This window comes from Amphiura filiformis, chromosome 5, assembly GCF_039555335.1.
Source record: "Amphiura filiformis chromosome 5, Afil_fr2py, whole genome shotgun sequence".
In the NCBI taxonomy this organism is placed as follows: domain Eukaryota; kingdom Metazoa; phylum Echinodermata; class Ophiuroidea; order Amphilepidida; family Amphiuridae; genus Amphiura; species Amphiura filiformis.
Window position 1 is genome coordinate 34,856,447 of NC_092632.1, and position 288,358 is coordinate 35,144,804.

The 288,358-nt window shown below is 36.2% G+C and overlaps 5 protein-coding genes across 7 annotated transcripts; 2 read left to right on the top strand and 3 right to left on the bottom strand.

The window, feature by feature from the left end:
* Positions 1 to 13,560: 13,560 nt before the first annotated feature.
* LOC140153036 (uncharacterized) lies at positions 13,561 to 37,833 on the bottom strand. Its single transcript, XM_072175631.1, is given in 3 exon segments — positions 13,561 to 18,138; positions 18,140 to 18,579; positions 36,509 to 37,833. Coding segments are annotated over 3 exon segments (1,959 nt in total). The 5' UTR covers positions 37,385 to 37,833; the 3' UTR covers positions 13,561 to 17,495.
* Positions 37,834 to 51,527: 13,694 nt separating this feature from the next.
* LOC140153037 (papilin-like) lies at positions 51,528 to 180,338 on the bottom strand. 3 transcript variants are annotated; one of them, XM_072175632.1, is made up of 32 exons: positions 180,044 to 180,338; positions 171,283 to 171,349; positions 140,512 to 140,645; positions 122,540 to 122,700; positions 121,649 to 121,663; positions 109,889 to 110,019; positions 95,963 to 96,086; positions 95,691 to 95,771; positions 87,570 to 87,751; positions 84,775 to 84,910; positions 83,637 to 83,763; positions 80,379 to 80,390; positions 78,153 to 78,363; positions 76,946 to 77,113; positions 76,068 to 76,241; positions 75,490 to 75,672; positions 74,317 to 74,455; positions 74,051 to 74,159; positions 73,407 to 73,621; positions 72,537 to 72,728; positions 71,938 to 72,111; positions 71,174 to 71,374; positions 70,283 to 70,501; positions 69,322 to 69,549; positions 68,585 to 68,797; positions 68,030 to 68,260; positions 67,030 to 67,248; positions 66,394 to 66,660; positions 65,609 to 65,893; positions 59,656 to 59,937; positions 58,782 to 59,066; positions 51,528 to 57,222 (listed from the first exon to the last, which is right to left on the bottom strand). In XM_072175632.1, the coding sequence occupies exons 1-32, from the start codon at positions 180,058 to 180,060 to the stop codon at positions 57,077 to 57,079; spliced, it is 5,328 nt and encodes a 1,775-aa protein (XP_072031733.1). In that variant the 5' UTR covers positions 180,061 to 180,338; the 3' UTR covers positions 51,528 to 57,076. The 3 variants fall into 3 exon arrangements, with proteins under 3 accessions (XP_072031733.1, XP_072031735.1, XP_072031734.1); XM_072175634.1 differs by lacking the exon at positions 121,649 to 121,663; XM_072175633.1 differs by lacking the exon at positions 80,379 to 80,390.
* Positions 180,339 to 205,421: 25,083 nt separating this feature from the next.
* Positions 205,422 to 213,129, bottom strand: LOC140152147 (S-crystallin SL11-like). The gene is made up of 5 exons (XM_072174446.1): positions 212,994 to 213,129; positions 211,521 to 211,613; positions 206,717 to 206,829; positions 205,886 to 205,993; positions 205,422 to 205,592 (listed from the first exon to the last, which is right to left on the bottom strand). The coding sequence occupies exons 1-5, from the start codon at positions 213,127 to 213,129 to the stop codon at positions 205,422 to 205,424; spliced, it is 621 nt and encodes a 206-aa protein (XP_072030547.1).
* Positions 213,130 to 220,252: 7,123 nt separating this feature from the next.
* Positions 220,253 to 257,885, top strand: LOC140152148 (carbonic anhydrase 3-like). Its single transcript, XM_072174447.1, has 7 exons — positions 220,253 to 220,328; positions 245,955 to 246,146; positions 247,429 to 247,574; positions 250,729 to 250,824; positions 255,483 to 255,546; positions 256,288 to 256,448; positions 257,721 to 257,885. Exons 1-7 carry the CDS (start codon positions 220,253 to 220,255, stop codon positions 257,883 to 257,885), a joined length of 900 nt encoding a protein of 299 aa, XP_072030548.1.
* Positions 257,886 to 274,894: 17,009 nt separating this feature from the next.
* Positions 274,895 to 283,279, top strand: LOC140151859 (monocarboxylate transporter 12-like). The gene is made up of 4 exons (XM_072174179.1): positions 274,895 to 275,119; positions 275,838 to 275,981; positions 280,407 to 281,261; positions 282,757 to 283,279. Exons 1-4 carry the CDS (start codon positions 274,918 to 274,920, stop codon positions 282,885 to 282,887), a joined length of 1,332 nt encoding a protein of 443 aa, XP_072030280.1. The 5' UTR covers positions 274,895 to 274,917; the 3' UTR covers positions 282,888 to 283,279.
* The last annotated feature ends 5,079 nt before the right edge of the window (positions 283,280 to 288,358 follow it).

The following is a 288,358-nucleotide window of genomic DNA, read 5'->3' on the forward strand; positions in this document are numbered from 1 at the left end:
CAGAATCATTTAAATTACACCTGTCATAACTCAATTTGAAATCCCATTGTAAGCAAGCAAGCATCATATATAAAATACTTCATTTTTTCATCATAAATTCATTCATGAAAAAAAAAATATGAAAATATGTTACTTTTACAAATCAGCTATTGAATTTATTCTTCAAATGAACCTGATTTGGTTTGTAGAATTATACATTTCATTTTGTCAAAAGAAGAAGTGCGCCCTCCGTGGGTGAACTCCTGTGATGGTTATGGCACCACAAGATGGCTGAAACTGTTAGGTCAGTAAATAACTTATGCTTTTGACAAGATGAAATGTGTAATTTCACAATTTCTGATCAGTTTCAAGATGAGAGTATGGGAGATATCAAGGGGGTATTTGTGTTTATGCCAAAGAATGTTTTTGGATTATAAAAACTTACAGCCATCTGTAATATCTGCCCCTATTTGGTCCAAAGCCAATGTTTCAAGCAGCTGATTTTAAGTTTCAAATTTTGATTAATGATAAACTCCCAGCATTATGGGTAAAACTATATGGGTAGAATTCCGTCTACACGCTTATATGCCTTTATATGCCAGAATTATCTGGTTTTCCTTGCAGGAACACTCCGGGCAATCATGGCTATTTCAGCCTATTTGTGCTCAATTGTCGTCAGCCTTCATTGTGTTGCTGGGACATCATTGCCATATGCAATTTCGGTGACCAGGAAATTTGAATATGGCGTGTTGAGAGCCGGCTGATTTTATTTGTTTTTATGGTCAATATGAGTTTGTTTTAAATAAAATTATGTGATTCGTGCTTGATAATTATTTTTCTAACATATAAGGCATAATGTTGTGATTGCCAGAGTGTTCCTTTAAGAAGAACCTGTAATTACATTAATAACTTTTTGAAACAGTCTTTGGAAGTCAATCTAGTGGAAAGGCTAATGTAGAAAGGTTCTGTGTCTATGTATTCCAGTGGCGTACCGTGGCCGCCCCAACCCCGGGGGGCTGAAGAAGAAACAATTTTGCCGGCCCTTCTTTAACAGCCCGAAAAGGTTGACCCAATTTTTTCACGGTCGTTTGAAAAGTGAAGAGCAAAAAAAAAAAAAAAAAAAAAAAAAGGATTTTAGGCGCTGGCGTCGTAAAAGCAACCTTTTTCAAAAAATTTTATGCTTTTTCAATTTTTTGCGCCTTTTTATTTGCTAATTGCTTTGCCGCCCCTTCGCTTTTTGCCGCCCCTGTTTTTGCCGCCCTTCTTCTTCCGCCGCCCCTTCGTTTTTGCCGCCCCCCACTTTGACCCCGGGGGGCTGGCGCCCCCAAAGCCCCCTCCAAAATACGCGCATGTATTCCAATTAGGTCTGGACTTGCCCATCCACTGCCTTGGCAAGTGGAAATATAGTCAACAATGGCCTATTTTTTACCTGTGTTTCCACTTGCCAAGGCAGTGGTTTTTGTGTTCTCATTTACTCTGTGTGTATGTGTTTTTGTTGGTTTGTTTCAAGGTTTTTTAACATTTTCATTTTTAATATTCCATTATGTGTGTGAAACATAAAGATCATATGCAGTAATCTAGAGAACTAGGGTAGCAGTTGTGTTCACCCCTGTATATCCCAAATAAAGACAAATGTGTCAAAATTAAAATGGTGATTCAAAACCTAATGAAGATACAAAATAAAAAGTTTCACTTTTGTGTTCTAATCAATGAAAGCAGGACGCTAGTTTTTCGTGCTAATCAATGAAAGCACTGCGCCAGTTTTCTTGTTCGTTAACGCTTTGTGTACAAATCAATAGGGCATGCAATGAGGTAAACTGCAAATTTTAAATTTGCATCTTCCTTGGGTTTTTGGATCATTGTGTCTTTATTTCTTGAACAATGTCAACGAATGAGGTCTTAAATTCGAGCTACAAGATGCAGCTATTGGCGGTTGCCCTTGCTTAGGATATCCAGGGGGTGAACGTAACTGGTACCTTAATTATTTGGCTTACTGTATTGTAAAGCTTCAATTACAAAACTAAAATATTAAGTGGATAATATGAGGAGTTCAGAAGCCAAACGTTCCCCAATGTTAGGTAAAAAACAATGAGATCAACAAGTCCTATGAACGAAACTAGTTTCATATGGGAGCAGGGGTTTCAATAAAATATTGATGTGTATCCTATGCTCTTAAAATCATTGATGTTATTCGCCCTCCCAGTTTTGTTACAGACTGGGAGGTGGAATCGGAGATGAAATGAAGCTATAAGTACGTTTAAAGGGCTTCATCAATCAATTTGTTGGTTTGTTCCTTTAGAAATAACATGTATTATGCTTTCTGGATTCTGCATTATTTAACCCAGTACCCAGTGCAATACCTGTAAACAATGCATTTTGTGTGATTCCTCTGTGGATGACAGCACTTGCATGACCTGAAGTCTTGTTCCCAGCTGTTTTATATGCACATATTACCAGTTTAGAACAAGATTATTTGTCGTACTGAGGTATCATATATTTTGTAAATATGAAAAAAAAAATGTTTACAAAAATAACCGAATATGTTATGTGGCAGTCTCCATAATGTAATGGCACTATCACTAAGCAATTATTTTAACCCTAACACGGACCATGGTTTTTGCTATCGGAAGGCAGAGAAGCAATTGAACTCAAAACATGGAATAATAATGTTTTGGTGATGGGCCTCGATGTGAGGTTCTACCATAGTATCATGTGTAGCAAGTGTACCCTAAACTCACCTCTAAATGAAAACTTCTTGCCATATTCAGGACAGGTATATTCAAGAGTGGCCCCACACTAGTGTCAACAATTATAGTTTATAGACAATTACTCTATGATCTTTGCCTTGAGTAACTTGTTAACATACTTACTCAGCACATGGGTCTTGATTAGAAATAACATGTTGATGTGTTGATTGCTCTTCATCTGTGGAGACCTTTTCAGCCATTCTCTCAACAATGTTTTAAAAGTACAACTATAAGTGTGGCTTTACTCATACCAGAAGTCACTTATGAGACAAGTTGATTGTAAGTCACTTTGTACAGGGTGTCCCAAATTAAATAGTAGGTATATCCATGCAACATTGAACTTCAGTGTTATACTGATGAGACTATGGTATCCATTCTAGGGCAAATCATTTTGAGATGCCCTGTATGAGATGCCTCTTCAATGTACTTTCTGTAATGAATGGTTTTAGAATGTCAAATTACATCAGGAATTGATATGTCAGTGTGAAGATAGGATGATAACTTAATAGGGTATGATTTGCAGAGCAAGCAATGACCAACACATGGTGTGTTGAATCAAATAAAATCATGGTGATTTTAACCGAGACTTTTTGTTTCATTATCACGTATGCTCATTTGTCGGTGTGGTTTGTTTTATTTAGTGATTTTTTTAAAGTTTAATTTTCTAAATGATTAAACCCATGTTCAGGTGCTGAAAGTGAAAGATCAATCTTTGCTTTCAGGCCAAGCACAAGCAATAATCAAGTAACATCGGGCAGGTATATACACCAAGGTCAGCTCAATTTCACCTGCTGGTCTTGAAAAAAAATAATTTGACGTGAATTAACCCTATTCTTGCTGTCGCATACATCAAGTGGACGAATACAAATTTGCTTTTGTATCTAGTTAGGGCCAAGTATTATTGATACTGCAGATTTAGAAAAAGTCAGGTCCCCTAAAATGTAGTACTCTAGCCTGTCTTGAAGTGAGGGCAAACTATTACTTAAATACCAATCTGGTTTTTGCTGTACAAGTGGAACAGTGGAAAAGTATAAAAGTATGTTACAGAAGATGTAAGCAATGTATACTTCATCAATACACAGACCTACAGAAGATGTAAGGAACTTATAATTCATCAATACACAGATCTACATAAAATGTAAGCAATAATACTTCATCAATACACAGATCTACAGAAGATGTAAGCAATTTATACTTCATCAATACACAGACCTACAGAAGATGTAAGGAACTTATAATTCATCAATACACAGATCTACAGAAAATGTAAGCAATAATACTTCATCAATACACAGATCTACAGAAGATGTAAGCAATTTATACTTCATCAATACACAGATCTACAGAAGATGTAAGCAATGTATACTTTATCAATACACAGATCTACAGAAGATGTATAGGCAATGTGTACTTCATCAATACACAGATCTACAGTAGATGTAAGCAATGCATACTTCATCTATACACAGATCTACAGAAGATGTAAGGAACTTATAATTCATCAATACACAGATCTACAGAAGATGTATAGGCAATGTGTACTTCATCAATACACAGATCTACAGTAGATGTAAGCAATGCATACTTCATCTATACACAGATCTACAGAAGATGTAAGCAATGCATACTTCATCAATACCCAGATCTACAGAAGATGTAAGCAATTTATACTTCATCAATCTACAGAAGATGTAAGCCATGAACTTGTTCATAAATACTCAGCTACAGTAGACATAAGCAATGAATTACTTCATAAATTCACAGAGCTATAGTAAATGTGAGCAATGAACTGCTTCATCAATAGGCCTACATACCAATATATGATGAGTAGCAATGCAATATTTCATCAATACACATGTCTACAATAATGTACGGAATGCACTACTTCATCAATGTACAGATCTACAGGAGATGTAAGCAAAGCATACTTCATCAATACACAGATCTACAGCAGACGTGAGCAACTACTAATTCCATCAATACACAGCAGGTCTGCGCATAACAGGTCTTGGATTATCATGGGGGGAAATGTCTTGTGTTTCAATCGTATCATTTCAAATAGAATTTCTTCTTTCGTCCAAGCGAAGATGATAATATTCTTTCGGAAGTGCAGTAAGGCTGTAGGAAAGATCACAGGTGTGATGGTCATTCTGACTTTTGATTTGATACAATGGAGAAAGGGTCTCCTGTCAGTTGCTCAGGATGTTGGCGTTAGGGGACGGATTTGGAATACTCTGTATAAAATTGTTCTATTATGTAAAATTTGGGGATAGTCACAGATTATTTTGATGTAGAAGGTTTTAATCAAGGCTGTGTTTTATCGCTGATTCTCTTATGTATTTACATTAACGGGTCATCAAAGATGCTTGACAAACGTGATATTGGAATTTATATGGGTGTTTAACATAGAATGTCTTTTTTAGGCAGATGTACGACGATGTTGTAATTTTGCTAAGCTTTTGTCGCTTTATGGCCAAGTTTGGACATTCCCCCAAGTGACATGGAACCTACTATAACACTCATAGAAATGACCCGCTTGTCTTGTTATTACAACTTACAACTTATTACAACTTAAAAAACACCCTCTTGTTGATATTACTTGCCTTGTCAAGTTATACAGAATTCAAAATATTGAAATAGTTCAAAATATGGAAATAGTTCATGGCTCGACTTGACAAACTCAATATTTTCTTTTGTTGACATTACTCTTTTTTTTTTCAAGTTGCAAACACTTGATCCTAAGGCACTTTTTGCAATTCAAACAAAATAAATGAACCCAACTTAATTTAGGGGGAGGTTTTTTGAATTTGTCAAAATTTGACCACTTGTATATCCCACAAAATTCAGCTTTTTTCGCCAGTCGCAGTTCCTAACAGTTTCCTTTTCCAAGAGAATTTCAGGTTAGCTCAATTTTACCACGAGGACCGAATTGTGACACTGCAGGGTTCGAACTCTTCCGCCAAACACCAGAGTCTGGTTGACCGATTGAGCTAACTGGACTCAAAAGAACCCAATGTCATGTGATGAACCGTTAATGAAATTCAATTTCTTAGAATCCCTGCAACAAGAAAAAAGATTCATGGTGAATTTTTGTTTTTGTCGGATTTTCAAGATTTAGTATCTTAGATATGTTTTAAGAAACGGTAAGAATTGATTTATTATCTCCTTACAAGCTACATATTGGTCGAATTCTAGTATCGCAAGTTCGCCTTCAACCCCTGGGGAACGGGTTTTTAAAGTCTAGTTAAAATATAAAGCGTTTACATGCAATTTGCAAGTATTGAAGAAAATCAAGTGTCGCTCACAATAATATTGCATAGTATTGGCATCAAAATCAGCTTTCAGTCGGTTATTTCATCCAGCCCCAACAAAATAGTAATAATAAGATCACAGAAAAAGAAGGAATATACATCTGTATATAAAGAAGTATGATCATAAAGGAACACGTTACTGTTATGAGAAAATCTGGCATTGTATTATCAGAATTTATCGCCGACACTAAGAGCCACTAAGAAGTGCTCATTTCTTTGTTTTTACTTTTCCATTACGCAAATCAGAAGTTGAAAAAAGTTTTGCTCCTGTTTTAGAACAGAAAAGTATTGTCAACATGGTCAAAGGAGGAAACATTAGCCGACATAAATTGCATGTATATGATGCAGGGAGATGGGTGTCTAGAGGGTGGGGTAAAGTGTGCTGAGACCTGTAAAATGTACTGAGGCTTGTGGATCAACGTCTAGGCGTTGTGTCTGTGTGTAGCGCACTAAATCACTGCGCTTTTTTTGGGGGGGGGGGGCAGGGGGAGTGGGTGTGTCGGGGTATGCAGAGAGAGAGAGAGAGAAAGGGGAGGGAGAGAGAGAGAGAGAGATGGGGGCAAAGAAGAGAAAAAGATGGGAAAGGAGCAGGAGATCATCATATAAGGAGTACTGAGATGGGAGAGATAAGCTAAGAGGGGAAAAAAGAATGAATGTACATGCAGACGGTATATGAACATATAATTATTCATGAAGGAACACGTAATTATGCAGTATTCGTCTCCTTCAAAATTACCACATTGATGAAGTATCTGAAAAGGCTTGAGACCATACTTAAGTTATAGCTAGTTATAAGGAAATTCGCGGAAAAGCTATGACGCAAATATTGTGCCTATGGGAAGGTACTTGTGCATATGATGTCTAACGAGACACTTATTACACACAGACCGATATGTGGAGATGTCGTCAACACAACATCCATGTAAAATAGTCTTGAAAAGTGGGTTAAAAATTACACATTAAGCAGTTGTTTTGACACCTGTTTTATATATTTGTTTGCTTCATCAACATAATCAATTGAATACCTGAGTGGAAGAAGGGCCCAACTCCATCAAAACTGTTTTTGAGCTAGGCCTATTAAGAAAAAACTGAATATTTGGAAAAGTTTTATAGAGAGAATGTTTTCATCTTCAGGGGACCTTTAATACATGAACATACATTATTACATACATTCGAAATCATATATGATGTTTCCATGGCAACGATACATGTCTTAATACGAGCTGGAGTTGTGCCCTTCTTCCACTAATATACTGCAAGTACCAGTTCCGTAAGCAGATGTGTTATAAAAAGCTACAGAAATTTGGAAATTATCCATTAATTGCATATAATATGTTAGCAAGAAAATTTATTGTAGTGAAAAGCAAATTTCATGGATGAACAAAATTCCTCTTTAACCCAATATTTGTGGAAGAAGGGCCCAACTCCATGGAGTTGGGCCTTTAATTCTTCCATGAAAACAAGGATTAAGTGCACGTGGAAGACTATGGAAAATGGATTTTGGCTCATCTTTAGCTATCTTTCACACACAAGGAAGAACAGTCTGCTGGCAATAAAATTCCATGTCTAACTCATTTTTGTAAAAAATTGGAGTTGGATCCTTCTTCCACTCAGGTATTCAATTGCGTTTGGCTTTCATTTTTACCTTTTGTCTTATTGAATTGCGTGTTCCATTTTGGTTCAGGGCTTTTCTTTTTTAATGATTTTCTCGCACTTTATCCTATATTGGTGCAAGTTAACTTGACGTGATAACTTTAAAAACCATATTACACAATATGAAGGTCATTTCAAGATCATCAGAGTTCAGTTAAAATAGTAAAGGTGGTTGGATTTTCACACAATTAGGCCCCCCCCCCCAATTTATCTTGTAGTGAAATCTAATGAGAATAACATTACTATGGTTGACAAAATTTGAAAGTTATTTGAAGTAGTCGGCTGTCATTCATGTCAAAAGTAAATCGTTGGATGAAACAGCAGTGAAAGACAAAATTTAACACGGTCATTTCAAGGTCATCAGAGGTCATCAGAGGTAATAGTAACGATTATGCACGTCAGTGCCAATTCTGAACGTCACTTAAGAGCTCTTAAGGTTGGCAACTATTTCAAACTCTTGCGATTTGGTAGTTCAAAAATTGCATTGATCATGTCATAGCGAGTGTGTAGATGAATTCAAATATCACAGACATATTAGGTCCTGTGGTTCTTGAGTTATGTTGTAAAGAGGGCTGAAACAACAACACTTTTGTAAAACGTACTCAGTCAGTACCAACAATAAATCAAGCAAGTTTTCAAAGTATATATGATTTGTAGAATGAACTTTTGCAAAACATCAAAGGGTTATTTTTCAATAGTATATTGATTTAAATCATGAAAATCGAAAATTTTGGCTGCTTCGACCAACAATACATCGTGTACCCTTAATCTTACCTTTAGCTCAGTTATCATATTTCATTAAACATAACTAATGCTATCAATATCGCAATTTTTCAGAAAGTTGTAGTGAAAGGAAAAGTTCAATCAAAAGTTCATTCAGCACTCACTATAAAGTTGTGAATGTTGATCAGAATTATTTGGCCACTGTAAAATTATTTTCTCTCGTACTGATGCATTTGAATAACCTATGTAGGAGCTTGTACTTGTAGGTATCTATTCCCAGCTATTATCTTAAACACAATTCTTCTTTTACAAGCAAATATCCTTGTAGTTTTTAACACTTAAGCTAATTGCACCACCAAATAGACTAGTATTTGGCGAGTAGTTTGACGTCAATATCGAGGCAGCAGTGTCAGTCGTATCATCAGCAAGCGTCAATGGCCGGCTGTCCATAAACAGAAAATAAGGTTAAAATATCACTTCAAAAGCTGAATTTCTCGTGCCAGTGATCTGTGTTCAGCCAATGAGCATGACCGTACATTCATGTGTGATAAAGTATAATGAAGCTTACTGGTCAGGTATCAAGTGCTTAGCGCCAGTTTCTGAGGTATAAATTTAGTAATGTTTAAATGCAACCGCAGAAGGATGATCTTATTGAAAGGATTTAAAGTTACACCATTTTCGTGGTGACTCAGATTTTGAGAACGACGTCTGAACTCTGCGTAAGGAGGTTTGCTTGACTTGAATCAGTAATTGCTTCATTGTTTTTCATTAATATGACACTTACGTGATTAATAATAATGTAGTTTTTCCACTTCTTACAACACCATTGTGAAATACTTTGCAATCATTCACATATTTGAATCAAAATACTGAATGATAATTCAAGAAGAAATTAATATACAAAGAATTATTGATTAACTTCTTTTACCCCGAGGGATAACAGGTGCAGTACTCACATTCTTGGCTCCATGCCAATATCATTCAGCAGGTGTGTTAACATTCCCCACGGTAAGTATCATGCATTCTCAAGGCTCGCTGACTATAGGCATGCGACGCACGTAGGAAACGTGGACTTGCACTCCAGAGAATTACAGGTAACCTATCACTGTTACACATTTTGTTTTCTAAATGTCACATTTTGTACTGTTCAATTTACTAAATAGTTTGAAATATTTTACTTTAAAGGTAATTTACAACCAGCAAATTTAGATCAATTTGTACTTTCCATTCGACAATTTCCGTATACCAAGGATCATTTTTGATAACATTTTACGAGAGTCCGTCAATCATATTTTGAAGCCTCATCTTTTACCCCACGTGGATTAATTTGTTGAAATTTCACTATGATCACAGATCAAAGGTTCTGCCAAATTGGAGGTATGCTATCAACGTAAGGTTTAGATCATTGCCTTATGTCTCTGCATTTCTCCTGCAGTATCTGTAGCCTATCTATTAAATGCCGTTACGTACCGGATGTAGGATCATGTTGTTAGAATGATACAGGTACTGTTTATAATATCAAAATAATTCATTCAATGTGGATTTTGGCTGTGGCATTTGTGTAATCTTATCAAGAAATTCTTCATTGATTCCAACTTTACGTAGTGGTATAAATGAGTATTTATATTCCACCATATCAAAGGCTTTCTCACAGACTATTATATCCAATGCATAACATCAAGTTACACTAATTTACCTTCTCAATGACTTGATTGGAAGCGAGTAGATGGTGTGCTGCTGAATAACAACTTACTTCTGAAGAGCTCTGAAGCATGTTCCCTGTTTTCAGCAAGCATCCCGTTTATTCTGTTTTGTATAATATCCTAGCCTAACCTTTTATTTGCTGAAGTGTAAGGCAGCTTGATAATTTGGCAAAGCGTATTGTGCACTATGTTGACGTGACATAAAAAGCTATAAAAGGTGTGGCCAAAATTTTGTACCGAAATTACGTGCACTCCTGATAACCTGTCAAATATTGTTAGATTCCCGTCCTCCGGCTTGCCTCAAACATTTGTTTGACCCATAACAATTTGATCATATCATACATTATTGTTTTAACAATGATATAGGGGAAATCAGTTATGACTTTATCCATCAGTTATAGCGTATAGTCCACAAGTTATACAGTATTGATCATAAATTAATTGGCCACTGTAAAATCATAGATCATCTAATTAGATGATCTATGGTAAAATTAACTTTTCTCGTACCGATGCACTCGAATAACCTATGTAGGAGCTTGTACTTGTAGGTCTCTATTCCCAGGAATTGCTATTATCTTAAACACAATTCTTCTTTTACAAGCAAATATCCTTGTAGTTTTTAACACTTAAGCTAATTGCACCACCAAATAGACTAGTATTTGGCGAGTAGTTTGACGTCATCGAGACAGCAGTGTCAGTCGTATCATCAGCAAGCGTCAATGGCCGGCTGCCCCTAAGCAGAAAATGAGGTTATCACTTCAAAAGTTGAATTTCTCGTGCCAGTGATCTGTGTTCAGCCAATAAGCATGACCGTACATTCATGTGTGATAAAGTATAACGAAGCTTACTGGTTAGGTATCAAGTGCTTAGCGCCAGTTTCGGAGGTATAAATTTACGAAGCAGTCAATGTTTAGCTGAATTAGCGTAATGTTTAAATGCAACCGCAGAAGGATGATCTTATTGAAAGGATATCAATAAGTGACTCAGATTTTGAGAACGACGTCTGAACTCTGCGTAAGGAGGTGTGCTTGATTTGAATCAGTAATTGCTCCAACTTTATGTTGTTTTTCATTAATATGACACTTACGTGATTAATAATAATGTAGTTTTTCCACTTCTTACAACACCATTGTGAAACACTTTGCAATCATACACATACTTGAATCCAAATACTCAATGATAATTCAACAAGAAATTAATATACAAATACAGTACCTATTTCTAATAAGAATTATTGATTAACTTCTTTTACCCCTTGGGATAACAGGTGCAGTACTCACATTCTTGGCTCCATGCCAATATCATTCAGCAGGTGTGTTAACATTCCCCACGGTAAGTATCATGCATTCTCAAGGCTCGCTGACTATAGGCATGCGACGCACGTAGGAAACGTGGACTTGCACTCCAGAGAATTACAAGTAACCTATCACTGTTACACATTTTGTTTTCTAAATGTCACATTTTGTCCTGTTCAATTTACTAAATAGTTGAACCTTTTAACTTTAAAGGCAATTTACAACAGGTTGAGTTGTACTTAACTTTCCATTCGACGTAATTTTATAACAAGGATAATTTTCTTTATAACATTTACGAGGGTCATTCAATATGTTTTGAAAACCGACAAATCTTTTACCCCACGTGTGGATTATTTTATTGAAATTTCATTATGATCACAGAAAGGCTCTACCACATCGGAGGCGTGCTATCAAGATAGGTTTAGATTCTTGCCATTTTTACTGCATTTTCCTGCAGTGTCTGACCGTACCCTATTTATCAAATACCGTTACATAACAATGTGTAGTACATGTATCATGTTATTTGAAAGACAAAGAAAAAAGGTACAGTCTTTATGTGATCATTATCAAATCTTATCAAAATAATTCATTCAATGTGGATTTTAGCTGAGGCATTTATGTAGAATTCTCGGACATACTCTTCATTGATTCCAACTTGACGTAGTGCTATTACGTGGTATTTAAACTCAACAAAAGTTTGGAAAGTTTTTTCAAGCATCTTTATCTCAGATTATATGTGATATGTTCATAATCGTGTTGCATATCAATGGACAGCTAATTTAGTCTGCTTTACAATGACACCCCGTTTGGAACAATGACTTTTTTCATGGCTGAGTAGGCTACACGTCTAGCAACGTCTTACGTCTAGCAACGTCTTGTGAATGTAGTAGGGTCTCAAACAGAATGCCAAATTGACCATTGTTCTGTGCAGCAAGCTGCAATCCTATATCTTCGTAATCTGGGACCTAATGCAATCCTCCAAGATGACAACACTCGCCCCACAGATCCAGGGTAATCAGCGACTACCTACAGAATATGGGAGTAGAGAGAATGGTATGGCCTGCCATCAGCTTTGTCGTGCTGTGCGTGCCAGCAAAGATTGAGTATCTTTGGTGCCAGAGTAGCCAATGCAACCACATTGAATGACCTGCGACGAATCCCGGTTAAAGAATGGAGTGCCATCCCACAGCAACGTGTGATGAGGCTGGTGAGCAGCATGACGAGGAGGTGCCAGGCGGTTGTGGCTGCGTATGGTTTTTCCACCAGCTATCGAGGTCAGTGAATAGAGCACTTTTGGGGCACATTCTGTTTGAGATCTCACTACATTCGCAAGACGTGTACTCAACCGTGAATAAGGTCATTGTTTTAAATGTGGTGCCATTGTTAAGGGGAACAAATAAGCTGCCAATTGATATGCAAGACGATATGAACATTTCACAAATGAAAACATTCCACGCTTTTGTTGAGGAGTTTATATTCTATTCCACCGTGTCAAATGCTTTCTCATGGTATATGAGGATACAATCGTATAGGACTATTTTAGCGTTTTAGCCCAGTATATAGTAACTCGCAGATTTTTAAAGTAAGTTATTGGTGACAACATCAAGCATGAGAAGATTTAGTTCATTTGATTGCAGTTGAAGGAGTATTTCGCGATTGATTCTAGCATAATGGTATGTTCCAGTAGATATCCATCCCAACATTTCCCAGCAAACATTGCAATACTGGGCAAATGAAGTACAGTACTGGTCCCCGGCAGCGAACTAGTACTGGTGCTAAGTTGAGCACAATGTTGGACAATATCATATTTTCTGCCTGAACATGACAGTGTGTGGGTAGAGAGTGAGAGTTTCATGATAGAGTAAGAGAGAAAGGGGGCAAAGAAAGCAAGCTTGAAAGGGTAATTTTTACTTGTCCAGTTTAGCACCAGTACTACTGACCCAGTTCGCCACCGGTGTGCGATCATTTATTGGCCCAATCACGGTCCCAATATTGGCCCAGTTAAGTAATGTTTGCTGGGTATTTTGCGTTCGTGAGTTATGCCGCATGATTATGTCTATTACATAGGCTCCATATGCCACTGGGTTATGAACAACCATTCAACTCAGCACACTAGATTTCAATAAAATCACAACAAACTACCAAAACATTTCATATAATATGATTTTATTATCTTTGTAGTAGCAATAATAAGAGTGCATCATTGGCTTTTTTTCATTTAGTAATCATCTATAAAATACACAGACCGCCGTCTAGCTAGCCCGCAGCTTGGCGGTGACAATTACACAAACATGTATATAACTTATATAATTCACAATCTTCACACGGAACTATGTACATTTTCTATCTGTAAATAGGTCCCATTGTTTCGAATGATCACAATTTTATTTCTACAATCTATTTATATGCTTTAATGGTGGAAGTAGGTAAAAATAAACACAATAGAGAGCTTGCGATTTCCAAACGTACGTATCATACCTGAGAACACGTTCGGGAGTCAAGGTGTTTAACAGCTGAAGGTCAGTGGTACTGGCCACAACGTTGGTTGCTCCAAGGTATGTTGGAAATCTGGTTGACTAGATTTAATCTTATCTCTTGTATCATATAAATAATAGATACGCAAGTATATCTATTCAAAATCCCTTCACAAGAGAGTGATTTTGAATAGATGCACGGGCGTATGATATATACACGTTTGGAAACCGCAATCTCTATAGTTCGCGATTTCCAAACGTATGAATCATACTCTCGTGCATCTATTCAAAATCCCGTCACATGAGAGTGATTTTGAATTAATTGAATAGATGCACGGGGCATATGATACGTACGTTTGGAAATCGTAAGCTCTCTATTCAAACCATTCAAATTCGCACGGAACCCAACTCGCTAGATCTAGAGCTGTGTGATTATGGTTATGACACTATTGATATAAATTTGCTACCCTGTAACACAGTTTTGATGATAAAGGTTATAAATTCTACCCCGAATGACAGTTTTAAACTGTGTCCATAAATATGTCGACAGGACATTTTCTACTGGTGTGTGTATTCATTTTGTTTTAAATCAATATCCATTTGCAGGAGCAAACAAAATATAAGCAATGCATGTCCGACACTTCAAATCAGAAATATCAAAAATATAATAACAATGATACCACGCTTCTGAACACTCGACAGATCATCACTGAGTCACCAGATCTCGGTGTTCAAAGTCATTTCACGAACCTTTCAACCAAAAGGGAATTGCACCTAAGAATCAACTTGTACAGGAATGTACATCGCACTATCTGGGTCAGCTGCCAACGTTTCGTTTATGTCAATTGGTTCAATAACAGTAAGATTATTGTCAAGGAAATCTGATATAACTGTGGAGGTTCGAACATGCATCGTCACCAGATAACACCAGATCAGAGCCCAATGCCTTGCTGGACTCTAGAAGTCAACATTCTCAAGTTAGCTAAGATTTGTCGGTAGGACTGCTAGTGATGGGTTGGTGAATCTTTTGTTCCCCAGACATTTTCTTGCTCGTAAATGCATAATTGAAGTTGAGAAATGTTGTTTTTTTACATTCAGGTGCTAAACTTCATCAGTCCTCTGATTTATTTGCACACGTGAATCTTTCTCGCCATCCTTACCATTTTTGTTGGCAAATAATGACCTGGTCATGGGGCATAAGTGCTTCATCATACGATTTGTCAGTTACCGGAAAATTGATTTTTGCTACATATGGAACGCCCATTATTTTCATCCTTCACTATTTGACTATCGGTATAGATTCAGGTTATTACCTTTTGCTAGTCATTTTTATTCAGTTATACATGAATGTCGAATACTCTGGAGAGTCAAAAACTAGCGTGTAAATATGTTTTGTTTCTATAATAGATTTAGAAATGGTTTTAAATTAAATTCTACCAATTTTTTACCTAAATTAAAGAATTTCCAAATAATGTCATCTTGACAAATGTTTTAGATTTGTTGAGCAAATAAGACATCAAATCAATCTATAAGTTAGTCATTCATTTCGCGATGAGCTATACTGGCCATCAAGGTTGATCGTTAATTCTGACAGTTACCTTTTATGAATTTGTTCATTGGCTAATGGTTATAAGCCAACCGCTTATCGCTAGCGATTGATATTTGGGCAATTCCAAGCGCATCATTCCGCAACGCGAAGTTTGCATATGAATTTCTTTCTAATGCAGCAGTCAAACATGTAGATGAATAGCATAATGGAAACTATTTTTGGTAATTGAATGATTAAAATAGGAGAAACTTTTTCACACCACCTAATTTCCTAATTTACATATGCGTTGCGGAATGATGCGCTTGGAATTGCCCATTTACACTTAATTCCAAGATATTTCCTTTTATTACGATTACATTAAACACATGCTATGACAACAGGAAGCTTTTTGCAATTTCATTTTACTATTATTATTGTAAAAGGTGACTTTCTGTCGTACCATATAGTACGCGAAAATTGTGTTGCAGGCCTTTCGCGTAAAGAGGTTGGTCAGAATCGCTCTCCTTATCAGCTTATTGTCAATCCCATGCAAAACAACACCAAATATGGTATGCAAGACATTTGACCTTGGCTGGGGCTCACAACAGCAGCACCAATTGATGAGAAACTATACCTATCAAGATATCATATTTCTATCAGAAAGAATTTGGATCTACATAAATGAATAAAGTTGGTTTTCCTTTTGGATATGAATAAAACTTTAGAATATTGACCGGACACAGGCCATAAAGTTGTCTGCCACAATAAAGGATAGGGCACGTGTTCGGCTGGAATACACGTGCATGTCTTGGTTGACCTTGTGGATTTCCAGGTCCAACGACGGAGAGATCACGAAGACATAACGAGATTAACTCAATTCGCTGTAGAAGTAGTAATGTAACAGGATTAATTACCATAGCGATAGGTGAAAACAATTTGGGCTGCACTAATCACCTGTTACGTCTGTATGCAATCATAGATTGAATACACATACCGCTCTTTTCGAAGACACTAATTGTACAGGTGCAAATGAAACGTACATGGACTTTGCATAATGTGAAATTTACAAATTGCTTTCTCCTATCGCTATGGTAATTAATCCTGTTACATCACTACTTCTACAGCGAATACAGCCATTGTATACTAGGCGGGAATTATAGTGCGATACTCATGCATATTTACCAATCTCCTTAGCTGATTGATAATTTCAGTTTTAACTCAAAATTTTCCAGTGAAGTGTTCATGGAAATTTTTGCAATTAATAGAAATATTTCTAGTATTGGGTCTTTAGTGATAAATACACGGATGGAATTTGTATTGGCATATGTAAAAAGTTACATCACAGTTTTGGTAACTTTTGGTCAGCCACAAGAGATCATTTCTCCCCTTTTCTGTCGGCATATGAAATGCTCTCTCTGTGGTCAAGGTGTTTCCGACCAGAATATACAGGGCTTCAAGCGGGAGGTAATCCGCTATCTTGGCGCCAACCCGTCAGCACTACCTAATATAGATAGCTGTTGTTAATGCCTTGATTAGCATTGACATATAAATTAAAATTAAGTTAAATAAAGTTTTCAAACTTAACTTTTACTTCTTTTAAAGTAAGTCAACAACATTTCAAGTAAGAAAACAACTTTTGTCATTTTCTGTCACATCTTTTACTTCTATTTGTAAACTAAAAGAAACATTACATATATTAATGTTGATTCCTTTTGTCTGAGTGCATTTTGAACACCATTTGGATAAATTGAAGACCCGTCCAGTTATCATGTTGATAGTTGGAATTAGATAACCGTTGATTGGAATGTTTGAGACAACTTGTTCGTTTCTTGAATCTGATCCGCCTTAGGTTCTGATTGCATATTTTAGTGAATGCTATATTAATTCTTACGCATTAGGTACTCTATATCAGACTAATTTGTGTGTTGCACAATGTTCACAATGTTGCGCTCTGCGATTCGTGAGCTTTAGGCGTGTTGCTTCCTTACGCGGCTAGTCTGATCTCTGGCTGGCATGCATGTATACTTTTTGATCGTGTTGATCGCTCATAATGTTCTCTTGGCAAGATCGTCAGCGTGATGGTCATGGGATATTATAAAGTTGTGGTTTGTGATCGTGGCTCCATCTCAAAGATTGATGTGGCAAGACCACTTTAGGATACTTGCACACAGGATGTAGTGAGAGATCATACTCAAGGCCTCTAACGAAAAATCGCACCTTGGGACATTGGCCTAAATTGACAGCTAGAAGGCCCATGCTATCCACAGCAACTCTTAGCAACCCATGACAGCCGTATAGATTGAGATACTTCAGTAATGACGCATTGGCAGGCACGCAGACTTGACTGATCGTGTCGCACTTCTCCACACTAAGATGGATGATATTTGGACATCCATTAAGTGTCATCTGGAGAGTATAGTCTTCAATTTGGCACCGATATAGCACGACTGTGTGTACGCGAGGAGCGCTTAGGATGAGGGCACCAACGGCACAGTCTAAGAACCGAAGAAGGCCGATGCTACGTGTGGCTTGAATGACGAAGGAGCGAAGGCACACCAATTCCTCGCCACACATTTTGATCTCTACATGCTGTACGCTATCGCATTGGACTAACAGATTGCGTAGAGCAGGGAGGCCATGCATAGTGACCCTGGCAAGATGATCTGCGACAACAATGACTTGTTGTAATGATAAGATTTCAATTTCATCGGCAGCTGTTTGAATCACGCAGATTAGGACATCGTACTAGTAGTCCTGCGCATGTGAAATCATCCAGAATGCTGATGGTTTCTAAATTAGGGCAAGTGATATGATCTAGGATCAACTCTTCATTGGCGACTGCTCCAAGCCGAAGCTCTCCTAATAGGGGGCTATCTAAGAGGACGGCTTGTAAGCAACGGGGATCCAGATCCTGACAATTGCGAACCTCTAGGTGGTTGACTCTACCGCTCCTGACCGTGAGCGTCCTTAACACGGCACTGCCATCGATCTGAAGAGTACGTAGTTTACCGGCGTAAACTTCCAGATGTTCGCATGCTTCGAGGCCACTGTCTACCTGAAGGAGTCGTAGAATCGGCGCACTGATGCTTACGAATAGCACAGACCATAGGTTAAATAAGTAGACCTTCTGCAACGAGACGGAACTGAAACGGATTCCTTGAAGTCTCTGAAAGATACAAGAAAGCAAAGACATTGTGATGAGTGGAGAAAATAAAAATGTCGCATGACATGTTGATGCCAATAAAGAAAAGATACTTTGGCAGACATACGTACAAATGATTGTTCATGATGAATAGGGTAGTGATAAATCTGCAATAAGCGTAAGAATTTAGTGTAAGAAACAATTATGAAATTCATTCTAGAAAATGTATGCTCCTTCATGCGTCTACTGCACACGGTGGTTTGATGGTATGTAAACTGTTGTCATTTTTAGTTATTTTTAAGAAAATGTGAACAATGATGGCGTTATTTATCTTAAATCTTATCTTTAGAAGGGATATACACTTGTATAATGGCATTAGAACATCAGAAAAAAGCCTAACAAATGGCAAGGAAATTTTCACAAAACCTTTTATCATGAAATGTAAGGAAAAACTCATATTATCTGGCTAATTTAAATTTTAATTGTATGTAAATAGCGCCCTCAATTTTCACACAAATGTGCAGTTTATAAAACATATTGATATAGAAACGAGAATCTATGCTAAAAATTGTGATACAATAAGATGTGTATAATTGTTGGTATTGTCCAAGTCTAGAATTGAGCAATATATAATGAGTTGTTAGAAAAATTAATAAATGGTCACATCACACAACCGTGCATGTAGGGATAACTGGAAATTTGGTTCATTGACATCATTAGAATGGCATTCCATGTTGTTGGAACAAGTTGAAACAAAAGGCACATCGGTACTTGTCTACCTACGTGGATCTAAAGCAAGGTGATATTTTTCTTTCAGAACGCTAGAGAAGAGCGATTGAGATTTGACCAATGAGATCAATCGTCTCCAAAAGAATAACCCTGCTAGTTCGTTGGTTTGTACTAAACAAATCGCTAGAACATGTAGAGGTAGAGTGTATTTAACACATATTTAACCTTCAAATTATGTTGCAATTTGTGTCAAAATGTTATCTTTCCGTTTCGTGTTGCACCATGCATTTTGGACGCGTTACAAGTTTCATCATTTAAGTGTGTGCTGTGGACTTGAAGTGCGCGTGTAATGGATACATTTCCTGGAATATCCGTAGTAAGGAAAGTTTACATTAGTAGCTACTTTTCCTATGGGGGTGTGGATGTGAGTAGGAGGGGTATTCGTGTGGTGTTGAGAGGAAAGGTCTAATAATTCTAAATTAAAAAAAGTATTTTCATGAGATAGCCGTTGTAAGTCTACATTAAGAGCTACATTAAGAGTCAAAAAGAATTGTGTGCATCTACTTTATGTGGGTGAGGATTTATGCGACGTTGAGAGGATAGATACGTCTTAATAATAAATTATAAGTTTAAAAAAATCGTTGGATCTCCACAGTAAGGTAAATTTACATTAACAGCTATACTTTCCCTGTTATAATGATAAGTCAAACAGGGTGTTTGTGTGTGGGATGAAACTAAGAGGAAACAGTCTAAAATATAATTTTTGTAGGATATCCGTAGTAAGGAAAGTCTACATTAGTAGCTACTATCCTATTTTATTGTTGCTCGTGGGTGTGGGTGTCGGTGCAAGATCCATCTACTTTGTCTTTGCCGTGTATTTTTGATAATAATAATAAAGCACACATTACGTATGTTGGTGGGGGAATTTGAGCAGCAAGATGGAATAAGGATTGGGTAAGATTGATCATCAGATAAATTAGTTCATTCTTAAAGCAACTCTGAGTTTAATATAAGGACCCGTTTTTATTCTACCCGAACTGAATATGAACAAAAATAAAAGTGCAGTTTGATTAGAAAAAGTGAACAATCTCCGAGCATCAGCTGGTAATATAATCGAAATTCAAATTATCCACTACATGTCTTTTCAAACGGCTTTAAAAGACTAAGTCAATCCGTATTCCAAATACATGTAGGTGTAAACTGGCTACACTTATATTCATGTACATTGTTGTCAACCTTTGTTATATAATTTATAATAATCACGCGCGCAATTATATAATCATATAAACATTTTATAGATCTGAAAGCAAAATATCCTCAGGAAGTCCCAATTCAATAACGCGAACAATATTCGCTACTTGCACAGTTCCGCCATTATGCACTATGTGCGGGAGAGCCTCGAACTGGCAGCATACATGAATGGGAATTGAACTAGTCATAACGTTCTGTGTAAGGTTACATAATTCTTCCTTTCATGTATGCTGCCAGTTCGAGGCTCTCCCGCACATAGTGCATAATGGCGGAACCGTGCAAGTAGCGAATATTATCACAACAGAATATATCCCCATCAGCAATCTCAGGAATATAATACCCAGTGTGGAGCTTCTAGCTTTATATGCCACACGAGAGGTTACGCAATATAAAGGTATAATACTTACGAGTTTATTCACCCAAATATGCAAATTAGCTTATTTTGTATGTATATTGTGAAACTCTTTTTAAACGATAACTAAATTTTAGCGCTGAGCAAGAATACTTTCAATATCGCAGATTTTTTAAAGCGCATTTTCCTGAACAAATTATGTTAATTACTTAGTAATTGTTAATCTTTTTTGCGCCGTCCTATATTATTTGACAGGATTATAAATATATGATCAGTTGTGAGACGCAAGTGACATTTAATGCCATATATAGCAACTCTGTGAGTCTTGTACATGACGTTTGCCTGGCATGACATCGATATTTTTCAATGTGCTTATCCCGGGTGCCTAATATATTTTATATCAAATAATTTTCAAAAAGATTGATAATTATTTGACAAAATACGAATATTGAAAGTGAACTACATGCAATGAAGTTTAGCATATGTAATGTGTATTGGAATGTATGTGTATGCCAAGGTAATCATGTCATCTCCGCACGGAGAAATCGTAGAGTAAACTGAAATTGCCCGATCACACATGCATGGTGCAACATAAATACCACACGTATGTTAGCCTGCAAACAGTTCAAATGGAGCTCCGCAAGCCGTGTCTGTCTGCTTCGTTGACTAGATAGCTCTTCAGCATTTAATCCTCATCATGCGACCACAGCAGACGATATTGTCATTAAACAAATGTCTTAAAATTGCAAAGAAATAATAGTTTTAAAAAAATCAGTTTTGAAAACCCGATACATCTCGTTGCAGGTTGCTTCAAGTGAGAAGAATAATGCTTAGAATTGATGTGAGAGTTCTTTGAGCTGATGTGTTAATTTGAGGATGTAATTCCATTGAAATCTATTGAAAATCTAATAAAGCAATGAAGCTTGCTTGCTAGCGCTAGTTAGCTGAGGTATATCTTGACAGGTTGAGGCCATTGGCCCACGTCAATTTTATATACAGACCATGCTTTAAATATATCCACAGTTGCCAAAGGCTTAGAAACACAACACTCGTGTTATGTAAGTCAAGCAGAGTTATTTGGCAAGATTGACACAATTCGGGTTGCTAATTCATTTGTTTGGAATTTGATTAATTAATTTTCATTACTTCCAACAGTCTTACTTATTATATTTTAAATCGAGGTGGTTCAAATAACTTCAAATGCGGTTTTTTAATACAGTATCAGCAGTTTACAGCGTCGGAAACGAGGCTAAACAAACAAATCACATATGCAATCTAATAAAGCGTTGAAAAGGCTAATGTACATCAAATAGCACACCTATGGCTCCGTATGACGTCACAATGACGTCATTCCATAGAATTATTGTATGTTTTGGTGTACATCAAACCGCTCATCATTGCGAAACATTCCTTATATAGCAGTTGTATTTTATTGATAGCGAAATGCAGACTCACGATGATATTATGCTTTATAGCTATTTTGATTTGCTGTATTGAGGTATCTGTCCTCGGGGTTTCTTCCGAGTTCCTCTCCATATGCTAAACATGGAATCTATAGCACCTTGTATAGCACGTACAATCCTACAAGCCAAGGCATGTTTGCCTTTTTCATTCTAAAAATAACTTCACCAACGGAAGACTCATTTAAGAGACAGAGGACTAGATGTATTTTTAGTTACACATATAAATGCGAATTTTGTGCTCTTGCGTGCTGCTTAATTGGGCGTAATTATTTAATTACCTGGTCTATACATCATCTGCAGAATTCAAATTCAAGTGTGGTAAATTGAATAACACTTCAGTCGCTATAATAGGTGATATAAATAATCGCTTGAAATTGACCAATGAAATCAATCCTTTCTTGTTGTTTCATTGGGTATTAAAAAGTTGATCGTTCATTAACAGCGACTTTAGCACCGCAATAATAACACTGAATAGTAAATAATATGTCTGGGTTTTTCTTTCTTTCTTTATATATTTACTTTGAGTAGCAAGCCATGTAATAGTCTAATAGTCAAAGTAATACATTAGAAACGCATTGATTTTAAGTATGTCGATTCATGCAGTATATGATATATAAAATCAATAACCTATGATGGGAATTACATATGTGCGCTCAACAATGTGTCATGCAATGTGGTAACATTTAAAGGGCATTTCATAATAATGTGTTCAAAAGGGCAAGGACATTGCCAGGTTTTGAATAGGAACAGGTTGCACATGAATTCTATCTCCTATAACGTAGCTGCAGAAAAATACCACATGTCTCTCTGCCACAAAGTATCTGATAAAGGGATCCACCCGATGCATTAAATTTATACAATGAGAGATTCATTATCAAATTGATGTTTACCTAATTTCTAAATGAATAGGTTACTGAACTGCATACTGTAGTACGCAAATCAAAGTGCATTGTGTTGTCAACAGCTAAAAACGTATCAAAATACAAATCGTGCAGACAGACAGACACACCGACAGACATACAGACTCCACACACCACCCCACACACAAACCCCCGCTACCCCCACAACTCACTCACACACCCCACTCAAACAAACACTGTCACACAGACATGATATCAGATTTATATTAAGTGGTTATGGTTAACCTGCAACAGGAAAAAGCACCTTTTAATCAGCGTTAAAAATGGATAACTATTACGGTTCTAATCAAATCTCAGATTCCTCATGTGAGATGTTGCTGGAAATGAATATACTACCTTTTAATTAAATTTGAAATGTGTGTGTCACTTTTGTCCTATATGTACATACACCCTCTTTCTGACTCACCACGCAATCTGAGAAAAGTAGCTACTAATGTAGACTTTCCTTACTACGGAGATCCACGAAAAAGGAAATTATGCAAATGCCGATTACTGTTCCAATTCAGGATCGATTAACCATGTAATATATAACACAACACAATACAATACAATACAATACAATACAATACAATGCAATACAAAATATTGTCTTATCATTACAATAACTCTCTAAGAACCAATCAAATAATGCTGTTAATTAGGAGGAGACCAGTTATTTAAATAACATATACTCCCCTTGACGTACATGTCCTTTAATGTAGGATTTCTTAATATATTGGATGAGAACCATTGAGTTGAGTGAAGAATACGCGACTTCTCTTGATTTTTCCCGGGAGATTTGTTTTGGAAATTTCACTGCAAACCGTGTTTTGATTGTATAGAGGCATTTAATATATAATTGAGCAAAAATACACTATTATTAGAGTACACTATGGTGGAATGCTAATAGAGTGCAGCGCATAAAAGCACATCATTACTTAGGCTCTATGCATAACGACAGTACTACAGGTGATGTCTACTGTGTAGACTTGTACTTGGAATGAATTGCTAATGACACGCATCACCCATGCATGCATACTGATTATGCTCATCATGCTCATCGTCTAGATGAATGTACAACCGATGCTTTAACATATCCCTATTCCTACAAAGGTGACCTTTCCCTTTAAAGGGACTTTCTGAGATCCGTCGAGGACAAAAAAATCCAATTTGTAATCATGGTAATATAGTTTTTAAAATAAAAGATATGTAGGGGAAAGAAGAATCACGCATCCCACACTAGCACAAATAAACATGTTTTAATCCCGGTTTTAATGGAAACATCACATGCATTGGCAAATAAACCAGAGAAAAACTCTGGTCATACCTGCCTGTGCAGGGAATTGAACCCCAGACCTCTCGCTTCTGCGAAAAATTTTCTGCGAAAATAGTTGATAAATCGAGGAAATTACGCATACCGTTAAACCATGTACCATTTCCCCCAGACACAACGTAAAACTGAAAGGTGGCGTCCGTCTTAAAGTCTTTAACTTTGAGATCGCACCCCGGTCCCAGCACTCCGTGCATCCGCGGGGATTCATGCTTGTCGGTGAACTTTAAAAACACCCCCTTTTGCATCTCATTTCGCGAAGTTTTTAGGGGAAAAACGCCCCTTTTTTTAGCGATTTCGCGAATTATTTGCCCTTCGACAATACGCCTATTTTCGCTAAAACGCGAACGATATTGCTAATATACCCTTTTCTGGCAGAAACGCGTAGGCTGCTCGATGAAAATACCCTTTTTTTAATTTCGCGAACATGTGGTTTGAAAAAACACCCTTTTTTGTGTGTTTCGCGAATCGCGTTTTATTCATCTGAAAACACCCCTTATTTCGCGAAATTTTCGACGAGCATGAATACCCGCGGATGCACGGAGTGCGGGGACCGGGGATCGCACACATGCATGGAATTCATTATACCTGGAAATAGAGAATTAAGATTTGTCTTTCTGGCTAGGGGTTAGTTACGTCAGTAGCCCTAACTATTATAGGCCCAATTAAGTGAAAAGAAGAAGAAAAAAAAGAAGTGAAAATGTGTTGGGATAAGCAATGATAAGTGTAGCTTGGGATTTACGGATTTCTGAATGTCCCTTAGCGTAACTGTAAATATTTGAATTTCCATGGTAAGATTAATTGATATTAGATCCCAGAATAGTTATTTTAATTGCAAGAATCTTAAATGGTTTTACCTCAGTTACGTGCAAATGTTCAAGGTTAGGCCCCTATAATATTAAAAATGTATGATGCAGAAGATACTGATGATAGGCCTGTGTAAAAATGTATATAACTCCAACACAGGGCCAGCCATAGGCCTAAATAAAGAACTATTACATTAATTTTACATTAATAATATAGACCTGTTAGGCCTAATTCAACTAAAAATCATAAATAGGCCTACTGGCCAGATATAACTGATTGACATTTATAGAGTGATATAGGCCTAAGTTAGCATCATAATTTGCTGTACATTCATTTCATTCGACTGCGGATTACTTCTCCTCCTTTAAATATAATAAGCACAAGGATACCTACGCGTTCGGTAATGGCTGGTCGTTGCCTTTTTTAGGACCTGTTTTATCATCATCATTACGAAAAATAATGCCGCCATTGCCCTTACCCAGTTATCCTTACCCTTAATAGCATTTCCTGCCATATTCAAGGAACACATTGCGTGTCAGTGCATAATGCGTGGCGTGGGTTGTACTAGGAGTAAGGTGTAATAATAGCAGTTTGCTTTAAAGAACAAGGGACTTGTCGATGAGGTTTAAAGATATGCTATCTCACTGTTCGGAAAACCTCCAAAATTAAATGCATACATAGGTACACAAGAGGTACTATAATGTAGACCTATACAGACACAGTCGATACATAGGCAGATATAATTATCTATACATAGTAGGCCCCTACGCAAGATATCCACAAGATGATATACACACCCCAGTGTATGCCCATCGGCACATACACAGACATAAGTAGACAGAGCATACGTATATTATTATTAATTTTGTGAGAGCATCCAAAATCAGGAAAGTCTACCTTGATGATTTCTTTGCTGCATTAACTTCTCACGCAGACTATGCACAACTATATACACGCAGACATATACAGACAGAATTGCAATATACACCGAGATGCATATTTATTATTATTATTAATTTTGTGAGAGCATCCAAAATCAGAAAAGTCTACCTTGATGCTTTCTTTGCTGCATCAACTTCTCACGCAGACTATGCACAACTATACACACGCAGACATTATACAGACAGAATCGCAATAGGTACATACGCCGAGATGCATATTTATTATTATTATTAATTTTGTGAGAGCATCCATAATCAGGAAAGTCTACCATGATGCTTTCTTTGCGGCACCACGCATGCAGATTATGCACAACTTCACACACGCAGACATAGGCACATCGCACAATAGGTAATATAGTTTTTAAAATAAAAGATATGTAGGGGAAAGAAGAATCACGCATCCCACACTAGCACAAATAAACATGTTTTAATCCCGGTTTTAATGGAAACATCACATGCATTGGCAAATAAACCAGAGAAAAACTCTGGTCATACCTGCCTGTGCAGGGAATTGAACCCCAGACCTCTCGCTTCTGCGAAAAATTTTCTGCGAAAATAGTTGATAAATCGAGGAAATTACGCATACCGTTAAACCATGTACCATTTCCCCCAGACACAACGTAAAACTGAAAGGTGGCGTCCGTCTTAAAGTCTTTAACTTTGAGATCGCACCCCGGTCCCAGCACTCCGTGCATCCGCGGGGATTCATGCTTGTCGGTGAACTTTAAAACACCCCCTTTGCATCTCATTTCGCGAAGTTTTAGGGAAAAACGCCCCTTTTTAGCGATTTCGCGAATTATTTGCCCTTCGACAATACCCCTATTTTCGCTAAAACGCGAACGATATTGCTAATATACCCTTTTCTGGCAGAAACGCGTAGGCTGCTCGATGAAAATACCCTTTTTTTTAATTTCGCGAACATGTGGTTTGAAAAAACACCTTTTTTTGTGTTTCACGAATAACACCCCTTATTTCGCGAAATTTTCGACGAGCATGAATACCCGCGGATGCACGGAGTGTGGGGACCGGGGATCGCACACATGCATGGAATTCATTATACCTGGAAATAGAGAATTAAGATTTGTCTTTCTGGCTAGGGGTTAGTTACGTCAGTAGCCCTAACTATTATAGGCCCAATTAAGTGAAAAGAAGAAGAAGAAAAAAAGAAGTGAAAATGTGTTGGGATAAGCAATGATAAGTGTAGCTTGGGATTTACGGATTTCTGAATGTCCCTTAGCGTAACTGTAAATATTTGAATTTCCATGGTAAGATTAATTGATATTAGATCCCAGAATAGTTATTTTAATTGCAAGAATCTTAAATGGTTTTACCTCAGTTACGTGCAAATGTTCAAGGTTAGGCCCCTATAATATTAAAAATGTATGATGCAGAAGATACTGATGATAGGCCTGTGTAAAAATGTATATAACTCCAACACAGGGCCAGCCATAGGCCTAAATAAAGAACTATTACATTAATTTTACATTAATAATATAGACCTGTTAGGCCTAATTCAACTAAAATCATAAATAGGCCTACTGGCCAGATATAACTGATTGACATTTATAGAGTGATATAGGCCTAAGTTAGCATCATAATTTGCTGTACATTCATTTCATTCGACTGCGGATTACTTCTCCTCCTTTAAATATAATAAGCACAAGGATACCTACGCGTTCGGTAATGGCTGGTCGTTGCCTTTTTTAGGACCTGTTTTATCATCATCATTACGAAAAATAATGCCGCCATTGCCCTTACCCAGTTATCCTTACCCTTAATAGCATTTCCTGCCATATTCAAGGAACACATTGCGTGTCAGTGCATAATGCGTGGCGTGGGTTGTACTAGGAGTAAGGTGTAATAATAGCAGTTTGCTTTAAAGAACAAGGGACTTGTCGATGAGGTTTAAAGATATGCTATCTCACTGTTCGGAAAACCTCCAAAATTAAATGCATACATAGGTACACAAGAGGTACTATAATGTAGACCTATACAGACACAGTCGATACATAGGCAGATATAATTATCTATACATAGTAGGCCCCTACGCAAGATATCCACAAGATGATATATACACACCCCAGTGTATGCCCATCGGCACATACACAGACATAAGTAGACAGAGCATACGTATATTATTATTAATTTTGTGAGAGCATCCAAAATCAGGAAAGTCTACCTTGATGATTTCTTTGCTGCATTAACTTCTCACGCAGACTATGCACAACTATATACACGCAGACATATACAGACAGAATTGCAATATACACCGAGATGCATATTTATTATTATTATTAATTTTGTGAGAGCATCCAAAATCAGAAAAGTCTACCTTGATGCTTTCTTTGCTGCATCAACTTCTCACGCAGACTATGCACAACTATACACACGCAGACATTATACAGACAGAATCGCAATAGGTACATACGCCGAGATGCATATTTATTATTATTATTAATTTTGTGAGAGCATCCATAATCAGGAAAGTCTACCATGATGCTTTCTTTGCGGCACCACGCATGCAGATTATGCACAACTTCACACACGCAGACATAGGCACATCGCACAATAGGTACATACACCTGCAGAGGCACAGTAGGTACACCCACGGACATATGGACCCCGGCATGTACATACACCCCGATAGAGCAGACATGTATATTTTTATTATTTATTTTGTGAGAGCATCCAAAATCAGGAAAGTCTACCTTGATGCTTTCTTTGCTGCACAAATTACTGACGCAGAGATGCACACATATATCACGCAGACATTAGGCAGGCACATTATGTAGACCCTACAACAGAGACACAATAGGACAATAGGTACATACACAGACATATACACCGTACATGTACTAGTACGCAAACAGAGCAGAAGCATATTATTATTATTTATTTTGTGAGAGCATCCAAAATCCGGAAAGTCTACCTTGATGCTTTCTTTGTTGCACCACTGCATCTAGCCCAAATAAAATAATAATAAAATGTTTTTGTTTGTTTTTTCATTTTCGATTTTCATATCAAAATTTCAATACTTAATTAAAATGTTAATGTTGAAAGCCTGTATGTGCATGTTTCTAGTTGCAAGTATACATAAAATACTGTAAAATCCAGAGCCGCCCTATGTTCATAATCTAAAATAAAAGGGGCCTGCCTTATCGTTTTCCTAACAGATGCTGAAAACTGCTAGCAATGTCAATTTTATGTGAAAATTGCTATATTTTGTCAGTTTACAAAAACAGGAGTTAGAAAAAGGGAGACTGCTTTTAAATGCAGTCCGCTTTTGATGCCCTCTTGACCTTTACAAGTGATCACTGGTGATGGTTAATAAAACAACCAGTGCACGAACGAGGAGAAATTGGTATTAAACAGAGTGCGTTGGCGAGTCGTCTAACCTATGCAACACTGACCATTACATTATATATAGGACTCTAGACTGAAATATAAATCCATTTCATCAGTCTGAAATGTATTATTTTGTTGCCAATATTTTCAATACACAATCAGTGAGTATAGAATGATAACTTAAGTGACATCGGATAGTGGTACGAATTGAAAATCAGATTAAGTATAATTATACATGGCATTGTGTCAATCATTTGCATATGGGCAAATTTATCAAATTAAACATGTTGAAATAATATCAAATCACTATTAATTATCAATTTCCACTTCCGATTTCATAATTATAATATACACAATTCTAAGCATTACAACACATGCGTCCCATACAGTAACACCTGTTTAGTAAAATAAATTGCGTGACATCATTAACGCGGATCATTTTTTTATTTCCTGAAATATGAACATAAAATGAACATCTGTGACTTGGTAAACGTCAATGTAACTCGACACGTGGTGATAATTTCACATCGCTACACATGCATAATTATAGCCTAGCAGTCATTCTTAAAACATATTGTACTTTATGCCAAATGTCCTTTGCTCCCAAAACAAAGTTTAATTAAAAGGACGTGAAATTTACATGTTTGCCAAGGAAGACATATACACTACCCAGCAAACACAAAAACGTTTTAAAAACGTTTTTAATAAGTTATATTTTGGTTTTGGTTTACATAAAACGTTTTAATAACATTAAAATGTCGGGTTATATAAAGGTCATGAAAACGTTTTAAAACGTTTTGTATGAAAACACACTACCACAATATTTTTAAAATGTTTTCAAAAATGTTATTGTAAACTATTTTTGCAAACATTTTTGCCAAATATTTTGTCAACACTTAAATAACATTATGTTAAAATATTTGCATCCAGCAAACACAAAAATGTTCTTAAAATGTTTTTTTCAAAACGTTTTAATAGCATTTAAATGTCGGGTTATATAAAGGTCATGAAAACGTTTTCAAAACGTTATTGCAAATATTTTGGGCAAACATTTTTCGCAAAATATTTTTTCAACCCCAAAATTACATTTTGTTTAGAATGTTTTGTATCAAGTTTTCAAAAATGTTTTTGGAATGTTATTAAAACGTTTTTATACCCTTTATATAACGCGACATTTAAACGTTTTCTGTAAAACATTTTTGTTTGCTGAGCAGTAGATGATCAAAAAATGATTTTCAATGTTATGAAAACGTTTTATACCCTTAATATGCCCTTTATATAACCCGACATTTAAACGTTTTCTGACAACCTTTTATAACCTTTTGCGAATGATGTCGAAAACGTTTTGTGTTTGCTGGGTATATCGTTCACACAACCCTGAACCTATCTCCAACTCTCATCCCAACAAAGCCTCTAAAACTGTAGAGGAAAGTCGTGTGCGCTCAAAATTGTATTAATTATGTAGATATATTTCCAACGTAATTCCACAAATCTACAGTCTACTTTTCACGTAAAGATAGACATTCTAATTTTAGACGTAATATCAGATTTCATTTAGTGTATTCCAGTGACCCACAATCCAAGCACACATACAATTAAAATAGCAGCCAGACTCGCATAGGAAGAGATATATCTATTGAATCCATAACTATTCCAATTTCAAATGGATAGATGTCCCTTCTTGGAAAAAAGCTGTATCAACACAATCAGTTTCAACATATATGTTTTGCTATCCTAATATTCGTGGTGGTAACCCACACGATAAGCTTGCAGCATTTATGTAATCGAATAATCGTCTTTTCATAAGACTTACTTTCTGCGTCTATTTCTCTCCCTCTCCCTCCCTCCCTCTGAGGTTGCCATTTTATCCCCTTTCTCCGATTTGGTTCTGTTAATCTGGCTCTTCATTGTGTGTGGGTGTGGGGTGTGGATGGGTGGTGTGGGGTGGATGTGCGGTTGTGTTTCGTGTGGGTGGGTTTGTTTGTGTAGGTTGTGTAATGGCATGAATATCGAATGGTGAGAGTAATGAGATAAATTTATTTTGTGAGAGCATCCAAAATCAGGAAAGTCTACCTTGATCATATAGAATGCTTTCTGTGCTGGCAATTGAGAATAATCTGACTTTTCTCTAAATATGTTTCTCGAGTGGGGGTGGGTGTGTGTGATGATGATGTGGGGTGGGGTGGAGGGTGGATGTGCGGTTGTATTTTGTGTGCGGATGTGGGGAGGGTCTGTGGCTGTGTTTGTGTGGGTGTTGTAATGGTAAGTGGTGAGGTAAATTTATTTTATGAGAACAGCCAAAAAGAGGAAAGTCTACCTCGATGCTTACTTTGCTGACAAACTGAGAACAATGTGATTTTTTTCTCTATGTCCCTATTGTGTGTGGGTATGTGGGAGGTGCAATGGGTGTGTGGAGGTATAGGTGTGGGGTGGGTGTATTTGTGTGAATGGGTGTTGAAATGATGATAGTCAGTCTATACCTTAATATGCTTTCTTTGGTGACAATTGAAAAAATAAATAAAATGTAAGCCAACTGCTGAGTGAATATCAAATGTCTTCTTGTTTTGTCGTGTAAGTATTATATAAATCTGACCATGCTGGTAGACGGAATACAAGTGGTCAGCTCAACATGTCACACGGCAGGGTTGACTATACCAGCAAAGATACTATATCCTGCATCCGCAGACCGCAGTAGGATATATTGTCATCAAATTAATACAGTCATTAATATATGTAACCTTATATATAGCTGGCAATCACTCGTACTTAAAACAAATAACAAGGCTCTATATATAGCGCCTTGCTTACGCTCTATGCATTATCTAAGTACGATTTGAGTCGGGTACACTCTTCTCAAAGGATTCATTTAAATGTTTTCCAGAATGCACCGCAAAAAATGTCGTGTAGAACCTCGAAGGATACACAAACTCTCAATCATGCTGTCTGTATAGATAAGATAGATACATAATACATACACCCATATGCATGTTCACCCCATACATTATTTTAAACATAAATCCTCACACACATACAATTTATATGGCGCTTACAATATGTGACGTGTCATGTCAAAAGGAGACACTTTTGGGCAGAATCGTAAATGGAGAAATAGCCAAAAATCTGTCCGGGGGTGATTTTTTCACAATTTGGGTTTGTTGCGTATTTGTGATGTTATTAATGTTTAAAATATTGTCTGATAGTTTCAGACCGGAATATAACTGGCATCTTGTATTTTTTGAGACATTTTTAAAGGTAATTCCTACTCTCAACATTGTCAATAATATTTTTAATTTCCAATTTTATAATACTATAACTTACGAACTCAATATCTTTGCTTAGGAATGTCCGATTTCATTGAGGAAAACGGCGGTGTGGAGCAAAATATCTCTATATTTAAGATGTGTAAAAAACCCAAAATTAATAACCTGCCCAAAGGTGTCTCCTTTTGACATGATACGTCACATATAAGGGCACTAAAAACAGACCCGCGTTTGATAGCTGTTTATTTCAAATGCTTGGATACCATTGGCTTCATATCTAGCTAAATATTTCTTCTTTCATTCCAAATGGACCGATATTTGAATGTGCGTTTTAAGAACTGGAACTAGCAATATAGTCTGGTCCTATATCAGAACCCAACAAGATTTCAACACTGAGTATTGAAATGCATTGTGGGACACTGCAGGAGAGCATTGTGGGAGAGCGTTACTTCCTCCTTTAGACTTTTCCGCGTTGCATTGTGGGGAAGCATTACCTCCTCCTATGGGTTCTTCGTCGGCCACATCGGTGTTATATCAGTAGCACTCCAGTATGCTCTGATTGAACGAACGTAGATTCTATTTTAAACCCTCTTATCATCGAAATTGAATTCTTTTCGCACTTGGAGCGGAAAGGTCGTTCTAAAGTATTGATTTGTGCAAAAAAATATTGCGATATGAAAAAACAGTATTAGAATTATTATATTAACATATGTAACGATTAACAAATTTATTGAAATAAAAAGATGTGAAATAATATCGAAGTCATCGTCACTGTTGAAATGTTTGATTTTTATTAAAGGTGTGTGTGGATAATAAAATCAGTCGGAGAGTAATTTTTATATTGAATGCGATGGAGGTTGAAGTGTTGTGGGTTTATTAAATATTACTATATCTATTGGGTATACAGTAAAATGTATCAAGCGGTCCGTTTGTGACGTGCATCAAGGTATGGCTATAGCATTTGTTTGATTTGCTGTGCTGTGCTATTTTAATATTGGCTATGTGGTCTCATATTAACCAAGATGACTGTCTTTCTGGTTTTGTGGCTCTATTTCTAAATTTTGTTCGTGCGCATTAAATCAAGAAGTACTGTTCCCATTTTTAGCAGCTCCGGGTATATACTATATTATATCATAAGTTATGGCGCATTATGGGGCTGTGTGTGTGGGTATATATGAGGGGTTGACCCCCGGGGTTGACCGGGCTGAGGTAACTAATATAAACAGGTATACAATATAAGTAAATATATTTTCGTGGGATCTCCATAGTAAGGAAAGCCTACATTATAGTAACTATTTTCCTATTAGACTGGTGAGTCAAAAAAGTGAAGTGAGTTGGTCGTAACGTGTGTATGTGTAGGGGTGGTGAGGTGTAGGGGAAAGTGGGGTAATGCCGGACTGTGGGGAATCCCGGACACATCGATTGCAGCTAAACGGAGAATGGTGGCACTATTATACTACCTTAGGGTAATAGCTACCTCAAGGTGTACCTCACGTGTACTACTACCAGCGCTTTGGGTCTCGTCTTTCTTTGTGAAAATTATGAAAAAACATAAATTGTCATTTTTGACTTTTTATCTGAAAAGCGATTTATTAGTTGGTGACAGTTAATGCGACAAGGGACACAGATGAAGTATGGATGAAAATTTTGTTTGATACGTGATTGTTAACTGTATGTATGAATTTTGGTATCTTAAAAATGGATTAGTAGAACAAGCACTGAAAAATTAAGTCGGGACCGTGAGGGGTAATCCCGGACACACATGCGTCTCTATACAGATGGGGTGATGCCGGACACGTGCTATTTCGAAAATATAGACAACAACGACAGCCCCCATAGTTGTATGCTTGAGGTAACAGAAGTACCTAATACATTCTAGGGGATTATCATCCTACTCCACTTTCCCTCTTAGCAGCAATCATTAGTCCGGGATTACCCCGTGTCCGGCATTACCCCATCATTTTTTACCATTTTGTTTTTTAATTATAACTTATTAACTATAGATGTTGAGTTATTAAAACTGGTTACTAGTTAGAGCATTACTCCTACTTTGCATTGATATGATTTTCAACGATGAACTTTATTTGATCTTGTACCTGTGTAGCCTTAACGAAAGGTGCCCGGGATTACCCCACTTTCCCCTATATGGTGTGTGGGGCTGTCAGAAAAGGGTCTAAATATATATATATTTTTAAATATAGGTATTCATTAGATCTCCGTATTAAGGTAAGTCTACATTAGTAGCTATACCTGTCCCAATTACAAGTAATTTTAAGGGATATGTCCTGGGGGATATGTGTATGTGTATGGAGTGTGAATGGTGGTGTTTAATTTGTAAAGGCCTGCAAACGTGGACCTAGATTTGACTTTTTACCGCCTAAATGGAGACACACCTACAACCGAGGACGTCCACGGTTGTCGGAATCAGCCAAAATGTAAAGCAGTATGTGATTTGTCGTTTAAACCAATGTCCACGTTTGTTGGTGAGTGACCCCTTGGAATGTATAAGGTCTGGTGTGTTCGGTGGGTGTCCTCGGTTTGACGGTTAGTTTTGGTCCAAGTTTTGGGATCCACAGTTGTTTGAGTATTTTCTGGTCAAAAAAGGGTCCACGGTTGCAAATCTTACAAGTAAGGGGTGTGGGAGGGTGGACGTGTGGTGTGTAATCCTATCATATGGGTTTCCGCAAACAGTTCAGTGCAGTTGTGTTATGTAACCATGCAGATATATCCCGGGATATATAAAGAGGGGGTGCGTTCGCGTGGGGTGTGTGCACTAACCGAGTTTGGATATTTGGGAGCGGACATGCGTTTTCATTATTTTAAAATGCCTACAATCAGACAAAAACAAGTTAACAGAACAAGTTACATTGATTTACTGAGAGGTCAATAAACACATGACGAATGACGCAAATGGTACCCGCCGAGAATGACATTATCAAGTTAAACTTATCACAATATTGGCCTAAGGAGTATTTGGAAAAGATTGATATCACTATTACGTACGTTTAAAACACTAATATGCAAATTATTAATTCAATGTGTTAAAGGAAGACATAAGGTTCATCAAATCCCGCGATGTTATTTTTTTCTGTTTTTAGTATTGTCATATATGAATAGGCTAATAGTGGCAATTGATTTATGACTAATAACTTGATGCCACAAGAACTGTTAATATTCTTTTATGTTGTTCTTTCTATTCCTTTGCTTATACATACTGAATTGAGGTAAAGAATTATTCTAACGTCACAAACTATCATCCAAGATAAATATGACTGATAATTACAAGATAAATATAAGATAAAATTATTAATAATCAGTTTGGGAAGATAGTGACATACATTGATATAAGGATGTCCCCGTTTTATAACTGCTTAGTAATCTGATTAAAATGTTCAAATAACGTCATAACGATATAAGGCTACTATCTTTGGAAGACAGCATTACCATTAACTAATTCCAGCTGGTGTTTCACAAACTGTAATTTTGAGTTAATATGGAAATTGATTTGAAGCATGCAAATTATCAATAAGAACAAACATGCCTTAGATGGAATAGTATTCAACCCCATTCGCTTACCTCGCAGTTGCTAATACAAAGTTTGCGTAGTCGGGTCAACGAGTTAACCACGCCCCATAATTCCTCCATTTCGATTGGTACAAAGTTTAGGCTCAACATGGTGATACTCTCAGCACGAGTGCTTTCTGCTACTGTCCGTGCTATCATACTCCCTTGTAGCATAGCATGATCGCTGCGCACATCTGCTAGTGGAAGCCCAACATTGATCTTAAGTTTGCAGTCTACCAGTCGTGGAAGAGAAGAAAGAAAACTTTCTACTCCTCGATCTGTGACTGACCAACATGAGTTCAAAGTTACACGCCGTAGGGATTGAAAGTTAGCGGCGGCTGTGATGAGATCACGATCGGTTAACTCAAACCCACCGTTGATTTGGACTTCTTCTAGTTTGGATAAGGGAGCAAGGGTCTCGACCACCCAATGGTTCCATAGAATAGGTAGTCTAAGGATGGTAAGTGATGTCAAACGTGGTATCAAATTAAAAACAGATTCATAAACGCGAGACCCTGATTGCCATGTGAGTTGCTGAATCTGGGATCCATAAGCACGGAAGATAGTTGCTAGAACTTGGTAATCATGCGTCTTATATCCGTCAGAATGTATATGAATTTTTCTCCATAGTCTGGAGGTTCCCTTGAGAATTTTACGCCATTTACTGCATACACATCCAAGAAGTGGTAGTCTATCGTGAACAGGATGCAGACAGCTGAAGATGCGCGATGTCAGTTCATCTGGTAACCGACTGAAATAGCAAGGTTCACTGGAATCGGAATCGGAACTGCTATCGCGATAATCATATAAATATTCGTCACTCAAGTCGCTTTCTTCTTCCTCTTCTTCCTCATCTTCAAAGAGATGATTTGCTGCTGCAGTTTCCATAGTTGGTTAATTCAATCAGCTTATATGCATTTTCCCTGTGTGTAGAAAGCGTCAAAGACAGCACTCACAACTCGAGGCTCATCTCAGTTGTTTTTGCACCATGGGAATAAGAAAATCCTCAAGCAAATAAGTCGAAGTACAAACTGTTTGTAGATGTCATAGGGAACCTATGCTTTTAAAAGAAACCAGCTAGTACACCATTTGAGTTGATTGCACACACAGGTAGTGAAATGTACGGATTCTGTAATATATACTCCGTCGTTCGTTTTCCATCAGCTGTGCTGCAAGTGAAGCCAGCACTAAAAACCTTATCAATGAAAGGCTTGGTTGATGAATTATGGCTACGGACGTTCTATACTGCATTTACATCGATAGCAATACAAAGCTCGTGATAAAGGGCGGCTCTGGATTTTACAGTATTTTCTGTATACTTGCAACTAGAAACATGCACATACAGGCTTTCAAACCGTGCATTGCGCAGATGAATAATGCAATGTTGTACGCTGACGTCACTGTTAGAGTGCTGACGTAAGTAGTGTGCTCTCTCCTCTCTCGGCTTGCCAACCCACGGCTCTAACCATCGTCTGCGTGATGATGATGATGCTGTTTCTGACAAAAACACTTGCAAGCGTGGGCGCTAATAATACACATATTTAGCGGAAACAGTAAAACAATCGTAACAAAAATTGTATTTTTTACATCAATTAAGATTTATTTCGGTACAAATGCAATATTTATATATTGACATAACTGTCAATTGAAAGAGAAAATAACATAATTATTGGAATTCAGTGAGAGTTAGAATCTAGTGATTTTGGCGCACTTTAGCATTTCAGTATGAATTTGTTAAAATTGGCCAGGTGAAGGTGTATAATTCTAGTTGAAACGATGACCTAATTTTATCGCGTGACCGTTTGTTTGCTTTCTTTCATATCACGATATTAATATCTTTCTGACGTAAAACTTGTTATCTGAATGAAACAAAGCTTAATATAACAAAACGCAATAAGGATCTACGGATTCAACGTTGTGTATCAAGTAACCGCGAGTATCCTGTGGGCTATAAATAGACCATAGCCGTATGAGAAACCTATCATCTTTCATACACGGTTGAACTTGTCGACCTTACCATTTATTTTAACACCCCTTCATGAAGTTAACCGTTCAAGCTTATCATTGCCGTAAATTAGATACCAGCAATAGTTAATGAATAGAGCGAAATGTGTGATGACAGTTTTAAGTATCCAATGTCATAATAGTAAATTAACTGCTTATAGGACGGATGGCTATGTTGTGTTGTGTATAAGGTGTTCCGTATGGTCAATACTGATAACCACTGTTAGGCTTTTAGTTTGATTAAATGCACTAACAGAGTATTTGGTATCTTCAATAAACACTTAACAAGAGTTCGTAACTTATGTCGCTATATTTAAATAGTTTTCGCGATAATGGGCTTTGGAAGACCAACAAACTGTTTTGTTTTGCTATCTTCTGAAGATATAGCAGCCATATGCTATCTTCTGAAGATAGCAGCCATATGCTATCTTCTGAAGATATCAGCCATATGCTATCTTCTGAAGATATAGCAGCCATATGCTATCTTCTGAAGATAGCAGACATCACATTAAGTATATTTTTGCTATCTCAATAATGTATAATAGGCCTATATTTATTTCAATCTCTGTTGCAATTTTATTTTAACGTAAGTGGGGTGCGTAGGGGGGGTGTAGGGGTGGGGTGGGGGGGGGCGTATGTGTGTACTGCGTTTGTGTGAAGTTTTTTTAATGTTTCAATGTCGCGATCTTGTTGGTGTAGTTATCAAAAGCTGATTTTTTCCATTTCTACGCCGTGTGGTAACTATAATAAATCTCGCATCATGTCGAGCGGTTTTCTTACAGTATCTGTGTCTACCGGGGTGTGTTTATGTGTGTGTTTGCGTGTCTCTATTACATTATTAATATGTGTTTAATGGATTTTCACACACCATTGCACTGATTACATATGATCGATGAGTGGGTGGTATGTTATATCCAAAACAAACAGCTTATGTTCCTCATTGAACATCGCCGTCGGCTCAACCATCGTCTGTTTCTAAGACTGAACACCAAGTGGAATAACACATGTGTGGGTCCAATTACCTATAGGAAAATGTGTTACTAAACCTGTGCAATCAGGCAAAAAGGTTAATTATCTATGGGGATGATGTAACTACCTGCAGCATGCGCTCACTTACTGATGTCCTTAAATAACCTAACAGTACAATCAGTCGTTATTGAGATATGGTGTATGGTGGAAGTCTGATGACCCCATTTAAGTTTCAAAGTTCACAATGATATGGCTATTTTTGTTACATTTAAAGCTGCTTAACTAATATTAAACCAAAGAACATAAACAAATGAGCAAACAAATAAGCAACAACAACAAAACACACGCTCAATTAAGACTTCCTCATTGCTCAATGTTGTAAAAATATTGCATGATATTTGCCACCAGAGCTTGAGACAGCGGCTATACATTTTTCTTTCCATTTTTTTTAATTTGTTATATTTTAATAGATAGTAATTTTGTTACATTCATCATATAGCATACTATGTAATGGTAATTATAAAGACGTCTTCAGTAGAGATAGAAACTTGTTATTTTCAGTATAATAGTAAAGTAATTTAAGGTTGTCTTCAGTAGATACTAATTTGTTATCTTCAGTAGATAACAAAATATCTTATGTAAATTTAATTTCTTCTACATTAGATATAGCGACTTGTTACCTTCAGTATACATATTACAGCACATATATTCTAGTAATTCAATGTCGTCATTAGATAGCAATTTGTTATATTCAGACGATAAAAATGACAATATACTTTCGTCTTCAGTAGATAGCACAATAATTTAATTTGGTCTTCAGTAGATACTTTGTAATTTAATGTCGTCTTCAGTAGATAGCAATTTGTTATTGTCAGTAGATAGCATATATCATGGTAATTTAATGTCGTCTTCAGTAGATCGCAATTTGTTATCTTCAGTAGATAGCATATATTACGGTTAATTAATTTCGTCTTCATTAGATAGCGACTTGTAATTATCTTCGGAACACAGCACATAGTAATTGAATGTCGTGATTAGATAGTAATTTATCTTCCGAAGATAGCATACTAGTATATTATGGCAATATAATTTCGTCTTCAGTAGATAGCACAATAATTTAATGCTGTCTTCAGTACATATATCAATTGGATATCTTCAATATATATCACTTAGTAATCTAATGTCGTCTTCAGTAGATAGCAATTTGTTATTTTCAGTAGATATCATATATCATGGTAATTTAATGTAATCTTCAGTAGATAGCAACTTGTTATCTTCGGTAGATAGCATATATTATGGTAATTTAATTTCGTCTTCAGTAGATAGCAATGTGTTTATCTTCGGTAGATAGCATATATTATGGTGTTGCGCAGCAATTTGTTATCTTCAGTAGATAGCATTATGGTAATTCAATTTCGTTATCATTAGATAGTGACTTGTTGTCTTCGGAATACAGCACATATCAATTGAATGTCGTGATTAGAAAATAATTTATCTTCAGAAGATTGCATATATTATGGCAATATAATTTCGTCGTCTTCCGTACATAGCAATTGGTTATCTTTAATAATTAGTAATTTAATGTCGTCTTCATCAGATAGCAATTTCTTATTTTCAATAGATAGCATATATTATGGTAATTTAAAGTCGTCTTCAGTAAAGAGCAATTTGTTATTTTCAGTAGACAGATAGCATATATTTATGGTAATATTTAATGTCGTCTTCAGTACATAGCAATTTTTTAAAATCTTCAGTAGATAGCATATATTATGGTAATTTAATATCGTCTTTATTAGATAGCGACTTGTTATCTTTCGAATACAGCACATAGCAAGCGAATGTCGTGATTAGATAGTAATTTATCTTCAGAAAATAGCATAATATATTATGGTAATATAATTTCGTCTTCAGTATATAGCACAATAATTTAATGCTGTCTTCAGTAGATAGCAACTGGTTATAGTAATCTAATGTCGTCTTCAGTAGATAGCAATTTCTTATTTTCAGTAGATATCATATATTATGGTAATTTAATACCGTTTTCAGTACATAGAAATTTCTTATTTTCAGTAGATATCATTTATTATGGTAATTTAATGTCGTCATCAGTAGGTAGCAATATGTTATCTTGAGTAGATAGCATATATTATGGAAATTTAATTTCGTCTTCATTAGATTGCGACTTGTTATCTTCGGAATACAGCACAAGAATTGAATGTTGTGATTAGATAGTAATTTATCTTCAGAAGATAGCATATATATTATGAAAATATAATTTCGTCTTCAGTAGATAGCACAATACGACAAAATACATCAAAATACAAATGAATTACATTGCAAAAGAATTACATACCATGGATTTAACAATTGACATCATAATATGAACACACCAAAGAAACACATCAGTGCTTAGTAATCTAATGTCGTCTTCATTAGATAGCAATTTCTTATTTTCAGTAGATAGCATATATTATGGTAATTTAATGTCATCTTAAGTAGATAGAAATTTGTTATCTTCAGTAGATAGCATATATTATGGTAATTTAATGTCGTCTTTTAGATAGAAAATTGTTATCTTCAGTAGATAGCATATATTATATTATGGTAATTTAATTTCTTCTTCAGTAGATAGCGACTTGTTACCTTTGGAATACAGCACATAGCAATTGAATGTCGTGATTAGATAGTAATTTATCTTCTGAAGATAGCATATATGGCAATATAATTTCGTCTTCAGTTTCGAAAAAAAAAAAAAAAATCGTCTTTAGTAGATAGCACATAATTTAATGTTGTCTTCAGTGGATAGGAAATGGTTATCTTCAATATATATAACTTAGAAATTTAATGTCGTCTTCAGTAGAGAGCAATATTTTCAGTACATATCATATATTATGGCAATTTAATGTCGTCTTCAGTAGATAGCAATTTGTTATCTTCAGTAGATAGCATATATTATGGAAATTTAATTTCGTCTTCAGTAGATAGCGACTTGTTATCTTTGGAATACAGCACATTTGAATGTCGTGATTAGTAATTTATCTTCAGTAGATAACATATATTATGGCAATATAATTTCATCTTCAGCAGATAGCACAATAATTTAATGTTGTCTTCACTAGATAGCAATTGCGGGAGTATATAGCACTGACAAGTAATCTGTCGTATTCAGCAATTTCTTCTTTTCAGTAGATAGCATATATTATGGTAATTTAATGTCACCTTCAGTAGATAGCAATTTGTTATCTTCAGTAGATAGCATATATTAATTATGGTAATTCTATTTGTCTTCAGTAGATAGCAATCTGTTTTTTCAGTAGATAGCATATATTATGGTAATTTAATGTCGTCTTCAGTAGATAGTAATTTGTTATTTTCAGCAGATAGCAATTTGTTATCTTCAGTAGAGAGCATATGGTAATTTAATGGTAATTTAATGTCGTCTTCAGTAGATAGTAATATGTTATTTTCAGCAGATAGCAATTTGTTATCTAGAGAGCATATATGGTAATTTAATATCTTCAGTAGAAAGTAATTTATTATCTCCGTTTAGATAGAATATTATATTATGATAATTTAATGTCGTCTTCAGTAGATAGGAATTTATCTTCAGTAAATAACACATTGTAATTTATTGCCATCTTCAGTAGACAGCAATTTGTTATCTTTAGTAGATAGCACAATAAGTTATGGTAAATTAAATTATGTCTTCTGTAGAAAGTATAAATTTGTTATCTCCAATAGATAGCATAACATATGTTAATTTGATGTCGTTTTCGGTATAAGTAAATAGGATACAGTAATTTAATGTTGTCTTCTGTAGATATATAGTATAAATTTGTTATCTTCAGTAAATTGCACCATCTTCAGTAGATGGCCATATGTTTATCTTTAGAAGACAGCACAATTTAATTATGACTATTTAATGCTGTATTCTGTAGACAGTATAAACTTGTCATCTTAAATAAATAGCATAATTTATTATTGAAGTTTTGAGCATATTTGGACTAAAAAACACACACACATGCATTCCGCATAAGGGATTTAAAATTTGTGCAAGCTTTGAGAGACATTATTTTTATGTCTTTTGGCCTATGTGCAATATCAGTGTTTTGAGTAGGTTTTGTATATTATTGTTTTGAGGTATTTGATTTGTAGTAAAATGTCATGAAATTCAGCAATTATAAAATGGCTGCAATGTTTTTAACAAAAACAAGAATAATATAGCATGTTTTATGTTTTACGAAACAGGGGAGGCAACTTTGTTTCCGTTTTTTAGCAGCTGGTGACAAAGGAGGAGATCAATAATACCGATGTTTACCGTTCACTATTTCGGGCAATAGAGGCCTTGCATGTGACGTATCATCCCCTAAATATGGCGGACTACTCAAATGCATTCAACAAAAGCATGATTGCAATCTACCGTGACAGTTTGTCTCACACACATATCCCTGCACTACGATCAAATAGGTTGATGACAATTTTTGATTGAATGGACTGCACTCCGCCATAACTACGGTGAAGGACACCGGCTCAAATCCTTTGTTTGGAGCCAATCGATAATTTCATGCAGGGCCTCTATAGTCGAGGTCAACTGCTCTTTAACCTTTTCCCAAACCGACAAGATAATATTAAAGCCATATTGTACGATTTCCTTCAAATTTTAAATTTGTTATTCTGTACTTAAAAATGCTTAAATAATACTAGTAATAACTGTCGGGACTGGTTATTTTGGCCGTTTAACATGCAATACTACAGTATGGGAGATTTAAAGTCATGATAGGACTTTATATGTCATACTTTGCTTTGTTGACCTACAAACGCAACAAATTTGGCTGGTTCCATTTAGGTCAAGTTGGGACATGTGTAAACATTACAAATATGCCAAAAAATCAGGTTTGAAAAATTATTTAACCAATTCCATATTATAAGATCGTACATTATGGCTTTAATCTTTGGACATGTAGTATTCAATTCCAGCTCAGTATTGTAAAATAAACCACACACACATTTCTAGACAGTATTTCATGTTTTGTACAAACTGGTTTAATATTAAACCAACAATATCATATCATGAGAAAAAGATGATTTCACAATAATTTACCAGATTTGAATCAAACTCTTCATTTCCATAGTCCAGCTAGGGCACGCATGCAGATGAAATTCCATATCAAAAGGGGAAATAAACAAATTACCATTAACCTGATGAAAAGGTACATTCCAATTATAAATTTGACAAAACTGAAGAGGAGAAAATTAAAACGTGTGGGATGTCTAAGATAATTGAGAATGCTACTTCCAAAAGGTTATCAAAATCAGGTTATACTACAAAGGGGTTATCTACACCCACTGTGCACGTTTCATAGTGAAATTCTAAGTACCTTTATTCAAATTGTAGTATTTAGATTTTGCACAATTTTTTCCCGTATTTATGGTAGGCCATCAACATTTTAACATTCACTTTTTAACTTTTTGTTGCCATTTAACTTCATTTCCACACCCTTGTCATACTGAAGCAACATTAATTAGCCACTCAATTTTGGCCAAATCACATCTAGTAAGGCTAAAACAAATGTCTCAAATTCACGACCTAAACCTCAATTTGCAAAATTCGTAAAAATAAAACCCTCTTGAAAACCACCACTAGGGGGAGCCTACTGCAGTTTAGAGAAAGTATCAATCAAATGGTTCAGTCCAAATCCACTACAGACATTCTGTTCAGCTTGTAAGAATTGACGAGAATCATATCGTCTTGGACTGATATAGAACGGTGTAGGCCTACACACTGTTGGGCACATCACCTAAGTAAAGGGTGCTTTGTTTGTGTATTGTATGAGCAATTTTGGTAATTCACATGAATGTAAGTAACAGTAACACAAAAACAAATCATTTTGGCCCATTACTTTGAACAAAGTTATCTGAATTATTTAATTTCTCACCACTCTCTCTCATCCCCTTCTCTCTCTCTCATCCCCCTCTTATTCTCTTTCATACTACTCTCAGTGGGCATACTTTACTGTATAATTGCTATCTATCTCCAAACATGATAATTCTGAAACTCCATACATTACAAATATGAAGATACACTTTGCAACAAATGCTTTCTCTTGGGTACAAAATATAATTTTGTTAATGTAACACTTTATTAAGGCAATGTTTTAAAGTGTATTTGCTTGAGAAATATATCGTATAACAAGTCAACATGGTCTGTTCCCATGACATCAGACTGTGCACACTTCCTGTATAGATTTTTTTTAAAAGTTGAAATATATTATATTCAGTATTATGTGCAAGCGATTTGTTCTGGTGATCATTTTTTCCCTATCTGTACAGGATCTTGTATCAAGAAGAAATTGTTTTTCCAAAAACTTGCAGACTGGTGCTTCACATAAAGCTCTCCCACGTTAATTATCCAGAAAATCGTCTATAAATAGGTTTTGATTCCACGAAACCTGTAAATAGTTACCACATATGTTAATAATAGTTGCTTGTTTGTGGTACCATTTCCATGTGTTAAATTGATGCTTCTCATTTTACTGTACAGGTGTAATGATTGACATATACTCCTGAAATATCACTTTACGCAGCAGTACTACTTCAAAAATAAGAATGTTTGTACTTTCACCCTTCATTTCTGATCCCAAATTGGGAAATAATCTGAATTTCTGTAAACAATTATACATGAGAAGGCAATGCTTGGTTACATAGCATTATCTAGCCATTTAATATTGTAACACTCATTTATCATTAATGACAAATGGTAAGGGGTTTCCTTAGGAAGGTATGTGATGTCAATTGTTGCTTTATGTGAAATTTGTTTGGACATTTTTAAATAAAAAAAAATACCAAAAAACAAACAAACAAACAAAAAAACCCCAAAAAAACCCAACAACCTAGCAATATGAGCACCAATTATAATTTTAGAATAAAGAATCAATATTGTAATTATGCAGAAAAATCAAATCTTAATAATAATAATTTTGATGTTTAAACCTATAAAAGAAAATGTTCTCATCTCAAATCTATCCAAAGAGAAACTGACTGAAGGCAGGCATTTCAGCAAACAGCCTTTGGAACAGAGATACTAGTAGTTAACTAATGACAATTAAATTTTGTAAGAAACAATAAGCTTTATGATGATGATTAAATTGTTGCCAATAATTCAGCTGAACATGTTACTAAATTTGTAGTACATTAATATTTGCAACTATCAATTAAGAGTGTTAGTTACTTTTGATATTTTTCAATTGCTATACAAGGGGGACCAGGACACTATATTTTCTTATATTAAATCACATGTTCATTTTCCAAAATAATTTAAAATCAAATTATATCTTATAATGAATGAACTCAAGTGACCTTTTTAGTGCCAAGGTCAAGTAAGCTTTACAATCCAAGGAAAATAGTTGAGTTCAGGTCTCAAGATTGGAGCAAAATCTGATAAGGAAAAGTATGATATTAAGACAGGCGCATCTTTTTGGGGGCTTTGGGGCACCAGCCCCCGGGTCAAAGCAGGGGCGGCCAAATCGAAGGGCGGCGGAAAGAAGAAAGGGCGGCAAAAAGAGGGACGGCGGAAGAAGAAGGGGCGGCAAAAAGAATTAGTAAAGAAAAAAGGGCGGAAAATGTGAAAAAATTGTACTCTACATCAAAATGTGTTGCTTTTTGGGCGGTAGCGCCTATCAATCCTTTTTTTTTTTTTTGCTCTTCCTTTTTCAAACGACCGTAAAAAAAATTGGGGCAACATTTTCGGGCTGTTGAGGAAGGGGCGGCAAAATTGGATTTTCTTCAGCCCCCCGGGGAAGGGGCGGCCACGGCACGCCACTGTAAGATGTACCAAATGGTATGGACCTATATATAATATTATATGCACCATTTCAAGCCATACTTTGGATTCATATAAAATATAACATGAAAGCTTTACTATCAATAAAAATAGCATACACATGGCAAACAATGAATGTCCGTCTGCTATCATAACATTATAATTGCTTCACTTCATGTATGTTAAATATTAATAATTGTATACATAGATAGCAGGATATTAATAACCATCTTTACAAGTCCCATCATGGGAGATATTGACTGACTGGGTACAAATAGAAAATCAATTTCCTACACAAAATGAGGAAACATTTTGGAATTGCACGTTTTCATTGCTTGCATAATAGGGGAGAGCGGGGAGTGTTCGCCCTAGGGGCAGGTTCGCCCACCCCTTGTTTCTCAGCACTATGGCTATCGGGGAATTTGGTGATGGCAAAATTAGGTGACATAGGTCATTATAAACTTCTCATATTAGCTACGCGACATATAGGGACGTGTTCATCGAACTGCAGCCAAAACAAAAATATTACACCAAAACGTAATTTTTTCTTGCATTCATAATGTTGTATTATCATTGATACATAAATACAGATGGTTTTAATGGAAATCTGTATTGGGAACACATGGGATTTGTCAAAGATTTAATGCAGTTATAAACTCCTTATTCGATTTGTATTTTGCATACCATGAAGAAAATACAAAAATGTGCACAAGGGGCACGTTCGCCCTTTTGAGGATGGGGCATGTTCGCCCTATATCTTCCCCGGGCGGACTTATACCCCAAACTGGAGGGCGGACCTGCCCCATCAGCGTATTGTGCAAAATATTGATAATTATAACATTAAACAAGGTAAAACTACTGAAAAACATGTTTTTTAAAGTTATGTGGTATCAGTGTTACTCATACCACCATTTATGTACTAATCCATAATCTCCCCGAAGTTGTAAACATGATACGTTTAAGCTCACTCTGGACCCCTACATTTTACCCTGACCCGACCCCTGCAACAAATTTAGGGACTCCCCAGAAGAGAATGAATGCCATGTATACTCTTGCTAAATGTTTACATTGAATATGTTATTGTTATGCAATGTTTAAACCTTTTTTGTGATTAGGGTGAACTTACCTCACCATATGGGCTGTAACCTGCCCCAATATGGGGCAAGTTCGCCACTTTGCAAAACTTTTTTGTTTGCTCTATCCTGTTGCTATTGTAAGGCCTATAGTTCTGGGATTGTGGCCGTATATAGCTAAGACATAGGGCTTTCACACAGGCCAATCAGGTCATCCCTAACCTTGAAATTGACATCGCTAGGCTGGTCAGAAAAAAATAGGGCGAACACTCCCCGCTCTCCCCTATAATTGGTGGTATTTGCACTGTGAAGCTAGCATTTTATTGGATGGGGTAGCCTCAAACTTGACTGGTACGAGGTAAAATACTAATTTTGTATTATTGAAAAAGTGATAATAAAAATAAACAAAACAAAAAGAGGGCACAGATTAGAGTTCCAGTCTGATTTTTACCTCTGAGCTAAGAGTACACCTTGGTAGATATGTCTTTTATGTGGCAAGAACATTCAGTACAAGCATCTACAGAGCTAGATTCAATATTTAAATATAAAACTTGATGCTTGTATGTGTGTGTGATGGGTTGGCGTGGTTATGTTGAGTGTGTTGTATGTGTGTGACAGGGGGTTATTTCCTTGTATGTGAAGGTGTGAAAGCTGGAGACATTGGAAAGTATTGACTGGATTGAGCAATGTAAATGGTACAGATTCCATGTTGACTTTATCCATTCTTAAATCTTTTTTGTGTAGAATTAAAAGATCTACAATCTTTTTTTCAATCCAAGTGGCAAACATATAGGTCTATTTTCAATGTAGAAAACAATTAACACCATGGACACATGACAATAATGCACATGCACACCCCCTGCTCACACACACACACCCCTACCTACATCCCCACACACCCACCCACATAATTTCAAGCAACAAGGTTCACCTAACCTGTTCTGTTTTGAATGGACTCTCTTATATAGGAAACTAAGCACATCTTATATCAACTCGACCCACACACATCAAATGATCTCATTTCACCATATTGAATTTGATCCTATCCCACAAATGGGTAAATGGGTCTAGTCATGTTTCAAACAGGTTTCCAATCCACTACTGATATGTAATGCAACCCAAGTGTGGAACCAAGCAAATTGAGACACATGTCCGGCCGCTCGGCAAAATTGATTTGAAACATCTCTTCCACTTCATACAAGCTGTATCAAACTGATTGGTACCCATCAGTTTTCATTGATAATGGATGAGTCTGACACATCAACCAAGTTGTAGATTAATTATATAAACAATGCATTCTGTATATTTCAAGATTATCAAATGTTGCATTTGGGAGAGGCAGACATTTCAATAAACATCAAAATTGATGGGTACCTATCATTTTGATACAGCCTGTATCTGTGCCCATTACATGTGCTACACTATACTGAAGAACATCATTTAAATTACACTTGACATTCCAGAGATATAATTAATTTTGCGGTTGAAACCAAAAAACAACACACATTGGGCTATTCCATTTATAATCCACATCCCCCTGTGGAAGATTTTGGGAAATATCTTCCACAGAGGGAATGTGGATTTCAAATGGAATGAACATAACTCCCTCAGTGGATTAAGATTCAGGTTGAATCTTTCACAGAGGGTGTATGAAATTAAAATGGAGTTGTTTAATGTGCTCATTCCATTTGAAATTATACTCCCCTGTGGAAGATATTTCCAAAATCTTCCACAGGGGTAGTGTGGATTTTAAATGGAATAACCCATTTTTTCAGTTGTATATGTCTCAAAATCAGTTAGTGACATCATGTTACATATTCACTTCAGCTAGCAATACCAGATACAAATCAATTTGGAAGAAGATATTGTTATACTTGGATTTTCACAACTAACTTGTCCCACCCTCTTTCAAATTTCTTGTTGAAGAAAAATTAAATTTTGTTTTTTTAGAGCTACAACTTGGGTACCGTTTTATTTTATTTTATTTTTTTATTTTTTATTATAATTTCATGAAAATTGTCATTAATACTTTCCAACTATCGATTCCTTGTAATGTCCAAATGCATGGAGTATCATAACACAGCGCTAATGAATTTGGCCATGTAATGTGCACATTATCAAGATCTCATATATCCATCTGCCTTCTCAAATCTCCTACTAGAGATATTATGCATCACATGAAAGCAAGAAAATCATATCTACTACAGCTGCCTTAAGTATTTTCAATGTTGTATCACTGTAAAGTCTGGGTTAGTGGTTCTCGTGTGACTTCCTGGAGCACTTAACATCTTTTATAAGAGGGGTTTTTCACTTTTATGAGTCCTGATAAGCTAATTGAATCATGTCCTGATTTATTGACACCTCATTTATTGAAAAAGCTGCAAAACATGACTCCGACTTGATCCAATTCATTCCATGCGATAACAGTGCATTTCTGAGATTAACATTGCACTATACTTTTTTCTCATTTTCAATATTTAAATTCAACATAAAGCAGCCATAGCACCTGAAACTTTGTTGTGCTCACATCATGACATTGTGTCCAGGCTACAGTGTGAATTCAATCACATTATGTTTTGCAGTACTATAAAAAATGTGCATCTACACTGCAAACACAACTGCAATTGGGCATTGCATGTCAAACTTTAACGACAAGAGTACATCGTCATGGGGCAGGAAAAAACATCCTGTGTCATTGGCCCCTGAACATGTTTAAAGCAAAACTGCTGATGTAACCTGTTGGCAGTTTTGTTTTAAACATGTTCAGGGGCCACAACCACATAGGTTTTTCCTGCCCAACGACTAGTCATGAATATAGTTATACTTCAACCTGTACACTGGACAGCATATAGGAATATAGAAATATCCATGAAAACACATCCTGCAATACTCTGCTGTAGGGATTTATGTATCACATAATCCTATATACCTTTGCCATCATATATGAACAAATCTATTTCATGATATGAAATTTGACATTGAACAACCAATAACACATTGACAATAACGTTTCAGCTTAAATTGGATACATAAAAATAAAATAAAAGTCAAACAACAGCTTTTTTTATGATTAAATGATCATAAAAATTGATAATATAAACAATTTGTTTAAATACTAACATGGATATTATCTTCTTTTGGGTTTTTCTAAATAACACAAGAAGCATTTATGTTTGAAAAATCAGTGAATCAGGAAGTTTGCCTGATGTTGTTTATTGCTAATTTTCCTCTTGAGACAAATTCACACAATACAAAATGAACTTTGTGTCATAAAATTGTATTGAAACAGTAGAGTATAGGGAATTATTGAATAGTTACTGGAGTTCCACAACACTAGAAGAGCAGGGTTCCCACATCTTGAAGCCTTTAAAATTCAAGGACTTTCAAGGTCCAAAAGCATGATTTTCAAGCACTTGCCACAACACAAAAAGCTGCATATTAACTAAAGTGACAACTCCTCTCCACTCCCCAAATTTTGTCAAAATTATACGTAAAATTCCAAATTTCCAGGACTTTCAAGGACAATGTGCAAATTTCCAGGACTTTCAAGGCCTTGAAAAGGTGTTTTCAAATTCAAGGACTTTCAAGGACTGTGGGAACCCTGGAAGAGGTTTTTAAAGTTTAATAAAACTCTTCCCATATTGTGGAACTCCAATAAAATTCTGCCACAAAAACACTTTTTATATTATGGAGATCACAAAAACTTTCCCCATATTGTGGAGCTCCCATAAAATTCTTCCCATATTGTGGAGCTCCTGTAAAATTCTTCCCATATTGTGGAGCTCCCATAAAACTCTTCCCACATTGTGGAGCTCCTGTAAAATTCTTCCCATATTGTGGAGTTCCCATAAAACTCTTCCCACATTGTGGACCTCCTGTAAAATTCTTCCCATATTGTGGAGCTCCCATAAAACTCTTTCTATAATGTGGAGCTCCCATAAAACTCTTCCCACATTGTGGAGCTCCTGTAAAATTCTTCCCATATTGTGGAGCTCCCATAAAACTCTTCCCATATTGTGGAGCTCCCATAAAACTCTTCCCATACTGTGGAGCTCCCATAAAATTCTTCCCATATTGTAGTGCTCCCATAAAACTCTTCCCACATTGTGGAGCTCCTATAAAATTCTTCCCATATTGTGGAGCTCCCATAAAACTCTTCCCACATTGTGGAGCTCCTGTAAAATTCTTCCCATATTGTGGAGCTCCCATAAAACTCTTCCCATATTGTGGAGCTCCCATAAAATTCTTCCCATATTGTGGAGCTTCCATAAAATTCTTCCCATATTGTGGAGCTCCCATAAAACTCTTCCCATATTGTGGAGCTCCCATAAAACTCTTCCCACATTGTGGAGCTCCTGTAAAATTCTTCCCATATTGTGGAGCTCCCATAAAACTCTTCCCATATTGTGGAGCTCCCATAAAATTCTTCCCATATTGTGGAGCTTCCATAAAATTCTTCCCATATTGTGGAGCTCCCATAAAATTCTTCCCATATTGTGGAGCTCCCATAAAACTCTTCCCATATTGTGGAGCTCCAATAAAACTCTTCCCATATTGTGGAGCTCCCATAAAATTCTTCCCATATTGTGGAGCTTCCATAAAATTCTTCCCATATTGTAGTGCTCCCATGAAACTCTTCCCACATTGTGGAGCTCCTGTAAAACTTGTCTCGTTTTATGGGGCATCATTGATTTCTTCTTCACATATAGTTACTCACATCAGAAAATATCCCAAGTAAGTACAGAACAATATTTTGAACATAAAATGCTGTTGCTTGTATAAAATAAATGTACACATATAAAGAATGCTTACTAGTATTACATTTCTCTGGACTTAACCACAAGGACAACACATCACTAACAATAACACAATATTACAATTATCATATAAATAGTTTTTGAGATATTGATATTTTCATATTACTCATGGACACCTTTTGAGCCAACTAACATACTTTCATAATAAATAATAAATCATTAATACATGTTGCATCAAGTCTAAAAAGGGCAATATAGACGGAAAGGCCTGATGACTATCAACATTATTTATCTTACAGGCAGCAAGTTGCACATTGTTACATCTGAATATGCTTGTATAATTTGGTTCATCTCATGTTTGGTAGTGATGTATGTGCATATTTCGCACGCCGCAGAGCCGAATCGCACACGTAAAGTTAAACGCCATGAGTGTACATGCACATGTACAGGGCGGTTTGTTGGCAAGCTTGCGGCGCATCCGCTAAAGAGCATTGATGTCACTGCCAAACTTGAGGTGAACCAAACTATAGAAGCTCACATAATGTTTTATTTTCAGGGGGAGGGGGTAATTTACATTGATCTGGTTTTTGTTTTAAAAAAGTATTTCTACATATATCTGTATTATTTTCTAATAATGTAATTATTATCAACAGCAACTTGCCTCTTACTTATGCTAGTTTTATTTCAGAATATTCATAACAACTAGTTGACTTAAAAGGAGTCCATTGTTCCTACGATAACTAAAACTTACTAGTATACACTTATACAAGGGAAATCTATCTGGAAACTACTCATGAAAATATCAATACCAATATTACATACAAATTACATTTATACATGTATCATCCAACAACTAAACCTAACAATATAAAAAAATTTACAGAAAATGTTTTTTTTTTTTTTTAAAAAAGTTTAATTTCTACTTGTGTGAAAAATATTCAGTGAGTATAAAATGTGTATCAATAAATTTAATGACAATAAAAAAATCCAAAATTAAATGCAACAAATCTGTAAAAATTAACCAATAAAATGTGATTATGCTAAAACTTGATACAAAACCAACGGATGATGGTCCACAAATATCACTTACATTTGAAAAGAAAATATTTCAAATATTCAAATGAATGATAAATGCAGTGTAAGTTCTAAGCAAGGGCCATCAATTAATGTTTGGTATAACAACAGTACCAATGAGGTGGGTAAGGAAGCAACTAATCAATTTCTTGCTCTCGGGTTTCCTTACATTGCCAAAATAAAAAAATAATTTTTGGCCACACCTCAATCCCTTTCTGTCAAGCTACACCAAACAAAATATCTACTTCTGATGGCCTAGATATGCTACTACATACACATTCTTCCAATATCTACTTGCTGGGCATCATGCTACAAACAGAAAGCCCAAATCAAAGATATAAATATTCATGAGCACCATGTGAGTTATTCATATGCAAAACAGTTGGCTTTGGTCATTTCTTTTATCGACTAAAAATATTTTGTTTATTTTCTACTGAAAGCACTTGCTGTATTTTGTTCTAAGTGACTAGGGATAACAGACAAAGGGCTGAGTGAGGAGGAGAAGAATCTTTCCTTATTTTATCAACTATCTCCCTAATTCGCTGTCATAGTGCCCATTAGTAACCATCGGTTACTGGTTCAAGCCTGGGCTCATACACCTGTTCCAAATTTTGATATGCCATAGGCTTTGTGTTGTGATCACTTCGATCAGTGGTTCGTAACAAAGAAAGTGTGAGCCAGTTGACCTAGTAACGGTCATATTCTAATGTGCACTACGTCAGCGAATAGCAACTACTAGTACTTGGAATCTGGCAGTAATGCAACAAATAACTTTTGAATACCAGTCCTCGATTTTGGCTAATGAATACACAAATGCAAGATTTTGTTAAAAATATATATCAAAACTTTTCAAAATGTCTTGTTATTCATCACACTTTTCCTATGCATCATTTGTTGCTAATTTACTCTTTGCTTTTCAGGTTTGAAAGGGTAAAACTATGGAAAGATAACAAATCTAACCTTTAAAATACATTGACAAAGTTGAAACTAAGACTGCACCTTAACTGAAATTATCTAACAATCACTGAAATCCAGTGGGAACACAAGGGTGTTTAACATTTATAGGATTTGATATTTAACAGCTGATCAGAGAATTAATGAAAACAATACAGTCTGTAATCTAGCTATACACTGAAGAATGAATGCCTTAGTGAAAATAATACTCTGAAGGTGATTATGACTTCAATAGCAACGGTGTTGATGTCCTTTTGTTAGTCAAACTACACAGTTTAATTCAAGCTCTGCAATCATGTCAAAATACATCAAAAGAACTATATAGCCTTCAGAGATTTCATTTAGAACAAATTGTGCAAATCTGTTGTGTAATTCCACTTAACTTGTTTAAGAATTTGAGCAAGGTTTTGTTTCTGTTGCAATTCCAGAATCAAACCCAATACCAGCTAGAATTTTTAACAATATGTAATGTATGACCTTTAACCTTCCAGACAGTTTCATACTCATCAGAGGGTTTGCCATCACATAAGTATGTAAATGTCAAGTTCACCTTCTCAAAATCTTAGTCTCTTCAAAATGAAACGTTTCATTTATAGAAATACCCAAATGTACATAAAACTTCAAGAACATCATTTGCTACGCCATTCAGATCCTCTTTTCACCTTCAGCAGTAAGTTTTCATAAATACTGACAATTTCATGGTACATACACATATGTTACTTCATTTCATGTTTTTCAAAGACCACTTGTGTTGTATCCAAAGTGAGCTATTCCACTTGAAATCTATACACCCCCTATGGAGGACATCACCTTACTCTTCTACACAGGGAGTGTAAATTTCAAATGGAGTCCCCCATTCAGGTAACCGCATTTGAAATTCACACTCCTTGTGTGGAAGATTAAGATCATATACTCCATAGGGGTGTATGGATTTCAATTGGAATAGCCCATTAGCACCAACCCTGTAGTATCCAAATAAGCACCGAACATGAAAATTGGCGCAGAGAATCTTACGTCCTCTATCATCTACTTTTAGGGTAGGCTCAAATCTAATCATTTTTTTATCAAAACATTTAACAAATATACTTATCATTTATTACAAAACCAGAATAATTATCGTATAAAGTGCATAAAATTGTATTGCATGATCTTCAGGCAGACTTGCAAGTGTAAAATTAAGGCACTAGATGTGCCAAGTCTTGTGATAGGCATATTTTACAAGTACAAAATGTAGGGGAGGTTACAGATTACTGGTTTCAACTGGTTCCCGCCGGATAAGTATGTAACCGTCAAGTTGTCGTCTGATTTAGCTCTTGACTCCTTCAGGATAAAACTATTAGGAGGTTCTGCATGTAGACTGCCCAAAGCATAGGAATGGGCTGGCATGGTATTACACACACATATTCAAATGTTACAATTATTCACCAAATATTATTAGCTTTCCTCTTAAATTGAGCAAAATATTTGCCTACAACAAATATGCACATGATCAAAATGTGTCCAAACCTTTGTCCTACCAAGAAATAATTTTAAGTTCCCAACCAGCCAGCAGTACATTCCAATGCCATACAAGACTTAATGCACAGGGCAGCCTATTAACCAGTGGTATATAGCCAACAGTAGGATGGACAAAACACCAAGGTGCCTCAAAATAGCCAAGAAATTCAGCAGTTTATGATTCCAAGTTAATATTTCATACATGTTTAAATTTCTGGCAAGGATCGGTTCACACTGGGGACTTCAAAATCCTTATCTAAATGCTCGGACCTAAATGGTACAAACGTCAAGAGGCATTTACGCAGATGGAACCTTGTTATGATGAACATTTTGGCATCATAAATGTCACCATAAGATCTTAACATTAAAACAAACTATACATTGAATTCAGTGTCCAGCTGAAAGAAGGATGACGGAGGGTCGGGGGCTGTGGTTAACGGAGGGCGCTGTCTCTACATGATCTGCAGCATATTTCATTATATTCTACTACCTGGCAGTAACCCGCAGCGACAATTAGGTTACAATTAGCTAATTCATTGTTGTCAGTGCAGCTTGAATCAACATCACCACCACCTTCACCTGTGTGTAAAAAGATACAGAAAGAAACATACCAGTAAGTTTGAAATCCTTGGTGTAATTTATCCTAAACATATTATTCACAGTGATTTCTGTTTATATCAGCAATAAACAATAGAATAAAATGGCAATGTTTAGCTGCTACTTCGCAACTGAATTCAACTGATAGTGTCTAGAATTTTTGATAATAAAATGTTAATAATATGCAGATACCTATATATTTGACCAATTCTTAAAATAATACCAAACACAACTGACCCTAACATGATCATAACAAAAATCAAAATAATAACCAAATCATAAACATGACACAAACACCTGGCACTCAAATATTTTGAAAGGCCCTGAAAATTTAAAGAACACACCATGAAGTGCAGATTTAATTTTTAACAATATATTGATATTTACGGATATATATATTTGACAAATTCTAAAAACTGCCCTAGCATGATCATAAAAAAATCAGAATAATAAACAAGTCATAAACATGATACAAACACCTGGCACTCAAATATTTTGAAAGGCCCTGAAAATTTAAAGAACACACCATGAAGTGCAGATTTAATTTTTAACAATATTTATGGATATATATATTTGAAAAATTCTAAAAACTGCCCTAGCATGATCATAAAAAAATCAGAATAATAAACAAGTCATAAACATGATGGCAGGCACCTGGTGGAAACTACAAACATTATTATAAACTTAGGGTAGATAAATTTTGTATAGTAGGGTGACTGATATAGGGCACCTCCAACCACACCACACATGGAACATTTAGGGTTGGGCAGATAAGTAGCACATACAGCCTATGTGAGGGCAGCATGAATGGAAAGCTTGTGAGTTATTGGTGTTGGTAACTCTTAGTTCTAGAAAGGAGCCCTCTACTGTTCAGCATTCAACTTCCACAAAATCAAAGCATGCACAAGAATTTAATATTATTACCTTGCTGGAGCGAGTATGACCTTATTTGATCATCTTGCCTCAGACATGTTATTGCTTTCATATTTCATACCACTTGGTGCAATAATGTTTATTTGCAATGAATTCTTTCATTTTATCTCAAATTTTAAATTGTCTGTTATCAACTTTTATTTTTGTATATTACTGTTATTTTTTATAAATAGACAATGTTACTTGCATATGTGACACAATCTGGTCCATGGAGGCCAAAGGAGGCCATTCTGAAAACTGAGTTACTATGAATAGGCCTATTACCTTATACAAATATTGAGGCTATCATATACTGAATACACCAAGGGTCTAGCATACTTGGTTCTAAAGTTATGAAGTTTTGTGATGTCTATTTGCTTATTTATTTTATTGTTTTTTACTCCATATTTTTACCTTTATCTCAATTTCAAATTTGCCACCTTTGGCCTCCATGGACAAGATTGTGTCACATATATGCATTTATGTTCTTTAAGTTGATGTGTGAAAGAAGAGGCCTAGTTTGTGTTGTGGGCTTTGTGCCCGTTCAGTGTTCCCCTTTTGCATCACACATCATATTTTTGATGTTCTTGTGCAATAATGGTAATAAACTAAAATATTTAATACTGTACCTTTTGTTACTGTGACTGTTGCACTTTGACTCTGTGAGCTCTGTCCATTAGCTGCTGTGCATATATATTCACCAGCGTCACTCCTCTTAAGATTACTTATAGTCAGATCTCCATTAGCATTAATTGAGAACCTATCATGGTGATGAGACATTTGCATAATTGGGATCCCATTGAGGGACCACCTAACAGTAGGTTTCGGTGAGCCGGTACTGCCGCATGTGAGGACTATATTATCTCCTTTACTTGCTGTTGTATCGCGTGGAGGTGTGACTATCGTCACATCAGCTGAAAATGAGTACAGAATATAAGATATGTTATGTTAAAATGACGTTTATCATTACGAGGCTCTATTGTGCTTGGTTGTTTGGTTGTTGCAAATACATCCTCCAAATTTTAACTATATACAGTACAAATTTCAACTGAATGATGCGATCATATTCCTAAGCACAAAATGTGGGTGGGCGAAAATACTGATTAAACTAAACAAAACTACACTGGGTTTCAGAGAAGAATGGCAGTCCCTTGCTCAGATTGACGCGAGCGCCCTGTTAATGAGCAACATACGCGGAGCTTTGTGTTCCCTTCAAGGGTGCCGATCTGCGCCGACCAACGATTTGAAGCACAATCGGCCAATCAGATTATCGGTTTGTTGCTATGATTGTCAGACGATTGATTCAGCCAATCAGAAGCCCACTTCCGTTTACGCTCTGCATGCTTTCAAAATGTAAACAAGTGCCGTTCTCCTTTGACAAAAACTGTATAATTATCGTAAATACCAACCAATCAGGAGTTGGAATCACTTTCGCTTCACGCAGTGTACGTAGGCGTTTGTCACGTTGTGTTTATTCAAATAACACTGTAGTGTAAAACCTACCTTCAACTATTAGAGTAATTTCCTTCCTTTGGATGGTACCAAATAAGTTTTTGCCTGTACAAATATATGTTCCAGCATCACCTAGCTGTGCTGCATTTACAATGAGTGAGTCATTCTCTGCCTGGATCATACGTTCATTCCCATTTGGTAACACTACATCTTCTGTGTTTGTCCAGGTGACGATAGGTTTAGGGGTACCAGCTGCATGGCATTCAAGGACAGCTTGATTCCCTTCTTGAACGGTGACTGAAGTCTGACCACGTAATGGGATGTCAGCTGGTGCTGCAAGGTTGGAAAGGAATCAAATAATGATAATGTTCAGTGTAATTGTAAACTATTATAGAGCAATTGGTTATTAAGTTTTGCTATGATAAATGTACATGTAGATGCACTGTGTGAGACATCAACTGCAGACAATATTGCTCTGTATTGAACAAAGTCACAGCAAATTTACAGATTATTAAAAATGCAGACAATATTGCTCTATATTGAACAAAGTCACAGCAAATTTACAAATTATTAAAAGTTTAAAATTATTAGAAGTTCCAAATCTCAATTATCTACTTTAAGTGGTCACATCATTCCAATCTTTTAAAGCAACATCAATTAAGTGTTTAAGATGTGTGAAAGCAATACCCAATAAATAAATATGTGTGTACTGACATTTTAATCAAATGAAGTAACGTCACTTTGTAAGCGTGTGAAGTAAACTAATCAATTGCTTGTGTCTTTTAAATAAAAGTTACAGGCCAATGTTTCATTTTCATAATGTCGACATTACATCAATCCTTGATGAGTTCCATGAATCCAGATTGATATGAAACTTATAAGAAGATATCTGATACTGCCCACAATGCACTTCTTCCATGTACTTATTTGCTATTCAGTGCAACATGGGTCGAAAGTAATAAGAAATACATTATATTTGCAAGATCTGGATGAGCTCTATTAACCGAGGTATTTTTGTCACCATCGACCCATGCCAATCAGTACAGGGAAGAAATGCATTGTGGGAAGTTTAATATATCTTCTCTGATGAAATTTTACCCCGATAACAATTATGTGTGAACATGAATATATATCAGAAGTACCCAACTCAATCTACTCCACTTCAAATCTGTTCAAAAGATTTGAAGTTCCTTCCCAGCAAACACAAAACGTTTTCAAAACGTTTTTAATAGGTTCTGCTTAGGTCTTTTACGTCTTCGTCTTCCCAAAACGTTTTTAAAACGCTTTTAAAACATCGTGATTTGGTTATAATGTTGAAGCTTTAATTTCAGATTATTAGGACGTTCACAGTACGTATTGTGAACGTTATATATTGTTAAGTTCTTTCATGACGTTTATAAAACATTCGTCTGCAATGTTCTCCAAACATTTTGCGCCGACGCGTCTGTTAAACGTTTCTTAAGTTTTATCAATAGAATATTGGAAATTTACGATTGAATGTAGGCCTTAAAGAAGAATTTTAACTTCTACAAGTAGAAACTTGATTTTAATTTATTCATAAACGTGTACATGAAGATGCGCGTTTATTTGCATTTTGCATAGGCCTATGGAGTCAATATAAATAATAATTATTGCGATTTTGTTTTAGTCATATATTTATATACTCTTGCATAAAAATTCTATGCCTATACATGCCAAACATTTCAAATAGTGAAAGGGAAGTTAGCCTCGATCAAAGATTTAAAATGGTCCTGGGAAAACGATGATGTGCCTATATACGCACACTCTCACTTTGTGTCTTGACCTCAAGACTATAATAGCGCCACGCATTGGAATGGAATGTCACAGGTTGAACTTGACCTTAACCGTTACTCACCAAACACAGTACTGTGTACAGTACAACGTGTAGGCCTACATGTATGTATCGTATAAACTGTGCTATTATGTATGCCGGACTCTCGCGGTGACACAAGGCTCGGGAATAATTCCTCTATGTATGCTATATTATCATAACATCAACATTTTCCAAGGAGTGACATTTTCAGGTAGGCCTATAGTGAAGTTTTTCCTTGATTTGTGTTATCGACTAACCACTTCCCTGTGAAAACGGAAAGCGTGATGTAGTCTTTGTGATGCGAGTGTCTTGTTGGTACATGTATAGATACATGTAATTTCAAGGTACTAACATAATAATTAGGTGTGGTGCAATAATTATGTGTATACCGGGGTGGTGAATTATAGGGGGGCAAAGATTTTTGGCAGGCCAATAGGGGGGCAAGCATTTTTGGCAGGTCAAAAGGGGAGACAAGCGATTTTTGGCAGGTCAAAGGGGGGCAAGCAAATTTTGGCACAGATATTTTTGGGTACCATTTTATATTTACGCCCTAAAAAGGCATAGGAAAACGTTAGGAACACGTTCAAATATGCAAAATTTCCTGCTCGCTGCGCTTGCATTATATGATAAGACAATTTAAGGTTTTAAATTCGGGTTCCCCAAAATCTTGCATGTGTAAGGGGGGCAACGATTTTTGGCACGCCAAAGGGGGGGCAAAGGTTTTTGGCACGTCGAAAGGGGAGCAAAGATTTTTGGCACGGCCAAGGGGGGAACAAGCGATTTTTGGCAGACCATTTTGAGAATTCACCACCCGGGGTACACATAATTATTGCACCACCCTTATCCCAAACAGGTATAGGCATACAATGGTGTGTTTCTGCTTATCGTGTATATTTTACCCGGGATCATGCGGATATTCCTGCCGGCAAAATACAGAAGCTGCTGCTGCTGCTGTCGAACATGGAACTGTTGAGGTCATACGTATTACCTTGGTGTGAAACATTATTACTTTCATCATGGTAGACGTATTACACATGGTTCTCGTGTTTATACTACAGAGTTTTCGTCCGAGTTTTCGTCAATTGGTCACTGTAAAACTGCCATGGACCGCGTGTTTTTTCCAGAAGCCGGACCTATCTTTTGTATTATGTATAATATATTTGGTACTTTTGTAAAGTGTACTAGTAAAAGTTGTCTATACATCATTAAAATGTTCTAAAAATGTTGTAGAAACGTAACATACGTTTTCTGATGGTGACAAGTGCGTCCTGCAATAAAAAACAAAATATGCAATATGTTTTTACGTTCCTATAACGCTTTTCAGGACGTTTTGGACGCTTTCTACAACGTTTGTAGTACGTCCGCTATGCGCATTACAACGTCCGACACGCTTTTCTGTAGGTCCTGGATACGCCCTGAGTGACAGAAAGAAAGGTTTTAAAACGTTGTTTACGTTAGAAAACGTTTAAGAACGTCTCTTAATAACGTTTTTAGAACGCCAAAACCTTCAACAAAATTACGTTTTAAAAACGTTTTATCGAACGTCTAGAAAACGCCAACGACACGTTCTCAGAACGCTCAGAGAACGTTATTTGGTTAGCTGGGTTGATCAAGATTTCGGGTGTTATGTAATATGAATGTATTAAGGGTGTATCCTGTATATGGGTAGGAGTGTGGGTGGGATGGGTGTGGGGGTGTACATGTATATATGTGGGGTGTTGTAGGTAGCCTATATGTTGTATGTGGAGGTGGAGTGTGAAATCAGAATTTATCAACTGTTTGTTGTGTTCTCTAAGTTTGTTTTGCAAATTTGTATAATATTTTTATCATGAAACATCTACATTTATGTGATAATCAGCAGAGTCCAAAAGGCTGGAGTTAATGCATGACTGCATGGAGTAGGCACAAGAGCTAAAACCAAAGATGTAGGTAGGAGTAAAAATTGATGTATCAATGTGTTTAGTTACAGGGGGAAACCACTAACCAGATTGGTTTAGGAAACAGACTTTGTTCAAACTTACTTACAATGTCAAATATCGACCCTTTTATGCAATGCATCTATGTTAATTTTTGAGTGTGAAATGTGATTAATAACATGGTTTTGGATAGTATGCATGTGTTGCATTGTGGGACCGATGCCTGAACAAACCAATTTGTCAGTTCTGTGATATGAAAGCTAGCTGTATGCACTCTTGTAAACAAGTAAATTTACTGTATTGAACAACATTTTACCATTTCATTTGAGCAGGAATGGTGAATCTATGTCAATATATAGTTCACTTACATGTAATACATGTAGAAGCATGCACATAGCAGGAATAATGCCAAAATGTAATCATAAAGCAGTAAGCTCAATCATATGATACCAAAATCTCATCAACGATGAGGTAAGTCTGGGAGGGGTGAGGCAGATGACCTGTTACACCCTTTTAATGGTATTATTTTTGTTAATTATAATTATACTGTAATTTGGCCTTTGGGCAATCAATGCAAATGTTTGAAATAAACCAATAATGAACAAACAAACAAATGAATGAATGGTTTCACATGACAGTACTAGTTTCTGTACACACATGTCTGAGTGAGCGCCCACTACCCTCCTTTACTATTAATAAATGAAAATAACACACACTGTATCAAATTGATTGGTCCATCAGTTTCCAGCAATTACAGTATTCAGGTCTTCAACTTTTCTCATGGATTGACACACAAGGCAAAATTGACACTTGTCAAGTTTTTTTCTTGTCACGCCAATAACCAAAACATGCAGGCCCTGTGTGTTGTGTTTGCAAGACAAATGCCTCGCCATCCTACACATTCATTTGCTATGGATTCTACAGTTATAAAACACATGATTGGATGCAAATGCATCTGACACAAAGTTAATTTTGTGTGTACTGGCGTGTACAATTGACATGTATACGGGACAATTGCACGTATGGTCTATGCAAAACTGGGATCAAGACGTTTGATCAGTACTGTATCGACAAGACATCAAAATGCAACATACATGTGTAATTATCCACCTTATTTATAGTTTAATGTTCTCAGGGAAGATAAAACAATTCTTGTCATGTCAAAGGATCTAAGGTTGCATTCAGAAGAAGTATGCTTTTCAAAAACACATAAAAAACTGATAGATACCAATAATTTGGATACAGCTTGTATTGAGTATGTAAATTATTAGTGTGTTAACAGTAAAACACTTACTTCCATCCAGAAATAAAGGAATAAGTTCAAAGACAAAATATTCAAGTTGTTAGATATTGCATGTTAATATTATGTGCTAATCCACATGAATGAAATCCACACGCCCACTGAGGAAGACTTTGGACTTCCAACCAAATTTAAAATCTAAAATAATTTCAGATCTAGCCATTTTCGTCCATAAAAAGTGTGTGGAAGATTTTGTATTGGCAACAAAATGTTTGTTTTTATAAATTTCAACCATTTTCAACTGGATTTTCACATAGAATGTTTACAGATTTCCAGCTGGATTGAACACAAGGTATGACTGGAATTGAGATGTCTGTGAAATCTTCTACAGAGGGGGTGTGGATTTTATATAGAATATATCATTATCTCACAAAATACTTTTAAAAGTTCCTATCATTAATGTACAAAAGTTTGGCTAACGCTCGAAATGGTAAGCATAGATCGGTCAATTTGGCCAATATTAACAGTCCACGCATAATATTTCAAAAAACACACCAAGACCAGTTAGGATTTTCTTGTAAAACCTCAACTGGGTTGAGATTAGAAAGAGTGCATACTCTTTTCCCTGGTCTCAGCACATTCTGGCTTTAATTTTCCAAAATGGGGGCAGCATCCATATTTCTTGCCCATGCACATTTCTGTTCTGGGCCTCCAGAGGGCTATTTCCTTTATCACATGTGGCTATTATTGTGCTGGGCTTTACAATTGATTGAAAACAGATTTTATCCAGTCAACCTGTAAAATTTGGGTGTTTACCTTCTTTGCAGCACACAATGCAAGAATATGAGTTCAAGAAATGAGTAAACTTCGTAAAAAAAGGGTGAAAATATCAGCTTTTCATCCAGCAAAAATGACTCCCATTTTCCAAAATAAAGTCAGTAAATACAAGCCATATCATGCATCTCTCCTTAATTTAGATGGCATAAAACTATTCACACAAAATTCATATCTTACTGTAAACTACGAGCTCTACTGTATCTTTAGGTGCTTGGCCAATTCCATTATATGCGCTGCACTCATAAAATCCTTCATCAGTAGCTTGTACAAATGTAATGGTGAGTGATCCATCGTCTCCTACATACATGCGGTTGTCATCGGAGCCATCGATACGTTTACCATCTCTAGCCCATGCAACATTTGGTTCTGGAATGCCAGTTGTAAGGCACTGCAATGTGACTGTGCCATCTTGAAGTGCTGTGGCTCGTCCAGAGCCTACATCTATTGTTGGTTCTGATACACCTGAATAAAGAACACATCATATACCATTAGCTTTAGAATAGGACTACACTATTGTATAACAAGTTGCTGAATGTTTGAACAGCTCTTGCACAAAAACATGGTTGGTGTATACTTCTCCCCACCAAAGAAATTGTAATTACAAAAACAAACAAAAGATTATTGTTTTTCTTCAAACTTCTTCTATGTTAAATTTTATGAAAAATATTATTTTGAAACTTATAATTTCATAAACTTTTCTGGTACATACACAACAGTTGAAGTTGGACAACCTGCCAATAAAAATACCAGGTTTCAGTCATATCCTGTAAAGACCTTAATTTCAAACAATCCTGAAAAAAGTTACCAATTACAATCCTCACGGTCCTCTCTCAAAAATATGAGTCTGATAAACAAACTTTGGTTATTTAATTCACTGTTAAGTGTTACTAGTTTGAAATATTCCCAGAAAACTGAGACAACTGTTTCCTCAAAATTGTACTCTTTAGGTACCATTTCCTCACCTGGGCATTGTAAAAAGTCATCAGTAGCTGAGGGTGTCTTGCCATCGGGACAGCATCCATACAGCGAGAAGTCACATCTTTCATGTCTCATTGTAACCAATCCCAAATTATCTAAATTCTCTGTCATCACACCAAAATCTATAGGTGGGGCTGTAGTAAAGGTCTCTGATATGGGGTTGATGCGGGGCGATGTGGGGTTTGTGGCTACTGATGGTGATGGGGCATAGGTGATTTCTGGCAGGATCTCTGTGATTAAACTGTAGTATTCTGTAAAACAGATTAAAATAGTTCTTTATTAAGTTATTTTACATCTTTTGACATTGTCTTATATCTACTAATAAATTGCGGAATAAGTAAGTTTTAGGTCTTCATTGACGATATCAATACAAAAATTAAATTCTTTCAAATACATCTTTTTATAACTTACAGACAAAGAAAGCAATTCCATTCAGTAGGTCACCATGTGACGTGCCTATTTGACATGTTGTTATCGGGCAGTGTATCATTAGTACAGCTTACCTGCTGTTTACTTACAACTATTTGCAGTTGGTAGGTCTGGCACATAGGCCTATACTTTAACCACAAACTCAACAACAAAGCATGTACTACACTGAATATTCAACACAGTTCCCTTACCACTGCAGTCTGGTCTAACCCCTCTGCTTTCACCGTAGCTTCCAGCAAACCTCTCTCCCGTTGTCTCATTAGCACAGTAACAGAATCCTGTGCTAGCATGACATTGTATACGCTCATACAGACCAGCATCTGTGCATTGAGGATAATGTGCTCCAAGCAGACCACTGTTGGATACATCTTCTAGTTCTGCATGGCATGGAGTTGCTCGTCGTCTGGCAGCTGAAATAAGCATCATTTTAGGTGTGCAATTAAAACAGGATAATCAAGACATATCATAAGCTTTAATGTGTGATTCCTGGATTGCCAACATATAGAACAGATTCATTGGCTCTAAAAATACAACATATGGTAACATGGGGTAAATTAAAATTTCTTATGGTAACATTGGGAATGGCAATAAATGTTTGATTTATCAAGTGGAAACAATTGCTTTGTGCCTATTTTGCTTCCTTCTTCAAAACCAATTGATCAATGACATTATCCCAAAAAGCACACAATATACTAGTATAAAACATTTTTCTTGTGTAAACAATACATGATATACCAGTATTTCAATATGTTTTTCACATCTTTAAATAATTGTTACTATTTTTTATTTAGTTCCTACACACTTGTAAAAGTTAACAGGTTTTAGGAGCTGAAGAAAAAACAACTTATTTTCTCATTTTGATAACTTAAGCAAGTAACAAGTTCAGATGCTAAAACCAATATGTCCATTTTTCTCAATTTGCAATATTGGAAAATATAACTGGCCTAATGAAAATAATGATAAAATATTTGCAACTTTTGATCATATTTTCAAAAATTTCTCTTGGAATTTTAAAAATAGTGAATCAATTTCCCGGATCAATTTAAAGCCAGTATTATTGGACACATTTTGGTTTTCTATTTCAAAAAGTTTGGCATATATCATGTTATGCATCTGCACTCTTCAAGTATATCCTGTACATTAGCCGATTGCATGATTTTTTGCTACAAAATACAACAGCAAGTAACTTACTCAAGCAGTTTGGTTGATCAAATCCAGGGGGTGTCCTAGTGCCATCAATCTCTTCTCCATTCTTATTAACACACCAACAGAATCCAGTGCTAGTATAACATTGCATTTCCTCATATTCACCATCCAGATTACATTGTGGTACATATTGCCCTGGTTGAGTACTGGTTTGGGTGTCAACAAGGAGGCGATTACGATGACGTTGACATTCTGTTGTGTCTGGTTCATATGCCTCTGTAACATGAACAGTTTATGCATTAAGAGATTTACTTTCATCATTCTGTCTTCTACAGGAACACACATAACAGAATGTGCATGCACTGCTTTAAGTGCTATGAATGCCATCAGCTAAGACAAAACTCTACTAACTGAAATAAAGTCAAAAGTTCTGAGTCTTTTTGTGACCGGTAAATGTCTAATGATGGGGTGAACAAAAACTTATAAAAAAATAATTGCATTTGCAGTCAATATTGACAGGATCTTGATTGAGAATATTGTAAGTGGTACCATGGTTAGGATGTTCACAGAAAATCTTTTACTTTGCATTTCTACACTTACCATCACACTGAAGAGAGAATCCCTGTGCAGCAGCCTGCCCAACAGGGAACAGCACATCTCCATTAGTCTCATTAACGCACAGACATTCATCAGCGCCCTCACACTGTAGTCTTGCAAACACACCTTCGGGGGTGCACTCTGGGATGTACACACCAGTTTGTTCCCCAGAGGTGATACTGTCACGCAGCTTGAAACATGGAGTCTTCTCTGGAGCTGTATGCAAGTAACAATATATACAAAAAATAAATTAAAGAATTAAAAATTTGACCAAGTAATTATGAAATGAAAATAACATGTGTGACGCGATCAAGGTGAAGGAGTCTGATGTCACTAATATTAGCGTTGAGTTATTATTTTGTTTCTTATTGTTTTCAGTAAATTGCCTAGAACTTGGAAACCAGAAGTTTAATTTCCATGGACGTTGCATCAGAATGTAGTTTTTAACTAGGGCTTATAACAGATGTAAAATTTCTTTTGGGTAAAACAGCAATGAGTTTAAACTTTGCTTGTGAAAATGAGTCTAAGCAACACTGGAAACCAGTCTCAAGTGGATCAGATGACCAGATCAGTCGATCATACCTGATGAAGTCCCCCGATGCGAAGGACGAAATATTGTAGTGAGTAATAATTCAATTGGTTTTGTCAAGCAAAATGTCAGTTCGGTATTTTTTTGCTTGTATAGTTTGTTTTTGCATATCAGATTTAAAATAATATAATTCAATATTAACTATACTTACAAATACAGTCTGGTGGTCCTGCTCCTGGGCCTATCCTAGTGCCTTCTACTTCTTCACCATTCTCATTAACGCACCAACAATATCCTGTGCTACCGTAACACTGTATATCTTCATATTCGCCCGTCTCTGTGCACTGTGGAATGTATCGGCCTACCATTGGTTCTGCTGCTGCGTCTGCCAATGCAGTTCTCTCATGTATCTGACAAACTGTTAGCCTTTCAATAAAAGCTGCAAAAGAAATGGAACATTTTGTAAATTTCTAACAGCATGATTCTCTACGACTTCAAAAAACCCAAAATATTCATAAGACAGCCTATGATCTTTGAACACCTTCTTCTATTTATTATGTGATCTGCCTTCCTCACAAGAGAATATGTGAGAGCAAAAAAAAATGTTACTAAGGCTTTCTGTCCAGTTCAGGAAATTTGTAAAATGAACATAGGGACATCAAAATATGTCGTCTGTTTATTCTGTGATCTGCCTTCCTCACAAGAGAATATGTGAGAGCAAAAAAAAATGTTACTAAGGCTTTCTGTCCAGTTCAGGAAATTTGTAAAATGAACATAGGGATATCAAAATATGTCGTCTGTTTGTAAGAAATTGTGCTGCCTTTACACACAAGTGTACTATGTTGTGATTCTCAGAATGACGTCTACGTTTTAAGGCTAAGCACCGTAAATCACGCCAAACTTGAAGCAACGTGACTAAGATTGATATCTCTTAATAATGATCATTCACTGAAGTCATAAAATTTGCCACTTCAAAAATTTGTATTTGGTGTAATTCATTAAATTCACCTTTACAATGTTTATCTTTTGTAAATCTGTTTTAGCCACATAATTCTGTGACACTGCTGGCTTTATTGAATGGCCTAATCAATGTCAAACATTTCAATTTACTTGCACATTTTCTTTCAATATAGAAATAGTTAACAAAGTCAACCATTAGCATGTGTTCTTACCTTCACAATCTGGCCTCTGTACTCGTGGTCCTGGTGCTTTTCTGCTATCATTAATTTCAATGCCATTTTCATCCACACACCAACATTCCCCAGTGTTCCTATGACATTGCATGATCTCATACCCTCCTTCCAATGTACACTGTGGGACGTAGATGCCAGGATGAGTCCTAGACTGCTTTTGGGCTTGGTCTCTGAATTCTTCGCAAGACGATCCCGGTACTGAATAAAATAAGTAATTACATAAACTGCAACTTTAACTTTGAAGATCATGTATATACGCAAAAACAGATTTTTCCACTTTGCTGGAGGTGAAATTTCAACAACAAGGGAAGGGCTGTAGTATTTCCACATGTTCTTTCCTTGATATAGTTAAACTTAAGGCTTTCATTTTAATTTGTTGCAAAGAATACTCTTTATTGTAATCTGGAATTGATTTCTATGAGAAAAATAAGAATCATGATGTTCCCTAATATCATTATGACAAACAGTTATCTTACAATCAACATACATATCTTACAATTTTCTAACTTGTCACTGTTTGGATAAATGAGTACATGTTTCTTCTCTTATAAATCTTTGATTGCTTTTTCAAATTTTAGACCACTGGTTTCTAAACATTTCTAACCTACGAAACTCGACTTTAAGAGTCTGAACTCCAGCATGTGTGTGTCATTCATGGAGGGTAAATTAGTGTACCTATTTTCTATTTAAAGACAAAAATTATCGTTCAATTTCTGGCTTTTACTGATCAATACCAGAGATACACTATTTTTGGTCTCCATGCATGACAAACTTTAATACGATCAAATACCATAGTATCATGCACTGGGTTATTAAGTCTATGTTTAAAAAAAACCAAACCTAAACCACTATAATAGCCCTCAAGATTACCTTGTGGTTCTACAACAGATGACTCCTCTCCGATAACATTACAAGTTTCTTGACATGACCGTATGTCTCTGAATCGATTGGGATTACCATGGCATCCACTGTAGTAGAATTGCTCACAGAGGCCACTGCTTTGGTCAAAGTAATACATGCGAGTGGGAGTCTTATTACATCGGCCAGGATCTCGTGGTAGTGTGCATGGATCTGAGGTAATATAGAAATGGTTGATAAAAGTGAGTACATGAAAACGTAGGGTGCTAATCTTTGCCCGGTACCCATGCTTGTAAAAACAAAACAGATCAGCACAATATAAAGAGAAACATATCAGAAAGGGCGTAATTTACTGCACAACAGACAGAAATCCAAACAAGGTTCATTATCAAAATCCCAGAAAAGATATCCAGTTAAGTTAACTCAATCAGTAAGCTGTTGCATGATGCAAGTTCCAGTCAGCAAAGTGCTACTTGTGCGAGTTAATAAAATCAGTGTATAAGGGTTGGATTTTTTTGCTAATTCTCCATTTTTGACATTATTGACACTTACGGTCTGTTTTATAATCCTCTGCTTATTGATATTTCACTATTTGGTTAACACAAGGGTATTAAATGTTTATAGTTACATCTTTTAGGGTAGCAAATTTGACTGAGGTACACTACTTACAAGCTGTGCTTTATTCAGCGAGTATGTACCGTTCTCAAAATAATCAAATGGTACATGACCGGATTGGTGTAACGGATCTAACGTAGCGCCTACTATGTTATATTTACCTTTGTTGACAGTACTGCACATGATGTCACATTCCTGAGGACTACGGAATCTGTTATTATTGCCCCTACATCCACCATACAAGAAATGTTCACAACTTCCGGATTCAATATTGTAGTAATATGATGGGATGGCAGCCTTGCATGGACCTATCACCTTGGGTTGCATACACAGATCTGATAAAAAATGCATCATATTAAAAGAAGTCTATAAAAAATATATATCATAATATTGTATTTCTTACTGATCAGTGTCAATGTTGTTCAAAAACATGTCTTTAAGATTTTTGTTGGTCTATCTGAGATCAGAAAGTCACTATATTTCAAGTTAGTTCAAAAATGTACTTTGCAATCTGCATCGGCAAAAGGGAGTATGGGCGGATGAAAGGATGGACAAGACATGACAGATGTGTGGACAGACAGGCAGGTAGGATTGATAGGTTGGTAGGGAAGTTGAGAGGCAAGGAGGTATTGCTTTTGGTCAACATCTACAGAATATTCAGTGAAATTGTTCTTTCAACCATGCTTATCAGTCACATTTGAAATATCTTATCATGAAATGCCATAACTCCAATAAAATATAAATTTATATAATCTTGTACCTTCTTGAGGTAGTTCATTCATGTCATCACCGCATCCAGCTTTACATTCCTCCTCTGAATCAAATCTATTAGTGTTTCCTTCACACCCTCCATACCAGAATTGTGTGCAACGACTATAATCTGTGTCAAAGTACCACTTGATAAGATAATCACTGCAGACTCTACCAGAGTCCCTTGGTAGAGTACATGTATCTGTAAAACACAAAGAACAGGTTGAGTTAGTTAAAAATAAATCAAAGTATTGCAGAATTTGGGAAGCCAATGTATAAGTCCAGTTCTTCACAGCAATGAATGTGATATTCGAACTGAGTAATCACAATACAGTACAGTTTGTCCACTTTGAAGTACAAAGTAAAGTATGCAGTAAATTACACAGTTTCGGCGCGCAATAATGTCAAAAGGAATTAACATGCTGCTAGGCGCATACAATTGCATGAGCGACTTAATATGTGATGCACGATACGCTTCCGCAAAATGTGTGTACCTTACTTCGTACTTCAAAATGGACAAACTGTACACAAGAAAGTGTAAAAAACTCTCTAAGAATGTACAGACAGTCATACCCACCATATGACAACAGATTTGGTATCAGGTGGAATTTTAGGCCTGAATTGGGTTTCAATTGGGTAGTATGAAAAAAATATGGTTGTTTGGTGGTACACCACCTTGGAAGTCATGTACAGTTTTTTGAAGCACACTTTTGCTTCTAGATCTAAGCCTGCAGTTAACATAAAACTTGGAATAACAATGTTTGGGTGATGGGTCTCAATGCGAGGAAGAAAACAGTATGTGTTACAATCAGACCACCCACCATAAGAAACTGGTCAATATATGTAAAAAAGAAGGAAAAGCATCAAATGTAAAACTTACGTTGTTCATTTCTTTCCTTATCACACCCTCGTCCGTTAGGTCCTGTTGCTGCATCAATACGATTTGGACAGCATCCAAATTGTGATATTTCACAGCCGATCATGGTTGTAGGTATCGGTGGTGTGACGGTTGTGAATGTACTAGTCACTGTCTGGATGGATGGTGTCAGAGCACTCCTTGCCGTTGCTAATGGTGATACTGGGGCCACAGTTGTCCTGTTGTATGAAAGATATGTTTGATGGTATGACATATTTCAACAGAATAAAAAGGCTGAGATAATAATGATAGTCCAATGTCTTTGCGGATGATTTTCCATTGTGACAAATGTGTCTTTGTTCTCTTTCTTGACATTTTTGGCAGCGGACAACACTACGATAAATTTTAGCTGGCTGCAGAAGATGGTAACGGCAAGTTCCTGCATCTCTTGCAATGGAAAAATACCCACAAGACATCCAACTAGAGCCTGACCTTAAGAATTATTATCTGTTTCAGCAAAGATGTCCACTCCCATTATATTTTAAGAAATTAAATAAAGTAGTTGAAACAGGTCAATCCTTGGACGAAAAATCTAAACTGTCTTGACTTCAGATTTATCTGCTTCATTTTAATGAATTGTTACACACTAATGATTATAGTTTTCTTACCTGAAGTTTGAGGTACATCCCTCATTGTTTGGTCCTGTACGTGCAGTTCTACCATTAGGACAACATCCATATGGGCTGGTTGCACAGTCTGTTAACTCTCCACTACCTTCTGAGGATGGGAAGTAAACAGTTCAAATGTTCAGATGTTGAAAATAATACTCTCTTGTATACAATAATCGGCAAAGTTATATGAGGATAAAAACAATTGGTAATTGTGGAAGTTTCCAATATACCCCCTAAAATAAACTATAAAGTTGGCTTCTTACCTTCACATTGTTGGTTGTTACAGGGTTCTTGGGACTCAGGCTGCATGTCTTCATCACATCCGGTATCAGGGAGTAGTGCACCATTACCAAGACACATCACATGACGCTCTCGTTGTCCACCACCACAGGTTGCAGAACACTGGCATAAATCAAATCAAAATAAATAGAAATAATAGATGGCAAGTTGTGAGAGAGAAGGTTATGAAGTGAATTTTCAATCTTTTGATAAGTGAACAATCTTCTTATATTTCATTAAGGGCTGGGGTATGAACGTTTGGACAGTATTTATTTTGGGACATTAGAGCACATCAGACATATCGAATTGCATTCTGAATACGAAGAATGTCATTCTGATATCAAATAATTTTGATTTTTTGAAATTCGCAATTTAATACACATTTTATGGCAAATCATTAAAAATTGATATTTTGATATTTAACAGTACTTGAAGTAAACTTTATAAATCTGATGATTTATACTTAAGGTGTATGTAGGTGGGATGAAAAGCCCGACGATCAATTGAAAATTTCGACCTTTCGTATTGAAGATATGGATTTTTTTTCCCAAAACACCAAAAAAAATTAGGTCTTTTTGGGAAAAAAATCCATATCTTCAATATGAAAGGTCAAAATTTTCAATTGACAGTCGGCTTTTCCTCCCTGCTACATACACTTTAAGAATATATCATTAGATTTATATAATTTACTTGAGGAATGTTATATATCAAAATTTGAAAAATATCAAATTTTTATAATTTGTCATAAAATTTGTATATTGTGATTTTTAAAAATGAAAATTATTTGATATCAGAAAGACATGCTTCAGTATTCAGAATGCAATTCGATAGGTCTGAGGTGCTCTCATGTCCCACAAAAAATACTGTCGAAACGCATAATAAACGCTCATTTTGGATCCCTTAAATGCTTTCAACAATTATTTTCATCATATGATGTGAGCAACCGAAAGGAGTCGGAAGTCTGACATTTTAGGTTGCCGATATAAGGAGCCCAGATGAGTGGGAAATGTGTCAGAATTTCCTGTGAAATCCTTTTGTTTTTGACAGTGATTATGAAACGTTGTATACCTTTCTAACAGAGTTTTGAGAGAAACCAAATGTGGAATCTGATATTAGACTCATTTTACTTGATCATACCATACATTATGTTGACATACCTCTGTCCAGGGTCCAGTAAGCCACATTGAGTATTCACACGGTCCATTATTGCAATGTTCCATGTCTCGGAATTTTTCAGTATTGCGGCATTCACTCTCAGGGACTCTTCTCCAACTGTTAGCCACCATCCTGGCACACATCACATTCCTGGAGCGCATACCTTCCCCACATTTTGCTGAACACTGTTTATAAAAAAGTTAAGAAATTTGCATTTATTCTCCACACTGAATACAAATCTTGCAATATATAATTATCTTGGCATGATATGATCTTGATTGGATAAATTGTATTGAATAATATCATAACCTGGTCTGGTTTGTTCCGTGTATAAATAAGTAAGCAATAAGCATGAGTTTTAGTTCACTTTACAATTATACCACAGATGAACTATGTCCAATAACTGTAGAGATCCCCACTCCCTTAATCATTCAGTAAAGTTGGGAGCATGCTACTGTTCTTAAACAACATTCTGGAGCCAGGCAATGTTATTTTCTGAAGCTCCAACTATACTGTGTCTTGTCTCAAGTTGCCAGTGCATTTAGCCACCACTATATATCAGGAACATCTGGACTCTTACCTCACTCCATTTAGAGGCATGCCATTGTGCATTACATGTTGCTCTTGAGTCACAAGATTTCATCATCTTAGGTTTAGGTTGTCCTTCACAGAGATCATCTCTGTACAGTAAACCATCAAAACTACCGCAATAGATCTGACGAGTCTGCATACCATGACCACACTGCTCTGAACACTAAAGGTAAAGATTTACAAGAAAAAAAGCATTAAAGAATATGAAGGGTTCATTACTATAGCAGATTCAACCCATCGTGGGACGTTTTTCCAACAAATCCAGCCTGCCGGTCAATCACCTGTGCCTCGATCTTCTTTAGCGTGATATGCATGATCGCCCAGTAGCCTGAATTTGTTTGAAAAATGTCCCACGATGGGTTGAATCAACTGTAACAAGTATAAGAGACAAAACTACACATATATAAATACACTATTGGAGTATCATATTAGGACCATGAGATAGAAAAAATGAACTTTATAAATCCACTTAGGGCTGACTTCAAAATCCAACCACTGGACGACTGCTGTTGCCCTGTCAGAATTAGCGGTTTAACCATGTTCTATTGTTCAGAATAATAGCAACCAGATTCAATCACTGGTTCTGCTAGGGCACTGGTCATCAACTGGCATTTATGTTAAGTCATATACCTTAAAGAATATTTGCTTATAAAAATTGTGAGTCCTAAAACCTGTAAACAGAAGCCAACCAGTTTCAACACCCTAATATTTCTTCATGATCATGTTTTCCCTTCATAAATTAAAATCACATCTCACAGTCTGCCTATACACCATACTCAATAAGATCTATTATGTGCCGATACTCTTTTTGCAAAACAATCCTTCTTTATAGAGAAACATAATAAAGAAATAAAGCATGATACTTACATCTCCCCAATCTGACACCAGCCATTCCACTCCTTGACAAGGTTTTAGGTTACACTCTTGTTCTGCTTCTGGCTTCTCACTATCATCACATGTGATGCCAAGAATGATGTTATTGCTGCTACAGGTCACTTGTCTGGTCTGAATGCCTGGACCACATGGCTCAGAACACTGAAGAGGAAGAGGAAGAAAATGTAAAATTATGTAATTATAAAAACTTATTGTCTTTTTGGAAACTTATCTATACCTCTTAAAATAGGCCTTAAAAGTCTAGTCATAAGGCTGACATTACTGTAATTTAATAGCTTTACTCCATACACGTCAGACTTGTCTGAAGAGAATTTCAAGGGACAAAATATCCTATGATCAACTCATAATACGCTGGCGAAGTTACACAATTAATCGGATTAATTACCATAGCAATAGGTGAAAACAATTTTGAACATATCGCGCTGCACTACAAGCAAGTTACACTCATCACCTATGTATGTCTGCAATCATAGATTGAATACAATACTGGTCTTTTCAAAGATACTAATCTTACAGGTGCAAGTAATCAGCATGATATGGTTCAATGAAGAGGTACCGCATGAACGTATCAGTGCAGCGCGGTATATTCAAAAATTGTTTTCACTTATTGCTATAGTAGTTAATCCGATTATTACGTAACTTCGCCAGCGTATAGGCGAATATTATTTCGATTTTGTTACTGTGCACCTCAATAAAGTTCCAAACTTATGCTCGCGTAAATTTACAAAAGCATGCATCAGTCACATGATACCTAAAGCACACTTCGCATAGGTGCTGCACCCAGCTGTGTGTATGCCAGTTTTATATGAATCCACAGTGAGATTTGCTGCAAGATTGCACATTACGCCAAGATGAGTTTCACTCTTTATGATCAGTAATGTCTCCCTCTCCTTCTGTAAGAGGTAAACCTGATATTTAATGTACACTAGCTCTGTCAACCTGGTTCACTTTTAGTGACATTATTATGGTATGGTATTCTGGGCATTTTTACAGACTTTTCTAATGTGTAAAATACCCAACACTACAGAATAAAACATTTCAGTATCATATCAATAAAATATATCTGCATTACATTACATCTCTGCCCACATCAAAAATCTGCATATACCAAGAATTAGCTTATATTAAAATTTAGCACCCAACTAATACACTATAGTGTAATAATCTACATAGCACTAACCTTGGACCATTCTGAGGCCTCCCAATCAGGACAAGGATCCTCATTACAGCTCTGTCTATACACAGGTTTGGCTCCAATGTATCTACCACAGTAATCATCCGATACCATCCTGGACCTGGAATCATCTTGTACCTGTTCACAGTACACTAAACGGACCTGATCACCACCATTGCAATCTTTAGAACAGGTACTCCAGTCACCCATGTACCACCTACATAGAGAGAAAGAGGATGAAATCAAGTAATACCAGTTATTTGGAATATTTCTGTGTTATTAAAATCTTTTTTTAAATTGCTTACTGCATGCAGAATCATAAATCACGATACACAAGACCAATATTCCACAGTGCTATTAATATGTGCAAGGCCAACGGTAATGATTTCATAGTTTCCTGTTGGAGCGCTCATCATTTTTCAAAACTGGCCAAAACCTGGCCGAAAGTGTTGACTTGTCACTTATGTCCGTATCATTCTTGTAAGCATTTTAGCAGTGTTTTGCAGCAGTAGGGGTAAAGCATGTGCTAAATAATGGAAAATTTAGAATTCCTCATCCCTTTCCGGAGCATTTTTAGATGCGCTTGCAATAAAAGTCATTTATTTAAAAAGATTCTGATTTCATAATATGAGCAAAGTGAACCTATGATATGCTGCAGTAATTCATTTGAAACATGTTTTATTGTTTTAATCTGTATATTACCCTCTGCAAATAGCAAATAATGAATGATGCAAAATAATGAATAATGAAATGTGACCTTGTCCCCTTCTCAAGATCTCCAAGAGGAAACTATGAATTCATTGCCGATGGCCTAATGCAATTAGGTTACAAATACTCACTTGATGTAATAATAATTACTGATTCCAATGACATGAAATGGGAATAAATAAATGAATAACCTGGTTGTCTTTAATTGTGCTAGTGTTAGAGGTATGATGTACCAATGGTTGTAGGTATCAGTAGGTGATAATTGTTTTGGATCGCTCTTTTAACTACACTTAAATTAAGTTATAGCCTAAAGTTTGATTCAGACTCCACATCAAAGTATGATGCGATGCTTTTAAAACATTGCAGCATTGCGCGATGAAATTAAAATTTCATCACACGATGCTGTGATGTTTTAAAAGCATGTGGGGTCTGCATCTCCTTTTATGGTCATTCTGTCGACCTTTATTTTCCAGCAGCCAATCACAACTGTGCACGGCTGCGATATTGCAGCATGATGCGATTAAGTTGAACAAAATCCAACTCCATCACAGACCAAAATTTCCACAGCGCAATGAGAATTTTCACCGCCAAGCTTGTAAAAACCTGGCTCAGCTTTCAGTTTTTATAGCATCGCATCGCGCTACGATGTGGAGTCAGACTTAAATTGTTTTGAGTTACTAAGCATTCAAAACTGTCCACAAATTAAGATTCAAATGGGATGGGTTTATTCCTTTTTGATGAATGTTCTGCTCTGTGTTCATTAATTGGTGTCATAAAGGTGCATGTTAACATATTACAACATTTGCCTAGATTTGTAATAGGGTGCTGTAAGTATCCTTTGTGCAACTTTTTCTTCATAACCATAGGCCTATATTGTGCAAGTAAACTCTTCTGGATCTTCTGCTCTGTATTTCATAATTCATATTCACTTAACATTTACACAATGGACCACAATGCTCCAAGAGATCAATTCTAGAAATTGACTAAACTAATTTTGTGGTGTGTTCTCTTCAAATTAATCAAAACTGGACACTGATTTAAAGGAGTCACATACCCAGTCAGGCGCTGTAAAAGGTATTCCAAACTGATGTCTGTCTTAGTACTTTTGGTGTCAGGTAACTTGGAACATAACATGGTCTTTTATTTCCATGAAAATTACCATACAAAAAGATAAAAACATATGAACAGCAACATTTTACAATTCTTATTGCTCTTTTTGCACAATTGTCCTTGGACTTCCTAAAGTTCAATGCCCACTTTTGACTGATTTAATTGAATTACACCAAACAAATACAATGAAGTAACAAAAGTCACAAAAAATCACTGAATTGATAGAGACTTTTAAACCGTGCTTTACAAACCCCATACACCAAAATCATTGAATAAAAAAAATGAACCAAACTGAAATAAAAGTTATGATGACAATGTCCAAATATACCATGAAGCAACACAAGCCATAGCATACACATAACACATATCCCAAGAGCACATTCCACACTATCACCTGTGCTGTTTGTCCCTTACCTTGATTGACTTCTACCAATCCAAATAGCATGATAAAGAACGGAATAGGAAAAGAGAGACTTGAGTCGGGCATTTCATGTATGATGTTAATAGCAAGCATACTACAGTGGTTAGCACTACACTACAGACATGCTCTCAAAAATGACATATTTAAATCACTGCAATTAAACTGCTACCAAAATGGTGCAGAAATAAGAACTTCACACACACTTTGCAAAAGCTTTCTGGTGCGTTGCCCATTTGTATGAAGAACTTTGTTTTGGTAGCAATATGGCGGATCCATGCAAAGGGTAAATTATAGCTTAGCAATAAGTAGATTAACGTTTTGAACCACCAGGTTAAAAACCAGTTTGACCCCTGCAGAAATAATGGTTTGGTCCTGTTAGTTTATTGCTAAAAGATCAATATGAAGTGATATAAGATCAATATGAGGTGATACATGTGTATTGTCTATTTGTTTATCATGGGCACCATCAGTGTTCATTGGGCCAATCAGCGATCACCTTTAACAAGGCTTGATTCTTGTGTGTGTGTGTATGTACCACCATTATTCTGTCAACATTCATGCAGACAAGTCATGTGGTGAATTTTTTCTCCCACCCACCACTCCCTATTGCAAGGTGTGCATTTAAAGCCATTAAAGGTTTGAAAATAGTATAATAAAAGTTTTAAAGTTTATGGCTAATTAAAAAATGTTGATGTATAAGAAAGAATAATCTTGGATAATCAAAGAAAATTTAATAAAATATGTGACATTATCTGAAGAAGATTATATTGTAAATTAAATTTAATACTGTAACAAAAAAATGTGCAACTCACTTTGCTTTGTTTGTTCATTTAAACTACTGGGTGAATAACCTACACCAGGATATTATCGACATAAGTGTGGTACCAGTAGCAATTATAGCAAAGATGTATTAATATCGAATTGCTGGACTCGTGGAGCAGTTTACCATTGGTATGTTATCTAACAGTCCTGATGATCTTTTTCAAGGGGCTTATTTAATCATTTTAAATATCTAATTGTTTTTGATGTAGTGCTTATAGATGGGCAATATATGTATTTTATAACGTTTTTCTGGCGAATAAAATGAAATGAAATATGTAATTACTTACAAGAGTTAGGGGTGTGCAATTTGACATATATTCATATGCTCTGGGCTCTTTTATATTTATGATGGCGGTATCAGCAAAGTTCGTTATGATAAAAATGTCATAAGACCACCCTGTGCTTGGCTATATTAAAGAATAAATTTTGCAGGTACTTCATCTTGTAGAAAAAGTAGTTTAGCGGTAACTCTTCTCTGAGCTAGTTTAACATGTTGAATGAACTGTTCTATGGGTGTGATTTAACTTTCACTATAATATTATCAAGGATTACTCAATGTTAAAACAGTCAAGTAAGGCAATGTTTTCTAACATGTATTTAATTATGTACATGTATACTTTATATATTTTCATATTGGATTAATATACTATTTTATATCCAAATTAACCTTTCAGGAATTTCTCTCCTAGGATTCCAGGAAGCAATCTCTTGGAAGAACAGTATTCATGCACAGTTATCGTAAAGATTCAGCCCACTATTCACTAATATAATTATTCATTTGTTTAGTTATGACATGATCAGCTCCTGATTCATGATCAATTCAGCTCCCAGGTAGATTGTTCACTGGGAGGTACTAGATTCCAGGTAGATTGTTCACTGGGACGGTATATCCAATAATATATTCATTATGACATGATCAGTTCCCAGGTAGGTTGTTCACTGGGTTGAGGTAACTTAGGTAGGTTCATCTGGGTCCTGATTCATGATCAATTCAGCTCCCAGGTAGATTGTTCACTGGGGAGGTACTAGATTCCAGGTAGATTGTTCACTGGGGCGGTATATCCAATAATATAGTTTTGTTATGAATTAATCAGCTCCCAGGTAGATAGTTCACTGGGGAGGTATCTTAGGTAGGTTCATCTAGGTCCTGGTAATAATACTAACTATATTTTCAAAGTATTGTGGAAGCTGTTTTCTTATGCAGCCGTCAAAGGGAGTCTTGAACCTACCCTCCTCAAGGGGTTCACCTTGATTCACCCTTCAAAAATTATTTTTAGGCAAAGATTCACCTTCTGTCCAAAAATATTAGTTCAAGATTCACCACAAGAACAAAATTATTAGGTCAAGATTCACCTGATCTGTGAATGCTGGTTCTATGTAAAAGCATATAAACAATCCACATGAGGGTAAAGATTAGGCAAAGATTCACTTTTGCAATCATATGTTTGGTTGAAGATTCACAGCATCTGAAAACTCATTGGGTCAAGTTTCGCCCTATGGTTTTGTCCAGTAAGTTAAAGATTAGACGCATTTTCACCAATGACATGGTGAAGTCTTGAGGAGGGTAGGGTCAAGATTGCCTTTGACGGCTGCATTAATGTGCATGCTAATTTATTGTAACATATGATATTTGATGCAAATAAATATATGAATGTCTGTCTGAATGCCTGACAGATACGCAATTGGTGTTTGTGGTCGAATTATTTCTGTCTGGGGGTAATTTTCTAATGCTGCACATAGGCTCCTTTGCCTTACAGTAAATTTCACATACAAATAGAGATCTTCCTCCTCTAAAATCCCAACAAGAATTAAGGGTCTTTGCCCTATTTGCTGGGAGGGCACTTTTAGTTTGTGCCTTAAAATCCGGTTATGTGAAGGGAGCCCATATGCCCATCATTTGGATATCTTTTGTTGGCTTTGTCAGTGAACTTGAATGCTGACATAAGATTTTAAATACTTATACATATTATTTTGATTGCAATCACTACAGTCCACACAACATAAATTCATGCATTCTTCATCAGAGAAGGAATTTTAATTTAAAAGTTTTTAAGTTCTCTACAGCTATAGAAAGAGTCATACTGGAAGTTCCATGGATTAAGCAAAAAACCTTTACACTCTCATCCTAAACATGACATATGACAGCAACAGCAGATTATTAAAGCATTACTCCCACATGTCATGAATAAGACTCAACATATGTTAGTAAATAGCAATAAGACTGCACACCACAGCACAACTTCATTCATTGACCATGTCTTCACTTATGAAAGTTAAAAGCCATAAGATATTTCAGAATTCAATTAGTACAATGGTAAAGATGTATCACACAGGATAGTGAGGAACTATGTAGAAGACTGATATCCACACCACCAGACTTTTGACTTCACAAATCCACAAGTCAGAGGTGTGGCTCTCATTATGCTTACCTTGGTGGACATGGATCTACATTACATGTCTTGTTGGAAGTTGGCTTTTCTTGGTCAATACATAAATAATCTGGTACAACTTTGAAATCAGAATTTCTTGCACATGATACATCTCTATGCTGTGTACCTGAAATGTTAAAAAAATATGAAAAGTTACTTGCTACGTGAGTCCGGATGATCCTTAATACTATACTGACCAAAAGGATTAATCCCTCCATGATGCCCATACCATTGACACACACTCACACTTTCGTATTTTTCAATCACAACTGATGGAATGATCCCATGAAATCAGGAGTAGACAACATAATAATGGCCAAGTTGGTAAAATTGTGAAACCTGCACCTTCCCGAAACATAATACATTGGTATAAACTACAAACTCATTTGGAGCAGGTGCATCAGGTTGTAAGGGCCCGACTGGGGACTCATTCTCCCTTCCTGTCCTGTTCTGGGTATGACACATGCATGTCTTGATCAATTATTCTTGTGGAACTTGGTGGCAATATCCTCTGACAACACATCACATAAAAATGGTTCATTGGATATCCTAGCACTGAAGGCAGACACCTGGAAGACCCGCCCTGACCTACATAGACATTCTGAAAGATGACACAGAACTGGAGGCAGCAGACTTCGGGACAGCAAAGGACATCAGAAAATGTGAAAAGATATCACAGTTCACTCAAATTAAAGCAAGTAAGCACATACAAGTTGTAGAGAATAATAATGGATTTTGAAATACTAGGCTTATAGAGGTTTTGGGATTCTTTTATGGTTGCATCACTTTCAATGTCACAGTACCTTCACTTGCAGGTGCAGTTGAAAATCATTCATCGATATAATGTTGTCACCCTTTACTACACATGTGGTACCCATCTGTCTTGATATTTATTGAAAAACCTGGCTAGGTCTTCCAGTCTTCTAAATATAATGTTGGGTCCTCTTGGAAAATTGTATGACCTCTTATAGCCATTGATAACATTAATATACAATTAGGTCGACCTTATGCTCATGTCAGTCTTTTCCATATCACTGTCATTTTGATTCAGCCTGTATTACTATTACATGGCTTGTTTAACATGTTAGCCATCACATAGTCCCAACAGGCTATATCCCTAATGGCTTCCAGTACTCACCTCCCCCACATGATAGTGAACATTCATCAAATGATCCAAAGATCCATGAATAGGTATCTGGTTTGGTGGCTGCTTCACTGTCTGCTTGCACAGAATACTCATACAAGATACCTTTATTCTTCTCTTGAGTAACAAGCTGCATTGAAAAGAAAAAACATCAAAACATAATGGTAAAAGGTTCTTTAGTAAAAGTGTATAGACATGTGTATGTGTATTCAAAATGTGTAAAATATGTTCTAGTCAGAGCACTAGCCGGAATTATTTTGGGGAGGGCCGATTTTTGAAAAAGTGGATCTCATGGGGGCACCACACAAAATTGCAATTTGCAAGAAATTGTGGGTGTTATTGGACCAATTTTCAGTGATTTGGGAGTTTTTCTGGGCAGACGTTAGGAGACTTTTTTTTTTTTTTTTGACTACAGGCCTGGTTACAGTTCATTTCTCTGGCCTACAACTAATTCACGCAATTATGTTCTGTATGTTGTTGTTTGACTAAGAATAAAGTTGTAACATTGCTAATTTTATTTAAATATAAAAGATGTGCAATAAACACATGGAGAAATAGAGCACCTTTGTGTCAGTTTAGTTTGTTGTCATGGTTACAGCCACCTCCATCTGGACTTCCAATTGGATGAAGCATATCCTACTCATCCCATTGTCACATGTCATTAGCATCATGTCATCCAAACATGAATGGTGGTGTACACCTACATACCATTTGTGCCCATGCATTCTATTTCTAGTCCCATAGAGGTAATCAGATCTTGTACCCTCTGGTTCAACTGTGGTGTATTAAAAGATGCCTGCTAATGCACTGAACAATTCTACTTCCAGATGTGAGTAGCCCAGAGGAAGTGTTGAAGTAATACAAAACATTATTTGGATACAAATATTTGCAATATCATTTGGATGAGTTTAATGTAATAATAGTCAATTTGGAGAAGTGGGTGGAAAAATAAGTTGAAAAGTGTGTCAACATATGTGTATAGAAATTGACAGTGTTTCCAGATGTGTGTCTGTCAACAAATTCTGTTTGATATGAAATGGGGACTAAATGTCAAAAAATAGTGGCTTTTTTCGGCCAAGGCGGAAAAAACAAGACTTATAAACACTGTATTGATATAGAATGGCGTGCATGTAGTTGGGCGCAGTAATGCTTGATTGGCGTATGCGTATATGTATTTATGTGGGGGTGAGTTGACGTGCGCAGTAACAAAAGACAAATAAACATTGAGGGGCTTTCAGGTTTATGCGGGGCTTAATGGCTAAAATCGCCAAAAAATGGCTGATTTTACATGATTTTTAACAAAGTGCGGCACCAAGAGCCCCCCCCTGGACATGCCACTTTTGGATCAATTTTAGTTCAGGGGAGTGAAATTGTCACTTGCAATAGGCAAACATTTTTTTGAGGGCTTCAGTCATTTGAAGAAGAAAGAGACAATTTTGCACTAATTTGACCCCCATGAAAACGAGCAAAAACATTAAATTTATATATGCTACATAATCAACAATGTCAGCTTATCAAAAATAATTATTTTAATAATCATCATACGGAAACCGATATTATCAGAGACTACAGCTTCACAATATCAGGTTAATGAACAGGCTTTTGTATTATAAAACAATAGAGTCTGATACTGTAGCATAACACAGTTACCCAGAACCGTTACTTGTCATTAATTACTTTGTTAGTGAGGCTAATCATCATGGGGATACCCAATCTACTTCTTGTTTAATTAGCGAGTTCATACCAGTGGTTGAATCAAGTTTTGATTTCATGGTCTAGGTCAAACCGTAGCAGGAGGGACAAGGTGTTCAGATTCAAAAGTGATACTTTTAGTCTACTCTTACACAAAATTCTATGGCCAATGTTATACTATGATACTACACCAGTATACATGGTATAGGCCAACACTTTGTGCATAAATTTCAATATGAAATTTTTCAATAATTATTATTTGGAATCAAACAATAAAGTTATTAAACATCACATAATTAATTTGTCATTATATTGCCCTCTCCTAGCTCAGGCATAAGAATGATCATTCATGAAAAAACCTGAAAAGTTTGAAAAAGCCTGAAAAAGTGTGTGAAATGAGACTAAAAAGGCCAAAAACAGGCTGAAATTAAAAGAAAGTGTGGAAATTTGGACCACAAAAAACCAAGAAATCCTGCAAAAGCAGGACAATTATGCCTGCTAGCTTGATACACTTGGACAAACTGGAACAAGATCTGTATACTGCTACCAAAAATACTGTATACATAATTCACATAGCATATATTAAATGAAACAATAAATTTCGGCTAAAATATTATGAACAGTTTGAGGAAAGGGGAAAAAAGACAGTTGAAATATGCCCCTTTCAGGCTGAATAACAAGACAAAAATGATCATTTTCAACTCAGTTGAAATGAAACACAGGGAATCTACAGTCAAAATTAACCAAATTGCTCATCACAAAACAGGAGGAAGATCTAGTATTTCTGCATCAAACTGAACAATTTCATTATTGTCCCTGTCCTTTAGAATTCTAACCATATGCAGATTTTCACTGGGCCTCAAGGAAGAACAGATGATTAATTGTGTTTTCAACTGATTGAGTGTCCCAGGTTAAAGAAGAAATAAAACAAAAAAACAAACAAAAGATAGTGTTATTGCATTTTGATGATTTTGAACTTAACTATTCCACTTGTTCTTGATCTCCCGATTTGTGTACGTTTTTACTTTCACTGTAGCTAATTTTGAGTGTAAAAAGTGTGAAAATTTCCCCTTTTACAGTCAAGTTTGTATACCTACCACCACAAAGAGAGGTTCAGAAGTTGGTCCAAGTGCTCTGAACACCTCAGGAGCATTGTTACGTTTGCGTTCCGCTGTGAATCTCTCATAATGCACTGTAGTTCCGGCTACTGAAAATGGCTGAGGAAAATCTATGCTGAAATTGCCGTTTATGTAGTACTGACCATTGGCATTGCGTAAAGCTGTGCAGGAAAAATAAAATGGTAACAGAATCTATAGATTAACAGATATGAACATCACCATCACAAAGTTGAACAAAATAAATTTTAACTATATCATCATAAAGTAAAGGTAAAGGAGATCGGAGCAGCCATCTCTTTTTCATTGGTGATTGGGTCAGACTCCTCCATGTAATGTTGCTATAGGGGGATTGCTACACCTCCTCCACAGCAAATCTGTTACCTTCCCAGCATTAAAGAATGCCGGTACCCATTTATAAACACCTGGGTGGAGAGGAGCAATCAAGATAAAAGTGCCTTACTCAAGGGCACAACACGATGGCGTCGCCGGGGCTCAAACCCGCAACCTTCCGATTATGAGTCACAGCCCATTCCGCTCGGCCACCGTGCTCCCTACAGTATCATCATACAACATATTATTAGTTAACATTCCAGTCACTGTCCAAGATTTGAACCTGGGACACTTGTCCATTTATATTGGTCTGATAATCTGATCATTTTTTTCTCATTTAAAAAAATGACAATTATGTGTAAGGGAAGCTCAGTAAAAGTGGCATAAATCAGACAATTTTGTTCCAACTGAGAGATTTTCTAAACAATACAGTAAAAATATTTCAACAGTTGCTACAATGCATTCAATGATTTGTGAAATCATTTTCAAAAAATAAGTTCAATAAAAGTTTAGTATATAGGTTAATAGTTACTTAGACAATCACATTATGACAATTATGCACTCATTGTATCTTCTGGATTGATGTATTTCTACCTTCTGTTCAAAGACTGCTTTGTTCAAAACTTTGACAAATGACTCTTCATTTCAGCTCATATTTGATTTCAAAAACAGTCAATGTGCTATTTGTCACAACTATTTTACAAGATGGATAATAAAATTTCACATATGGGGATTGGTTTGGTAATTGCAATGTAAAAATGTATTAAATAAAAAGCTGACGAGGTCTTTCACAAATTTCATATGACAACTTCATAGAACTTTAGCAACTAGTTCAATTGTAAAGGGCAACCAAAGTCAAGCTAAATAATTTTTTGGTTGAAATAAATTTGTTAAACATAGTGTATAGCCGAAATGATTAATTTTTCCAAAAAACCTGAAACTTCCAGTTAAAAAGACAAATTAAAGAGAATGAAAGAATACAATGCAGAAAGAATGAAAAATAATAGTAATGTAGAATGTAACATAGAGGAGGCGGATGAGGAGAAATAGGGAGAGGAATGAGAGGAGGAAGAGGAAGCAGAAGATCAGTAATATTACTTGTTCACACTTCTGCAACTTTGACAAATCTTTGACAAAAATACTGAGAGGGAGCAATAAGTGAAATCTAAATGCATATTGAAACTGCCTCAGCAAATACAATTCCCATGCCTGATAAAGGAGGATTTAAGGAGCCTGGAAATATAGCATTATTGTCATCTCCAAGTCAAATAATAATATGCCTCATGCAAAACAAATTCCTCTGCATATTAACACTGTTGAGAATGGAAATATGATATTATACTTGAAATGTTATTCTAGTTTCAATATCAAAACACAAATATAGCCCAAATAAACAGCGTGCTAAATACAAGTAGTTTCATGTTCACTAATTAGCTGCTGGCTTGTATTGTCTTGAGTGTTAAAAGCATGACCTTTGCAACCTATGAACTTTTGCTTGCTTCTCTATGGTAATCATATTTGTAAAATAAATAAATGATAATACAGGGGACTTGAAAATGAGTAACTGGATGCCCAAGGAATACTGAGATTGATGGAAGAGAAAGATGGGAGACCAGGGTCTATTGGTGATACAGAACCTGGAGACAAATCTGTGCAAAGGTATGCATTGGATTGGTAGGGCATCACACCATAATGGGGAATTGCACTATTCCAGGTGAAATGCATACACAAGGGCCATAGCAAAGTTGATGAAAAATGTGAGGCAGCCAACACAAATGTGGGGCGGCCAAAATACAAATAAGCCCAAATTGAAAACAAAAGATATAAAGAAAAACACGCAAATTTCTCAAAAAGTATTTAGTCCCAGACCGCCCGCTGCTACAGCCCTGCCATACACCCCCTAAGACATTAAGACATGACCTTAATCTCCATTTGAAATATACACCCCTACATGTATATGGAAGATTTAAGGTCATGTCTTCCATAGAGGTTGTATGGATTTTACCTGGAATATCCCATTGAAACTGGGTTGTAAGTACCGTAACCACTCGGGTATAAGCCCCCCAGATGGCAGATTTCGCTTAAATAATGGGGGTGGGCTTATAACCGGGGAGGGGCTAGTACTTGAATTTAGAAATAAGAAAAATCATCCCCATTTGTGTATATGCCCAATGTACCAGTAACTTCTATCATCTAGGCCTATGTCAATTTCTTAAAATTCTAAGTGTGGAATGTTAATTATCAACTGATATTTTTTTTTATTTGTTCTTAAATGTAAGAGAAAGCATTGATTTGATTTAAGAACTTGGCCAAAATTTAGTACTGGGCACCCTTATTCCCAAAATGTTTTGAAAAATAGGGGGTGGGGCTTATACCCGGGTGGTTACGGTATATAAATCTTGGGTAAGGGTAAGGGGCTAAATTGACTACAATCTATTCACAGAATTATTGGTCATAGGTGGTGGGGATGGGAGGAGGGGAGGGGGTTATTTTATATCAAGCCATATAATTTACATGTACATAAACAACAATGTGAACATATTTTTCCTTGCAAATAGTCATATAACAAAAAAGCTCAAAATTACTTGCAGAAAAGCCCTGACACTCAGCTTGAACTTTTTTCCATACAAAACTTCAAATTCAATATGTCATGACAAATTTCTTCCACACTTAATACAGATATTAAATTAAAAAAAAATAAAAAATCACACCTACACGATTGTACTATTGTTATCAAAATTCATAAGTGTCACTTTCTTTTAGGACTCTATCATTTCATCATGGCTTTTTTTCTAAGCTTGTTCTGGGGACCACCAGGGTTGCCAAACCTGCAAATTGGTAGCCCAATTGGGTGACTTTTGAAGATTTTCCCTGCAACTAAAATGACCATTTCCCATCCCATAGAACCAATGGTTAAGAACAAAATGGGGCAACTTAGCATTGGCTCCCGCAACTTCAGTAGTTTCCGGTCTCATTGAAACCAATGGTTAAGAGAAATATTGGGCGACTTAATTTACTTGACCCACGATGCAGGCTGGAAATTTTGGCATCACTGGGGGCCACAAACGCTCAGTTTCTTTTTGACCGTAGATAGTTCACAATCTGTGCTAGGTACTGTCACTTTGGTATGTCTTCAATAGATAGAGTGGATTAAATTTGCATCTCTCTAAAAAGAAAGTACAGTTACCTTCCAAAAGATCACAAAATGATAGCAACTTGAAATGGATTTACTTTATTTGAAAATTGGCAGGTAAATTTGAGAAATTTCACAGTTAAAATGAATTGACTTAAGGGCATATGGGGTCATTCAATCATGTTAAGAAATCACTACAGGCAAATTTATTAAAATTATATTTTCAGGTTTTCACCTTTTTGTAGTTTTCGACTAAAAAGAGAGAAGTATTCAGGGCATAATTTGAAATTATGTTGTAGAGTTCACAGGCAGGTTTAGTGGGATCTTGTTGCTTTTCATTTCAACCCAACTAGCTTTGTAGGATTTATTCCACAAGTTAACCCTAGGGAAGTTAATTGAATTTTAAGGGGATTGTTTAATCTACTTTTAATTCGGCATTTAGACATAAAGGCTTGTCAAAAGTATCACTTTCATACGTGACTGTTGTGACAATGGTCGCCCTGTAGCCGGTTACTCTGGTTTAATCTCAATCAAAGATTTGTGTGTGTTTTTAAGTGTCAAAGTAAAACCACCAAGTCTGCTGTGGTCAAACTTTCTTTAGTTGAGAAAAATGAAGGTAATTTGTACCAGACCTCAAACGTGGTTATTTAACCAAATAAGCGCAAGATTTTTTGGTTCAAAGAGGGAAGTTCAAACCCCTCAGGGGGAGCATGTTAAAATTTTTCTAGACATGGTGTATTGTAAAATGATAAGGTTACTCTAACATATGCAGCAGAGTTAATTAGCACGGTGTTTATGTAAACTTGTCAATAGCCCGTCACACTGTCACACATTTAAGTTTCATGTCACTGCCAAAGTAAATGAACTAGAGTAACATATTCAGCTACATTGGCCTTCCATTGTGTGGTATGTTAAGTGGCTTTCCAGGTAAAATTTCAAGGGGGAATTGCAAGATTATCCGACTGCTCCAACCATAGACAGTAATTCTCTATTGCCTATGCTCCCACAAAGTGACTTCATCAGGTTGAATGCACACAAAAAGTCCCCATATTTAAAATCTTTTGGAACTTGATGATATGGAGGAAATATTACATCCTGAATGATTTTCTTGGGTAAAAAATGCCTATTTCCAAAAACCTCTCTTCCTTTATTTGGCTCCTTCATGAGATACATGTACAAGTGTGGTTGTTGGAACCCCAGGGGCACATCCCACCCCATCTTAAATAAGAATATTTACATTTTCCACTTGATTCCCCCTCAATCTCCTTTCCCTTGAATTAAATACCACTGAACACACTTGCGCTGTAACTTACACCACAGAAAGTACCCCATCAATAAATAAACAAACCCAATCAATTGTGCTTTTTTTATCAATAAAATGATCATGTCAGCCGTTTTGATCTTACTAGTATCCGATTTTGCAAACAGCACCATAATAAATACAATCCTATCCTACATTTAAATCAAAGATTGGAACCGCCTAGTTTCTCCCGACCAGGGAGTTTCACAACCAGACGCATTAGTAAAGGATGAAGTATTCATAATTGGAATTTGCCTCGGTGGAAAAATTGAACTGCTATAAGTACCGATCTGATTCGCAAATAAAATTAGGTGTAGGTCTCGGCAGGTGGGAAAATACACATTCTAAAATAATGTGTATCAATGGTAGTATTCACATCGTGCCCAATAGCTTAAGATTTATTATCAATGTGAGTCTGTAAAGATGCACTTGCAATTTTTATAACACCAAGATTTATATAAAATGCTATCAAAAACTGGCAAATATTAGTATTGACTTTAGTATCTTTTATATGCACATAATGCAAGATGCACTGATTGAATGCGAGTAATGTGGATGTGTGAACCAAAGTGACCCATTTTAAGCCCTCCCCCTTGTTCTCAGTTTGAGGGTTTACTGTCATGAAATGAACCAGTACAAATTAGGGTCTCATTTTCGGGCCTCTGATATAACAATGGTCCCCTTATTTAGATACATTTTGGTATAAAATAGATCATATTTTCTTTCATGAAATGTCAAAACAATCTATCTTTGTGGTCGCAGGACCACACCACTTCTAGTTTTCTTTTTATTCACCCCCATATTTTGACAAGCCTATCACTGTGTGAGTGTTAATAGTAACACCAAGTTGGTAAAATCCCAAGATATAATTGTGGTGTGTGTGAAGATGACAACAAATAGTATCATGCCCACAATTCAATATATAGGACCCCACTGTCTGCATCTCCACCCTCTCTATTCATTTGATAAGCTTTCATTACAGAAGATGTAATGAAGCTTCAGACATCAATAATTTGCTTTTCAATTCACTAATAATATCACCTCCTACATTTTTATACATTGATTCATATCCTATTGAAAAAAATAGTCAATAGTTCCACTGAGAATTATTGTAGGCCTATACCGCAACCCTGGGCTGAAACCCTTTCAAGTGGTTTTGGTCCATATTTTTTTGGCTACAAATACTTCTTGGGCATTGAAGTGGGAAAAATATGTTCCAGACATATATTATATTGTTTGATTTTTATGTATCTATTAAATCAATTTGTAAGCATGAATGAAAATGTATAATTTGAAGTGATCAAATTTCAACCTGTTAACACAAATATTTAATGGCACTTAGTTATTTAGTTATTTAAATATAAATTATAATGGCATTTCGATACACCACCTATATATCGAATTATAATGGCACTTACTTATTTCGATACACCACTTACTTACTTTAATAGTACATCACTTGAAAGTTACACATTTCAATATGAATAGCTTTTAGGGCTGCTACAGACTTTTTAGTGAATGTAGATTATTCAATGTAACATATCTTCGTTATTTAATCCATTCCCATTCTATTTCCAATATAAATGTTTGATGACATAAAATCAATAATATATTTCCACCAGACATTTGACATAACATTATAATTGATTTTCCATCAAAACACTTTCGTTAGAAGATAAAAATTAATTGAAATATAATAAATACTTGTTGAACGAATATTCTATGTTGAATATTCGGAGTCTGTATGACCCTTAATGCAGATATAGACAAAAACTTATCAAGGGGAATTCCTGAACGTATGGAGTTCAATTACTTGGCAAGTTTCTTATTTGGAAAGATTAGTTCTGCACTTTTTGACAAATTGTCTTAAATATCTAATTTGGATACGAGTCCAAGTGCATGAAAATATTGGATCCAAAACTTAATTCACTACTTGCACGGTTCCGCCATTTATATATACTATGTGCAAGGAGAGCCTTGAACTGACATCACATGAAAGGAATAATTACAAACTTTACACAGAATGTAATAGATATGACTGGTTCGCTTCTCATTCATATGTGCTGCCAGTTCGAGGCTCTCCTCGCACATTGTGCATAATGGCGGAACCGTGTAAGTAGTAAATAATGATAAAATTAGATGCTTTACGCTCAATTGGTCTCACTGTGAGTTTTAAAATATGGGCTCAATAGATCCAATTTTATATCAATAGTGCATCATAGAATTACGTTTATGATATTGCTCACTCTACTCAGTATAATTTACAGATAAAAGTGTGTCATTCTTTGGATCCTTTATGTAAAAGCTAAGCCTATTATTTTCACTATCTGTATCCGACTAAGACATGAAATGAAAGGAAGTTTTGTAAGGAGGAAATGTTGGATATAATAATTGAAGTTGTAATAATGGTATTAAGTTATACATTACAAGATATCAATACCATAATTGTATTTTAATCGGGAATATCCTGAATAAGTTTTCAATATAATTGTATTTAATATTGGGTTCTATAAGCTTAAAGTATTCTGATAAGCTGTTGTGTATGGCTTAGATATCAAGCTCTATTAATTTTAAAATAGGAAGCTTAAAAAATATGGATTACAGTTAAAAAATATTTGAATTTATTGACTAAAAAGTGAAATACAATAATTTGTGCTTACTGAATGAATCTAATACCATTATCATGAATATGTCCTAAAATTAAGATCCATGAGAATGCAGACCACATTTTTCCAATAATTTTCCATCAAATTTAAGAGATACCCTATCATGACCACATTGCAAATGATCTAAAGATGAATCAAATCTAACTGGTAACCATGGTATCAGGATGTTCTTCCCTTCTTGACTCATTTAATGGTTCAGTAAGTAAGATCCAGGGGGGTTCTTCCTGGTTGAAGGTATACTGGGATGTGCCACGGTTTTGGGGTACCTTTTCAGCGATTTTGGTATATCGATGGGTGGGTTTTCAGTGGATACCAATGCGCCTAATTGGGCGATTTGGGCAAAAATGCCATTAAAGCGCCCACTTATGGCAAATTTGGGTGCTTTTTGGTTGCTTTTTCTTGAAAATTGGTATACTGATGGGTAGCAAAAACAGCAAAAAGTAGGTATAGAGAAAGTCAGCATCCGAAAGTCTGTGTGGCACACCCCGCATAAAATTTTTCGAAGAACCCCCCCCCCCGGGGTAAGATCACTGGACTATAGTTCAAATCCTGACTGCTTCATGGATTTTTCTTCTCATATTAACACGATTAACGTGGCTTGTTATAAAGATTGCAAGTTTGCAAATTCTAAGTTGATCACAAAGGGTATTTATATGAATACAGTTGCTTACCTAAATAGTTATTGGTTGGTTTTCTTTCTTCTACTCTAATATTTGTAGCACCAGCTGGGATGATTAGAATGTCATTGTAACCTGAAAATAATTATCAACATTGTAAAGTTAATATTTGGATGATGATCCCATGATCACTACAAAATATGTGCAAAATACTGAATAACTAAATACCCTGATGCTTTTCTGACTGGATGCAGCACTCAAATTCCAGTCACTGTGCTCTCTATGGAGTCCCCCCTTCCCTGATTACAGACTTATCACAGCCTTACCCACAGGTAGTCGTCTTGTATAGAAGCTGCCTTCTATTGTTTTACATGTGCTTCCATCACCTCCACACTCCCTGCATTTGTCCTCTCTAGCATCAGATCCCAACATAAAATCACAACCAACAGACTGCAAAGAAAGAAGAAATAGTGTTTCTTAAGAATATGGAATTATTCCAATGACTCAGGAGTTTCTGTCAAGACTTTTCTTAGAGGAATAGTACAACTATAAGTTATGATTCCATCCATATTAATTTCTGTTTTACTCTAGTTCACACCCTTTACCATAGATATTATAGGATACTATCACTTTTTACTTAGGGAAATAGAAAAAGTTTGTTTGTGGGTACGATTATAACCAATGGTAAAAAGGGGCAATGTAAACATCTCTAAAGGGTTAAATATGAATCTTTAGAAATCTGTATACCATGATTTCATCACTGGGTATATGAAAATAGTAGAATTATGGAACTAGTATTTCTATGGAGGCTCATTTTTACTTATTTTATGTGAATGCATCATGTAGACAAGTAACTGCTGATGACAATGTAAGGCATTTGTTCAAATAAACAAATAATAATAACTCAACTCTGGGGTCTTACATTTTGGTATTAAGTGTTCCATTGTGTTCCCATTGATGTGTTCAAGTAGGCCACTCCTTTAAAACTTATATACTTCAGATATTTGTAAAAATGTTCAATAAATTCCAAGATGATTCACTGCCCACACACCTTATCCTCAACCATTCATTTGTAGTTGATGGGATAATTTGTTGACAAACCTCTTTTAAATCAATCAGCACAGTATTTTGTCATACTTCTTGAGTTCATCACAATATACAGATCATGTACAACTACTTCCACAATTGATTTCCAATGAAGGCAAGTTATTTCAAAGATTTTGAACATATGAATTATCATACCACACTTCCTGGAAGAAATTGCTTCCTCCAAGCACACAGAAGCACAAACCAATATCAGTTTTATTTTATATTTTGAAGAGTATCTTCATCAAAGATGCTTTGAAAGAACAAACGTGAGCTACAATGCTGGAAGTTCATGCACATCTGGGTATTGATCATGTTCAGGCCTGTAGCTAGGATTTTTTGTATGGGGTGTGGATTTTTAAAAGGCAGCATTTTCTAGCACAAATCACAAACATAAACTGGTGGGGTGCAGGGGACCACCTTAGGCCTCCGCTGGGGTGCAGGGGCAAAGCTGTGGTGGGGTGCAGGGCAAAGCTCTGCTGTTTTAGGCAAATTTGACAGTAATTTTAAGCTATTGGAAAAGGCAATTTTCTACATCAATTTATCCCGAGACATTTTGGGGGGGGGAATCATTTCATGGGAGGCATTTCCAACTTGCACCCTCTGGTTACGGGCCTGATCATGTTCAAATATTACAAGACCATCTACAATCTTTCTATTTTAATCAGCCTAATGGCAATCTTGTGTTTTCAACCTTTTTAAGTACAAAATGATCATATTGAGCAAAATCAATAAGATAGCTTCAAAAGCGTCTTTTCAAGAGGATTTTGTTTTAAAAAAAAGGTGTCTTTGAGGGGAAAATATGGGTCTGTAGCCTGTCTGTAGACTGCTTATGATGCAAACCTCAATATTTTGGGTGCTTAATGTAGGCCTACATTGTTTCAATCAAAAGACAATTGACCTCAATTATTCACAGAAATATTATTTTTCTTCATCAATATTTTCACCTTTTTAAAAGCTACTGCATAAAACGCCTCATATAAACTGATATTTAATTGCTATAAGAAACAGCCTATATAATGTGGGCGAGGAACCATCCAGACTACACCCATTGGGGTCAGTCCATGTCAAAACAGACTGAGTGTACACCCACCCTCTTGGATTATGCTCTCCTTTGGCTCAGGGGTACCTTTCATGGACCCCTAGGTGAGGTCACAAGAAAAAAATTCAAATTCAATTTCGTTTACGAATGGCGGGCCATCTAAGTTTGGCGACCTTGACCAAAATTGGGAATTTAAGGTGTCCAAATGACAAAGCGCTCTCTTTGAGAGGCATTTTCTTCTTAATTAAATCAGTTGTGACCCTCTTTTTGAATGTGGTCACTCACTGGCTGTGTCTGAAATGCCTAATGCCAAAAAGATTGATTTGAATTTCGTTGGGATTTCAGAGGGGTCAAAATCAGCACTTCATACTGTTCAATCAAATTATCTTTGATTTTGAAGGACCCATGATAATGCCACAGTGCACTTATAGGTCCTGATTATGTTCAGAATGGATTAACCATGTGCCAATGTCTATGAGCAATTCAAAAAAAGAGAAATTTCTAGACCCCCTACAGAATTTTAGGCCCCCTAAAGTGGTTCAGCCACAAATGGCGCTTAAAATCGGCAAATTTTGACACCTAATAACTTTAGGTGTACACCAGATATGAATTTCTAGTCTTTTGCATCTGAAAGAATGTAGTCTAATGTTACTAGGAACATAAGATTTGTTTTGTATTTTTTGTGTTTTGATACTTTCAAACAGGTCGTTGACCTATGAACATTTTTTCTCATATCGCATTCCTGAAAGGTCTGACACATAACAAACTATACATTTTGGAATCCTCATGACCATACGAGTAATTTGATATATTACTTGACATAATTGGGAGTATTCTGAAAATTTGACCCCATAACCTGTACTTTGCATGTGCATCGTTGCCAGGAAGTGCATTTTTGACCCTTTTAAAAATCCATACAGAGGATTAGAAAGTAGTTTTTTCTTATTACTTGACTCAAGAGCAACTTGAAATATCAGGATAAATAATACAAATGGCTATAAAGTGATCAAAAATATAAAAAAAATATCATACTAAAATTGGCATTTTGTACCGTATCCTGTATGCATGGTATGTTAGGCAAAAATGACTATTTTTGAAAGCGTCAACTTAATACTAAAACACAAAAATACAAAACAAATCTTATGTTCCTAGTAACATTAAACTACATTCTTTCAGATGCAAAAGACTAGAAATTCATATCTGGTGTACACCTAAAGTTATTAGGGGTCAAAATTTGCCGACTTTAAGTGCCATTTGTGGCTGAACCACTTTAGGGGTGGCCTAAAATTCTGTAGGGGTCTAGAAATTTCTCTTTTTTTAATTGCTCATAGACATTGGCATATGGTTAATCCATTCTGAACATAATTAGGACCTATAAGTGCACTGTGACATTATCATGGGTCCTTCAAAATCAAGATAATTTGATTGAACAGTACGAAGTGCTGATTTTGACCCCTCTGAAATCCCAACGAAATTCGAAATCTATCTTTTTTGGCATTAGGTATTTCAGACACAGCCAGTGAGTGACCACATTCAAAAGAGGATCACAACTGATTCAATTAAGAAGAAAGTGCCCTCAAAGAGAGCACTTTGTCATTTGGACCCTTAAATTCACAATTTTGGTCGAGGTCGCCAAACTTTGATTACCGGCCATTTCAAACGAAATGGAATTTGAATTTTTTTTGTGACCTCACCTAGGGATCCATGAAAGGTACCCCTGAGCCAAAGGAGAGCAAAATCCAAGAGGGTGGGTGTACACTCAATCTGTTTCGACATGGACTGACCCATTGATTAATTTTTTTAATTTTCCGGCTTTACTACTTCCCAACTTCATACCATCAGGCATCAATATCACCACTATTGCAGTCAGTGTGGGTAAATATATTGAGCGACATCAAAAAAGAACTTGTAAAACCATTGATTTCTTATTTTATGTTACGAAAACAATTGAGGGAGGTCCACTTGCAAGGTTCACTCAACTTTCAGGTGACTCATATTCATAGGGGCTTCAGAAATGGATAACTGAGTAGAAACAAAAATGGGATACAAATTTAGGGTTTCCCTCCAATCTAAAGTACCAGATTCCTATTGCTGCCCAGCTACTTCATTGGTACTTTCTAGAGTACCCATGTAGGTACTCTACACACATAATAATCAGGGGCGGCGCCACAGGGGGGGCAAGGGGGGCAATTGCCCCCCTATGATTTTCAAAAAAGAGGTAAAAGAAGGGAAAAGAGAAAGAGAAGAAGGAGAGAGAAAGGGCAGAGGAGAAAAAGAGAAGGAGAAGAAGAAAAGGCCCTCCCTGACCATGGTTAGAAGGAGGAAACTCCCCTTCGGACATATTGCCCCTTGTGGAATGCTGATCTCACGCGGTTTTAAAGTTGTTGGTTTTTATATTTTGGGCCCATTTTCGGCAAATTTTCCCCCAATTTAGCCTAAAAAGTGCCAATTTTTTTCGCGCTTCCCGCAACTATATTTAACATTTCCACCATATTTCACTTCCTGCACATTTGTACCATGAACTTATTTTGTTGCCAAAAGGTGCTGGATTTACTATAGGTCCATAATGCCTAAAACCAGCGGGCTGAAAGTCGGGCCCGTGAATGAAATCCATAAAAATATGCGGTTGGAAAATAAATAAATAACCCTAAAAAGGGTGAAAATGGTGCATCAAATGGCTTCATGTGTGCTTTCATTTTAAAAATTTCTAAATTCTGAGGGGGGGCACATCCCCCTCAGATATTTCTATGTCGGCATAAGCGCGGAGGCAGCGCCGTCGGCTGCATAACAAATTGCCCCCTATCAAAATACCCTGGCGCCGCCCCTGATAATAATCACACATACAATACACACACTGGTACTGAATTGGTACTGCACTGCTGGTACTACTACTAGTAACCGATAATAACTGGGCAGCGGTGTATCTCTGGTCAATGGGAATCTGGTAATGTAGTGATTACTTTTCATTAAATGCGATTCCTTTGTTTATAACAAACAGATTTACAGCTTCTCCAAGCCTATGAAGTATTCTTTTAGAATTAATGACAGCTAAGGTGACCATACCTAACCCTGTTCTAGGCTCGACTGACCCAGAATTAGCATTTTGGGGATTTTAATTTTTTATTCTAAAACCATGTAAAATCAGCAGTTTTGGGCCAAAATTTTGGCTGATCATTTTTAGAAAATGTTTGCAAAAAATATTTAGATTTTTTTTCAGATTTTGGTGAAATTTGAGCCTCAAACCGACCGACCGACCCTACTTGAACTCCCGTTTGATTTTTTGTGCCTGATAGACAAAATATTTGAGAAAGCAACATTCTCATGTTTTTTTGTAATTATTAATTTTTGGATCATAAATTTACAGAACAAGTAAAAAAGTTTGTTTGTATTGTTTTGCTTGTCCTCTTAAATGCTGTGTCATATATCAGTTGTTCTATTCATCACATTCAATGAATATGATTAACAAGATTCCTAATTTAGTTATGACTTGATTTTGATTGTCATATCTCATTAAAGGTATTAATTACACTTTTGATAGCCATACTCTTAATATTCTCAACCAGATACTCAGAATTAATCAGGTTGATCAACTGATAAGAGAGATGGGTTCAGATGCGACCATACAAATTTGCACTTTCCAAGTTCAGTTACTTGCATAAGCTTTCATTCCAAAACCTATGATTTGCCTAAGCTAAATATATAGTGCCGGGGGGAGGGGGGGGGGGTCAAGTTTGGTTTTGGTAGGGGTGTGCATGAGAATTTGAAAGTGTACCCATCAATATAGCAATTTTTCAAGAAATTTTGACCCATCGATATACCAAAATTCAAAATTTTAGAGCAAATTTTACCCAAAAATTTTGCCCTCAATTTTGGCAAAATTTCAAACATTTTGGCTAGATTGGGGTAAAATTAGACTTTTTTCTTAAAAAATTGAGAACATTTTGAAAAAGGACCCATCCATATATCAACAGGATCGTTGATATATAATATACGATACCAAAAGGCAGAAAATGTTACCCACAGTTTGCGACATGTCCTCGTATGGAAATTTGTAATGATATACCATCCATCCCCTTTAATTGAAACCCTGGATCTGTCTCTGTGGATGCTCCCCCCCCCCCCGAAAGACTTTGCCTTAAAAATCACCTCTACTCCTCAGAGCCACCACTGTGCAAGGCGGCTCTAACTTGGATCTAAGTATGCTCAAAGTCAGAAGTGGACTGTGATAATACTAAAGCTCTGAAGTCACTAAGAGACAGAGGGGATATGATACAATGAGTTAAGTTCTTTCCTATTTCCCAACCCTCATATTGCAGACATTCAAGTTCAATGTTTGACCGCAATTTGATGAGAGTAGTTTAGTCATTCATCAGTGATATTGTTTAACTGATGGCGCCTGGCAAATGTTGAAGATTGGCATGTGTCAGGAGGGAGGAAACTCAATTGTTGAAAGACCAGATATGTTTCCCTGCATTTTAAGTTTTAAAATGCAAAGCTTCTATAGACTATGACACCTGCAGTCCTGCCCAACAGTTCTATGTTACAGGTGCAACTTCCTATCCAGGCCCAAACGCAGGCCCAATGTAGTGAGCAAAAAAAATTGTGTTTTTATGCTTTTTTGGTCAAAAAAAGGTCCAAATTTTTGAGGAAAAGTCCACTTTTCACAAAATCGCCCCCTGGAAAAAAGTCCACTTTTTCAAAATCAGCACCCCCCCAAAAAAAATCCCGCGTATGGGCCTGTTCCTATCATTTCAGTTTTTCATTCGTTTTCACAGACCCAAGTATTAAATTGATATAATAATAATATACCTGTTTCAACTACTGACAACTGACACTGCTAGAACCAAATGTCTATTAACAAATTTTAAATTCTTTAAAATGTACCCACCTGAAAATGAGTATTTCACAAAGACTAGATTTGAAAGCTGATGATGATACCATGAAAAAATGTATACCCCTGCATCTGTATATTATTATATTTATTTTCAATAAAGATTGTTTATTTTGGTATTTGCTGAGTTAGTTTTGATGTGTCTCATCATAAAGAGGGACATCCAAGTTCAGATTTGACATTGATGTCAAAATTGGGACCTGGTCATAGCCTGGATAGGTGGTTCTATAGGTGGGCTATACAAGAACACTGACCACTGCAATGTCCTGTCATATATAATCCAAATAAACAATATTTAATTCCATTTGACACTTGACTTTGACATTCTATGACAGACAATACAAGATATTGTAAACTTGGAGTATTATGATGGTATTAATGGGTTATAGGCAATTTGTAATACTGGATAAGCAATTATTTGATTGACAGCAAACTTGAATACACCTGTAGGATAAGAATGACGGAGCAGTTCTCAAACCTGCCTTGAAGTTGTATTTGGTTCCTTGTACTTTTGTAAAAAGTAGCCTAACTGTCTGACATTATTTATTAGTCCAATTTATTATTTGACTCATTGCTTTCTATGATCTTTCATCTTACCAATCATATTAATGATGAAACAAATATTCTGTCCAGAACTGTAGGCTAGCAGCACTTCCTGACAGATACCACATACCCACCAAAATAAATGAATAATTAAAAACTATGAGGAAACATGGATGGAATCAGGCTCTGTAAAAAGACTTTAATGATGTTCTCTTATTCACAGACAGGACACCCTTACCTAAATCATTAGCCTTCAACTACCCTTCACAAAGCGGTCGTCAATAGCGGTCAGCTAGCGGTCGAATGCCATGTGACCGCTAGTTATTATAGCGGTCATATATAGTATTCTGTAGTGAAAAATTAGCCTTCCTATTCGACTACCCTTCGACTACCCTTCGTATGAGGCGAATTATGCAAATGAGCCACGCTAACTAATGGTCGAGCCACTAGTGGACCAGTAAGCGAATGCTATACTAAATGGTCGACCAGTAAGCCGAATACTAGTAGTGACCAGTAGTATTAGCGGTCGACCACTAGTGGACCAGTAAGCCGAATGCTATACTAATGGTCGACCAGTAAGCCGAATACTAGTAGTGACCAGTAGTATTAGCGGTCGACCACAAGTGGACCAGTAAGCCAAATGCTATACTAGTGGTCGACCAGTAAACCATAGTATTGACCAGTAGTGGTCGACCATTAACAGGACCATCCAGTATAGCAGAATGCTATACTACATGTACATGTAGCATAGGATACATGTAAGCTGAATGGGTGGGGGTTGGGGTGTGTGTGATGTGGGGGGATGTGTGTGCATGAGGGGGCGCTTGAGGTATACTGATGGTCAAGGGGGCACCATGGGGGCAGTAATTGATGACCCCGGTGTCCGAAGAATCTCCCCAGAATGTCCTTAGTCACAGTTTATATTTTCATGCAAAACAAACAGCTTGTAAACAGTAAACACAGATGAATGGGGACATTTTCCAGGTCTAAGATGCATCAAACGGGGACATTTGAGCACCGGGATGTTCCCAGTTGTAGAGTTGTAGTGATAAAAATGACCAGTGTTAATTAAGATGTCCCCAGTTGTCTGGGGGGTGTACATGTAGGATATACCCGATTGTAGGTTTCAGACACGTGTCCCCAATTTACACACACAAATGTCCCTAATTGATGCACAAATGTTCATAATTGGTGATTAGGCTAGAATTACATCTATGTGTGTCCCCTTTTGACAGTTTCAGGCACATGTTCCCAATTTACACATGTTACAAGACAGGTGGGGGGGCGTATGTGCAATTTACCGACAAACATAAGGACATGCACATGATATTTCACATTTAAACAATTGCAATGGGAGACCGTCTTCAGTTCGGAGCACAAGCACAATTGCGTGCATGTATCCGTAAGTCATGCATTTGCAAGATACCTCTATCGTGCATTAAATATACTGTCCATGAGTCGCATTTCATACATGTAAAAGTGTCCTCAGTTTGTCAATTGAATGCAGTTTCAGACGTCAGCGTTTGCATAGTCCTAAACTGCATGTGTCCACGTTTGGAATAACACTCGGTGTGTGTGTCCGGGTTTCCTTATTGCCAATGAGGACACACACCAGATGTTTCAAAAACAAGGATCTATACATATGCCACGAGGATTGTATGACTGAAGGGGCACATCCCCAAATGCCACCCTTCTGCATCGTGCAAGCATGACTGGCAGCGCTGATGCACCCTGTACTTTCTAATTTCTAATCTTTTGACAATATATATCATTCCAAACAATTCAAAAAATGTTCCCAGCCGGAGGCCTGTATGATATATACATATAATAGTACATTCCTCCATGAAAATCTTCAGCAAGTAGCCCGTTTTTTTACTGGGAAAAAATTAACTGCATATACGGGATACAGTATGTAATAATTATTAATAAATGCCTCAATATAATCTCCTCCTTGCACTAGACCATTCCCTATTTCAAGAAACTGCCAGCATAAAAACTTATACATACCAAATTTACTTCAAATATATTTTAAGCTTACCTACATACTACATTATCCATGCATGTAGCATTTTTGTTTGCACACAATTACTATATGGATCACATAATTCCATTGCCAAGCAACATCCCAATAATTTGTACAACTAGCGGTCACCCGTCTTTCGCGGTCAGAGTCTTTCGCGGTTGGTAAATTTTGTATATTTTTTGTACATGTAAATGTTTTATTTAATGTGATTAATTGTATGAGAGGAGATTATCATTTAGAAATATAATATTTAGTATCTTTTCCATATAAATCAATGGCTTGAAATTGCAATTAGATCATGATCGAAGTCTTCTTGCCACCATATCATATCCACCGTGAGAAGTCTTGCCCCTGTGGGATGCTGGGCTTCCTGATATTTAACATTTTTATGCATTTGTTTATACATTAACTTTTCGCCCATTTTGGACAAATTTGTTGTACCTTTTAACCCATTTGTTACCATTTTCGTCCAAGTTTGTCCATCCCCAACCTTGAAATGTACCTTGCTGCCCCTGCAAAAGTCCTGGCTACATCACTGAGCAGATGAACACAATTTTATTTACTTCCCTCTTGGGCCCCTATGGTATGCTGGCTACTGATATTTAAGATTTGTATGCATTTTGTTGTACTTTTTATTTGTTAGCCCATTTTGGATACATTTTGTTGTACCTTTTACTTTTTAGCCCATTTGTGACAATTTGCCCCCCCATGAAATTTGCCTTCTCCCCCTCTCTCTCTCTGAAAAAGTCCTGGCTACACCCCCGGGGGAGGGGGCACTCAACTGAAATTTTGGTAGGGGTGTGCGGCGCGAAGCGCCGAACTTTGGGAACTAAGAACTGATTGTGGGAAAAATAGGGGCTTGATGAACTGAAATTTCAACATTTTTGGTGGGTCTTGTGAACTAAAATTGGGCCAAATTATAGGCTTTGGAGCTAAAAAATTCCAAAATTTTCCAAATTTTGGCTAAAGAGCTACAATTGCCAGAGTTTGAGGCTCAAAGAACTGGAGCATGATCCAAATGTGGGTCTTAAGGAACTGCCGGGGAGCCTGAAAAAGGGACCCTTGACTGCCGCACATACCCATACCCCATTTACATGTGAGTACCCCCTCCGGGGCTACACCACTGTGCAGATGAAACAATTTTATTCACATATCCTTACACTCCGTTTCATATAACATAGCATGGTAAAATTCAGTAACCATCTGTCTCTATGGGACAGGAAATTGTCAAAAGTTGGGGCGATCTTCAAAAGTCACCCATTTGGGCTACTAACTACTAAATCACAGTTTGGCAACCCTGTTTAATTTGGGCGATTTGGAGACTTTGACCTAATTCACTGATTATGCCGCTAACCTGTGAGTTACGGTGAGCCTAACCAAGCTTGTACCTGCATTGCTAAAAAGTCACCCATTTTTCTTAACCATATGTCTCTATGGGACAGGAAATTGTCAAAAGTTGGGGGATCTTAAAAAGTCACCCATTTGGGCTACTAAATTAAAGTTTGGCAACCCTGTTTAATTTGGGTGATTTGGAGACTCCTAATTCAATAAACAAACATTTAACTGTTGACAATAGGTTCTAGTTTGAACACTGACATGATAATGTTGACAAATTAGTTGAATAAACAATGCATGTTAATTACTCAAGTCAGATTCTCCTGTGTAATGGTATGAGTGACCCAATCTCAGCATTGATCAGATCAGACATAGGATTTGCGGGTGTTCATGTTAAACAGCATTTACTCAGTGCTTAGCTCGCAGGTTCCTTGGTAGTGCCTTTGAAACTAATTATCATTATTTGACACCCTTAACGTAAACAAAAACAAAATTGGACGTTTTATTGGGGTGCGGACAACTTTACTCTATGCAACGCAAAAATCCGTTTTCCGAAATAATGTAAAACGTAGAAGTTTTTAGCCTTACCAAGTCGCCAAACTCAGTAATTTATTATAGATTAATGCCTGTAATACAGCTAAAAACATCCAAAAACAAGAGTCCCATATCATCTCTGCATTCACACCAATTCAAAATGGCAGTTATAAATATATTCCCATCATGCTCCAGTCCTTGACCCTGGGTCGACCATTAAGGAATTTAGTTGAAGGGTAATATACTTAGAAAATTTTCCTTCTTGTTGAGAATACTAAGCCACTTGGTCTGAATGGTAGTTAAAAGCTATGAATAGTAAGAGGAAGGGTAGTTAGCGGTCCTTACTATTCAGGAAAATCTTACACTAATGGTCGTACTACTATTCGAGGGTCTTGAATAGTAGCGACCACTATCAATACAGTATTATTAGAGTTCGAATGGTAGATGAATAGTTATCGAAGGGTATCTTAGCCTTCCTGTTTGGTAAGGGCAGACACCATCATAAAAAATACCTCAGTTTGAACCTGAGACTATAATAGTTTGAACATCAATGCACCCAGCCTGCTTTTCCGGGCTGCTTTTAGTCTAGGAATTTACATATCCAATATTCTGATATACAATCAAAGAGCATAATAGAATACATGTATGCTCACAAATCTTCTTCTACCCCTGCTGGTTCTGAAGTGTCCCCAGAAAGAGAAGTGTCATACTACTCCCACCTTCAGGTCCCCAGAAAGAGAGTATTACATGCAAGTCAGACTGATATTCAGAACAATAAATAGTCACATTCTTGTTTGAAACAAAAACACAAAGTTTCTTGCAACTTGTCACTTCACAGATAGTATTTTACCCATTTATTTCCTTTAAATGCCCCTCTCTATACTGTGGCAGCATAGATTCCTTGTGCTCAATTGGTTTGCAGTGTTAATCAGGTGTACTGACCCAAAGTATTGGTATACTTTGGGTCAATGCATGGTGTTCAATTCAGTTTGAAGATCTCTGGAACAGTCATTCATTTTCCTGTCAAATGCAAACCTGTTGGAGCTGTAGGTAGAATTTACAAGCTCAAACGCATACCTCTCCAATTTTAATTCCACCAAACCACATTCTTCATGCTGAAGGTGAAGTGGCGTAACATGTGGGTCATTCTTCGGTAAGGTGCACGTTTGAAGGTTTGGAAAATAGACATTTCAAAATGATTTTTCTGTTAATTTTTTTACAGATTAAGAAAGAGATATGTCTCCAGTGTAGTAAAAAAGTGTTTGGCTCAATCTTTATTAGCAGCTTGATGTAATTTTTTGGCTTTTTCTGCAGCTAATGTCATCTCCATCACCGTCGTCATCTCCGTCACAATTGCAACGAAGTTCAACTGATACGAAAAATGTGTCGCACATTGAACATTTGTTTTTTACCTACAGAGGAAGGGAGTATAACTAAGATTATGCAACATATCATTACATTTCCATTTGACCAGTTTTAAGGTCAAAGCAGGGCATTATATGTAGAGTGACGGAGATGATGTCAAGGAATGGAAATTCTGCTGTATCATCTCCGTCACGTGACGGAAATGATTCTCTCATAGTGAAAATCACCTCCAAACATCATATCCATCACAAAATTGTGACGGATATGATATGATGGCATATTACGAAATTAACAAACTTATGACCCTAGTGGTACAACTATAACATACACATGGTCAATAAAGGAGGTGAATAGAAATAAACGTACAACTGTTGTAATTTTGAAAAAGTAAAATAAATAATGCGAACATTTTAGGTATCAGAAGCGTTAGGAGATGATGATTAATAAAGGTACCCACCCGTATGAGTGAAGAAATGGTTATAGTTTTGATGAATTTATTGCGCCAACATGAGGAAAAAATGTCTAAATGAATTTACTGCATATTGACTTGTGCTTCTAGGTCAAATAAATGACCTTACAAAATTAGTATTTTTCTCCAGGCGCTTCTAAATTTTCGTGACGGTAGATGACGCAGACATAGGGACAGGAAATTTTAGACATATAGGGTGAAATTATTTTTACTCCTGGCTATGAAAAATTCGAAATCATGTTTCATATTTTAGTTATGACTCCTGAAAGTGGCGGAACTGCAATTGGGCACCTTACCGAAGAATGACCCATGTATTGTGTGTATTATCTGAAGTTGAGAGTAACACCATGTTGGATTTCGCTGTGGCAAATTCGAATGAGTGCAGTTGCGCGAATTCCTCTTCTACGCATGTGTATACTCCTTGCGAGACTCACTATAGAATAATACCTGCAGTTGCAGGTATAGGTATTTTGTGTAGCAGCAAGTTTTACCAGTAGTAAAACCAGAGGAGTTCAGTCAGGACCATGCTCCTGTAACTTAACTCCCCCCCCCCCCCCTTACATGAGCTGGCAGTTTGTATAGGTACAGGTGTCTATCAGTGGCGGGATGAGGTTGTTGCCTCCACTGCATAGATTTGTATCAGTAATGTCATTCTCAGAGTGTCAATGGGACAATTTTTCAATAATTGTACCTCCCCTTGGAAGTTTCCCCCAGATTTTTCCTACCCCCTCCCCCTGTACCCCATAGATTGTGAAAGGCTGTTAAATATTCCACTTACCTTTGCTTTTTGTTTTAGGATCAATAGTTTGGGTCAAAGGTTAAAAGGTGATTTTCTGCAGTATCTTTCTGTCTGCAATACTCACTGACATGAATATGCATTTAACTTTTGCTAATTCAACAGAAATTAAATTTGCAAAACCTATTACAACACCAGTATTTATAAATGGTTTCCATGGTTACATACCTGGCACGCTCCCTGCACGCATACATCCAAGGTGTCCGGATTACACATAGTCCCATCCACTACGCTTTCTTTGAGCCGATAATAGAAATGTTGTCCCTTTGGCATACAGTTGAGCTCGCATTTGTTAGAAGCTGACAGGGGACAGGAAGATAAAAAGAAACATGGTTTAGTTTGTTTGCTTTCTTTACTTGGCTAATATGTAAGCCGACTGAGTGAGATGACTGAGTTGGCCCTAGATTTGCGCTGATGATGAAGGAGGTACTCTGGTAAGGAAGGAAGTCTCTGCTCTTGTGGACTGCTGTAATAAAGAAATCAAGTTATTGATTTGCATGTGTTACTTTATTGCACAAACACCAAAAAAGAAATTTACAAGATACTATTAATTATAAAAGTACCGTCTGTTTGTTATTTTCAGCAGATAAAAGATGTCTGGGTACATTTTCTTTGCCAATAAAGCAAACGCCTGAGTGCATGCACAATTTGTATATTGAAATGAAGCTGAACAGAATTAGTTAGTGGTTACAGCAAGCCTGTTGGTTCCAACCCATAGGATCCAGTCTTTCCCTTTTCTCCACTTAAATAAAATGAAACTGAGCACAGGTTAGGAGAGACTTCTCGGGCAAACATGGGAAATTATCATGTATTATGAATATGTCCTGGTATAAAGTTGGAGAAAGATGGTCTATATATGGACCATATCTAGCAAACACGAAAACTAACTCATAATCTTATTGTATGCTTATTTTAAACTAAGATGCTTGCTGCCAACCAGAAACAAACCATCTTCATGTCATTATGAGCCCTTTTATATCTATTTTCCCCATCACCGATACACTCACCTCTACTGGATTCTAGTTTAGTGCATTACATTATAATATGGACATATCAAAATATGGGACAAAACATGAGACTTATTTGAGCTGCTATTTCAACCTTTGTTCCAGGGTGCTGTCTTTTTTAAAGACACTTCTTGTTTACAATATTACCAAATTATCCATACCGAGACAAGAAGAGTATGGTCTTAGATACATCATGTACGAATCCTAAATGAACACCATGTTTTCCAGTATGTTCCTTCTTAAGTCTCTGTTTCCTCTTTCTAGCAAGTTGTAGCCAGTATGCATTATGCAATGAAACTACACCAACTATTCAAACAATGGAGTACTTCAAGTTCAAGTTCACCATACAAGGCTTTAAAGTCTTGCTTGTCAACTTAAAATATGTGAAATTGATTTAAATCTGAATGAAATTGACTTCTATTAATGTGTTATTCCCATTTCCCAAAGTGATTCTAAATACCATAATGTTAATTCTAGATCAAATTTGAGATGAAAATTAACAATCTTGATTGAATTTCAAGATAGACTTTGTAAAATCAGAAATTTGTTATGTAGTGTGAAAAGGTTACCATAACATTTTTCATGTTGATCTCATGCCCAGGTCTTTATATTTGCTCCCATTGTTTGAAATGAAATTGAAACACATCTGATTTGGTAGGCTCAAAAATCACTTTTGCATATACTAAAGTATTCTGTAGTTCAAATCTGAGAATTTTCAGTAGTAAATGTTGACTGTTTGTTTGTTTTGTTCATATTTTGCAATGCCACAGAAACCCCTCCCCTCCCGAAACTGGTACATCACAACCAATGTATGTATGCATAGCCATAGCCCTTAGCAGTAGGTCCCAACGGTCCCAATTTTCTATGTGTCCATTGCTTGTCTTGGTGAAATGTCCTAGTCAGAAAGTTGTCAACATAGTGTAGAATAGTCTGAAAGAACCCCATCAGGGGTGTTTATTTATGGTGGCAAATCCATGTAGAAATCCATGGAATGTCACACAAAGTACGGTTTAACCTCTCCTAGCTTTGAGATTTGCACCCTATAGTCTGAATTGAGCACCTTGATATATTGGCATAAAAAGAGCTGCTTTTAGTAAAGTACATGGTGCAACCCTGTTTGGGTTTCTTGCAGGTTCAACATGACTTTGAGAACATTTCAGATGTATGGATGGATGGATGGATAATCTATACAGCCACATCATCTACATCTATAACATACATGACTAGATTCCTTATTGCTGTTTCCCCCAGAGGTATACTGCTGCAGCTACTTTATAATTGGCACTCTAGAGTACCTGTATGTATGGGTACTCTAGTAGAGTACACACATTGGAATTCAGTCCACACACCCTATTGTATTGGTAGTGGTAGCCACAAAGTAGCTGGGCAGCAGTTACCTCTGGGTTGGCAGTGATAGGAATCAGGTAACTGTTGCTATATATCCATGGAATTGTGAACACCAACTTTCATGTATACAAAGTATTACTATTAGGGTTACGTAACAGATGTTTTCCATTCTACATGTAGTTTATGGGCATTATGGCAAATATTCCATATGATAAAAATTCTGAAATTCTACAATGGTTTTCACATGGTGTAAAAAAACTGAAATAGTATACAAATGGCAGCTATTGTATTTTGTGGTAAATATCTCTGTTCACAAAAATGATCTTTGCCTAGCTGATCCTTGCCTGTTCTCACTCAAGTTGAAACTACATTGGTTGCCTTCAGTTCATTTAAATCTAAATGTAGCAAATATTAACTTGTGAGATATAGTTTGCCAGGAACAGAAGCCAGACTGAAAATGTTGACAGTCTTTGCCCATAGACTCTGAAGACACATAGTCTATGCTTTGCCCTACCATTTTTCGGTATGTGTTACATTCTGAAACATCTGAAGGGAGCTTTTGTTGCTAGGATCATTTTTTCATTATTAATCAGAATGATCATCATAGCACTGAATGCAATGGCTTATATGAGTAATGTAACCCACAGACCCTAGAAAGAAGGGTCTGGTTCAACAAATCTATCCGTTAAAACATACTTGACTTTGACCATATACCACAAATCATAATATCATATTTCTATACATAAATCATATACTTTTAAAATCATAAATAATGATTTAGGCAAATTACATATTAAATTCAACTTGACACTTTATGCGTGACATATTTCCATGATATGCAATGGTTTTGGTTATTATTTATCAACTTTTTGATCATTTTTGACACTTTGAATAATTGCTATTTGCTAAGTATTTGGTTCACATGTTTGATTTTATCAAAACTTCCAGTACCATAAGGAATTGAATGTCTCATTAAATTTAGACAAAGGGCATGTTATCAAGGCCTACACCAGGCTATACATATAAATTGAAATAATGACTCAAGTTGCATAACATTCCCCCAAGTATTATATAAAATGTAGAGTCTCCATTTTCAGGTAAAACAGCAATCCAAAAGTCAGCAATGAAAAATATGATGTTCTGAGGAACTTATGTAATTGTGAGGTAATGTGTCAAAGTTTATACAGGGGTCAAACATTTTGTTAAAACCAATTCCAAAGCATTACTCTAGTCAAGCATTTAGAAAATATATAGTTTGACCTATCTATGACTTATCAGTCTGGAGTTATTAGTGCAAAGATTGAAAGTCAATATTTGCCATTATTTGGGCTCTACATGGGTCAAAACAGAATTTCATTCAATTTAGATGAAAATGGTCTCAAATTGCTTGTCTTGAAATAACAATCCAACAAAAGAATAGTTTGCATTATCTATCGGCGAGCACAATCACAAGCGGGTAGGCACTGAGCCAGTGCTACCACAGATGCTACTGGTCAAAATGAATAGGTTGCATTGGTATTCACCAAATTGATTCAGTTACTTGACCACCAGTGACCTCTTCATTGGCCTGGTCAGCATGGTCAGTCTGTCTCCTCCAGCATATGACCAACAAAACCTATCAATTTCAGTTATTACACTTGATGAAATCAATGCTGCCAGATCTTTATGCTTCATTAACCAACTGTAACCAAATTTGTCTCAGACTGACCAACAGTTGGATGGCCAATCCTGCCTGGGACTAACAGTTGTCCACTGGAATCTCAGTGACAAGTTCAACTAGATGACACAGGAATTTGACAAAGTGAAAAGGAACGATTACAAGATTTATATAGGCTTCTTTATGTTTATCTATCCCTGTTGTCTTCTATATACAGCAGTTGATGCTGTAAGCTTTTCACTCCATTAAGAATGTTATTATACAAGCCATGTGTCTGGGGGGGTGGGGGAGGGGTGCTCCATGCTCTCAAAATAATACAACAAGTGCGTTTTCTGCATGAAACATATTTATTATGTCAAAGCAAAAAGTTTCACATGTGCAACTTTTTCCACCACAAAATTTCAGTTATGGATATTTATCTAGCAGCAGAAGACTTCTTGTTAAAAGGGCATTTCGTGATCCACAGCGAGTCCCCTTAGCAAAAATATCGCCAAATTTGAATTTCGTCCTGGTATACCAGAACGTAATTAACAGTGGCCTATGGAGCAGTGTAATACACATAATCATGCATAACTCGCAAACGCAAAATCTGAATCAACTGAAATTTTGGGAGTAATCTTTTTCTGCGGATATCTACTGAAAAATATCATAAAAAGAGGATGCTAGGATCACAAAATCTTCCCTTAAGTTTGCAGAGGACATCAGATGGGTCCATATACCTTAGTACTTGATCCACATGCCAAATCAAGTACCGTAGATGGTAAGGAGCACCCATCATGATTCATTTCTTCACCCTTTAAAGTACCGTGGCACTTTGAAAGAAATTTTCACATCATGAAAACATATTAATATAAATATAACATTAAAGTTGATGGATTTTCCAAAAAAGAAACATACAAAAACATTTGTCTCTAATTTAAAATCAAAGTTAAATTCCCATACTGGTAATATCTGTCACATCACATTATTGCAACTTTCCCAGATCACTTTTACGAAGTTACCGAAGTTACGTGGGTGTTACGGTTCTCAAAGTCAAATACATAAGGGATATTAACAGTTTATTCCACTTGATCATGTTCACAGAGCCAAAAACAATAACATTAACAACATTAAACATGAAGAAAATCGTAAGTGAATAGTATTAGGCAAAACAAGTATTTGATTGACCGCAGATCCGCTCCAAGGGGTCGGGTCACGTGGGTCAGTCAGATTATTTTTTTCATAAATTTTAAAAGGTCATACTAGGCAAAACATATGCCTAATTAGCTTAATAAATAGATCAAATAGGTATAAATTGGGATTAGGAGTAGAGGCAATACCACCATGAATAAGGACGAGGGGGCGTACAGACTTGATCGGATCTACGATCAGATCATCAATCGGCAAGCAACCCATGTGACGTCATCAAAATCCATCACAAAGTTTGCCGATAACATCTAGAAACACTACCATTCACCACACCAGAGTGAAGAAGATTCCTGATAGGAATCGAAATATTTCTAGTGAGTACCTAATTTACTATTTGGATCTGTGTAAAGAACATTTGCTTACCAGTCATTTATGAACGATCCTGATGAATCTGTTCAGAGATAAATTGGGATACTTCTTTACTGCACACCACTTCATTCATGTTTTAAAACAGTTTAGAAGTGTAACGAAATGTGAGCAAAAACATTTCAGGATGTCAAAAATTTTAAAGGAAAATAATCTGAAATTTCCAAAATTAAAGTCAGTATTCTTTTGTACAGTAAAACAAAACAAAAAAAAAATTCCACATTTGGGTCAGCGGGATAAGGACAATCAAGCTATTTTTTTGTTGCTTTATTGATTCCACAGCCACAGACCCACATAAGAGTCCAAGATGAATTTGCCCCACACATACATTCTGTAGCAATGTAATATTGATGGTTTTGTTTATCACAATAGAATTGAGACCTAAAGCAATGGGAGTCCAATCAAAATTGGAAACATTTTTTTACACACAAAATCTAAAATATCCACTACATCATCACTCCAAATAGTGCAGTGCAGTGCAATCACAGCATGATCTAAGAGTGCCATCCATGAGCATGATGAAGTGAATGGTTTGTAAAGTACTAGAATACATACAACTTGAAACAAGCTAAGAGCGGCATGTGCCTCGTTGTGTTGGAGACTGTGCAAAATCAACCAAATTATGTAAGGCCATACATAAATCGCTTGATTAAGTGCAACTCCAAACAGCAAGAAGTTTTGCATGCATTTCAACCAAATTAGCCCTAATAATTGAGAAAATTTTTGCAGAAAGGGTGCCACAATACCTAGCTATGCACCTGAATGTACTGAGTTTAAGATAGCCCTAATAATTGTGCAAATTTTTGTTGAAGGATGCCATTCTATATTCTTGCTCCAGGTGCCACAGACCCTAGCTACACCACTGATTGTAATAATTCCAGATCTAGATTTTGCTTGCAAGGGTACAGATGCTTGGGTAGGTACAATATTCTAGTTCATCGTTTTTCAAATTTAAGCTCAATGTCCTTGTCAAACATTTAATAATCGACTGTTAGTAACTGGAATTCATTTTGACTAAGTAGGTGGAGATCTGGTCCAATGGCTACACCTTCCTTCCCACCTCAATCAATGCCCAACTAGCAGTCAATAAGAAATCATCCATGACCTACAACTTCTCACTGACCCATCTATGAACCACAATACACATCGACCTTGATAATGAGACCAACCAGAACCTTTACAATCAAATTTATGAATGAAATTGTTTGTAATAATGTACACATTGGCAAGAACAATAGTTTGTGTAATGGTGAAGAAAATTGAGCATGTCTGCAGTAACAAGCCTTTTTGATGATGGGCAGGGAGGTGGAAAATTTCTTTTCCTGTCAGTTTTTGAGTGGCGCTACAATGTATATCCTGTGCCATGTATATCGAAACACAGCAGTTGACAGGGAAACCCACATTTAAAGATGGTAAAAAATGTGCATATAAAAAGGAAAATAAGGCCAAGGAAAGTCGATTTTGTGTTTCCCGTCACCCGCCCTCACTTCATTTTCTGACCCTCACTTGAATTCATTATTGTGATTTTTCAAAAAAATACTGATAAAACTGGTTATATTTGCAAAAAAAATTATGAATATCCCTTATATGTCATATAATGAAAGGCAGAAAAATAATGAATAATGAAAAAGTTACCTCACTTGTTTTCAGAAATTATGTGACGGGAAACTCAAAATTGACTGTTAGGGGCCTAATAGTAATAAGGAATTTGTGCTAATTTTGCAACATAGAAATCTATACCGCAGAGTAAAATGATTTGCCGTCAAACTTTTGATTTTGTTAGTTTAGACCTAAATAATACAAAAGACACAAAACTGACTTATAATATAGAGCTGATAGTGACAATGGATCTTGAGGTACAGTAGCATTCAACTTTTCTTGATTTTATTGTTGAGGTGAAAAACCTCTACTAGCTAATCAATTAAGAGACCACCTCAAACACAAATTATCTCAAGCTCCCATTTTCAAACTCAAAACAATCACAATTTAACAAAGCATTTTTGTAATCAGCGAGACAGTAAATTGCCTTTTCTAAATAGTTTTAATGAGTCTCATATAATAAGATTTCCACAATACATATAGTAATTGTTACAAGCAGCAGGTCTAACCAATGATGTGGTTACATTACCAGGATTTCTATTTCATGGTCAGTAACCACTGGATTAAGATTCAATTATAGTTTGGACTGAAATGAAAAAAAAGATAGATGAAAACAATGACCCTTTGTTGCACTTTGTCTGGTCAAAGGAATTTGTGCTGCAAGCTTTCATAAGAAAACAAGTTCGGAAATAACAGATTAAGACAATTTAGATTTGTATTTTATGCACTGTGCACACTGCACAAGGAAAATGATGAGGCCCTTTTCCGCTTTTTTTTTTTTTCAAATGTAAGATTTTGAGCGATAAACTAAACCTTCTCGAGTACACGAAAGACTTGAAAGTGATCCTCATTTATTTGTAAAAGTTTTCCTAAAACATTCCATTTCAAATTCCTTAATTTTTTTGCAAAAATCTAAGTCTAAAAGAAAAGATTAAAAAAGGCCTTACATTGTTTTTTCAATATTGGTAAAAAAAAAGAAGGCAAGTAGCTGTCATTTCATTTCATGCACTCTCCTCCACATAAATTACGATTATGATTGTCTACAAGTCATCATTATCACTACTGCATACCCCCCCCTAACTGCTGAATTATTTTCTATTTGTAAACTGGAGTACAGGAAAGATGACTGCTCTTTGGAAATCATGGAAATAGTCAATGTCCTTAATACACATTGGAAGAAAAAGACTACTTGTAATCTAGTTCAACTACTACATCCTAATTTATTGATTTCCTTTGCTTGCTCGTAATTTGCTTTGATCTGCCGCCAGACACGTTATGTAGGCCTATATGATGATTGTAATCATACCTTGTTTAGCAATCACTGACCTACTTTTAAGTAAAAGGGGTTATTGGCTTCCAACATAATTCTGTGGGAAGGGGCCAAAAGGGAAGGGGGATCTAATCACAGACAAACTGAGTCTAGTGACAATGATCAAACAACTATTACATGTCCACTAGTTTTTAGAAGTTCAAAGGTTCTTTTTATCAATGTATTTGTTTATTTGTTTCAGTATGTATCCGAATTCCTTGGGAGATAAATCCACTCTCAAGGCCAAGGGTAACATCAGGTTTCAAAAAAAATCTTTTTTTTTTTAAAGAAAATAATGTCAGGCTAAAATTGATCAGTTCCCCTTGAATCACAATGTCCAAAACAACAAGCATGTTAGCGTGAAGAGAGGCATGTAACGCAAATACCAAGGCACACAGCTCCGAGTCGAGAAGAGGCACATATAAACGTTAACACTGAGGCCGGTCTATACCAGCTCTGCCCACAACCTCAGCATAGATCTATATAGTCGATTGCTTGTGGAAAGTGCAGAAGCTCTTTTATATTAGAGCTGGTCAAAGATGTGTCAAAAGGGCTGAAGTGATGAACAGGTCCTTAATCAGTTACAAGTGTTATAATCATGAACTTGACATGTTATGTAATTAACTTGTACAATTTTGATCAAGCAAGTGTTAAGTGATAGAGGTCATTGGCATCATAAGTAATTGCAACTTAAGTACAGTGTGTTTCTCATGGGGAGGGGGTGCAGTGTATTTGTCATGGGGATTGGGGAGGGGGAGTATAATCATAGGAAGTGACAGCAAAATGGATGACTAGACAGAAATAATTCATTTAAAAGGTTTAATTTACTAATAGCAAAGATATGGCCATCATACTAGAGCTGGATAGCTCAGATAGTAGGGTAATGGACTCACAATCCAGAGGTCACTGGTTCAAATTTGGTTGCACCCCTTCTTAAAAATTTTTAAAAAGATTTTAAAGAATTTTTTCATTTCGATTATGTGTCATGTCATTTTGTGAAATCCTACTCAAATGTGTCAACTTACACTTTTATGATACATGAATAAATAGAAATGTTCCTTCTCTAAATAATTATGCCCAAAATCAAATTAGGCTACAGAAAAGAAATCGTTTTTGGAAAATTGTATGATTGTACTAGTAGGATATGTATGTCTGTACTTTTAAGTCACTGTGCTGTGAAATTCTAATTAGGATGAAGCGTGACATATGGGGGGGGGGGACTTATATGGTATATAATGAAAGACAGAGATAAAAAGTCTAAATCGCGTCTGATGTCATCTGTCAATCAAATACCCTACGATCCTGGATTGGTTAATAGCGCGAAAAAGGTCAATTTACCTGGTGCGATCGGTGAAAAGGAATAGTAGAAAATGGTGAAAAATTACATACTTTTACAAGACAAAAAGCAACTTTTCTAGGCATTGTTGACATGGTGCCTTCGGGAGAGAAAGTTTCCTACTATAAAGACCCAACTTTTCAGATGGTTTGTATGTTTGAAGGTGCAAAATTAACAATTTTTTTTTTTATAAGGCGCCCGGTTTTACTGCCGTGTTCAGCAACTCATATCATCACGACAACAAACCATGCTCGAGTTTGATTGACAGATGACATCAGGCGCGACTTAGTCTTTTTATCTCTGTCTTTCATTATAGTTGCAATTCTTATGAAAACCTTGAATTTCCAAAAACAAGCCTTGCATATGTTTTAATTTTCAGTAAGATGTAATCATCTCCAGTGGGACAGGTTAACGGATGAGGTTGCAGATTGACAAATGCTCCAGTCAATTTTTTTTGTCGGTCAAATCCTCAGTGATGTCCTCCAATTACACATCTAGTCCATGGCACACAACTTGCTGCTTAACCATGTTAACACAAATTCATAGTATTCTTCTCCAACACCTATCAGCCTCAAGTGTCTTCCTTCCAGGATCTCTCCATATAGGCCCGTAGGACCTAAGCTTCCTCAGATCATACAGTATGCTCTGTATATTACATTTCCAAAGCCCCAAATTTATTACATATCATTAGTACAAGCAGGTCAGGTCTACAGCCAGGATATTTTGTGATATAAAGTGCCAATTTAGATAGAATTAATCTTTATCCAACAGTTCCACATGGGTCCATTGAAATAAGATCAAAGCCCAGTGGAGATCCATGTCCTTATGTTTGTAAAATCTGACCAATATGAAAATAGAGATTAATGAAAAATCATGCTTGAAAATTATATTTTTTGTCACTTTCTTCCAAATATTTTAAAATGATATTGTTTTCTTCCCAAGTTCCTCATTTCAGTGTTGATTTAGAAATACCAGTCCATTCGCCAGCGAAGTGTTACGTGTATCGCTATGCCAACTGGATCACGCTTTTGAGATCGCAACACAAAGTCTATGGCATGTACTACCAATTCCAAAAGATGTGTGATCCAGTAACCAAGGAGTTATGTAACCACTTCGCTGGCGAATTGGTAAATTGTAGATTGTCTGTCTCACATTTGGGAGATAATACCCTGGCTGCAGGTCTAAGCAAATATAGATACATTTTTATAATAATAATACTTGATCAGCGATAGTGGCTTTAATACGGTTTACTTAAATTTGGCAATAGAGCAGTCTTGAAGTATAAACACATCGCAGTTAGTGGTAGAATCAGGCTGGAGTATTGTGGGATATGTGGGTTGGCTGTTCTTTGCAATTAATAAACGCAAAATATAGAAACTTATGTATAATGCAATTGGCAAAGAAACTTATGTAATGCAATTGGCCATTTGTTTAGTGAATTTCAATTTCATTTTAGTAATGCATGATAATCAACCCTGCCCCGGCCATGAAGTAGTGTTACAAAGTGAAACTTCAGGGCTGCCACAGACGTATATAGACACCAACATTTTAGCCACCATTCTGTTCTTTACCTAAATTCAAGCAAATTCCTCTCAATTTAACTAAAGCCTAAAACAAAAATTGTTTGATTGGCGTAACATGAAAAAAAAGCTGAAAATCGTGAATTCTTCTTTTTTTTTTTAATTTTTAATCTTTTTTTTTAATCCAGTTTTTGCAAAAAAATAAGAAAAAAAGTCTAGGTCGGGCCTATTTTTAGGGGCGGTCGGGTTACACCAATCAAACAATTTTTTAGGCCTAATTTGAGCTTGAAGCAATTTTTTGCATCCTTTTTTATTTTAGTTCAGCATTATTTTTGTAAAAGCATGTTTGACATGTTTGAAAATTAATCTTGAATTCATAAAATCTAATTGAAAATGTTTCTAAAGCTTTTTTATAAATCATCCATGGCAACCCCGATTTATGGATCATCTTGGAGGCTTTTGAATATAATAATATAATAAATATAATAGCTATTTGGCTACAAAGATGTAGGAATGATAGAGGCTGAAATAGTATGAAAGTATGTAGATTGAAAACAAGTGTCTTGTGATGGGTTTATACACAGAGTGATATGACTTACCTTGGCCATCAATTGCTTTAGGTTTGAATAAAAGTAAAAGACAAAGTTTAAATTATACTCTGTTTAGAGTTTTTGCTAATAGAGTAGAAGAGACTTTGCTGAAAATAGACTCGGTTATACAAGCATTGTGCAACAAGTATTAATGGATTTAACAAATTAATATGAACACACAGGCACCGAAAGACATATTCTTCTTCTATCCATATGTCTCACACACTGACACACACACCCCCTGCATACATTTACTGCATTTTATAATACACCCCTCCCCCATCCCTTGCCCACCTGCATAATACACCCAACACCCATGCATTCACCCCAACACACACACCCCTACGTAAAATCACCTTTGAACGCTGACACTGTTTAGGACTATGGAAATGGAGACATTAATACTTTCTGACTTTCACCAGTTAAACCAGGACATGTACAGAAATCATACATACCATATTCATTCCATTAACCATCCATCCCTATAAGCACCCAACAGTGACTTTACAACAAGCAAACTGTGATTTTAGTTTATTAACTGCCCATGCAAATCTGAATCATGGTCTGAAACATACACACTGATGATGATGGATGAATATTTTGGGCCTTTTTTATGTATTGTAGGCCTAAACAATGTAAAACATAAGCACCCACCCAAAATGACTTTGCTAAGCACCCTGGGTGGTTATTGGAACGAATACGGTAATTTGTTTATAACTTTAACCTATCAACCTGGGACTTATTTTTTTTTATTATCATAGATAGGGAACGCACTCTTGTGAATGCATTTTTAGGTTTAGAATGTGGGGATGGTCCCCTGATCATACAAATGTCCCCGTTCAAAAGTGATTGCAAACGAAATGCACGCATACACTTAAACAAATATTTGATGGTTTTTACCTCCAAGATATGGCACCCATTGGTAGTATTTTCCTTCATAAGGCACTGAATTGAAATGGGCACACTGTTCAGATCTGAAATCCAATGACCCTTCTGGACACTCCTGGATGTTACATGACTCATACCGTTTGGACTTGCCAACACATTCGGTACCATCGACACTGCAAGGCAAAAGAGAATAATCAAATAGCATGGTTAGTGTATGTATTACCAGAATGAGTAGGGTCTTCTTACGGAGACATGCAACTCTCTAGTATGTCGAAGGTTCCCTACTCCGAAGGATCCTTAGTCCGAACACGTAATTTACCATTCGCTAGTCCGAATTCTGGAAATGGTTCGCTAGTCTGAATATCGGGTTCTCTAGTCCGAGTGTTCACTAGTCCGAAAAATAAAGGTTCTCTAGTCCAAATATAGAATAAAGCTTGCTAACCCTGACCTTACACCCTAACCCTAACCCTTATTCTATATTCGGACTAGAGAACCTTCGGATTAGCAAACTTAATTTGGTTTTCGGGCTACATTGTAGCAACCCTTCGGACTAGAGAACCATCAGACTAGGGACCCTTCGGACTAGAGAGAAGTCACCTTCTTACTACCATTAGCTTCTTCAGTGACATCACCACCACAGGATCTTGTGGTACAAAATGGTCAGGTACGTGCCCACGGGTGCATGGCTTGAGCTGGGTTTATACCAAAAAATGTGAAAAATCAGCATGTTTGGGGCACATTTCAGCCCACTTGGGTTGAAAGGTTTCTAGGCATGACATCTGGTGACCCCTTGCAGTTGTGGAGTCATGCCCATTAGATTTGCAATACATGAAGAGTCCAGATGCAAAATCCAATATACACCATTTTATAAGGCCACCATCATCCGCCCTATAGCTTTAAATATACACTAGTAGGAGAGTTAGGAAACTGTGACTTGGAACAGGCAGGTACCTTGAAGCACATCTTCACAAAACTGCCATTGTGCAAGAAAGCATCAATCATGACCACAGGAGAAGAAATACAAATGTCACCAGACATGTATCTAAGATGTGAAAGATGCGCTAATGAAAAGTGCACTTGTGCAAAATTTGTGTAAATTGTGGACCAAAGGGACCGTTCACAAACACTTGTAAGGGAGGGGGGCCTGATGCAAAAAAAAAATTTCATTGTGAAAATTTTTCAGGGCCCCCCTTTACAGACCTCAAAATTTTCAGCCCCCCCTTTTGACATGAAAATTATGGGTCAACCCCATAGAAAAGCATATAAACTCAATTTTCCCAGGAAAATTTTTTCAGGCCCCCCCCCCTTAGAAGGGTCAAAAATTTTCAGGGCCCCCTTTTTGCATCAGGCCCCCCTAACAAGTGTTTGTGAACGGTCCTTAAAACACCCCCATAAAAACAGACCTTTGTTGGACTTTTTGAATGCTGTATCACCGAAAAGTAGAACTTTTGTCAATTTTCTCCCACTTTTGGACCTTGTTATTTGAAAATAGCAAAAAGGTCTGAATGTCACATAAAAACATGCAAACCTGTTTTTGACATTTTTTGTGTATGTCTTCATAATTATACAAGGACCATTTTCTCTATGTTTTCACAGACAAGCATTAAGCATAGAACTGGTTCTTGAATCCTCCAGGACAAACTTGAACTTGTCTTCAACTTGTTACAGCATTTTGACATATTTTGTTGGTCCTGTGATCATATTTTCCACACCACTATCCATCAGCAATGTTTTTAGGCACCCTCCCAAGAGATTACGAACATAACTTGTTTTCCTCACTTTCATACATGTTGTGAAGTATCACTTTGTACAAATATAATCGTTACTAGAGGCAAATGGTGGTCATAGACCACAAACCTAGCTGGGGCATGTTGGTGTTGTGGAGGTATCTGACCCCTGCAAAATGTTCCAAAAATGTTCCCCTGTGATGAGGTTTGTTGTCACCGAGATTTGAGTCCTGTACTCCTCACAGATGTCCAGAAAATGCAATTCTAAGATTTGACCCAGATGACCTTTGACCAGACACCTGCAAGATGTTCCATAATTCACCCCTGGTCATGAGTTGTCACCGAGTTTGAGCCCTGTACCTCTTACAGATGTCCAGATAACGCAATTCTAAGATTTGGCCCCAGAATGATGTCTTTTGAGCTGACCCGTGCAAAATGTTCCAATATGTTCCCCAGGTCATGAGGTTGTCACCGAGATTGAGCCCGTGCCCCTCACAGATGTCCAGATATTGAAATTGAAGGTTTGACCCCAGCTGACCTTTGACCTGTCCCCTGCAAAATGTTCCAACATGTTCCCTGGTCATGAGGTTGTCGCCGAGATTGAGCCCGTGCCCTTACAGATGTCCAGATATTGAAATTGAAGATTTGACCCCAGCTGACCTTTGACCTGATCCATGCAAAATATCCCACAATGTTACCCTGCTCATCAAGTTCATCCTCACTGAGTTTGAGCTCCGCACCCCCTACATATTGCCAGAAAATGCAGCAATTCTAAGATTTGACATGACCCTGCAAAATGTCCCCCTGGTTGTGAGGTTTGTTGTCACTGAGTTTGAGCCCCATAAATACCCCTTAGGGGGCTATTATTTTCTTTGGAAGGAGGATCCCAAATATACAGGGGGTCATACATTTTCGGAAAGAAAAATACGGGGGGCATAATACTTTTGATGACCAAAATGTGGGAGTCACAAGATGACCACAGATAGTGTGTTTATTTTATTCAAAACTAGCGGGAGCTAGTAGAGTAAACAGGAGCAGTTAGTAAGCGGTTCAAGATGTTGAAGCGGTGATGATAAACATCCCAGCAAACACAAAAACGTTTTAAAAACGTTTTAAATAAGTTATATTTTGGCTTTTGGTTTAGGTAAAAACGTTTTAATAACATTAAAATGTCGGGTTATATAAAGGTCATGATAACGTTTTAAAAGCGCTTTTTGTATGAAAAACACACTACAACAATATTTTAAAATGTTTTCAAAAAATGTTATTGTAAACTATTTTTGCAAACATTTTTGCCAAATATTGTGTCAATACTAAAATAACATTATGTTAAAATATTTGAACCCAGGAAACACAAAAATGTTCTTCAAATGTTTTTTTCAAAACCTTTCAATAACATTTAAATGTCGGGTTATATAAAGGTCATGAAAATGTTTTTAAAACGTTTTTGAAAATATTTTGGGCAAACATTTTTCGCAAAATATTTTTTCAACTCCAAAATAACATTCTGTTTAGAATGTTTGTATCAAGTTTTCAAGAATGTTTTTGGAATGTTATTAAAATGTTTTTATACCCTTTATATAACCCGACATTTAAATGTTTTTGTAAAACATTTTTGTTTGCTGAACAGTAGAATATCATAAAATGTTTTTAAGGTTATGAAAGCGTTTTATAACCTTAATATACCCTTTATATAACCCGACATTTAAGCGTTTTCTGACAACCTTTTTGCGAATGATGTCGAAAACATTTTGTGTTTGCTGGGATTGTGTCTTGGACTAAAACATGAATAGGAATTATTATTATTACCCAGGTATAATTCTGGTTTACCCTGTGCACCCTGTGTTTTAGGGTTTGGTTAGGGGGATGTCATTTTCTTCGTCGGGTGGGGGGGGGTCGGTGACCGGAGTAAAAATTTTTTATGACCCTCCTATTGCGGGCACAATCTTTTTTAGACCCCCCCCCTATGTTGGGTCGAAAATTTTTATGTAAAGGTCATGATAACGTTTTAAAACGTTTTGTATGAAAACACACTACAACAATATTTTTAAATGTTTTCAAAAAATGTTATTGTAAACTATTTTTGCAAACATTTTTGCCAAATATTGTGTCAATACTAAAATAACATTATGTTTTTTATTTGAACCCAAAAAACAAAAAATGTTCTTCAAATGTTTTTTTTCAAAACCTTTCAATAACATTTAAATGTCGGGTTATATAAAGGTCATGAAAATGTTTTTAAAAGCGTTTTTGAAAATATTTTGGGCAAACATTTTTCGCAAAATATTTTTTCAACCCCAAAATAACATTCTGTTTAGAATGTTTGTATCAAGTTTTCAAGAATGTTTTTGGAATGTTATTAAAATGTTTTTATACCCTTTATATAACCCGACATTTAAATGTTTTTTGTAAAACATTTTGTTTGCTGAACAGTAGAATATCATAAAATGTTTTTTAAGGTTATGAAAACGTTTTATAACCTTAATATACCCTTTATATAACCCGACATTTAAACGTTTTCTGACAACCTTTTATAACCTTTTTTGCGAATGATGTCGAAAACATTTTGTGTTTGGTGGGATTGTGTCTTGGACTAAAACATGAATAGGAATTATTATTATTACCCAGGTATGATTCTGGTTTACCCTGTGCACCCTGTGTTTTAGGGTTTGGTTAGGGGATGTCATTTTCTTCGTCGGGGGGGGGGGTCGGTGACGGAGTAAAAATTTTTATGACCCTCCTATTGTGGCACAATCTTTTTTAGACCCCCCTATGTTGGGTCGAAAATTTTATGACCCCCCACCCACTTCCACCTACACAGACTCAAGACAAATTATTCATTGCGGAACAAAGGCGAGGAGCGCATCAAAACTTTAGAGCAAAGAAAGTGTGTGGAGTGCGTTAAAATTTAATTGTGTGTGTAAGGAAAGGCGCTATATGCATAAAATATCTGCATTATATAATGAAAGATTGTGTGCAAGAATACATGCACAGCGCTTGTGAAAAGTTTGAGTCACCAGCCCTTAATAATTCTATACCCCTATTTTGGGTGTTGAAAAATTATAACCCCTATAATTGGTCTAAAATTCTATGACCCCCACTCCCCAGTATATTCATGACCCCCCTTCCAAAGAAAATGACAGCCCCTTATAATTTAAATTTAAATTAGGGTTAGGATTAGGGTTAGGTTTATAAACGGTGAGGATTAGGGTTAGGGTTATAATTGGGGTTGCTTAGGGTTAGGGTTATACTTGTGCTTGAGGGTCTACCAGAATTATTCCAATACCCATGAATAGTCCTGTAACTATCACTATAGAATTAAATTAATTAAACTATGATCAGTCTTACCTTGTTAGTACTAGCTAGTATTTCTCATTCAAGATCACCATGATTACAGAAAACAGCAAATGGGTGATAACCATGATAACAATAAAATGTACTGGTACCATTAACTCACAGATTATAAACATTTATCCACAGATTATAGAAGGCATTTTATCATACCACGATGCACTAACCAATTCATCTAACACTGAAACCTTTTAGAAATGCAGTTTTAACTTGTTGTAGGGCATAAGGTTGTGCAATAAAATTATTTACAATATTACTTGTATACCATGACCAATTGACCCTAAAAACAGCTCAAATGTTACAGTCCATGACATATATACTACATCAAATGTAATGTGGCACCACAATAGTGCTGCGCAAGACGCACAGATATAATACCCAGTGGTATCATGAAGGGTACCTGCACTTCTTTTACAGTTACCAATTACTAGACTTTTAAAGGCTTTTATACTATTTTCCCCAACTTCATAAACAAACAAAAAGGTAGGGAAAACAAATGAATTCATATCCGCATTCATGTAGGTCTATTCCATTTGCAAGCTATTTTTGTGTTGCGCATAATCTTAAACCATGTTTAATTTCCCTGTAAAATACAAGAACACCAATGCAAGATGTTTTTAATCAAACAAAATAAGATACATAGGCTACTCTAAGATATAAGTATAAAACAAAAAACCCTAACATCAGAAGACAAGAAAATCCCCAACAATCATTTACTTAAGCAAAACATAGAGCCTGTAAACAAATGCTAGCTAGAGTTTGATATTAACTGCCATGATAATGGCACTGAAAGAATTAAAGTTCCTACTGCAAAGGAAACACATCTGATAGTTTCATATACCGGTACTAACATTGGAATTACTAATCAAGCCAAAAACACATTCATTACAAAGAAAGAGGCCAGAGAACACTTTCATTAATACAAAGAAAGAGGTCGGACATATAACCATACAGAAATAAATGCTAAACATTTTAAAGCCTGGCTCATTAATCCCCTGTTTCCAAACATACCACCAAAGTCTGTAAAATACGGGTGCAAAATCAAAATCAAAAGATAAACCAGAGCCTAATACTAGTACTTTTAATAGTAAACATAATATTAAACCCATAAATTTATACTACAATTACTGTTAAGGAGTGCCTTTAACACACCTGCATGGTTCATATCAAAAATCAAATTTCTATTAAAAAACCTATATAAATATGCCATTACTGCTTATTTCCACTGCATTGACATTCAACCTTAAAGAAAACCTTTGGCTTTGCAATCACCTAAAGTTATTCACTTTGTTCATGTGCCCATATGCCATTATTTCAACTATTGCTTCCTACACAAACTACTGTCACTATTATCCAAGTTTTCTGCAACAACCTTTCAATTCCAACTAACTACATCCAAAATCATATTAGCCATCAATCCTCCCACACATACATTCCCTGGGCTTGCAGAAACAACAGGTCATTAATTACCTTTTCAACTAATTAAGTGCCTTAGGTTAAATAACAAATTACAGTAACAAACTAACAAACACATTCATTCCTTTAGAAAAACAATGATTCAAAAAGACCAAACCATATCTTCACTAGTCAAATAATTCTTACATAGCATCAAGTCAGGGTTTCATACTCAAAGGGTAACAAAGAACAAAACATGTGCATTTTCACTTTGTTGCCAGCGGAAGAAAACGGGAAGATTACAGTGGTTTGTTGCCAGCGGAAGAACCCGAACGATTACAATACCTAGCTGGGGGGTGTAAACCCCCCAGCTAGGTAATAATAGAAATACCTGCACTGACTGGTTACATGCTATTCAATAATTTGATTTATCTTCAATGAGCCATGGATACATGTAGCTTGTTGACTTTTAATATGTTATTTTAACGTAATAAGAAGCTTTAAGATTCAATATTCGAGGAACATACAACACCCAGAAAATACTTCGCTCTGCCAGTTTTTGACAATATAACTTATTATTTTGAGATAATAAATAAATATCTCTTTGTTATGATGACTGTACAGTGTACACCTGTAGAATGAAAACTATAGCAATTCAATCAGTTGATAATGATAGATCGTTAGTATCAAATTGACAGTGTGATCAGTCAATTTGCTCCCATCCACAATGCTTACTTGTTAGCTATCTATCACCACCTGGGTTATATCTTTTGAATTGAATTCAAAGGAATTAAGAGTTTGACCAAGTTTATAGCTCAAACTTGAATTGCAATTTCCTTGATCATTAATGCAATCCTGAATAGACCCACCTACATACACACAATATAGGTGCCAAGAGAGATGACTGTTTTCCTTCTTATTATAAGAATCAGATTAATACATAATTTGAATCACAGAGTGTTGAAACATAACTTGGAATTGACATCCAGACAGAATCTTAACCATATCTTTGATCCAATGGTTTGGCTTGGATACAATTAGAGACGTAATTCTGCCCTAAACACACTTATCAGTAGACTTAATTTAACTATTTTAAGTCAATATTTGTGATACAATAATAATTATTGAAGTGTCCTTTTGTGTACACATTCCTTGGCTAAATTCATATCAAGATATACCTACCCTAATTATTGCATCGGGTCTTTGACCAAGCCACCACACTGACCAGTTATGCATTCTAAAATGTCCCTCTCCCAAAGAACTTTCATACTACGGTAATTAGTAAGTGTTCACTCAAAGCACTGCCGCTCAATTGCATACATTTAATATAGACTTTATCTTTACTTGTGCATACCAGTTCGAATGATATGCTGTAGCTGGTCAAGAGCTCCGGAGTCCGGGGATCACGCACCAAATCATTTATTGAACTCCATTCATCAAAATACTACTGTTTGTTTGTTTGTTTGTTTGTTTATTTCTTCTTTATACTAGGTCCATATTCAGGGAAAATTTAAGTATTCCCCTGTTCTTCCATATGGCCCTGTTTCAAATCCCATTTCAAATACTCATTCATACCCAGAACTCTCATCCCGGGGGGGTCACTCCCATTGTGGCCTGTACACCATCCGCGATAATCAACTTTTGAAAAGCACCCTAAACAAGGATTTAACCTTTGGCTAAAACAATACCCTAAACAGGGATTTTATTCCTTGCATCAAATTTCATACCCTAAATTTCATTTCCGCGTATTAGCAATATCGCAATTTTGCTACCCTTTTCCCCAATATTTCATGTTTTTGACACCCTAAACGCGTTCTGCGCGATCGTGCTTACCCACGAAAAACTACCCTTTTACGCGTTTTCATTATCGCGGATGGTGTACAGGCCACAATGGGAGTGACCCCCGGGACTCTCATAGATTGGAATAACTTGTTTCAACATATCATCAACATAGAAAAGCATTTAAACAGCAACAAAAGAACCAATTCCAGTAACAAGCATCAAAGCATTGTGCACACGACTCGCATTTCTCCACCTGAAGTTTTGAGCCCGCAAGTCAAAGAAGAAGACTCCTTATACATGCACAGAGGCTCCGTAAGACTTAAAAATATGGATGGTCGGAGTTTACTAGTAGTCTGACTATGGTCGCCTGCTGTCACATGCTACTCGTACCATGGTCTGACTATATTCCGACCATCTTTACATGGTAAAAACATGAACGTCTGACCGGGGTCCGAGTCTTGGGTTTTATAGATATTTTCTAGACTCTTGTCTCTGTCAGCTTTTGTCTCTCTGTCGGCCCTGTGCACCTTCATCCAGCCATACACACAATCCATGCTTGTGATTTGATCATCACAATCTAAGCAAGGGTGCTCATCAAATTCTACAGTTTCTCTTGAATCATTTTGGGTAGTAATATACTTCATTTCAAATTAAAATCATTGGCTTCACACCAACAGCCATGTTTATCACTCTAAGATCAAAATTGTTACTGATAGATATGAAATATGGAAACATGTGAACAAAAATATGAATCACATCAGAGACCTTAAAATATTCGGACAGATCCCGGGGGACAGTTCGGAATTGATCAGGGCATAGACCATCAGGGTGACTGTTCTCTCTTTTGAGGAAGATGTGTGGTATCACATTACCATAAACAACCTTTTAATAATATCCAACAAAACAAATCAACTCTCAGTGGACAAGGAGCAATTAACTAGAACATCTCTTTTCAGAGCCACAGTAGGAACACTTGAATTAGTTTAAAGCACTTAGTCTTTAACATGGTATTTTAGTACAGCAGTGGGTATTCCAATCATGCAAAAAGTAGAAATTTGAGAAAAATTGAAGGTGTCGTTGGTGTTGCAAATCACACATTTATGGCTCTAATATTCAGCATCTGGTACAATGGAAGAGAACTGAGCTGATTCACACATTTGCATTAAACAGTAGATCTGAAGCTGCTGCCTGAAAATCATAGCAGGTTATGCATATTATTACCTATAACAACAGTACTTTGTTACACCTGAATCAGGCTTCTGTACCAAAAACTATTAATTCTTCTTTCCCAGACACCGCAATTTGTCAAGCACCCACCCTAATTGTTTTGGCATTTGACATTGGAGTCTATTAGTGATCCATTATTTCATCATACACCCACCATCTTCATATCATAAACCAAGTCAGATTACTCCTACAGTTTCCCTGTACAAAGGCATTGGCTATTAATAGGCCTATGTATTTTATCATTATTGAGTGGGTATATATCTACTTCTACGGGTGGATCCACTAATAAGAGAAAATGTGGCATATGCCCCCCCCCCAACCCCAAAAAAACACACCAAATAAACCAAAACAACAATATTTAAAATGTCCTTAAACATGTGAAATAAAGCTAAAATGAAGAAAAATCATGTCAAATCAGCACAAATTCAACCAATTCAAGCGTCAGTGTCCTAAATGACAATTCAGGATCCACCCTTGTCTCCATCTCAAAAATTTTATCAGACAGTTTCTTCTTAGCTTTGATATGAAATAGCCTAAATAATTTAATATTAACCTTGGTTTTGCAATTTTAAACTACTTAATGGGCAAGAAATTAAAAGAATATATATACAAGTTGGCCTTTTAGAAGTAATTAACATTATCATGATTATGTGGGGTCTTAAAATGTTCTCTCGAATGGTATAATTAAGGACACCATACCATTACCAGTGTCTTTTGGTGGTACAAGTATTATACAGTACACATTAAAAAAGAACATGATTTATGACAATTGATCCACCATAAAAACCCAAAATATTTTAATGATTTTTACTAAATATTTTAATGGATTACGTTAATGGTCTTTTGGAGCCTAGAGTCTTCTGAGGTGAATCCAAAAATGAATCCAAAATGAACACTTTTCTTTTCAAGATCTTTATAGAAGTAATAGGCCTAGGTCTACATTACTCTTGAATGACCTATGCGTATGCGACCTTCGGACAGCAAATATAACTGGGCTTTAACTATATATTTATTTGATTGTGTTTGTATAAATTCAAGTGAGCAAAGATTATATTTATTTAAAGTTTATCATGTTTATGGAAGCATAATATTACCTGTGTAGGCCTATTTGCTCACTAAACATTTGACAATAGTTTTTTTGTACATGGATATTGTACACATGTATATGCTATAAACCACATATGGTATATAATAGGGCCCTACATTTATACGGTATAATCAGCTTGGGTGGGCGAAGAAACCATGATAACCAAATGATAACTAAGATTTATATATGAAAATTATTCCATAAAACATTTGATCAGCAACTTACAAGGTTCATTCATGATTAGGTTTATGACATATCCTTCTGATCTACATATAATGTGCAATAAAAGTATATACATGAATGGTGCAGATTTATCAAATAGGGGTTATTTAAAGTTTATTTACAATATATGATCCCTATTTATCTTACTATAATGAATTAACTACTGGTATTAATAGTTTAAGGAAGTTAACATGAACTCCCTGAAGTAGTGATATCTGCCTTTGTGACCACATAATGTGAAGATCAATTCAGTTTTTAAAGCTGTAAGTTTTATAGTGCTAGGGTTAGCAACTTTTAAGGTCACATTTTAATATGTTATCATGGTTTATCCTAGTTTTTGCTGAACCATAGTGTATGTTACATGTACTTGCTTACTTACTAACTTACTTACTGACTAACCTTTTGGTCTGATTTTCATTAATGTATATACAATCTTTTAATAGTACTTGTGGTACTTTAACTTAGTTGGTAAAACTTCGTCCCGACTTACCACCTCAACCTCAACATTATTGATAAATCTTGTGAGAATTGAAGTGCCTAGAATGGGGATTCTTTGCGACTCTGGACTATCAAAGTAGGGGAGTATCGGGGGAATCCAATTGCTACAGCGTATAAATTCACATTATTAGGTTCAAATCCTTAATGCAAAATACTGCTACTTCTTTCATCCACATCCTCCCTTTTCTTCCACTGGGAGGTTCTACTGCACTGGTTTTGGTAAATTTTATAAAAAGTAACACACAATTTTACCAAAGCATTGTTTTCATGGTATAGGCCTATGATTCATGCTCTCCTAAGACTTAAAATGATATCTTACTTTGACTTTGGAAAGGCTCAAAGCAAAACATTTGATTGAAAGCAAAAATTGTGGTAACATATTCTTCACTTTTTCATTCATGCATATACATGTACCACTGAGTATTTTTGTCTACCACCCAAAAGGTACCAAACTTGAACTTTGTATTTCATCAGATCTAATAGTATTATTAGGTTATGTCAATATGATCATTTAAAGAGTGATGTCAGGCAAACTCTGCATGATCTACCTATCATGTCTGGGGAGGTTCCAAAGGTCCTTAGGGGAATAGGTCTCATAGTTTTCAAAACCATGTGTTAGGTTCTACTATTAAAGAACCTACAATCATGGCAATGTTTTATACGTGACATCCTGATGCAAACTTCGCTGCACCATAGTGTGTTTGAGAACCACAGACATACCACTTTGGCTGACTAGTATATTGTATCTTACACTTACTGGAGCTACCTATTCCCTAGAATTTTATCAGAATTTATTGTAAAGAATTTTAATCTTAATCTATAAATTGTTGTACACAATTTCACACAATGACAAACTCTGGGACAAACTATCAATTCAGATGGGTCATATAATGCATGGATCCTAGAGACGTACAGATATGGAGTCTGTAACTTGTAGTACTAGACTAACTATTTTATGTAGAAATGTAATATTAAGTGAACCTGAAGAGTTTGACAAATAATTTTACATTTCAGTCTTGGAAACTGTGGAAATCAGAAGGTTAAAGGGTCAAACTCCAATTACATTAAAAATGTACAAAAATTAAATTACCTTCAAAATGTCAGTCCTGTATTTGACAAAAAAACATTGTTTCATGAGAAAAATGTTCAAATTATCAATTAAAACTGAGAAAATTGTGAATAGGCTGAAATAAAAACATGACCCACTGTATGTGCACACCAACTGAAGTCAGTTAACCTCTCATATGGCTACCATCTGTTGCTGTGCATTCATTTGAGACCACAGAAAGCACAATTAACACCCTTTTACCTAAATTAGTTGCAATCAATTTCAGCCAAGTTATATTATAATTAATTTGGTTAAAACAAGCCACACACCTCTACATTTTGAAGTTTTTAGGACAAGTAAGATGGCAAGGCCATATTTTTTTCAGTTTTTGCCGATTAACTAAAAAACCGCAGTGTACTTCTTAATATTAATACATTGATATGATAGGAAATGAATCAAGGAAGCCAATAATCACATATATATTTCCATAGTTCTTGTGGTTCTTGAGTTAAGGCCAATAATATATGAAAACAAAAGTTTTGGTTATCCATCCCCCTCCTGAGAAAAATCATGTACATATAATGTGGTGGTAATTAAACCCCTTGTGTAAAGCCTTGGGATTTCTTTACACAAAACACATACAATTCCTCTTGCGTGTCAGCTTTATTATCTTAATATTTGAGTGCAAACAGCACTAGTTCATGCTCCCTTCTGACTCGCATTAAAATAAGTTTGTACATAATTATAAATAGATCAGCAATGCATTTCATACTTGTTTTTTTTTATTTCTTCCACTTTTTGGGCAAATTTTATTTGTTCCTCCCTCCATGTTTTTTCTTTCCTGCTTCAATTCAAAACAAAATACATGTATGATAAAAAAACCCCTAAAGCCTCAGGTTTGTGTAGGCCAAGTCTTGGTACAAAATAGGATATTGGGATGGGATAAGTAGGTTTTATATAAATTATATTTTGGTAAAATTTGGGCAAACTATCCATTCCATTTCACTCTACAATCTATTATTAAAGTGCCTTTTAAAACCACCACTTTGAACTTGCAAGACAAACACTTTGAACTAATACAAGACCAAGACTAGGACATATCACCATGGTATCACTGTTGACAGGAGCAAGGGGTCTACCAACTTCACTGATGATTGATTTCCTTACCACTTGATAAGCTTGTGTTTGACAGCAATTTACACCATCAAAACTTCTCCTTCCATTCAAATATTTGCATGTCCAAATATTTGACAAGGAGGACTACGTTGAAGTTCACAGTCCCAGTCTATCCTCTGATGCACTTGGCATATCCTATACTTGACTAGAAAAATAAGACTGAAAGCTTTATCAGGTAATGTTACTCTCAGTTTCCATAAGTACATTATGAACATCATTTTTGACCTGAATCAATGTCATTATATTATCATTTTCGTCTACATTCTGAAAGTTGTCTGAATGTTTTAAACAGGTTCAGTTATGGGGTAGGATAGCCAAAATAGCGACATTTGATTAATTCGAAATGATTAAATCAGTCATTTGTCTCAGACAACTGATGATATCATCACCTTACTGCTGTAAGAATTTGGCCTCTGGATTCAAATGACAACTTTTACATGCAAACACAATCTTACAAAATATTGCAAATTGTTCCCTTATCCAACTCGATAAATTCCTTCTCCAACAGATGATACCAATGGTAATCTTATAGCATATTTTATCTCCTCTATTTCATACCAATCACAATTTTGTGATTTACTCACGTAGTACCTGTTGCAACACCCTCGCTGAATTTTATGTCGTAAGAGTCCTTTTCTGTAGCAGAAAATGTATGGTTAAATGGTTTATGGTCACTCCTTCACTACCTATAGTCTCATCAAAGTACATGTATATTAATACTGTAAAGAAGTACCAACATCTAAATATGATCTATTTATTGGCCACTAATTTGTACACACCCTTGTAAAATGAGGAACTCGCCATTAATTTAGTGGCTTATTTGAGCTATATATTTCTCCTTCCCCCAGTCCCTCCCCTTCCTAGAACTGACTGTTTAGATGTTAATTAAAAGCCTTTATAGTCTGTGTGTAGTGTTATTAGTGTATGGTGTATCGAGAATGAAGGAAGAACTGTCCATGCAAAGAATTGCAAGCTCGAGGGATCTTACTGACCCCCTACCATACAGTGTCTTCCCTTCAGGTGAACAGCTGCTGTTGTCACAAGGATCTTATCACCACGGCAACCCAAACATCGCCTAAAGTCTGGCTGCCTTTCCCTTTCCCTGTCCATGTCATCTAAATAGGCATGATTGGTGTTGATGGGGTCAGTCATTGCTAAGGTCTAGGATGATCCTGCAGATTCATTAGTTGCCTAATATGTGGAGCACAATTAGAAGCAATTGACCTGGATGATGAAATTTAATTTAGTCTCCCAATTTATTTAGATAACTAAGAACACTTATAATTATTAAGGACTTATAAAATATTCAGATTTACCGGTAGTATATTTTTTTCAAGTTGCAATGCCTCTTTGGAACCAATATGATTTCCCATAACACATAATGGATAATATAAAATAACTAGGCCCTACACATTTTAACCCACATAGAAAATTGTAAGGTAAATTGTAAACAAACATCCACATATTGAAGAGGCTGAAAATGGAAGTCAAAATGACAATTCCACAATGGTGATGATCAATCATAAACTCCCACCTTGTCCTACAATTATCATAATTTCACAGTAAAATCATTGCAGACCCACTTAAAAAAAGGCTATTCAATACAAAATTGGGTAGGAGTATTTTGAGCTCCCAACAAACACAACTTGTGAAACCATTCAAGCTCATTCAGTCAGTGGCAGGTTGGTGGTGTGGTTGGACCTCTTATGGTTGACTTGTTGCCCTTGTTGATGTCCATGCTCAATCAAGCTGACATTAAATGGGATTTACCCTGGCGATGACTCACTGACTGACAATGCCATCAAAGAGGTATATTTGTGTATATTCTCAAAGAGGTAGTTTAGGTGAGCCGTTTCAATAAACAAAAACAAACCACATACAAACACAAATAACCCCACAGTACCCAAACTGATGAAAGTTTAATGAAAGTTCAAATTTACAGCAGTCAGGACCTGGTCCTCTTTTTGGAAGAGAGTTAAACTGTTGTGCACACACAGCAGCAGGCCCATAACCAGGATCTTTTTGGGGTGGGGTGGGGGATGATTTTGAAAAGGTGGACTGGGGTGGATTTTGAACATGTGTACTTTTTTTGTGAAAATGTTGACCTTTTTTTGACCAAAAAGGCCCAAAAACCTCTAGTTTTTCACTTGCTTTTTAAGCTTGCAAATGTGGTTTTGGGGGTCAATGAAGGGGACTTTTTTGCCATTTGGTGATTTGGGGGCCTGTGGTTACGGGCCTCAACAGCAGTGTCAATCCCACGGGATGGATTTTTGGCAGAGGGATATCCCCTGGATTGAGCTCATGTACACAGATGACAAATGTTTTGGCATTGCTTTCAGAAAGCTAAGTTAAATCACATTTGGCATCTTCAATTTTGTTACCACTTTGGCCCCTAGCTAAACATCCTACATCTATCCCAGGCTACATATAGGCCTACATAGCAGACACGAAGTACACCCACTCCCATTAAATTAGTCATGTTCAAACCATCAATATGATGAAGCAACACAATCTCAAAACAACACCGTTACAATTCATCTTCTTTTGTGCCTACAAACACCTACAATTTCAATATTTATAGATTAGATTGTGATGTAAGCAATTGTTGCTTTGTTTCACATTTCCTGTTTTTGTAAAAATATGTCTTAATTTAACCATAAGTTGATTTGTGATTCAGCCTACGCCACAAATGGGTATTATGCTCAACACCTGCGAATGTTAATCTTATCTGTAAATTTGAAAGATAGGCCACAGAGTATGAGGAATAACAAACTGACGACCACAAAGTTTGTGGGTGTTTTTCGGGCCATTTAATATTGATCCTGCTTAAATATGTAAAAGATTTGAACACTCCTTGTCTTTACATTAATTACATCTTAGACAGTGGAAAAGAATTTCCATTGATTATGAATACGTCATGAACCACTAAATAGACCCTTGATACGGCCCAATTGAAACGGAATTATTTGTGATGTGATCAAGAGGAAAAAGTCTGATGTGGTTTGAGCTGGTTTCGCTGCTCTATCCTACTAAGGTCTTTAACCAGGGAAGTGTAATAGACCTTCCTGCTGTAACTAAGGACGACTATATGAAAGGCTGCATATTAAACCTGTATTGTTATCTTGTGGATGTATTGTTCCGAGCCATATAAATGTTCAAAAACTTCCCCAACACCATCAATACCAAAATAAACATCTATTGTTTTGGCCAATATTGGTCAAAAACATCTTCAAGTTGAAATAAAATTATTGTTTAAGTTGGCATTTGTGGGTACCATTCAAAAAAAGCTACCACATCCTGAAAATACTTGTTGGCAATTATACACAGTAGCTTCGGATGATTTTCAACTTATGGGAGGACTGACAAAACCAAATTTGTTGATGACCTATTCTGGTGGCTGTACTTGAGGGAAGTCCCTCCAAGCAGTCAGAAAATTTGGCAAAAAATAGGTCAAAAACAGCCAGTTTCTGGTATATAATCACAGTTTTTTATTTCACCTGGAATGATTGTGTGACTGAAGGGTATTCGAGCCCCAGCACCCAAAATTATTGGGATGGGGTGGGACTGAGCCTCTGCTAAACCACCTGGTGTAGAAGTCTATGATGATACATGTAGGAATGAGCTTGTGAGTTGTGAAGGAAACAATACCTGGCATTTCAACCCATTCATTCAAATTTATTGGGCCATGTTATTATTAACTAAACACATGTATATCTCTTTATTTAGTTTCTCAAGTAAATATGATTCTAGAGCATACACGTTCAACAGCGATTAATCACAACTTGCCACCTACCTGTTTTCGTTAAATACAGTTTTCACATCAATGGTGCCCGCACTATCAATGGGATGTGAAGTTTATCCATGGTTTGTCATTTACCATTGACACCTCATTAATTTGTCTTACAACCTAATAATTTTATACATTTACAGAATACTAGTTGGCCTTATGTATCAAACAAATTTTGTGCTCAGATGCCTCCACAAATTGTGTTAGAAATATAACCGTGATATCCAAATTATTTGCAACACAATTAGGGAACAAAACACAGACTGTTTTATACTGTCATAATATAATTTGCTTACCAATTATCCACTTATCTTGTTTCAAGCATATTAATTTCACCTGAATTAAATAAGGGAATAGTAACAGTGCTAATATTTGGTCTGTTGTTTAATATGTGGAAAATTACACTTCTGTGACCACCCCTTATTCCAACTTACTATGTATAAGACTGCCAGTTAGTTCAGAAGTTAATATTTTGACAACAATTATATTTTATATAATGGTGTTGCGAGCTATGTCGCTGCTAACCAAAACTCTGAAAAAGGTAATTATACTTTCATTATCCGCCTTTCAAGGCAGTTAAGGTTTCATTAGATATTTCCTTTTCTTAGGCTGGCCACTGAAAGCAAACCTCACTGAATTGTTGGGGAGTTACAAACAAAAAAGCAAACAAACTAACAAACTTACTCATCTATTAGACATTCTCTTTCCTGAAATGACACTCCTCCGCCGCATGTCCGTGAGCATGCACTCCAGTCCCCCCATAGTCCCCATAGGCCACCATCCTCAGTTCCATCTTGTAGAGGTGCTCGAGCTACGCGCTGAAATGAGATGAAAAAAGATTCCAATAATCTATTAGTTTGGTGACAAATTCTAAGGATAATGAAGTTTAAACGTGACAATTATATACAATAGATCTATTTGGATTTGATTTAATTGATAGAAGGTATTGCTCAGGTGGCGCCTACGCAATTTGTTCTGCTAATTTAATGATTAAGACGTAATAGCATTAGAGTTTATCATTTATCAACCGGTCTACAAGTACAAATCACAAATTTAGTAAATTGTTCATGGGGCAATTTCTGATTTAAGGTGGTACTACACCCTTGATAAATTAGTGACCATTTTTGCATTTTTCTCAAAAACTAATAATACACTGGTAACAAAAGTTATGTATATTATAGGGGCAAGGTATCCAGTTACTACACTGGAATTTCAGTGACTTAAGACAAGTAGTTATTGATATATTGATCAAATATTGGTTTTCCCTCATTTTTGACTGTAACCCCACAACTGTTGTCTGTGCTGAAATAATACATGTACATATCTTACTTGTCACCAATGCGCTATAATTTTTGAGAAAAATGCGAAAATAGGCACAAAATTGGCCAGGGGTGTAGTACTTATACAGAAAACAAAGTCTTTCCACTATGTCCTGAAATCATACGTGAAATGCCATTTTGAAGAGGTACTTGAACTACACACCTGAAATGAGATGAAAAAAGATTCCGCTATCACAATATTGTTACAAATGATAAGATAATGAAGTATAAAAGAGTATATACAGTAATGATTATACAATAGGTCTGTTTGGATTGATGATTTCATGGTATTGCTCAGGGGGCATCTATGTCATCTTTTCTGTGATTTAAATGATTAAGAACTACACATCAATAAAGTTTATCAATGAGTCTACAAATTGTTCTTAGTAGATTATACCAATAATACATGTACAAGGGGCAATCTTTGATGCAATATTCAAACCAGGTCTTGCAAATAGGCATGTTGCATAGGCCTACATACTTGAATTTAATTTGTTTTGTTACAGCATAAATACAGGGACTGCCTTTTGAGGAGAGCAAGAGCAATCGCTCCCTTCTACTCTCCTCAAATCTACTACTACTCTCCTTAAATCTGATATAGGAGAGTGATTTTAGCTCTCCTTAGTTGACTATTTTCTCCTTGCATTTTATTGTAAATGCTCTAAACAGCTCTCCTTGAAGGCTCCAGAAGAGCTATTTAATGCTCTCCTGCAAATTCCAAAAGACAGTCCCTGATACTAGTTATATTTATAAAATGTTCAAGACACAACTGCCAACAAATTTCAACTCAAGGGGGCAGGATAAATTTTAAAGCTACCATTTGACTCATAATGAATTAATAATTTCCACATGCTTCTTCCAGGAATAAATACAACAAAACATCAATTTGAATCTTCTGCTGCCAATTTTAGGGGCAGGATATAATTGTCATCCATGTATCATATCCCATGATATTAACATTCTAAATTTGCAGTAATCGGTGGCTTATGCAACTCATTTTGAAACATAGCAGACCATAGCAGACTGCAAGTGCATAACAATAATAAAGCATTAACAACCTTCTCGCATTCTTGCATTTCTGACAACTGACATCTTAATGTTACCAGTAATACCTTTTTATCACCTTTACTTTTTCTTGTCAAAATCCCAAAGAGGTTCTAGAGCAGTTGCTACATTCAGACAAGTGACACAATTCCTTGTGATCAGGAAAGATACAAAAAAGGAAAAGCAAGCGAGGACGAGAGAGACCGGTGAATTTCTCAATCCCGTATATCATGATATGGTCCTCCAAAGAAGGTACTTAGTTGCTTGTAAAATCAAATTTATAAACAGGACTTCAACGTTTATCACTGCCAGTTTTGTATTATCTGTTTAGGCATATTTAAACTTGCTTGGTTGGAGGAAAGTTCTCACTATTATCGTCTTTTATGACTTATGCAGATGTATTTTTAATAGAGGGTTTATTATTGTTGGCTGAAAATTTGAAACTTAAGACGCCTTCAAAGGATGAACCCATTCAGTTCAAAGTATCCTGCTCAGAGAAGGGCAGGTTGGGTTTAAACCTTTTATCCCACTGGAGACATGCAAATTATACTGCAAAGCTTCCTGTAATTGTTAATGGTTAACACTAAATAACAGTATCATATAAAATACACATCAAAACACACAACTATCCAGGATGGTATTGGATTTTCTACGGTGAGTGACAGCAACAAATTTTTACAGATTGTGAAAATACGCAGCCAACATGGCAGTCTGAATCAGGGCTTCCTTGCATTCAAATTGTGCATCACTCATCCATTAGCCTTTCATTGAGTCATGATGTCATTGTATGTTTCAATACATGAATGTTTACAACGTTTCAGGTCAAACCTGCCCTAGGTTTAGATTTAGGGTTTCAGTTTCAGTTATAAATTTATATTGATAATGGTAATGTTTCCTGGGATCACCTGTTTGCACTCTCAATGATATATCTAAGTCATATTCAATTACCAACCCTAGCCTAAACAGTTTGGATTTATTTTCCTCTGTCTAAAACACCAAAGTGTGTACAAATGAATAGCCTCTTTGCCAGGTAAAAATAAATGGCAAATGATGTTGTTTTCATTTCCACTCATTTCTTTTATAACATTATATACTTGATTTGTTCTCTAATTTGTGAGCTTAACTGAACTATGAATAATTCATTTTAAAATGTATATTGCCATCCTGATGAAGCTGAAATAAAAACATTTTTACCTCAGAGGAACCATCACCTCCTCTCTTAAGGGGGTACTATACCCCTGCCCAATTTTGTGCCCATTTTTGCATTTTTCTGAAAAATTATAGCGCATTGGGGACAAGTAAGATATGTATATTATAGGGCAAGGACTACAACTACTGCACTGGAAATTTTATTTCAGCACAGACAACAGTTGTGGAGTTACAGTCAAAAATGAGGAAAACCAATATTTGATCAATAAATCAATAACTACTTGCTTTGAGTTGCTGAATTTTCAGTACAGTAGTTGTAGTCCTTGCCCCTATAATATACATATCTTACTTGTCACCAATGTGCTATAATTTTTGAGAAAAATGCAAAAATAGGCACAAAATTGGACAGGGGTGTAGTACCCCCTTAAAGGATATAGATAACTGAGGTATCAGCTCCAAGATCAGTGATGAATCAATGAAGTTCTTGCTCTATGTGTCATCAGAGCTGCGGTGCCAAAGTAAAGATGCAAAGTTGGGGGGGGGTGGGTAGTCCCCAGAAGATTTGTTTTTAATATCACCAATAATATATTATGTCACTATAAGGAAACATATTGATCAATATCTCATGACCAGATAAAACAATTTGTGCAAAGACCTAATCCCAACACAACATACCATGTAGCCTGTACTGTGCCTGCACAAAACAATAATACACTTAAAGTTGTCCTTAAATTGAGGACAAATCCAGTGTAGCTGGTTAATAGTAGCCTGAGGCTGGGTAAACCCAGGCCTTCTCTCTGAGGAAAGGGGTAAAGGTGGTAATGAGATCCATGTTTGGGTGAGCATCTGATCAGCTGAACGATGTTCACACGGCAACTTACATCTTAAGTTTTGCAAAACTTCGAGATGTCGGACTTTCATTTCAACCATAATAGTCGCAGCATTTAATTGTACTAGGCAAAGGTTACCGTCAGCAATGTGATTATGTTTGGATGACAGATCCTGGAATGAACTGCAGGAGCTGTGGTTTGGAGTATAGTGGTGCTCAGAGATATATCAGTGTCTGTCACCATGGTCATTGCCACATGAATGACAAAATGACAAGTGGTGCCAGTAAACTTGAGGTTGCCTCTCATGGAACATCTTGTGGGTAGCCATAATCAGCGGCCAATCACTGCTTCCATATGATATGGCCCTCTTTTGGATGTAGTCAGGTGTTTCACCCAACTCTTTTCGAAACAGACTGCATGCAACCCATTTGTACGGGTGTGATTCTTTGTTACCCCCAAAGGATGGAACTCAAGAGTTTATTTATCCAATTCTAAACATACCACGGGGAGAGTAAAATCCGAATCTATGTAAATTTAGACTTCAAGCTAAGCCCAACCCCAGCAATTCACCAAGGACAAGGACCCCAAGCACCATTTTGCTCTGGTGTCCCAGATTAGCGAAATGAAATCTTCAGATTAACAAAATGAAATCTTAAGACGACCTAACCATTGTGAACATGGAAAATGATGGGGTTTGTTTCCACATGTTTCTACACAGGTGAATGCCCTAAATACACTCAAGAGGTTCACTCATGGTGTTAGCTGCTAGTGGAAGAAGGTCTATATATGAAGTGTGGCTGATGATATAAATTGATGCTGATTGCCTCCTGGTGGGACCCTACTGAGTCCAATGGCTAGAGAGGTGAACAATTATTATTACCAAGCAAACTTTACTATGAAAATTACCATACTCAACATCATTGCAAGCTTTCCTTAAAACCAATATTTTCACAAATTTTGTGCAACTTTGTAAATGTTTACGTTATGCGAAATCCACAAAAGTTTAAACTTACACATTATTTTTGAACACTCTGTAACACATGAATCAATACATGATATTTTGACTGATGTTTAGGCCTACATCTTCGCATGAAAAAAATATCACTGTGAAAACATAATAATAAAACACAGTGTGTCTCATCTCTTGTGTATTATTATGTTCACATCTTCCTATGATACCACTCACAAATGTTTCTTGGCTTCGCAAACACAGTGGGTGAAACAAAACATGTTTGTCAGTACTAGAAACGCAGTGGTTATTTAAAAGTTTTCAGAAACTAAAATTAGCTGTCAAATTTAATAACCAATTGATACTTAACCTTACTGTAAAGGTGCGGTTTGGGACTTGAGCCTTCTAAAACCAGTTTGGTTACATATATGTGCAATTGTAGCATCCATGGTGGTTCTTGGGTTCCCCAGGAAATATTTAGGAACGGTTTTGGACTTAGAGCAGTGGCATAGCATCATAGGGCCACGTGCCCCCCCAATCAATTGCAAAATTTAGAAAATCCCATAGAAAAATGGTCAAAAAATGGCTTGTGCCCCCCAATAAGACCCAGTGCCCTCCTCCCCCCCCCCATCATGGTCTAAAATCAATATGGTTACATGTACATGTACAATAGCATCCATGGTGGTTCTGGATTCCCCTGAAAAATGTCAGGTACTAAAAACTCAAAATGAAACACCTCCTTGAAATTTAGCATGAAGGATGGCAAGTCCCTCTTTTTTTAGCACAATTTGAATTATATCCTGCTTTAATAAACTTTTATTGTGCATTTGCATAAGTTACAATTTTACCTTAAATAGGAAGGAAATCAGGCAAAAGCCAATTTATCCTCATCCAACTCAGTGCCACTTTTGCGACACCCCTTTCCTGTCACAAAAAAACAACAGACCCTATTCTAATATGACTCTGGGAGAAGTATGATTTAATTGTATAGTTGACTTTAATATACAGGATTCAAAATAATCATTGAAATAAACCATCCATGATTATTGTCTAAATATGGGCATGATTTGATTTGGCATTTTGGTGTCATATTATCCCAAATAAGCCTAATTTGATTTTCTGCATTTGGGCACAAATATAAAGTGGTTTACCTGCTGGTTGTATACCAAAACTTTCAGCTGCAGAAAACAGCTTCACGTGGGTCAACTTGATTTGGGGGGATTTTTGAGCCAAAACAGACCAACAGAGTAGACCATTATTTTGTTTACCTGACCAAGTTCATACCTGACCAAGTTCAACCAAAATAGTCATGATTTCTGAGTTATAAAAATACATGTGTAAACGTGGTTGCTGTGAAATATGTAAAAATAATAATCATAATGATCTGCAGGTGGTAAACTATTGTTATTCAGTGGTCATTCTTATCCATCAGCAGGGTTATTAACCCCTGGTTTCTATTGTCAATTAATAATAAATCTGATTAATTATGATTACATTCAGCATAACTTTGGAATAATTTGATAATCATGAAACAGACCCTTTTGTTTTGTTGTAAAAACTTCATGGTCACTTTTTTGTTCTGGGAGAATAGTTTTGGTGATGACCAAAGGGTCATTTTAGTTCAAGTTTAATACTTAGGCCCTAAACAACATTCAGTATAGTAGTATAGTATGTACCCTGAGTATGTACCAGGGCGATTTTGAGTTTTCATTTACGTTGTGGAAATTTATTATACACAAATAATTGTTATTTTTCTGCTGTAAACATAGGCCAACCACAGAATTTGAAAAATTGTCTTTTTATCAGGGAAATAAGAGGCTAAAATAGAATGATTATGTAGATATGGGGGGAGGGATATGGCCCTATTGGAATCAATAGTAAATACTGAATTCAATATTGCTCTGATCAGAAGAAATCCAATCGTATCAAACACAGCATCGTATATTGAGCAGTGATTTTTATTTCCATGCAGTATAAAGCCTACTTTGACTTTCAATTTCAAAACAGGCCCTATTACTCTAAGGCCTATTTATTCAGCTACTTAGTGCTTAGCATGTGAGAGGTGATGGGTTCAAATCCCTGTGAAAACAAACAACTTCTCTGTTTCATCTTCTCTCTCTATTTCTTCTTTCCCTTCCTTTCATCAAAAAGCAAAAAGGATGTTAGGGACTACTAATTATGGACTTGGGTAGGCCCCTATAGATGATTACGATTAGAATCAAAGAGCATGCTGAGATAAAGTATAGGACTAATTATACTATATCTATTATTTATTTAAAAATCTGATTACCCTGCATGAACTGTTAGCCTTGACTCTCTCCCTAATTGGGAAAACTGATCATGCTGATAATGTAACTGATTATTGTGCAAAAAAGTAAATAAATGTTCAAATAACATTTAATTGGTTTTAGAATGTTGAACCAAACTGTATATTTGTTGCAGTGCAATTAATACTGGTATAGTTCTTTATATTATTATGCAGTACACGTGTGAGATAATTTGAATACCTTGTTTGTTAGATGATATAGGAATGTTAACTTTACCCTATGTGTGAACTTGACAATGCTAGCTATCAACAGCTACTTCACCTTGGCTTTGCTTTATGAGTGTGTGTGCCTGCAATTATCTAGACCTGCCTGCCTGACATGATGAAGTAATTGAATTCAAACCATGCCAGCTATATTAGGCACTTCCATTATTTAGGGACAGGAAAAATGCACTTTACTTTGGCTGAAAAGCATGATTTTACAGCGGAACAATAAAAATGCACCGGGGACAAACCAAAAACTATTCCATTCATTTGACCAAGCTAATTGTTTGAAAATCTACAATGGCATATTTTTTGTATAATACAACAAAACAAAGATTTGGGGCATTAAAAAAAACACTTTTTTTTAAATGTCAGATTCATTTTATGATTTGCTTCTGTAATTATTAATAAGCCTATGCTTTTGACAATTCTTAACCAATTTAAACCTGTATTTGAGTGAATACAACACCTATAGGGCCATACATAGACTTAATGGTTATGAAATGAATGCAACAGATTATAAAATCACGGAAACAAACAATACACAAACAAGTTATTATTATATGACTGACCCGATGTCCTTTTCATTCAAGCATACATTTTGGACAATAGATTTAAGCATATTTTGTTCAAAAGTACAACTTGGAAGAAAAAATAATTGAAAGTTAAAAATAAAACCGTGCTTGCATATTTTTCACGTCCCTGTATCCCGAGTAAGGATGAGCTGTAGGATAGCTCCTAGCATTAAGACGCACTGAATAGCAACACATGCATAGACTAACTGCTTGGCTCCTTGGTATCTACAGGCCATTAATTACGGAATATCTATAGCAGATGATGCTCCTGGCAGTCTACCATCACCTCCTAAAGATAATTCTGCAACAATTACTAGTATTTGCTCACTTCTGTCCAGTGTGCCTCTCCATGCTTAGTTTAGCATATGGTTGCTATGGTAATTTTACAGAGGATTAAAACTATTTCAAAAGAGACCATTGCTCAAGTTTGCCTTTCCACTTTTCAGTTCATGCTTTTTAATCAGATTAGCACAAAGAGTAGTTCAATTGTAATCTCTCTGTTAATTCAAATTATAAAGACCCTAGAATAGAAAGAATGGCCCCTAAAAGTTTTAAACAATACCCAACTTTCACACCCCATTCTTGACATATTTTCCCCATTAAAATCTCAGTATAATGCAGTCAGCTTAAATTTGGAAGCAATTTTTCAAGCTCAAAGAAGAAGCTGCTATCAACGTGATCAAACTGAGAATTGAGCATGCCTTAACAGGTTTGAGAATGGACTCAGTTTGAGTGCCACCATAATCACCGTAACCAGAAATGCACCCATAATTGATAGATTAAATAGCTGCATGATTACAGTATATGCAGGAGGTATGTAGGTCTAGTTTGTGAAATTTTGGAACATGAAACATCAGCCAATCTGTAAATGTGACAAAATCAAGAACATAAAAAAAAAATTCAATTCATTATTAGGTAAAATCCCGGGGGTAAAATCTTTTAAAAGAAATGTTCATGTTACTCAAAATAATGAAAAAATTGGTAAACATGAACATTTGATGCAGATCGGGCAAATGGAAACTATAATGATTGATTTCCATCAGCCAAATTTCCAAAATTGCTCTGTCGTCTCCTTTAGTTTGAACTGGTTTTTGATTAGGCAGTCCTAAATTACTATGTCTGTCCATTATTCGCTGTTGTAGTGCACGTTATGCATTCGTCAATTGCAGTCCGGCTCCTGGGTACCCGGGGCACTACGGGGACCTAGCCGGGACATGGCGGGGAACTCGTCAGCAATTTCCGCCGCTAGCCGGGAAGATTTCGGAGTACTCGTCGTGGAGTCGGAGGAGCCGGGGTGGGGCCCGGGAACTTGTCGGGTACTTCGGCAGAGACTCGTAATCGGCAAAAAATTTCGTTGCTGTGGTATAAATGATTTTTTTTTAACGTCGCGACCGACGCCCACACACCATTCTATGTAGGCAATGTGCTGCTAAAAGTAGTGCCGTGATTCGTGAAGATGGAAACTTGCGAAAAAGTTCGCTTTATTCTTTTATTTACTCAATGAACTTGTCCTTTTAATATATAAATATGCGTGATATATCAGTTTGAAATATACTCACTTGAATAATCCAAGTGGAATTTATATTCAAAATTGGCGATTTTGTTCAATCTGTCATTTGGATTTCAGAGTACTGAACATCAAACCTTGATGACGTAGTAAAAGTGTAAGCCCTTTCTTATCAAAGTAGGCAACCCCTGATACTGTCAATCCATCTCGGCGTCAGGGAAATGCTACCGACGAGCGGCCGATCACTCAATCGGCGAAAAAAAGTAGGTCCGATTCACTGCTTCGGACAGTACCGAAACGAGTTCGTTGAAAATGGGAGGAGCAAGTTCTGTTCATTCATAAAATGTGTAGAAACTCTCAGGGGCGGTGTTTCTATATCGTTTAAACATTTTATAGCTTTCTATTCGAATATGACAAAGCAGAATAGTTTATTGAAGCTGTGATAATCATCTCAGGTTTATTCTACAACTTTTACTTCAAGAAAATCCGTGTATCAGGCGCTGCTGTTTTGCTATTCACATTTTGTGCCCTTTTTGTGATTTAACTCGCTGAAATTAATTTCCAAAATCACATTTAAAAAAATCATTTTTCAATTCTAATAACTGTTCGACGAACAATAACTATCGTACATGCAATTTATTTGCATGGTTTCTAAAGAATATTTTTTCTAGGACTTTTGTGGGATTTCAACCGATATCCCATCTCATTAAATATTCATATAACGTGTGACACATAAATATACACAAAGCACACACAGAGCGTGTTGCGGGATGTTTGTCACATGCCGTTGACAACAAATACAGCTCAGAAACTCTTTTATCTAAAATGATGATGATGAGTCGCTATCTAGCACGGTACTGACTGACACGCACTGGCGGGGACTTCGTCGGGAGGTCGGCGGGGACACGCACAATTTCCCGGGGTATAGGGCCGAGACTTCGTCGGAAACTCGTCATCAAATATTGCCCCGCATTGCCGGGTATTCGGCGAGTGCCGTCGGGAAGACGTCAGTTACTCGATTTTTCGAAAGCGAGTTGATGCCGACTTCCCCGTAGTGCCCCGGGTACCCAGGAGCCGGGACTGCAATTGACGAATGCATTAGTAACCATTGGAAACTGGTTCAAGCCTGGGCTCATACACCTGTTCCGAATTTTGATATGCCATAGGCTTTGTGTTGTGATCATTTCGATCAGTGGTTCATAACAAAGAAAGTGTGAGCCAGTTGACCTTGCAACAGTCATATTCTAACAGGCACTATGACAGCGAATAACTATGTAAATACCCGTCAATCATCTTTTGTCCTGTCATGTTGTATGATCATCATTTGTCTTCACACCATTCGTTTGTTGGTGTGGGTCTGTAGTTCTGGTATTTATCACTATCAACAATGGCACCTGAATCAGATTCTTGAACAAATTCATCAGGACTGAATCAGATGGCGCAATTACACCATTAATTCAAAATTGCTCTGTTGTCTTACAGACACAACAAATTTGGCTGATTCCATTTCCAACTAAGTATTAATTGGGACATGTGTACAAATTATGCCCAATTAACCATGGAATTCCAGTACATTACATCTTTAAGTTAGGAAGTTCCAAAGAGCACAGTGCATTAAATTGTCAGATTTATTCGAATGGAACCATGTGATTAACAAGATGGCTATATCATCATCATCACAATCACTGGGTTCATCAGAAGTCGGGCATTGAACATCAGATCAAAGAATCCTGACTGCATTTTTGCATTCTAACCACAACATTGTTTCCTTGATATCCACTTGGAAACCACCACACCCATGCTTGCCTCTAGAAATGTCATAAGGCAATAACCAAGTCAATTACTTCCAGTCTGGGTTGGCTCATTAAGTTAGGGTTAGGTTTCTGGGGGTGAAGTCCACAAGCATATACATTGTACAATTGTGTAAAACATTTCAAGTCTGCTATTAAACAGTCCATTCAGTTGGCCTCCTCAAAAGAGTAGCGTGTCCATGTGCGATCAAAAGTGGTGCATCTGTAGCGCACGATTCGGTACAAAGTGACTGCACCCTACAGATACACCTCCTTTGATCTTGCGTGTATATCAGAAGCAGATGATACTGTTGAGGAAACCAAATGGACTATAGATACAATAGTAAATGTGTAACTTCAGCTTTGAAGCTGTTCTTAGATAAAAGTTTTGCAATTTTCTATCCAATTAATGAAAACCTTTGAACACGGGGTTGAAAACTTCCAAATGCTTGAAATAATATATATGATATGCACATCAAAAAATCTCTAGTAATGTCTGCCTCAGTGAACTTACCTGAAAACACTAGGTTCAATTCAAGGATAGAAACCTATAGAGCAACTTTGAACTTGAAAGTGATATGACAGTCATGGTTCAATTTACAGGCTTGTGTTGCTACCAAGCATCCAACAAGGATGCCAATAATGATGCAAGGAGGATGCCAATGATGATGATGATGGGTTAAGTCAATGATCTTACTCAATCACTCATCACATATATAAGCTATACCAACTGCTTTTGTATCTAGATGAGGAGCGGGACTGAAATAGTTTATCAGAAGATGGGGCTCTGATTTATCGGTTGGTGATAATTAGTCCTAACTCATCTTTACCATGTTTAATGAATCTACATATCTACCCCATCAAGATGGTGCTTTTAAGACTTTATTCATAAAAATGTATAAATTATTGCTGGGTTCATTCTGTTTAGGGTTCATATAAAAATTGAACCCTTGAACCCTTTGTTGTTCAACAACAAATAGTTCAAATTACCAAATGTGTTTTCATCATAAAAAACAGCAAAAACATCCTATCCCCATGGCAACATTACATCTGGTAATGATGTCATCGGTAAGTCAAAGATGGAGGCAATTTTTGATCAATGAATGCAAGAAATCAAAGAATCAACATAACTACATTACCAGTCAGCAAAGTGAGCAATAATCCTGTCCACTGGCATAACCCTTAAAATGGCACCATTCTCAGCAAATCACACCGATCAATAAGAACTTGAAAAACAATTTTATGCATGATTTTATAGAACATATCCAGAGAAGCTGTTTAACAAAAATGCTTCAAGCAAACTGCAGTTGTACTGTGTTATTCACGATTCAAATGAAAGCAGAATTATGGCAGTGTGTGGAATGATTTCCACTTCCGTTCTAAACCTTCTATCTCTACCAGTCACTCTCTTTACACTTTCAAGATCCTTCCATAAATGACTTTCCCATCATGACCTTCAAGAACAAGAAACATGTTGATGCAAATGTCCCAAAAAAGGTTACATATAGAAAATGAACCACATTTTGCAATGGTACAAAACAATTTCATTTATTCAGAAATTATATACCTTATTGTCTGTAATAAATGCCCAGGGGTGTTGCATTTTTCCAAAATGGGGCGTAATTTCATAGGTTCACGTTTCTGATTTTATCTTGTCGATGATCCACAGCCTCACCCCCAAAAGTTGAGACTTCAGTATACCATCAGAAACACATAGAACTATGTGTTTATGTGTAAAACATTTCTTGCTGATTTGGTCGTTTGACAAAGACACCGTCCAACTTTTATTTTTTGACTGACAGAGATTACAACGCAGTAACCTATGGGGCGCTGTAATATAAGTGCAATTATGCGTAACTCGCATATTTAATGTCTTAATTGTGGATATCAATTGAACCATACGAAAAAAGAGGATGGTAGAATCATGAAATACCTGTTTAAGCAGAAGAATAATGTTCCTTTTGGTATCACATGTGGGAGTAATTCCAATTGTTTAAGGTAAAGATTCAACCCACTCAAAAATGCGTATTTGATGATTGACAAAAGTACTTTGTATGTTCAAGTGATAAGTGCTTACGGTTCATCACCAATGTCGGTGACTGAACTCAAATACTTCAGCAATTGATATGATCTGTGAGCTATTCAACTTGAAACTAGAATCTTTAGCTACTTTACCTCCCCCATTTTGTCTGTGTGCAAATTTGATCTTTGTGTACAACAAGGCCTGCACTAAAATTAATCCTTAAATCCTGAAACTTAACCTAACCCTAAATCCTAAACATAATACCCAAAGCTCTTTCCCTAATCCAAAACACAAATCATAAGAATTCATTGTGGGTCAAATACATGTAAAATGGCAAATTATGCACTATACTAGTTCACATCTAACTTGCAGGTGTGACTTACTGGCATCCAAGGGAGGGGGAAAATAACTATTACTGAATCAAAGAATGTGCCCCCTGTCTGATCCGAGCCTCTTGTGAGACCAGGCTCCAATAATAGTAATGTTGTTAATGATTGAACATGATACCAGCTCATACGATATCAGTGAGTTGTTCAAACCTGAAATCTCAAAGTCCAACTGTCACAGGTGAGTAAGGAAAGGACTACAAATCCAAAGACTAACTACCCTTCATGCTATTTCCAATTCAAAACGGTATCATACCCAAATAATCATGCTGCAAACATATATATGTAATGCATGTTCAGTTTAGGGCTCATATTGAAATACCCTACCACGTTTTCACACAGAAAGAAGGCAGGATTCCCTCGCTAAGCCTGGCGCCTCAGGAAAGCTCGGTCATAAAACGGATGGATTATATGCATCAGTGATACACCCTGCCCAGGATTTTAACAAAAGAAGGCTAGCACAGGAAAGCTGCAGGATGGCGCACACCTTCCTGTGTAAAAGAATTTCAATATGAGCCCTTAAAACTTTCTGTAATTCTACCGCTCTGTTTGCTTTTTGGCAAAGGGGAAGGAAAGAATTAAGGAAGAAAGAAGATAAAGAGAAAAGTTCTTTTCTCCAGTCCAGTTTTGAACCACCAAACCTCTCGTGTGTGGAGTGGTTGGTATTTTGCATGTGGTAGTTAATATATGTGATGCGATCAAGCAAAATCAGTCTGAACTCGCAAATATTGATTTTGAGATATAGCAAAACAAAGGCAATATTTCCTTTTGTTTCCTCCTGTTTTGGAAACTCTTTAATTGCTCATGTCTTTGGAGCTGGTTGTTCAATTGAATACCTGAGTGGAAGAAGGGCCCAACTCCAATATTTTACAAAAATGAGTTTGACCCAGCATTTTATTGCCAGCAGACTGTTCTTCCTTGTGTGTGAAAAATGAGCCAAAATCCACTCTCTAAATAGTCTTCCATGTACATTTAATCATGGTTTTTATGGAAGAAAGGCCCAACTCCATGGAGTTGGGCCCATCTTCCGCACATATTGGATTAAAGAGGAATTTTGTTCATCCATGAAATCTGCTTTTCACTACAATAAACTTACTTGCTAACATATTTCATGCTTCTACTTGTGCAATTAATGGATAATTATCAAATTTCTGTAGCTATTTATAACACCTCAGCTCAAAAACTGGCACTTGCAGTATATTAGTGGAAGAAGGGCCCAACTCCAGCTCGCATTAAGACCTGTACCGTTGCCATGGAAACATATATAATTTGAATGTATGTAATATTGTATGTTCATGTATTAAAGGTCCCTGAAGATGAAAACATTCTGTCTATAAAACTTTTCCAAATATCAAGTTTTTTCTTAATATCTCAAAAACAGTTTTGATGGAGTTGGGCCCTTCTTCCACTCAGGTATTCAATTCCAATGGGATTTCTGCAAAATGCAGCTTTGCAAATGCTTTTTATTATCCTATAAGATACTGAAAATTTAATATTTCCGAGTTCCGACTGACTTTGCTTGATCAGTAATGATCACATCACATATTATTGCACACGACTAATGATCTTGTGAATCTGCCAGGCCTTCTTTCTGCTTGACTATAGGCCTACATGCTGAAAATCAGTGTTTGCAATTTTCCAGTTATCACTTCACAGAACAACTGGTAGAATTGAGCAGGAACTTGTCATCTTGCCACTGTCTCCTCTCTCTGGCTACAAAATACTCACAAAACACAAACTTGAACTTGCAAAACCAACTGTAATATCAAACCTGTATTTGGTTTCAAATGTATCAAATTTGAAGCAAATTGGGCACATTTTTTCAAGGGTCAAAGGAAATTTGATGACTACATCCTTAAGTATAATCTAGGTTTCTATTGGAGCAACAAAAGAGGCCATTCTATACTTTAATTTCTGGACACCTTTACTCTGGCCATTCATAATAATAGTACAAAATATAATAATTTGACCCATATTTTCCTCTGTGAATTGTCCAAAGTGTCAAAATTTATCACAACTGTTTGGTCAAAAAACAATGCAGATCAGTTTTGGATTATTTAGGAATTTTGTTTTGCAAAACTTGTTCTAATTCTAAATCCAATTTATAAGCTTCAGAACAGCTCAGGACATTCTATACATTACATATATTAAGCTTGGATAATGTAGGATTTACAAATTCTTTCAGGATTGTTAACACTCTCCCTGAGTTTAATGAAACTATTCCAGTATTTTTTCAGTTCAACCCGGTATCCTTTAAGTATAAAAAACTTTCATCAAAAATGCAGTGAACAAAACTTATTTCAAAGCAGCGCTTCATTAAATTGATTCTAGAACTAAACAAGTCCTTCCAGGGTCCTACCACGTATCTAAAGAAGGTAATCTGTATGAAGTTTGAAACTCCAGCTAACTCTGCAACTTGCAATGATCTAGCCGACTGACTATTATGTCACAATTTTGTATCCACGATTACATGTGACAGTTTATAAACATTGCAGGTTGGATATGGGGCTTCTCCACTTTAACATTGCACTTTTACGAACAATTGAAAAATGTAAACACATGTCTGTAGATCATATGCGATATTGAATTTGTTACTGTTATACATGTACTCATATGTACTCATGTAGTACACACCGATTGGCTTGCATAAATCTGGTATTGATTTTATAATCTGATTTTCTCAATGTTCATTGTTCATGCTACAGAAAATACCAAGATACGATGATTGAATATGCATGGTAGGACAAAATGCAATGTATTCTTGTTTTGATTATTCACCGTTTTTTGAAAAATGATTTTAGGGTTGTTTGATATTCAATTTAAATAAACTTGACAGTAGCATAGTGTTAGTCATTCGATGGGGATCGAGTACCAAGCCCGATTAAAGGGGCACCAGCCATTTTTCAGCAATTTTCCATCAAAATTTTCACTTTGAATAAAGGGTATGTGCCCACCATGCCTCTACGGCACTACACCACTGGAAATCTGTCATGGTTCTTTGATCAGTTTTTATATATCAAACTCAGCGAAATCTTTAGTCTTTTTTACACCTAAGCAAACAAACAAACATTTAAAATGAGACCTTAAAATTGAGCATACATAACCTTCACTGGGCTGAGGTGAGGAGGTTGCAAGTGTGAAATAAAACCCAATCTCAAGCAAAGAAGTAAATAAATGCCATCACACTTGAACTTGAACAGTAAGATTGTCAATTTCATACATTGCTCTAGTTTTTCTGATTTGATTTGCATTTAAATATCCATGGTGTAGGTATAATGCTCTGCAGGAGACACGCTCCAAACATCCTCATGTTGCTGCGGTTACTAACATGAAAAACTTGCTACGTGCTACTGTCTTGAATTTTTCAAAACACTTGAAAATTATTCAAAAAGCAGTTGAGATATCTCACCTATGAAAGCTTAATTTGATTTTTTTTCATCTTATTCAGCAATTTTACAGACAAAGCAATTTGTAGTCTTTATCATGGATCATTTTGATGACTAAAGAAGATATAAAATCTTGACTTGATCATCATCAATTGCCTGTCCATGTGGTAAATAGAGGAATTTGCTCCAAATTAGATAAAATTGAATTTATCTTTTTCATGACACGTCCAAAACAACTCATGTTTCTTTGAGATACGTGTTTTTCTTCACAATAACAGGTACATGTATACCTGTTTGGTTTGGAAGCTCACAGAATCTCAAAATGTTCCTTTGTTTTGGAAAAAAATTGAATATCAGTTCAGTGCTTAGGAGGCAGCAAGGATGAAAGTGATCTTGTAACAGCAGTAGACATGGTGGAGAAGTTCCCTTCCTTTCATTTCATTTTCATATCATCTATTATGACAAATATAGTATGAGCAGCATAGGCCCAGAACTGGCTCAGTTCACTTCCCTCTGATCACGACACCCAATATAGCGAGCGTGAGACTGAGCGCGCCACGAGCGGTGGTTTAGGGGTTGGATTGTCATCTGCATGGTACAGTACTGAGCACGTAACTAGTGCTACATAGGCCTACTTTGATTAAGAAGTCTAACAAACATGTATTTGGCTTTGACTTTGTATATAGACACTTCTGTCTATACTTTCTCACAATCTGGAAGACTGGGTAAAGCATTTACATCTCAAATTCAATGGAAATTCAATGGAAACGTGATTCCAGTTAGTCTGGGCCTTGAATCAAAGGCCTGGACTAAGCATCATCCAGTTTATATAGAACTATCTGATAATGTCTTCCAGTGCATATAAATTACAGCAAATGGTTTCCACATTCTCTTTCTTAACTTCGTTGCCCGGTGACCAAGCTATCTAGTTGGTAGCAATGGATCAGAGGCTGCTGTTTTTGGGTAAACAAAATCAGGATTTAAATTCTGTCATTTGTTTGACAATCTGGTGGTTCATTGTTAACCCACATCATAAATTGTTTGACCATACACAATCACATTAGTTTAATACAAGCCTATGGGCCTACACAAACAATTATATTGGTGGTAAACTTCCGAAAGCTGATTCACAGAGAAAGAATTCAACATGTTTAATGGTGCACAAATGAATGTGAGCTAACTGTGTTTTGATGTATTTGAAATTTGCACACTTCATAATCCTTTTGGATGACAGAAAGGATATTTTTATGATGTTTTGGAAGCTTTAGACACCCATGCCTACCCACATAATAAACCTGTTAAATATGTATTTAGTTAATGCAAACCAAACTGCAAACCCAAATGTTGACCTAATTTTGACTTTCATTTTTGACAATGTGTCGGGCACTGCTAATGCTGCTCTGACATTCAGCAAGGGTAATCCTTACATAAAGACAATCGTACATGTAGGTTAATTAAGTTGAATGGTGATGATGCCAGGAACAAATGACTGTTCAGATAGTTGCATGTTTTTGTTACAACTTCAGTGAATCATTGTCTTATCTGTCATTATTCATTTGCTTTTACGAATAAAACATGATTTCAGACAAAAAGATGATCATGATGATAGATCATGATTTGACTCACAAATCATCTAACCAGCTTTGTACTGTATACAACTGTTTACAGTAGGGATGGTAGGAGGGTTTAATCTATCTATTAAATATATCTGGATGAATCACATGGTGACAATGATGGTAATCAAATTGATATATTTATCACTTTTAATGACCCATCTGGGGTCACAAACTTTATCCGACCCCTACATACTATTTATACCAGTGATACGGAGTAAATGATACATAATTATGATATTGAAGTACAGGGCTCTATAAAATGTTTGTACTTCTAATGTTCACATAGGCCTATTCCCCACAAACCTTACTTTTAATAAAAAGTGAAATTAAAACAAAAAATGCAAATGTAATACATATGGTATAAAACTATAATACTGGTACAGTAAATCTTTAGACCTAACCATTTTTAAGCTAAGGTGCCAAACTTAAAAATTAAATTGCTGAAAATACAGCTCATCATGGCTGGTGTATATATGCATACTACTTAACTAGTCAAACCAGGTGTAGATATCTCACCCTGGATTTTACATTGTAGACATGGAGAATCTGAGTGGGGTCCTGGGAGTGGGGTAATGTTCACACTTTAATTTCAACCTATTATTGAATGACCCTTTACTCTTCTCCTATCACAACACGCAGAGTAGTATGTTTGCATTACAATTAAGTCTGGTACAAGAACTTACCGACCCCGGTACAATTTAGTCCTGGATTTATTACATGATATTGTGTCAGGGCTGTGGCATTAAAATATTAAGATGATGTTTGCACCCCATATGCCTATATTTTTGTAGAATGTACAACAAATCATGTACATGTAGGGGCCTAAATTAAAGTTCAGCTTACACAGAAATCATCATGGCAACATATTAATTTATAGCTACATGCATTTATAATAGCAAACCACAGATCTTACCAAAAACCCGAATCAATTCAAGTTGTACTGTTTATTTTCACATTTCATTTCAAATTCAAGCTCTACTTACTACTTTCAAAAAATTACAAATTAGTCCTATTTGTATGCAAAGTAAGCTCTTTCACTGGGTCAACAATACAGGCTTATTTGCACCCACAAAACAGATTAAAGGGGACTATACCAGTATTGAAGTTATGTTGCTATAGTGATATGTGAACACCAATTATTTGATGTCAAAAACCACGACACCACACTCTTTTTGTGCAAAAATATTACTAGTTACATGATTAATGATCTCTGTCGTGTAAATTGAAATGACTTTGACAATATTTCTTGGATCTGTTCCGAAAAATTAGTTGTGGGTTCTTAATCACAGTCAGCATATTTCTCACAAAGACTGAGTTCAACTACCAAGTAGACATATTTTTGACATTTTGTGCACTTTCTTGATAACAAACATGTCCCATTCATACCATTGTGTGTGACATTTTTCCTGAATGTTAGACATTTTAAAGCAGCACCTTGCAGAATGCACAAAAGTAGGCCCTATATTGTCTACAATGATACATTTACTTTAAAAAAAGTTTTAGTCATTATTTTATGTATATTCATTGTAATCAATGGGGGGGGGGGTCCTATTTGGTTACCTTCTGCTAATATTTATTTCTTTGTGATATTGATGTACCATATTATTTTAGCAGAGAAATTGTAACAATAATATAACTGAAGTTTACATAATTAACTTTGACTCTCTGGGGAAACTTTCATGGATTTTCAAGCTATAAAATTCACTTAAATCCAAAAGTATAGGCTTTTCTCTCAATCAAAAAATAAATTACATTGCTCATTTTTACATGTGTCATAATTTCTGCAACACTATTTTCATTCATAAAATTTCATTGGCTTATATCCAACACTAACCAGCTGATTATACATCTGTCACCCAGTATACATATTACTGCACACATATAAATATAACATGTACAGTTGTCATTTGTCTGGGGCCGGGCAAAGGGATGAGGAGACCTAGATCAGATGGAGAAGACTGTGACACATATTGCCTAGTGATACTAAAAATAAGTATCAAAGTTCAGGGTCCTGACTGAAGATGAAGGAATGACAATGCTAACAGGAGATGAGTGCCAACTAGGAGTTGCTGGATGTGAAATGAATCATACAGGCCTACTCTTGCCATTCATCTTGTTATATGCAGGGGCGGATCCAGGAATTTTCAATAGAGGGGGCGCTGAGCAACCGCCGCAGTAAGCGGCGGCTCGGTGCCCACACAAAGTCAGGCGCCGCTCTGCAAAAATACATCAAGTCAGATGCCGCTCTGCAAAAAATAGAGAGGGACGCGCCCCCTCTAAATCTGCCCCACCACACCTCCTGCCCCCACACAAAATGTTGATAGCTCATACTCATAGTACATTTAATTCCTCAATTTCTGACGTATGTTCAATTTGATCAACTCTGACATGTTTAAAAGCTTTGAAAACAGTGACACAAGTTCACAATTTTGAAACCTTACAGATTTTGGAACTCCATGGTAGAAATTAATCCCTTCACCAAGAAAGGAAACTGACCATATGTAACATACCTGTAGGGCATTCAAGTTAAGATCTACATTAAAAGCTAATGCACAAACAGATCTCTCCGTGATGAAAAGCCTTACTGCCGCGATTTTGAGGGGTTTCGAGTGGCCAGCCAGCCGTTGGTCATTCTTTAATTTGCCCACAAACTTTTACACCGTTTGTATCTCACTTTCAAATCTAATTGTACCCTTCTTATCGGCACCATATTCATTAAAGTTCAATTTTGTTTTCAAAATATTGTCATTATGTTACAATATCTAGATTGTAAATGTGATATTAAGTATAGAGAAGGCAGTTTCTGGGAGTCATTTTACAAAGGGCCTGAAGGGACTGGGAAGGGGGAAAAGGTTAAAAGGGGCTAATTTGTTTCAGTTCTGGTGTTGACTGTGTCAATGGGTGAACTCTCAAGAGGGAATTGGAAATTGGGTACAAAACTATATGCACTGAAATTTCTTTTGATTAGCAACTGGACTGCCCAGGAAACATTGCCGGGCCAGGCAGCATGTTGCCTGCACAGGCAACATAGACTTTGGTAACTCTTCCGAATTTGGCAGACTAAGCCCTAAATTGTTCATGGTGATATTATAAAAGATCGGGGGAAATAGAAAGCCATCACTTCTTCAGTAGATGAAGGACAATCTACTGAAGGACTAAATTTACAATTATCAGTTCAGGAAAGGCAAGGCAAGGAATAGGTAGGTTGCTAAGGTATCATGAACAGCTCTTTTCTGATCCACCACATGTAGTTTTGTCCTGAAAATATCCCAGCTTTAATATCTTGAGGAAAGCTACTGACAGCTCTAAACCCTAAAACTTACTGCACCCAACATAACCCTACACACAGGGTGTCTCCCCTTCAGCTGGGCAGGTACCGGGTGGGTAAACATGGGGTACCATGAACAGACCACCGCAAGTGGGTTAAGGTTAATCGTAAGGCAAATCCAATAAAAAACACAATTTGAAAGCAACTTGCCACTTCAGAATTTCATCAACTTGCCAAATTTAATCGGCTGTACCTACTTAAATTAAGGCCTATGTTTACTTGATGAATAATATTGAGGTTAAAATGGATAAACGAGACAGGTCTAAGTTCAAATAAAATATCACAGAGGAAATTAGTTTTTCAGTGGCTTACTTTATTTATTCATAGAACTACGTTATTAAACAAGAGCAAATAAGTGCAAATGCCTACAATATGGAGCAGTTCACATTAAATCAAGAAAACATGCCAGTTCAGCAACAAATCCAAAATGCTTCAGAATTTCATGCCTGGAAGAGCAAATCCCACAGATATTATTTTTCTGTACACAAATTTGATAACTGGGCTAGCCAGGCATTAAACAATTTCAACCTTTCCTTTTATTTCAAAGTCAACAAGCCTTAAGGTACCTAACCTTAACAATGAGTTAATACATTCACATTTTTTGGGCTTACCAATTCCAGAAAAATAAACAGCATTGACATCGTTGTGTTCAGAATTTCAATATATTTGACATTTTGAAGAAATCACAGCATTTTTATGCATTATGAAGGATTTTTATTTTCATTAGTCTCACATTTTATATTAGGTCTGTAAAGAAAATCAGAGAAGGTGTAGGTCTTCTGTTTCCAAAACATCACATGGCAATTTCTTATATACAATAATGTAATTTTTTTCATTTTAATTAATGGTGAATTTGGTCTCATATTAATGAAGTTAAGAAAAAGTGCAACAGGTTTTACATGCTTCTCCTCTTCTCACAGCTGGGTTTCTCATGATTCTCGCCTTCTCATGGCTGGGTTTCTCATGATTCCCCTCTTCTCACGGCTGGGTTTCTCATGTTTCTCTTCTTCTCATGGTTGGGTCTTAGAATGCTTCTCTTCTTCTCATGGCTGGGTTTCTTGTGCTTCTCTTCTCATGAACGGTTTCTCATGCTTCTCACAATTGGATTTCTCATGATTCTCCCCTTCTCATGGCTGGGTTTCTCATGCTTCTTCTCTTCTCACAGCTGCCAGGGTTTCTTGTGATTCTCCCCTTCTCATGGCTGGGTTTCTCATGCTTCTCTTCTCATGGCTGGGTTTCTCTCCCATTCTTCGCTTCTCATGAATCTCTTCTCATGGCTGGATTTCTCTCCCATTCTTTGCTTCTCATGATTCTCTTCTCATGGCTGGGTATCTCATGCTTCTCTCTTCATGGCTGGGTCTAATGCTTCTCTTCTTCTTGTGGCTGGGTTTCTCATGTTTCTCTTATCATGAATAGGTTTTTCTCATGCTTCTCCTCTTCTCATGGATGGGTTTCTCATGCTTCTCTTCTCATGACTGTGTTTTCCATACCATGGCACCATCAAAGATCCCTGCTGTAAGAAGGTATATACTCAATATATCATCCATGTAGCAGAGGGATGGCTGCAAAACTACATGTACCAATTTTAGCAACAACAAAAAAAAAAAGTTTGTCAAAGTTGTTGCACTTTAAAAATGTGAACATGCATTATGTTATGAAATCTGCAACCAATAGGGGCCTATATATATATGAAAAGTGACTGAATACTTGAAATCACCGACATGATTCACACCTGAACCCCCCTAAAAATGACCAGTGACCAGCATCAAGCATTTCTTTTTATTTTATTTTCCCACTGACCTACTTATTCTAAAACACTATTCTCAACATTGTAGGGCAGATATTTGCTTCGAACTCAACATTGCTCCAAAAATAACAGGGTTTTTCATTGCCCTATAATCGGGTTGTTTCTGCATTTCAACATCAATTTGGTACCGTTGGCAGACCGACGTGTCAATTTCAGAGGTACAATGGCTCACTGCTGGTATGCCGCATTCTGTCCAACCGAAAAATCATTCACAATTGTCGCAAAGAAAAGTCACAACAACAATGTGCAAAAGTTAGTAAGAAGGTGTCAAATATCAATAAGCCTTCCACGCTTTTGACTCCTGGGGCTTTGTCATTCTTGAAATCCACACATTTTAATGAAAAAAAAAGGAAAAAAGCTGAGCAGAGAAAACTTTGGTTCAGGTCGGTCAATCACATTATAACCTGAACAGGACCGAAACAATTGGTAATTGTTAAATGAGGCTCTGTGCTAAACAGTATCAAAACCGATGTCAGGCGTCGATAATAGAAATGTCTTTTAGGGTCTAAAATTGTTATCAGAATAACAAAAACGTGTGTCTGAATGAGAGACAATAGCGGTAATTCACTTTGTGTTCTGTGCCTTAAGCGTAGACTCGTATAATTACCAGTTAATGAAAGTTTGTGGGTGCTGGGGCAGCAGGGCAGCAAAGGAAATGTTACACTAATCTGTCTATAGAAAATCAAACTTGAAGTGAAATTGCGATAGTGTTAAATGCCTTTACACAATCATCTATACAAATGAAGTTTGAAAGTTTAATTGTTTCTAAAACAATGCATATTTTCTTTAGAAAATATTGAATTGTATTACCATGATTACAGGAACTGTACTTAATTAACAATGGGAGATTAAGACCAACTGGAGACAAAAGAAAGTGGATGCTTTCAACTTAGGTTTAAAAATTGCTCTGTTTTGTAAATTACATGTAGTTGCACGAACTTGTTCTAAATTGAAATATTTTATGTTACTTAGTATATATTTCTAATTCCATGCATCCTATCATACATTAACTTGCCCCCAGGCTATCGCCATTAGGGTTTTTACAGAATACAAAGCTTTTCTCTTGTACAAGGAAACACCAGTACAGGGCATAGCCGGGTATGGGGAGGACTCTGGGTACGAGTACTAGACTAATAAACCATACATGTAGATTATCTAAACCAAACAGGAAAAACCTAAACCTGCAGGTAATAACATACAGAATTTGAATAACCTTGTTTCTAATGCTCCTTATTAATCATATTAAATAGCTAGGATTCATGCATAAAAATAAAGATGAGTAGGACCACAATTACTTTATGAGCTGTCTTCTCCGGGGGATTCATTAGCTACAGTATTCAAGAACTGCATAGCTACAGTATTCAAGTCCTGCACACAATAAAGTAGGTTCAAATCCTCATTTGCCCTGTTACTGTCCACTCGTAATAATTTGAGTGAAAAGATGATTTCATGTTCGGTGCACTCATGATCATGAAACTCTTTAATTGAATGGCAATTCGCTTGTTGGTAAGGTAAACTTAATTCAAGTTTGAATTGCTTTACATTGTATTAAAATGTCCCCATGTTTCAGCATAGGGAAAGGCAATTTGAAAGAAACAAATTCCTGCTCCAAGTCCCCAGGTCTGTGTCTTCAAAATTCTCATTATTTGTGATATAACTGGCATGCTACTGGTAACCATGACAGAGAACCAAATTAAATGTGAACATGAATCAATGCCCTCTACACTAATTATCACTTGGAGACTTGAGTGCTGCTGGCAATATAGGCAACTTTATCTGCTTCATGAATGATGACAATGTAACTAGGGCTCTCAAATTCTATCAGTGAATCCTTTATCCTCTTTAGCCCCTCCTTACTCTGAGTACACTATGCTGCCTTGCTGGGCCATGGGATTTAGGCCTACAGAAATGCACAAATTTCCTGAAAATCTCCATAGTAGGCGTACATTGTTTTCAGAGGCAGCACCAAGGGGAGGGGGAGTACTCTCTACTAAAAACACTACAGATACAACATCTAGAACTGGTTGGACTTCCAGATGATGGATTTGAGATTAAGTGAACTATGAACGATGGGGTGAATGAGGTAAGAAATAGAGAAATAATGGCATTGTCACTAAACCAGATGTTCTGATCCAACCATGAAGACCCTTCAACAAGTTATCCCCATAGCTCACAGACCTATGCTCCCCAAAGTCCCAAGTCCAAATCCAACTTGTTATCAGAATGCAGCAATGTTGATGAAAGTACTTTTTGATGTTGTTTATGTTGCACTATAACCACTTCTTGCATTTTACAAAGTGAAATGGGAGCTGCTTCTTCTGTACATACAAGTGGACCTAACAGGTAATGTGATGAATAAAGGTCCGTTCATACTCCCACCGCATTTGCGATGCGTTGCTTTGCGATATTGATATATCGATTACTTTTTGCCGCAACTCAACGCAACTCGTCGCATTTCCAAGTTAAAATGTATTTAACTTCATTGCGATATCGCAATGCAGTATTTTGCAGTGCGACAACGCACCGCATCGCAAAGCAACGCATCGCAAATGCGGTGGTAGTATGAACGGACCTTAAGGCATTAGTCAGAGGGGTGTCCAGGTGTCATTTGGATGCCCTGTTTTCAATTTGGACACCCTAAAATTCTGATTTTTATATAATGGAGTGAATAGGAATTGGATACCCTGATTTTGTAGAATAGTAGAATAAGGTATTTTTGACCATTTTGGAGACCCTAAAGACACCTCTCTGGCTAATGCCATGGTAATGATGGGTGAAAGGTATGACAATAAAATAAGAATGTAGACTTTCAGAATATGCCTAAATTTCTTTTTATATAGCAATATGTAACTCTAGCTGGCTGGGGATTTGATATGATTTGGGGGCCCACATGGTTGAACTTGCCAAATCTGTCAGCTAACTACAATGTATACATTTCTCATTTTGATAATACTACATTCACTGTCTAAGGTTTGCTATGTATAGTTTGTAATTTCGAATAAGGTTCGCTATGTCGAATGTGAAATAATGTTCACTATGTCGAATCTATTTAAACCATAACCTAACCCTATACTAGCTAACCTTATTTCATATTCGATATAGGGGACATTATTTTACAACAACAATTTTCTTGACTTTTGTTATGTTGTGTTGTGGGGCACTTGTCTCATATCCCTGATTTAATCAAGGAGTCTACAGTGCCCACAGGACGGTCCCACACACAGGGGTCCCACAGTGGAATGGTCTAGGTTTGGTGGGGTTAGGGGGTTAAATCCCTTAAGCTTTTGCCATTTTAAAAATATTAAAAAAGGTTTTACCAGTACCTTTTTTAAAGTTTTTAAGAAAATAAGTTTTACACCGGGAATATCAAATAAATCGAGGGTTGAGAGCTAGAAAGCCTTAACTCACTAAGGATTCTTTTGTAAATTAAGGCTTTCTGGTTCCAAACCCTCAAAATATACTTTTTGATTTGTTTTTCTTTTAGAAACATGCAAGGAAACCACCCCTCTACTCTTACACTCACAGTAGTACAATTATTCTGTGACCCTTGTGTGCACTTTGCTCAAGCCTGTTACCTCAGAACGTTTTCATAATGCAAATACTTCACATCATAGAGAAGAAGGTCTTTATTTATTAGAACTTTTAATACAGCTTTTCAGTGTGCTAACACACACAATTCAATAAAATATTGAGTAGAAGCGCAAACTAAATACATAGAAAGCAAGGCAAATACAAGTAACCTTCTGTATCCTAACACTTGCTACATATTCTACAATAAATCAACTAACAAATCTTTGTTAACAAATAGCAAAATCCTTACACAAAGACCTATACAGCCTATTAAGGGTGTAAATGATACCACCTAACAGACAGATCCTTGAGGACTTCATTCAGAACAAAACTTCAAAAAGATATTCAAGGGTTTTAACTGCATTCGATAACCTTCTGAATTCTTTATAATTTCAATTACTTGCATAAAAGATTAAATCTTAATTGTCGATGACTGCTTTGTGTCTTTTGTATGGTAATCGTTAACGATTTACTTAAATGGATCAATTAAAGTTCATCATCATTAATCAGCATCACAGCCACAAATTATTTGAACATCACCATTAATACAGTCATAAACTATTTGAACACTTAATGGATCTAACATTACCATCCATCAAGGCTGCTAATGAATGTACCTGTAAAGAAAGTCTACACTTGGCAATGATTATCTTTCCTCAAGAAGGTTTAATTCCAGCGAAGCTCTCACTGCTCTGAACTAATATAACAGAATGGTCAACTGCAGATCCGTCGGATAACGCTTTTTCAATGGGAAATGAACTTTGCTGCTTGGATGATGTCACGATGAGCCTAGCATTCATTTCGTATTGAAAAGCGTGTTCTGCACTCGACAGGCCTCTAATCATCCAGGAAAACGAGATCCAATAGAAACAATCAATTAAATTAATATGCCCAACAGAAAATCCATCAACTCTGAAGTTTGGAGAGTTAACATTCCCAACTTCCACTTCAGGAATTGAATGCTTCTGTTATTCCTCAAGTGCCAGGACCTTGAGTGTAGATTTAGCTGGACGTATTTGAACAGAAATTTGTGACAAGATTATCAGTTATCAATAAATATATGTTATTGATATTTGCAGACATGCATGGCGAAAGAGTGAAAAGGGTTTATTTTACAGCAACCCAAACCTATTCAGGATACATTGATTTGTAGTCTTGTAGACATATCTTCAAACTGATGCCTACATAAATAAAGAGCCAGGTAAATTTACTTTCCTGTGCCTCAAACCTTACAAAAAGAGAAAGGCCAGGCTATAACTTGGTACATGTACAAATGCATAAATGTCAGTGATGGGGGTGCTGGGGCACACCTAGGAAATGCAAGTACCGGTACCATTTAAATTTAAAAAGCTCCTAGATGTTCTACAGGCTCTGCTGCTCCCAAGCTCTAGATAGAACCATGGCAATATCACCAGAGCTGTGGCACAGACTAGGCTTCAAATCATGTTGATTTGTGGGACAAGTTGCATCTGGAGGACTTGCAGGAACCTGGGCCAGGTCTACTCTCAAGCTTGCTTCAGTTTATATGCCTGCACAGATATTATTTCAAATTCATGATAAACTAATTCACATCAATTTCAACTGTAGCCAAATATCAGCTCCCAAAACCATTGTACATGTTTCTCGCACATTGTACTTAGTCGGGGTTGGGGGGGTTGGTGCTGGTGACCATCAACTCAATGAATAATGATCATTGTTACCCCAGCACCTGAACAGGACCCACGTCGCAAGAGTGTACAAAATTATTGTTTTTCAGGCTCCCTAGAATGACAAACGATGACCAGCCCAAGTCCCTCACATGGATTCGCTAGTTTCCACACAAAATGATAACAAAGGTCTTTAACCAATTACGACAACCTCCAGAAAACAATGTACAACTGTTGCATTACGCGATGCTGTGAATCACAGAAATATAATTGCTTCTTAACAATGGCAATTTATCAAAATTAAAAATGCCCCTAGAGCAAAATGAGTCATTTCTGTCTTTTTGACACACATATTTATTATTATTATTATTATTCATACTTGAAAAACAAAATAAATTTTTTACTACAGCATTATATAGTTTTACCAATAAATTAAGTAAAATTTATAACTCTGTGTCTCTCTCTAGTCGGCAACAAAAAAGAAAATAGTATTTATATCAACATATAACAAATTACCATTATAATCACTGTGACTAACTAGCACCAAAATAAAGTCAGAAATAAAATAATAAATAATCAAATATTAATCTGCAGCGAAAGACTCTTCCAGGGTTGAGTAACCAGGCACTGACCACACGTGTCACTACGCTTCACATCCCAACAAAAGTCTGTACTTTTTTATGAAAGTAGTGAAGAGAGTGGAAAATCCAAATGGATGGTAACGAAGAGTCAGGAAACAGACTACCAAAGCATGAAACCAAAACGGTGGTTCTTACTTAAGTTTAGAGTGCCTGCTGCATGGCTTCTTGTTGTATCAAATCTTCATTCTGGGAACAAAAATGTTTTGATTTTTCCATCTGCTTGCTACTGTTTATGAGCAGATGTGGGGCTGCGAATATGATAAATTGGTACCAGCGCACCTATTTTTTTTATATAGTTGTGAGTCATCATATATCATAAACCATTAATTATTATGTAGTCTTTCAATTGAAATTTAATTGATTGGGTTGGGCTACTTATTTGGTTCAATCACTCACTAATTTCCAGTTCCATAAAGTTACAAAGATCAGTTTATTAAACTTTATTTGTCAATTGGTGGAAATTTTCTGTCCAGTACATAATCATACATTTAAGAACTTTCTTTCTTTACTACAGATGAAAGTAAAGCACCACATTATTATTTCACAAGAGCAACAATGCATCAAGAAATGCAGATGCAGTTTTGTATTTCATAAAGAAATTTAGTCCACTAAAAAATGCTAACCATCTAAAATGGTCAAATACTCAACATTAACCCATAGAATGCATTATCAAATGTTAACTGGATGTTTAAGCCGGGGATGCTCATGATGATGGGGTCACACAACTGTTGTACCTGTGTTTTAAAATGCTTATATTGTAATTGCATTTTGATACCAAATAATACATCATAAGATTATTCCTAAATCCATGAGGTTAAAGTCAGTTTTTGATGAACCTGAAGAGACACTCTATAGAAGTGTATGTTACTTGCTTACTTGATAACTTACTTACTGACTAACCTTTTCTTCTGAAAGGGGTAGATTGGAATGTCATCTTTCCCTGGGAAAGATCTGACATCAGGCCAGATCATGGCCAGAGGGTAACATGAGTAGGTTTATTTCACCTTGCAATGGGCTAACTTTCCCCTTTGTAGGACTATTGGTCAGTTTATACTCTTATTTTCTCATCCGGTTATTTTTATGTGTGGCTTCAAAGGAACATATCTTGAAGAGCAAAAAAATAGAATAACATTATGCATAGAAAGCCTAACATGCACTTCATATGATCTCCAATATGCTCATCTGTAAAGGCACAGTTCTATAACCCCAATATTATACATTCATAGAATGACCTTTGAACATGTTGGGTACAATAAATAACCCACACTCCATAACATGAGCTCAAATTTGAACTGTGTGCCATTTTACCATCACAATGAAACCATATTTTTGGATCATAGTGATGCTGATTCAACTTACCGGTAATGCAATGGCAGATGTCAGTGTGATTGCCAAACACACTGATATTTGAAGGATGACTTGATATCTGAAAATTGCAATAAAAAATAAAAAATACATAATTAATAATGTCAGTAGATTCAATTGCAACAAAAATTTTGCAACAAAAGATTAGAGACATACATGTACATAGTATAGCGTAAATTATATTTTGATCGGGTGTTTATACCAAACATACATTTGTAGAATGGTGGTCAACTTGAAAATGAAGGGTACATCCTCACCTGATGCTTCAAAGTTCAATTTATACCAAAATATGATCTTGCATGTTCTTTTACACTACAAAATTGTGATTTTGCGACAGGTTTGAAACTTCAGGCTAAAATGAGGTCTATGATATCTCATAACTTGCTTGAATCAAATTTTTAAAAGAAGATAATGTGTCATACAAATTCCATAAAACTAGGGCCTGGCAAAAAAACGTAAACCTAAAATTACAATGTATCCACGCTGTTTTACAAATTGTGTTTGATCATTTACTGAAACAAACCATATTTTTTCCCTAAGAAAGCCCCAAAATGCAGATGGTGCGGAGTCAAAGCTACACCAAGCATATAAAAATAATAGAGACTGAACATTTTTTCATGTTAATTAAATTGTTTGTTCATTTCTTCTGAAACAAAGCTCAAAAACGCAGATGGTACCGAGTCCATGCTACACCAGGCATATAAAAATAATAATGAAAATCAATTTTTTGGCTGCTTCGACCAACAATACGTACCTCGTATACCCTTAACATGTAATATAGATCATAAGAACTAAAAGTTGTTATTAAAGGGAGGGGGGCACATTTGTAACTCTATTGGTTTTGAGAGCCCCAAAAAGTGTATTTCAAGCACATTTTTGCAAGTACTGGATTTGATTTGCATGGTCAGTCAAGGGAGATCAGGATTGACAGTCAATACTAGTAATGCACAAATCAATTGTAGTCCCGGCCCCCCAGGGGCCGGGGATAGCGGGGACCTACCCAGGGACCTACCCGGGGATGTAACAGCTCAATGTGTCCCCGCAGTGTGGGGATGTAGCGGGGGCATGTACGGGGATGTAATTCCTCTCAAACAGGCCGGGATCTACCCCGGGAGTGTACCCGGGACGTAATAGAAGAGTACTCACAACTATGCCGGGTCGTATGCGGGGGATTGAAACACTAGCCTGTTCTAGCAATTTACCCAGGGAATACACATTTCTCGATAATTTTGTTTTGAGCTCGTGAAATACAGGCGATCACTATTTGGTTAATTTCCTATCAAAATAGAGCACCAATTCACATGGTTTTGTTTTTCAGACAGTGGCAGACAAGCAGACAACACAGCCAGGGTGGCCATAGTATGATAGTAGGCCTACGATTTTTCCGTATTTCGTACGGAAATGGTCAAGAATACGGAGTATGGATAATGGCTTTTTGTCCTAAAGTGTGTTTTTCAAAAAGTTTGATATGCATTAAAACTATTAAAAGCTATTCAGAGATTTTTACTGCTCGTATTTGGCGAAATACACTGTCCCCCAGTCTCGCATTCCATGCAAAGTTTTAAAAAACCGGGATGTGCCATATTTCCGTCATTAATGAAAAATATTAATGTGCATGCACGATCCGAAAACAATGTCGGAAACCGATCTTATAGGCCTAATCTTTTGCACAAATAGAGCTATAAATAATACATGTTATAATGAAAAATAATGTGCATGCACAATTTCATTGCTATACAGACAATTTAACTAGTGTTAAAAATATTTTCATCATCAACGATAGATGCAATGCGGTGCGAAGAACCATGGCGATCGGCAAGTTGATGATGTTCTTGCTCGACACAATCACAAGATTGAGAGCCTGTCCCAGCCCCTTAGGGACGGGGAGTATGCGGGGACTTCGAACATGGTGCCCGGGGCTAGGGGGCGGGGACTTGGCAGGGGATGTACCCTGGGATGTACACTGAAAAAGTGCCCCGCCCTGCAGGGACTAAGCCGGGACTGTAACATGTTTGTAACAGTTTCCAAAATTACATCCCCGGGTAGGTCCCCGCTATCCCCGGCCCCTGGGGGGCAGGGACTGCAATTGATTTGTGCATAAGCAAGAGGTAAGTAGGATGTGGTAAATTGATTTACTTTGCAGAAGATGGATTTTTTAAATAAATACAACTCTTGGATTACCTTTCTTTTAATCATCTTAATCACTAAGATAAAATATCATCCAGGATTATGATATTATCCTACATATTATAACATAGGCCCCTGGATCTTCAAACTATGATTAGTGTATTTCTGGAAATCGAATTGTCCAATGGGTGGCCCCATTACATCGTACATTCTCTGATCTGTGTTACAATTATTTTGATAGAAAAGATTGGGGGTAAAAATTGTAAAGTTAGTCTATAAAATAAAAGTACTGCTTGGTGTAACTAAAAACAACAGCAACATTTTCACATAACCCACATTTCTTTTTGGGATAATTTTGTTCAAATGAAAAATGTCAGACGTGTACCTAAAGTGTGATGTAAAATTGACTTGCTTTCCCTTACTATCAGTTTGTGTGTTTTTGTGAGCTGGAATTAAGTCAAATTATATAACTTACTTTTTGGCACAAAAAAATAGTTGGCACTTAGCAAACTTAGACTCATTTGGTTGTCCCCCTTGTTATGCTGGACATTCAAAACTGAACTGTTTCATGTATTTTTGAAAGTTTAACATGTTCCCTTTCATTATTTTAATGTCACTAAGAATGTTTTTATAGCATTTATATTTAGAGCAATTGCAACACTCAAATGTTTGCTAAGTAGGTTTGTCTGATGTGACATTGGTGTTCCTGTGACACTCATGTGCAATAATGGAAAATAAATGAGTAGGAATACCTATCTGGGCATACATTACAACCTTTGTAAAATTAGCATCAAACATTTATGATAAATCAGTTTACAAGCAAATTGGGCTAAAAAGGTACCATGTACTTCTGAAAATAAGTTAAATCCAATACATGTCATTTAATTGTTTGATTCAGTATTCACGTCAGTTATATTAAATTTATCAATATATAATTGGCCTTACAATCAAATAAAAAAAGTGTTTTAACCTTTTATTTGTCATATTTTCAACTGTAAAATAGTTTCTAAAATAATTTCTAAAATAATTTCTAGAATAAATCAATCAAAATATTAATTAAAGGTGAGACTTGTTTCCAGGTAGCAAAGTCCTACAGGGTTTTGGCCTTGTGCTCAATCAAATCACTTAGTTATAAAAACAATGTTTTAGCAATCAAGTGGTAAAAAGGTTTTCTTAAAGTTCAGCCAAAGAAATATTAGAAGTAATTATACTATATTCATCCTTGGATTAACCATATCATTTGATAAAAAGTGCCCTTCAATCCCTGATTTTATTTCACACCTATAGATATATACCTGATAAATGGTCGGCTATTCATTGTAATTTTCTGAGCTGAGGTTAATGAGGTAATTGGAAACAATCGCTCATACAAATCGGCAATTTGTGACACTGCCAGTTTATCGTAACTCATAAGTTAATCTGCACTCCTGCACAAAAATTTGAATATGGTATAATCATTGTTTGTTCAAAAAATAAATAAAAACATACAAAGTGTCTTATTCTTGTCATTCATTTGAAGCTGAAACAAATGACATCAACAACTTAAAGGAGGATTTCGTGATCCTAGCATCCTCTTTTTATGACATTTTTCAGTTGATATCCACGAAAAAAGCTTATTCCCAAAATTTCAGTTGATTCCGATTTTGTGTTTGCGAGTTATGCATGATTATGTGAATTACACTGCTCCATAGGCCACTGTTGTAATTTCATACCAGAACGAAATTCAAATTTGGCAATATTTTTGCTAAACGAATGAATCTGCAAGAAATATTTGGTACATAAACATTATGTAGGCAGAGGTATCCAGTGGTATAAAAATCTCAACTTTTTTTGAGAAAAGTGGGGGATGAGGCTGTGGATCACGAAATGCCCTTTTAATCGTAAAAAATCTCATTTTCAAGTCAAATCTTCAGAATTTTGTGACCACTACTAGCACATAGCCATATTTGTACATGTATCAAGACTGTGGTATGGATGAATTTATAGTTTTATAGTCACATTTTTAGTATACTGTGGAACTTGTAACCACACTTATTAAAGACACAAAACTTAGAGCCTGTCCACACTGTGTCTTGATAGAAATATTTGTATTACATTCGTTTGTACGATGATGGATAGCCTTGTTGTATACCGAAAACCATCCTTTAACCCTTCAAGCAAAACTCCTGCAAAATATTTGTAAATGAGGAGATTCTGGAGAGACAACACCCACCTAGAGATGATCAAAACAGCTGAGTATTTCTGCCTCCTCACTCAGAAATCAAAAAAGGGACAATTGTTCATCTTTCTTAAAAAACTTGGTGTTGCTAGTATTCTATTATATCATCATCCGTTTTAATTTTTTATAAGTTTTAATTTCCTTCTGACTTAAAGGCCCATTCAGTGATTTGCTCATCCGGACGATCGTAAAAATCATCAAAATTCAGATTTTGGTACCCTTGTCATTATCATAGATGTGCTAACATAGCCTGCGAGTGGTTCAACCGAAAGCTGTGTATTTAAGACAAAATAAGACATTTTACACGAATCTGTAAATTAGAGTTGACAGTATCTAAATTAGCTACGTTTATTTGAATGGTGCTTCAACTTCATCAGTACTGCTGTTTTCTTTGTTTTTTGCCAAATTTGTCCTTTCAAAAATATCAAATGACAATTTGAATGGCTTATCCTTCACTTTTAAGCAATTTATAAACAATTTCAATTTTTTTACACTTGCGCTCACTGAATGGGTCTTTAATGTCTTTTTTTATCCACTATATTATTAGACAAAATATTTTGTTTGTGCCCATCCCCTAAATCCCAGTCAGATTACAATGTACAGTGTAAGTATCAAGTGAAATAAGAAATTAACAAGAAATGTGAAAATATATTAATCAAAAAACTATATCCCCAAGTCCAATCAAAATTCATTTTAAAAAGGCCCATTCAGTGATTTGCTCATCCGGATGATCGTAAAAATCATCAAAATTCAGACTTTGGTACCTCTGTCATTGTCACAGATGTGCTAACATTTAAAGGTGTATTTTGTGATCCTAGCATATCCTCTTTTTATGACATTTTTCAGTAGATATCAACGAAAAAAGCTTATTCCCAAAATTTCAGAACTTTGATTCCGATTTTGTGTTTGAGAGTTATGTATGATAATTACACTGCTCTATAATAGGCCAGCGTTGTAATTCAGATTTGACAATATTTTTGCTAAATGAAGTATTAGTCTGCAAGAATTTTTTTGTATATAAACATTATGTGTAGAGGGTTTCCAGTGGTATAAAAATCTCAAATTTTTTTTAGAACATTGGGGTGGATGAGGCTGTTGACTACGAAATTCCCTTTTTAAAACAAAATAGGGCATTTACATGAATCTGTAGTTTACATACATGTATTGACAGTACAAATACATGTATTTGAATGGGACATCAACCTTGTCAATCCTCATTTTGTGCCATTTTTTGTTTTCATTTCAAAAATACCAAATGACAATTTGAATGACTTATCCTTCACTTCGACTAGTTTAGACAATATTTCTAACTAAACAATTTTAATTCTTTTGCACTTTCCTCAAGTGGGATCGCTGAAAGGGTCTTTTAAACAAGTTTTGTAAGTTTTGTTTGGACTCTATTGTACCTTTGTGATGTCAAAGTCCATCAACTTTTGACAATGCTAAAGATTAAAATTAATGTGTCAAAATATTCACAATAATTTGTATGGGAGGGAAAATAACACACTGATTGTATGCAGGGATTGTTTGAATGTCTTTTGAATCATGTTGATAAATGTCCTGTGTATGGCAGATGATACATGTACTTTAACTCAAATTGTTAGTTTTAATAAACCGATTTAGATTTTTAATAAGTCTCGTTTTAAAAATTCATTCAGAGATGTAAGGAAACTTCCTTGCATCTTCTCTGCTTATTTTAAAGTTTGCCAAATCACCCTCTATATAGGACCTAATTGTAATAGTCATGACACAATCATGAGGATGGACATTGTAAGGTGAAGTGGTCATTAGACAATCAGCCCCACCCCTCTAATACATGCTCCATCAACTTAGGAAATATTGATATAATATAATGTGTCGATGAGCTCGTAATACCGGTATTCATTTCTAAGATTTTTATTGAATTTAATTGATTGACTTCAATTGGGTGTTTCTATTTGCTAAATAGATCAAATCAATCAATATGAAATGACAATTGGTCTCAAAATTGCCTCTTGATATTTTTATTGCAAAATGATTCCCAAAATTGCCTCTTGGCTAAGCTGTAAGGGAAAAAAATCAACATGGAAGTGTAAGCGTTTAGAACTTTTAGTAACAAATGTCTGAGAGATTGAACTTTGATATTAATGGCCAGGCTTTTAAAAAATTGCAATGTCCACAGGGTAAGTTTGATCCAGGTGTGGAGTATTATTTATAATTTTTCTCCTTTTAGGCTCATCTCATACCCCTTAGTGCGTAATGTCCGGCATTTGCCTTCAAAGTTGAACACTGGTCACATTTTCTCCTTACATTGGTGGTAAGGTTTGGCCACTGGGCACCACTTATCTGATTATCCAAATAATTTCTGTGGAGTTTCCAAATTTATGAGTCACATCTTAGGTAAGCTTGATGTTTTTGACTACATGAAACAATAATCACTCGAGGCGATTAAAAGAATTAAAATGGCCACATCCCGGGGGCCACATGTTGCGAGCCAATGTGTCTGTTTTGGGAAATTATATTAAAAGGTGAAAGGGTGATGGGGTGAAATGAACCGGATGCCAAAATAACAATAATATCGCACTGATGATGTGTCACTTGCAGAAAACATTTTTGTTTATCCTACATATCTTAGGTTTCAGATTCAATTATTCATATTTCTTGGCATTTTGTGTTCCTCTATAAAAATAAAAATAAAAACAATCAACAAATAAATATAATAACATAAAAAAAAAATATTTAAAAGTATATTTCATTTCAATCATGGATGTATGGCCTGGCTTCTCATGATGATGAAGTTCTGTTTCAAGCTATTGACAGGTCTAAAATTTAGGCTAAATTGAACTCAAGACAAATTATCTATGCCAAACCTGGATACCAATTTGATAGCCTACGAATTGTTAAAATTATATTTTCCTCAAAAATTAATGTTATCCCAGTGCAGTGTCTAAGACTAGAGTATTATTAAGTTTGACATCTCATTGGACTGGAGCTGGAGTCCACACAGCAGATACTTGGATAACAAAAATGGCACTTCATGGATTTTGAAATTGAATCCTTGATGTAGGTAGTAAAACCTACTCCATTTTGATGCATGATGATGTAACGATGTAGCCAACAGATGCATACCATTGCATTGGGGTGATAGAAGTAGAAGTACTTCCATGATAAAAACTGATTTGTATGTATGCCTTTCTCATGGTGGGGAGGGTGCCGGGGAGGGTGTTCTCCTAGACCTTGGCATTGACACGTTGAAATGAGATAAATCATACTGAACAAGGAAAATGGGCAGTAGCTTGCAATTTTAGGCTGTGATTTTTAAGCTTCTAGTAGGGGAAGGTGGGGCATAACGGACCCCGGGGCAAAACGGAACCACCTGGAAAATAGGCCTTCGCAATACTGCCGTCTATGCAAATTATATTGAGGAACACAAGTATGGCTACGAGGATTTACAACAAAAATTTTATCTGAAACAATCCACTGACATTCGAGCAAGATCGAGTCAAAAAATTACTACCCGTCTGGTGTAAGATATACAGATGTTTAATGCGCTGAAATTTTACTTCATTAATATCGGATTCCCAAATAATTGTGTATATTGTAAACACGAAGGTACTAGCCATGAGCTGTATTAAGTGCATGGCCTATATGCTACGATGTATTATGCATGCAACCTATTTCTAAAAAATCGGGTATGGGGCAAAACGGAACCCTAGGTGTGGGGCATAACGGAACAGGGTTCCGTTTTGCCCCGCTTTTGTCCCACAGATGGGTTCCGTTTTGCCCCAATTGGACATAACTTGTCTTCACTCAAGGAAATGTAGGCGTTATCTAGGGGCCTATTCGAACATGGTAAACACTTTGCTGAAACATAGACATATAACTAGACCTACAGATAGAATTAATGATTAAAAGTTAAGCACTTACTCCACAGAGATGGTAGGCCTACTGAATATTTCTTTCTGATCAAATATTGGTCATACATATTATAGGCCTACTAGGCCTATAAGAAGTTAACCACTCACTCCACAGAGATGGTAGGCCCACTTAATATTGTAACTGAATATAGGCCTACATATAACTAGGCCTAGGGCCTACCGATGGAACAACTGATATAAGTTTACACCCAGGGTGCCGTTTTTGCCCCATAGGGGTTCCGTTTGCCCGATAGTGGGGCAAAAGCGGTTTTTTTTTTGAAAATATTTCTTCATTTTTATAAAAATTGTAAGATTCAAGTTATATTGGTTAATGGTATATTAAAGGTAAATACAAACTTCAACTGAACATATACTTTTTACAGTCATATTACTTATGGTGACGTCACAGAGCATCCTCAAAGTTAAGTGTTCCGTTATGCCCCACCTTCCCCTAACTTCGTGTAAAACAATACAACATGGAGCACGAAATCATCTTACTCTAAATAGCTCTTACCTAAGGCCAGCCATCATCACTATAATCCGAGTTTATATCGCCGTTGTGGTCAATAATGAATTATCCTTAGTTTATTTCCAGGTGAGAAAGAGAAAAAGAAGAGATCCGAGATGTTGATGCCGGCGTCCCTAGCGGTCCTGCGTAGCGGGAGTACACGGCTATTTACGGCAACAAAACAAGCAGCTCCACCCGTGCGTTACACCTGTTGGACTTGAATAACCCAAATGATAAACGAATTGATAGGGATCCCACACGGTGCACGTCTACACACACTGCACTGTAACACACGTGGGCTGATTGCGGAATCACTGGCCTATTGTTTTCATAATGCTGCTGAATTTTGTCAGCCTGAAGTTTTGCGGTGATATGAAGCGAGACCTCTAGCGAAAATAATGTGAAATGTCGAAGTAGGAGGAGTCATGCAAATAACTTCAAAACTTTTTCCCCATTTCGCGATTTCGATAGGCCTACAACTCCTTACTGAATAGGGGCCTACTGGTATCTTTTATAGGCTCTAAGTGCTTTGGGTTTCTAAGTCTGTTTTGATGACTGGAATTCCAGTTGCCAATTTCACTTAAGCTTGAAAATGTACGATCTTATATTTTATATAGGAATATGAATTTATCCTTGTGTCACACAACCTGGGGTTTGTGTTACATAGTAAAAAAATGAAATGGTTCAAACATTTTACCTACACATCTCATTTGAAGTGGTTCATCTCCCTGAGCATTTTGACACCTTTTTTTTTAATGGAAATCGGTTAAAAAATGAGAGAGTGCAGGCAAAAACAATCACAAAGTAGGCCTATAGGTGGGATTTAACCCCACCTCTTTTTTCCACATTTACAATCATTCTGAGCAAGTAGCCTATTAGTCTTTTAAATGACCTTCTGTATTTATTTACTTGGTTTAGATGTCTGGGAGTTCATTTAGACATTTTTTTACTAGATTCAATTTTTAATGGGGGGGTTAGATCATATTTACGATACAAATCCTCCCTAATCCTCCTCCCCTAATCCTCAGCCACCCTTGGCACATTTCATGCCAAAAGTCATAAGAAAATAATTAAAAATTATTTTAAAACAGGTTAAAAACATGAGTAATATAGAATAAAGAATCTTCTAAGTGAAGGAATACTCAAGAGACAGTGTTTTGAAATCCAAGCTGCACATCAAAATGTAATTAACAAAGCCACCATTTTGAGTACCCCAGTATGATCTACTAGTATTATTTCAGCATTTTGAGTATAGGCCTATAATGACAAATTAAAAATCGTACATTAAGCCTTTAAAGGAGTATTTCGTGATCCTAGCATCCTTTTTTTATGACATTTTTCAGTACATATCCACGAAAAAAGAATATTCCCAAAATTTCAGTTGATTCCGATATTGCGTTTGCGAGTTATGCATGATAATGTGTATTACACTGCTCCATAGACAATACGTTGTAATTTGATGATCTACTAGTATTATTTCAGCATTTCAAATTTCACGATATCTTTGCTAAACAAATTAATCTGCAAGAAATATTTTGTACATAAACATTATGTAGCCAGATGTTTCCAGTGATATAAAAATCTCAACTTTTTTTGAGAAAAGTGGGGGGATGAGGCTGTGGATCACGAAATGCCCTTTTAAATGAAGGAAACATTACGGACAAATTGACGATCTCTGATTTTGAACTATTTTTCTGCTGATTTTTTAAGTCATTCAAATTGTCATTTGATATTTTTGAAATGAACAATTTGGCGAAAAACAAAGAAAACAGCAGTAGCTTATTGACAGAGTTGAAGCCCCATCATGCGCATATTTTTTTTTGGGGGGGGGGGCTTTGGGGGCGGTAAAAGTAGGGGCGGAAGAAGAAGGGGCGGCAAAAGAATTATTAAAGAAAAAAGGGCGGAAAAAAAAGTATAAAAAACTGTGAAAAAATGGTACTAGGCCTATACATTGCTTTTAGGGCTTTTAGGGCGCTAGCACCTATAATCTTTTTTGGGGGGGGGGGGGGTCAACCTTTTCGGGCTGTTGAGGAAGGGGCGGCAAAATTGAATTTTCTTCAGCCCCCGGGGTAGGAGCGGCCACGGTACGCCACTGCCCTACTCTCAGTATATAGATTACAGATTCGTGTAAAATGCCTTATTTTGTCTTAAATATACGACTTTTGGCTGAACCACTCGCAGGCTATGTTAGTTCATATAGGCTATGTAAATAACGAAGGTACCATAATCTGAATTTTGATGATTTTTACGCTCGTCGTCCGATGAGCAAATCACTGAATGGGCCTTTAAAACCTTTTTTTAAATTTCTCACCAACAGACAAGCTACGGTACTTTTTCAAAATGTAAAAACTAGACAATTCTATTCCAACTGATCAGTAGGGCAGGTCAGAAGTTTTTACCATTTGCAACACTTTTTCAGTTATAAAATCAAAATCAACAGTTTTGATCGTTTTAAGGATCCAAAATGAGCGTTTATTGCGTTTCGACATTTTTTGTGGGACATGAGAGCACCTCAGACCTATCGAATTGCATTCTGAATACGAAGCATGTCTTTCTGATATCAAATAATTTTCATTTTTAAAATCACAATATAATACAAATTTTATGACAAATTATAAAAATGTGATATTTTTCAAATTTTTGATATATAACAGTCCTTGAAGTAAATTATATAAATCTAATGATATATTCTTAAAGTGTATGTAGCAGGGAGGAAAAGCCGACGGTCAATTGAAAATTTTGACCTTTCATATTGAAGATATGGATTTTTTCCCAAAAAGACCTAATTTTTTTGGTGTTATGGGAAAAAAATCCATATCTTCAATACGAAAGGTCAAAATTTTAAATTGATCATCGGCTTTTCATCCCACCTACATACACTTTAAGTATAAATCATCAGATTTATAAAGTTTACTTCAAGTACTGTTAAATATCAAAATATCAATTTTAATGATTTGCCATAAAATGTGTATTAAATTGCGAATTTCAAAAAATCAAAATTATTTGATATCAGAATGACATTCTTCATTTTCAGAATGCAACTCGATATGTCTGATGTGCTCTAATGTCCCAAAATAAATACTGTCCAAACGTTCATACCCCAGCCCTTAACACTTTCTTTTTCATTTATTAAAAAAAAAGTTTTTTTAAGATGCACACTTTCGATACATGATAAAATTTCAACACTTTCCGAAGATTTGTCCGTTACAAAAATCTAAAACTATCTGGGCTTTTTATGCTTATTCAAAATTAAAACCTGAAAAAATTAAATTAAAAGACCTCGCCCTCTACAAAAAAAAGTCAACCTCTATAGTATTTGACATTGGAGGTGGCGCTGTACTATGAATTACAGTAAACCAGATGATGGTGGATGCGATATCCTAATTTATTTTAGGATGGTAATCATTACTTGTAGGCCTACATGTATAATGTTTTTTCCTTTAATTATGCGATGTGTGTATTTTTAAGGTTTTTCTTAAGGTTGTTTTGTTTTCAGCGCTTTGTCCTTTATTCTATTACCCCCACGACCCATTATTCAAAATCGCGCACTGTGATTTGTTGAAACGCGTCACGTGACAGACCATTAATTAGCGATAAAGTGTCAAGGGCAACGAACTTTATGTTCTTCTATCATCACAGCGCACGGCTGAAAAAACCTGAACTATGCAGTTAGGACGCTGGACAACCGATTGTTATTGTTCTGCAAGGCTCACTCAGCAGTCATTTAATAAGGCAATACAAACGATCGAATTTGGTATTCAAATGAACAAAATTTTGAGTTACACCTTTTCAGTGTAAAATTTTTTTCTCGGCCAAATGAAAAGCAATAATTTTCATTTTTAGTAAATGTCAGGAAAAACTGTAATGCTTGATACTGTATTTTTTTTCAAATCTTAGTGTTAAACTTAGTCGTGAAATTCAGTCATTTAGTGTAAGATTTTCGATTTTGATAGGCTTCAACTCTGCCCGTGAGCCTTTTTTTTGATCAACCTTTTAGCTTTTCAAAGTATTATAGTTCGCTAAAGAAGGATTTTTCCCAACTTTCTAACGCACATCACCGGGAGCGATATATCATAGTTTTGTCAGAATTTCCGTTTTGATTCCATAATTTTTGACTACCAGCTGAAAAAAATTTAAAATCCACGAGTGAAATACTAGCATTGTGGATCGATATCTCTGGGTGCCCGGCCTGGATACAGTTTTGCCAGAACTTCAATATAGCAAAGAAATTACCTAGTGTTTCGGTATAGTGCCTTTTGTTTGTGTTTGTTTGAAATTGCTTAAACCCACCGAAAGTCATAATGAAGCAGCCAAAACAATACAAGGTTAAACACGGAAGTTTATAACAACCTATTATAATGACCTAAAGGAAAAATCATTTATGGTAACAATGAGCCTTGCATTGTAAGTCATGGTTAAAATGTGTTGAGTACCCACCCCACCCCCATAGGCCTACATAATATTACATACCGGTACCTTATAATATTTATATAGCACGGCTATAGCTATACATTTAGAAAGTAGGTCCTATAGCGCTAAATTATGACAAATAGGCCTACACAAACCCGAACGCAAGTCTGAAGGGTGTAATGAAAATGCCAACCCGCGATGGGGGGTCATTCAAAATTCACCTGGAGATAGGAGGGACAGAAAATTAAAATCCCTCTAATAACACGCGAATTTTTCTAGGTTTGGACAGTGGATTTTCCCATGGACCTCATCCTAGGTAAATAAATAAACAAACAAACAAACAAACAGACAAAATGGTTTTCATAATCATGGAATCCATAGCCCCTATAAATTGAAATTGCAGGCTATCACGGGAGCAAATTTCCAAAATCCACCTCATTTACCAGAATTGGGGATTTGGCCTACCAAATCGCTGGTCAGGCAATCCTGGTTTTCAATGGAAAAGGGACCTGGGTTGACAACAATTGAAATATCGATTATTTTTGCTGGTTGCTCTCGAGGTAAAGTACTAAGTTTGACATTTTCGGAGCATAAAGGGAAAAGGGTAAAATAAAAACGGAAATTCTGACAAAACTATAATATATAGACCCACACGATGTGCTTTACAGAGGTGGGAAATATCTTTCTTTAGCAAACTATATTAGTTTGAGACGCTAAAAATGAATTCTGTAAAAAGCTCACGGGCGAACTAAAGGCCTATAAAAATCAAAAATATCACACTAAAAGACACAATTTGATGCTTAATTTTAACACCAGGATTTTTAAAAAAAATGTTCATCCAAGAGCTTCCAAGCACTATGTTTTTATTTGACATTACTGAAGAAAAACAAAATTTTGCTTTATATTTGACCGAGAAAATAAATTTCATAGCAAAAAGGTGTATCTCGGAATTGTGTTGATTTTAACATGTATCGATCGACTTTTAGCGCGACTAAGCAGAACAAAAGATCGGTTGTCCTGCGTTTAGACTGTATGAATTACAGTAAACCAGATGATGGTGGATGCGATCAACGCTCTGCAGGGTGTATTGTTCTATTGTTTCCGATTAGAGCGCTGACATATTGGAAAATGTTGCCAATCAATATTCATGAGAGTGTACATTCAACGTCCAGTTTTCGAAATTGGGTGACTTGTGCTTGGCAGGTGCGAAATACATCTGACTGGGCTCATTAATTACGTAACGCACAACGGCATTGATGTCATCGAATGGCTGCTTAGTGCTGTTATGTGTTAAGTTTTATAATAATTATTATTACATTTATTTTCCTTTCTTTTCTTTTTGTCCTCTCTCACTCTCCCTGTCATTCCAGTATAAATATGTCCTTATCTTTCTATTATTTTATTTACTTCCCATTATTTCTTTCTCTTCATTTGTCCTCTTTCTCCCTTCCTGTAGGCCCCCTCATTATCCATATCCCTCCCCCTTTTCCTCCCTCGTATCCCCTCTCAAGACTTCTCACAGGGGAGAATCTGCCCCACCCCTTCCACCGCCGCTATTTCTATGCCAATCTCCTTCTTAAAATAACAGATAAATGGAATTTTGTGACAAAAACCTTTATAGGCCTATACTTATACTTACATGTATACGCAGCGATTACCATAGAATACTATAGAAATGTGAACCTGGCAGCTAATACATTATGATGTGTAGTCGATCAGCAGGGGCATTCAATTTATTTAAATGAAGCGTCTAAAGTCAGGTGGGTGATAAAAAAGATTATATCGACAACTAAAGCCCCCATTATAGACTTCAGACCCGCACAAGCGCACATTTGGGATACGTGAGTACAATGGTACCACTTTACACATGACTGCCCTTACACATGACTGTATTGTGGTCACTTATTTATACTCGCCTGTTGGGTAAAGCGTCAATACGATGCCGGATCAGTGACCAATTTAATGGCGGAACCCTGATTCACTGCCCTTTGTCCGAAACAATGGTACCACTTTTATGAATAGCCTGTCGCAATCTCTAATCGGCATCAAAGGAACAAAGCATTACGTAATCTATTTCTTCTCCTTTCTATCTATCCTCCTTGGATGCGATATCCTAATTTATTTTAGGATGGTAATCATTACTTGTAGGCCTACATGTATAATGTTTTTTCCTTTAAAGTCATAATGTACGATCTTATAATATGAATTTGGTTAATTTTTTTCAAACCTGATTTTTTTGCATATTTGTAATGTTTACACATGTCACAACTTGCACCTAAATGGAATCAGCCAAATTTGTTGTGTTTGTAGGCAAACAGAGCAAAGTTCGACATAAAGTCATAATTTTAAATTATGACTTTATGTCCGCCCATAGAACTGCGTGTTAAACGGCCAAAATAACAAGCAGTGTTTCTTTCACGTTACCTCGTTATTTCAGCTCAAAATGGACAGAAACCATTCCCGATCATTATTACTAGTATTATTTCAGCATTTTGAGTATATAATGACAAATTTAAAATTTGAAGGAACTCGTACATTAAGCCTTTAATTATGCGATGTGTGTATTTTTAAGGTTTTTCTTAAGGTTGTTTTGTTTTCAGCGCTTTGTCCTTTATTCTATTACCCCCACGACCCATTATTCAAAATCGCGCACTGTGATTTGTTGAAACGCGTCACGTGACAGACCATTAATTAGCGATAAAGTGTCAAGGGCAACGAACTTTATGTTCTCCTATCATCACAGCGCACGGCAGAGCGCACAGCACACCTGCTTATGTTGGGGAGAATGGAATTAATGTCAGGGGTGTGTTATTGTATGTGCATACCTAAATATAGGGGAGAATGGAACGTTAGGTTGTGTTGTTGGAATGTGCATACGCTTTGGCTACGCGTATGCGCTCCACCTTGAGGTAAACAACTTGAAATGAATATTTGGGCAAAAATTTGACATTTTCTCTTTAAAAGGGCATTTCGTGATCCACAGCCTCATCCCCCACTTTTCTCAAAAAAAGTTGAGATTTTTATATCCCTGAATTCAGTATCGAAGTTACGTAATGTTACTATGTCAACGGGATCATGCGCTAGAGTAATGAACCACGATCGAAATGATCACCACATAAAGTATATGGCACTCGAAGGCATACCAAAGTAGCGTGATCCGGTAACCAAGAGAATTACGTAACCACTTCGATGCTGAATACTCTGGCTACATAATGTTTATGTACAAAATATTTCTTGCAGATTAATTCGTTTAGCAAAGATATCGCGAAATTTGAATTTCGTTCTAGTGCACCAGAACGAAATTACAACGTATTGTCTATCATGTGTAATACACATAATCATGCATAACTCGCAAACGCAAAATCGGAATCAACTGAAATTTTGTGAATATGCATTTTTCGTGGATATGTACTGAAAAATGTCATAAAAAGAGGATGCTAGGATCACACTATTTTGTGGTAATAGAATAGAAATAAAGGGTGCAGCATTATCCTTTACACGCAAATAATGTGTCATTTTTGACGTCGCCATTGGATTAACACATAATCATGAAATCTTCACAAACAATTCTAAATTTGTTGTGTGGTGTCAAAGCAAAATTATCTTACTCTAAAACCGTTGGGGTACGACAATGTACCATGCACACTGTAGGCCTAAGTATGTTGTTTTTCAATTTATAACTGCTAACCGTATAATTTGAATGGGGCACACCGACATCGCTTGGCTAATAATTACTTTCTCTGCAGAGATACTAAAATCAATACCAGGGATCGATACACGTGAACGTCCTATGCACGAGTTTGATATGAGACGAAAATCTTTGGATACCGGGGTAGAAAATGATGAATATCTCCCGTAAATGATTTCGTATAAAGAAACCAGATATGGTTACTTGCACTTGAATATATATTTTGAACAGATATGATAGTCGTTAGCTTGCGTCTTGAGAAAGAAGCTTGCGCCTTGAGTCAAAAACTGACAATAATTCTGATTTATATGTGCCGAATTATATAGCGCAGTGTATAGGCCAATCGTGGAGGTAGTCTAAAAGCATATGACCTATGGCGCGCCACTGGTCACTCACACACTAGCGAGGTCAGTCACCGGCCTAATCGGGGCTATATTGTCAGTAGCCTTAGTTAGATGTCCTTCGGCCCATTACGCGACTCAAAACTATTAAACAGGTCGATACAAAATGGCCATGCGTGGCGGTGGATTCAACCTACCATGGCGATTTCTGCCATGAAGATATCGGGGCGATGACACTGTGTGGGGCTGTCAGCCTTAGATCATTTTCGCCAGTTTCAAACGTCACTTGTTGCGTGTCCTATGCCGCCTGCAGTAAACAGGCGGTATAGGACACACAACAAGTGACGTACGAGGCTGACGAAATTAGGCTGTGCTGCATCAGAATCTTGGAATTGTCGAAATTCCGGAATTTTGACAATTCCATCCAGGTTTCTGACGCAGCATGTCAAAAAATTGGAATTTGTCTGGAATTCCGACAGTTCATGTTTCTGACGCAGCCTGTCAGAAACTTGAATTCACGGTCAGAATTCCAGAATTAGGCCTACGATTGTCCACTGTCATTCCGGAATGTTGACAGTTCCAAGTTTTGACAGGCTGCTTCAGAAACCTGGAACAGTCATAATTCTATTTTATTAGTCGTTTTACATACACCTATACCGTATGTCATAATACATTATTTGTAATACATTAGGCCAATACCGGTATAATAACAGTAGGCCTACTAATAGTTTGCATGCACAAACGAATACAAATCTCAAAGAGATTACTGTTCTCAAATAAAATGTCACTAAGCAGGTAATAGGTGCTGGCCTTGTCCTGTTTTATTTGTTCGTTTGTGTACGAAGAGATTCTTTTGAATGGGCACTACTCCATCGGTTTCATTGGTAGTTCATTGAACTCACCAGGCTGTTATTTGAAATGCTTTTATATTATTGCAAAACGGATCGTGGCAATTGCGTTGACAAACCTAACAAATGGATTAATTCATCCCGGACATTTTATTAGAGAGATTGCGAAGAGGCGTTCACTGCTAACGTATTACACTGGTCACGTATTACGACATTGTGCGGTAGAACGTCATAGTGCCGTTCACATCCAAACTAGTGTCCTACACAGACAGTTTGTGTCGGTCCTAACGCTCGTCGTTCCTAGTATGTTCGTGATAGCCGCATACAGTCTGACCCGAGACTACATCTAAACGCAATTGCAATAAGCTCATGGTGGCGCTATGCTGGGACAAATATATCTAAAGACATAGGAAGCACCCATTGAGTCACCTTCGGTGCATCGAACCAGAGATGATGAGAATAGATTCTCATCGAACCCACTTTTCTCGGTATTGGTATGCAAATACGGCTATTGCGGTCTACGTCTATTGGAAAATGAGTAGGCCTATTATTCACACGTGTATGCTATTTGTCTAAATAACCTAAACAGAGTTTGGTGTCGGGATGCCTGGGAAGTCGCCATGGTGTATATTATTCGAACAACAAGAAACACACCCGATTATCATATAAATAGTACCCTGTTTACTTTTTAAAGCAAAAAGAAAATAGATAATTTAATATGCCTAGTTCGATTACTACCCAGCAACAACAAATATATTACAGAAAACGTTAAATGTTTGGTAAAAGGGTACGTATGTGAGGGTCAGGGGTATAAAAGATTTTAATAACATTTAAAAAACATTTTGTTCAAAATTTGTTGCAAAACATTCTAACATAATAGACTTATGTACACAAAATGTTTGTCAAGTGATAATTTACTATGCTTACTTACTTGCTTATTTCGGGTGGTTTTCCCTTTCTCTTCTTCCCTCTTTCTTCCCTTTTTTCTCTTCTCCTTTCCCTTTTTTCTTCCCTCTTTTTCTCTTCTTTCCCTTTCTCTTCCCTCTTTTCTTCCCTCTTTTCTCTCCTTCCCCCTTTGATACTTGCTTATTTCGGGTGGTTTTCCCGAACCACGACAGCTCTCCATATCCTCTTGTCCTGCATCGCCGTTCCCAAGTCAGATGCTTCCAGTCCGGTGTCTTGCTTGAGTAGGCCTACATCTACATATGTAAGGGGTGGTCTACCAGGGTTTCTTGTTTTACTATAGCATTTCGAATTTTGCTTTGAAAATGTTGTTGTACATCATTTTTCAGTATAACACGTTTTAAAAAAGAGTTTCATGATTTTTATATAAATTGACATTGATATGTTATTAAAATGTTTTAACTAACACCAAAAACACATGCATTCCCAGCAAACACAAAAACGTTTTTAATAATTTATATTTTGGCTTTTGGTTTAGATAAAAACGTTTTAATAACATTAAAATGTCGGGTTATATAAAGGTCATGAAAACGTTTTAAACGTTTTGTATGAAAACACACTACAACAATATTTTAAAAATGTTTTCAAACTGAATGTTATTGTAAACTATTTTTGCAAACACTTTTTGCCAAATATTTTGTCAACACTTAAATCCTGGATGGTCAGTGAAATTTTTTCACAGGCTGTCATTTATGTATGTGTTGACTTGTGTTAAAAACCTTTCTCAACACTTAAATAACATTATGTTAAAATATTTGCACCCTGCAAGCACAGAAATGTTCTTAAAATGTTTTTTTTTCTAAACGTTTTAATAACATTTAAACGTCGGGTTATATAAAGGTCATGAAAACGTTTTTAAAACGTTATTGAAAATATTTTGGGCAAACATTTTTCAACAAATATTTTGGGCAAATATTTTTCCAACCCCAAAATAACATTCTGTTTAGAATGTTTTGTATCAAGTTTTCAAAAATGTTTTTGGAATGTTATTAAAACGTTTTTATACCCTTTATATAACCCGACATTGAAACATTTTCTGACAACCTTTTATAACCTTTTGCGAATGATGTCGAAAACATTTTATGTTTGGTGGGTTATCTGGTTTTAAAAACATATAGTAGAAGAATAGTATCCATAAGCAAAACACTTTGACAGCTGTTTAACGCAACGAAATAGCAATGGCCGAAAATGACGTTGCGCGTACTTCTATTGCCCGTTCAAAACAGATAATTCATACCGCATTATGCCATAAGACGACACGATCTTGCCTAAAACGGCTTTTCGCAAGATGATTTTTGGACAGCATTCTCCACACACAAATGAATAGGCTAGGCAATCTGCCCGTTCAAATTCGCGTCGAAAAAAAATTCGAAATTTATTCACTTCTTCTTGTCTACACTGCTGTCAAATTGTAACCCCCAAAATGGATTTTATTGCATGTCGGACTTTACTTGTTTTATTTGGATAAATTGATTCGCTTCATAACACGACAAACATAACATTTTTCTGCATTTTGTAATGCCTTTTTTTGTCATGTTGGAACGTCATTTTTTGCTACCAACCGCAATTTAACCGCCTTACGATTGACCAATTCACAATGGATTTCACCCTCTAGATGGCATACTAACTGAATTTTGACTAATGTAGCATGCGGTTGGCGTTCCCGTATCACGCTTCACATAAATTTCGCAATCCCTCTATATTATTCGCAAACTACCGGGTACCAGTAAACAGGCGGTATAGGACACACAACAAGTGACTTACGAGGCTGACGAAACTCTATCCATATCTTAAATGGATGCAACTATTCTCTGCACTCAGTGCAGTTATTATGATGACATAGATGGCAGGATCCAAGGTTGGTCTTTCCCCAGAGTCTCAAATTAGCTGGTGATGGAAGTTGGTCGTGGATGGCATTGACATGGAAAGATAGGAGCTCTGGTGTCCATACATAAAGGAGCTACTTCCAAGATGTATTATTTGCATGGCAGAGTCCCATCTCAGCCATTGTCCTTGTTTGGCGCAGCCATAGAGGTACACAAGCATGTCATCTTCATCTACGTCTTTTACCAGACTAGTGAGGCATTTCCTGTGTTCTTGGGGTTTCATGTCTCTTAACAGTTTCTGGTGAAACCAAGGCCCGATATCTGTCTGTTTGACCTCTGCACATCTCATTCAGTATCAGATGTCGCTCTCTTTGTTCAAGTTCTCTGACTCCATTCCACCTTGATTGCTTTTTCTTTTCTTTGTAGGCAGTCTTTGTAGAGAGTCTGTGTTTTTCCATCTATAGAATGCTTGTTGAGATGGTGCTTGGTGACTTGCATGCATTTTACAGAAGTGGTGAGTCTTTTAAGGTGAAGCCCATACTTCTTCCTGCTTCTGTATAGAGCACTGCTGGTGGTACATCTGCTTATTCCTGCCCATGTTTTTCAAGTATTTGGTGCGGGTAGCTTCCAAGCCCTCGATGTATGTAATTGGGAAGTTGTAGATGGTAAACTCCCATGTCATTTTGGGTAGGATTGCATTATTATATATCCACATCTTCCTGATTCCATTGAGTAGGCTTTTGTCTGTCTTTTTCAGCATGTCTATTAGTTTCTGCTTTACAGACTCTCTTTCAGATCTTTGAAGATAAGCTTGCCGATTAATCGCATGGGTTGGTCGTGGATATACGCAATCTCTTCTCCATCTATTGTCAACTTTGGATCGTATGCCACATATTGGGTTTTGTCCCTCTTGCTTTAGTTTCTTATTTGGGACAAATCTCTTCATGGCATGGGATCGACATTTGCTAGGCTTTGCCTTCATTGATCGAGTCTACCTCAGGAAGTCATTAACGACGTTGACCAGTTTCTGACAGTCTTCTGGGTTTCTTACAGTTAGAGTAAGGTCATCAGCATAAGCTTTGACTGAGGATTTGATGGACGAATCCTTCATGCAGTATCCCAGATGGCTGTGTTGGTCAAGACGATCAAGGCAAAGATTGAATACTGCCAGGAATAGGATGCAAGATAGTGGGCATCCCTGGAATACTCCTATGCTGCAGTGTATCCAATCTGTTGTCCATTCCTTAGTCTTTACATAGATGCGACGTGTCATGTCAAAAGCAGACACTTTTGGGCAGGATCGTAAATGGAGAAATAGCCAAAAATCTGCCCGGGGTGATTTTGTCACAATTTGGGTTTGTTGCGAATTTGTGATGTTATTAATGTTAAAAATATTGTCTGATAGTTTCAGACCGGAAAATAACTGGCATCTTGTATTTTTTGAGACATTTTACAAGGTAATTCCTGCTCTCAACATTGTCAATAATATTTTTAAAGGCCGATATCTCAATTTCCAATTTTATATTACTATAACTTACGAACTCATTATCTTCGCTTAGGAATGTCCGATTTCATTGGGGAAAATGGCGTTATGGAGCAAAATATCACTATATTTAAGATATGTAAAAACCTCAAAATTTATAACCTGCCCAAAAGTGTCTGATTTTGACATGACACGTCACAGATGTAGCTTTCATCATAGTAGTTAAAGATCATCTTCCTGATTTGGTCGGGAACATGGTACCAATCTAATGCAAACTGGATGAGATTGTGTGGCACGGTACCATGCATGTTGTAGGTCAAGCCACGTTGTCACAATCGGTTTTCCATTCTTTTTGGCATCTTGGAGTATCTCGGCAAGTGCCTCAGTATGTTCTAAACATCCCGATATTTTCTCCACGAACCTTTTCTGGATGGATTTGTCAATATTCATTCTCAGTCAGAAATGTTGTGCTTTGACCACTCGCCTAGCATCATGCTAGCGAGTGATTGACCACTCGCCTTTAAAATCTAGACGGCAAGGCCTGAATAGGCATCGTATTTGACATGGATTTTCGACACTTTGGTGGTGAGACTTTATAGATTTCTTGTGTGTTATTTTAATACCCAAAACTAATTTTCATATTTAATCTACTCTGCACTGATTTGACGATAAATATTTATGGTTTGAGGCACACATTATCTAAATTGTTATCTAAAAATAAACAAATAAACACATTTCACAATTTTTCTTTTCAGGTCACTTGCAGGAAACTCGCTTTTTAAGCCTGAAAGCATAAGTGCATAAGATTGGAAAAAAGGAAATGAGAAGCAGACGAAGCCTAAACAAAAAGTACTAAACTATTATTGTCCAGTTCGTTGAGAAAACAGGAAGTAAAGAGGTTATTCGGTAAAAGCATAATTACACGGTATTATACCAACTTGCTATTACTCTCTCAGTCAGGCTCTCAATCTTACCATTGTGCTATAATTTGATCGTGTCTTCATTCATTCTTGAATAACGTTTTTACAGGCTCTAAAGCCACAATGTTGGGCTGGTAAATTTGCAATCTTTCAAAAGTTACCGGTCTGTGCCAAAAATATTGAGGTAGAATAATAACGTTATAGTATCTTCAACAGACGATCACATTGGCGGTAGTGGATTAGTAACACTAACCAGCAAACACACAACGTTGTGCAAGAAACGTTTATATGTCGGGTTATATAAAGGTTATTAAAATGTTTTAATAATGTTCAAAAAACATTTTTGAAAACGTGAGGCAAAACATTCTGGCAAAATGTTACATAGGTCTTGCAAAAATGTTTGAGCAAAATATTTTACAATAACGTTTTAAAAACGTATTCATGACCTTTTATATAACCCGACATTTAAATGTTATTAAACGTTTTGAATAAACGTTCTAAGAACATTTTTGGTTTTGTTGGGTAGCTACCCAACAAACACAAAAACGTTTTTAAAACGTTTTAAACAAGTTATATATTGGGTTTTGGTTTGGATACAAACGTGTTAATAACATTAAATGTTGGGTTATACAAAGGTCATGGAAACGTTTTAAAACGTTTTGTATGAAAACGCACTACAACAATATTTTGAAAATGTTCTCAAAATGTTATTGTAAAATATTTTTTGCAAACATTTTTTGCAGAATATTTTGTCAACACTAAAATTACACTATGTTAGAATATTTGCAGTAGGTTATCAACACATGTAACGTCATATAACCCGACATTTAAACGTTTCTTGCAACCTTTTCTACCTTTTGCGAATGATGTGGAAAACATTTTGTGTTTGCTGGGTACAGATGGTAGCTACTGCATTTCTTTTCTTGATAAATATTTCAATGACGATATTCTTTTAATAGCAGAGCGGAATTCTTCACTTCCCCAAGCATTTCAATTTCTGAATTTGTGTGATAAAATTCCACATTTAATTATTTTTTTTGCCCTTCAAATATGATTCCGGAAAATTGTAGGAAATTAGCACAAATTCTTATTTCAATGCGTCTCTCCACCATTCGATTTCTTTAATCAGACCACTATTATTTTGTAAATTTATTTTTCGCCAAAGAAGAAACCAAGCTCTAAAGCTTTCAACTGTAGCGCAACAATAGCAAAATCAAAAATAAATTTAATAGCTAAAGAAAAATATATTAGTTTCTTGAACTGATGCACTCTGAGCTAATGTCATGCAATATAAAGCCAAATTAAATCTTCTTATACTTGCAAATATTTTCTTAATATAATAAAATCTTGAAATAAAAATATTTCTAAAGAACTCTTGATTCGATGAATTCTAAAAGCAAATAACGTATGCTTCATTATCTTCTGTAATCTAAGTAATCGGTAGACTATGCCATAGTTGATTTTTGATAAATAAAAGCATGTTATTAATCATGATGAAAGCATTCAGTTGAACTCGAAATTATACTGATATTTATTACATCAAAATACTAGTATAAAATTGTTATGAAAAAGTGAATATAATTATATTAGTGACAGTAAAAGTAAAGTGTACGTAGGCTTATATTATCGAATGCAACATATCATAATGTCATAATTATATTGGCACTTCAATACTGAACAATTCTGATTTTAGAATCTACCAGTTTATTAATCGCGAAACTCCAGGTTAAAAATCGACTATGGACTTTGAATTTTAAACGGGACTTTGAAGAGGCAAAGTCCCTAACACACGCACTGTCAATCATATCCAATTAAACCGCAAGCAATTACAAGACGCGCTCATGTGCATGCACGAGAGTTTAATGTTCCCGCCAACACAAAGGGCGGTATAGTTGTGTACCATGGTACACAACTATACCGTCCTTTGTGTTGGCGGTGCCCGGAGGATTTAAACCATAACGAGATCTGGGCGACCAATCACAAGCCATATCCATTTAAAGATGCATTACATCATGGCCAATTTTAGTAGGCCAGAAATCCGACAATCTCATCCATAGACAGCCGTGTTAAGCATGTAAACCGCAATCCAAAGTCAGTAGTCCACTTGGGAAGCTAACAAACAGAAATCTATCAATTGTGCACACATTAATTAAATCATAGTTTTAAGCTTAAATACAATATCCAGAGTATGCACGATGGGCAAGTGGACTACGGAGTAGTCTAAGTAATCGGGTGACAATCTTGTTCCAAGTGATATGGACTGCTTTATTTTGTTTTGTTCAATAAATTCTAGTTACAGGAAAATCGATGTGTACATTGTATAGCAAATACAGGGTGAGTCAAAAAAAGTGCAATAGAGCAAAGAATTGATATTTATGTAAGAACCCCTTCAATTTTCCAATTATTGAAAGTTTCTATAAATGCCACACTCGAAAGTCACCTGTTGTGAAAAAATGAAGTCAATCACATCTACCGTTTAATTTTTATGAGTCCTTTTGCTACGATACCCAATTTCATTATTTGTCCACGAGGTACCATGTATTTTGAATGAGAGCACACAATGCACGATAAAGGCACCAGCTCTGAAACTGACTTTAACTTAAATAAGGTTGATTTTTGCGTTATTTTAATTTCTTTTTTCTGTTCAAACAAACTTTCTAACATTACTTTAAGTCCTTCATAACTCACTCGACTCCAACTCCATTTTTTTAAAATCCCAATACGTCCAACTTGCTGGATATTTTATAATTCACTCCACTTCAATTTGCGCGCATTTTATTTCGACATTTGAAAAAATGTGTATGTTTTTGATAGAGAATAAACATCTTTAAAGTAAAGGTAAAATGAAAATAACAACAAATAATGTTTCTTTTCCTTAAACAAGACCAAGGACAATAACAATTTGGGTGCTCCATTTTATTTCAATACCAATGAGGTTAAGAAAATAGCAGTCGTTCCAAATCTACCTTACACACAGTGGGCTGACATTCAAATTTTAGATGTTTCTTGGACAAACATTAAAATTGGGTATCGCTATAAAATGTGTCATAAAAACAAAACGGTAAATGCTAATTCCTTGGTTTTTTCACACAAGGTCACTAATAAATATATCATTTAAAAAATGTTTTAAAACCTAAGAGGTTCAAATCGGTTCTTAAATAAAAATGGATTCTTTTCTGTATTGCACTTTTTTTGACTCACCCTGTATGTAAAACAAATCAATTTGTTTATCTGTTTCAACAGGTCGTGTTGGTATTATATAGTTTCACCAAAGGCATATCTATCAGGATAGTCATTATTAAAACAAGAAATTTGTGTTTTAACCATTTTATTTTAAATTTTTAAAATAAATGGTTACATGTCCCAAGAAATTTGTTTTAAACATGTACTGAGTTTACTAATAGAGAGAGGTGGAAGGAGGCGTGTGTCAAACAAAATGCTATATAACTTACGACAGACGATGCATCCAGTAATGCTGATACAGAAAGTGTACCTATTCAATCATAACCTACTGAGCTTTCTCTTGAAGTACAACGTATGTCCTCCGTCCCGTTTTGAACCGTTTTTGATGTACTTAGGCTAAATTTACAATATAAAAGGTTTGTTTTTTGATGGATCACAATATATTTTGTTCATTATTTAAAATTACGTCAGTCATTCATTACACTACAATTTGACTCCAAAATGTCTTCGATTTCATTAATACTTTTTAATATGATAAAGTCAATCCTCCCGGCCCTGTACACTGTACGCCGCAAAAACAGTAGGTACCCTTACCCAGCAAACACAAAACGTTTTCGACATCATTCGCAAAAGGTTATAAAAGGTTGTCAGAAAACGTTTAAATGTTGGGTTATATAAAGGGTATATTAAGAGTATAAAACGTTTTCATAACCTTAAAAAACATTTTTTGATAATCTACTGCTCAGCAAACAAAATGTTTTACAGAAAACGTTTAAATGTCGGGTTATATAAAGGGTATAAAAACGTTTTAATAACATTCCAAAAACATTCTTGAAAACTTGATACAAAACATTCTAAACAGAATGTTATTTTGGGGTTGAAAAATATTTTGCCCAAAATATTTTCAATAACGTTTTAAAAACGTTTTCATGACCTTTATATAACCCGACATTTAAATGTTATTAAAAGGTTTTGAAAAAACATTTTAAGAACATTTCTGTGTTTGCTGGGTTCAAATATTTTAACATAATGTTATATAACTATTGACACAATATTTGGCAAAAATGTTTGCAAAAATAGTTTACAATAACATTTTTTGAAAACATTTAAAAATATTGTTGTTGTGTGTTTTCATACAAAACGTTTTAAAACGTTATCATGACCTTTATATAACCCGACATTTTAATGTTATTAAAACGTTTTTACCTAAACCAAAAGCCCAAATATAACTTATTTAAAACGTTTTTAAAACGTTTGTGTGTTTGCTGGGTAAATGTATATGCAGACATACTTTCTTTATTCTATATTACAGTGAGAAATATTTAATTTCTTAATTATTCAACAGTGTTTATCGTTTTTATCAACATGCACAAAATAATAATAATAGTTTAATATAGGTTTTCAATATCAAATATATTTTATATATAGGACAATCGTACTACGACGCGCAAACCATTAATTTCCGCTACCATTGATATAATTGAGTAATATTAACAACTATATACCTTTTCGGAAAAGCATACACATCAATTTGATACTGATATCACTTTCTTAGTCAGGCTCTCAGTCTTATCATTATGCCATAATTTGATCGTGTGTTCATTTATTCTTGAATAACTTTTTAACACGTTCTGAAGCCACAATGTTGCCCAGTGGGCACAGGCTAGGATTTCGACGTTGTATCAACGTTGATACAACGTCGAAATCTAACCTAACCAGATTTCAACCTGATTTCAACCTAGAGATTGGTTGAAATCAGGTTGAAATTTCAAAGTCGATACAACGTTGAAATTTCAACCTGATTTCAACCAACTTTCAATGCAAAAAATTAAGAAGGTTGAAATCAGGTTGAACTTCAACGTTGATACAACGTCGTATCAAGGTTGATGCCCATTTGCAAATACAAAGTGATTTCAACCTTATTTCAACGTCGAAATCGGACGTTGATACAACGTCGATACAACGTCAGAAACCGACCCGTGTGCCCACTGGGTGGGCTGGGAAATTTCGGGTATGCTCCCCAGGAAAGAGCCCTGTTTTTGGACTGCAAAGCTCTGAAAGACCCCTGAATTTGACCAAAATAGAGCACTGAAATACCCCTGATTTTTAACATTTCAGCTCTAAAAGACCCTCAATTGCTAACTCCTCATTTTTGTTTTCCGGGGGAGCATACCCACCAAAAATTGACGATGTGCCCCACCCGCTGACTGGCTCGGCAGTACCCAAAAACGTTAAGGTCCAAAAAAACACAGACGATCACATTGGCGGTAGTGGATTCGTAACACTAGCTTCGGATGCGTTTCGTTTTTTGATAAATATTTTCAATGATAATATCCTTTTCATAGCGGAACGGAATTCTTCATTTCTCCAAGCATAGAGAAAAGGATTCCAACATGAATTTGACAGAATCAATACACTCCCACAGACATGGAGCTGCATGGGCAGCAAGGTGTAATCATTGTCTATCATTTCTGCGATACCGTAAGGCGTTGCACATAAGCAGAACACGCCAAAAATTAGAGCTAAATCTTTGGTGAGTTTAACCTCTCTCTTTCGTCTTTGGGCTACGCTTGGTAAAGTTGCGAATGTGTTGTTTTCTACCCTCCGCATGGCCCTATGTACAACCAGATATATCTTCACGTAACACATGAACGTCACTACCAATGGAATACCAAGTGCAACAAAAATAGCAAATAGCAAATAATAGAATGTATACATGTTATTCCGATCTAGCTCGCAAAAGTTTTTCTTGGTGTTGTACCCAAGTTGTCCCCAACCTAGAAATGGTGGTATGAGAATGCATCCACCCCAAATCCAACTAAACGCGATCATCAGAGGAATATTTCTTCTGTTAAAAACGCGTTTATAGATAATCGAGCCGCGGACGATTAGAAGATAGCGATTAAAAGAAATCCATGCTAACGATACAATGGAAACGGCGGCAAAACCAATCATGATTGCAGCCATAGTCTCACAAAGGAATCTTTTCTTGTAGACGGCTTCACATCCAACGACCCAGTAGTAGATGGTTACTGGACTTGACACGGCACTGACTATGGCATCTGCAAAGCTAAGATTAAGTACAAACCAATTAGTAAGTGTTCGAAGTCTTCTTGTGGATAAGATACAGAGTATGACAAGTATGTTTCCAAATACCCCTGCTATTGAGAACAAAGCAAGTAAAGTAACATAGAAGAAAAGGAGCGCTCCAATGGAATATCTGAGTGTCAAATCTTCACTGCATACGGTTTCCATCTTGGTTGAAAATAAAACGCTGTTGAATCGAACGACAGGTTACAAATTATCCTCTACGTTGGTGATTTCAATGAGAATGTGTGACAAAACAAGATGAACCAATCAAATCGTTGTACGTGATCATCCGTATGCTCTATCTTTCCAACAAAATTACAGTGTACCGGACAAACCAATTTTCCTTACATTTCCTTGAAAATTGAGCTTAATGAAATGAACCGTGACTTAAATAATGGGTTAATATGATATTAAATGTAGAAATATTATATAACCTTCAAATATCACTTTTTAAAATGAAAATGACGATTACTGCAACTAATCAAATCGTTGTACTTAATCATCCTTATGCGCTACCTTTACAATACAATTATACTATTTCAGAAACTGAAAGTAAATCAATTTTCCTTATACACATTGCCTTGCAAACTGAACCCTTGCTCCTGAATCAATACAATCACACCACTTAATGAAATTTTAATTTCACGCTTAAAAGCGTAACGTGAGTGTTAATATGTTATTAAATGTAGAAATGTAACATTCGGGTATTATGATTGAAATATTTCAATACGTCAATCATAATACCCGAATGTTACATTAAAGCCATATTATAACATATTGAATTTTTAAAATTCCTTTTTTACACGATTAAATTGTACTTTATTAAACCAATATACCCTGCAAAAATCAAGACTCTAGGTGCTGTAGTTTTGTCAAAATCTGAGATTTTGAATAAAACGCCGGAACCGGCGCTTTATTATTACGATGGAATTATTAGTCGAACGCATACACGATGTTCATAACACATAGTACGTACGGCGTGCGGGACGGTGATATACACAACAAAGGGTCGTACCACAACATAACCGAAGGAGTGGTACGTATTGGCGACATGTGTGTATGTGCGCTGGTAGTAAATTCCAATTTTCTTTGCTTTGCCGTAGTTGTTCGGCTCAAAAATAAAAGGGGATATATCTGACAGTAAAAGCTAACATTTTATGGCAAAGAAATGCCAATCTATTTTGTTTGAAAATGTTATAATATGGCTTTAAGGGACGGTTGCGGCAACCATAATACCATAATATATTGATATGCCTATATGTTCATAACACATTGCGCCGGTCGACCTCATTAACGATCCACTGGATTGATACATGCATTGACGATATAGTTACTGGAATTAAATTTTCTTTCGTTTTATCCCATTTGTTGGGTTCAAAATAATGACATTTTTTTACAAATAGAAATGTTAAAATATACAAAATAATAAACTTGTGTTGAATAAGATAAAATAATAAAGTTGATCGAATCAGTAGCGAAAAGCTGCAAAAAGTGTCCATAAATATATAAGCTTTTGGGAAGTACTTTCTATTGTAATTGCAATTATTATCGTTAAAGTTATGTATTTTGTCATCAGACATTAGTTTTCACTTGTTTTGATATTTATCTCCATTTGTTTGTACATGGAATATTCTAGAATGCTAATGATTAAATGATCAAGAAATTCATAATGTAGTAATGTGTAGAAGTTGCTGGATCATAATGGAATCGACTAGAACATGATTACCACAGTAGTAAGTTCTGCTGGCGCGATGCCAAGAATCATGGTACAGTACACAATGAACCTGATTGGTTTGTGTTGAGGTAATGTTCTATATTTAAATATGATGTGTACTGATTGATAACTGTGATTGTAGTTAAGATTATTCTAGAATTGTAAGAAATAGTATATAAAGCCTGGACAGGAAATGATTAGCAGAAGCTGGATGAAGTTCTAAGATAGAATTCTGTGACATTTATGTTAGCTAGTATTGGTACAAAGTTACCAGAATTGAAGTCTTCAAACTTCGGTTCACGGTTCTTGTGTCGGAGATAATAAAATACGCCAAAGGCGGTAGTAGAGCAAATAGTGCTCGATTGTGCTGTCGACTCAAAGAAGCGGCAGACTGAAATATCTCCATCATCGAACTGTGGTATTTTGCTGGACTAGCATAGTTTGTCAAGTGGAGCAGAAAGTTTGTTCAAGAGATCTCTGAGAGAGGAGAGGAGAAAACATAGTCATCAGGACTTTGATCTGAGATTGTATTGAGTGTATTGGATAGACAGGATCATCATCTTGGACATTGCCGGATCTTGGATCAAGAACTGAGACCATCAAAGGCATCTCGTCAGATCTTCAGCTAATCAAGATCACCAGGCGTAGATAAGTAAAAAAGATCTAATTTTGTTCAAGTTTAATTTGGTAAGATTTTGTATTGTGACTAGATTGACAGCCATACTGCACTAATTAATAAATAATAATTAAGTTGTTGTATATAATAAACAGTGTGTCTGCGTGTTTGGTGTTGCGTGAACTCGGAAGCAGGTGATTTTGGCCTGGGTCATTTTAGTGACCATAACACTTATACACATAAACGTCATAATAAAATAATGTTTTGACAACGAAACACATTTTGCACATTGAATTTGATTCATAATTATTGTGATGAAAAAGAGTGTAAACATTAGAAGGTCAGCTGCAAAATAATTACTCGCTGTAATCATGGTATAGTCTACTACTTTGTCAACGTCTTGCGTTCAAATGACGGGTTATTGTGCGATATAATTTACTCGTGTGTGTCGCAAAATAGTTTTAACAATAATATTGATTCAATCAAATTGATCACGTATGGGCCGCATTTATTCGCTTCAATCATCTCGATCGTTAACCTTTGGAGCATTTCAGATGCATACTGTTTCCCTCAATGCCTTCTCGGAACATTTTTATAGTCGATAGTAATTTAAATCGTGAAATCGTATCTGTTGGTGAGCATAGATATTGAATAAAATTGAATCCCATCACATCACATTCCATGCTACACCTTTGTTTAAAAAAATTATGTACCTTTTATAGTTTGGCCGATTTGGATTTGTAATAGTTCTTATCCATTAAATCATCAGGAAAGAGACAAAGGCGAAATTGATGTTTAAAAAATACCAAGTTGGTGATAATAATGCTAGTATACAAGTGTCTACCCCTTGAATATCATGCAAGATTAAAGATGCATAGCGCCACCAGTTTTCACACTAAATGATTATTTAGTTATGCATGCACAATGCTCACATCTACTGCTGATATCAGGTAGTGTATCAATGCGCACATCTGCTGCTGATATCAGGTAGTTTATAAATGCTCATATTATACTGCTGATGTCAGGTCAGGTAGTTTATCAATACACCTATCTAGTATAATCAAAGATCCTAAAAAATAATGTACTGGTGATATTAGGTAGTTTATCTATGCACACATTGTGATATGCCCTGAGTAATTTGATTTGATTATATATCTTTGTTTACAAAATTACATGAGTGGTGACATTTTGGGGGAATTCCCCTCTTAAATTGAGCAAAACAAATTGAATCATATCTAATTTGGAATATTTGGAAACCCCCTGAGGTTGTGAAGTGAAGATGACATCACGGGATTCCTCTCAGGAAATGATGTCATGTGAAAGGTTAATGTTATAATTAAGGCTTGGGAATTTCCAAGATCACATTTGGCTACTAATATTTGAGATTTCCCACTGCGTGGTATATAAGAAAAGGTAAAGATAATTCTTCACAGTTTATAGTGTTGGTCTGGGCTAGCTAGCCAATATGCTTACAGTCCAATTCCTTCAAAGAAAGGAAATTGCTAAACAGAAATAATTTACGTAGTCAATGCACTACTGCCTGCCGGTGTTGTCGGAGAAGATCTAGAATACGTCAAAGAACGTACTTCTTCAAAGAAAGGAATATATATTCATATATTCTTCTGCCGATTTGCTGAAGTCTGGTTAATGGAGCAACACAACTGTCAATATAAGTGGGGACAACTGCATCGCAGTCCTGCTTCCTGAAGATATTATGTGAAAGGTGGAAATAGCACCATAGCAGCGCAATGAGTTAAGTCTGGAGAAAGCAGCGCAAGGAGTTAAGTTTGGAGAAAGCAGCACAAGGAGATAACGGTTTGGAGAAAGTAACGCCATTTTTGTGTGAGGATTTCATACGCAAGGATATTCATAAACGCAAGTGTTCACTGGACTTCGCTGATTTTCGCAGGACAAGTGAATAAGGATATATTACATCAGTCGTCCAGAACATTGCAAGAACTTTATGATCACCAAGAAGAAGAATGCTAGCTAAGTACTAAATAGTTAAAGAGTGATTATATTTGATTATTTATGTGCATTGCATTGCATTTGTTGTCATATATTGTACCAATCATAATTTGCTTTCAATTAAAGACTTAGATTTTGTTAGCTTAATCAAACAGTGTATTTGTGTTGTGCATTCGTGTGAGTTCGGGTAAAAGGTGATTTTGGCCTTGAGTCAGGTACGACTCGTAACAACATCTACTGCTGGTAGCTTATCAATGCTCGTATACATATCTGTTTTAACAAAAACTCGTACACATGTGTTTCATGTATTTCATGCTCAAAGCAGAGTGAAAGTTTAAAACGCCGTCTGTGGTCGTTGAGCAACCCAGGCAGCAATCCGCTGATTTTGTCCCACTCGATCTCGTAATGCTAGTAGTTTAGGGAACCCCTTTATGATTTCCTTATCGCCAGTCAATGCAGGAACAAAGAACGTTTCACAAAAGAATAGAACGTCTGCAATAGTTATCTGCCAGGTAAAAAGATAATAATATTATCAAATCTTACGATCTTTTCGTTACGACTTGAGTTTTTATATATCTGAGTTACAAACTATTGAGGTATTCATTACAGGTATAAAAGCCATTTTCATCCTTGAAAAAACCTTGAACTGGGAAATTTCGAATTGCCCATGGGCAACAGTTTAACACACCTGGAATCGAATTACTGTACCACACAATAGATAAATTCAACAGAAAAAACACTTTAATTAAACGTTATACCTTAAATTGTTCTGCTGCCCAACCAACCAAACAAATTTACCTTGTTACCTACGAAGAAACCATCCCCGTTATTATTTTCTTTCAATTTCTTCTCCAAGTTTGCTAAAATCTCTAACGAACGCACTTTGGCCTCAGCGACAATCCTGTCCTGTATTATACAATATGATGAGTTTGAAATAGTTTGAATGGCAATTGAAAAATTGTAGCAACAAAGTTGGATTAATTGTTATCAATTATTTTTTATGTCTATAAATCTTGACAAGTTAGCTGATGTTTTCTGGAAACTATTAGGCTTATATTAAACCAATTATCGTTACCATCATGTCACTTCCTCGTATATCGTTTAATTTAAGGGGATGTGCAAAGATTATGAGCCCTGAGGTGAGGCGAGGGGGAATATTTTTGGCAAGCCAACATTGGGGGCAACCATTTTTGGAAGGCCGAAAGGAGGGAGGGCCAAGCAATTTTTGACACACCTTTTAAATAACACGCTCTAAAAGGCTCAGTAAAACAGTACAGAAACTTTCAAATATGCATGACTTCCTGCTCGCTATGCTAGCATTATATATCTAAACAATTAAGGTTTACAAATTGGGAGCCCAAAAATATTGAATGCAAAGGGGGAGGGGCAAAGATTGTAAAGCTATACCAGGGGCTCATAATTATTACACAGGCCCTAATGAGAAACTGAAATGTATAACATAGATGTGGTGACGAGTGATGCTAAAGATGACAGGGTGATGAAGACTAAGGTGGATCGGAAAACATATTCTTGACGAAAACCATTTCCCATTACAAAACATCAACCCACGACCCTGATAACTCATAATGATGTATGTGAAAAGAAAAAAAATGTATATTCAAAGCCTACTCTTTCTTCTGCTTGGGCATAGAACATTTTGTTGGCATCGACATGAAAATCTTCCAACATGTCCAAAACACAGTCCACTTGAGACCGTCCCCAATTGGTATCACCATAAAACCCTGTATGACAAATCAACCTGGTATCCCAACTAAACTGCCGTATATAGTCAGTTTACAAATGATCTTAAACTGATCATATGCGGCAGTTTAAGATATCTTGAATAGCGCCCTCTGTTGAACGTATTTTCATTGTAGTGAATAAATATTTCAGGTAATGTGCGACACTATGGAATATAAAAAGCAGGATATTGGTATGTTAAAAATTGAAATGAGGTATGGGGCTGGCTGGGGGTGGCTACGGGGCGTTATCTCAAGGACAATATTGTTCAAGGTTGCGCCGCAGGCTTACAAAGAAACAATATTGTTCAAGGTTGCGCCGCAGGCTTACAAAGAAACAATAGCAATCAAGGTTGCGCCGCAGGCTTACAAAGAAACAATAGCAATCAAGGTTAAACTTTAAATTAACACCCGATAGAGGGCAGGGCCTGAAGAATGAGGGAAATTATGGGGTAAATATTTAACGGAATAAACTGCATAATCATATTATTTACATTTATTCCGTTAAAAATCTTATTTTAACTTATCAAATTACTAGTTTTTATATTCTATGGTGTCAAATATTTATTCACAACGTTGTAAATACGCATTAAATACGATTAATAACAACAGAGGGCGCTATCACTTTTTTTTTTAAACTGCCGCATATGATCAGTTTAAGATCATTTGTAAACTGACTATATACGGCAGTTTAGTTGGGAGACCAGGTTGGACAAATAGTAATAATAATCTATAATAAATTACTGAGTTTGGCGAATTGGTAAGGCTAAAACTTCTACGTTTTATATTATTTCGGAAAACGGATTTTTTTTTTGCGTAGAGTAAAGTTGTCCGCACCCCAATAAAACGTCCAATTTTGTTTTTGTTTGTGTTAAGGGTGTCAAATTATGTATCTCAAGGACAATATTGTTCAAGGTTGCGCCGCAGGCTTACAAAGAAACAATATTGTTCAAGGTTGCGCCGCAGGCTTACAAAGAAACAATAGCAATCAAGGTTGCGCCGCAGGCTTACAAAGAAACAATAGCAATCAAGGTTAAACTTTAAATTAACACCCGATAGAGGCAGGGCCTGAAGAATGAGGGAAATTATGGGAGTAAATATTTAACGGAATAAACTGCATAATCATATTATTTACATTTATTCCGTTAAAAATCTTATTTTAACTTATCAAATTACTAGTTTTTATATTCTATGGTGTCAAATATTTATTCACAACGTTGTAAATACGCATTAAATACGATTAATAACAACAGAGGGCGCTATCACTTTTTCTCATAAACTGCCGCATATGATCAGTTTAAGATCATTTGTAAACTGACTATATACGGCAGTTTAGTTGGGAGACCAGGTTGGACAAATAGTAATAATAATCTATAATAAATTACTGAGTTTGGCGAATTGGTAAGGCTAAAAACTTCTACGTTTTATATTATTTCGGAAAACGGATTTTTGCGTTGCGTAGAGTAAAGTTGTCCGCACCCCAATAAAACGTCCAATTTTGTTTTTGTTTGTGTTAAGGGTGTCAAATTATGTATCTCAAGGACAATATTGTTCAAGGTTGCGCCGCAGGCTTACAAAGAAACAATATTGTTCAAGGTTGCGCCGCAGGCTTACAAAGAAACAATAGCAATCAAGGTTGCGCCGCAGGCTTACAAAGAAACAATAGCAATCAAGGTTAAACTTTAAATTAACACCCGATAGAGGGCAGGGCCTGAAGAATGAGGGAAATTATGGGGTAAATATTTAACGGAATAAACTGCATAATCATATTATTTACATTTATTCCGTTAAAAATCTTATTTTAACTTATCAAATTACTAGTTTTTATATTCTATGGTGTCAAATATTTATTCACAACGTTGTAAATACGCATTAAATACGATTAATAACAACAGAGGGCGCTATCACTTTTTCTCATAAACTGCCGCATATGATCAGTTTAAGATCATTTGTAAACTGACTATATACGGCAGTTTAGTTGGGAGACCAGGTTGGACAAATAGTAATAATAATCTATAATAAATTACTGAGTTTGGCGAATTGGTAAGGCTAAAAACTTCTACGTTTTATATTATTTCGGAAAACGGATTTTTGCGTTGCGTAGAGTAAAGTTGTCCGCACCCCAATAAAACGTCCAATTTTGTTTTTGTTTGTGTTAAGGGTGTCAAATTAATTAGTTTTAAAGGCACTGGCAGGGCACTGCATGCTAAAACTTTTCACGCCAACACAATAACACTAATGTTGTCATAGCCTGAATTAGGCCTTCTATCCTGTCATCGGTGTGAGGATATTATGCCTGTAGTCTCAACTAAACTACGCAAAAAAGTTTCTTTATGGTTAGGAAATTTACCCACTATTAAAATCTAGCAACCAATTTTGTACGTTTGCTCAATAATCGCATGTGGGTGATTGTCCTGTGCATTTTGACACCTTAATCACTACTCTACGACACTCCTGAGAAAAGATATGAATGTTTAAGTAACACGAGGTCGAAAATGAAAATTGCAAAGAGGCCTATTCAGCGGTTTTAGAGCTGATTCACTGATCCAAGACGGTTTCATTATTCCCGCCTTTTAAATTTTAATTTAAAGCATTTTCCTTGATGCATGTTAGATAATCCTTTGCTTATTATGCAGATGAATGATCAAAGACAAAGGTGAGTGGGTACTAAGACATTTACGTTTTGAGAGATGGATTTGGAAAAGGGATTCAAAACAGGTCATGATTGCAGCTGCATTCCTGGAAGCAGAAGGAATTGAGACACTAGAACATAACATAACATAGAGTGGCCCTCCAGAAGCCCTGATCTTAATCCCTTGGAGAACCTTTGGGATCAGCACAAGAGACGAGTCAACAAGAAGATAAAGGCAGATATAACGCTGGTGGGATTGCGTCGCATCGTTATCAACGAGTGGAACGGGGTTGAGCAAGGTAACATTCGACGCCTCATTAGGAGACGCCGCGTGGCTGCTGTAAGGGAAGCCAACGGTGGACACACAAAGTATTGAAAGACGGGTAAAGAAAGAGATTAATCTCAAGTGAAGTTGGAAACGGCAGTATGATGCCTGAAATGTACTCAGCAATTAACAAAAAATGTTATCTGCATGTTTGTTGTTTTTTGTGTTCTTTTATGCTGAAAACTTGAATAGGCCTCTTTGCAATTTTCATTTTTCGACCTCGTGTTACTTAAACATTCATATCTTTTCTCAGGAGTATCGTAGAGTAGTGTTTGAGGTGTCAAAATGCGCAGGACAATCACCCGCATGCGATTATTGAGCAAACGTACAAAATTATTCGCTAGATTTAAATAGTGGGTACATTTCCTAACCATAAAGAAACTTTTTTTGCGTAGTGTATTACATGACACAGTAGAAGTATGCCTGTACTCTAAACTATTACATGACACAGTTGAAACTCAATTAACATCTATAAAAAGTACAACAAATGCATAGAAATCTAAAATATCAGATCAGCCAGCAGGCCACAGGGGGCCAAGAGGTATGTGAATAAAAGTGTCTTCATCTGCTCAGTGATGTAGCCAGGACTTTTGCAGGAGGCGGGGGCAGCAAGGTACATTTCAAGGTGGGGGACAAACTTGGATGAAAATGATAAAAAAATGAGCTAGAGGTACAACAAAAAGTACTGTAGAAACAAATGCATAAAAATCTTAAATATCAGAGCGGCCAGCATCCCACAGGGGCAAGACTTCTCACGGTGGATATGATATGGTGGCAGGAAGACTTGCTTCGATCATGATCTAATTGCAATTTCAAGCCATTGATTTATATGGAAAAGATACTAAATATTATACTTCTAAATTCTAAATGATAATCTCCTCTCATACCATTAATCACATTAAATAAAACATTTACATGTACACAAAATATACGAAATTTACCAACCGCGAAAGACCCTGACCGCGAAAGACGGGTGACCGCTTGTAATAATAATAATAATAATAATAATAATAATAATAATTGATAATTGATAGTAACCAGTGTGCAATACACAAACATAATGTGCATCTTCACCCACTTAAACAAACTAATGCCCCTGTCATCGCCGAATCGGCCCTGCACTCTTAAAATTAACTACTCGCAAATGAAGAGAGTCTATTCAAATTTGACAAGTATGACTAATTCGAGGGATATGACAGAATCTTGTAAAAATAACAAGGCAATTTATTCAAATATTTGAATAAATGAAATATAACATGGAAAACAAAAATAAGCGAACTTATCGGCGAACTTGATGAAAAAATAACACAGAGGATGGCAATTAATTTTTTGCATTTATGGCTATAGCTACAATGGGCTATTTGCGGGGAGGTTCAGTAAGCGATTATGGGTTCGAATTTCAGCCAGATTAACCATGAAGCTTCCGTGGCCGAGTGGTTAAAGCACCGATCTTGTAGACCTGAGGTCGTGGATTCGATTCCCGGCAGATCTCTTTTTCTACTTGTTTATTTTATGACTCGGATATTCTCATCAAAATGACAAGAAACTCATCAAATTTGATAAGATTGCCTTGTCATTTTTAAATAATGAATATATTCTTCTATAAACCCGTAAACCGACAGCAATGGGGATCCATTGATGGTATCAGTGGAGATGCACCTTACTTTGTTGAACAATTATGAGTTCAAATGTATAAATGGTAGGCACAAAAGTATTCGATTTAAAAACGTAAATTACCGAATTCCCTGGCCAGGTACCTCATGATGGCTTTGCTTTCTGTAAGTTGCTTTCCATCAACCTCCAGGATTGGTAGTCTACCAAAGGGTGTTTCTGGGGAGAAAAAGAAGCACAATTGTGGGTGTTCTACAAGGCGATGTCATATACTTTGTTTGTGATGAGGATTCCATTTCAAGTTTGAACTAGGAGCAGTAGACGGAACACATCTTATCTAAAGAATCATAACATTCGATTAGAAACAGTGACATGCACAAAGGAGGTTATCACGCACAGTGTCATTGCCCTGATATCTTCATGGCAGAAATCGTCATGATGGTAGGTTGAATCCACAGCCATGGTCATTTTGTTCCGACCTGTTTAATAGTTTTGAGACGCATAATGGGCCAAGGGACATCCGACTAAGGCTATTGACAATGAACATGGCATACGTCATGACGTCATCTGCTTTTAGACTGCCTCCATCAGTGGCCTACGCTGCGCTATAGTACCGTGTATCTTTCGTGACCCGAGTGTTTACGAATGAGGGCAGCTGTCATTTTTTTGTTCGGCACATTATAAAATCAGAATTGGTCAGTTTTTGAGTTCAAAACGCACGGTTCTTTCTCAATACATATAGGGAGCACGGTGGCCGAGCGGAACGGGCTACGACTCATAATCGGAAAGTTGCGGGTTCGAGCCCCGGCGACGCCATCGTGTTGTGCCCTTGCGTAAGGCACTTTATCTCGATTACTCCTCTCCACCCAGGTGTGAAATGGGGAGCTGTTATGAATACTGTCCATTGAGCGCCGCCCAAATGTATGAGCATGCCTTGGGCATTGTATGGCAGCTGACATATTCTAACGACGGCGGAATAAATGTAAAGCGCTTTGGTACATGTTCACATGTGAAAGGCGCTGTATAAATACCAACATTTATTTTACGCAAGCTATTAAACGACTATCATATTCTTTCAACACATATATTATATTCAAGCCTTGAAATTGCCTTCTTTAGAATAAATAAATTACGGGAGATATTCATCATTTTCTACTCCGGTATCCAAAGATGTATCGTCTGAATATCAAATCGTGCATAGCACATACACGCGTATCGATCCCGAGTGTTGATTTTAGTTTCTCTGCTTACAATGTAATTATTTACCAGGCGATGTCGGTGTGCCACGCCACTCAACACTTTTGACTGTCAGTCGGGGGAAAGGCACATAATTGAGGGGAAAATTGTGCAGTCGGGGGAATCGAGACCCACATACACACACTTTTGAAATTCTGCGCACGCCACCGACTAAAAATATTTATGTAGCAAACAATTCAGAGATACAATGAAGAACAAGGCTATACGATTTATAATCATGACAATTGAAAGCATTGGATTTAACTATTAAAACATTTAAGGGGTCGCTTACCCCGCCCCCTTTTTGCACAGTATTTTTTGGGCCAGAGCCAGAAAATCTGCCTTTTTTTTCGAATGACTTACTTGCTTTATATTCCATCCATTCATCTGGAAATTCAATCCGTTGGTCTTCAAAATCAACTCCAGCAAGTTTGAAGAGAATTCTCACTACTTCTCCACGTCCTCTAATATTGAAATATGTCAACTTATAGGAAGTCATGACGACAGTTAGTGCAACTCCTTGGTCAGCGTCGTGTTCAACAAGAAATGGTTTCAATGCTTTGTCCGATATTTAATTTGTTATTCACTGAATTTACTGAAATAAAATGACAAAGGGTATTACAGCTCACGTGCGTGTAAAAACATGTTAAAAATAGCCTTGGATTTTGACCTACCGTAGTCATGGAAGTCGGTTACAAGTTGGTAGTTGGTTCAAATAACTGCATATTTGTTTTTAGATTAGATTGACACTTTCGTATAGAATGTAATCCGAGAGTAACATTTTATGTTCAAATCCCGGTTAAATTTTATGTGAGCTGTGTCTTTTATTCATATATATAGATCTGCCAAGCTGACGCGCACGCAGCCTTTTCAAGCCTGTCCGGTTACATGTTGCAACTTTGAAATATGAATGCTGGGCGCCAAATTTCTACTGCGCCATATTATCAAAACTAACTTACAAACACTTGTTAGCGTTTCGGTTGTTTAGAATTAAAATACAATTAACATTTCAAATCGATGATAGACTAAGCTAATAAACCTGATATTTACTTGTGTGTACAATGATAATGAACGCCAATATCAAATTAGGTCATTGATAAATCTTATACATCGAGCAATATTATTACAATGTCCAATATTGCACATGGGTAGTCCTTCCAGAAGGACTCAACCGTTAGCACCACAAATCGCGCCGTCAGGCGTGACGGCGAGGATAGACCGTCTAGTAGGACTACACATGGGGGTATCAACGCACTGCAGGGTTTATTGTTCTATTTTGTCCGATTTGAGCGCTGACATATTGGAAAATGTTGCCAATCAGTATTCATGAGAGTGTACATTCAACCAGGGAACTTTATCCGATTCAACGTTTTCATCCAGTGCCTTGTGTTTGGCAGGTGTGCAATTCATGTTTTAATTACGTAACGCATAAAAGTTTTAGCATCATTGAATGGCTGCATAGTGCTGTTATGTGCTTAGTTTCTATAATAATAATTATTATTTTCTTTATTCATTTCTTTCCTTTCCTTGCACTTACATACTTTCTTATGCATATCACTCCTTCGCTCTCCTTCTCCTCTTTATCCTTCTCCCCTCATCCTTCCTTTTTCCTTTTGTCTTCCTCCCCTCCACTCCAATCTCGATCGCCCATCTGCTACTCCTCTTTTCACCCCTCGACACCTTATGCACTCCCTCACTTACCCTGGTTTTTCAAATGAATATTCGTGATATTAAGAAACCTAAGGTAAGGTGGGTGGTAAATAACTGTACATCGACGGTAAAGTGTGCTTTTGTGTTTTAGGGAAAACTCAATCACACCCGTGGGCTGTACGAGAACAACAGGTACCTCTCGCTGAAGTGGGCGCTTTCACATGACTTTATTTTGATTACTTACTGTCTATTAAAACGTTAATACGTTGTCAGGTCAGATACCGATTTAATGGCGGAACCCTTTTGTCCTGAACAAAAGATACCTCTCGATGAATAGCTTGTCGGTAAATCAATTCGGCACAATAATGAATAATGCGTTACGTAATCTATTGCTTCTCCACGTTATGTTAATCTTCCTTGGGTGGTATCCATGATAGGGCTATCATGAAAGTTGTTCGAACCGGAGTAAATATACAATACAGTATCTGCTCAGTGCAATGAACGTCATACATGCATTTGACACAATAACAGTACAAAGAACCACCGAAGCAAGACATGCTCATAATATATGATTTAATGTTCAACTATGTTTCCACGAAGCCAATACAAGAAATATAACGCACATACCATAAAGTCAGCCAGAGCGAGATTAACGACGAATACATTGTAAGTTTTTTGAAGGCTTTTAATACGAAGAATCTAAAATACTACCAGGATGTTTGCTATAGGTCCCATTATGGATAGAATGGACAAGAGAGGAGCAAATACGAAAGTGTAATACCGAACAGGTGAGCGAAGTGCATCTGTTGAATACACAAAGACCTCTTCGTTGTCCCTGGTAGCCATTGCGATTTTGGAGAGACTTTCCTAAGACAGTTGCTCTTTTTAGAGTTTTTTTTTCATTCCTCAGATAGAGAATGTGTCTTTCAGGCAATGACGATTATTGACATTTATGCATCTGCAATAATATTTCCAACAGAAAATAACGATAATCCAGGGTGTCTTGCCAAAACAATATTCAAATCAATATTCTTTATAAACTACAGTGTTTGGAACAAAGACATTATGTGATAATTGAGCGATCAACTGACTGCAAATCAATGCAAGGTTTTGCGATTCAATATCGTGGGTTGGCCTGTCGAATGAATCTGGAGATATTCTGTTCTTGCCAGAAGCAGTGCATCGTCTTAATATTTTTATTATCATTCTACAATATTCTCGGTCGATAAATACTTTATTTGGATTCCAATAAACATATCCAGAGATTATCGTATCTATAAAAACTCTTTATCCTATGTATTTAAGAATACTGGATCGATCAAAGTAATTATACAATTTCAATTAAATTTGATTATTGAAAAAAAAAACTTTATAGAACCAATAATATGCACAGATTTCATTTGCGTTACCTGATTTGGATCAAGATCGACTACACACCGAATTATTCTACATCTTACAGATACTGACATGTATTTTTGATGTTATATTAAATTCAATAAAATCTTATAGAACTGTCATATTGCAAAAGTAAAGTGATTTATTGCTTTCGTGAGATCGTTCTAATATCACTATCGTTGATTGGAATGAATTTGAGCAAATCATAGGCTGTATATTTGACATTGATGGAGTTAAATAAATAGAAATATATATGAGTTTGATTGCTTTATATTGTGTTATTTCACATATATTTACAGAGGTTGTACAATACAAAGAGCGGTGTGCCCTAGTTGTACAGGTCTTTGACGGTCCCGGTTCGATTCCAGATCAGGGGCGTCGCTAGACCCTCCACATTCCAAATCCAGTAATGGATATCGAATACATCGTCACCGTTGCTAGAGGGGGAGGGTATTCTTAGATTTGTCGGAAAATGTGAGTGTTGTCGGCAAAATCATACGATTATCGGCAAATCACAATCATATATATATGAAAATTATATCTGCGGTTGTGGTTGTTGTGAACTTGGGATGTTATTGTTATCATGGTTATTGCAATTCTTGAGCGCCCAGGCGACAAAAAATGGATTAATAGTTGACATTTTTATTAGTCAAAAAATATTTCCGTAGGTAAAAAATGCCGTACACCCCTAGTCTGACTAAGATGCAGGTGATGACAAAGACCTCACAACCATTTCCGATCAGGGTAGCGCCTGGCTGTTTGTACACCCTACCGTTTCCCCTGGGTATCTTGGGAGAGAAGTTTTTCAGAAATTGCCGGAAAAAAAAATGCAGTCATCTCGGATTGTTTCCAAATCGGTGACATGATTTGCGCCGGACGTCTCACATATTTGATGCACTGACACTGACTAACTGATTTGGAGTTCTCACAGATGTTGCACTATTATCAGTATTAACTCGTACGTTTCTTAACTTCAATGAGTTACATATACTAGATCTAAATTCTTTGTTACGAAACGATAGTAATATTGGATTCCACACAGAATTACTCCACATTGCCGCTGCAATGAGGCGATGTAGAAAACGTGGCAAGAATATATAATCGCCATCGACTAGCTGCATGATTACAAACGGAATAGTGCAAAAGCAAAATACCCCATACATCACGAAAAGATCTTTGGTTAGCTTCAGATCTGATCTTTTTCTTCGATTTGCATCTCCTTGCAACCCATGTTGTTCAATCCTCACACGAGATGTGCGAACTGTTACATAGATTCTCTGGTAGCAGAAACAGGCGATCAGTGCGGGACACAAAGTACCAACTGTTAAAAGTAATAATAGATATAGGAAAGATGTCCTACTGTTCGTTGGAATAAACGTGCACGAATTGAGTTTCATATTATATCCGAGTTGACCAACATTGAACATGATGGGTGGAATAATGAACCCAAGACCCCAGATCCATGATAGGGCCAGCATGAAAGCTGTTCGAACCGGTGAAAATATACGTTTATATGTTGGAACTCCTCTCACGACAATACAATACCTGTTCAGTGCAATGAACGTCATACATGCATTTGACACAATTACAGTACAAACAACCACCGAAGCAAGAAATGTACAGAAGTTATGATTTAATGTCCAACCATGATTCCACGAAACCAATACAAGAAACGGTCCATAAAACGCGCATACCATGAAGTCTGCCAGAGCAAGATTAACGACGAATACATTGTAAGTTTTTTGAAGGTTTTTAATACGAAGAATCGTTAATACTACCAGGATGTTTGCTATAGCTCCTATTATGGATAGAATGGACAAGAGAGGTACAAACACGTAAGTGTAATACCGAACAGGTGAGCGAAGTATATCTGTTGAATTCACAAAGACCTCTTCCTCTGCATAAGCCATTGTACAATATTACGACAATTCCCTAGATTTTGCTCTTTTTTTAGTCCTTTTCATTTCTAAAATTGTGAGAAGTTGCCTTTCAGGGCAGTGAAGATTGCGACTTGTGTGCATCTACGATTTATGATAGAGAGTTATGATATTTAACACAGGCTTTCTTGCCCAAACAGCTCAAATCAATGCGACACTGTTTGATCAATGGAGCAAAGAAATTTGTGAAAATAGATTGGAGCAATCAATTTATCTGTTACTGCGCATCAATGCAAGCAAGGGTTTTGCGATTCAATATCGTGGGCGGGCCTGCGAGTGATTCTGGATACGTTCTTTTCCTGCCAGCCCAGTCTCCGTAGATGCGATATTCACGATCGATAAGTACTTTTATTTGGAGCCCAATAATTATATAATTTATAGAGCTTCAAATATAGAGCGCTCATGATATATAAAGTCTTCATCTGATGTATTTGAGAAAAGTAATGACACCGTAACAATTCTGCAAAGTCATTTGATTATTGAAAACAAATTCATTTTGCCTATAATGTGCACAGATTACATCGGCATCATGCACCTAGGCATTTTGGCATTTTATCTAACAGTCATAAAACTATTTTTCATATTCATATCCGAAGGTCCCAGGTTCAAATCCTGGATATTCAGTGAAATCTTTTCACTGGCTGTGGTGTGATTGTTTGAAGATTGCACTAAGACCACAATTGTATAATGAATTACATTAATATTGCTTATTAGTATTGTAAAAATAGATAATTAACAGAAAATATACCCTATATGTACTTTTAAAGAAAATTGTGCAATTTTGTGATTTTTGCGATATCTGGTGGTCCCTAATGCCCCATACTACGTTTTCAGTGAAATATCAGTGATTTCCCATGTATGAATCGGTTGTCCAACAACAACTTTTACAAGTTTGTGCTTGTTTTATGTCATAATGGGTTTGTTGTGAGGTAAATTTCCCAACTATGACATTTTAGGGTCAAATCATAGCCATATAATGAAGTTAGAAGTGATCCTTAATGCCCCGTTTGTAGAATATGCTGCTGCACTCCAGAATAAGCAGCAGCTGAACAAGAAGTCAAATCCAACCAACAAAAATAACAAGAACCCTAAAACCAAGCCAGTAAAAGAAGACAAAGAAACAAAAGGTGGACAATGAAAATGATCGTGACAAAATATGTCCTGATTGTGGACTGGAGGACATGGTCATGTTGGTTGTGGTTGACTCCAGTGCATGTTTTGTAAACTTTTCTGGAATTTTGCACATGGAGAAGTTGTGGGCTCGGAAGAGGACTGGAAAGGCCAGGACTGCATGTGTCAGTTGTTCCTCACATAAAATAAACACCACGCTGATATAAGACTTTGAAAAAGAAACTCTTCAGAACAATCAAAGGTCTCAAAATGGTCAACAAACATGACACTAGTTGGTACCTAATGCCCCACCATCGGGGCAATAAGGACCACTTGACGTCACTGTAAATAAATGCATGGTGCTTTTAAGCATGGTGCTTTAAAAAAAATTAATGCATTTTTGGCAGATTTTTTTCCTGCTGTACATAGCTGAATAACAGGTCTGTCAAGTGAAACCATTAAAAACAGAAACAAGTATTAAATAAAAGTCAGGTGTGATGAAAACTTAAAAACCTTTCTCATATTCTTCATATTAATAGACATATTATATAGGATTTTGAAATGCAATAATAATTAATATTAAACATTTTGGATTTTTGTTTGACAAAACCATATTTCGTCAGATAATGTTGAAATGAGATTTAGTTTTGAAGATGAGCGTAGGCTACGAGTTGGTTTGTAGTCTTGAATCAAGTCAACGAGATAATCAGGAGCAAGTCCATGAAGACATTGTAAGCCACGGAATTGGCGGTGTTATGTCGATGACATGCTCGAGATCATAAAAGAGGGTCAGTCAACATGGTCAGGTGCAAAACCTAACCGACCATCTGAACACTATCGACAAAACAGAGAGCATAAAGTTCACTTTTCAAGAAGAGCAAAATGGCCAAATTTACATTTTTAGATGCCCTCATTGTTAGAAATCCAGACGGATCAGTTAAGCTATTAGTGTACCAACGCACACTGATCAATACCTCAATTTCAGATAAGAACATCCTCTCCACCAAAAAAAGTATGTGATTAGAACACTATTTGATCGCATGAACTCCGTAGTAACAGAAACGGAAGACAGAATCCAAGAAGAAGAGCGAGTACGTGCACAGCTTTGAAAATTTTGGCTACCCAAATTGGGCCGTTATGATGAACAAAGTAAAAAATTAAATGCCCATTGAAAACAAAGATGCTGAAAAACAAAGAGCAAGCAAAGAAATACAAAATGTTTAAGAAACACAAAGTTGACACAGCAATAAAGCCCCACCGCACTCTCAGACAAATCTCAGTCCATCCAAAAGACAAGCATGAAAAAGCAAAAACCGGCAACTGCATGTATGAAATCGGATGCAAAAATTGTGATCTCTCTTTTATCGGCGAAACCTCACGTATACGTGTAGGTATTCGGTACCAGATTGGCTGAATATCAAGTGGAAGTGAAAAAGGCGAATGAGAAAAAGAACACCCGCTCTGAACGAAGGACATTAGAAATGGAACAGGCAAAATCATCAATTTCAGATCACGTCGCACGGGTAAACCATGTTAAAGACTGAGAAGAATTTTAAATCCTTCGGCGGGAAAGGCGGTAAAAGGGCTAAAGACCCTAAACAGAGAGGTAGGTTGTCACCCGGGGGTTGTTATCTTTAGTCATGTTTATGATCCACTGCAACACCAAAAACCACTCAAACTTGTTTACCGGGAAAGTGGATCAGATGACCATATCAGCATGGAATAATTATTAGGAAGCGGCAATAGAAATTAGCATGAGGCGCATTGATATTGATATTAAAATTTGCACCCTGACTTATAGCGGGCGGTAGTCATGTTATGCAGAACGAGCCCAGGGGGGGCCGGCCAAGATTGGCTGAATTTTGACGTTGTCATTGGTTTTACACGTAAACACAAAAATGTCTCAAATTATTCCAAAACTGTACGTATGTTATTAAGCACTATTTTATCAGTCTAAATCCGTTGAGGTTCGCCAGTGAACCTCATTGTAAGTATTGTTTTTTGAATGTTTTGTACGAATAACGCACGGTATGTTTACGATATATACCTAAAATTTCCCCCATTGTGTATCACGGTTCGCTTGGTCTAATGGTAACGGGTCCCGAGATCGAGTCCCGTTCACTCCCGGCTATAATTTTTTTTCTTCACATTTATTTTGAATCCAAAAATATTTATTTTTATGTGAAAATTTATACATTCACTGAGAAATATATTTTGTGCATTTTTTTTCTGTAACGGGGCCAATAGAGCTAAAAACACAACTCAGCACGGGGCGTCCAATGTCCAGGCAGTGTTGCCGTCATATTGTCTGTTTTGTTTACGATATTGGCTGTTGCCACAGTGAATAATGTAGTCCACCATCGTCTGAACGAGCCTGCAGGCATGCCAAATTATGAGTGAACGCGTATAATCTTTCCGTATAGGTATAAGCTGGTATAATTCGTATACAGTTCCGTTATATAAAAAAAGCGGTAATAATTATATACTTTATAAACATCTCAACAAAAGTAACTAACCCCCTCAAAAACGGGAGATTGTATTACAAATCTGTAAATTTATTTCTGCACATTTTGACACCTCATTTGCAGTAATTGACTAAATATTGACGTCACAGCCTACATTTAAATCAATATAACCCAAGATTTGAAAGTTGCAGTAAATTGTATTGATTTTGTATTCAGTGTAATGGATGGAAATCTGTGCAATGATATCTGACTGTTTTTGTATTGTAAAAAATTGTATGTAAGTGCAACTTTCAAATCTGGACCTCACTACATTAAATTGACCGGTGTTTTATTGTTGTTTTCTGGGCTATCGTATCAAATGAGGTGTCAAAATGCGCAGAAATAAATTCCAACGCATTTTACAGATTTGTAATACAGTAGCCCCTTTTTGAATAATGGCCATTATTTAAGGGGGTTAGTTACTTTTTTTGAGATGTTTATTATACATTCACATGTATTTTTATCGTCTGAAGTGCAGAGCTCTAGCGACGGAATCTAGTTGGTGATACAACGGTGGCCAACCCCAGCTGCATCATAGAATTCTATTCCAAATATATTGAATTTTATCAGATCCATTTGAAGGAAACACAATTCCGTCGTCTGCATTTAAAAGACATGTTAATTCACAATACAAAGATATATAATCTAATATGCACAGTGCATCCAATTATGTCAAAGCAACAATGGATCTTGATATTTTCAAGGAAATTGGTTTACATGATTTCCGGAATACAGCTGAACACGCAGACTGTGACCAATCAGATATTTGTTTCATTTTGGTGCTGTGTACACATAACTGAAATGTCACTGTGATGTGCAATTCTTTACATACTTTTGAAAACACTTATTCACTCCGGTAGTCAAGCACCAATATGTCTGATTATTGCAGATTGATAATTTATATCACAGGAGGAAACGCACAAAAACACACATACAAATATGGCGCCCACTGGAAGGTCAGGTGTCAAATGTTTTCTTGACTTAAAATACTACTTGTATTTCATACCTTACACCTGTTACGCATTTCCTTCGTATTATTGACAGCAAGGCCTGGAAATACCCGTCCGCCATTATTTTTTTTCATAAACCGGGCCGTTTGCGCCCTGATGTATTGGAGCGCACTATAATCTCATTGAACAGGCAAAGTTAACTGGCCTCATTTTCTAGCTAGCAAACCAGCGGGATTTGTCAAAGGTTTGTGTTGCTAATTTAGAACAACCGTGAATTTAGTGTCACCCCCTTGATATCAGTCATACCTGATGAAGTCATCCGATGTGTAGGACGAAATATTGTAGTGAGTAAAAATTCACTTGGTTTTGTCAAACAAAAATCCAAAATGTTTATTTACTGAACAAACCTGATGAATTTATTCAACGAAGCAATAATATTAGTAACAATTATGAAGGATTTTTGGTGGATCTAATTCATTTAAAAAGATCGTACATTATAGCTTTAATAATTTAATAAAATTTAATAAAATCAAAATAGAAGTTTCATATTGAAAATGTTTTATTGCTACCGTAAGATCTTCATATCACAATCGTTTATTGGAATGGATTTGAGCTAATAATACGCCCAATATTTGGTATTGACAGATATGTAAATATAATATAAAACTGGTTTTATATTGCTTGTTTTATTTGTTTTGCGTGTGGTACGCTTTCAAACCTAAAACGAGTGTTCCTGGCAAATAAATAGCAAATATTTTGTCTTTTTTAATAATCTCAGCAAAGACAGATAATTGGTAAAAACTTGACAAAGTATCTTTCAACTATGTGCATCTTGGGACGAAGTCATATATACCCACGGAATCGCTGGCCGGGCCAGCGCAACCCCCGCGGCTACCGGTTGGTAATCTTCTACTTGGCACACGAGGGGACCAAGGTTCGAATCCAGGGGGTACCAAGTGACTTCTTTATTCATATCCTTCCCTTTTTCGTTTCTTCTTTGCCTTCCGATAGCAAAAAAACCCATGGGTACGGTTAGGGTTAATCCAATATCACCGCTTGATTCGTATGCAGAAGAAGTGTACATGCGCTTTACTTGGGTTTGTAGCACGTAGCTACGATATGTAGAGGTTGTAAATTGTCTCGCTTCAGACTCTCTTCATTATAGACGAATCCAACGAGCCAAGTGATGTGACTGCCCAATTGGGTGAATTAAAGCCACTTAAAAACTGATGTTGTAAACTTGCAGCATTCTTTTGTCTACGTGTAACACGGGTGATGGATTACAGTTTAAAATTCCCGCTGAGGCCGCATTATTTCCCATTTTAGGTGGGATAGACCCAGACCACTGCAGACGGGACCCAGCTATGGCTGCCATTGAGGTGTAGGAATGCGTGAAATTGGATTCGTCTATAACCAGTGAGGTGCAAACAATATCTACGAGACGGGTATCAATGATTTGATGAAGCACATGTTTAGATTCCACACTGAATTACTCCACATTGCAGTTGTAAGGAAAACGCGATCAGCCAGTTGCGCGATGGCATACGGGATAGTTATGATAGTGCAGAAACAATGAACTCTGTACATAATTTACGAAAATATCTTTTGTCAGCATACGATCTGCTTTTCTTCTATATCCACGTTGACGACTGCAATTGCTCAAAATAATATCAAAAAGACTACTAAAGAAGATTACTTAAGTGGTCATCATGTACATGTAGCAATATTTGTGTCATATGCAAATATGCTCATCCCGAGAAACGGAGGTGTAATCGAAACAAATGCCCGTATCCAAGACACGTATCCAAGACCCCGTATCCAAGACTCACTGGCGCAAATATGCGCTTATACGTTAGCCCTCCTTTTACGAATAATAATAATAATAATAATAATAATAATAATAATAATAATAATAATAATAATAATAATAATAATAATAATAATAATAATAATAATAATAATAATAAGTCCAAATACAGAAGTGACAACTCCTCCTGCACATGAATGCATAGTTAAGGGGGTTCGAAACGATGTTTCTGGAAAACAGAATTTAGAACTATTTGAATAGATTGAATAAGTTAAGCTAAATACACTGAGCAAAATAGTTTTTGTTTGAAGGAAATCGGACATACGGTTGTCAAGATATACATGTTTTTAGGGACAATTGGCATAATGTGCTCATGAATATTCATGTTTGCCAATATTATACCAATATCTTATGAATAAACCTTCATACTACTTTTATTTTATATGATTTTGACATGAAACTTTGCCAATGTGTTTCTATGGCCTAAAACATTAACATGTGATTTTCCCGCCCATCTAATTTGCATATGTGCATAATTAATTAGCATTATACTTAAGGCTAATTAATTATGCAAAGGTGCAAATTAGAGGGGCGGGAAAATCACATGTTAAAGGTTTAGGTCATAGAGACACATTGGCAAAGTTTCAGGTCAAAATTTAAAAGGTAAAAGTAGTATGAAGGTTTATTCATAAAATATTGGCAAAATATTGGCAAAAATTAATATTAATGAGGACATTTTGCCAATTTTCCTCATTAACTTCATCAATATATTGGCAAAAACAATAGAATACAAAGAATCTTTCAACAGCAATATCTCAAAAACCGTTTGTCCGATTTGGCTCAAATTTTGGAATTAAGATTATTATCTCTCTGCAACAAGTCTATTTTAATCTCAATCAGAGCAACTTGATTTTGCCTTTCGTACCACCTTAAGTACATAAAATAGTGAAAAGCTATATTAAGTAAAATAAAACCATTATAAAAATTTAAAACAATATACAACAAATATGCGAGTAGATATTCATAGGTAGTGATAGATAAAATAATTGAAGAATTTAACCTTAACACTACGCTATTTTTTCTCACCTTGAACGTTTGCACTAGCTCGACTAGCGTTTTCAGCGGATGGTGATGCTGTGATGATATCTTGTCTATAATCGGTTCCAGGTGAGCAAAAAATAGTGTAGTGTTGAGGTTAAACTCTTCAATTAAATTAATATACATGTACAACAAAATTCAGACATATAAAAGTACATAAGTCAAAGCAGCTTAAGGTGGTACTACACCCCTTGATAAATTTGTGACTATTTTTGCATTTTTCTCAACTGGTAACAAAAGTTTATATGTATGGGAAAGGAATCCAGATAGTACACTTTAGAGTCCGTTGTCTGAGGCCGATCCCGTGTGCGTGAAAGGTCCCCTAAGTTACTCTTCATAGTTGTGTAGTAGACCATAAGACTTGATAAAAAATTGAGCGTAGACTTTGTGTAACTCCGTGTGGTGTAACTCGGCAATAACTTCACTAGAGGGCGTTTTCAAAATGGCTGCCAAATCCCATTGAATTACGTGTTAAGGCTTAAAATTATGCACTACTGAATACAAACTGACTCTGTTTTCAACTATTTATTAATGGCTTACGTACTATAACTCAATAAAGACTATAATGTGGGCGTATATTTAGAGGCCGCTTTTCAAAATGGCTGCCAAATTCCATTAACTTACGTGTCAAGGCTAAAAACAAGTACAAATTAATGCAAACTATTAATACAAAATATTATCGTTGTCAAGATGTCGAACGCCATCATACTGGCAGGCTCCTTTGTTCAAAGGAAAGGTTAGAAATGCAGCACAATAATGCGTAATATGCACAAGATAAATTTGTATTTAAGATCTGGTAGTATTTAAAAACTAATTAATTTTTATGCATTTTTACAACGTTTGGTTGCTAAAACGCCCCGCTTATTTTGGATTGTAATTTAATTTTATATTTTTCACCTTTGATATACTTGATTATTCATAGTATTAAAACAAATGCGGGTCTAACAATGTTGATGCTTAAATTAGGAGCATGAAAAACATCGCAATTGAATAGGATAGTTGTTGAATCTGTACAATATAGCCTGCATTGATAGAGTTAGGGCTTCTAGACCCATATCTGAGACAGATCCCGTGTGCATTAGAGGTCCCCTAAGATACTCTTCACAATTATATAGTAGACCATCATGAGACTTGATAAAAAAGTGAGGGTAAACTTTGCGTAACCCAACAATAACTCAGCTAGAGGGCGTTCTGTCAAATCCCATTGAAGTACGTGTTAAGGCTCAAACTAAAAATTCACATGTCATGCCGCTTTCAATATTGCATTTATATTTTTAAAAAATTTGGTGATATGCTATGGGAAACCATTTTGTGTTTTTTAGCTACATTAAACACTCTGGCATTTGCAGAACTTGCAACGCGGAAAGCCTTTTTTCGGCTAACGTACCTAATATTAGCACGTTTTGCACAGTTACATTAAAGTGCACTTAGAAACTGGTCTAAGAGCCTGCAGAGCCATATCTGGTATGAGCAATTCCTCAACCTCTACAAACACATAGAGTTGGATTCAGTACTTGAGGGTTAGAAGACAAAAAGGAGACCATTTTCATATGTTGCATAAAATGCTGTTAGTTATGAGAGCTCATGTAGCATGGTTAGATGGATTAGCTGATCTAAGCAGACCCCTTTGGTAGAGATAGTTCCTCAGTTGCATGGTCCATCGTTTGCATGGGATTTCATGCAATCTTCTTTGACTTGCACAAGATATTCCTCACTTGTAATAGCAATAGTTCTATGTTGAAGTTATTTGGATGGAATCCAAACGCCATAAGATATTTCTCTGGCTTCGCTTTCAAAGCTGCACATTAATGTGTAATCGCAGCCGGTTAGAGTATGAATCGTGAGGAATATTCTACAAACGATTGCTAACAACAAAGTGTGTATGAGATTGTAGTGGGTTGAATAGCCTACCTCAGTTTTCATAGCTTGCTTTATAATCCTTGAGTCTGAAGCTCATTCCAGTAATGCATCATTAGTGTAAATGGATCTTATCTTAGGACAACACTATGAGCTTGTCTAGATGCATTACATGGGGTACAATGCGGTCGTCGGCTTCTGAAATATCAACATTGAGCTCGGAAACTTTTGCGCAGTAGCCATTAGACTATATGCCATAGTCGATTTTTGATAAATAAAAATGTTATTAATCATGATGAACGCATTCAGTTGAACTCGAAATTATACTGATATTTAGTACATCAAAATACTAGTATAAAATGGTTATGAAAAAGTTTAGGCTATATAATTATATTTGTGACAGTAAAAGTAAAGTACAGGCCCTACGTAGGCTTATATTATTGAATGCAACATATCATAATGGCATAATTATAATGACACTTCAATACTGAACAATTCTAATTTTAGAATCTGCCAGTTTATTATCCGAAAAACCGACTATGGACTTTCACTTTTAAGCAGAACTTTACCCCGGGACTCACACACTGTCAATCATACTTGTTTATCAATAACATCTAACCACAAGACTAAGCATGGTGGTACAATACGCGCTAGATGCATACGTTCATCCACCAGCACAAAAGCGCCGCATTCCCTAGATAGTTGTGTACCATGTATATAGTTATAATGGTACCAGTACGCGTCGGGAGGATTTAAACAATAACGAGATCTGGGCGACCAATCACAAGCCAGATTCATTTTTAAAGATGCATTACATCATGACCCAATTTTAGTTAGGCCAGAAATTGGCCTAATTCTCAAGGCAAAATCAGTAGTCCACTTGGGAAGCTAACAAACAGAGGGCGTACGGTGACTGAAAAGATCAGTTGTGAAAATCTATCAATTGTGCACTCATTAATTAAATTTAAGCTTAAATGTAATAGCCAGAATAGTGCACAATTGGCAAGTGGACTACGGAGAAGTCTAAGTAGCCATCAAAGGAACATTGGAATGATGTCATTTGATCTCCTGACATGTGACTTGCAAATATCTAATATTGAATAAGTGGTGTTGGCTACACTGATGGCATGTTGGTAGAGCATCATTTGAAGCTTCTGATTGTTCTTGTTCAAGCAAGAAGCATTCCATTTATATTAGTAATCATAGTAAATTACCATTATGGTGCTTCTGGGTTGATCATGCTGTTCTATTATGGCGCAACATTCTCGCAGAATCTTTGATTGACTTCTCAATGTTGGTATTAAAGGGGAGTCTGTATAGCAAGAGATTGCTCCAATTCATGTACGAGGGAACTTTTCAGTTTTCTTCATCAGTCTCTCGTTGTCAAATAGACGTGAACTTATGAAATTCTTCCACCGATGATCCTCTAATAATAATAATAAGAGAGATTTCTATAGCGCCCAATGCATAAGCCTCTACTGAGGCGCTTTAAAGTGCACCATTAGATTTCAGGGGGGCATGGGAGTTTTTGAAAAAAACTTTGCCCACTAGTGAGACGAAAAAAAAAAACTTTGCCCACTAGTGAGACGAAAAAGAAAAAAAAAAATTTTGCCTCACTGATGAGTTAAAAAAAACAAATTCCCCAACCCAACTTTGCATAAAAATTTACATAAAAATTTTTTAAAAAATACCTCGCCGCCGAAGGCGGCAAAAAAAAAAATTGCTGCTCTCGGAGGCAAAAAAAATTCCGCCGCCTTCGGTGGCAAAAAAAATTAATTCTGCCTGACCCAAACTCCCATGCCCCCCCGAGAATCTAATGGTGCGTCCCTTACATAAAATAACAAGAGCTGGCTTAAAACTTATACACTTACTTAATACTTAATACTTAAAACTTAATACACTTAAAGTACACATGGTTAAAAACATATTATATGCAGGTACACAAGAAAGATAAAAGCAGTCATGCAAGCAATAACCATGTATAAATTATCAAAATAATACAACCAGAAATACATATTATACAAAGGCATTTAATAGCGACGAAATCAAAAAGTGTGACCGGCACAATGATGAGCAACCCAGGAGAGGAGAGGTTGCCAGCACTTCACTCTCGACGAGATCATCAATATCTCGCCCCATATAATATACAACAAGACTTTGGCTGGGTGAAGATTGCACAGTGAAGATGAAGCATAAAAAGCACAGATGTGACCGGCACAGGTGCTTGTTAACCCTGGAGAGGAGATGTTACCAGCACATCACTCTCAGCAAGATTGTCAATATCTTGCTCCCTGGATGGAAAATGGGCAGATTATATATATATATATAAATATCAGATGAATAACAATTACATACAAAATAAATAAGTTTTCAGAAGGCTAATTCACTACATTATGAGCACCATAATGTAAATGGAAAGCTTACATTTTCTGTCAAAATATTATTTTACACCATCTCCCGACACACACCAATTATTATTTAGCCCATGCGGTTTATGCAGACCCCTTCCAGACCAGTCTTGGGATTTTGCAAAAAAAAATTCCATACTAAATGTCAAGTGTGTAGATAGTAGAAACAGTTTCAGTTTGCATTCAGTTTCCCCCATAATTTTTAATGAGATTTTGAAAAGCGCCCTCTATATATGTCCCCATTATAGTCTTGAATCGTATTACCTTCTTGTACCTAAGACATTAATAAATATTTAAAAACAGACTCGGTTTGCATTCAGTAGTGCATATTGTAAAAGGAAGGTGACCCGATATATTTGGAAAAAATCAAATTCTTCAAAACCTACGTATAACATAAAATGTCATCCCTTTCAAGCGCTCATGCAAAAAGAGCATGTAAATGTTTTTTGTAAATGTGACTAATTCCTAATGGAATTGCCGACATTTATACAGCATGATATTGGTAGTCTACAGTGTTTTTTATTAATGATAATCATCATGATCATGTAATATATTGATTTCAAGTGAAAGGCCTTATTTTTCTCATAAACATATTGAAATTTAGAGTTCCAACTCGGTGTATTTCTGAAGATAATTAGTCTCAAATATGGTATACCATATTTGAGACTAATTCGACAATTTTTTGATGATTTCGTCGGAAATGTACGATTTGGAACGCCCAATTTCAATATGGTTATGAGAAAAATATGAGCTTTCATCTGATACCAACACGTAATTCAATGGGATTTGGCAGTAATTTTGAAAACGCCATCTGACCGCGTTATTGCCGGGTTAAGTCCGATGTATACTCCACTTCGCCACTTCGCGAGAAGCTGTGATGAAAAAATTCATTCGCAGCTTTGCTCGAAGGCATTCATGTATACTTCATCATATCGCCGAGTTTCGCGAACAATTGTTGCCCGCTCTGTGCTTTCATATAGAAACTTCGCTGGCCTACCCCCCAAAAGTTGAACCAAATCCAACTCTCCGCGAAGCGAAGAAACCTGCTCCGAAGGAAATTCCTTCGCGGAAGTCGTAAACGATGTCTACCCTCACTTTTTTTTTATCAAGTCTCATGGTCTACTACACAATTGTGACGAGTAAAGCCCGATCCTGACTCCACATCGCAGCGCGATGCGATGCTGCGATGCTATAAAAACTGTAATCTGAGCCAGGTTTTTACGAGCTCAGCGTTGAAAATTCTCATCGCGCGGGGAAATTTAGGTCCGCGAAAAAGTTGAACAATGTTCAACTTTTTCGCATCGCGCTGCGATATCGCAGCCGTACACGCTTCTGATTGGCTGCTGGAAAATCAAGGTCGGTAGAATGACCTTAAAAGGAGATGCAGACCCCACATGCTCTTAAAACATCGCAACATCGTGCGATGAAATTAAAATGTACACTTTAATTTCATCGCGCTGCGATGTTTGAAAAGCATCGCAGCTTCGCATCGCGCTGCGAAGTGGAGTCAGGATCGGGCTTAACTTAGGGGACCTCTCACCCACCCGGGATCGGCCTCAGATAATATTTTTATTATCATTCTACAATATTCTTGTTTGCTAAATACTTCGATTGCAATAAATATATCCAGAGATTATCTTAAGCAATTATAAGCAATCTCAAATTATTTATCTATCAAACAAAATTTGTATTATACAGTTACGACGTATATAGAACCAATAATATGCATGGATCAAGCTCGACTACAAACCAATTAGTCTACATATTACAAATACTGACATCGATTTCTTATATTATATCAAATTTAATAAACTCATATAGAACTGTCATATTGCAAAAAGTGATTTATTGCTTTCGTGAGATCGTTCTAATATCACTATCGTTTATTGGAAATTTGAGCTAATCATAAGCTGTATATTTGACACTGATGGAGTTAAATAAATAGAAATGAGTTTGCCTGCTTTTATATTGTTTTATTTTACAGATATTTACATGAGCATGCATAAGGAATACTTTCACACCCAAACCACATAAGGTTGTACAAAAACAGGCGTTACCAAATGGTACAGGTCTTTGACTCTGGTGCAAGCGGTCTCCGGTTCGATCCCCGACGGGTAGGATAAAGTCTGGGCGTTAGTACACCCTACGTTCAATCCGCGGTTGCGATAACTTTTGCTCTCAGCGATGCTATGTGTATACATACTCATTGCTAAATGCTGATAATGTAAAGAGCGGTGCAAGTATAGAGATTTCAAACTGCATCTCGCTTCAGATTCTCATCATTACAACTATACTGCGAGCATATCAACAATTATCAATGATATGATGAAGCACCTGTTTGTCTCTTTGATATCACACTCACATCACTAACTCTAGTAGACGCTGTTGTCTTCTTCAGAGTCATTGATTTCAAAATACATCTCCTAAATTCTTTGTTGCGAAACGAAAGCAACATGGGATTCCACACGGAATTACTCCACATTGCTGTTGCAAGGAGACTGTGAACAAACCGCGATAAAACCTTCTGATCACCATCAGCCAATTGCGCGATGGCATACGGAATAGTGCAGAAACAATAAACTCCGTACATTACGAAAAGATCTTTTGTCAGCTTAAGATCTGCTTTTCTTCTGTGTCCACGATGATGATTACCATCTTGGTCGACTCTTAATCGAGCTGCGCGAATAAAACAATATATTCGCTGGTAGCAGATACATGAAATAAGAACAGGTACCAATATTGCAATTGTTGAAAGTAGTATCAAATAACGAAGACTACTTAATGTGGTTTCTGGAATGACCATACATGAAGCAATATTTGTGTCAAATCCCAACTTTCCCATCCCGAGAAATGGAGGTGTAATCGACACAAATCCCCATATCCAAGACACGATAAGCATAAGACAGGTTCGCACTGGGGTAAATATACGCTTATAAGTTGGCCCTCCTTTTACAACTAAGCAATACCTGTTCACTGCTATAAAGGTCATACAAACGTTGGACACTATAACAGTACAGACAATTAACGCAGCCAAAAATAAGCAGAATCTATGACTGAAAATCCAGGCACTTCTCCACAACGTCGAAATTATGAATGGTCCATAAAATGCGCATACCGTCAAGTCTGCTAGTGCGAGATTAACAACGAATACATTGTAGGTTTTCTGAAGGCTTTTGATGCGAATGATTGTTACAATGACAACACCATTTGCAAGTGTCCCAAAAAAAGATAAAAGTATCATTAGAGGTACAAAAACGAAAGGAAATTTTAAGGTGACTTGGTACAAGTTTGTTGAATTTAAATGGATATTGTCTGAAGGTGGTATTGCCATAGCTGCTTGCAATAGGCTTCTCTACAGATCACCACAGTTAAGAACAGGCTTGTATTACACAATAGACGTCGTCTCACCTTTTACTTCTTATTAATGGTTCCTTGCAAAATAAGCGATTCTACCACTGAAGGATAGTTGTTTTAGTCCCCATAAGTCACTGGAACCCAAGTCTTTCCAGTGACATATTACGGCTTTGAATGATGTGCGTCAAATGTTTACTTCTTTATTTATTAACACTTATATTTAGCAACAGCCATATGCAAAGCGTTTCGGTTAGCTTCGGTTGTTTAGAATTAAAATACAATTTACTATTTAAAATCGATGATGGAGTAAACTAATAAACCTGATATTAACTCATGTGTGCAATGATAATGCAAACCAGGTCCCTTTTTAAATATCTTATACATCAGAGCAATATAATATTACAATGTCAAGTTGTTGATCGTTGTCATGGTAGACATCGTTCCTATGAGTTATGGTGATTTTTTGCCTAGCGCAGTTTAACAATACCGTGTTATTGGCACAATGTAATATATATTGCAAAACGTTCTATATAAAATGTATGAACTTCATAATCTATACAATGTCATATTATTTTTGAAATATATTATTGTAAATAAAATGCCTGGATCGCTTAAATCTCGAATTGGCATGTCAATAATATGGTCTTACTAACACGAGCTGCAAGTGGGTGAACTTCATCGGCCTCTTGTTGATTTACAGATGTGGGCAAGCCATGTACGTTGTTTGAAATCTAGCCTTTTGTCATTTGTCAGCAACAAAAGTTGTACAACAATTTTGTACATTCAAAGACCTGACCTTTCAATATATTTCTCACTCCCAATGCAATTTATGTGAGAAGATGGTGGTATCTGTTTCTGTTGACTTCATGACCAAGCTTCATGGGGGTTATTAGAATGGCATCGAAAGACAGATTGGTTCACAATACCATACCTTATACACGTCTATATCATCAAGAACATTAAAGGGCCGACGATGTAACCTTGGGGAATGCCAGCATTGACTGACTAAAGAGGTGTGGCCAGATGGACAGCCTCCTCCCTCAATAGAGATTTTGCCATCATAAGAAAGCTCATTATGTTTCTCATAATCCCAGTATCATTTAAGGCCTGACATGTTATGAACGAGTGATAGTCTTGTACCCGCGTGGTGGTTACCACTCACACTAGGGAACAGAGCCGCTGTGATACATGTTTTTGCCTGTAATATTAAAATTGCTAGTGCAATTTAACTCAAAACAATATAAAAACACCTGACCACCCCGTTAGATAGAAAATGAGCGTTGAACGTGCATGAACCAGAGATATAAGACATCATGGACATTATTGGAGGAGAAGTATACAAGCCGGTACAGCGATTCATATTCGCTGCTATCTCCTTTATTACCAGCTTGAAACCAAACAAGACTATGCGACCACTTTGATAGAAAAAGATTACAACTGATACTAGCACTTCAAAACACGTTTTACTGTTTGAAACGGACACACACACACCTTACACTCCACACATCTGCTCATCACTCTAAATTAGACGTAAAACGTACAACCAAGAGCTACTAATGTAGCCTTTCTTTACAACAAAACCCCTACAAAGTATCTTTAATCTATTATTTAGACCTTTTCCCCGGAGACCATTGTAATAGGAAAGGCAGGTACTAATGCAGACTTTTCTTACCACGGAAATCCCTGCATGAAAATGTCGTTTTACCCCCGGTTTTACCTTTTCTACCGGTGTGCATGATCTCTGTGGCCCCACGCTGACTATACTATGTCCAGTATAAGACGAGCGCCATCTGCTTCGCTAGATAATCATGGATATGTTTACAAACTTATGAGATGAGAGCGCTTTACTTTGAAGTCAGCTTTAGGGCAAGGTTTGATTGGAGAAAGTGCCAAAGTCTGGAAATTGCCAACAAAATACTTTTTCAACACTCTGCTTTTTTCTTGGGAAGACACTCTTGATTTTAGTAATTTTAGAAAGGTTATATTGAAAACTAACTGGGTGACACAGCCTAATAGGGAGTGCTAAGAGGGGATACCTTTTTAGTGACATATCGTGATATAAAGACGTGTTTATCGAAAGACCACAAAACGAGGTCTTACATAACATTTGGTGTACAAACATGGCGTTTTAATATGACAAATGTAAAAAAGCAACATGTTATGTAGCAGCTTGTTTAAACATTTCTTGTAGAAATCATCATCACAAACTAGATTGCAAGCGAATACCCATTACATTCCGCGGTGCCTGTTTATTTCTTAATCACATACTAATATACTCAATCTGATCGTGCAAGGAAATACTAAGAAAGGTGAGAATCGTTTCTCACGAGAGTCTTGTTGAAGTGGTAGTTCATGCAAGTCAGATTTAAAGGGGGTCTCCGGCAATGACAACATTATGCCTTATATGTTAGAAAAATAATTATCAAGCACGAATCACGTGGTTTTATTTAAAACAAACTCATATTGACAATAAAAACGAATAAAAACAGTCGGCTCTCAACACGCGATATTCAAAATTCCCGCGCCGAAATTGTCTAAGTGCAATGACGTAATGGTTATTTGTGCTCAATTGTCGTCCGCCTTCATTGATACGTCATTGCACTCGACAATTTCGGTGCCCGGGAATTTTGAATATCGCGTGTTGAGAGACGGACGTTTTTATTCGTTTTTATGGTCAATATGAGTTTGTTTTAAATTAAACCACGTGATTCGTGCTTGATAATTATTTTTCTTACATATAAGGCATAATGTTGTGATTGCCGGAGTCCCCCTTTAAGTCAGATTTGTCCGTAATTTTGAATATTCCTTTTCTAACAAAATTAATGGAGATTTTTATTAAGGCCTATTAAATTTTACAAATGAAAGTTGGTCCTGAAATCAACAGCTTCTTTACTTGTCATATAATATCTGAAATGTTCACATTACTACAATAGTGATAGTAGTAACATAACTATTCAAGTCAAGTTCGCCCCTGGATCTTGCATACAACCATCATGACCATGACAATCAGCAGATTCTGGTATAGGCGTAGATAAATCCCCCCAATATTTTGCCAGGGGGTGGTCCATACAATCATCCCCCCATGTTGACGTCTGTATGTTAACCTCATATTTGGCCATTTTAGCCCCCAAAGTGCAAGAATTTTTTCCACTTTTGCACAATATTTCATCAGTTTAGCTTCAAAATGGCAAAAATTTGCGCGCGCACGCCCAATGTCAAAAAGAAATCTACGCCACTGGATTCTGGCAGATCGGCAGATGGGTGAGTATCTCCATCAAGAGTCATCATCCGCGTGACTAGCTGTGACTATTGCATTCTATTCCAAGTGCGTCAGCGAACGGTCAGAAGAGTAATGGCTAGACGTAATGAGTTCTCAGTGCGATACCGGGGTGCAATATCGCTATCTAATTAATTGTAATTTAATATAAGAAAAACACTTATTCAAACTGCTACATGTAAAATAATATCAAAACATGTTTTAAACATTATTTCTTGTATTAACTTGCAGAATAACCCCGCTCCATCCGGAATTCTTTCCTTTCAAAATTCAAAAAGTATATGAAAGCTGTCTCGTCTGATTATACAATTGCAAAAATTATTCAATATCGTTTGTTTCAGGAATAAAGTTAAGTTTTTTCAGTGACACCTTGTAGTTTGCAGTTTTAAAGAAAATACATTTTTCGTGGTTTTTTTGTGTGTGTAGATAATGGCGGCACAAGAATATCTAACAGGGAGAAACGCATACTACCGAGACGACGGAACTGATTATTTTTACTAATATTTTGAGTTATATTACAAAATAGACATTTACAATGAATATTTGTGACGTAGGACACATTTTTGGGCAGGATCGTAAATGGAGAAATAGCAAAAAATCTACCCGGGATGATTTTCCACAATTTGAGTTTGTTGCAAATTTGTGATGCTTAGAAAGTTGAAAATATTGTCTGATAGTTTCAGACCGGAATATAACTGGATGTACAGTGGTTGCTGTCTTCAGTAGACGAATATTCTGTCCAAATATTATTTACACCATCTCCCGACACACCCCAATTATTATTTAGCCCGTGCGGTTTATGTAGACCCCTTCCAGAACAGTCTTTGGATTTTGCATAAAATATTCATACTAAATGTCAAGTCTGTAGATAGTAGAAAACAGTTTCAGTTTGCATTCAGTCTGCCCCCGTAATTTAATGTGATTTTGAAAAGCGCCCTCTATATATACGCCGCCATTATAGTCTTTATTAAGTCATATTACCTTCTTGTACCTAAGACTAATAATAAATAGTTGAAAACAGACTCGGTTTGCATTCATTTGCAGTGTATATTTTTAAGCCTTAACACGTAATTCAATGGTTTGGCAGCCATTTTGAAAACGCCATCTAGCCGAGTTATTGCCGGGTTATAAGTTTACGACACAACTGTGAAGAATAACTTAGGGGACTTCTCACGCACACGGGATCGGCCTCAAATAATGGACTATTAGTATTTTTATTATCATTCTACAATATTCTTGATCGCTAAATACTTCGATTCTGATAAACATATCCAGAGATTATCTTAAGCAATTATAAGCAATCTCAAATTATTTATCTATCATACAAAATTTTTATTATACAGGATATAGAACCAATAATATGCATGGATCAAGCTCGACTACACACCAAATTAGTCTACTTATTACAAATACTGACATCGATTTCTTATATTATATCAAATTTAATGAAATCATATAGAACTGTCATATTGCAAGAAGTGATTTATTGCTTTCGTGAGATCGTTGTAATATCACTATCGTTTATTGGAATAAATTTGAGCTAATCATAGGCTGTATATTTGACATTGATGGAATTAAATAAACACAAATGAGTTTGCCTGTTTTTATATTGTTTTATTTTACAGATATTTACATGCGCATGCATAAGGAATACTTTCACACCCAAACCACAGATCTTTGACTCTGGTGCAACCGGTCCCCGGTTCGATCCCCGATGGATAGGATAAAGTCTGGGTGTTAGTTTACCCTACTGTTGCCCCTTGGCATCATGGGAGAACAATTTAACTCAAAACAATATAAAAACACCTGACCACCCCGTTAGATAGAAAATGAGCGTTGAACGTGCATGAACCAGAGATATAAGACATCATGGACATTATTGGAGGAGAAGTATACAAGCCGGTACAGCGATTCATATTCGCTGCTATCTCCTTTATTACCAGCTTGAAACCAAACAAGACTATGCGACCACTTTGATAGAAAAAGATTACAACTGATACTAGCACTTCAAAACACGTTTTACTGTTTGAAACGGACACACACACACCTTACACTCCACACATCTGCTCATCACTCTAAATTAGACGTAAAACGTACAACCAAGAGCTACTAATGTAGCCTTTCTTTACAACAAAACCCCTACAAAGTATCTTTAATCTATTATTTAGACCTTTTCCTCGGAGACCATTGTAATAGGAAAGGCAGGTACTAATGCAGACTTTTCTTACCACGGAAATCCCTGCATGAAAATGTCGTTTTACCCCCGGTTTTACCTTTTCTACCGGTGTGCATGATCTCTGTGGCCCCACGCTGACTATACTATGTCCAGTATAAGACGAGCGCCATCTGCTTCGCTAGATAATCATGGATATGTTTACAAACTTATGAGAGCGCTTTACTTTGAAGTCAGCTTTAGGGCAAGGTTTGATTGGAGAAAGTGCCAAAGTCTGGAAATTGCCAACAAAATACTTTTTCAACACTCTGCTTTTTTCTTGGGAAGACACTCTTGATTTTAGTAATTTTAGAATGGTTATATTGAAAACTAACTGGGTGACACAGCCTAATAGGGAGTGCTAAGAGGGGGGTACCTTTTTAGTGACAAATCGTTATAGAAAGACGTGTTTATCAAAAGACGAAAAAACGGGGTCTTTAATGACATTTGGTGTACAAATATAACGTTTTAAAATGACAGATGTAAAAAGCAACATGTTATGTAGCAGGTTATTTAAACATTTCTTGTAGAAATCATCATCACAAAGTAGATTGCAAGCGAATACCCATTACATTCCGCGGTGATTGTTTATTTCTTAATCTAAGATAAATACTAAGAAAGGTGAGAATCGTTTCTCCCGAGAGTCTTGTTGAAGTGGTAGTTCATCCAAGTCAGATTTATGTCATATTTGTCCGTAATTTTGAATATTATTTTTCTAACAAAATTAATGGAGATTTTATTAGAGCCTATTAAATTTTACAAATGCAAGTTGGTCCTGAAATTAACAGCTTCTTTACTTGTCATATATATAATATCTGAAATGTTCACATTTCTACAATTGTGATGGCAGTAACATAACTATTCAAGTCAAGTTCGCCCCTGAATCTTGCACACAACCATCATGACCATGACAATCAGTAGATTCTGACAGATCGGCAGACTGGCGAGTATCTCCATCAAGAGTTCATCCGCGTGACTAGCTGTGACTATTGCATTCTATTCTAAGTGCGTCAGCGAACGGTCAGAAGAGTAACGGCTAAACGTAATGAGTTCTCAGTGCGACATCGGGGTGCTATATCTCTACCTAATTAATTGTAATTTAATATATATAAGAAAAAAACACTTACTTATATAATATCAAAACATTCTTTTTAACATTTGTTCTTGTATAAACTTACAGAATAACCTCCCTTCCTCCGGATTTCTTTCATGTCGCCGTAAAACGCTCAAACAAAGCGCCAAACGGCTTAATGTAATTTCACGACCATTCTTTGCTCTAATTTTTGCGAAACGAATTGGACCCTACCACCTTAGCCGATTCATCCAACTTCGAGTGAGAGGCCGGGCTTGAAGCCCACGTACAAAGTTTCGTCCAATTTTGTAAGATTATTTTAACTTAACTGCTTACATGTAAAATAATATCAGAACATTACCGCGCACAGAGGAGAAATGGATTAAGGGTGTAAATATGACACATTATTAACCTTCCATCCTCCGGATTACTTATTGTAATTGTACGACCATTCTTTGCTCTCATTTTAGCGAAACGAATTGGACCCTACCACCTTAGCCGAGGGTCGTCCAACTTCGAGGGAGGGGGCCGGGCTTGAAGCCTATGTACAAAGTTTCGTCCTTTTTTGTAAGATATTTTTACTTCACTGCTTACATTTAAAATAATATCAGAATATTTCCGAGCACAGAAAAGAAATGGAGTAAGTGTGTAAATCCTGTATAAACTTGCAGAATAACCTCCCTCCCTCCGGATTACTTTCCTGTCGCCGTAAAACGCTCAAACAAAGCGCCAAATGGCTTAATGTAATTGTCCGACCATTCTTTGTTCTAATTTTTGCGAAACGAATTGGACCCTACTACCTTAGCCGAGGGTCGTCTAACTTCGCAGGAGGGGCCGGGCTTGAAGCCCATGTACAAAATGTCGTCCATTTTTGACAGATATTTTTTACTTTACTGCTTACATATAAAATAATATCAGAACATTACCGACCACAGAGGAGAAATGGAGTAAGGGTGTAAATACCAAACATTATTAGTTTTAACATTATTTCTTCTATAAACTTGCAGAATAATTTCCCTCCCTCCGGATTTCTTTCCTGTCGCCGTAAAACGCTTTAATAAACCGCCAAACGGCTTAAAAACACGTATTGAAACTGCTACATGTAAAATAATATCAAAACATTCTTTTTAACATTATTTCATGTATAAACTTGCAGAATAACCTCCCTCCCTCCAGATTTCTTTGCTCTAATTTTTGCTAAACGAATTGGACCCTACCCACCTGAGCTGAGGGTCTTCCAACTTCGAAGGAGGGGCTGGGCTTGAAGCCCACGTTTTCGTCCATTTTTGACAGATATTTTTACATATCTGCTTACATGTAAAATAATAAGGGAGTAAGGGTGTAAATACGACACATTGTTAATTTTAACATTATTTCTTGTATAAACTAGCAGAATAACCTCCCTTCCTCCGTATTTCTTTCCTGTTACCGTAAAACGCTCAAACAAACCACCAAACGCCTTAATGTAATTGTACGATCATTCTTTGCTCTAATGTTTGCGAAACGAGTTGGACCGTACCACCTTATCCGAGGTCGTCCAACATCGCGGGAGGGGTCGAGCTTGAAGTACAAATTTCCGTTTATTTATTTAAGATTATTTTAACTTAACTACTTACATGTAAAATATAATCAGAACATTACCGAGAACAGAGGAGAAATGGAGTAAGGGAGTAAATACGACACATGATTAATATTAACATTATTTTTGTATAAACTTGCGGAATAACCCCCCTTCCTCCGGATTTCTTTCCTGTCGCCGTAAAACGCTCAAACAAACCGCCAAACGGCTTTATGTAATTGTCCGACAATGTTTTGCATATCAATATTGATAAGATTTATTGAGTTTAACTGAACAATCTCATTTTATTTTTGTACACTTGTCTTTAATTTTTTTCTTTCCTTTTATGTTTTTCCAGACCAAAATTACCTGAACCAAACCTAAACTAAACTAACCTGAACTAAACTAAACCAAAATGAAACTTCGCTAGCGTCTTTCAGTCAAAATTAATCCACTTTCGTGAAGAATGGGAGATTTTACACACAGTAAAAACGTTTTTAAAATCCCTGAAAATCCTGGTCAGTGGGGCCGTTGAACAGGGTTTATCGTCACTAGAAATTTTACGTTACATGGATGGAAATTATTCCGGAAAAGCAATATTGATAGGTTGAACTAAATGACCTTGAACACAAGAAAAACTAAACACGAGCGTGCGAACTTTCAAAGTAGGTATGTTGTCTGTTGTTTTCTCTGTAACAAAATACAGTTAGCCAATCATTATTTGCTAGCATGTTGCAGTCAAAATTAATTTGTGAATCCACTTTTGCTGATTTTACATACATACAGTAAAAAATAACAAAAAAAACCCCGCAAAATCTGGATTGGTGGGACCTTGAGCATGAACAAGGTTTTTTGTCGCCATAAATCTTACGTTTCGAAATTCTTATTGAAAAGCATAATTGATAAGATTTATTGGGTTTAACTGAACAATCTCATTTCATTTTTGTACATTTGTCTTTAATTTTTTCTTTCCTTTTATCTCTTTCCAGACCAAAATTACCTGAACCAAACCTAAACTAATTTGAACTAAACTAAACCTAAACGAAACTAATGTAAACTAAACGAAACGAGAATCAATAAAACGAAACTAATCTAATCTAGGCTACACTAAAATAAAATAAACTATTCTAAACTAGGATAAAATAAAATGAAAATTTTAAACTGAAAAAATGTAATATAAACGGATAAATTTTGAATGCTTTCAAATCAATGTGCATAGTAATGATTAATTACATTTATTATAACAGTCACAGCAATAATGCTCAACAGAGAAAATGTGTGTTTTCATATCCAACCAAGTTGTATGCATTTACTTTTTATTAGAATCACATTTTGGTATATTTTCGATTACTAAGTTAATAGTTCAGTCGCTGTTTAAATGCGAGTATTTACTTGTTAAGAAAATTTCTTAGCAAGTGAATTGATTTGTACTAATCAGGGATATATATTTATTAATCACCACACAAGTCTTGACGTCAACCATGCAGTTGTGACCATTGCGTGAAATGGATGATGGGAAATATTTGTAAGTTGAACTTGAACTTGTTAGGGACTCCCAAGAATTGGTAGAATTGGAGAACTAGCACATATAGACGGAATTCTAATCTAAGGATATAATTTATTCAATATTTCGACTTACCACAAATGTACATATCAACTTTAATGATGGGAACCACTTTTATTCTTCGTATGTTTTGTGTTTTTGCCACGATTGTTAAACCGGCAATTGGTAAGTTAAAACTTCTTTTTGATTCGTGTGTTTCATTTTGGCCTACATTGGTTATGATTGGCAGACACATACATTTTTATATGAAATAAACCATTGCACTTATGTATCTAAATTCTGTTAAAACATCTTATGTTATCTTGCTTATAAAATAGTGAGGTAATTTAAAGTAGCGTTTGGATGTTTAAATATTAACGAGTTCACCATCATTACGCAGCTTTACGCCTTTGCTTAAAGCTGGCAATGTCAACGTCAATGCAATTGGTCAGTGGAATTTGTAGGAACATTTACACCAAAACTTTATAATGAAAGACGGCGTGTGTGCCTCTTATATAAAAGTTTGTCACCATGATATGACACCATGATAAGTATTGTGCAGTTTGCCTTTTATATTGAAATATGTTTATTATATCCTAGACGTACTAAGCACACTAAATAAAATTTAAATAGTACAATATCCTATTGTTTAATGCCATCGATGATATGAGATCCTACTGTATTAATTTTTATCACCATTAAAGGAACGTTTTGTGACCATATTCATGTCACCGACATGAATATGTCGGTGACCAGAGTCAATATTTATGACCCTCCCTACCTCGGGCTGAAAAATTTTATGGGCCCGAAACAAATATGTCCGAAAAGGTCAAAAAATGTGTGTTTGGAAAGTGCGCAGAATTTGATTGTAACTTAACACAATAATTTTGATAGAAAGTGTTATGAATGGGCGCGTAGCACGCCTAAAATTTTTAGTTGTCATAAATCCTTCGTAATTTTATAACCCCTCCTATTTTTGGTGTTAAAAAATTATGACCCTTCATAACCCCCTTTCCGAAGAAAATGATAGTCTCCTAAATGGCATTTGGAACTGAAAGTAAAGTAAATATTTTGGAATCGCAAATTCCACGCAGAGATTAAATAAATGTTGTTGACATTATTATTTATATGCCAATTTTTTTCTGTAACGTTTGTTTAAAGTGGTACAACAACTTTCAACCAATCGGAGCTATTCGTGACATCTACTTTATCTTATTTTTGTAGAAATAATAACATGATTTCATACATACTCACGATATAACGACGTTTCTGATTGGATTTGCGCCCTTTTTTGCTGGTCATAAATACCGTTTATGACCAGTACGCAGGGCATAAACAAGCTGCGTCACGCAGCGTTGGAACCCAATTAACACGATCCACGATTTGCTAGTGTTGCGTGCACGCGCATGTCACGGCGCCCATCTCACGCGGAGCGCAAAAGATGACGCATATCACGCGTTGACTCTCGGCCGTTATTGACCTCATGAGCCGAGCTGCTTCCTGCAAGTAGGCCTACTCATTTTCTTCCAATTTATGAAGGAAAACGGTATGGAAATGTTATTTAAACTTGTAAACCCTTTTTATTTTCATCTGTATTGAATTGCTGAGAATGTCGGGTATGTATGAACGGGGTTCATTCATAGGATTTCGGGCATGATCGCTGTTTATGCCCTCGGCTCACGCCTCGGGCATAAACAGCGATTATGCCCTCAATCCTATGAATGAACCCCTAATTATGTTTTGGTAGGAATAAGAATAAATACTGTTTTTATTTTATTATTTCGTTTAAATATTTCTTTAGTTCTCACGGGAACCCCATGGGGATATCGAGGGGATTCAGGTAAGACACATAGTCGTTTTAATTAAAAATGGAAGCAAATGAATGAGATAAGCAAATAACATTTGATTGAAGCGACATTCGTACCGGTGACCTCTGGTTTACGTGACCAGTGCTTTGAAAATTCACTGATAACACTTAGTAAACAATTCAATGCGTTTATTTCCGTACTTTACACGTAAAAGTATAGGTAGCCTATTGCTTACAATTAATTATACTACAACGCATTTACAATTTAGATATTAATCGTAATCAAGATTCCAACATGTTTATATTGTTGATATAAACAAGTTGGAGTGTTACTATTTGTTAGCAATCATACACGCATAAACGCATGAAAATAAGTACGAAAATAAACTCGTTGAAGTGTTTAAAAAGTTTTATCAGTTTAATCTTACAGTGAGCATCGATCCAAATTTGACCCCTGTAACAGTTTGACAAGAAAATACATTACGAATACCATTTTAGATAATGATGAAAGATAATGTGGCCATTTGTGATGCGATCAAGCAAAATCAGTCGGAACTCGGAAATATTAAATTTTCAGTTTCTTATGGATAGTAAAAAACATTGACAAATCTGGATTTTGCAGAAAACCCCATTCAAGTTGAATAGCCAGTTCCAAAGATATGAGCAGTTAAAGAGTTTCCAAAACAAAAGGAAACAAAAGGAAATATTTCTATTGTATGGCTATATCTCAAAATCAATATTTCCGAGTTCCGAATGATTTTGCTTGATCGCATCACATTTGTGCTAATGTATATCAGGCAATTTATTTGACTGTAACTGACAGTATAAGTCTTGCTGATAGCTCACAGCTAGCTCGAGAGACACACTGAATAAAATGTGAAGCATTCAAAGAGATATCACGAGAGATCACGAGCGAGATAGATATACGATCGGTAGGGGTGCACTAAACTAAAGACTATAATAATATATATATAATTAATACACAGCGCAAAGCATGACAATTATGTGTTATTATCAATTAGTCATTTGAACTGTTACAAAAACGGCATGTTGCAGTTACATACCGCATTTGAATACCATTTGTACACAACAATCCAAAAATGGGTGTGATTATCGCCTGTACTGGTTGAATTATGATTTGAAATTTGAATTTTGAACTAGTAAGCAAATAAACAATTTTCAAATAAAGAGGACGTAATGTTTGTGAGGTGTTAGATGCGAAGGTCTGAATATAAATGACCATCGATCACACAAAATGAGGAACGAGAATTTTACGAACTGATTTACCATTCAATTCCGTATGGAATTCCTTTATTGCTTTAAGTACGTATGTTTGAGTCATAACTTCGTTTTCTTATCCACATTTGATGGCGATTATATCAAATTTAAAGCAGGTAATAAAAGTTACTAAAATCTGAAAATGTACTTTTCTGGACATTGTCCTCATGTTGATTGATCGGGATGCAAATTAAAAGAAAATATTTTCACGGGATCTCCGTTGTATGGAAAGTCTACATCAGTGGCTACTTTTCCTGATGGTGAGTTGGGGGAGTCTGGGTGGGGGTAGGAGGGGTATATAGGGGTGTGTGGGGTGCGCGGGTGTTTATAGGGTAGAACCTATGGGTGTGAGATGAAAATGTTAAATAAATGTACTATCAGAATTAAATTGTTCAATATAGAATCTCCGTATAAGGAAAGTTTACCACTTTTACTATGTGTATGATATATATCGTATATATATATATATATATATGCACAAAATGTATTTTGTTTATTTCTCCATAGGTCCTAAATATTGGTCTCAATTGGATGGCGGTGAGAACTGCAATGGAAAGTCCCAATCACCAATTGATATTGTACCTCTTGAAACAAAGCAAAAGTCCTTCGACAAATGGAAATTTGTTGGATACGACAACGAAATAGCTGGTGACCAGACAGGTGCACAGGTGAAATCTATTGTTAACAATGGACGAACAGGTAACGTGTCACACCATTGTGTATTTGTTCACATTATTATTTTAGGAGAAAGAGCAGGGGCGTAGCCAGCTGTCTTGGTCAGGGGGAAAAAATAAAAAAATTTGGGCACAGACGTAAAAAAAATTGCAGTTGCGTCATACATAAATTTATATTATATCGGTTTTGTTTTTTAGAGACACTGTACATGCCCGGTGTACATGTCTTCGAGCTTCAACAAAAGGCTTTACTGGAACGATGTATAGCGCGCAAAAATGTTGGATTTTATACTATTTTGGCCAATGATTTGGATTAAAAGGGCTTTATTGTCATATTGTGACAATGTACGCGCGTAGCGCACAAAAATGTTGTATTTTATACTATTTTGGCCAATGATTTGGATTAAAAGGGCTTTATTGTCATATTGTGACAATGTACGCGCGTAGCGCACAAAAATGTTGTATGTTAAAATATTTTGGACCATGATCGTGGTGACTTTTGGTGGATTTCTTATCCTTTGCCCTCTAGATTTTCTCTTTCATTTTTTTTGTCAGAGGGCACTTTTTCTTTCATTTTTTTGTCAGGGGGCACTCTGCCCCTGCTCCCCGCTGGCTACGCTACTGAGAAAGAGAGCTAATTAGAACCATATGAAACATATCAGGCACTTTTACTATTTTTGTTCAAAACCTTAATCCTCAGTATTCTAATCCTGTGGATTGTTTTTTCTGTCGGTGTAAAACTTTTTTCAAGAGATTCAAGACGCTCGAAAAAACCGCCGAACGGCTCAATCTAAGTATCTGACCATTCCATTACAGTCCTGAGAGGTTTAGTCAATTATGGTGTCATTGTCTGTGGGGATGTCTGTGCATGTTTTGATATCAATGGAAAGAGTGGCGTAGCGCGGGTCATCATATTGGGGGGGAGGCACCGACCATGATTGGAGGGCACGGGGTCTGATGGGGGGGGAGGGGCACAAGCCGCTTTCGGCAATTTTCTTATGGGATTTTCTCAATATTGTAATCGATTGGGGGACCCATACCTCTCCACTATCAACTAATCGTCAACTAAAAAGAAAGGAAACGTTATGTGTCACTTATGGTGATTTCTGAATATCGCAAAAGTTTAAAACTTTGACAACTTAATTGTGAGGTATGAGGAGATACTGATATTAGCGATATAAACACCATTTGGATTGACCAATGCCGTGATTTATAATACTGTATTATTCAACTCTACCATCTCCAAAATACCAAGTGATATGCACCTTGCTTACCATTTAAATAACCATTCTTTTTTCTTTTTCCAGTTCAAGTGGACTTAGAAGGTGACTATTTCATTAGTGGCGGTGGATTACCAAACACTTTCAAAGCTGTGCAATTTCACTTTCATTGGGGTAAGGACAACACAGCAGGAGGAGAACATACTAGGAATGGCAAAACATACGCAGCAGAGGTATAAATCTATGTTATTATCTAAAACATTGTAGTCACAAAACACTCTAATTATGTGGAAGTGGTCATCGCCCCCCTTCCCGTGAACAACCACGATAGCAATTCGGCATTTGGCACGATCATTTACACATTATCATTACATTAGTAATATCAGCTAATCAATTTCACGTAGTGATGAACTTTTTGCTTACAGACAACCTTCCTCGGTGCATCTGCTCAACGCATCTCAATGTATACCAAGTTTCTCTTGCAGTTCTCAAAATAAGTTTATTTTGTCCTCGTTTTCAATTAAGTTTTACATGTTTTAGAGCATATCAATTATTAGCCTAATATATCATATTAAAAATTATAATGTCTGTTAAACTGCTTTCTTCATTTCAAAATTATTGCTCTTTTGAGAGTGCGATTTTCCATATATAGCAAGTAAGCTTAATATACATGTTTGTAAGTTGAACGGTTTTAAAGCCATATTATAACATTTGCTGATGAGGACGCCCGCAATATTTGTCAAAATTCTGTTTTTTTACACGATTGTTATGTACTTCATGTAAACTAACATACCCTGCAAAAATTAAGACTTTAGATACTGTAGTTTTGTCGAAATTCGAGATTTTGAAAAAACCACAGCAACCGTCGTTTTGTTATTACGATAGAAATATTAGTCGAACGCGTATACGATGTGCATAACACAGTACGTACATGTCGTGCGGCAGTCGTGAAATATCAAAAGAGTCGACAAGACTCACGTTCGAATGAGTGGCTCGCATTGGTGACATATGCGCTGCATTGTATTAAATAGCGAATTTCTTTGTATTGCCTTGTCTGTTTGGGCCCAAATTAAAAGAGGGCACCAAATATACAATTATATTTCTTTTGGAAATGTTATAACATGGCTTTAATTCTCAGAGTGTTGTGTATCGATCACTCCACGAGGCGTTTTATTTTTAGAGAGTGCTTTGCTATTTCTGGCTATTTCATGTTTTCTTATAATGATCAGGATGACAGCTGCTTGCTTCCAATTCGCCGTTGAAGTGACGCAATAAATCGGATTAACTACCGTAGCAATAGATGATTTTTTTTTACTATATCGCCCTGCACTACAAGCAGGTCGCACTCATCACCTGTGTATGTCTGCAATCACAGATACAATACCGGTCTTTTCAAAGATACAAATACTATTACAGGTGCGAGTGATCAGCATGATATGGTTCAACGTTGTAATGCAGGGTGATATAGAAAAATTGTATTCCTCTACATAATTGCTATGGTAGTTAATCCGATTATTACGTCACTTCTACAGCGAAAAGGTAGTCCAATTGTATATAATTGTAATAAACCACAGCTCCATGAACGTTCTTGCCTCATGATATGTACACTCTAAATTAGAAAGACTTAAAATTTAAATCTTAGTTGAGACTTAAAATTTTTTAAGTCTTTAAGATTTATTTTACGCGGGGTTAGATTTAAATTTTCTTTGGGATCGGGAAAAAGAAAATCTATTTTTAAATCTTTCGAAAGACTTAAAAATTAAACCAATCGCAACGCGATGGTGCCTGCACGTGATCAAATCGAAACGTTTTCCTGGACTGCTCAGCCGCCATCTTTCTTTTGCGATTTTGTGTGGTGGCGAGCGAACGAATGAAGTGATATGGACGAATGGCATCCCAGATGCTGTAATTGCCAATGTCAGTGACTATAACTTCCATGAAAAAGCTTGCATTGTTGTGCACGAAGGGCCAATGTGAGCATTATCTTCAATCGCCGAGGTAGTAGTCTGTGCGTCTGCTGTATAAGCTTACCTATACACATAATATAATTTATAAATTTGTAAGCTTATTTCCATGAAGGATCACACTCGGACACAGTGACACTGGAATATCACTGGCACTGCAGACTATTGCTTGAACTTTATGAAAGAAGTAGTCCTGACTTGGTATTACTCCCGTGAATAGACGTATTGCTTGATAAGAAGTCACACGGACTTGTATTTAATATCGATATTTAAATCCCTATAAAGATTTATATTATTTTGAAATAAATCCCAAAGGACTTGAATATTAAATCCAATGGACTTGCATTTTTAAATCCCTGTGGGACTGAAATAACTTTGTAAAGACTTATTTTAATCCTATATTGATTGGTCCCTAACTACGGTCTCTGAAAGTTTTAAAAGTAAGTCTTTTGGATTTGAATTTAAATCCCTGTAATTTAGAGTGTAATTTTGTAATCTGATTATGAAAATGAAGTATATTGTTTCATTAATTTTGATTTATTTTGATTTGTTTGACAAGGCCCTTCACAATTGATTTCCCTACCGCATCCAAAATTGAGAATGGCAAAATATATAAGTATTGATTTTTATTTGATATTTTCTCTGTTAAAAGACATTTTAATTACATTCATTTGCTACTCTCTTACTTTGACCAGCGTAAGTATGATGCCCTTCTGACAATTGATTTCCCTACGGCATCCAAAATTGAGAATGGCAAAATATCTAATTTTTATTTCACATTTTCTCTTTTAAAAGACATTTTAATTCAATTAATTTGCTACTCTCTTACTTTGACCATCTTAAGTATGATGCTGAACAAACAAAGAGCACCTCTGCATTATTATCAATGTATAAAATCAACCATATTTGCAATATAGCAATGCCAAAATGTACTCTTGATGTTGGGTAGTGGCCACTCGTTTCAAATTAAAGAAAATGATAAGTATAAATAGAGAGGGCTGTGTCCTAGCAGGACATCAGTCAATATGAGACATTAAATATTAAATGCGAGGTTCCAGAGGATACATGCCTGAGAAAATGTATAATAAATAAAGAAATGTAGCTCAGACAAACTGGCATTATAATAAAGGAGAGAAAAAATCAGAACCGTTTGGATTCGAACCAGCGCGCACTGACGATTACATGTCGTTCAGCTCACCATCACACGCCACAATAGCTCATGGCGGATCTACCGATCTTCTGATTTTTTCTCTCCTTTATTATATTGCCTGTTTGTCTGAGCTCCATTTCTTTATTTAAAATAATAAGTATTAAAGGTTACCTCGTACCTTTAAAAAAAATCTTAAACAGTAAACCAAGGGCCTAATTACTACCTCATACATGATTAACTATAAAGTGCCTCTGATCTGTGGTTTATCAACAGTTGCATATCGTTCACTATGACTACGATACTTTTGATGCTATAAATCACGCTATAAGGAGACCTAAAGGACTTGCCGTCCTGGGAGTCTGGATTGAGGTACGTTTACATGAGAAGATGGCTTCTGAATAATGAAAGTGTTTAAATTAAACACACTAGGCGACCACCGGTCTTTCGCGATTCGTAAATTCATAGTGTTTGGATTTGATTGTTGGCAAGTATTACATGAAATGTAATGACCATTGGATGATTAAGTTTCTGGAGGAGTCAGGGGAGTTCCGCCCTGTAAACATGGCAAAGAATGAAATTCCCTTGTACAACTACACAGTCACTAAAAATACGACTACTGTTAAATCTTCTCCTCCATAGGACTACACATTAAAAGAATTACACTGTAGGAATACACTAGTCCGACGAGTAGGACCTTTTATTTCTAAGTTACCAGAGTGTACCAGACTATACACATTTCACACTATGATCACTATCTCATATGGCGCAAGAAAGACGAATCGCGAAAGTCCAGTGACCGCGCCCCCCAAAATAAATTTTTTTTCGGGAGGAGCAATTAGTGGACTTATGTGGTTAATCTTTCTTGAGCGATCAGAGTTAGAGTATAGTTGGTAAACTAAGAAAAAAACAGGTCCTACTCGTCGGACTAGAATACACTGACAGTAAAAAATAAAATAAAAAAGACAAAAACAACCCTCTCCCCTACCGTAGTCTACACAGTAAACCAAACTTGCCCTGCTTTCAAATTTAGATAGACCTGATCGACTTGCTCTGCTCGTGAATATTTCACTGTAAAATTTAAAAACTTTGTATACAAACTGAAATGAAAACCGAAACGGTTTTAAGTTTGTAACAAATGGAACATACAAAGGTATTGGTAATGACGTCAGTCAAGAGCTTAGGCAGAATAATAGGAAACCACGTGATCAAAAGCAAACTCAGTACCAAATTTGAACCGACCGACTGTCACCATTATATGTAAACAAGATAATGACCACTATAATGCTCAAGAGGGTGGCCAATTAGGTGTTCATACACAGCCCCTGGTATTATATAATACTATGTGATTGCTTAAGGTGTAATAGTTAATTCAGTGACCGTATCCAGGCTACAGGCATATGATCTTCAGACTGATGACAGGACATAAGTCTTATGTCAACATTAGTGTATTGTCTTGGTGTTGGAAAATATTTAGCTCGCAAGGAGCTTTCAGTGCTTTTTAAACTAATTAACATAATTTGACAACCATAACGTAAACAAAAAAACAAAATTTGATGTTTTATTGGGGTGCGGACAACCTTGTTCTATGCATCGTTTTACAAATAGTATAAACTGTAAAAGTTTTTAGCATTACCAATTCGTCAAACTCAGTTTATAGGTTGTTGTAATTTACGTGTGCTCACGAATACCAAATTACTTACTATAAACCTGTATTAAGGGCTGGGGGTAAGGGCAAACTTAAAGTACAGGTAACTGGAGAAGGTAAGCGACGAGGAATCCCAAATCACAGCGCCAAGTACAATGTAATGACCGGCCCACCGAGTGCGAATGTGCATTGATTTTGGAAGGTACATGTTTGGGGCGTTTTTCCCAAATTTGATATTTTGGTGATAAAAAAATTAAGTATTTGGGCACATATTTTGTTATTTTAAATACAACTATTTTCGTTAAAATTCGTTTTGGTGATTTAGTGATATTATAAATATTGTGACTGAATTTTGGCGTTTTCAATGCGTTTTAAGCTTACCGTGGAATTAATGCTGATACTGGTCATGCTCCTTTTCTGTCTGATCGTCGGCTTTTGCAAATAACAGAATGTAGATTGGCTCTGAATAAGTATCGTATTCCTCTCGGTGGGTCTTTTCATGATAATTACTTTGAATTGTGAGGTACCGGGTTCCATTCCTAGCTATGCCTAATTTTTTTTAAAAGACTAGGAAAATTACTGCAATAAGTTTATTTGGCGCGCGATCTCAGTTAGTCCTGATAGCTGTGCCTCTTACAAACACTCTCCCTCGAACCACCACAGGCGATTGTCGCGCAAAATGTATTTTTATTTAAGAAATAAAGGGTGCAGCATTATCCTTTACACGCAAATAATGTGTCCGAGGCAGTAAAAACGTAAATAATGGGTGAGGCGCAGCCGAACCCATTATTTAAACGATTTTACCGCCGAGGACACATTATTTGCGTGTAAAGGATAATGACGCACTCTTTATTTCTATTCTATTACCACAACAAAGTGCGATTTAAAGAGAAAATATCACATTTTTTACCCAAATATTTCAAGTTGTTTACCTCAAAGTGGAGCGCCTACGCGTAGCCAAAGCGTAAGCGTATGGCAAGCCAATGGGTCCTAAAGCGTGGAACTGCTACGCGTAGCTTCTTTCTCGTTACGTGCAGCTTATTAACCAATCAGATTCGCGGTTTTAAACACGTGGAGCTGATGTAAACATCCTCTCTCACAAATATTACGTTGTTAATTTTGTAAATGAAAATATCTGTAGTATATCAGCAAAAAATGGTATAGGTGCTATTAAAGTAATATCTGAACAGAATGATGATTGTTCTATATTTAGGGGCTATCATTTTCTTCGGAAGGGATCCCAAATATAGGGGCCATACTTTTTGGAAAAGAAAAATAAGGGGAGGGGTCATAAATTGATAATGACAAAATGTAAGGAGTCACAAGATGACTACAGATAGTGTGTTTATTGTATTCAAAAGACTGATTTCAATACAATTTTAGCCTGTCTAGGGGTAAGGTGTATCGGTGGTGGGAGTCGGGGGTCATAACATTTTGATGCCGAAATAGTGAGGGCCGCAATTTTATTGACGCCGACTTTTTGTAAATTTAGGACCCCCCCCTCCGTTCCGAAAAAAAATGATGACCGATTTTACTCGCTCCATATTTACACAGTGGCATGTGATATCGCTTTCCCTGCAATATCTTTACACAGCGCTCTACATCAGTAGTAGTTGTTGTTTGACCTTCATATCCCCTGCACCGCCAATACAGCCCGAGTATAAAGTTACTTGCTATTAAACACGGTGTAAACTTGGAAACACTAAATAAATATGCTTTGTGTCATTTTAGCCAGGCATTAGCAACATGTTCTCTTGACACGTGCTGTGATTTGGCCTCCTTTACCCGTTCGTTATCTATGCTAATTCCGTAAATTAATTACAAGATAATAATTGTGAAAGAGGATACCTATAACTATACTACGCGCAGCTAACGACCCAACCACGTGATTAAATTTGACTATTTTGATTGGTCAAACAGCTGCTCGTAACGAGAAAGAAGCTACGCGTAGCTGTTCCACGCTTTTGGACCCCTTGGCTTGCCATATAAGCGTAATGCTTTGCGTAGAATACGTAACGACGCTAATATACTGCATCGCGCTTTGCTGTGCACTGTGATGCAAGAAGAACATAAAGTTCGTTGCCCTGGCCACTTTATTGCTAATTAATGGTCTTTCACGTGACGCCTTTCAACAAATCACAGTGCGCGATTTTGAATAATGGGTCGTGGGGGTAATAGAATGTAAAATATTATCCGATAACGTCCGCTGCTGAAATGAAAAGCCGACCATGAATTGAAAATTTTGACCTTTCAAATTGAAGATATGTGAACCAAAATGACCTCAATTCCTTTGGTGTTTTTGGAAAAAAGGCTATATCTTCAATACGAAAGGTCAAAATTTTCATATGACATAGACGGCTTTTCATATGTTTACGTTTATATACTTTGGATCATCAATTTAGCAGTTATGAGGCCAAAAAACTTCCATAATTCTGGGGATAAGACCAACCTTCAGCTGTCAATCACCTTTCCACAAAGGTAAAGGTTGGTGAATGAGTACTTTGCTCCAAGTATAAAGGAACAACTCAATATCTGTTTTATGTTTAACCTTTTAAAAGCTCAACAAATCATACAATGACAAAATATGTTGCAAATAAAATATCTAAAACTTGACTATATTTTACTGTTTTGATCAAACAATTAACAATCTCACATTTACTCGCGTCATTGGCCATGTCTTTAGTCAAGTGACATTTAAATGATATTGAATAATAATTATTACATGTCATATTGCAAATAGTTAAAATGTTTTCCCCACCAGGGTGGATTTCACAGTTGATCTCATCCTCCAGCGTCCGGTAAATTAAATTAATTTACTCATATAGTTAAGCACCTGTCCAACAACCTCTTTGGCTTCTGTGATGTACATATATTACATATGTATATTTTCATAAGCATGTGTTATTTTAATGACATTATCATCGATTAAAATTGCTGCTGGACACCGCAGATTATTCAATTACCTCAATTTACCCACATTCCAGCTGACATTCCAACAAGTAATCTAATAAATTATCATCCCACAAAACAATTCTATATTGAAATGCAGATGCTCTGTGAGATATTTTGCTTTAGCTACTTGACCTATATACTTTTAACATTTTATTTGTGAGTTTTCCTTCTTTATAATACAATGGGTAGGGGTGGGTTTGTTCTTGCTTATTTTTGTCGTTTGATTTATTGATTTACTATATTTTCATCACAATGTTCATTTTTTTGAGTATCTTCTGAAACATTGTATTTACGACTTGTTTAAACGGTGTCAGTTGGAGCACATTATCAAGGAGAACCACAACTTGTTGCACTTTTGTGAGATTCAAAATATTACATGTAAAATAAATTGTAAATATGATAAGATATCATTTTATTTTGCCTTGAATAGGTCGGGAAACATAATACAGCATTTGATCCCATTATAGACGCACTACAACGAATTCAATATAAAGGTAAGAGTATAAGACAAAACCCATTTCACTGCCTATTTGGTACGCCAAATCGATGAATGCGCACGTTCGACTGGGAGTGCGCAGTTTTGCTATCAATGGTAGAGACAAGAATAAGATAGTTACAGTTCCGTACAAGAAATACACTGTAAAATTTACAGCGATATAAAGTGATCTCAAAGTAGAGCAATTGGCACCTAAGATTTGAGTTAATGAAAGTACTATATTTCAGTCACTGAGCGGAAGAAGGTAGTGATTACGCCAAAAGTGCGCAGATTCTCCCAAAAAAGGATTGATGTTGGATCTCCTTCTGGTTAAACCGGAAAAGTGGATCAGATCGGAAACTTCCTGCAGAAAAGAATGATTGGTGAAATAAACACCGTTTTGGAAGTTGTCATCTGTGCAAGGATTTTGTTTGCAAAGGATATCAGCTATGGCAGTTATCTCCGAGTATATAGATATATGAAGTTGCGTGTACATGGAAGAGGTGAATCCGCCCTCTATATCGAAACACATAGCGTTTAAATGAAATTTAGGCAACGAGTGCCAACCTGGTAATTACAAAGTGCGAATTTGAAAATATAAAATCCATAAAACTCAATATTCAAACAATTCAGCTCTCTAATATGTCTATCTCTTAATAATATAGCCGGAATAAGTACCGTGCAAATCCCCATGAATATTTCTAACCAATTTCTTTTTAATTGTTTATTTAATCGCTTTTGTCAAATATTATGTCTTCAGGACAGGAATGGCTGTTTGAGACTGCGTTTCCTTTGCAAGACTTACTTCCATCTGATGTGAACCAGTTCTACCGATACGATGGTTCACTTACTACACCAGGGTGTTTTGAATCGGTAATATGGACCATGTTTGATCAACCTGTGCAGTTATCAAAGCGACAGGTAGGGTGTCAAATCTTAATTCTTATGGATAAATTGGGGGGAGAGGATGATGCCGTTTCAGCCCTAGATCGATTGGTGTATGTGACAATGTGACAATACTTAAAATCCTTTAGAAGAATACGATTCCAATGAGGGTTTGCTTATCTATACCCATCGCAAGTAAAAGAGCTATAGGCCTAGGCATAAGTGTAACAGTAAAAGAATAGGGGATTATAATCTGTTGAGAGGGCTTTAAGGGGGTACTACACCGCTCGATAAATTTGTGTATATTTTTACATTTTTCTCAAAAACTAATCACACACTGGTAACAAAAGTTATATATATTATTGGGGCAAGGAATCCAATTACTACACTGGAATTTCAGTGACCCAAGGCAAGCGATTCATTATTTATGATACGAAATAAGGTACCGCTAGGATGTACCTCATTTCCTATCTTATATACGGAACCGTACCAAAAAGGTAAATTAGCATCGCCAAATCTTACAATATGTGCGCTCTATTGCAAAGCGAACCCTTTCTATCGACAGCCTTTTGAATCGAAAAAAAACCCTAACATTTTCTCAGCTCTTTCCGCTAACTTGGAATAATAATGTATAGTCCTGAGCAATATTGGCTATAACTTGTGATAGCAAAAACGTTGCCATAAAAAGCCATTACTTGATTAGATTTTACTTGACTGAATCGCTGTAGACCAGATTCTTTTTAAAGATATGAGAAAGAATGACTTTCAAAGACTTATCTAAGTCAACAACATCCTTTTTTACATGAAACATTTTTCTTTTAGTTAAAAAACTGACCGTATAAATTCATTAAAATGTAATCTCATGAGAAATCTTATGTAATACACCAGCATTATCTCCTGCTTGAATCTCAGTAAGTCTAGAGATTTAAATCAACCTCAAGCATCCTCAATGCAAATTGAGTTGGTGTATTTTGTCCTTGGATATGATACTTGATATGTTTTATGGATAGAAAGTATCTTTGTACTTGTAACAGAATCCATTATTTTCAAACTAAACCATAATTGGGTAACATTAATTATCTAAATAGATGGAACATAGTATCCTGGGCATTTTGAGACTTCTTTTGATCTACTGTGACCTCTACAGGCAACAAACTGGTCTATTCAAGACTAGACTTCTAGTTCTCGTATTTGTGAGTAATATTTAATCTTTTTCCCTAGAAAATCATCGCATCTAAAGATGCGATAGCTTGCAATAGTTGTCATCATTCAGATAATATAATTAAGTTCTTTGTCCTTTTTACGCAGCTCGCTGAATTGCGTAAGTTACGGGAGTCTTCATACACGGCATGTCAAAAGCTCGGAAAAGATTCATGTCCAGATGATGTTTTTATTGAGAAGAACTACCGCCCTGTGCAACCTTTGAATAACAGACTTGTCTACAGAAATATAGTCAAGAACCTGGAACTATGACACTACTCATTACTGAGGATATAACACAAAGGGCCCTAAGAATCACGGGCCAATAGTGCTTAGTAACGTTTTAGTAGAAAAACTGGATTGTTAGAACACAAACATTCTGTGAAATTATACTGTTAATTAAAAAAAAAAGAAACAATCGATTTTAACTTATGACCTTTTGGCTAAATAACAGTACAAACCAGAAGTTCGATGATGTCCGAAAAACAAAAAAGCCTTTCTTATGAGGCTGAAACCTTCACCATGCCTTCCCACCCTCCTGAAACGCAAGTGTACAATTCCAACACCAAAAATCAATTCTAATATCTTAGAAAAAAAATCAGAATCGGTGAGAAAGAGACATTAACAAAACATGATGTGTAGAAACAGCTGACGACAAAATGTCAGCTGGAGCAAGAAGCAATTGTGCTTGCGCATTTGTTGCCCACGTGACTATTATGATATCATTTGGTCACTCCGTGCCTCAATTTTAGGCCATTAACCTGTAGTTCTGTCATAGCCCTCATATAACTGATAAGCCAATCACCTCTCATGTGTCATTTCTAAATGATACTAATGGATGGCGACCTATAACTAAAATGACAGCAATATTACTGACCATGTTGTTTCGTTAGAGAACTGTCAATGTTAATAGTGATGAGTTGACTTGTGTCTATCCAAAGGGATCTATTTCGCCTCAAACCTGACTTACTATAAGCTACTATACAACTACAGTACGACTATAATAATATACAAATATATACTGCCATGAGAAGTTCTGGTTAAAACTATGGGCCCGAGGTGAGATCAATAGTACTATTATTATATTTATTGATCTCAACGAGGGACCATAGTTTTAACCAGAACTTCGAATAAAGGCAGTATATATTTGTTAATATGTTCTTTGTTCATTGATTGGTCAACTTCTATCCTGAGTGAACAGCTCGGCCAATTTAAGCACAACCCATATTTTGCCCTTCAAAAAAATCGAATAGGCTAAAATCGGGCTAACCAATTACAGCAGCGCGAAATCACACTATGGCAGTTTCGCGTGCGTGTACGGTTCCGTCACATCAAATGCTCGCACGCGGAAGGCATGGTCAAAAGTACTATTTATGGCTTGGAGGTACTATTTACGGCTAATTCGGGACATTGCAAATACTATTTACGGCTTAGAGGTACTATTTACGGATTTACTGATGGTGGAACTATTTTTGGTCATGTGATCCACTTTTAACCAATCAATGAACAAGAATATATTAATGAAGTATATAATACCAGATATTTAATGATACTAATATTATGAAGTGCTGTTCACTTGGGTTACATCCTAGTACTTTTTAGTAACTGTTTATTATTTTTTGACACTTTTCATCCAATCAATGGTATCAGGCCAGAAACTCTTCAAAAGAGAGGAAACACACACAATTAGCTACATTTCTCGCGTTTCAAAATGCGATGCGCCGCCAGCGGTTGCTTTTGGCAGTCAAATTTTCGACTCCAGAGTCGACATCGCCGTTCTAGCAGCTATTGAATTTTCACGTGAGTGTGATAATAAATATGTTGAAAACAGCTCCACGTAGGATTCCCTGTGATCAATAGATAGAAAATGGATTTACTATAGTTGTAAATTGTTGTTTTAGTGTGCATTCGCATGTAACATCATTATAATGACATTTAAAAACACCCGCAATGATGCATGTTCCTGTATTGTATTCGTATTACGCGGGCTTTGGATATCGACTCATTTTCCCATGATGCACTGCGTATTTTGGCGAGAATTGTTTACATGACTCAACAATGTGATCTCAATCAATATAACCCCAAATCCTGTTTATGTTCGGCAGGATAAAGTTGAAAACCGGTGCCGTGCGGATGAATTTTTGTAATATTTTAACCAAAATGTTATATAATGAGAGAAAACACACCATTTCGAAGCATCAAAACCCAAAATCCACTTTTTTGCTATATAGCTTGGTAATTTTCAGTGATTTTAAAGCAGCCTTTTCATCAAAAAGAGCGTTAATGTCAACAAAGCTTGACTCGAATTCAATGTTGGGTCAGGGCATCTTCTCTGGTTGGTTTAAATGAGAAATTAAATATCTGTTGTAAAAACTGGTTGAAATAAATGTAATCGTTCAGTTTATTGCGTGTTAACTTCAAGTTTGTACGCGACTTTTTAGCATCTAAAGAACCGAGCTCGGGTGGAATCTAGCTAAATCTAGTAGTGTCAAATTTTGCTGCATAACCCCGTCTGAGTGATAGAATTCTATTCAAAAATATTGAATTCTAACAGATATATGTACATTGTACATTGTACAAGAGATGTATTGACCAAGATAATAAGCAAGTATACAAATGACAATTGACTACATGTAATCCAGCCGCCTATCTTAAAAATCATCAGAATGCCCACGCGCTTTACGGAAATCCCGGCTACGTCACTGCAACCTCAGTGTGACCTCAGTCAAACCTTTTGGTTCATTGGTGCTTTACTCTAACGCCGTAGTCAATATTGTGTGATTTTTTTAACCTACTTTTATTGACTATATTTATGGGGAGAAAAGCGCACGAAAAATTTCCGCCAAAAGGAAGATGAATATCGCAAATTTTGATCAATTATTATTGCCCCGGTATTTCGAGCCTCCTTCCCAAGTCGAATAGGACCTCAACTCATCTTTGCAATTCCATTCCCGACTCATAAATTTGCAATAATTATTTAGAATTATGAATTTAGAAAGAATCAATCGCAGAATTTATACTTTGCAAAGTGGAACCGAAATCGGGGTGAATGCGGCAATTATATATTATCAAGTCGAAGTCTGCAGATCAATAAATGTGATGCGATCAAGCAAAATCAGTCGGAACTCTGAAATATTACATTTTCAGTTTTTATACGATTGTAAAAAGCATTTACAAAGCTGTATTTAAAAAAAAAAAACAATTGAAATTGAACAACCAGTTTCAAAGATATGAGCAATCAAAGAGTTTCCAAAACAAAAGGAAACAAAAGGAAATATTTCCTTTGTTTGGCTATATCTCAAAATCAATATTTCCGTGTTCCGACTGATTTTGCTTGATCGCATCACAATTAATGATTGACTCTGAGCTCTGTTCTAGCTAGGAACTACGTATTATGATATGTCCGATTACAATTGAATACATGAATACAAAACCCACCCAAGTCCATGGGAAGTGATTTTGAGAGAAAAACCTGTGTATCATTTTAATTCCTTCAGTTATATTTACCTGGTCCATATGGTAAGTTTTACGTGCAAATGACTGGGTTAAACTGTATTAAGTATGACGATTAGCATTTCAGGGACTTCTTGGGGTTCATTTTAAATTTTGGACTTGGGTGGTTATTTGAATCATATACAAAGACAACAATGTTTGAATGAGATTACCACTAGTAAGATAATACAAAATAAAGCACACAGGTATGTATAATGCTGGTAAGCATTCTGCCATGTAATATAAATCACACACTTTCCTTTATTAAACCCATTTTTTTTTTTTCAAAAGTCACTCTCCCGCAATGAATGTGTTACAAGCGGACATACTGGATTTCAAAAAATGTGCTACAAGACTCAAATCATGGACTTGGCCGACTTGGACGAATTCCCATGCTTAACTCAATTTGGCCACAGTATGGACTTGGGTGGGTTTTGTATTCATATATTCAATTACATGTAATACCCCTACTTTTTGCGTATGTTTTACCGGTATTTTCCTTTTTCCTTTTCTTGCTTCCCTATTTCTCCTGTTTCTTTCCTTTCTTTCTTCCTTTCTCTCTTTTTTCTTCTTTTCCCCCTCTCTTTGGAGATCCGAGGGCTCGAGCCCCAAATCCAGCCCTGGGCACACACCTGATCAGCCCTGATCAGTAACACTATAGCTACTGTTGCATTTCGTTCTTTGATAAATATTTTTAATGATATTGCTAAACATATAAAATATAACGAGATTTCATAGTTCTAATCCAATAAAACAGTAGACGTTTCGAAGTCTTATACAGACTACAGATCTAGTTGCTGAGCAACCAGCATCATCTGTGGTAAACGGAAGATCGTCACAACATCAACAGTGTTTTAAGACTTCGAAACGTCCATAGTGAGTATTGTTCTAATTGCACTAGAACTATGAAATCCCGTTTTAATTTTCAATGATGATGTCCTTTAATAGCAGAACGGAATTCGTCATTTTTTTTATCAAGCATAGAGCAAAGGATTCCAACATGAATTTGACAGAAATAATAAAATTGGCTATCATTTCAGCGATACCGCATGGTGTTGCTCGCATACGGCGTCTTAAGTCTGGTGAAACAGATCATTTTGTATCACAGTTCAACTCTCAACTCTCGATGAATTGGTTGTACATCCCAATTGGTAAGTAGCCTAAGTCAACTACATGATATATTTGTAGTCTATCGTAAATATCGGATCGAATGGTCATTATTAAAGGAGTATTTTGTGATTCTAGCATCCTCTTTTAACGGTATTTTTGAGTAGATATCCACGAAAAATGGATTATTCCCAAAATTTCAGATGATTCCTATTTTGCGTTTGCAAGTTATGCATGATTATGTATATTAGATTACTCCATAGGTAGTGTGTTGTAATTTCATTCTGTTAACAGAGCATTAATACACAAATTGCCCCATGAATGAATCTGCAAGAAATTATGCAGCCAGATATTTCCAGCGTTATATAAAATATTTTTTGAGAAATGTGCCAGATGAGGCTGTGGATCTTGCAATGCTCTTTTAATAAAAAGGGTAAATATAAAACAATCACTGTACATGTTGTATGAAATCGACAGTCATTTATTCATTATTACTTATTGAAAGTGTAATTGTACCAAATCGGAGTATAAGTCAAAATTTTACACCTGTACAACCAAACACGTGACATTTTACCTTAAAATGAGGTGTTTGTAAGATAACTCAATACGTTAGTAATTAGACAAGATATTTGATATAGATTTTAACAGGTCGGAGTATTGTCTTTTTCTTGTATGACCTTTCGTGACCTTAAGCGGCATCTAGAGGTCAAATCCAAAATGGCTCCACATCTTAAAATCAACATTGTACTTTGTACTTCACGTGTGGAAAACCTTATGCCTCTTACAGACTGTGCACAGTGCTTCAGGCTAGCAGCTGTACTACTGGTTATAACTTTGTGAATATTCTCATGAGTATTTAAGAAGTATTAACTCTGTTCATCTGGATTTATTATTTTTGATAGCGACGGTATCGCGTATCACCCAAGACGCATCATCAAGCTGACTGATCAGATGATAAACTATTGACCTGTAGCACACTTGATGGTATGACGTCACATGAGAGTCGCCGGGGTAGTTTCCTAATTGCTGCGTCGTACGTCCTTGAAAAGTTTGTGGCGAACTTCCCCTCCTCTGTTGAGTGAAGGTTCCTCCCGCCGGACATGTATGACCTCCTTGGTTTGAGAGCTTTCTCAAATGTCCAGTTCTGGTACCCACAATTACCTAAGTACCCTTAATATGATTGCGTTCTTCCAACTTAGCCTCTTCGGTAGATGGAATATTGTCGGCGCGATAAAATAGGGTTTTAATTACCCCTAGTTTGTGAATGAGCAGATGGTGTGAATCAAACAGCCAGTATTTGTCCGTATGAGTGGACAATAACGGCGCCATTGTTCTCGGTTGTGACCAAACAATCCAGGAACGGAAGTTTGTTGTCCTGTAAACCTTCCTGCGTAAAACTGATGTTCTTGTCAACAGCGTTGATGTGTTCAAAGAAGAGGGGCTTGTTCGCTTTTCTTTAATTTCACGAGAGTATCGTCTACATAACGAAACCAATGCGTTGGTGGTTTGCCGTTATAGGATTGTAAGGCTAGTTGTTCCATGTATAAAATTGCGACGATCGAGGAAACCGGCGAACCCATCGCACAACCATGATAATTCTGCTTGTAAAATTTCCGTACACAAAATAGGTGGAGTTCAAACAAAGTTCCGAAAGGGAGCATACATGTATATGGGTGGTAAAGTGTGCACAGGCTGGCTGTTATAATGTAGATATCTACATGTGTGTAGCATGTACTTTGTGTAGCCAGGACCAAGTTTACCTTTTTCAGGGCGTGTAGTGGGCCAGGCTTATTTAGGGCACTTGCTATGTGTTACTCCCCACCCAACCCCATCCATGTAACCTGTTTGTTTTGACTATTATCAGAGGACTCACAGAAGGATTCATGAGTTAACATGTATCTGCACTCATAGAAATTGTTCGTTGGCATTACTCAGTAAGTTGCGTTGCGTCAACTTTCCGAGTAATGCCAACGCGTACTAATTTTGAGTAACGCTGACTCGATATCATTATGTTGGTCGCACTCATTTGCACTTACTTTATTGAGTTGTTACAACTCAGAAAATGAAACTAGGTTAGCATAATTTTTAGAGGTGTGCTATATAGTATACAAAATTTTGCACTGATTACAAAAATAAATATTTTAATACTGCTAATTGTGCAGAAAATGACCCAATTACGTGAATTAAGTAACAAAGTACCAAATTGAAATAACTCAAAACAATAAGTACCAGTAACTTAAAGCCTTAATGTACGATCTTTTTAAATTTTTAGATTTTTCTTTTTTTCTTCCAAAATGATAATATGCAATCATTATAAAAGTTCCCAATACATTTGGACGCGAAAAACATTGGGAATTTGCAAAGAAACAACATCATAAACTTCACCTCTATCACTCGAAACATCTCGCACTATTTGGATTAGGACAGCGAGTGCGGCCTCAGAGTTAGTCTCCTACGCGGCCAGTTTGGTTACGCACCCTCCACATGTGGAGGAGCGTAACCAAACTAGTTTTATAGGAGACTACGGTTTGCTATCGTGGCCGACATAAAATCATAATCTAAAAAATTATGATTTTATGTCGGACCAACAGAAAATCATCTCGTTTTACTACAAATAGGGCGAATTTGACAGTTTGCTCATAGATTTAAGTTAGAACATGTGTAAGTATTACAAATATGCCAAAAATCGTGCTTGAAAAAAAAATAAAGGTAAATTCTGAAAAAGATCGTACATTAAGGCTTTAATATGAACCAGTTACATCAACTTACATGTTGAGTTACAATAACTCAACTAATTGGTTCTTTGAACCTTGTTTATTTTTCTAAGTTCCCTGAACTTGAATTCAGAAGTTGGCATTACTTAAAAAGTTGACGCAACGATTTACATCAACTTTTTAAGTAATGCCAACGAAGTTGATTAGTTGACGGAACTTTTTGAGCTTTTGCAGCATTTTTAAGTTCGGATAACTAAAATGAATTTTGTTTTGGCAACTTTTACACTATTTTTGAGTTGTCCAAACTTACTCCTTTTGAATTGTGCCAACAAGGCGAACAAGTCATTTCTATGAGTGTGAGAAGTGCGAGTAGATCTACTCTCACTTTACTGCATGCATGTACCATGGTACCATGGGTACGGGTACGGGTCCCGGGCCATGAGTACGGGTACGGGAACGGGGCCCAGGCCATGAGTACGGGTACGGGTACGGGTCCCAGTCATGAGTACGGGTACGGGTCAAAAGCCAAAATAGGGTGCGAGTACGGGTATGGAGCCATGGGTACGGGTACGAGTACGGGTGCAGGTACTACAAGTCTGATGCGTAACCTTAAAGAATACTTAGAGACAGCGCGTCAACCATTTCATACTTTCAATTTTTTTAGTTTTACCCCTTAATTTCCCTCATTCCTTCAGGCCCTGCCCTCTATATATTTATAGTTTAAGCTAGATCGCTATTGTTTTTGAGCAAAAAAAAATATATACTTTAAAAACATAATATACATGAGATGCTGTCATCCAAAGGAAGAGAGGATACTCTAAACATGCATGTATTTTTAATGTTCTGCTACTCAATATCATGATTTAGAAAGAATTTAGTGGAAGGGTATGTTTTAATTATAAATGCAAATCCATTTAATTGATTGCCTATTTTGGTATCTACCTATACAGCGAAGTGAAAGTACGCAGCTATTAGTTATTTAGAAGGGTAGGTTTTTATGTAAAATGTAAATCCATTTAGGCCCTAATTGAAATATGAAATTCCAAATGTGCAATGATTGTACACGTGGACCATTTGTAAGCATATCTGTATTTTAGCTTCGCAGCACCAACGCAGCTTCTCCATAACAAGAATTATTTTGGAACTAAATCTGTAATGAAGAGTTGCTTAAATCTGATTTACCCATTAGGCTGTATGCAATCATTCAATGTGTACGATATGTATGAATAACATGTTAGAGGGTACAAACTCAACGAACCCAGCAAACACAAAAACGTTTTAAAAACGTTTTAAATAAGTTATATTTTGGATTTCGGTTTAGGTAAAAACGTTTTGTATGAAAACACACTGCAACAATAATTTGAAATGTTTTCAAAAAATGTTATTTTAAACTATTTTTGCAAACATTTTTGCCAAATATTGTGTCAATACTTAAATAAAATTATGTTGAAATATTTGAACCCAGCAAACACAGAAATGTTCTTAAAATGTTTTTCTCAAAACCTTTTAATAACATTTAAATGTCGGGTTATATAAAGGTCATGAAAACGTTTTCAAAACGTTAATGATAATATTTTGGGCAAACATTTTTAACAAAATATTTGTTCAACCGCAAAATGACATTCTGTTTAGAAAGTTTCAAGTTTTCAAGAATGTTTTTGGAATGTTATTAAAGCGTTTTTATACCATTTAAACATTTAAACGTTTTCTGTAAAACATTTTTGTTTGCTGAGCAGTAGATTATCAAAAAATGTTTTTTAAGGTTATGAAAACGTTTTATACTCTTAATATACCCTTTATATAACCCGACATTTAAACGTTTTCTGACAACCTTTTATAACCTTTTGCGAATGATGTCGAAAACGTTTTGTGTTTGCTGGGAAGTTACCATGAATGAGCCGGGCTATATACTGTTAATTACAAAACATTATGATTGTAACAGCCTGATTTATTCATGGAAAGAGCTACCCCCATAAAACTTTTTGGTATAGCCTGTATGACCTTCGACACAAGAGTTCTTTTGTTGTTCTCTGCATCAGTGGTTAACATCATTAAATACTAGCTACTGATGAAGAGTACAACCAACTAAATCTTGCTGTCAATGTTTTACAGCACCCAGGTATGTTAATTTGTTAAACTTTTATTAATATTTGTTAACAATAACTTTATATTTTAGATGACATATCTTGGTAAGATTTAAGATAAGGTATTTTGGCATTTTGAAGAAAGATGAAATTTAAAGACAAAGATCTTCTGTTACCGCCTACATGGAATATAACTATATTCTAAGATGATCTTGCGCTCACCTAAAGAGGTATGTTATCAGTTTAAAGATATTATCAGTTTTGCGTTTAGATGTAGATTTATCATTAATTTGAAATTAGGTTGAAATGGTTAATTTGAACTATGATAAGGTTATGGAGTCGGTGACAAAGGTAATGCATCATTGGTCTAAAAGAAACTTAACAGTTTTTGGAAGAATAACTATAGTCAAATCCCTACTGATACCAAAGTTTAACCACCTTGTTCTTTCAATTCCTAACCCGTTAAAGGCTTTATAAAAGATTTACAAAAGAAAATCTATAATTTTATTTGGAAAGGTACAAGAGATAAAATAAGTAGAGATCAATAATGTCAAATGATTATTCTGAAGGTGGATTAAGATTGGTTAAAGTAGATTTATTCTTTGAAGCATTGAAATGTACGTGGATTAGACGAATTGTAAATGGAAGTATTGATGCTAAAGGATTGATGTTTTTTTCTATTTTAACTGGTAGACATATTAACGATCTTGAAAAGGGCACAAATTATACACTAAAAGTAGCAAAAAATTCCCAAAATGTTTTTTGGAAAGAAGTTCTTTTATCTTGGTCTAAGGTAAAGAAAAAACACAATCCTAATACAATTGATGATGTAAAGATCATGTTTATGGGAAAACGAATGGTTTAAGATTGGTGGTAAAGAAATAAATTATAAAAAATGGCGGACAGCAGGTATCGATTTTGTCTCTGACCTTGTCCATGTTAACCAAAACCGTTTTCTCTTTCTTCATGAAATTGAAACAAATTATGGATTACGGCTAAATTTTTTGGAATACAACAGTGTAATTTGCGCAATTAAGAGTAATTTCAAGCATCTATTTCAGGAAAACGCTACATTTATTGCAATTCCTAAGCCGTTTATCCCATTTCATTTCAGTTTTATTTTAAAAGATAAAAAAGGTTGCAGATCAATCTGTAAACAACTTATGTCCTCAAAGATACCAAGAGCAAAACGAAAATGGGAAGTGAAATTAAATAGTAGCTTTTCAGATGATGAATGGAAGATATACTCTTTGTTGCCATTTAAATGTACAATGGATACAAAATTACGGTGGTTTCAGTACAGAATTTTAAATGGAATTCTTACCACAAATACATTTATGTTTAAAATTGGCAAAAGAAATGATAACATATGTACTTTTTGCAACGAGGAACCCGAAACGATAATTCATCTTTTATCAGATTGTAAAAGGTTAAACCCATTTGGTCTCAGCTCGAAACCTGGTGTTTACAAAAACTCGGTATACCTATCACATTCAACCGAAATCATATTCTTTTCGGGACAGATTTAGGAAAACTAAATAGTGCTATCAATTTAATTCTCATTTTAACTAAGTTTTATATATACAGAAAAAGATGCCAAAATTCAACCCTTTCTTTTATCCCTCTTCAGAAGGAAATAGAATATTATCATGAATTGGAAAGGTTCGTTCTTTTAAAAGATTCAAAATACCGAGTTTATCAAAATAAATGGCAGGTTTGGAAGGGACTTTTCAACTAAACCTTTTGTTCTTATTGTAAAAGCTAGACAATTCAAATGCTATATAATATCTAAGTGTAATGTATTTTGTATATATATACGGCCTACCTATATTACATATAGGCCATATTAGGAGATATTAGGTTAATAGTATTGCCATAATTAGCACCCAAAAGTCCTTTCTAGTCAGATCTCCATCTAGGACTTTTGTTCAGATTATGTAAGAAAGTCACAATTTGGGCTTAATAAGTGTTATCTAAGCACAATGAAACCACCCAACTATGCATAGTGATGAGACCTTCACTTTCTAGTGAAACTCGTTTGACCATGCTTAATCCAATAAGATTTGCAAATAAAAGGCTAGGTAGTTTATTTGAAGATGGTTAAAAAGTGGAATTTAGTCTTTTGTTAAATTGGGATTTGCTTGGAACTTCTCTATATATTAGTGTACAGTGTGGTAGGATTATATAACTCATAAGGAAGTGACGTTGTTGTAAATAAGAAATTCAGTGATGATGTCATAGTAACAGAATACATGTAGAAAGACCATAACTTAGATACAAGTAGTAGTTGATGCTAATATATTAATTATTATGTCAAGATAGTGAATATAACTTTTTATGTTAGTAATAAGAAACTAAGTATTATTAAGTAAACAAGAAGCATAAATCATAAGGCACGCAGTTTGTCTCGACATTTGAAAGGGCGTGAATTTATTTTTGGATACGCCCCTATTATAATTAGGTAATACTCACACACATTCCCTATATGTATATACATGTACCACATATAGTAAATCTGTCTGCTTTATCTATTGTGCCGTTCTTAAGCAAATAGTTAAACACGATTTCATCAAACATTATAACAATAGCTCTTTTACAGTGTGCAATCATCCCGGGCAATAATTGGGCAATAATAGAGGATGTGCGTGAAATTATTGATTGGCTCCATACAAAGGATTTGAACCGGTGTCCTTCACCGTAATCATGGCGCAATGCAGTGCATTCAAAACATTGTCGTTAACCTATTTGATCGTATAGTGCATTTGTTATGTGTGTGAGACGAGCTGTCGCGGTAGATTGTAATAGCTTGTAATCATGCTTTTGTTGAATGAATTTGAGTACTCCGCCATATTTACGGTATGATACGTCATAATCTAGGTGATTATTTGCATTGGATGTCTTGAATACGCTGGCGAAGTTGTGTAATAATCGGATTAATGCTATAACAGCAGGTGAATACAAGTTTTGAATATATCGCGTTGCAAAGCCCCATTCAGTGATCCCAGCGAAAGTGAAAAAAAACAAAATCAAATTGTTACTTTTATAAAAAATTTTAATGAAAAAAATTGGCAAAAACCCAAGAAAACGGCAGTATCGACGAAGTTAAAGACCCATTCAAATACATGTAGCTAATTTATATATACTGTCAGTATATAAATTACAGATTCACGTAAATGCATTATTTTTGTCTTAAATGGGCCTACACAGAAGACACCAAATTGATGTTTTATGACCTTTGACATTCTTTTGTGGCGAGTGACATGGTCAGTTCAATTCACGCCGAGTGTCCTTGACAGGTTTGACTCTGCTTCAGTGGTCATGAAAGAATTCAAAAGATAACCTCTGCCCCAACAATCCCAAGCAATTGTCTGAAACTGCTCTTCGGATGATGTATCATAAGAACTCAGTCGTCAAATGATGATTATTACTGACTATATCATTGAAGACTGAGTTCCGCAGTCTAGTACAAAATCTGAATTTTGATGAATTTTACGATCGTCCGGATGAAAAAATCACTGAATGGGCAGTTAGTTACCTCCTCCTCTTACCCGGGCAATATGAATCAAAGAAAAATAAAGAAAAAAAATTAAATAAAACAAGAAAAAAAAGACAAATAAAATAAAATTAACGTGACCGTGATGAGGCTCGAACTCACCATTTTCCGATTTAAAGTTCGAAGCTCAAATTCCATAATGGTACAGTGCAACAGAGCAAAAATGCCCAACATTTAAAAGCTATGAACAATATATACTACATATAAAAATACTAATACAAGGGAATTTCAACATAAGAATCCAAAAAATTAAGTACCAACATGCACAGCTTTGGATTTTTAACAAAATGTTATCAAACCTCTACTGTGATTGGCAGCTGCACAAGGCATCTCTTTGATAGCTGATAATGGCCATCCATTCAGCAAGTGGCTACTAACTAACCTTGACAGGCTTGAATGAGCACTGTCATCTGCTACAAAACCATCACACTCTAGGACCTGGTCACTCCATAATGCTACAGGAGCACAGTACAATGGAGTGAAAGACTATTATTATTGATTAGGCGCGGATTTTAAAAGTACAGCTCCTATGCGTGTATAGCAAAAATTGGAATAGAATGTTTGGAATCATGTAACTAAAATACTAAATGCATTCTGCAAAATGTGCTCTGACCAATTTATAAAGCATTTACTATACATAGGCCTATACATGTATGGTATGCCAGGGACTGTTTAAATATATATCATGTTATATATCAAAAATGTGAAAAATATCATATTTTAATAATTTGTCATAAAATTTGTATTATATCGTGAATTTCAAACAATGAAATTTATTTGATATCAGAAAGACATTCTTCGTATTCAGAATGCAATTCGATATGTCTGATTTGCTCTCATGTCCCGCAAAAAATACTATCGAAACGCTCAAAACTCTCATTCCAGATCCTTTAATTTGGTTTATTTTTTTTTTTTTCTTTTCTTGTTTTTTGTTTGTTTTTTGATTTGATTGTTTGATTTATATTGCCAGGGTAAGGAGTGGAGGGAACTAAAGGCCCATTCAGTGATTTTTTTTCATCCCGACGATCGTAAAAATCATCAAAATTCAGATTTTGGATACTAGACTACGGAACTCAGTCTTCAATGATAGTCAGTAATTTTTATATTTTGGACATTATTATGACTATCATTTGAGGACTGAGTTCTTATGATCCGAAGAGCAGTTTCAGACAATTGCTTGGGATTATTGGGGCAGAGGTTATCTTTTGAATTCTTTCATGACCACTGAAGCATAGTCAAACCTGTCAAGGACACTCGGCGTGAATTGAAAGACCATGTCACTCGCCACAAAAGAATGTCAAAGGTCATAAAACACCAATTTGGTGTTTTCTGCTATCTAAAGGCCTATGGCTGATTTTGTACCTTTCGTCATTGTCATAGATGTGCTAACATATATAGCTTGCTAGTGCAGTGGTTCAGCCGAAAGTCGTGTGTCTAAGACAAAAAATAATGTATTTACGTGAGTCTGTAATTTATATACCGGTACTGACAGTATATAAATTAGCTACATGTATTTGAATAGGGCTTCAACTTCGTCAATACTGTCGTTTTCCTGTTTTGTTTTTTTGCCATTTGTTTTTCCTTAAAAAAAATTATAAACGTAACAATTTGATTTTTTTCACTTTCGCTGGGATCACTGAATGGGACTTTGTAGCGCGGATTATTCAAAACTTGTTTTTACCCACTGCTATATAGTATTAATCCGATTATTACATAACTTTGCCAGCGTATTCAAGACATAGGTTATATGTAAGGGATAAACTGTACATGGGTATAGAGGCCCTGCATGCTTTTATTGATTGGCTCCAAACAAAGGATTTGAACCGGTGTCCTTCACCGTAATCACGGCGCAGTAGCCTACAGTCCATTCAATCAAATGTTGTCAGTGTGCGAGACGAACGATGTATAAATCTGGAGGTCACATCATCACTTATCATGCTTATTGTAAAAAGTTTGTCCAATGCATATACATTGTACTGTGTGTATTGTTCCCGGGTATTGTCAATGCAGTCAAGCAAACAGGTATTATATTTTGAAAAGGCCGCTATAGTATATTCACAGGGGTGTCTTGAATGGCCAATCATATGGGACATTATCAAATTGCAGTGACTGCTTCCTTTGTTACCACATGTCAGTCATCTTGTGGTTATTGGACCATGTAAACCTCCAAAAAACGAGACAAAGTGCAGGCCCTATGATTTAGTAGTTACATTTCAAAGATTAAGATACTTAAATTTACAAATTCCTTTGATAAATTATCAATCATGATTAAGATTTCTTTTAGCTTACATATGTTTGGATTTAGCATTAAAATGAGTAATTAATACAAATTTCATTTTCAAGTTATTGTTTTGCTCCAGAAATTCGAATGCATAATTAATTATAACATCCTAAATTACTTGACTTGCATATGTTATGTTTTGAACAATTAATACTATTGTCATATTTAATGATATCATTTGGAATTAATTAGACTTAATTAATTTAGTTTCATGATCACGATTATTTAGAGATATATTTGGAAACCTTAAAAGAACATAAATATTTTGATAATCATATTTAAGTATTTGAACATGTTATTATATGATTAGGTTAACATCATTAAATACTAGCTACTGATGAAGAGTACAACCAACTAAATCTTGCTGTCAATGTTTTACTGTCACACAGGTCACCAACTACAATAAAAACCCTACCCATCCGTTAATACTAAACTGGGGTAAGAAATTCAGTGATGATGTCATAGTAACAGAATACATGTAGAAAGACCATAACTTAGATACAAGTAGTAGTTGATGCTAATATATTAATTATTATGTCAAGATAGTGATTATTAAGTAAACAAGAAGCATAAATATTTAGTAGTTACATTTCAAAGATTAAGGGATCTAGAATGAGCGTTTATTGCGTTTCGACAGTATTTTTGTGGGACATGAGAGCACCTCAGACCTATCGAATTGCATTCTGAATACGAAGCATGTCTTTCTGATATCAAATAATTTTCATTAAAAAAATCACAATATAATACAAATTTTATGACAAATTATAAAAATTTGATATTTTTCAAATTTTTGATATATAACAGTCCTCGAAGTAAATTATATAAATCTAATGATATATTTTAAAGTGTATGTAGCTGGGAGGAAAAGCCGACAGTCAATTGAAAATTTTGACCTTTCATATTGAAGATATGAATTTTTTCCCAAAAAGACCCAATTTTTTGTGGTGTTTTTGGAAACAAAATCCATATATTCAATACGAAAGGTCAAAATTTTCAATTGATCGTCGGCTTTTTATCCCACCTACATACACTTTCAGTATAAATCATCAGATTTATAAAGTTTACTTCGAGTACTGTTAAATATCAAAAATATAAATTTTAATGATTTGCCATAAAATGTGTATTAAATTGCGAATTTCAAAAAATCAAAATTATTTGATATCAGAATGACATTCTTCGTATTCAGAATGCAATTCGATATGTCTGATGTGCTCTAATGTCCCAAAATAAATACTGTTCAAACGTTCATACCCCAGCCCTTAAGATACTTAAATTTACAAATTCCTTTGATAAATTATCAATCATGATTAAGATTTCTTTTAGCTTACATATGTTTGGATTTAGCATTAAAATGAGTAATTAATACAAATTTCATATTCAAGTTATTGTTTTGCTCCAGAAATTCGAATGCATAATTAATTATAACATCCTAAATTACTTGACTTGCATATGTTATGTTTTGAACAATTAGTTGATAATCAATACTATTGTCATATTTAATGATATCATTTGGAATTAATTAGACTTAATTAATTTAGTTTCATGATCACGATTATTTAGAGATATATTTGGAAACCTTAAAAGAACATAAATATTTTGCTAATCATATTTAAGTATTTGAACATGTTATTATATGATTAGGTTAACATCATTAAATACTAGCTGCTGATGAAGAGTACAACCAACTAAATCTTGCTGTCAATGTTTTACTGTCACACAGGTCACCAACTACAATAAAAACCCTACCCATCCGTTAATACTAAACTGGGGTAACATGATCGACAAAACAATTTAGAATAATGATCACCACCTCTTACCATAATCCTATACCTAATCTCTTCAACCTAATTTTAATCCTTGTCATAACCCTAATCCTAGCCCTAAAACCCTAGCCCTTACAATAATCTAACCTTAACCATAACCCTATTATTATGTTCCCTTTTAGGTCATTTTCTTGACCTTTCTCGGTTTTTCTTATTCACTACTGTTAATTCTTCTCTCTGCGCAATGATAAATGAAGTTTCACAGTATTTCTTTGGATTATTGGACCACCCAAACCAAACTCGCTCCAGCAATGCCTACGAAGGATTTACACCACGTGGATACGGGTTGGGCATGGCTGATATTAGTATCTTCTTGTATAACTATATTCCTGCATGAAGCTACGTGGAAGGCATTGGCAGTTCTTCTCCCTACTTTCAAAGAACAGTTTGAAACTCACACATGGGTAATCGGTACAATGGTTACACTATTCGTCAGCTTCCGGGAACTTACAGGTAATTATTGGGCAGCGTATCTCACTGCGCTGGGATACTGTAATAAAACCGTTGCTATCTTTAAGTCAAATCTACGAAAAAGAAATGAATTCACAACTTTCTTACCCTTGTAACATTTGCTAAGGGTGATGTGCTCAATTGTCGTTATATCGATCAAGATACTTGTAGTATAAAGCCGGGGTATAGAGCAATGCGAGAACTTGTTCTCTCCAAATAGACTACGCTAATGCTTTTCTATCTGGTTGCAGGCCTATCGATATTGCTCGTCTCCAGGGCTTACAGAGAACAGGGCTGCTTGCATTGTATTTCAAGTCCCTCGCCGCCACTTGTCATCCGAGCTTCATGACTCACTCCACTGGTCACCCATAGAAAAACGCACCATTCAAAATCCTCTTATACAAGACTTATACATGTTCAAGTCGCTGAATGATCTGTTACCAATCTACCTGTCTGATCGTTTGAAGACCTATCGCAACCAGAGAGGGTTTACCCTCGGCGTTAGACGCAACTCGTCTAGTTGTCCCTAGGAGCAGCATATTAATTGGTGATAAGTCTTTCAGTGTACATGATCCCCAACAAGATCACCTTAAACATCAGAGTTTTCCCCACTGTAGATAGTTTCAAGAGTCGATTCAGGTATCATGTTTTGTATATACAATGTACAATTATTATTTACGGACGAATGTTTAACTTAGTCAAGTATCTTTTATTTTTCTAGGACCAATTGTTGGTATACTTGCAACAAAAATAAACAACCGTCTTCTGGGAATAGTTGGTGGCACATTAATTGGGCTTTCTACCATCAGTGCTTCATTTGCCACAAGTGTTTATGAACTTCTGGGACTATTGTCACTTATAAACGGTATTAAGATTAATATAAAAGTAAACTGAGACTAATAATTAAGAGGAAACCAGAATTTACATCGAAATGTTTGATTTTTAATGCTACAAGGTGTGCAATCCGATGTAGATAGACTCATCCACTCCCCTGTATCCTATAAAATATTTTGGTGATCATATTTTTCTCACACCCCTACTCAAATTTAGGCCTGTGATACGTTCCTTCCGATATTAGCTATAGTGTTGCATGTAGACTATGTCATAGTCGATTTTTGATAAATAAAAATATGTTACTAATCATGATAAACGCATTCAGTTGAACTCCAAATTATACTGATGTTTATAATAACAAAATACTAGAAAATGGTTATGAACAAGTTTGTATAAATTAGTGACAGTAAAAGTAAAGTATACATAGGCTAATATTATTAAATGCATTGTTGAACATATTATCTTAATGGCATATTTATAATGGCTCACTTCAATACTGATTTTAGAATCTACCAGTTTATTGATCGCGAAAGCCCGAGTAATGGTGTTCAAATAAAACAAAATAACGTAGTTGAATCATTTTCTTACGATCCGTGACCATTCATAGCATACCTTTGTTTCTCTTTGGATTTGACTAGATGGACATATTTTAAGAAAAAATGGCTCCTATGTCCCTCCCAAAAATGGCGGGAAAATCTATTTTTAGCTCATTTTTTCAAAATGGCCGCCGGTGACATATTGAAAAACATGAAAATTTAAGATGTGACACACATGAGGCCAATACTTATTTTTACTCAATTGCTATACTATAGATTGAAAGTGTTACTTTTGTTCTTTCAGGAAAGTTGCACGGTAGATGCATGTGATGGAGAACAGAGCAGACACTGAAGAGCTACAGAGCAACCAAGAGACTGATAAACTAGAATGCATGCTGTGTAAAGATCATAGCCCTGTAAAAGACAGTTTAGAAAAAGTATTCGCAGAGAAATGGGAGAACATTAGGGACAAACCCTTACAATGGAAGGGCCTTGATAAATTTCAACATGTCAATACAACAGTGGAATGGGATAAAGGATCTAAGGGTTATTATATGCATGCTACTTGTTATACCATGATGTCTAACACACACGCACAATCCCAAGCCACAAAACGCAAGCACAAATCTGAGAAACCAGAAAAAATGGCTAGGATGTCAGGTCAGCAATCATCTTTCTCAGGACCTCCTCCCAAGAAACTTCGTTTAAGTATAGGTGTTCTGCATGATAAGGCATTGTGCGTGTGGTGCATGAAAGGTTCACAAAAGTCTGGTAACCGGGACAAAAATACACCTTTGTTGCTTTCGACACAAGATGCACGGAAAAGGTAAGGCACACACTATCTACATTGCAGATGAGGATACAAGAGAGCGGTTAGATACGTTAATAACGTCAATCCCAGACAGCCAAACAGCCTTTGGTTTTGAAATCAGATACCAGCGTCATTGTTGGCGACAAGATTACATTCGCATTACTTCAAACTACGGGCACTTTTCCCAAGTAAAAGTCCAGCTACCTCAAAGAACTTGGAAAAGACATAGGATTCCACGTACGTATTCAGAAGAATGTTAGTGAGCTTGCAATTGTGTATGATGCAAGACTGAGCTGCCGAAACATACATTGAGGCCGCGCTGTTATCACTGGGAGTAACGGATGACCAGTTGTCCAAGAATGTCGCAACACGACCCAGAGAACAGGTCATCAAAATAACCAATGTTCCTTGGCCCCGTACATACATGAGCTGATCTGAAAATTTTGAGTGCACGCGAGGGGGAACTTGAATTTTTGGATCCCCCTTATTTTCACGAATATCTCCGTTTAAAACTTAACAACCCCCCATCCCAGTTCAACAAAAAAATTTGCGTTCCCCCTCAAAATGTCCATCCCCCTGTCGTAAATAACGATCGCTCCCTAAGATTGACTTAATTGATCAGACCTTTGGGTTGTCATCAGGTGAACCTGTGTTTTTTCAACCAGGTAACCAAGGAACAGTGGTTGTTTTGATGACCTGTTCTCTAAGTCGTGTTGCGACATTCTTGACAAACTGGTCGTCCGTTACTCCCAGTAAGCTCCAGTGATAACAGCGCGGCCTCGATGTATGTACCGGCAGCTCTTGAATCATACACAAGCTCACTAACATTCTCCTGAATACGTTCGTGAAATCCTATGTCTTTCTCAAATTTTTTGATCAAAATTTCCTTGAGGTAACTGGACCTTTCTTGGGAAAAGTGCCCGTAGTTTGAAGTAATGCGAATGTAATCTTGGAGCAGTTCTTGGAGGGTGCGTATTTCATGATCTTTAAAATACTTGTTGGATATGTTGAAAGAACAAAGCTTGAGCCTCCCGAAGGTTAACATGCTGTAGATGCTCTGCATTTTCACTGAGATTGTCTCTCGCTTGATTGCTGACGTATTGACGCCAGGTGGTATCTGATTTCCAAGCCAAAGACTGTTTAGCTGTCTGGGATTGACGGTATTACCGTATCTAACCGCTCTCTTTGATCCTCATCTGCAATGTAGATGGTGTATGCCTTGAACCTTTTCCATGCATCTTGTGTCGAAAGCAACAAAAGTGGTTTTTTTGTCCCGGTTACCCGACTTTTGTGGAACTTTCATGCACCACACGCACAATACCTTATCATGCAGAACACCTATACTTGAACGAAGTTTCTTGGGAGGCGGTCCTGCGAAAGCTGATATATTGCTGACCTGGCGTCCCAGCCTTTTTTTCTGGTTTCTTAGATTTGTGCTTGCGTTTTGTGGCTTGGGAGTGAGCGTGTATGTTAGACATCGTGGTGTAACAAGTAGCATGCATATAATAACCCTTAGATCCTTTATCCCATTCCACTGTTGTATTGACATGTTGAAATTTATCAAGGCCCTTCCATTGTAAAGATTTGTTCCTAATGTTCTTCCATTCCTCTGCGGATACTTTTTCTAAACTGTCTTTTACAGGGCTATGATCTTTACACAGCATGCATTCTAGTTTATCAGTCTCTTGGTTGCTCTGTAGCTCTTCAGTGTCTGCTCTGTTCTCCATCACATGCATCTACCGTGCAACTTTCCTGAAAGAACAAAAGTAACACTTTCAATCTATAGTATAGCAATTGAGTAAAAATAAGTATTGGCCTCATGTGTGTCACATCTTAAATATCGATATTCGTGTTTTTCAACATGGCTCCGGCAGCCATCTTGGATTTAGAGGTCAAGATGACCCCCAAACACTTTGAATACGACATAAAAAGGTTTGGCAAGCTAAAAATAGTGGATAACGACACATTGTTTGTCACTATACTAGCCTATCTACTTCATGATATATAGATTTTCAAGTTTTTGTCAATATGGCACTGGCGGCCATCTTCAATTTAGGGGTCAAGGTGACCCCAAACTCTTTGAATATGATCTTAAATGGTTTTGCACGCCAAAAATAGTTGAAAACGACACATTGTTTGTTATTATAGCCTATCCACTTCATGATATATCGATTTTCATGTTTTTCAATGTGGAGCTGGCGGCCATCTTGAATTTATGGGTTAAGATGACCCCCAAACACTTTGAGTATGACAAAAAAAGATTTGGCATGCCAAAAATAGTGGAAAATTACACATTGTTTGTCAATATAGGAAATCCACTTCATGTTATATAGATTTTCATGTTTTTGTCAATATGGCGCTGGCGGCCATCTTGAATTTAGGGGTCAAGGTGACCCCAAGCTCTTTGAATATTATCTTAAACGGTTTTGCATGCCAAATATAGTTGAAAACGACACATTGTTTGTTATTATAGCCTATCCACGTCATGATATATCGATTTTCATGTTTTTCAATGTGGAGCTGGCGGCCATCTTGGATTTAGGGGTTAAGATGACCTATAAACACTTTGAATATTATCTTAAATATTATCTCATGGTATATAGGATTTCATGTTTTTCAATATGTCACTGGCGGCCATTTTGAAAAATGAGCTAAAAATAGATTTTCCCGCCATTTTTGGGAGGGACATAGGAGCCATTTTTTCTTAAAATATGTCCATCTAGTCAAATCCACAGAGAAACAAAGGTATGCTATGAATGGTCACGGATCATAAGAAAATGATTCAACTAACGTTACTTTAATGCACAAGCTATAGGGAAACCTGATTACATTTTAGAAATAGCAGAGTAAAAGAGATTTCAATGAAGTATTTTTGTGAAGAAGCTGTAGCATAAACGAATAATGAATAACTGGACATCATATATAACGATCCGTGATACCCAATCGCGTTACAATTGATCTGGTTTAGGAGGCAGAGTGTTTATTTTAATTTTATAAACGCCAAAATGTTTTTTTGGAATTTAGTGAACATGAAGACATGAAGGTTGAATATTTATATGAACAAAAATCCCATATTATAATCATCATCATCATTTTTGTCTTTTCACAGGAATATCATTCGGCTTATTATGGATTCCCAGCTTGGCCTTGTTGGCAGTATATTTTGACAAATACTATTCCTTAGCTGTTGGGATTGCGTATGCTCATTCTTCCTTCGGAATGATGGTGATTGCTCCTGTTACACAATTTTTACTAGATACCTATGGATGGCGTGGTGTACTGTTACTTCTTGGTGGCATTAACTTTCACCTGCTTATAAGCGGCATTTTGTTACGCCAACCAAATTATGAATCCACCGCAAATACGAAAAATGATAACTTGCAAAATGCCTATTCGGCTTTATGTCAAAATGAAGATGATGAAAATGATACATTTGGCTGGCAAAGTCACCCTTCAAAATCGTCAAGGTTTGAATACATACTTGTATTTATCAAGCTCTTGGGGCTTGATCTTTTCGCCAACCCTTCCTTTCTAGTTTGTAGTGTCATCACCTCTTGTAGCGCTTGTGTGTTTGCCGGTTGGATTGTATACTTCATACCCCACTGCCTAGTCAAAGGACTTTCTCCATATGAAGCTTCATTTGCAGCAACCGCTGCTGGATTTTCTAATTTAATTGGACACATAATTTACGCCCCTTTTCTTTCCAGAAATATTATAACTGTTCGAAGTGGTCTATATATAACAGGAACAGTGTCAACGATCGCACTCTTGGTAGATAGATATACCTCAACGCTCACTACTATCATTATATCGAATATGTTTATAACTGCTGCTACAGGTGCCCTTTCTTCATTATGTGAGGTCTACTTGAAGTCCGTTGTAGAGCCAAATTCGCTGGCGAAAGCAATGGGATGGCGAATGGGGCTATCTGGCGTGTTAAGAATAATACCAGGATTTACAGTTGGTAGGTTTTATATAAGGGCTGGGGTATGAACGTTTGGACAGTATTTATTTTGGGACATTAGAGCACATCAGACATATCGAATTGCATTCTGAATACGAAGAATGTCATTCTGATATCAAATAATTTTGATTTTTTGAAATTCGCAATTTAATACACATTTTATGGCAAATCATTAAAATTGATATTTTTGATATTTAACAGTACTTGAAGTAAACTTTATAAATCTGATGATTTATACTTAAAGTGTATGTAGGTGGGATGAAAAGCCGACGATCAATTGAAAATTTTGACCTTTCGTATTGAAGATTTTGTGATTTTCAAAAATGAAAATTATTTGATATCAGAAAGACATGCTTCGTATTCAGAATGCAATTCGATAGGTCTGAGGTGCTCTCATGTCCCACAAAAAATACTGTCGAAACGCAATAAACGCTCATTTTAGATCCCTTAAGTTTGTAAATGGCCTTGCTTTCTTCGCAAGCGGACCTTTTAATATAATTTATGTAGTGCTACTACAGGAGATATCCCTGATATGTTTACATTATCTGGTTGTTCTAAATACTTCAAACTTGTCATTCCTTTTCACAACAGAGAGTTGTTCAAAGCCACTTCCCTTGCTGATAAAATAAACTAGTATTGGCTGCTTAAAATGCATTCCTATACAATTAATATTGTCAACTGTTGTACACCTGAAAAATATTCATCACCACTTAACACTGCTTAAGGGATCTAAAATGAGCGTTTATTGCATTTCGACAGTATTTTTTGTGGGATATGAGAGCACCTCAGACCTATCGAATTACATTCTGAATACGAAGCATGTCTTTCTGATATCAAATAATTTTCATTTTTGAAAATCACAATATAATACAAATTTTATGACAAATTATAAAAATTTGATATTTTTCAAATTTTTGATATATAACAGTCCTCGAAGTAAATTATATAAATCTAATGATATAATCTTAAAGTGTATGTAGCAGGGAGGAAAAGCCGACGGTCAATTGAAAATTTTGACCTCTCATATTGAAGATATGGATTTTTTTCCCAAAAAGGCCTAATTTTTTTTGTGTTTTGGGAAAAAAATCCATATCTTCAATACGAAAGGTCAAAATTTTCAATTGATCGTCGGCTTTTCATCCCACCTACATACACTTTAAGTATAAATCATCAGATTTATAAAGTTTACTTCAAGTACTGTTAAATATTTAAAATATCAATTTTTAATGATTTACCATAAAATGTGTATTACATTGTGAATTTCAAAAAATCAAAATTATTTGATATCAGAATGACATTCTTCGTATTCAGAATGCAATTCGATATTTCTGATGTGCTCTAATGTCCCAAAATAAATACTGTCCAAACGTTCATACCCCACCCCTTAAGATTTTAGCTTTTGAAAGTATTCAAAAGTGGTTAAACCATTTTTTCCTGATCACTGTACTTTCGAGTGTAATTATTGACAAGCACCCAATTATGTTTATGTCTACAGGTTGGTTATACGACCAAACTGGCAGTTACGACACCGGCTTCACATTTTTAGGCGCCATCCAAGCTGTGGGAATTCTAGCTGTTGCTGTTGATCATCTGCGACTAAATATGAGTAATAGGAAGACAGAATGAACTATTAATTTCCAGTATTTTGGTGGCCTTTTTCTACAATTCTCTAATAAACAGTTCGCTGGTTTCTGTATGGTATTTATGCACAATAAAACACTACTTCGGGTAATAATTATTATAATAGCAGTGTGCTCAAAGGGGCTAAAATTTTTGTAATTTTGACGGAACACATCTTGAAACACTGCATCAAAATTAAACATAGAGAGATTGCGATTTCCAAACGCCGTGATCGTATGCCCGCTGATCTATTCAAAACCACTCTCCTGTATCGAAGCGAGGTCGCGTATTTAACCAGTTTTGAAGATTTTGCACGTTCGAAATGAACGCGGAGACATCGTAAAAAATGCACAAATTGTGTTCATTTCACAATAATGTTAAAGACAGTTAAGGATAATGAGCATTAAAAAAAAAAGTTAAATAAATGTTAGGATTTATACAGCGCCTTTCACATGTGAACATGTACCAAAGCGCTTTACATTTATTCCGCCGTCATTAGAATATGTCAGTTGCCATACAATGCCCAAGGCATGCTCATATTTTGGGCGGCGCTCAATGGACAGTATTCATAACAGCTCCCCATTTCACACCTGGGTGGAGAGGAGTAATCGAGATAAAGTGCCTTACTCAAGGGCACAACACGATGGCGTCGCCGGGGCTCGAACCCACAACCTTCCGATTATGAGTCATAGCCCGTTCCGCTCGGCCACCGTGCTCCCATTATTATGATCCTTTTTGTTTGTAAGAAATCATTAAAAGTAAAAAAAACAGGAGGTGTGAAAATTTGACTTCATTCATACGAACAGATTGTCCATTGAAATGCATGCGAAAATGACAATGACAAATGTTTGCAATTTTTGTTATATAGGTTTTTAATATTGTTCTCTTCAAATACCCCAAGTCCCAAACCTGAACATAAAGTAATTGGTAATTAAATAATTAATTTAATTTGGCGTATAGTAAAAAATGGTACAAAAAGTAGAAAAAGCGCATCACATTGTGGCGTATCTACTATACCACTATGTGATAAACTCTTTACGAAAAAGGCGCATCACATAGTGGCGTATCTTGATCACAAGATAACGATACGCCACTATGTGATACACTTCTTTCGTAAAAAGTGTATCACACAGTGGGGATCACTATTCGCCACTATGTAATGCACTTTTTTCGTAAAAAGTGAAAAATTAACAGACTGGCGTATAGTGGATACGCCACTACATGATGCACATTTTCTTATGTTTACGGCATTTGTTCGTTCCACATACCGCCATATAAATTTGGAATCCCTTTTTAAACATTTAAAAGCCAAAATATGAAGTAAATATAGTACCAGAAGGTGCTTTGAACACCGGGAAACAGTTTTTAAACACTGAATTCGAAATTAGTGCAACAACACAACAACACAAGCTTTTTACAAATCGACATTTTTTCAAACTCGTTTTTCTCCGAAATGCACTTTACAGTTTTCCTTACGATACGCCACTATGTGATGAACCCGACGAATGTTCCACATTTTGACGTCTTTCTCAGTTTCCAGTTAACGCACTTGCGAAGCATTGTGATTGTTAGATACTTGTTGAGCAGTGTGATTTAAGAACTGGTATCTCAGACTTGTGCTAATCAGTCAGCGAAGCGTCCACCACTTAGAGAACAAGATATACATTTGGTGCATACGCACCAATATGAACCTCGCGCCAATCGATCCGTGTTCAACGTATAGGCCTAAGTGACGTTAAATAGGTAACCTTGAAAATAGGGACCCAAATTTTATGATTTTTCTTATAACTTTAATACTGTTAGGTGTACGACCCCAGGTTTGTTTTATTGTATTTGAGCCCGATCGGACAAAGTTTGAAATTTGAACCCTCTGTGATGACCTTTGACCTCGGTTGACCTCAATTTTATTTCGGGCATGTATTCCCCTCGTATCAAGGATTCCACCTAGGCCTACCAAGTTTGGGCCTGATCGGACAAAGTTTGAAATTTAACCCCTCCATCATGACCTTTGACCACGGTTGACCTCAATTGTATCTCGGGCATATATTCCCTCGTATCAAGGATTCCACCCACCAAGTTTGAGCCCGATCGGACAAATTTTGAAATTTGACCCCTCCGTAATGACCTTTGACCTTGGTTGACCTCGATTTTATTTCGGTCATGTAATCCCCTCGTAGGCCTATCAAGGATTCCACCCACCAAGTTTGAGCCCGATCGGACAAAGTTTGAAATTTGACCTCTCCGTAATGACCTTTGACCTCACTTGACCTCAATTTTATTTCGGGCATATATTTCCCTCGTATCAAGGATTCCACCCACCAAATTTGAGCCCGATCGGACAAAGTTTGAAATTTGACCCTCCGTAATGACCTTTGACCTCGCTTGACCTCAATTTTATTTCGGGCATATATTCCCCTCGTATCAAGGATTCCACTCACCAAATTTGAGCCCGATCGGACAAAGTTAGTGACATATTATGTTGCTTAAGCTTTCCAGGAAGCTTTCCCTTTAAAGGGAATTTTATCAAACACCCCAATCAATTTGCCCATGACTATCAATGACGTGCAATTCAGCCTCTACACAGCAAACAGAAGTCATAGAACGTCCAAAATATACAAAAACTCTGAAAATACTAAAATTTCACGTTTATTATATTACACATTGAAAACCAATCAAATTACGTGAATTCTTTACAAGACGCACCCATTGAATAAGAATAGGGTATGAAGCCTGTCTGGAAGCAGTGCTGTGTTTTAAAGTCGGGACAAAACACGACGAAACATGCAACGAAGTTTGCTTTTTTGCATGTCAATTATACTCGAGATTATAAATGTCCAAATATCTTCATGAGTTTTGCAACTAGAATAGATTTGATTTTGTATAAGGAAAAAACCTACATGTATACCGGAACCTGTATTTTCGTCTAATACACATTTAACGACTTCATTCATGTGGTTGTCACAGCAGACATTTCCCGTGACATTCCTTGATAAAATATTTTTAAAGACAGCACTCTTTTCATGGAATTCCGAAAATCTTCATTCCTCCAGGCGTAAATGAAAGGATTCCACGTTGAGTTAGATACGATAAGGATGCTGCTGAAGATGTGAAATTCAATGGCAAATATTTCGTAGGTATGGTCTATAACTTCTGCTAATGTAAATGGTATAGAACAAAGGCAGAACATTCCAAAAATGATGAATAAATCCTTTGTCAGCTTCAGGTCTTTCTTTCTACGTTGTTCCTTGTGATTCATGATTAATGCATGTTGAACTACACGGATCCTGGATTCCCTTACTGTTAAAAAAACACGAACGTAACAAATAAAGGTTATTTGGAGAGGTAGTCCGATAAAAACGCAGGTAACGTAAATCTCATATGAAAAGGTTGAAGCAATATTGGTATCAAAATCACAAAGTCCTTTACCCTCATTGTATCCTAAACCTCCCCATCCAAGGAAAGGAGGAATTAGTACACTACTACCCCACAACCAACTGCACGCAATCATCAGAGGAATAAACCGTCTATTGAAGATCTTACGGTAGATATTTGCACCGTGTACAATCAGAAGATAACGATTAAACGAAATCCACGCTAATGATACTAAAGACACAGAACATAAACCGATGATTAATGCTCCTGTTACTACGCAAAGAATTGAATGGTCCAGTGCAACCTGACAGCCGGATGCCCAGAAGTAGATGCTTACGGTCCAAAAGTGGCACTTACTAATAAGTCAGCTATGCTTAGGTTCAAAACGAAACAATTCATAAACTTGTGTAGTTTCTTTGAGGTAACAATGCAGAGTATTACAAGCGTATTGCCGGAAACACCAGCAACTGATGTAAATATAAGGCATCCTATAAATATTTGTAGCGATGTGGCCGAAGTCTTGAGTATGGTAGCATCGAAACTACAGTTTGAAGACATCTTGCATGACGATTTGTAACGAGAAAAAAAAAAGCATTAATGCTGCATCGCAAATCACTTATTAATAAAAATGTTTTACCCTAATATAAGATCAGGTGATGACGCATATCTTTCCAACATCCCTCGTACCAAAGTATTCTAGCCATGCTCGTACCAGCCGGGCTGCTGGTTCTAAAGCTTTCCATGCAGCTGCTCCGCGTTTCTGGAACCATCTTCCTGCTCATTTCGTCAATGTGCCACCATACAAAGTTTCAAAAAATCTCTCAAATTTCACCTATTTCCAAAATAATGAGTTGTCCGCCTTGCGTAGTTTCCCGGTTTTCTCGTTATGTTTTTTCTATTGTATATTTTGCTTCAATATGAGTGTTTTATGATTGTAACGTAACATGGTAGCGTAAGAATTTAGGATAAGATAGCATCATTCATCAAGAAATGACTTAAAAGTCATTTCTTGTACAGCGCTTTGACCTGTTTGATTAGGCGCTTAATAAGTGTCATTTTATTTTCATTATTATTATTATTATTATTATTATTATTATTATTATCCTTGACCTACTTATGAAATCAATAATTCATGCCGGGAGCCAAAAACCATAATATCTCATTAGTGCAGATTGATATTCTTTTCACATGAGGACATGAATGCAAACATACAGAAATATACGGCGACATAATGCACGATCAAGTGTGGTGTCACATGTTTTGTGACTTCAAATACTCACTTGCATTTCATATCTTATACCAGTCATGTATTTCGTATTGTTGACAGTAAGTCCTAATTTCGACATTACTTTAGGAAAAAGATATTCCCTTGTCAAATTAAGAGACTTTCTTGGAAAATAATCACTGCTGCCTGACGGGATCATAGTTGTTTTTACTCTCTTCAACAGGTACGATTCGCTAATTTATGTGGTGACCTCAATCACACGGGCCGAGTAAGGATTATGTGAATTATTCATAACCGATCGATACCTTGCATCACTTTGTTGAGAGCAAGCCAACAAAATTCGCCAATGGATTGCATGGCTAATACAAAAACCGCGAATTCAGTGGCATCCCTGCTGCTATTGCTATTGCATTACAACATTGCATCCAAACACCAAAGTAAATTTAAATTATACCACGTTCAACATTTTTACGACCCATATGTTAAAGCAACCGTATAATTTTCATCAACAGACAATAATTGGCGGTAGTGGATCAGCAGTGGATAACATAATAACTAAACTGAATGCGTTCAAATATCAGGACAAGGGCTGAGCAGCTCCGTTTGTACCATGTTTTAAATATTTTTCACGATGTTTGCCCAAGCTATATGAAAGAAAACTTTGTCAAATTATCCAATCTTCATCGTTATAACACTAGGGGTAGCAATTTTGTCGGCGTGATGTAATAGGGTTTCAATTAACCCTAGTTTGTGAATGAGCGGATGGTGTGAATCAAACAGCCAGTATTGGTCCGTATGGGTAAATTCCATATACACAATAGCGAGCAATTGTTCTCAGTTGTGACTAAGCGATCCAGGAACGGAAGTTTGTTGTCCTATA

Coding starts and splice junctions, on each gene's coding strand:
- LOC140152148 (XM_072174447.1), top strand. CDS start 220,253: ATGTTAAAGACTGAGAAGAATTTTAAATCCTTCGGCGGGAAAGGCGGT. Junction 220,329..245,954: donor TAAAGACCCTAAACAGAGAG/GTAGGTTGTCAC, acceptor ATTTCTCCATAG/GTCCTAAATATTGGTCTCAA. Junction 246,147..247,428: donor TGTTAACAATGGACGAACAG/GTAACGTGTCAC, acceptor TTCTTTTTCCAG/TTCAAGTGGACTTAGAAGGT.
- LOC140153037 (XM_072175632.1), bottom strand. Junction 95,772..95,962: donor TACAAGACGACTACCTGTGG/GTAAGGCTGTGA, acceptor AATTATTTTCAG/GTTACAATGACATTCTAATC. Junction 74,160..74,316: donor TAACAACCAACAATGTGAAG/GTAAGAAGCCAA, acceptor TCCCATCCTCAG/AAGGTAGTGGAGAGTTAACA.
- LOC140152147 (XM_072174446.1), bottom strand. CDS start 213,129: ATGACTTCCTATAAGTTGACATATTTCAATATTAGAGGACGTGGAGAA. Junction 211,614..212,993: donor ATGGATGGAATATAAAGCAA/GTAAGTCATTCG, acceptor TTTTCTCCCCAG/AAACACCCTTTGGTAGACTA. Junction 205,994..206,716: donor ATGCCCAAGCAGAAGAAAGA/GTAGGCTTTGAA, acceptor TGTATAATACAG/GACAGGATTGTCGCTGAGGC.
- LOC140151859 (XM_072174179.1), top strand. CDS start 274,918: ATGCCTACGAAGGATTTACACCACGTGGATACGGGTTGGGCATGGCTG. Junction 275,120..275,837: donor CAGCTTCCGGGAACTTACAG/GTAATTATTGGG, acceptor TTATTTTTCTAG/GACCAATTGTTGGTATACTT. Junction 275,982..280,406: donor ACTATTGTCACTTATAAACG/GTATTAAGATTA, acceptor GTCTTTTCACAG/GAATATCATTCGGCTTATTA.